This window comes from Periplaneta americana, chromosome 9 (assembly GCF_040183065.1).
Source record: "Periplaneta americana isolate PAMFEO1 chromosome 9, P.americana_PAMFEO1_priV1, whole genome shotgun sequence".
In the NCBI taxonomy this organism is placed as follows: domain Eukaryota; kingdom Metazoa; phylum Arthropoda; class Insecta; order Blattodea; family Blattidae; genus Periplaneta; species Periplaneta americana.
The window spans coordinates 43,103,145-43,391,502 of record NC_091125.1 but is presented as its reverse complement, the minus strand read 5'-3'; the positions used below and the strand labels follow the sequence as shown (position 1 = coordinate 43,391,502).

The 288,358-nt window shown below is 34.9% G+C and overlaps 4 protein-coding genes, 1 long non-coding RNA gene and 1 other non-coding gene across 13 annotated transcripts in view; 1 reads left to right on the top strand and 5 right to left on the bottom strand.

The window, feature by feature from the left end:
• LOC138705869 (solute carrier family 2, facilitated glucose transporter member 1-like) overlaps positions 1–65,266 on the bottom strand; it is a 243,569-nt gene extending 178,303 nt beyond the window's left edge. Inside the window, exons 1-2 of the mRNA XM_069834567.1 lie at positions 65,114–65,266; positions 32,606–32,808 (exon numbers count right to left, since the gene is read on the bottom strand). Coding sequence (XP_069690668.1) covers positions 32,606–32,803 — 198 coding nt within the window. The 5' untranslated portion in view covers positions 32,804–32,808; positions 65,114–65,266. The remainder of the gene's footprint in view (positions 1–32,605; positions 32,809–65,113) is intronic.
• Positions 59,559–59,631, bottom strand: TRNAN-GUU (transfer RNA asparagine (anticodon GUU)). The gene has a single exon. It is a non-coding gene; the product is annotated as a tRNA-Asn (tRNA).
• Positions 65,267–99,283: 34,017 nt separating the features above from the next.
• On the bottom strand, positions 99,284–119,039 carry LOC138705868 (uncharacterized). The gene is made up of 3 exons (XR_011333843.1): positions 106,353–119,039; positions 102,449–102,547; positions 99,284–99,595 (listed from the first exon to the last, which is right to left on the bottom strand). It is a non-coding gene; the product is annotated as an uncharacterized lncRNA (long non-coding RNA).
• Positions 119,040–119,210: 171 nt separating this feature from the next.
• On the bottom strand, positions 119,211–215,443 carry LOC138705865 (RNA-binding protein 33-like). Of its 6 annotated transcripts, none has more exons than XM_069834560.1 (16): positions 215,310–215,443; positions 214,892–214,991; positions 202,439–202,506; positions 197,219–197,436; positions 186,693–186,872; positions 184,541–184,906; positions 178,720–178,988; positions 172,129–172,494; positions 165,797–165,892; positions 149,969–150,313; positions 147,334–147,411; positions 146,850–147,021; positions 144,305–144,813; positions 131,679–131,972; positions 128,857–129,027; positions 119,211–124,751 (listed from the first exon to the last, which is right to left on the bottom strand). In XM_069834560.1, the coding sequence occupies exons 1-16, from the start codon at positions 215,321–215,323 to the stop codon at positions 124,614–124,616; spliced, it is 3,384 nt and encodes a 1,127-aa protein (XP_069690661.1). In that variant the 5' UTR covers positions 215,324–215,443; the 3' UTR covers positions 119,211–124,613. The 6 variants fall into 6 exon arrangements, with proteins under 6 accessions (XP_069690661.1, XP_069690657.1, XP_069690658.1 ...); XM_069834556.1 differs by having other exon boundaries at positions 119,212–124,751; positions 186,693–186,905; XM_069834557.1 differs by having other exon boundaries at positions 119,212–124,751; positions 146,850–147,018; positions 186,693–186,905.
• Positions 215,444–215,658: 215 nt separating this feature from the next.
• Tcs4 (Threonyl-carbamoyl synthesis 4) lies at positions 215,659–229,173 on the top strand. 2 transcript variants are annotated; one of them, XM_069834564.1, is made up of 8 exons: positions 215,659–216,222; positions 222,646–222,779; positions 223,443–223,567; positions 226,439–226,567; positions 226,840–227,047; positions 227,501–227,649; positions 228,481–228,683; positions 228,952–229,173. In XM_069834564.1, the coding sequence occupies exons 1-8, from the start codon at positions 215,987–215,989 to the stop codon at positions 229,073–229,075; spliced, it is 1,308 nt and encodes a 435-aa protein (XP_069690665.1). In that variant the 5' UTR covers positions 215,659–215,986; the 3' UTR covers positions 229,076–229,173. The 2 variants fall into 2 exon arrangements, with proteins under 2 accessions (XP_069690665.1, XP_069690667.1); XM_069834566.1 differs by lacking the exon at positions 215,659–216,222 and adding an exon at positions 219,274–219,390.
• A 5,273-nt stretch (positions 229,174–234,446) lies between these two features.
• Positions 234,447–262,268, bottom strand: LOC138705866 (GTP-binding protein 10 homolog). 2 transcript variants are annotated; one of them, XM_069834563.1, is made up of 7 exons: positions 261,782–262,268; positions 255,101–255,236; positions 254,442–254,606; positions 251,172–251,390; positions 245,306–245,544; positions 239,522–239,645; positions 234,447–234,774 (listed from the first exon to the last, which is right to left on the bottom strand). In XM_069834563.1, exons 1-7 carry the CDS (start codon positions 261,827–261,829, stop codon positions 234,548–234,550), a joined length of 1,158 nt encoding a protein of 385 aa, XP_069690664.1. In that variant the 5' UTR covers positions 261,830–262,268; the 3' UTR covers positions 234,447–234,547. The 2 variants fall into 2 exon arrangements, with proteins under 2 accessions (XP_069690664.1, XP_069690663.1); XM_069834562.1 differs by lacking the exon at positions 261,782–262,268 and adding an exon at positions 261,038–261,220.
• Between the last annotated feature and the right edge of the window lie 26,090 nt (positions 262,269–288,358).

Sequence of the window (288,358 nt, the reverse complement as noted above, 5' to 3'; positions counted from 1 at the left end):
ACTTGTCCCCGAACACGAGCTTTGCTCTTTCGGGGTACTTTCACGTAACGTTTTATATTTTATAATGTTATTATTAATAAATAAAAAAAAAACAATATTACTTACCCACTTCATGACAGCTGATGGAATGTTCTCTGCCTCCATTTAAGAATAACTGACATCTCTTCACAAAGTTCGAATTTATTATTTTTCAGTGTCGGAATTGCATTTGTGCACTTTGTTACTTGAATTTCCTCACAGTTCACTCGATGAGATATCGGGAGAGGCAATTCCAATTTCATTCACTTCTCTTCTAGTAGTTCTTGTCTAAAATGGATCCACTATCGTTATCCTATTGGAAAATAAAATTTATGGGAATTTCCAATGTACCATTCTTTTTGCTACCCTAGTAACTCCGGTTTCATAATCGTAATTCTAAAAGTTATTGCACTCTTGTGACGACCACAAACCTGATCACCAGCAGCTTTTAACTTCTTTTCTACGCCAAAATAATACAGAAAATTATACATCTAAACATGAAGTATGAGCGATTTATTAGCACGCCGACTTTCCTTACTGCTCAGGTATGTTTTTCCGACGAAGTAAGAGTCTCCACTTCTATTCGGCCTGCTTGCAGCACAGTAATAATGACAACAAAAGACGACTCCATCATATATAGTGAACGCCACAATATTTCTGAAGTTAAAATTTCTCGTTGAGACTTTATCTTTTCTCCTACGCCGCAGCAGTAGCTATATATCTCCCTCAAATTGGGCCACTAGGAAATTGTATCGCACTTGGCTTCCGCTCTCTTATAGTCCATCACATATTGATAGTAGCAAACTTGATTACATTCTGAAAACTTTCGTGTCGGAAGTAACAAGCTAGCTGTTGGGTAGGTGCTAACTTTGTATTCACATGATCTGGGTTCGAGTTTTGAACTATACTATCTTATTAAAATAAAATTGTTTTATCTCGGTCCCTCTACATAATTTCTGAGAAAAAAATTAACATTCGCAACGATTGATGCTGTTATAATTATTTTACCAATTACAGGTGACTCTCCATTATAATCTAGTGTCGGATTATTCGGATTGAGGATTAACCGTGCCTTCCTCCTCCTCTTCCTCTCTCAGTTGTTGACGTCTGTTTCAGAAACAAGTGCTGTCTTGTTTTGTCTCCAGATAATGGCTATCTTTTCGTCCTTCAAATAACTTTCTCTTCACCCCCGAGACCTAAAGCTAGCGAACTCAAATTTCTGTTAACTTGCAAAATATAGGAATAGTACATACTGTAAGTAGATATTCTTCTCTTGCTATTGTGTTCAAGATCAAGTGTAGAAACAATTAGGTATCTTTAGATTTTGGAACGTAGAAGAGTTGCTCTAACAATAGAGGATAAACAGTAAAGGAAATGAGTCACGTGCATTGACTTGAACAAATAGTACGCTTGAACTTTAAAGAAAAGAATAAAGATAAACTTATTGCAATCACGGAAACTTCGGACTCCGCAACATTATTTTGTATTATTCGTGATTTAGATTATCCCTATTTATTGTCGTTGTTATTCCGGGTAATGTAGAGTAGACATTAATAATTTTATTATTCCATCAACCAATTGACGCTGACAGTAGACTTAAATCTGAAATCGTTGTTAAATAAGTAAATAACTAAACAAATAAATAATTAACTAAATAATAACCAAATAAATAAAATAAATAAATAAATAAATAAATAAATAAATAAATAAATAAATAAATAAATAAATAAATAAATAAATAAATAAATAAATAAATAAATAAATAAATAAATAAATAAATAAATAAATACCTACATAAATACATAGACAAACAATAAATGAATAACTAATAAGTAAGTAAATAAGTATACACAATTTACATAAAATAAGTAGAGATTTTAATGCCAGTATGCGACTTTTATTTTTCGGGAAATATTTAGTTTATTATAAAAAAGTGGCTGTCAATTACACTCTGGAGCAGATTTCACGTTAACTACTAGGATGTTACCTAACATGAAGTTATGACGACATTATTAGTAACGACTTAAATAACTTTCATTCTTTGGAATGAAACAAGAGAGCACACAGCTTGGATTTTATAAAATTTCAGTGACGTCAGATACACGGGTAGGTATAAAAAGAAACACGTGCAATAATAACTGTAGAAATAACATTCCAAGAGCGTATATTAAATTGAGTAAGGAAAGAAATAGAATATTCTAAATTAATTACATAAGACATCGTTTAGTATTAAAATAGACAGGTGAGACAAGTTATATACAAAGGAAATAGGAAATAATATAGACAGTATGAAAAATGGATCACTGTCAAAAGAGGAAATAATTCGCAATGAATGGTGATGTATGTGTGTTTAGTCAGCAGTCTGAAGACTGTGACTTTTTTTTTCGAGGAATATTAATTATAAAGAAAAATGGCTGTCAATTACACTCTGAAGCGAATTTCACGTTAACTACTACGATATTACCTAACATGCAATTACAATGACAATATTAGTAACGACTTAAATAACACAGCTTGGGTTTGATAAAGTTTCAGTGACGTCAGTTACACGCGTAGATATAAAAAGAAGTGAAATTTTGCCTATGGCTGCAGCCCAAGCTTTTTATCACCACCACCACCACCACCACCACCACCACCACCATTCATTTGACGATATGCGTTAAAGAAAGTACAATAATTGTTCCATATATCTCAAACTCTAATTAGTGAACTATGTTATTATATCAGCGATGTATGCAATGGAGGGAAAGGAACTGACTACCTTCCCTCACTATCTCCTGGCTTAGTTGTCTCATGAGCGATGGTTTACTGGTGTCACTGATGAGGTTCTAACCAGTCTTCGGATTGCTGACAAATAATTCATTACGAATTATTTCCTCTTTGGCTGGTATTGAGAACTTCTTTTGACACTCAAAGGCCGAAGAATAGAAAATAGATTTTGGAATTTTGGGTGGTACTGAAAGTTTGTTCTGAAACCGGAACATATCGATTGGCCTAATTAAATCCCTGAAGTTGATATTGAAGAAGATAATGATGATGATGATGATGATGATAATAATAATAATAATAATAATAATAATAATAATAATAATAATAATAAAATAAAGAGGTCGTTCTTGAATGGTCTAATAGCTACTATGCTTGCCATTAAATCGAAAGGTCGTGAATTCAAATTAACAGAGAATATCCAATTTTAAGGACCAATACAAATTATTGGCATGGTTTAACATCAGAAGGGAAGTTAAGCTGTCGTAGATATGAGGAAAGTAAAATAGCCTTCCATGACTAAAACGAATTCAGACAAAATTATCGGTCAGCTGTAATTTGTTCCGCCAAGTTTCGATTGAGAAGGCCGGTTTATAAGAGACAATAAGTTTCCGGACTGTCCTGAATATAGGCAACACACAGGTCATAAAAAACGGAGAAGTTCTGTAGAGCCAGAGAAACGTCTGGAATCTATACTAAATGCATCACTTGAAAGGCAGAGAAGAAGACTAGCTATAAGGCGTATATGGAGAGCTTCCAGGAAAAATCACAAAAGGTTCTTGATAGTTTACACAAAATCACGTTTATAGGCTCAGTTCTTAAAGACAAACTGACGCTGTTTGATAGACTGATTCAACAGGCATGGAAGCAATGATCTTCAGTGATACGTGCATATATATTTAACGGCGCAATAAATACAAGTTCAGTTCGGAAATACATTGATTGCACCTTGTATTTGCAGGACAAAGTCTCGTGAAATTGGGGTGAGTGTTAGCTCGTGAGTCTCTACAATCCTCTCAAAGACGAAGTAGGTAACAGCACAAAATGTGATTTGGGAAAATATGTACCGATAGGAGGCTGCAGTATATCCGATGCTAAACATCAAACTTGCTTTCTCAATTAAATTATACAATAAATACAGAAATAAACAAATAAATTACCAGAATATATGAGGTCTGCTAGCAGAGCCTCCAACTATGGCAACTTAAGTGTAGGCCTATTACGTTTTATCTGGCGCTCGCATACACGACCACGAGCACGCACGCACACAAAAGAAATATGTTCTCATCACCGCTTGAAGAGGTTCGAGAGATGAATCATGAAATCTTTGTAAATAAGAATCCTCTGGGGCGTAATAGGTCTGCCACTTACACAAGACGATATTATCCAGTTTAAATAATTTTAAATTTTTCCTCGCTATCCGTAGGTTAATAATTACACATTCTTCGAAACTAATTAAACTGAAGCACCACTGTGTACCAGTGACACTGTTAATCACTCATATAATATGCCAGCGAACGGTGTGAGAGTGATGAATTGCTGGCACTAAAGATAAGCAGAGGGCGATAGTAGTGTGATTTCAAATGTTCTTTAAGTGATCGAATGAGAGCAACTTTCAGTTTATAACAAATTATATTGACAGTAATGATCAGAAAATAAAGAACACTATACAAATTTTTAATACCGGAAATGTCGTGTAATTATGTGGAAAGGATCGAATTCTCTGACGAATATTTATTTATTTGTCTAATGGCTAGTACACGATATTTACTGTCATTGACTGAGCGAAAAACAAGAAAGTGGTGAACAAAACTACGGATTAAGTAATTAATGATGAATATAGGAGATAAAATATTACATACTGAATGAAATTAGAGCTGCCAAAAATCGTTTGTAAAATACTGTACTATAACTGTTAATATTTTATCAAGCCTTCTGGATTCTAACCTTTGACAATGTAATAGGCTGCTGTACATTTTACGGGATAAACATCCCTACAACGATACTAGAAATTGGCACAAAGCCTAAAAGCAAAGTGACTATAGAATGGAAAGAAGAGTGTAAGATGGGAGAATGAGGGGAGGGTTCAGGAAGAGAGGCAGAAAGAGTAGGAAAAGGGGAGGCGGAGGAAAAACGGAGAAGATAGAGGATAAAGAGGAATATGAGAAGGAAAAATAAGAGGGAGAGGAGAAGAACGAAAATAAGTGAAGAAAAGGAAATGGAGGAAGAGCGGAAGTAAGAGAAAAATAAAGAATAATACGAAGTGAGAAGATGAAAAGGATACAGAGAAGGAAAAATAGAAAAAGAGGAGGGAGAAAGAGCGTGAGGAAGGGGAAGAACAGAGTAAGGAGGAGGAAACAGAAGAATAGGAGGATAAATATTGTTTTAAGCCAAAGAAGACAGAAAATATAAATTATATGTGTATATACAACGTGTCTGTAAATGAGTGATACACTTTCGGACATAAAATACAAAGGGAACTGCAAAGCATGCCTACAAAATAACCAGTAGCAACGGAAAAGTCGAAGTCATATTATTTAAAAATTGGCGGTAAAGCTTCTCATTGTCTGTCTTAACGCCAGGATTCGCCAATTACAGGTTGTATGCTTCTGAGACTGTTGAGAAGTAGTAATCTCGAATGCGATTTCACGATTAAGATTAGTATACATTAGAGTCCATGTATTACTCGTCTAAGGTGACCGAGGACCCGGCGGTACTGCGAACTAAACTGTTTATATACTGTGGTTGTGAGTTCATTCTCAGTTGGCCTGTACACTAGGACGTATGGAAAAAAAAAATCCCAAATTCAAAACGTAAGAGTGTACAAAAGTTGTCTTGTAGTCTCTACTATAACCAGTAAAAAAAAAAAAAAAACTAAATCTCTGATTACATTTTCCAGCGAGCTGTAGGTCTGAAGATTATCGTATAGACCTACCTAAAGTAAAATTTTTATTTATTTATTTATTTTCATACTTTTCGGTGCATGGTCAATGGGATGTAAGAGTAATGGAACGGAGAAAAATTCTCTCCGGCGCCGGGATTTGAACCCGGGTTTTCAGCTCTACGTGCTGATGCTTTATCCACTAAGCCACACCGGATATCACCCCGGTGTCGGACAGAATCGTCTCAGACTAAGCTCCAACTCTTGGGTTCCCTCTAGTGGCCGCCCTCTGCACTACGTCATAGATGTCTATGAACGTAGGACCGAAGTCCACACATGTGCTGAGGTGCACTCGTTATGAGTGACTAGTTGGCCAACTTGTGTGGACTTCGGTCCTACGTTCATAGACATCTATGACGTAGTGCAGAGGGCGGCCACTAGAGGGAACCCAAGAGTTGGAGCTTAGTCTGAGACGATTCTGTCCGACGCCGGGGTGATATCCGGTGTGGCTTAGTGGATAAAGCATCAGCACGTAGAGCTGAAAACCCGGGTTCAAATCCCGGCGCCGGAGAGAATTTTTCTCCGTTCCATTACTCTTACATCGTATGATGACGCAGAATTCTGCATGGAAATATCGTATGTACTTCGGTACATTAAAATAATATATATGGTCAATGGGGCTCAAGTCACTTCTTTTCTACAATTTTTAGTTCCTGAAAAGCTGTTGCAAAGAAAAACTTAAGCTTTCATTTGTTGTTATGGACTTGTATCTGAGTGGAATGCAAGTCATAATGCAGTAAAATGATAATTTTGTCTTAAGTCTTATTTTCTAACATTTTGTCGGTATTAACGATTTATGTCGACATATAGTATCATCGCTGTATGATGTACTGGAGAAATATTATGTTGACCAATTAAGATTTTTATGCTTCTGTACCTAAACAGCTGCCAACACTGTATTAATGAGGAAGCTTGTAAGATTTATATTTCCACTGTAGTTACATTATAGAATATGAAATAAAAGCATTAACGAGTTACTCGAAGTGTTGTTAAGATGTTCTATAGTGGAAAGAAAATGGTTATTCTTGTACAAAAGCAATAAAAGTAGGTGAATGTTTTTAATAGGAGTATTTCCTGTAAGATTTTCTATTTTTAATATAAAATAGGCAAATTGACTCGCTCTATAGATTAGAATCAAATTAAAATCATGATTTTAATGACATATTATTTACTACATAGAACTGATTCCGTAAGGGTTATTTTTTGTCTACTGAAATAAAATTTTCTTCAATTTCTCTTCGTTCTTGGATGTGACAGAAACTACTGTCCCTATATATAATATTAAACATTGTTGCAATGAAATATGTTCAAAGTGTATCCCTAATTACTGTATAATATTGATAATGATAATTATACTCTTTTTGTGTTACGAGTGTAAATGTATCGGTGGAACGTTATATAGGCCTATTGTGTTTAATGAAATATATTATTTATAACAAGTTACTAAAATTATGTGTAACTAAGAATAACACTAATAATATTAACTTTTTAAATATTATTTATTTATGTAATTATACAAGATTTTTTTCTTATGTTCAACCAAAAATGATGCCATGAAATCCAGATGCGTGGTTGCATCATATAACGTTACGTTAATATCTGGTGCTCCAGCTGCCTTTATAATCTGACTGTACCGCCTGCAGGACATCATTCGTAAATAGAACAAGTGGCGCGCTAATCTCTTAGGTCCTCACTCGCCTTGGACGGGTAATAACTTATTTTTTGGGTTTATGTGAAAGATAAAGTGTTTCTGCTACCTCTGCCACTGGATATTGATAAATGGAAGTTGAGAATTACAGTAGTTATCGAGACAATTGACAGAATGTTTTGGAAAGAGATTGAGATGAACTGGATTGTAGACTGGAAATTTGTCGAGTTAGGAAAGGAGCTCACATTGAGCATCCTTAGAGTGCGTAAAGCGTTTATGTTGTCTTTCATATGGCGCTAGTTGCAACTGTGTAACTGTAATACTTACTTTGGTATAATAAATTAACAATGTACTGTATCAATCTTATACGGACACGGTGTAGGGTAAAGGTTGATAATACTGTGATACGAGTAATATTGTGGTAGTTCTTTTTGAGCATTTATTACAATTTTACTGAGCGAGAAGAAGATTGGTTTTTTGTGCCAACGTATTAAAGACATGTTCGTGGACAAGTTGTTGCACAAAACCGGTTCTTCTCTCGCTCAGTAAAATTGTAATAAATTCTCAAAAAGAACTGTCACAATATTACTCGTATCAAAATATTACCAATCTTTACTCCATATATACTGTACACAAATCAGAAGTATATTTAGTTTGTATAAGAGTAATATTTAACTGAATTCCAAATGGAGTAGGTAATTGTATGTAGATATTTATTATAGGATTGCGAATTTCAAAATCAAACAGTAACTGCTCGAATAATTTGCTGAATTATGCACAAAATAAGTTAAGCATTATTAAATTGCCAAATATGAAGATATAACGATATTTGAAATGTCCTGGAGGTTAATGTAGTTATGACCTGTGAAGCAAGTGGGGAAGGAAAGATATCTAAGAAAATGTAGTATTGTAGTATCTCGTACAATGGAAAAAATGCATGAAAGATAAAGATAGAGACGACTACGAAACTTAGAAAAAGATAGGAGAAGCCGAGGATGAGGTCAAGGCTCACTTTGGACTGTATAGCCGAGAAAATATATAAAAAGCAAAATATATGTCTAAGTAGCGAGAGTTCATAGACTAACTGAAGTACCGAACAAGATTAAATATATATACACGAAGTACTAGTTATTCGTTTAGTCTCTGGAAGGGAAAATACGGTATTTTAAATATTCAGAAAGTGATATTATATGTGATTATGAATTTGTGATTCTGTAACCTACATGATTTAAATTATATGTACCCCAGTAATTAACGTGTAGAACATTTCGAAGGAAGTGTAAGAGAACATATGAGGATACACAGCTCAAGTTATGGAATATAAAGAAATATCTTTGTCGATCCTCTCATCTTGATTAATTTACAAAAAGTATCACTTACTATACCGTTTTATATAAAAAAGAAGTCTTCTAAAGACATAAAACATAAAGATATATCACTTCTTTCGCTACTTGCCTTAGACTGTTTCCAAAAATAAAGTTTATCTTATCATCGAAATGAAATTTCCGTTGACCGTAAAGGGTATTACAAGAGTACACGGAATATAACAATGGAATTAGAAATGAATAGCCTAGGTTTTCTATACATAAAAACAGTATATCAATAGAGATAAAAGAATGCAAGTAACAAACACAGAAGTTAGTGTTGAAGTATGAACCAACAAGCAAGACAAGAATGTCGGGAGGCCTGAACTCAAAAAAAAAAAAAGTATATACTTAAAGTTTAAAACATCCAAGTTATTTTTAGTGGAAAATGGCATAGCTATTTTACTGATGCTCTTTCGTCCACCCACCAAAGACGGGGTGTCGAAAGGATGTTAATGTTGGTTCGGCCCACGTTGAAGTTAACTGACGAAACCTCCGCCAAGAAAAGAGACGCTGAACATCATTTTCGAACTACGGTCAGTTACGATGCCGCTGTCTGTGCCAAGTTGTGAAAAATATCAAATGTCGTCTGATTTCAGTTCAAGACGCGTAACTCGATGCAAGCAGTTTATATCAACAGATAATAAAAACATAATAATTCCGTAGCAAGAAGACTTTGCGGCAGTAGAAACTAGCCCAGTGATATTAAGCAATTTTGAAACTCCCTGTATTTACCAAAAAACTAGAACATTTGTAACTGCGCAGTGAGTTTCGAGACACACCCGCGTGTTTGACCAATGGAAGAGCGAGATTCCCCACCGCTGTCCGGAGCACTGACCCTATTGTTTCAAAAAGGGCATAAGAGACATGTTAAACTCATATCCAAGAGGGTGGTCACTGCATTCTCTTAAACAGTGTATCATTTAAACTTGTTTTAAAACCGAACTATACAGAAAGTGATTTAAAAAGATTAACCAATAAATGCTAGTTCAGTTTCATATATTCCAACATACCTATTAGTATTGAAGGGATCTTTCATAATTCCATATCGTTAATTTATTGCATTTTCAGGTCATCACTAAAGCCCGGGTATATATTAGAAATCAAATAAATATGCAAGCAAATGTGCACAATAATTGACTGAAACATTCAATATAAATAGTAAATTGAAATTAATTTAATCAGAATTTAGATGTACTCTATGCCAACATATTTACCTTATTTTCTGCCATTCATGAGTGTAACGAAAGTCATTATAGGACTTCTACGTCTGTAGCTGAAGACTGTACATTTTATTTTTATATCATAAAACCGGTACCCACGCGACACAGATAGGGCCTATGGAAAAAAGTAAATATAAAAATGAATATTTAATAAGTTACCATAAAACGTTCTTTTAATGATTCGCTCCTTGTATAGGGCAAAACATGCATTTCCTTTTACACATGGGTAATATGCACTACTCGTATTTGCATTATCAAATACAGGTTAAGTACCGAGTAGAGACAAAATTCCCCAAAAATTATTATTATTATTATTATTATTATTATTATTATTATTATTATTATTATTATTATTATTATTACTACCGTGCAATAATTGAGGCGCACTTTTAATGTTGCTTGTTAGGTATGATTATGAATTCGTATCCCGCCTAGGACATTAAAATTTATCTTTGGTAGTCTACGTCTTGTGTTTACTCAGGTGAAGATCATACCGTCAAGTCACAGGATTTTGCGTTTGTTTATCAAATGTCAGTTAGAAAGGAAAATTCTGATATGGACCTAAATGCCATGTTATTAAAAAAATTAGTGATATGAAGAGAATGCATATTTTGTCAGTGTATATTATTTCAATTTCATTTCGTAGAAATTCATAGTATATTTTCCTGGATTATCATTTGAAAGGTATAAATAAAAAAACTAGCCTAATTTAGTGTATATCCAAATAAGGGGATAAATTTTCATTTTCCGCAATGCGCACAGAGGATATTTTTCACATTAGAAAAAAATATACATATCTCTGACTTCTTTAATACAGTGGTAGGCATTTTTATACATTAAACCGTTTTACAGTGATCGTAGCAAACACATTTATCTCATTCACATCGTGAGCTAGATTGTCTCAAACCCTCCTTGCTATTGCCCAGTGGCGGCTCGTATATCAAACAGTACAAACTCATTGCCATCCTTAATGAAACAAAACTAGTTCATTTACTACAAAAACTCAAATTTATGCAAACGAAAATGATTTTTTTAATAAAGAGCTCACCATAAATTTTAACTTATCATTTATCATAATAATGGTGAACTTTTCCAAAACTCATTCTAACGAGGATATACACGTTGTTGTCTATGTTGTTATTATTTAGTGAACTATCCGAAGACAAGACTGGACCTCATAAGTGACACCAATAAAGCATCACTCATGAGACAACTAAGCCAGGAGATAATGGTGTAGAGTGCCAGTTCATTCCCCTCTCTATTACATATAACATGTTGTGCTACTTTAATGAAACACTTTTTTTAAATTCTCCTTGCGTGTTTTTTGCTTTAGAAATTTTCCACGCAACTTCATAGCTCGTTTCAAGAATGTTTTTCCTCGTAAATCCCGGCTCTGTTGTTGTATTTGGTTTATTGTTGGTATTTTTTATTTATTTTTTCCATAAAACTTGCTTTTTAGTTCCACTACTTGTTTAACGCGATCAGCATACGAAGGGATAATTTTGGCCATATTTACGGACTACGCCTCTTCAATAATGCAACTTCATCTTTTGCATAAGAAATAGGCGTATCTGTGTCGGGGATACAGCCGTGAATTTTACGTGAATACGTATCGACAGATCTAGACGAGGTCTTTCGTTTGGTAGGCCCTACCTACCAAAATCAGGGCGCTAGCACATCGAAATCGCTAGATATAGGCCTACTATACGGAAATTTTCACGCACGCCCAAAATATCTGCCAGTCACCGCAGGCCCCCATCAAGTTCATGTTGGCATCGTAGTAGTATACCCGATCGAACGAGACCACATTTATTTCAATCGCGTTATTAGTCACGAAGTTATAGTGTCGAAACGGATCACCTTACAAACGTTACATCGCCGTTTCCGTTCTGGTACACAATATCTCGGTCTGATTTTAAAGAATTATTCATGTCAGAAGAGAATCAAGAAGAAAATCCTTTAATTTCATGTAAATCACCATTTATTGTTATACGATATGTTATTTATTTCTACAGCTCTTGTTTATTAATGGGTCGCCACCATCACCTTCTAATTACAATAACACACAAAAATTTTCATCGACGTGTGCAGTCATCTTATTTTACCTTTAGCCTACTACTCTTATTACTATAATACATATCCTCAATTTACTATCTAACCTTTCACCTTGAAAACTTTTCCTTCTATCTTGTGATCACCTCACTACTTTTCTTGTTTCCTTATATTGAAATACTTCCTATCTTTTAAAATTTCCTTAATTTGTATACTATCTTTTACCAACACTACTTAATCATAATCGTTCACTTTCATCTCCAATTTACAATCACTTCTACCTCTCCTTACTTCTGTCATCACTCTTATCCCCTATTTCTTCACTAGTCACAGAATCACATGTTTATTTGTTCACGTTCAACACCGATAAATTTTTCGTTAGGCACTATTTTTGTAAGTCAATGTTCAACTCAACCTTCATTTGTAAACTTACATTAAAATACTTCCTCTCTTCCTACCATTCCAATTTCCCTGATTGAATAACTAAACTTAGTAGTCACTTTTTCTCTGGACATTTTATCTACATACATTTTTACCTTCCGATTATTTTGATAGTTACGTACTGGTTGAACACTTACGGGGTTAGGTACAGCTTACAGCAGCAAAAGTTTTGGAAATATTCAACATTTTTTTCCTTCATTACTGTATCTTGTACAATAATGAAAATACGTATGTGTAAAACACTGTCTTTCTGTTATATTAAAAAATATTTTTACGATTTAAGAAAAATTATTATTATTTTTTTTTTTCAAAATTCATAATGATGGTAGTTCACTGTGCAGTGATGAAGCTTTTCCCTCATAACTCATAAACCTTTTAACTTTTTCATGTTTTTTCTCCTTTATTTTATTGCTGAAACTCATGTTTACAATATCATGCTCTTTCAACTACATTGCTTAATAAATAATATTTTTATGTTTTGTGTTAGAAGAAAATACTGATATTTGACCATTTTTTGATGGTTTTAATTTTTATCAGTCAATGAATCAAAGGTAGAGAAGTGATCTTGCATCATATTGTAGTAGATAGGCTATGACATGCATAAATATACACAAACAATTTCATCACAGAATGGCGGATAGCTTTTTAGTTATGTGGGAAACGCTTCAAAAAACTGAATTTTGAAAAAAAAATGTAAATTTTTTTTAAATCGTAAAAATATATATTTTTTTTTCATATAGCAGAAGGACAATGTTTTACACATACTAATTTTAATTATTGTACAAGATACGGTAATGGAGGAAAAAATGTTGAATATTTCCAAAATTTTACTGCTGTAAGCAGTACCTAACCCCTTAATTGTTTCTATGTCTTTTGCCACTCTTTTATCACTTCTCCCCCTTAAGCACCAACTTCGTACGCTATAGTAAAGTTTTGCGGTACTTTATTTCCTTTCTTCCCCTCACAAGTATATGGACTACCCAAAATTTATTGTTATATATTAAAATGAAGGTCGACTAATTTGCAACAAAATGCTTTTGTTTCATGTACATAATTACGAGTGAATTGATTGATTGAACAAAATACTTAAAAAAAAACAAAAGTATTCTATACAAGATACAACATAAAAACACTTCTTGATTATCGTTATCAGGGATGCTGATAAGGTATTTTTCGTGAAAATTTCAAAATATACTATTGTAGTACATAATACTTTTTCTTTACATTTCGTATAGGTCTACTGAGATAGTAAAAGTACATATTTTTACGCAAGAAGAGGCGGTACAGTTCATTTCAACTTGAAAACGAACTGTTGCGATTAATTGTTTTCATTAACATTTTCATTTGAAGTCTCTTCAGCCATAATATCACTCTGGAAATAACACCGTATCTAATTTCATTACGTGTTTTTGGCGATGCAATCAATGTTAGCTTGCACCATCGCATCAGTCTGCTCTCAAGTAGGCTTATACAGTATTTGATATTGACGTACAAGCCGGTCTCGTCGCCCGATGTCCGACGCATCCCTCTGTATACACGAGAGGGTAAAAATACCACGAGGAAGGACCTTGAACGTACTGAATTTCAGCTGAACTTTATTAGACTGACAGTCGCTAGTATACCAGGGTAGGCGGCAACGGGTAGAGCCTTCGTGTCTTTCCAAGAAATTATTTCCTCTACCATATCGTGTCGATAACGAACTTCTGCGAATACACGAGCTCCGATAATGTTTCAGGTACAGACTGGGAAATAAAATCTGACATTGGTGCAACAACATAATACATTTATTGAACTCAGTTTCCTCAAATATAAATTGAGGAAATTATTACTACGTTGAGAGACATTGAAGGAAGAATACTTTTGTGCGAGATCGTGCGTATTTGCTTGCTTTCCGCACAAAACCAATCCGCGGAAAGTCTAAAATTCCACATTCAGTATTCCCAACCTAACACACATAACAATTTCCCTCTTCTTACCGCTTAAGTGGCATATTGATTTTACTGCTTTAGGCTTTTCACATATTATTTTTAGAGACGTTCAATATAGTAATAATTATAAATTGGAAACTTACCACTGTAATTTCACCTAAATTGCACTGTTAATTATTGTTTTTAAATATTTGCAAAAATTAAATAAACTCTACAACTCCACTGAAGTTACTGCATTCGTGATGCAAGTAACATTAAGGAAGCCGTGAAAAAATCAACAAGATTCCAGACTCATCATAGACGGGGAAAAAAAAGACAGACGTATATCACGGCCTGCTGGAGTATAGTAAACACAGAAAACATCTTAAAGCAACAATGTTGAAGATAGATATTTTTGTTTTGCAAATTTGCAGTCATTGAACAGGAACCAAGATGGAGATTTCATTGCAACTAATTAGAAATTCCTCTTTCAGGTATGTAATAAACGATCTTCGCACAAAATAATGTACGATACAGCGGTATGTTTTCTTTCAATTCTCGGAAATTAAAAAAGCTCAACTACGTTTCGCTTTTTCAAACTTTTCCTCGAACATGAAAACTTCAACATACCGCTCTTGTAACGCATGTTACAATTTCAGACCTTTTAATGATAAAAATAGTATATGATTGGGGCCTATCTTATTCCTGTTTTCTGAAGTACTAGAATAATGATAAAAATAGTATATGATTGGGGCCTATCTTATTCGTGTTTTCTGAAGTACTAGAATAATAATGTGTATATTTAATAACCGCCTTGGTACATCAGTTGGTAGATCACTGGCTCACAGTGACTGCTGATCCGAGTTCGAATCCTGGCGATAGCAAAGTCATATTTGTGAACACAATCAAGGTTCCTAAATGTTTTCTCGGGGTTCTTCCGTTTACCTCCATCATTCCACCGTAGTAGTTTGACTGGTGTACGAATGGCGTCTGTGTAAAGATATATAGTACGCTTTCGGGTGCGGAAGGGCAATCTAGTGGGACTCCATCGGAACTTTATGAACGTTAAGACTGAATAGTCAGATGGCACTATACAGCTGAGTCAGGATATCTGTAAGAACACTACCCTTCAAGTTTAAAAATCATTCCCGATATAGGAGCGATATGCCAAAATAAGTTACAGGATGCAGTTCTATGCTTCTCCTTCATGCCAAAGTAGAAAATGAATTTAATAAATAGAATATCGAATTTATTATTGAATTTACAAAAATATAATTAAACACGATGATCTTAATAAAAACACACTCATTTGAAGTATAATACTACAGTCTACTCTAAATCGGCCACATTTCTCTCCTGAGCTTCGTTAATTTGAAAAAGTACTCGAAAGTAAACAACTTATACAGTATGTAAAATCTAAATATCTTTAATTTGGAGCAATATTTATTAATTCCAAATCTAAAATTTCGACAATAAAGCAATCTCAGGAAGTATTAAGACGCAATTATTGTACTCGTAAACCATAACTCACAAATTATATGAATTAGTCTATTAAAGAAATAATTCAATATTGACATTCCGAACTGCTGGTCTATGGAAATTGGGTTTTCTATCCAAACCCAGATGACAGAGATAATTCATAATAACTGTGGTTTGGTAAGATTGTTTTCTTTTAATTCGTGTTAATACTACTATGAAATGTAGCATGCATCAGTGTGTGCAACTCGTACATTACACTATTTGCTTTAAGAAATGTTTGCTAATGAATAAACCACTATATTACGACAAGTTGTTTACCGTTAAAGTAATGTGATACTAATAACATATTAATTTGTGGTAATAATGTCTGACCATACTTTGTTCGTGTTAACTTACCCTCCAAAATTATTCAATTAATATATTTGAACTTTGGCAAGTAGTAGTTCTTAATTGGGTTATTTAACGACGCTGTAACAACTACTAGGTTATTTAGCATCCATGGAGTCAGTGACAGCGAGATGGTATTTTCAGAGATGAGGCCGAGAATTCGCCTTACAGTTGGGAAGAATCTTGGAAAAACCCAACCAGGTAATGAGCCTAAACGGAAAGCGAAACCATACCAGAGCGCAAGTTCGGAACAGCAGAAAAACGGGCTGAAAATGAGTACAGTATGATTTACTCCTGGCAGTCGGCAATAATGTGCGCCTGGGTCAGGCGAGTTCATTAAGTTACGTCAAGAGATGTTCAGGTTAGTCTGTCGCCTGAAGTCAGAGCGATCGGATGTCACGCATGCGGTATAACGTGTTTCCAGTACAGTTAAGCTGTACTGCATTCCTTTACCAATCTCTCGCCCTTATCTCTACTCCGGAACTCTCCCCACTACTCCTATTACTTCCCCTCTTTCGCGTCGCTGAGATGTCAGGACTAAATAATCTGTCTGTAGTATTAGTGGTAGTGGTGGCGGTGATGGTAGTGGTAGTGGGAGTGGTGGTGATGGTGGTGGTAGTGGTAGTAATAGTGGTAGTAGTAGTAGTAGTAGTAGTAGTAGTAGTAGTATTTTACTTAACGATGATTGAACTACAGAAGTCTTTGAGCATCGAAATTCAACGTGGGCGAAAAATGGCCGACGGATTTTTCCCTGAGCTCTCTATAAGGAACACAGGTCTTCACTGGCCGTAAATCTACGACACGAAACCCACAACTTCACTTCTCTCCCGAAGATAACCATGCTAAGAATTGTTTGCTTTCAAAATCGATGACTAAGTTTGAAACCGCGAATCTTGAATCTAATGACCAGCAAGGGAACCGTTATATCACACTTGGCTGGTCATTCTATGCATATAGACTTTGCCACTTACAGTCAAACATACATTTAACTTCATTTATGACATGCCAGTAAGTAGTTACAGATGAGATGAAATGAGATGAGATGTAGCTAATGTAGCCTATATTCACTTTAAATTCTTCGTAAAGGTTTTACACATCAAGGCACTAGTTTCAAATCACGATGAACTCGATGGGGTTTATGTTGCGCAATAAAGCACTGCGGCAAACAGTCTAAAAGTACGGCGTGTTCCTCCTAGAATGGGGGGACACTCGGGTAAATAGCGCAAAAGTCAGTACCAGTACTCGCCATTAAAAAATAGTTGTCATTAAAAAAAATGTACGCTTTAAAACGAAATTTACCTGGGAGGTATGCATGGTGCACCTTTATCTGTGCAGATGAACTGCGTCATATAATTGGGATTTTTGCGGAGATTACTGCAGTAGTAGGCCTACTCTATTTTAAATACATTATACTCTTCACTTGCTCCTTGTAGGCCTACACTTTTTGTATACCGCTGGTTAATGGAGGTGATGTCATTACGAATTCTGAAGAGTTAAACCTCAGTAATGCGCAGGCGCAGAATATGTTTGTCTCTCTTTTATTTTCCAGTTCCTTCTCACACTCACTGTCTCCATCGGCAAAGTGTAACTTCAGATCTCTCTAACATAATATCGCCAATTAATTACTTTACATTTAAAATAATGGCATTAACACATCACTAGACCGAGGGTTTACGAGTATATGCATTAAATAAAAATTCCCAAAATATGAATGCAACTACGCACTATAAACCTTAGCAATATGAACTTAAATATACATTAAAATTTAAAAAATAAAATATGAAACTTTCTAGTGCACTTTTAATGAAAGATTCAGATAGTTTCCTATATGCTGTACTTCTACTTTAAGAGAATTCTGATAAATATCAAATGATTTCACTTGTGTTAATGTAACTGTTTTTTTCCGTACTTTAAATGGCAATGGAATTCTTTTCCAAGCTCTCTTGTTTCAGTTAGGCCTAATACAAGCCTGTATGCTGAAAATGAAGTTCAACATCATAGGATGTAACTGGGGCAAACTTTAAAACAGGGGTCTTTGTAAGATTCCCAGTACCTATCCCAGAGTTCATCTACCTCTTCAACACAGATGCCACTTTTTGCAAAAAAAACTTGGAACACTACTTTCCTGGCACACCATGATAAATTTTAAAGAGAATTTCTCCATATTCCTTTCAGCCTCTACTCTGAATCTTCAACTATAACCAAGGAGTGAAGGACCCCTAGTCTCCAGTTTTTTCAAATTGTCTTAGGCAGGGACGAGTAGTGTGCTACTAGGAATTTCAGCCTCTCCCGCAGATCAGGAAAACCAGAGCTCTGCTCTCTGGAACACTTAAGAACCGGTTATCTATAGTCGTCCGATTCTGAAACGTGAATAAGCTGTTTCTCTTCTTCTTCTTCTTCTTCTTCTTCTTCTTCTTCTTCTTCTTCGGTTCTGACTCAAACCAAGCACATAAGCAACCGAACATATTGGAAAGTTTGGCCATTCCAATTCCTTGAACGTGGTTGTGACAACATCCATCTCACTTCAAGGAACTGTATACATTTTCATTGTAAAAATGTATGAAAAACATAAAATAATGGCAAAATAGGCAATTATATGCAACAGTAAGTTGAAATATGATTTTTTCGCCAAAACTGTTGAAATATGCACAATATGAAAATAAAATTGGTTTAATTAGTTTCATTCGAAACGCACAGATAAACTTATACAAGTATTTCTTAAATATGACGTAGTACTATCAACAAAAACAAGCATTTTCATGCTAATCCTCAGTCTATACATCACACATCCAAAGAACTGTATTGTTATGACCAAATATTTCAAGCAGTAAGCTAGCAATTTTGAACATGAGATAAAAGGAAGGTAACAAAGAAGAAGGAAAAGGAAAGAAGAAAGAAAAAGTTAGAAATAATTTTTAATAGATCATTAACGACGCTATATGAGCTGTTATCTAACATCGAAAGAATTTGTGATAGCTACATAGTAGTTTGGCTAAATGAGCCCGGAGTTTTGCATAGGATTAACTAACATTCGTCTTACAGTTCAGGAAGACCTTGAAAAAATCTCAATAAAATAATCAGTCCAGACGGGAACCGAACCCACGCCCAAGCGCATCTTCGGAATTGCTACCTCCAAACCATATGATGGCGAAGAACAAGATGAAGAAAAAGGAAAAGAGAAAAAGAGGAGGAAGAAAGGAACGGTGAACAGGAACGAAAGGTTGATTTGAAAAATTGGTACAGTAAATACATGTTTAATGTTTTAGGGCAGATAATGCAATTTTAGTTAATCTCACAAAATTCACAATAAAATTAATTCCAGCAAGAGTGAACAAACAATAGATTGTACATTATAATTAAAAAAATATCCGCGGAAAAGAACCCTAATTCACCAAGCGGTATGCTAGGGTTTTAGTTTTTGTTATGGGTAAACTACTTATCTATACTACTTATTTTTACACAGATAATGGTGAAATATGTATCTAAAGTATTTTAGAGATGAAGTTTAGCAAGTCTATAAATTGTCTGTAGCAACAAAACAGACAGATGAACTAGTGGAGGAAATATCTTTTCAATGGAAGGAGTTTTTATATTACAGTTTACAATATTTAAAGGGTCATTTCATAATTATGACAATATAATATCGTTGCTGAAAGTCGAAAGGTCGAATAAAGCAAATTATTCGCAACATACAGTGAAACACAGCTAATTCGAAAATCGCGATACTTCGGACATCTGTTTTTTTACACGAAGCATTTAGAGGTTAATATTCCAAACAGAAAGTAGATTACGAAAAACACGGTGGTAAATTCCAATTATCCAACATAAGATTCATATACAGGTTTACATTAATTAACTTTGTGGACTGTACTCCTACTAGAAATTTTATCTTGCCTTAAAAGAAATGTATCATGATTAGACATCGGATTTTTAGATTCATTTAGCGTAGGCTCAAACACATTTTCTTCAATTCGCCTAGTTTTAAGGAATATCATCGCTCGAGAGTTTCTCGTGTTGCATACATTTAGGCATTTCTATATAAAATTTTTGCAACCTATCCCATTCGAGCCTAAAAGTCCGAGGTCTAGTCATGATATACGCCTACTTAAAGAACAGCAGAGCAAACAGACGCAGACAACACTTATCTCTTTCTTTAAATCGCAGTCTGAAAATTCCAAAGGTAGCATTTTTTATGTAGTAATTGTCTTGGACTAAAGAAATTCAAACTCGTTCCTTTTTAATTATACCATATATTTTATATTTCATAATATGTTTCTGAACTTACTGTTAGTTACAATAGTTAGGTCTACTTCCGTGAGGTAATTGACTTGGACTAAAGAACTTCAAAATCATTATTTTTCAAATTAATATTTCCTATTCTTTGGTTTGTAAAATAGAATGAATATAATTACTTTTAGTTGTTACACAAAGAATAGCTCAAAAGCTTAAATGTTTTCACTTCCCTATAATTTGTACGATTATTACATTAGTTTACATGCAAAATTGTTATATTTATAGTGACACGGAAGATCTTATCTTCTTAATTCACTTTGTCCTTTAAAAACACAGTTTTCTTTAGGGAGTTAGATGACTGAGAGTTGTGTCACTCTTTCTTACATCGAACAGGAATGGCGCGCTGCCATGTGAGGGGTGGCATGTGGCCAAAAATCGATACACTCCAACACTTACTACGTCTCATAATGGCGTGGCTCTGACGTCATCAGTCTCATCATTCTGCTGCCTTTTTCCGTAGGTATGTAAATACATGTAAATCTAAACAATTCTCGAATGGCGGGAACAAAAGAAGTTCTTACTACAAACTTTTATTGGGAATTTGGCGGCATTCTCTGTGATGGAAGCTCGATATAGCATGTGGCACTTGACCTTCAGGTTGACCTCTGGGGACAACGGCCTCTGTCAGTAGGTCAACGCATGCCACCTTCGTATGAACCCTTCATCGCTCTTCAAGAATCAATTTTGTGTTTAAGATGGAGCTGGAGAAGCAAATATTTAATTAACTGTATTGCATGTTTCATTTTGATTTGTGAATTACAGAGAATATTGTGTTGGGCTATTACAAAATCTCTGTTCAGATAGTTTGGTGAAAATAAATTTATTTTGTGCAAGATCGTGCGTATTTGCTTGGTTTCCGCACAAAACCATTCCGCGGAAAGTCTAAAATTCCACATTCAGTATTCCCAACTTAACACACATAACAATTTCTCTCTTCTTACCGCTTAAGTGACATGTTGATTTTACTGCTTTAGGCTTTTAACATATTATTTTTAGAGACGTTCAATACAGTAATAATTATAAATTGGAAACTTGCCACTGCAATTTCACCTAAATTGCACTGTTAATTATTGTTTTTAAATATTTGCAAAAATTAAGTATACTCTAAATCATTACATAACCTTACCGTTTGTTTTAAGTTCGCATTTATAGACTGGGGGAAAAAAAGACAGACGTATATCATGGCCTGCTGGAGTATAGTAAACACAGAAAACATTTTAAAGCAACAGTGTTGAAGATAGATATTTTTGTTTTGCAAATTTGCCGTCATTGAACAGAAACCAAGATGGAGATTTCATTGCAACTAATTAGAAATTCCTCTTTCAGGTATGTAATAAACGATCTTCGCACAAAATAATGTACGATACACGAGCGGTATGTTTTCTTTCAATTCTCGGAAATTAAAAAAGCTCAACTACGTTTCGCTTTTTCAAACTTTTCCTCGAACATGAAAACTTCAACATACCGCTCTTGTAACGGATATTACTATTACGGACTTGCGGCTTTCGATAGATAACTTTTTTTTTGTCAAATCGTATCACTTCTCTGCATACAGTCTTTGTAGTCTTAATCAGTGAGCGGTTATGTTATATGTAATATTATTAGTTAATATATCCAACAATAATAATTATACAACAGATAAATGAGTGGAAAAACAATCAGTATAGTAGTATTATTAGTTAATATATCCAACAATAATAATTATACAGGGACATCATTTTATTTTTACTTGCATTTTTATTGTACCTGTATTTCTGAATGTACTTCACTCCAACCCCTTCACTAATGTCCTTGCTCCCGTCAGACACACAAACTTACGACCGCTGTTGCATTCGAAGTCTTCAAGCAGTGAAGTAAACACTGCAGTGTATAGTGTGTTTCATAAATATGGTTGCGTTTTCTATAGAAGAAAGAACCTATATTAATAATATCGTACTAAAAATTATATTCAAGAAACGATAAATTCAATTTCAGAGAATACGCTTCAAAATGTTTTTAATAATATGCGTAAAGAATTGAAGCCTGCATTGTAATGAACGGCAACCATTTTCAGCAACTTGTTTAAAAATTCAGATTAGCTTATTTTGAATTGAGGTGGCTAGAAGCAAAGGAATGCTAGTGACATTTGTAATAACATGAGTTAAGTGCATCCAGTGTAAGCAAAAGTATCTAAAATTTTAGTGGCAAAGAGATATTTTAATCGCATCACACATTAAAATTTAAATAAAAATTTCACCGATTTTTCGAAAGCTTAAATTTTAAACCCCATTTTCTCAAAAGTAACTTAAGTGCACTTACATCCCTTTACTTATGACCCCCTCAATTTAAATGCACTCTCTATATTGTATGTTAACACCAATAATTAATTATGCTAAATAAAGTAGACAATACATAACGAACATATCCGCCTGAAAAGTTGAGTTTAAAAAAAAAATGCTACTACTCTACTGTATTTTGATAAATTCCGTAAAAGTGATCATCGAACTGAAAATCGTAATATCGTATTTCCCTACAACATAAATGGATACACTACTTTTCTCTCCTCCTATACCTAGTAGAATGATTTGTTTACATATTGAACTAGTAACATCAAACTCCTGTAATGGAAGGGGGCAACAGTGTTTCCGAGTATAGCCAGGTTAATGTTAAAAATGTTGGTAAAAATAAAGTGATGTCCCTGTACAACAGATAAATGAGTGGAATAACAATCAGTATATAAACTTATCTAGGGTTATTTAGTTAAATCATATAATGACTATATTGTTTCACTTATTTATCTGTTGTATAATACAGCAACTTATCGAAAACCATGTCACTTAAGTTAATACTCCTAATAATTATTAAGATGCATAATTATAGACAAAATTACGATATTCACTTGTAGTTCTTTAGAAAATAGAACAATGGTTATTTACAAAGACTCAGTCTAGCTCTAGACCAATTCAATCAATATCATTCTTGTGGACGATGTAAACATTATGTATTTTCAAGTGTCAGATGATTTTTTTAATGTATCTAGACGTGACATCATATATTTCGCATTGCTTCTCAGGTTCTTTTCTTGTCTGTCCTGCAGCATGAATGTGTGATTTAATTAAATACTTATGAAGAAGTTGTAAGTTGTTTTAAATCATTGCCGCTACCTGTTATTTTTTATTTAATATACAGTACGGAAAGACAAATGACGAACCGAAAACGATTTTTTCTATATCATGGATGTTCAAAATGTGCATATTCGTGAAAATATAAAAAAAAAATATATATTTCATCATATTATGAAAGACGGAGGTTTGTAGTTAAAATTGTGTTTCATCTTTCTTTATTTCAACATCTTCAAATAAACAGAAGTGTGCAGAACAGAAACATGTTATCTGAATCTCGCAATGCTAACATCTTTCAATTTTTGCTTCTTATGGTCAATATCAGGCCATAGTAGTGATGTTATACTTGGATTTTTTTAAATATTGCATAACAATAATAACTGTTGTATCTCTGGCTCTACTGATGTTGCAACACTCTTCTAGAAACACATCACCCCCTTCTACGAGAAAAAGGATTGAACAGGAGAACACAGTCCCTTGTTCAGAGTTCCAAATAGTCGCACTGGATTTTTTTTTCTACCTTGACATTAAGGTAGGAGGGGCACTCCCTATTCTAAAATCGACGCAGCAGACGGCGCCACTGTCTGACGTCATACAGGGAACCTGCGTCTGAGGAGGATCCGCTTTTTTCGGGTAACTATCCCGCGTGACGCCCGTGTTTTAGACGGTCAGCAATAATTCTCCTAGTCAACATGCCTCGCTGTCTGACTGTAGCACTACGAAAGTACGTATTTCAGTGAATCTACATAGGCATATGATTATGTAACAGAGAAACTGTTGCACGTCATTGAGGACATCTAGTTTTCAAGAGTGTCAGGCCTCTTCACTGATGCTATCCGATGCTAGAATTTTCTGTGTTGTTTATTCGAGAGATAGATATCTTATCTGCTTTATTATGTATCTTATTTCAAAGATTAATTGAAGAGTAATTATTAGTCCCTATAGCTGATAGTGTAACTTTTATAACAAATTAATAATGATTATGTAATTATAAATAAAATATGTTCATTGCTGTTGTAATTGTTAATGCTTACTGCATGAAATGTTGAATAGTAACAGGAACATTTTAGTATGAAAAATGATTGATAATTATCGTACAATAAACATAATGCTGCAGTTTCGGTATTGCATGTAACATATTTAATGTAAATATAACTCTGAATATTCATCATAATCGTCGTCATCGTAATCGTCATAATCATCATCATCACATCGGTGGTCATATGCCTAGAATTCATCCTGTATACATAAATGTATAAAAAACCAAGGATACTATAGAAAAGTAAGATGCTGTTTTGCTCGAAAGCCTAGCTTGACTAAGAATCCTGAATTTGATTAAATGAAAACGGTTAAAATTTATTGGCTTCAGGTAGAAGTCGATTCTCGATTTTTAAATACGGTTATTCTTCAAACGTTTTTGCGGTTTTAATACACAAGTGTTTAATAATATCTTATACTTTCTTGCTTAAATTAAACGTCGAAGACAGATATAACATGTGTGCCTTGCCTCTATCCTTTTCTTGAGAGGCTTGTCAATATGATTAGTCGTGTTTACACAAGGGAGTTCTCTTACAAAGTTCACCTCACATATAACATACGTAAAAGACTTGGCCAGCAAACAGGCCGATAATACTAGAAATTGGATATTTTTACGTTGTACAAGGACTTCATGAGAGCAAAACTATCTTGGAGCTAAACATTACGATCATGAGACAGTTGCGCTTTCATTGTACACGTTTCAATGGGAATTGATAGATAGTTGTCTAACAACAATGCAAATCTGTCCAAGAGCAATCAAAATCTCTAATAATTTCAACTATTCCTACTGACAAATTGTGAAAGTCAGCCATATTTCTGCATTAATAGTGCCATGTCATTTAGAAGAGATGTTGCGCCTTATTTCTTACTAAGTTTTTGCATAAGGTAATTCCATTTCATTATTTATCAAATGTAATATTATACAACTATCGTTACTTGGAGGCGAGGAGCTCATGAGGCAATGAAACCATTTCATTTCCTCTAAATTTAAAGAATAAGTCATTTATTTTACCTGGTTCTGCTTTTGTTACTATGTTTTCATTTAACGTGTACTTTATGTAGTTTTTCTTTTAGGATTATTCATATTGAGGTTGTATTTGAGTCGATTATAGATCATAGTACTAGATGATCAATTTGTATGTGGAACGTAAAAGCAGCGCTGTGATCTTATGTTGTTACTTTGTGCGAGAGAGAAAGACATAGTCTATGACTAGAATAGGAGAGCGATCGTATTGCAGAGGTGACGTAACAGCGGCGCGCTATGAAGTACAAGCGACTGCCGTTATACAAACAGAATGGTATGGCAATAAATTAAATGAATAGATATGTAATATTTAATATATCAGAACATTATTTAATATTTACAAGTAATACATTTTCATTGAAATTTCTGTGTCGTTCAAGTTACAGTCCTTAAAAAAAAACATTCAGAGAGTCGACTATCCAGATCGTATGCATTCAAGCGCGCATGAGAAGTAGACAAAGATCTTTGAACAGATTTTCTCGTGATATTCTGTCTTTTCCTATAACTACCAATGTATCTGCATTATTCACACTGAACTTTATTATCAGTACACAAAGAAACGGGACTCTACTAGATCTTATCATTTTCCAAATAAACCAATTCCATGAATTTCTACGACAAATATTTCACGACCAGTAACGGTAGGAATCTCTAAGCTAATACCGACTCATCATATTTAAAGATACTTAAAATACTCCCTAATCATTTGGTATACAAATTATAAATTCATAAAGCCATTTCCCAAGCAATTTCATAATAATATACTCCGTATTTCATACACAACATAAACTCCCATATTATAAACTGTTAATAACCTCAAATATCACACAACACGTTGGTCACTATTACCGATCTTTTTCTTTTAATTAACCAAATTTATACATGCTCATAGGCCTACCTTCTACACAACTGATGAATTATTTATGCTTGTAAATTCAATTTTTCTACTTAACATGAAATGTACAACTAAAATATACTTGTAAATTGAATTAATCTGTTTACTATGCAATATCTATTGTTGTATAGCTTAACTGATGAATTGTATATGCTGTAAATTGAATAATAGTCTATATAGCTCAACTGATGAATTGTTTATGCTTATAAATTGAATTAATCTACTTGATATGAATTGTATAATTTTGTATAGCTTAACGAAAGTATGCTTGTAAATTGAATTAATCTGTTTACTAGGCTATAACTTATGTAATGTATATTTTTGTATAGCTTGGCTGATGAATTGTATATGCTTTAAAATGAATAGTACTCTCTATAGCTCAACTGATGAATTGCTTATGCTTGTAATTGTAAGTAATTTGCGTGATGTGTATTATCTATTTTTATATTGATTGAATTTTTTATGCTTTTAAATTGAATTAACTTACTTGCTATGTATTATATTTTATAGCTAAACTGATGAATAATTTATTGTTTAGGTTTTGTAAATTTAATAATCTGATTGTTATGTACTGTATATTTTTTGTAGAGCCACCAATGTAGCTCAGTAAGGTCTATGGAATATAATAAATGAAATGAAAAAAAAAATAAAAATAAAAAATTTATTGATCTACAGATAAGAATAATATGTAACTTAAACATAGTTTTTCTATTGCATTCTAGTAGAATGTATCGGAATTTATTAGTATTACTGATTTTTCTCTTTCATTCTTTTCGGAATTTTTATAAATCTGTGGAGGCTTCATCTCAAGTTTATTTAGAACTTTTTCAAAGTGATGGCCATACTCAGACTCCAGCAACGTGGTATTAAGTCATATTATGTCTTCATCTATAGTCCCGTCGCTCTTATTTACGGCAGCCAATCACGTTGCAGGTCGGCTACTTTTAAACGTGTGCGTCTTGTCATTCGCTGCTGATGACGTTATGCACTTCCTAAGGCTCGATAAATACTTAATATAATCGCCCGCCATTTTTGTTCTTTCGTTTCGCAAAAAGTACACGAGGACATTATTTTCCGCTCAATTATTTGCTCAATTACAGTGAGTTTGATTTATTATCATAGGAGCTACGACATGATAATGTTTAACGGTGCGGCAAATAGATTCCTCGTCTGGTGGCTCGGCAACGAAAGAACAAAAGACTTTATAGAGCCTTCACTTCCTAAGGCTTAAGCAAAGAGGAGGAGTCACACCGGAAATAACAGCGACGCGACTATAAGTCAAATAGCGTGTTGTGATTACTCTCGTATTCGTGACCTTCATTTACAGAATGACGTCACGAGGCACTTCGTCCCTCTTTATACCCTTCTGATGTAGACACACGACTTTCAGAATTTGAACGATTAATAGGAACAATAAAAATAGCATTGTATAAAAGTAAGAAAATGAACTATATACAATTTCTACAGAGTAATGGCTGTATCATACTGATCTATGGATCAGAAATATGTACTATAATGTCAAATTAAGAAAGAGAATGGATGCCGCTGAAATAGAACTCCTAAGGTCTAAGTCTACCAGATCCCAAACGAAATTAAATATGAGAGAAGAGTTAAATATGCCTTGTCTCCTGGAATAATAAATAATAAAGACATTGTACAAAAAGATGGTACTAACAGATGTTTATCACAAATACTCTATAAATATAAACCGAAAAAAAGGCGAAGTGTTGGATGACCAAGAAGGACATGGAGTGACCAATTCTAAGCAACGAAAACCTTTCTTGATGTGGAAACTGATTTGGCCTAAGCCGTGATGTTAAAGGAGAAGCCAAATAGATGTCAAGTGTTTTCTTTACTCCAAAATATTTCGTCACACATACACAATCAGTGTACAATGGTAGTCTACTGTTATGGATGGAAAGCTTTTAGAAACAATAGTAATTTATGTAACTACAGTCTTACTAATAAACTGTGTATAGTTTTTATACGAGACTTATGCAGAGTTGAGACAAAAAACTTTACTAATAAACTATGCCTAAGCGATGGATGTATAAACAGGCTGTAACTATAAAATGGGAATTGCTTTGCAGTAGTTATATACACGAAACCCCTGCTTAAGCGTTATATATAGAGAAAAAATGGCCGCCCCTCTAACAGCTGTTCGTATTGACTGTCATTTTACGATGATGGTTGCCTTGTAACCACAGAAGAACAAACCAAAGAGCAGAAAATAATTAGAATAATATTGCTTTAGCTTGTACTCTTTGACCAAAATATAGTGTGGTAATCGATTAGAGCCAGTTGTACTATCGATACTTAACACACCACACTAGAGCGCTCTGCCGGATGCAAAAGAGAACGTCAGATATCTATTACCTTTCGTAACGAAGTAATGACGAAACTATGACGTAGCTGTGCAACAGTTATACTGTTATACACGACGTATGTAGTGATTATTAGTAAGGAATTTACACACGACGTGTAAACGAGCTACTCATTGTGTAAGTATAAGACAGTTAAACGTCTGTATATAGAGTTTTTATTAGTAAGACCGTTAGTGTACAATCTTGGTAATCTGACACGAGTGAATGTTTAGCATGCTCACGTGCTAATTTTCACGAGTGTTTATAATGAAGATTATACGCGTGTTACAACGTTTCATGATATTCTAGCATTAAAATATGTAAAAAAAAACTATTATAAATTTAAAAAATGTAATATTGTGATGTAGTAGAGACATGAGTACTGGTTGTGACGTAATATATTGTATGGATGCTAAGTAACAGTTTCTAAAACAATGTGATTTTGTTGCTGTTTTGAAGCTTTTTCTTACAAATACGTTGTATAAAATTGTGTTGCGAAGGCGGTGATGATGTCATGGAATACTAGTTCCTAGATAACCTTTTCTGGTCCAGTGCCAGAATTAGGCCAATTGTGCAGGATTTATAGCGTCTTATAAAGCGTGTTTTAATGCTAGGATTGCATAAAATACATGTTTGTAGAGAGACTTTATCATTTATTTTATTCCTAACTAAATTTACATTTCAGGTCAGGAACCGGTAATTTGATAGAAGACGGGCAAAATCCAACATGGCTGACGAAAACTACCAAAAACGTTCTGCCAACTATGAAGTCCAAATGTCACCAAACATCGCAAAATCAAAGATGAAAAATCAAATATATATTCATATTTTTAAAGAAGAACAAGCCCTCCAAAAAAAAAAAAAAAAATGAAAATATATTTAATTTTTTTCCTTTGATTCTTTTGGCGTTTCGTGGCATTCGAACTTCATAGTTGGTAGTACTTTTCTGGCAGTTTTTGTCCGCACTTTGCCCCCAAAAGTCACTAAAACACAAAACAAAACAAAATAATTTATCTCCTTATCAAATAAAATTCAATTCTCATTGACGTCTTCATCGACAACCACTTCACTTCCAGTATAAATGGCACAGGCTTTAAGGCAATCTAACCTTAAACCATGTAAGCTACAAATAACTAAACCAACACTTTGTCGTACAGTGAACTTTGCATAAATAAACCACGTGTTTACACTAAATGAAATTCTCTTCGAACATTTATTACACCTTAACATGCACAGAAAATTCAGTAAATAATTCCTTTAAACCACAGAAAAACAGTTTTCTCCTCAACATTCAACACAATCCTTATTCACCAGCGAAAGAACTAAACCAAAATCGACACAAAATTTAATAAATGATTTCAGAACACGGATTCCTTCCTTTCCCTCTTACTTCAAAATTCCAACCTTGTGCACACAAAATAAATTATTGACACTGAAAAGTGACTTTTCGTAAGCATGATGATGCGCATTCGACAAATGCGAATCTACAATGTAACATCACTCACGTCAAACAACCAAGAACTGACAACGTCATTATCCATTCAAAATTAATGAAAATTCTAGAATAAATTAATCAAATCGAAAGAAAATCACAAACATCATAAAATGACAAACTTTCAATAGCTTTAGCCATCAGACACAACATAACACCACTCACTTCAAACAACCAAGAACAACTGATAACGTCATTATCCATTCAAAATAAATGAAAATTCTAGAACAAATGAAAACTATAACCAATCAAATTAAAAGAAAATCACGGCGACACCTAGTATAAAAAACCTAGAACTAACATGTAAAAGTCACTAAAAGATCACTAACATTTAACTCTGAAATAAAAAAGTTAGTAATACTTACTATATTCAACCAAGTGCCCGTCTTCTATCAAATTACCCAGGAACCTACTAAATTACTGTAAGAACTTAAGGAAATATTTTGTCTCTTTTTTAACTTATACAGAATAGTTAGAGCTATGTGATTTCCAGGAAATTATAAGATCTATAATTTTTTTTCACGAAGGAGAATTTGTTAAAGTATACCAAATGTGGCTGAAATATTAAGTCCTGAGGAACTGCCATTCACAACATAATCACCATCACCATCACAACGAGTATCACTAACTTCAAAAGCCATTTAATTTTAATATTATTCTTATTACATTGCACAGAAGAGCAAGCTGTATTATGCGCAGTTTCGTACACATTTTCGTGTGTATATATTTATTCGATTTTGTATTTGTGTATTTATTTGTTTTATTTATGTTCATTTTTTACTCATAAGTACATTTGTTCTGTATAAAATTGTCAACTTCATTTCCACCATTTGTTCAGGAAAGAAGTTTCATAACATTGCAGTGCTGACCATGATTAATCAAAGCTCTCTCAATACACCGCCACTGTGCAGAAAAAGAAAATGGCTATAGACTCTTTCCCTCTGTCCTGTCACCCTTGTCAGTGCATGCCATTCGGGATGCTTTCTATAGCGTAATCATCGCAATAAGATTTCTGCTCATGCCTTACCAAGACAATGCGGCAACGGAAAAACAATATAATAAGACATCATTTGGCGAAATTCGAATTTACACAGAATAAAAACTGTGTCGTAATCCTGTGTAAAAGATTGCCCGAAATGTTATATGTAGTTAGGTTAATGAAGAACAATTAAAATGATATAAATAAAATTCTATTTTTATGAAAGCTGGCACTCATTACATTTTGTAAATATTTTTGTGGAGTTAAAATACTCTTTGTTACGTACAGTATTGTACATTGCTCGATTTATGTGATGGGCAAAGATGTAGACATTTCCTCCTACTCGTGCGATAACTTCTCCGACACACTCATAGAGCGTGTAGCATATGTGCAAGGCGTATGAAATTGCAAAACAGTCTAGGTAAGTGAAGTACGAACATGAGTACGTGCTTAATAAATTTCTTGTCGTTTGCGAGACAAAATCAACACTATCAGAGAAGAAATCTTCCTTCTCGAAACTAATTTTGCATACAGAAAAGTCAAACAAAAATGTATGAAGCTCATTGAAGTTGAATTGCATATTTATATTTTGTAGCAAGAGCGCGGCAAATAAGACGACTCTACAGTTGCTATAGTGGGCTGCGTACTGACACTTTATACGAATAAAACAAATATTTTCAGTTCCCGTAAACCAGATCGTTGCGACATAATTCCTGCGCTATTCGCTTGAAGATTTGATTTTGGACTTAGCATCAGTCTTGTTGACAAGTCATTAAAATGTTCTTCGCATATATCTTTTTTTTTATTGTTTAAAACGAGCTCGTTTCATGCCACTTCTTAAACAAGTCAAGGATATATTGTTTAGAGCTTAGAAGTTCAGGTAGATTCCGAAAAACGTAGCTGAAATTTTCGCAATATTTTACGCATGAATTTTTCGCTAAGAAATCACTATAATAGATTCACTGATCAGTAGTACACCTAATCATGGTTATTGCTAAGACTACTACTTCTTGTTATGAAAATAGCATTGAAACTGAACATTGTTCACTAATCTGAATTCATTTGCATCTTTCAGCAGATTGACATCACTATTGCCTCCTTGCTATCAATTCCCGGCGGTGAGTGAGCGAGTTAGCGAATACGTTAACAGGGTCAAGTCTTGTTTGCCTCGCTCTGATATTAAGCTGTACTCACGTGTTGACGAGACGACCGCACGTCCTCACGGGTGTAGATAGGCGCGTCCAAGTCCGTCACTGAGGACGAGATGGACACATTCCTGGATCTTCTATTTTTGTCAGGCACCTGCAACAGCGCCAGCGATTGCGCTGCAGCCTGAGGACGCAACGGATGGTCCTCCTCGATGTATCCCACACCGAAGTCTTCCTGGTCCATCGTCCCTGAGACAAGAATCCGTCTTTCAGACACATTTGATCACTAATTTAATGATTGTGTACAATTTGGCATTCTTTTAAAAATTACACATAATACATGCGTCATAATTTTGTAATTTTAATTTCAAGTAGCATTAAATTGTTCATTTTTACGAGTACATACCGTACTTTGTTCTCAATATGTACTTTATTTCATGTTGAATCTATATAAAAGTAGTAGTAGTAGTAGTAGTAGTAGTAGTAGTAGTAGTAGTAGTAGCAAGTGGTGGTGGTAGTGGTGGTAGCAGCAGTAGTGGTGGTGGTAGTAGTAGCAGTAGCAGCAGCAGCAGCAGTAGTAGTAGTGATAGTAGTAGTAGTAGTAGTAAGTGGTGGTAGTAGTAGCAGTAGTAGTAGTAGTAGTAGTAGTAGTAGTAGTAGTAATAGTAGTATCAGTAGTAGTAGCAGTAGCAGTAGTGAATTTTACTTGCGTATTAAATTTTGGTAGTTGTGATCAGAAACCACTTAGTTGAGGTTTGGCATTGTAAGGTGAGAAATATATATGGTAGGCAAGGTTTGTAAGATAAGGTAATACAGTGTAGGTCAAGTTTGAATAAGGTAGGATATAGATCAGAGATGCAAAACTGTGCTACAATTGTGGCACATGTCACAAGCCGGAACACGTGACTCATCCCTTCCTTTTCCCTCACACGTCATTGGACATGGTAGGGGGAGAGGAGATATGTATTCAGTATGCTTGCGGAACGTCACAGATACGCAATTCAAGGCCAGGGGAGTGTGGACTGGGAACAAACTGTTTTCCCATGCTTCCACCCCTCTCTTCTCCAGTTCTGCATCCCTGATATAGATGGTAAAGTGAAGTATGTTCCGTTTAGGTTAGGTACGGTAGGGTAAGATATGGTAATGTAAGATTAAGTTAGGTGAAGATGATAAAAGTACGGAAGAGTAGATAAGATAACACAAGGTCAAGTATTGATATATAGGGTAATATAAAGTAGTTAAGTTATTATAGTCGGTTACTTAACGACGCTATATCAACTACTAGATTACTTAGCTTCAATGGAATAGTGATAGCCAGATGATGCCGAGGATTAGCCGTGGTATTATCTGTCATTCACCTTGCAGTTGTGAAAAACCTCGGAAAAACTCAACCAAGTAATCAGTAGAAGCGAGAATTGAACTTACGCCCGATGAGATAGGTCAAGGAAAGGTAAGGTACAATATTGTACGTTATGGTAGAGCAAGGGAAGGCGATTTGAAGTGAGGCTAATGTAAAGTAATATGAGGTAAATTGAGAAGAAGTAAGGTTATGTAACGTGGGATGAGATGAGGCAAGATGATATATTGTAAGGGCAATGGAAGTTCAGATCACGTCATGTAAAACAAGGTAGGGTAGAATAGTGTAACAGTGTAGGATAGTTGTCATAAGGTAGTTAAGATAATAAAAGAAGAGAAGTGAGGTGACGTGAGATGAGGTTAGCCCAGAAATTTAAGGTATAATAGAGTGGAGTGGGATACATTAGAGCAAGGTAAGGTAAAGGAAGACTATTCCGAGACAAGGCAATGATGATATGTTAATAGAGCAATGCTGAATTGAGAATGGTACAGGAAATCGAAATGTTTGTGAAACCGCATTCCACAACTACAAATCTTACAGTATCTGCCGAAAATCGAACACTGACTCATTTCGTAAGTAGCAGTTAACTCACTGAGCTACGGCTAGATCAAAATAGATATGATGTTGAAACCAGATTTATTAGCAAACCGGTCTTCTACGACATACCAGCCACCTTCGACTTTCTGTTTTCAGGACAAGTATCCCCTTTCTTCTTCATAATCAAATGAATATAGTGCGGAATAACACTCAATGACTTCATGAAATGACTTTTAGTGAACTATTACGATCATTAAAAATATTAAAAATTTCATCCAAAACGTCGAAGGACTTTCTTTCAAATTGAAACATTTCAAAACATTTTAGAAAGACCATAACACAAGAAACTGTAGCTTACTTTAGTATCAGCAATGGTAATAAGGGTGAAGCCAAATTATGAAGAAATTATGAAATGATGCATGGTAGTGAGAAAGGTAATTCCCAAGAACTGCTTTATCTTTGAAAATTGAAAATTCACTTGGACTCGCTGGTTCCAACTCAACTTATTATAAAATGACGTGGATAATATGTAAACTTTTATTAACACAGCCTTGTATGTACAGTTCCAGAAAAAAAAATGATCCGCCTGAAATGTTTACGTTCCAGATTCAACGCATTGCACATGCTCAGTACTCCAAACCAGTGGTGCACACGAGATCGCTTTGACAATAATTATTTAAATTATTTTACGTCGATTGTTCTCGTAACCCGAAAGGCATTAGAAAAGATGCTCTTAGGCATTAATTTGATATTATTTTCATATTAACTTCGTGCTTTTTGCATTAGTTGTGAAATACCTTCCTGTAATACCATTCAAATAATACTGGGTTGAAAATCTTTGTTAAATCGTTGTGGTGTGAATCGTCCTCTGTAAAGAACTTCAAGAGTCGGGCCATTTTTGTTTCTGTTACTGTACAAATGTATTGACTCAGAATTTCTGGCTCTTACAATCTCCAGACAAATTTTTAAATACGATGAATTGTAACAATAAAATATATTTAAAGTTATATACTTATCATTTTAATGAACACACACATCAAAACGAAATATTTTTTTTATACCAACAAACTTTCCAAATATGTAAGTCATGTTTCACAGTAATATTAGTTTAAAAAATGCTTCTGGGCAAAAATTTTGTTCCGCATTGATAAATCGATATGTTATTTAATTTTCCATGGCTTCATCAGAAGCAAAACGTTACCCCATATTCTTTCTACTTTGCTGTAGTTGATGTGTTGTTAGAAAGTAGCTGTAAATCGTTGCATCGCGTAAAGTGAACAGAGGTAGTTTACCGAAGTACATATGATATTTTCATGCAGATATTCTGCGTCATCATACGATGAAAGAATAATGGAATGGAGAAAAATTCTCTCCGGCGCCGGGATTTGAACCCGGGTCTTCAGTTCTACGTGCTGATGCTTTATCCACTAAGCCACCCCGGATACCACCCCGGCGTCGGACAGAATCGTCTCAGATTAAGTTCCAACTCTTGGGTTCCCTCTAATGGTCGCCCTCTGCACTACGTCATGGATGTCTATGAACGTAGGACCGAAGTCCACACATGTGCTGAGGTGCACTCGTAATGAGTGACTAGTTGGCCGGGATCCGACGGAGATAGTTTAGACTACGCGCGGTTACTGCTTTGGCATTATGTAGTAGGTAGCATAGCTCAACACTTGTGCCGGTTTTCCTGCGTACCGGTAACGAAAATAATAAGTCTAGAGATATTTTCAACAGTAATCTCACTAGATGTTTTGATTTATCTAGAGAAAATCAAAACTCGAGTGGGATTTAATTGACTATTACACGATTAGAAGAAAGTATATAAAGATTAGAAGTAACGACGTACTCCTATACAATAAAATATTAATTGACTTACGAAAATACAACTGTCTTCAAATGTATTATTGTACCATCTCAACATTACAAATATTACGTTAGATGCATGCTAGATGGCAGTAGTGTCTTTATACAGACACTGTAATGATTACTATTCAATAAATCTTAATATTAAACAATCTCTGATACGTGACTATCCACAATATCATATAGCAGAAGCTATAACATAACCTAACTAATATACACAAGTGTTAAGAAAAGTTTTAATTAACGACGATGACATAAAAAATAAACATGAATAATTTTAAAAGGAATAATTATTGAATGTACAATTTTCAAATTTGAATGTGGTTGGTGGTTCAATTGATGTTATATTGGACGTGTGCGTAATAGAAGTGGAACTCGTTGATTTAGGCCTACATGGTGTATTCAACTTATTCCGAATTTCCGAATGAATAATTTTAAAAGGAATAATTATTGAATGTACAATTTTCAAATTTGAATGTGGTTGGTGGTTCAATTTATGTTATATTGGACGTGTGCATAATAGAAGTGGAACTCGTTGATTTAGGCCTACATGGTGTATTCAACTTATTCAGGATTTCCGAATGGTGCTCTTCATTTATTTGTAAATCGGATTTCAGAAGATGCATAGGTATGATCAGTGATTTTTATTAATTCTTGTTCTTGAATGCCAATGCGAGTCATATTTGAAACTGCTGTGCATCGACTGGAGTGATTTGTAATTTTATATATATTTTTGACGTCCAGACCAGCGCAGTTTCAAATGTTGGCAAACAAAGAAACAAATGCTAGGGACGCGATAAAATTGTGCGATAAGCAGCCATGATTGGTTGATAAGCAGTCTTTCGTACCGTTTTATTGGTCAAAAGTAGTATGACGTAGTAAGAGTGTAATAGTCTCTGTAATTTTTCTACAAGCTTATGTGTAAGATAATTTAGTAAATGAAGTCTGCTATACCATTGCAATCGGGAGATAGTTCCTTGTAAATCCGCATGGTAGCGCTAGTAATCTCATAGCTGAATGTTTCCTCATAGTCATAATGTACTGCAGTATTTCGAAATAAGCTGTCACTTATCACTAATCATTTGATTTATAGGTAAAGTTAAGAAAACTACGTAGTTGATTCAGTGTTTTTACGTAGTATGTTAAGTTTATGAAATGTAATTACCTTTGGGCAGAAGTACACAATAGTGTTATCACTTATCGAAATAATTTAAAATATCAAAATATATTAATTAAATGAAAACAATTACCTTGCAATAAACGAGTGGTAGACATGTTTTCCTCACTGTTTTAATTGCCAAAATTTTCGCAACGACACTAAGCAAAGCACATTATAATGCATAAAAAATGATTAATTTTGCCGCTAGATATTGTCCTTGCCACGCAATGAAAAATACAATTTCTTAAAGTTACTGGCTCGCTGTGAACACTACTATATTGACACGTGGTTCAACAGCGATATTCCGTACACAATGAGGTCCGACTTTCTGACTTGGTACTATTTATCAAGAAGCTAACCTTGCCTGTTACTAGACGGTAAAGCCCTACAAGTGGTGTCGAGATAAAGCAATTTTATCCCCGACAACTGCTGACATGAGTGTCTGGTTGGGATAAGCTCAATGAAATGCCCCGAAAAGGTCGCTAAAGGAAAGTGAAAGTACTAAGGAAACACACCCGACTGGAATACTGTACTAAGAAACTTTATCCAAAGCAACATACCAATAAAATCAGATTAAGTTCCTGAGTATCACAATGCCAAGTATTTTTTTCTTAGATGAAAACAATTTGTTAGCCACCGGCGTAGCTCAGTCGGCTGAGACGCTTGCCTGCTGATCTGGAGTTGCGCTCTGGTGTGGGTTCGATTCCCTCTTGGGCTGATCATCTGATTGGGTTTTTCCGAGGTTTTCACCATCCATAAGGCAAGTTTCAGGTAATCTATGGCAGTGTTTTTCAGCCGCCGGACCGCGTCCCGGTACCAGGCTCTGGCATCAATTATACCGGGCCGCGAGATATTCTACTGGAATTTGTCATTTTACTTTTCTAAGCATTTTTCGCGACTATTACACTCTTACTACGTCATACTACTTTTGACCAATAAAACGGTACGGAAGGACGTATTTCAACCAATCATGGCTGCTTATCGCACAATTTTATCGTGTCCCTAGCATTTGTTTCTTTGTTTGCCAACATTTGAAACTGCGCTGGTCTGGACGTCAAAAATATATATAAAATTACAAATCACTCCAGTCGATGCACAGCAGTTTCAAATATGACTCGCATTGGCATTCAAGAACAAGAATTAATAAAAATCACTGATCATACCTATGCATCTTCTGAAATCCGATTTACAAATAAATGAAGAGCACCATTCGGAAATCCTGAATAAGTTGAATACACCATGTAGGCCTAAATCAACGAGTTCCACTTCTATTATGCACACGTCCAATATAACATAAATTGAACCACCAACCACATTCAAATTTGAAAATTGTACATTCAATAATTATTCCTTTTAAAATTATTCATTCGGAAATTCGGAATAAGTTGAATACACCATGTAGGCCTAAATCAACGAGTTCCACTTCTATTACGCACACGTCCAATATAACATCAATTGAACCACCAACCACATTCAAATTTGAAAATTGTACATTCAATAATTATTCCTTTTAAAATTATTCATGTTTATTTTTTATGTCATCGTCGTTAATTAAAACTTTTCTAACACTTGTGTATATTAGTTAGGTTATGTTATAGCTTCTGCTATATGATATTATGGATAGTCACGTATCAGAGATTGTTTAATATTAAGATTTATTGAATAGTAATCATTACAGTGTCTGTATAAAGACACTACTGCCATCTAGCATGCATCTAGCGTAATATTTGTAATGTTGAGATGGTACAATAATACATTTGAAGACAGTTGTATTTTCGTAAATCAATTAATATTTTATTGTATTGGAGTACTTCGTTACTTCTAATCTTCATATACTTTCTTCTAATCGTGTAATAGTCAATTAAATCCCACTCGAGTTTTGATTTTTCTCTAGATAAATCAAAACGTCTAGTGAGATTACTGTTGAATAAATATTTCATAGTGGAAATATTCTCAGGAGAATAATTTGATTTTTTCAAAAAGCGCAGATCCATATCTTATCTTAACCCAAAATTCTAAATATAACTAAATAACATCTGTGTAGCAAATGTCATATTGTGATGTAACGAAGTACGTATGATATTTCCGTGCAAGAATTCTGCATTAGGCCCTACCATATGATGAAGAATGGGTGGAGCGGAGAAAAATGCTCTCCAGCACCGATAATGCGTAAATAATCACTTAGTGATTTAAGACGGCGCTCATTCCGTCGGATCCCAGCCACTTAATCACTCGTAATGAGGCACCTCTGCATATAGTATGTTGGACTTGGTGCCACTATCACACATCTGTAACACAGTGCATGAGGGTTGGCCACTAAAAGGGAAACTAAGAGGTGGAACTTAAACCGAAAGGATTCAATCCGACATCGGAATTGGAATCCGATGTCGCTTAGTGAATAAAGCGTCAGCACGTAGAGCTGAAAACCCGGGTTCGAGTCCCGGTGTCGGAGAGAATTTTTCTCCGCTCCACCTATCCTTCATTATATAGTAATGCAGAATCCCTGCACGGAAATATCATACGTACTTCGGTACATCACAATTATTAATGAAATTAAATGTGTGGCAGAGAATTAAAAAAAAAAAAACAATAGCCTACTGTATTTGCTTGGAAGCTGTAGAGTGACACTGAATATCGACGAATGGTTATGAGTAGGGCTATGATTTTGATGACCTATAAATCATGAAAAAAGTCCTAAAAACAATGCATTTATGAACTAAAAATCTTTTAAAAATGCCCTTAAAAATGCCCTAAAATTGATCTTACATAATTGGCTTAGTAGGAATATTAATATTTAGACTAGTAATTAAATTAATTTCTAGTATACTAACTTTCAAGTTTATTTAATTTTACATAATTTTTCTAAGTAGTACACTTTAATTATTTTACCTGCTGTAGCCCACCACAAGGCTACTCTTATCTGGAACTAGCAGGTATATAGGAGTCTATATTGAAGGGTAGTTGGACTGATCCATTATGTGGGGGTGTACTACGTTAAAATGACAATATTTGTGTAGAAAAACGATTAAAATAATAAAAAATAATGGGTATTAATTGAAAAAATATGTAGAGAAAATATCAAAGTAAATAAATAAATTTTTTCATTAATAATGGTGATTTATGGCCAAAACTAAATGAAAATACCCAAAAAATGACCGAATAAAACAAAAAATGCTCTTATGAGTTGTAAGAGGTAAAAATGCAAAAAAAAAAAATGCCCTAACAAATATGTTTTAAAACACTCAGTCTATCACATAACATATAAATACTAAAGCAGCAATGTTTCTGGCTTACTAGAAAAAAGATGCAATTTCATCAAAATCCTAGCCCTAATTATGAGTGTTATGACTCATGTAGCAATTTACTTTATTACGCTTTGGTATTTAAATATTTTCTTTCAAAATGTAGGTGCGACTGTTGATATTTTGTTTTACTAAGAATGAGCAAAATATTTACGGTAAAAAGAGATAGCTTTTCCCAGCATTTCATGGTCCATATTCCGCTATACGAGCAATACATTCAGTCGAAAAATTCTTCCTACATCTATGATGAACCATTAATGTCATAATACGGGTAATGGAAACTGAATTGCTTTGAGAAAATCTAATTCGCAGTCGCTTTTCACATCACAATCTGCCTGATTTCGAACTCCGGGTCGCTTTGGTAAAGACCGGCAGTTGACTGAAGTAAGCTGGCCTTGCTCCGAAGTATGCACATCTACCGATAAAATCGCAATGATTTTGTTTCTGGTTCAGAGCACGGGAGAATGTAACACTCATCACATTAATACTTACTGTGTGAAGGACGAAATATTACGGCTCCTTGGCAATACATAATAGCAACGATCCCCGCCTTCCACCTTCGTCATAGAATTTGTGAAGACGCAAGTACAGTGACGTGCTTGGACGGCTGCCCTCGGCCTACACGCGCTACGTCCTTGTGCACTATCTTCAGCCAATAAACCCTCACTAAGAACACCTGTACTAACAGAAATTACCTCTAGGCCTGCTTAAACTGCGTCTCAATACGATCGAGCGCACTTTTCTCATTATATAATACGATCTATTCGATGGTGTTCGGGTGAAGTGCGTTGTCATTTTTCTGCAAATGGAGTTCTGTTCCTCAGATGAATATATAAGTTAAATTATACAAGTGGCTGTGCAAAATGCAAAACAATACTAGCATTTGATGTGTTTTATTTGTGTAGAAAATCATTTGCAACAAGGGTCCGACGTTTAATTTTCATTTATCTCAAAACTTATTTTTATTACTTAACTCCCTTTATCCAAACACCATCGTACTCGTATTAATTTCTTCAATAGTGTAAACATTAATAATCTTACAGCACGCAACGGTAACCATTCCAGTTTTGATTCCGAGTGGAATTCAAGGTTCTGTGCTCGCTATATATGTAGGACACAGACTTTTTTCGTTGTCAATTTGATGCTACGTATTATCTTAAGCCCCGTTCAGACAGTACGGAATTATATATTATTTTATTTTAATGTACCGAAGTACATATGATATTTCCATGCAGATATTCTGCGTCGTCATACGATGAAAGAGTAATGGAACGAAGAAAAATTCTCTCATATGTACTTCGGTACATTAAAATAATATATATGATATGCGTAAATCACTTCGTGATTTAAGACGGCGCTTATTCCGTCGAATCCCGGCCAACTAGTCACTCATAACGAGTGCACCTCAGCACATGTGTGGACTTCAGTCCTACGTTCATAGACATCCATGACGTAGTGCAGAGGGCGGCCACTAGAGGGAACCCAAGAGTTGGAACTTAAACTGAGACGATTCTGTCCGGCGCCGGGGTGGGTATCCGGTGTGGCTTAGTGGATAAAGCATCAGCACGTAGAGCTGAAAACCCGGGTTCAAATCCCGGCGCCGGCGAGAATTTTTCTCCGTTCCGTTACTCTTTCATAATATGGAATTAGTCGAAACTGGCATTTACTCGAATCGAATACGTTTCTAGTTCTGTATTGGTATCACCAACCAATAGAGAACCAGAAACGTATTCACATTCATTGACAACGAAGTATTCCTTGAAATTAAACTTATGCATGGGAAAAAATCGAGTACTTATTAATTGCTTTGGCGATATCGTTCGTATCCAGTATTTCACTACTTCTTCCTGTGTGATTTGCATTCATCTATACTTTAGGCTACTCCTCATTCCCCAGAAATTAGGTTAGGTTAGGTTAAGTTATATTTGCACTTTCTCGAATTTGTTTTTTGACGTTGTATGATATGTCTCAAAAACAAAACTCTTTCTATTTACTTTCACTGACCGTTCACAACGTCTAGTACCTCGTTATTTGCGAGTATGTCGTCCACCACTTGTCCAACTACTTCCTTAAACAAGAGACAAGTATAGTATCGCTGGAGTAAATAATTACCAAAAATCGAACTATGTGTACATTGCTGTCAGCAAGAAATCGATTCGAATAAACGCCCGCTTCAAGAAATTCGCGTACCGTCTGAACGGGGCCTAGAATGTAGAGGTCGTTCGGTCAGACTTGAGCTACTGTTCTCCAACCAGGAGATCAACCGTTAAAGGAATGTGCTTACTATTGCGTCATCTATTGGAGCGAAGTAGATAGATAATATTACCGTTATAACGTCAGTTTAAAAACCATGCGCTCTCCTGCATCTGTTATTTCCTACATGGAGGGAATAAAAAGACAAAGAGATTAACAGTGATCTAATTTTGTAACTAAGGTAGTATAAATATGTGTGTAACAATGTTATTGTTTGTGCTGTGAGAGCGAGCCAATAGAGATACGAGTTCCCACGTGTGTGACCTTATGACATGAACATTCTATCACAGCATTACTCCGCTGCGTTTCATTCCGCAAAGACTTTCTCGTGGTTGGAGCACAGTATGACTTGCTCGTAGGAGGAAAGTTGGAATCAGCTGACTTGCCTCAGATAACGCTCCCCTGCAGGCGAGGAGCTGGATTATAATGCTGTACTACACGATATGAAAACATGCTACTGTATTCTAGAATTATTTTATTACATTTGTCTTTACTAGAACTCTGCTCATCCATTCTGCAATTGTGGTTATATTTGACCGATGGTTTTAAATTTCAAATATAATATGATCTTAACTGGTTCGCTACTGAGACATAACTGACAGATTTCTTCTCCCTCGTTTTGCAATGTGCTGTGTGCCTCGGCGCAACCAAAAGCCAGAGTTCAAGTCCTAGCAAAACCTATACAAAACCCCATGCAAAAAAATTATTTATCCCATATTGATTTTTTATCCCGACTCGAGCTTTACTCTTATGCACAGTGAAACAATGTTTTGGTTATATGGTAATTTCAGAGTTAAATTCTAAAACAAAACATCCGATCGTCCTCTGGTGTCTGATGGTTACAGTGCTTTATATTGGATCTGAGGTTCGTGGTTCAAATCCGACCGAGGACGATGGAATTTTAAGGACTACTTTACCCATTCATTCACCAATAGTGTGTAAGAATCCGTGATTTTCAACCAAGCAGAGCCGTGTAGAACAACGCAAAATTATCCTGCACACATTTTCGTACTTAAGGCTGGTATTCATAGTCGACACTTTCGATTAAAGTGTCCTTTGGAAGACGCAAAGTATCATTTTTCCGTTGCACAGTCGACACTTTGGTGCAAAGGAACACTTTGGATGAAAGTGTAGTTCCGACCACACTTTGAGCCGAAAGTGGCACTTTGTATAAAAATGGCGGACGTCTTGGAAGTTGTCGAATTATTAGAACGTGCGGAAGAGATGGCACAATTAGTGGACAATGTACAAATTAGAGATAGGCCTAAAATCCCGTGGAATTTTATAATGATATAGAATTAAAAAAAACGGTTCCGATTTGATAAAGAAACTTATTGAGATTGATTATATTTTCGATGACTGGTAGACAAAAACGAATAATAGACGTTTGCCAGTGCCTCCAATAATACAGTTATTGACTGCATTAAAATTCTATGCTACAGATATGTACCATACATTAATATATATAATATTATAGTTCAGATATTTCTGCAGTAACATTCGTATATTTATAACCTCAATTCTATGAAGTGATATGTAGGTAGATCTGCCTATATAACCTATTTTTTATTACTGAAACGAATTTTTTAACTTAAATAATATTAAATTAACTTCAATCTGATGTAGGCATAATTATTTTAAATTAGCATTGAGAGACCTCACGTGCCTGCCTTCTAAGCAGATTCCATAATTATATTGGGTTTAAAATGATTTTGATTTTTGTTGACTACCTGTATTTTGAGATAAGATTTATCTTGATATTGATATAATCATTACTGTTTTCATACCGGTAATAAATATTTTCACGCCGGTAAGCAATACATCTACTGTCTCTAGTTCATGTGCAGTCATAACCTCACCATGAAAAGAGATCTCATGCTATTAGGCCTATTTTGTTTTGCATTGTAGAAACATTTGGCATTCAAAATATTTCTGAAGAGCAGGCAATAATGGAAACGAGAGAGAGAAAATAGTAGTAGTAGTAGTAGTAGTAGTAGTAGTAGTAGTAGTAGTAGTAGTAGTAGTAGTAGTAGTAGTAGTAGTAGTAGTAGTAGTAGTAGTAGTAGTAGTAGTAATAATAATAATAATAATAATAATAATAATAATAATAGCAGTAGTAATGTGTTTATCTCATTCTTTTTTTACTTCTATTCACTATTCACGAAAAAGACAAAAATGAAAATAACGGAAATAACACGATATATCAATGAAGCAGATACGTATAAAACCTAACCTAACGATATAAATTTAATGATTATATAATATATACTCAAAACTTAACCTACTCAGTCCAACTTAACCTAACTATATAAACTAATAGAAGATATGTAGGCTACAAAATCTAACCGAACTGTATAAATCAGTGGAACGGATACATACAAAATCTAACTTAGCAACATAAATAAATGAAAAAGATATGTACAGAATCTAATCTAACTATATAAATTAATGGATCAGTTATGTACTGTACAAAACCTAACCTAATTTCACCAGCAGTATCACTAACTATTTAATAAAATGTTATATATCTGAACTGACTGAAATAATCTAAACTATCGGCAACAAAAACTAGAAACTGAAATAAAACAACTTTAAATATATATTTTCTTCCTCGCGCAATCAATAGGCTCCCAATTCAAATCACAAGCATTGTAATTTGTAGGTTATACGTCATTAATTTGTTATTGTTTGTTCACTTGTTTTGAAAGGCATTGTGGGACTTCTATTACCAACCAAATTGTAACTCTACACTTTGCTGGCGTAAAGTGACACTTTGTGAACTGCACTTCTTCAATCGTCTATGAATACCACTAATATGAAAGAGCCACTTTCGTCAAAAGCGTCACTTTGCAAAGTGGTGATATAAAGTGTCGACTATGAATACCAGCCTAAATCACAGTTTTTTTTAATGTGGAGTCAGTATACTCTAGTACTCTAAAATCACATTACAGACACAATATACATAAAATTGCAGTATCTTGCAAAAATAAACATGGAAGAAGAGTAAAATAATATAATTTTATTACAAGCGAAAAATTCTTGAAGTTTAAATGATTTGTTGCTTATTTATGAATGATTTTAAGTAATTTAATTCTTTATTTATGTTTAATAACTTATTTATATTAATTTCATAATTCGAACGTTTTGTTGTTACGTAGCTAATACGAAAGAAATATTGACATACATACATACATACATACATACATACATACATACATACATACATACATACATACATGCATACATACATACTTACATACATACACGCACACACAGATGTATTTATCTATGTGGGCACAGTTCTTTCAGCTATCGATTTTCATATTCCATATCCTTTGATAAATTTTGTGTTCCCAAAAATAAATGTAATAATCTTTCTATAAAATCAACGGTGCAATCAATGAAGTAACATGAACTAAATAATTTTTCATGTTCTTTGTGATTGACAAAAGTGGTGCTAGAAAATGTTTTTCGTTGATATATTTCCGTTTATATTATAATTTAATCATCGTTCAAAAGAGTTTATGCAAGCCGAAGTTCAGGGCATTGTTTAATGTTATGATTTGATAGTATAACAACTTTCGACAGTGTCTTTTGAACTCTTTGATAACGACAGAACAGAGAGGTATGTTATTAAATCTGTTTACATCTGGCAATGTACGACGTCACGGGGACACGAACAAATTCGAAAGATGTACAGTAAGTTCGGCGATGATCAAATTGCATTGAGAACTAAATGAATGTTAAGAAAGATCTGAGTTTGTTATTGTACTTAATATGTTCTCTTAAACTACTTATTTTATCATTTACTGTATATACTTAGCTTATTAATGTTAGGCCAATTACAATAGTTGGCCATTAGATAAGAGGCAAATATTTGATCAGTAATAAAAAAATTATTTTATTACAACTATCCGATTCTTCTAATTTTTTCAGAAAGTATTAAATTCATGTATCTACATAGTTTTTTTTTATCAGAAGTTCCAGAATTCGACGCAAAGAAACAACAAATTTATTAGTACAGTTTTCGCGAGAATCTAATCTTTACAACCATTCGACCTCAAATACAGTTAAATACAGAAGTATTCGACATCCCCCCAAAAAAACATTTTCCTGAAGTATTACACATTCTCTGTGATACACACTGTGTGTGTGCGTGCGTGCTTGCATATGTGTGTGTGTGTGTGTAACTTATTAACCGTCTACACCGCAACTGAGAATTTGCTTCAAATATTTGTATGAAATATGTTTTCTCTCTCTTCAAACAATAAATTAGATGACCAGTCAACATTTATTTTATGTTTCTTTCCTTTTTATTCGCGTTCCTATATTTTCTTAAATTCTTCATTTCGTTTTGCTTCTCCCTTTTCTTTCTTTTTCTAATAGGTATCTTCGGTGTCTTCTACATATCTTTATAATAGCTTCATTTTTTTTCAGTTGTTATAATATTCATGATTTTCAAAATGTATCCCATATTTTTTAGCAGTGTATATTGGTGAACAACATACACGAAGATAATTTCTATACATGTACAGCTACTTTGAAATAATATACATATTGACAACTTTTTTTTTTATTTTATTAGGTTATTTTACGACGCTGTATCAACATCTAAGGTTATTTAGCGTCTGAATGAAATGAAGGTGATAATGCCCGTGAAATGAGTCCGGGGTCCACCACCGAAAGTTACCCAGCATTTGCTCCTAGTGGGTTGAGGAAAAACCCCGGAAAAAACCTCAACCAGGTAACTTGCCCCGACCGGGATTCGAACCCGGGCCACCTGGTTTCGCGGCCAGACGTGCTGACCGTTACTCCACAGGTGTGGACCATATTGACAACATTACGAATATTAACATACATAAAATAAACAATTAAATTAACATATTTGTACAGAAAGCATTTAAATTACTTTACTAAACGTCGTTTAAATAATAATATACCAAATCGAAACGAAACAGTAACTTTTTAAAAATAACGAACTCTCTAGAAGTGTAGAGAAAGCTTATACAGAGTGTAAGGGGTATAAGTGCCGTTCTTTCCACAGTCGTCGGGGACGGTCTGCAGGATCAAAAAATGTCCATACAACATAGGGTCAAAACATCATAGTTTTCCCAGAAGAAAATATTTATTTTCTTATTTTAATTGCGTTATACTGCTTATATCGTTAGTAAAATTACGAAAACAATTACATCAGTAGATATATCTAGCAAAGAGTTAATATTAATTTAAATATATCTGTGTATTCTATTACGTTTCCGTGAAATTAAATAATAATGTATGCTCAAATGTGTTAATATTCTGGCGTGAGAGACGTGGCAACATGTTGAGCAAGCAGTACTCTGCACAGACGTACGTACATATCAGCTGAGTTCAAGCTCCCTGTCCATAGGTCTATTGCCGAGCGAATGACAGTTCAGTATAGGGTTTTAGATAAACAACTTACAAAGTCATTCACAGTTTAGGAATACCATTTATGTTATTAATTTATGGAGAAAGTCGGCGTAAATCAATTGAGGCAAGAAGGATGTACCGTCAACGTTTTCCGCAAAGAAGGTTACCTAAGCGGCGAGCTTTTATAGCAGATTCTCAACAATTATTAGAAACTAGGAGTCTTTTACCCCGTTTCGAAAATCACAGTACCAGAAATTTGTTTCAAAATGGTATTGCTTTATGGAAACGGGAGGGATTAAAAAGTTGCATTAGAAAAAAAGTTCGTGTGATTTTGTACTGTAAACCATTATTGTTTTTTAGACGCACAATAAAAAATGGAGCAATATTGTTAAATAAAATGGGAATTTACCATAATGTTCTATTAATAAGATTGAAAGTTTGCATTTGCTGCTCGTTATATGTAAACAACAGTTGTCCTGGTCCGCCCCTGCATTAGAACAGAGCATCTGTTCTGTGGCGGTATGTCTGTACCTGCTTGAGCTGTACTGTGTACTTGTAAACCCCCTCCTTCCCATCCAGCAACGTTGTCAAACGTCTGATATTGTAAGCTTTAATAATTAGTTAAATATTGCAATTATAAAAAAAATTGTGAGGACATTTTTTCTTCCTTATGACATGAATAATCATCAGTTAAAATAATGGCACTTATACCCCTTACACTCTGTATGCCTACTTGATTGAGGACGGTGTATTACGCAGCTGGCATTGAACACAATATACATATACCTTTAACTGTACAATATTATTGGACCTTATTGTTTAGAGAATTAAAATTACCACTTTTTCTTTCACAACAAAGCAGTTGCACTTTGTTTAATTGGAAGAGAATGACTGTTACAATGAAAAGCATTAGAGTCGGGATGGATAAAAACCTTAATAAGTACAGTACATACGACATCGCGTTCTTACAAGAGGTATCGAGACTAATGTATAATTTTCAGAACTATTTACCACTTTTCGAGGTTATTTTTTTTACAGATTGTTTTCCTTCAACATAAGATTATCCATAAAATTATTATTATTATTATTATTATTATTATTATTATTATTATTATTATTATTATTATTGTAACTAAGTATTAAACGATGAAAGAGTAATGGAACGGACCCTATGATGACGCAGAATATCTGCATGGAAATATCATATGAACTTCGGTACATTAAATAATAAGTATTAAACGTTATGGTTAGTTTCTTTATTACTAATTTGAAATTTCTAATGAAGTTATTGACATCTTATTTCGACGAGTAATTAGGAATTAAATAATATATGGAGAATATGTAACATAGTTCATAAATCCAACGTTAAACATTAATATGATATCCGACATATAGTGTATTAAGTTTTTCCTGAATCAGCGAGAAGAATTGAGATGTTAGTGCACCTGTAACGAGAAATTCTTTGTCTCCAATGTTAGGATAATAGGCGAGGATGATGTCTAATATGTATGGTTCGAATAAAGTAACTGTATCGGGATAGGCATCCTTGGTCCGTGCGTTTTGTTTACAAACATTAACTAATTGTTCATGTCCCCCAGTCAGTTCACTGATGTTTTAGATAGGGGTGGGAAGCGCTCTTCCCAGCAGGTAGAGTTTTAGCTAGTGGAAGGGGGTAGTGTTCTGAAGCAAGTCAATGCCCTATCCTATACGGCTATACAGCCTATCCTGAAACGCTATTTTATCCGAATCTTACTAATAAGAGTTTAATTTTGGCATGCGTGATAAATAGGCTGCAAATATTTCATAAAAATTTCTTATTCGTGAATGTTATGTTTTATTTAACGACGCTCGCAACTGCCGAGTTATATCAGCGTCGCCGGTGCGCCGGAATTTTGTCCCGCAGGAGTTCTTTTACATGCCAGTAAATCTACTGACATTAGTCTGTTATTTAAGCACACATAAATGCCATCGACCAGGCCCGGGATCGAACCCGCAACCTCGGGCATAGAAGGCCAGCGCTATACCAACTGCGCCAACCAGGCAGACTCTTATTCATAAATAGTCTTAACTGTACCATGTATCACGATACGTTCTTCTTAAAGTTACCATGTCCACTTTTACTACTCTTCTTAATGAAGACATGCTATGGATTTAAAACACACGGTAGGTCTAGTCAGAAATCCATCGCCTTCTGCTGAGTTTAATCCACTACCGTCAAATCTAGATGCAAGCCTGTTAACCAATGGATCGCCGACAATGACATTCGACATTTGAATTACTCATGTTTGTAAAGAATAGCCAATGTTAGTTTTCATTAATTTTTTTTTCAGATCGGTTAGTTATATACAAACTATACACAAATTTTATACTTTATGACTATAAAATGTATTAAAATTATTCGCAATTCATCTAAGTTCATTAATATTAACGAATAACGCTATAGGTTCCTGAACTAGGTTAGTTAAATATTACGTAAAATAAAACCAAAATCCTGAAATGTTGAAAGAAAATATCACATTCAAGAGATGATTCCAAATCGTTTCAAATTGCAACAGTACATTTTTGATTATTTCTTTTTCTTTGCTATGAATTTTATTAGCAGTAAGAGTAATTGTAGTTTATGATTATTTAAGTGCTAAAAGAGTCTTACTCAACTTTCTTATAATGAGCATATTACGAAAAAAATGTGTTTATCTTCCAAAGAAACCAAAACCCACGCATCTCTTGACAGCACCAGCCTTGTATATTGTTTGTCTGCATCAACGATTGCTAACTTAGTCTATTTATATTCTTAAAGTTCTTGAGTAACAATGTGTTTCCGGCCAACCTCTCTTTCAATTTCATACGTTTAAAAGTGTGTAAATAAATGTCTAGTCGTGTAGATATTTTTATTTTATAGATAGAGTAAATTAGTCAAGTGACAAATGCATAGCCTATGTATATGGCATCGTCATAAGTAGTAAATGTTAGCACATAATATCATGAAATCCATTAACATCATAAAGAAGGTTTAGTTAAGTTGAGAATTTAACTTTCCTTTAAATGCCAGGATAGATAAATTCTTAATACGAATACGAAAGCTATTGAATAAGTTTATAAATATATATTCAAAACTGTTCGCGAAAGAGAATATTTAAACTTATCCAGAAAATATCTGGCAATCTGATATATATATATATATATATATATATATATATATATATATATATATATATATATCAGATTGCCACTAGTAAAATGATCATGAATGTCATAAGACTTTTTAGAAGTATGAATATTTTTCAGAGAGAAAGGAACTGGCCATCCTACCCCATTATCTCATGGCTTAGTTGCCTCATGAGTGATGTCTTGTTGATGTCACTTGTGGGGTCCAGACCGTCTTCGGATAGTTGACTAAACAACAACAATATTTTTCCTGACCACATAAAAGACAAGCTATAATACAAATACAAGCCATAATACATAAATAGACGGCAAGGTAAGAATACAGGTTTTATTAAAAAGTAGTTTACAGTGCTCTCTATGGCGAACTCTACATAGAATTCTAACAGCTCTCTTCTGTAAAAAAAAACTTTTTGGGAGAAGCACGATTTCCCCATAACAGTGTTCCATACCTGTGACAATTGTGAATATAGATAATTCAGATTTAAAGTATCATCATTAAAATTGTTTTTAATAAAGGAGGAATAGTATTTATATTAAAATCACATAACCTCGTGACACCAATAAGGCATCACTCATGAAGCACCTAAGCCAGGATATAATGGGGTAGGGTGGCCAGTTCCTTTCCCTCCTTCATTGCATACATCGTTTACTACTAACATATTACACTAATCAGACTAAATATGTATGCCGGGCTTGCAGAACTGGGCGGCAATTGTGGCGTTGCGTCACTCATCGCAAACGTCATTCATCCCTTCCTTCTTCCCCCGCTTCATTGACTTGGTGGGGGAAGGATTTGTATTCAGTGTCTGTGTTATGTGATTGCGTACGGGGCACAGTGACGTCATTCAACGCCGGTGGACTGTGGACGGGGAACCAAAGCATTCCCCATGCTTTCCACCCCTCTCTCGCCAGTTCTGTATCCCTGATGTATACAAACAATAATTAATTCTTCTTCCTCTGACACATATCGTGAAGTGAGATGTACTGCCTGATAACATATGTAATTATCAGCCAGACCCTCAAACAAAGGTAACTTTACTTTATGATATGTACTAAAAATCAGTGTACAATACTCTCTGAATCTGTAGTAATCATAAATATATGGATAACTAGTGGCTTGTGCAACAAATGCTGCAAACTAAGCCTATTAGACGTTCAAGTAAAAATTTTTCAGATTTATTTTCAATGAAGAATACCAGACATTTTGAAAGCTATTTGCTTCCATAATAATAAAACATACTTCCTCTGAATGGTTTTTTTATGCCAAATACTTTTTCTTGAACCTATCCACCTTCAGGTTTTGAGTTCAACGCGAAAACGCAAGTAACAATGTCAGGACGATCAGTAGTTTTTTCATGTGGGAGTAAAGCAATAGCTAATTCAGGTCATTGTGGATTGTAGGGGAAAGTTAAAAAAATATCAGGTTTCGAACAATAGACATAGCATCTGGGTACAGCTGCTGCATGGCGAGCTTGAAATGTAGAGGGTGAAATCATTTTATCCTGCTAAGAGATCTTGCTGAAATGAACGGAAGCCTACAATATTTTCTAGGCCTCTTATTTTATCAGTAAGTAATACCTTTTGGTGTTTCCTTAGGAACTGTAATTTTTGCGCTCTCTTGAGCCATTACTGAAGAGAAAGACACATATAATTAATATCTACACCATACCGCTATTAAATATATGAAAAAGACCCAACTCCACTTGATTAATAACTATAAAAATATTTCATTTTTGATAATATTATTATCTTACGTAAGCTTTTAGTTATATATATATATATATATATATATATATATATATATATATATATATATATATATGCTACATACCCGCCTCTCAGTAAATTATAGAAATGAAGATCTAATTTCAGATATTCTCTACATCTATTTAAATAACCCCAAAACGTTTCACTTTCATATCAATATAGCATTAATATGTGAGCAATTCCATGAAGATGTCATACTGAGGTGAAGTTTTTGAAATTGATGTAGGACTATTTTTGTTGATGAAATATGTTTCTTTATACTCTAAATTGCCTTATTTCGTAAGATAATGTTTAAAAAACTCTTTCTTTTAGTCTATAACTTGCTGCAGATCTTGTCATATTCCAAACACTTAAAAAAAGACGTAAAGATACTTATATTTCGTGTCACAATTTGGACATGTAAATTTGTTTTATTTCGAGCCGTCTTTTTTGTATACTATATTTTGGTCTTTCCTTGAAGTAAATATGAAATTAGTTTAAGTATCCTAAGATCCTAAATAACTTAAAATCATTATAATTATTTGTACTGTAAGTTACGGTCAGTCCGTCACAATAAACATACAAAAACTCTTCCACACAGCACAATAATTGACAGATTAAAATTTCCTTTGGTATTCTGCGTTATTACTACATGACCAATAAAAAAGTATTAGAACATTTTCTTCTAAAGTGATTTCGTTTTCCGCAGCGGCATTGTGAGTGACTGACATGTCGCGCTCTCAGCTGTTACGCTGTTCATTGTCACAGCGTACCTAGTTGGTTGGAAGGCCTTGGTGAAGTTACACGTGAACTGGTGTTAAGTGTGCAGTAATTACACCTGAAAAGAGCAAAATGAGATTCAGGCAGCTCATTGGAGCAATAAGCAGGTCTCAATATTTACTGCTGTTGCCTGGTTTAGACAGGAAGGTGACAGGGAAGTTCAGAAGAAATCCTTTGTATTAGTGTCAGATTATGTAGCACATGACAAATATGCAGTGGATGTTTGTCTACGAAAAGTGTTTTCGGAAATTTTGGCGATTCTTCCGAACATTGAGGTGGTAAAAATATTTTCAGATGGAGCAGCGAGTCATTTTAAGCAGAAGTATGCCTATACATTGAGAAATGTGACATTACTTGCTCGCATATTTGGATTTAACATAGAACGGAACTTCTTTCAGTCATATCATGGCAAAGGGGCTGTGATGGGATTGGAAGCCAAGTAAAAAGGATGAAATGGATGGCTGCGAAATCGAGGAAGAAGATACAAAGCGCTACAGAATTTTGTAACATTGTGAGCAATAAAAACATCCAAATTATTGTTCAGGGAGTAGCACAGATTGAGATAGACGAAGGAAAGAAGTATCTCGAAAAACAATTTGAACATCTTGCACCTATTCCGGCAATTCATGGAGTTCATTACTTGAAAGTGTTAGATCCCTATGTTATAGAATATGCATAACTGTCTTGTGAACAATCAGTGCGAAAGATACATAGGTACCGTGTGTGAAAAGAAACTGAAGTTTGTTCAGATAAGTGACATATTAAGTGTTCCTGCAGTACGTACTTGTTAGACTAAATGAGTGAGTCAACGAGTGCCGTGGAGTGCTTCTATGTGTTTAATTCCAATGGTTCAAATCCAATCTAAAAGTAGAACTCAACATTCTAATCTATTATTATGAACATAACATTTAACAGCCATAGGCATGGGAAATATAAACTGTGATCTGCTTCACCTTATCGTAATCGATAAGGAGGTCAGTCCCAGACTGTTAGGAACGCGCTTGGATACCGTAACATACTGTCTTACGCTGGGGAGTTGATGCCATATAGAGTGATAAGCGCTGTCAAGGTTGCTGTGACACTCTTATAGTCCTAAAATTAAACACCAATGCGTATGGCTTGTATATACAGTATTTAATCACAGAGAAAGAACAATAGCCTATATGTTATTAAGTAGGCCTATGTAATAGTTGTATCTCCATTATTTTGTGTTATTTAAGATGCACGGTTAAGCAAACTAATTTTTGTATTCTGGAAAACGTATTATTCGCTTAAATTACTTATCAAGTTTCATATTATTTCGTACTATTTACGGTTCCGTAAGTGCAACTGTATTTTAAAATTCAGAGATGTCAGTCAGTTACAGGATGAGGTCAGTCTGTAACACATCACTTTTTCCGCCATAACTCCAGTACTAATCGTGGTTTGGAGGTCGTTTTTAACTTAAACTGAAGATTACAATTTCCTTTCCGAACTATATTTTGGAAAATTGTATCAGGAATGACATTTCAGACAAAACTGTGGAGAACCATGTTCACCCGTAGAGAGAGTTGACATTTATGTCAGTCTGTTACACACACTTTGGACGTAAATAAATAGTATAATTTTTATATTAAAGACGTTTATTTTTATATGTATCTTAAGTGTACACTTTCCTCTATAAAATCCTGCGGTGACACAGTCGAATTTCAACCCATTACACAATTTAGGCAGACATTTTGCTGTCAAAGTGTACTGTAAATGTCAGTCAGTTACATGTGGAATTGCTCATGTATAATTAATGAAAAATAGTCATATCATGGCATTAAATATAATAATATTTAATTTCTAATGGTAATAATGTCATCAAACCACCTCAAGTTTCGTATATTTTAATATCCAATACACAGCTGTAGGCCTACTCAGAAAATTACACATCGCAGAATCAGACCTGTAAATTTTATTACTTTTAGTAAGCCTTGAAGTTTTTAATACCCAATTGAATTTTAGCTCTAAATATATCAGCAATTCTGCAGATCATGGCCTTCGTGTAATAGCCTATTGTTATTGTAGTGTATGTTTTGTTTTATTATGAAATCACGGCCGACTTGATGCTCGCTTCGCTTCTCCTTTACCGGCCTTGACAATTCATTTTGATCCCTGTGTTAAATCTGTAATCGAGAAAATATGGAATTCCCGCCAGATGGCACTGACTCCCAAGGTTCACTGAGGAATGTGTGTATGGTTTCTTGTACGATTATAATTAGTAATATTGCGCTTCTTTCTACTGGTATGTGAGTTTATTTTGATATGATTCAAAATGACGTATTGTTGTGTACCATTGTGTACTTCGAATAGAAAAAAAGAGTGGAGGAGCAATATCATTCCACGAATTTCCGAGTGATAGGGAAAGATGATTATATTTCGTGACCAGAATATTGTACGAATTGGAAATATAAAAATTGGAGTTGTATCCTTCAAATATTTTATTTTATTTTAGTAGGTTATTTTACGACGCTTTATCAACATCTTAGGCAATTTAGCGTCTGAATGAGATGAAGGTGATAATGCCGGTGAAATGAGTCCAGGGTCCAGCACCGAAAGTTATCCAGCATTTGCTCATATTGGGTTGAGGGAAAACCTCGGAAAAAACCTCAACCAGATAACTTGCCCCGAACGGGAATCGAACCCGGGCCACCTGGTTTCGCTGCTAGACGCGCTAACCGTTACTCCACAGGGGTGGACAAAAATTCAAATATCTTGGAGCAACAGTAACAAATACTGTATAAATGACACTCGGGAGAAAATTAAACGCAGAATAAATATGAGAAATACCTCTTAATATTCGGTTGAGAAGCTTTCATCATCTAGTCTCCTATCAAAAAATCCTAAAGTTAGAATCTATAAAAACAGTTATATTACCGGTTGTTAAGTATGGTTGTGAAACTTGGACTCTCATTTTGAGAGAGGAACAGAGGTTAAGAGTGTTTGAGAATAAGGTTCTTAGGAAAACATTTGGGCTATGAGCGATGGAATTAGAGGAAAATGGAGGAAGTTACATAACGTAGAACTGCACGCATTGTATTCTTCACCTGACATAATTAGGAACATTAAATCCAGACGTTTGAGATGGGCAGGGCATGTAGCACGTATGGGCAAATCCAGAAATGCATATAGAGTGTTAGGTGGGAGGCCGGAAGGAAAAAGACGTAGATGGGAAGATAATATTAAAATGGATTTGAGGGAGATGGGATATGATGATAGAGACTGGATTAATCTTGCTCAGGATAGGGATCAATGGCGGGCTTATGTGAGGGCGGCAATGAACCTCCGGGTTCCTTAAAAGCCGTAAGTAAGTAAGTAAGTAAGTAAGTAAGTAAGTAAGTAAGTAAGTAAGTAAGTAAGTAAGTAAGTAAGTAAGGGAAAGATGCGAAAATGCCTTAAAGTGATTTCACCCCAAGACTTTGTTCCTAAAGCAATTCCCCATCTTCAGTCGTTTGTAGTTTACATTTCACGGAAGAAGATTATTCTAATAATGGGAAATTTAGACTATTAAAACCAAATGCTGTGCCAACAATATTCCTTCATTATCCTAGGTATAAAGTGACAGATATCAGAAGACCATGACGAACAGTTACTAAAACTGATCTCCCTCCACCTAAGAAACGCAAATCCTTTAGTAATATTGGTTTTTCACTATTTGAACAAGATGTTCCGAGTGGCTCAGCATCAGTTAATGACATTCCCTTCTTACCAGTTGAAAATGACCATAAAGCGACGCAAACAGACGTTGTCAACTTTGTGGAGCTAAAAAGAAATAATTAACAGATTGCATGTGAAAATTAAACAACTTAATCAGGTGTTAGAAGAGAAGCAAGATGAGATAACGAAAACAACCGAAAAACTACAACTAATTGAAAGAGATCCTTTACATAAAGAACTGGAAAATGTAAGGAAAAAGGCCGATGAAGGCAGTATTCATGCAAAATTGATTCTAGATCAGCTGCTTAATCATCTAATGAGAATACCAGACAAGAATATATTATAAAATTTGTGTTCAGAAATTGAGCCGTTACTGTATAGATGCCCTCTCTTGCAATGCCAATTTGTGATGAAGACGGCCAAAAACGACTTGCTAATATCATTACTGTGAAATTTGTTAGGCCACTTCTAGAGAACATTGCAGCAGCTTTAACTGAAAAGCTTGTTCCTTCGAAGAATGCGGCTTATAATCCACTGAGTCGCAAAATTTGAAACTATGATTCTTGAATCTGCAATATCAAGTGGAATGTATCAGTGCAGTGAGTGAAATTATAAAACTTAGTACAAGTTATTGTAAATAATTACCCAAGTGATTACTTTGAAACATCGCAGTTTAGCCTAGGACTGCTACTCAGTGAATGAACTACAAAATTACGCCTCTGTCATCATGTTACGTAAACTGAACAGGTTACTATGTGTTACCTTCCCCGCTTTTAAACTCTCGCGTTTACCATAATTAACAGAACTAAACAAAATAATACTTAATATTTTCTTATTTATTATTTATAATTATTATTATTCTTTAATCATTTATTTTAATTCATATTGAGTATTTCTTCTGGGGACACCACACCTTGGCAGACTGTGCCTCGTGGTGGAATTGAGAAATTATCCAATTTCAACATAAGATTACCATTGTCAAGGCCATATACAAAAAAGCGAAGGTAACATCAAGTCGGCCGTGATGAAATGCAATTAGTTCTCAAAACTGACGAAAAATGGATTTTGGAAAATAGGAAAATTATATAGGAAAACTAACGCTTCACTGAAAGTTACTATTTTTCTGAAAATCCTTGGATGCCAGGCTTCAAAATGACGGCTCATTCATTAAAATTCGTTCAGCCGTTTTCCCGTAATATATATATATATATATATATATATATATATATATATATATATATATATATATATATATAGATTTATTGTTTTAATGTGCACATTTTTTGTTATACTGTTCGAAGAGACAAAAAAAAGTTTTATAATAGAGTACTTAATTTTGAAGTGTTCATGGAATTAGAAGTCGGTATGACACCCGCCATAATCAAACGAACATAAAAAAATTTTCACCAATTGTTTTAATTAAACAAATGTGTTATTTTTAATCCTATTGTTTTAGCACATTTCGACTTAAGCAGTGTGCAAACCATATTAAATATCTATTTACTGTGATCGAATAAGAATTATTGGTCTTGTTATATTCTATTGGTAAAAAACTCTAAGTTTTTGTACTTTCTTAATTTCGTTTGCCAGAAAGATTCAATTAATTTTCCTTAAGTAATAGGTATCTATATTTTTCGAAATAAAATATAAATTCCTACGAATAAATGCCTTGTACACGTACAGACAGGTTTATTTCTGCAAATCAAGCTTTCAGGTATAACTCCCTGTAAAGTTGATTTGAATAATTTTGAGGGAAAAATTGTTCCGGGGCCGGGTATCGAACCCGGGACCTTTGGTTTAACGTACCAACGCTCTACCAACTGAGCTACCCGGGAACTCTACCAGACACCGATCCAATTTTTCCCTCTATATCCACAGACCTCAAAGTGGGCTGACAGCTGTCAAGCAACCAAAGTTGAGTGCACACTAACTCTGTGTGACTTAAATTGTGGCTTTCTGTTAACGAACAGTGACGTGTATTATTCAAATCAAGCTTTCAGGTATAACTCCCTGTAAAGTTGATTTGAATAATTTTGACTTTACAGGGAGTTATACCTGAAAGCTTGATTTGCATAATACACGTCACTGTTCGTTAACAGAAAGCCACAATTTAAGTCACACAGAGTTAGTGTGCACTCAACTTTGGTTGCTTGACAGCTGTCAGCCCACTTTGAGGTCTGTGGATATAGAGGGAAAAATTGGATCGGTATCTGGTAGAGTTCCCGGGTAGTTCAGTTGGTAGAGCGTTGGTACGTTAAACCAAAGGTCCCGGGTTCGATACCCGGCCCCGGAACAATTTTTCCCTCAAAATTATTCAGGTTTATTTCTACTACTGCGATGCTGTAAATAAATCAGATGGGACACAATTTGTTTATTTATTGAGATTCTTTAAATAATGAAGTTATTCCTGAGCCCTGTCACGTATGACCCACCGCCACAATTGTTCAATCCTTGCTCAGCACGACGCTCGCAACTGCAGAGGTTATATCAGCGTCGGCGGATGTGCCGGAATTTTGTCCCGCAGGAGTTCTTTTACATGCCAGTAAATCTACTGACATGAACCTGTCGCATTTAAGCACACTTAAGTGCCATCGACCTGGCCCGAGATCGAACCCGCAACCTTGTGCATAGAAGGCCAGCGCTATACCAACTCGCCAACCAGGTCGACCCCTCCATCGTCCTCGGTACGAAATACGTATGTAAAGTCATTGTATGTAGTGTTTCCTTGACAGACCGGGAAAAGTACTTAAATATCAGAGATATTTTCTTCATACTTTTGAACCCTATTAGATAAATTCTTTTTTCGTCAGTTAACTATGCATATTTAAGGTCCTATCTAGCTTCGGTCCAGAACAAATCTTTGCTAAAAAAAAAAAAAAAAAAAAAAAAAAAAAAACTCAACAATCAACGGAGATGAAGGCAAGGAAGTTAGCTCAAATCGTGATAGCCGAAATAAAGAACCTACAGCAACCCGGCAGTTCTACCCTTCGCAAAATAGCAGAGTAGGCCCTACATCTCGGCATTCTTCTTTGCAGTTGGGAGCACGCTGATGCGGCAGTTCGTGACAACACTGAAACGACGCGTCATGTACGGTATACTGAGGATTATGAACGGCCGCCGGTACCAGCTCCTCCAGTATCTATCCTAAGATAGATCCTCGAGGAGTTTGTACCGGCCATTCATTATCATTATCAGGTATTTAAGTACTTGTCCCGGACTGTCAAGGAAACACTACGTACAATGATTTTAAACAGTCTTGAACAGTGTGCATTCCTCAATCAACGGATGTAGGTATAAAGAATTACTAGTGGCTTGTGCAGCAAATGCTGCAAACTAAGTTCATTAAAATTTTTCAAACTTATTTCCAATGAAGAATACCAGACATTTTGGAAGTTATTTACTTCCATAATAATGAAACACACCCTTCTGAATGGTTTTCTTTATGCTAAATACTTTTTATTGAACCTATATATCTTCAGTTCTTGAGTTTCAATGCGAAAACGCAAGTAACAATGTCAGGACGATCAGTCTGTTTTTTATGTGGGCGTGAAGCAGTAGCTATTTCAGGTCATTGCGGATTGCAGGTGAGAGTTAAGAAAATATCAGATTTGCCATGCTTCCCAACAATAGACATAGCGTCTTGGTATAGCTGCTGCATGTTTCGTGAACTACCTTGAAATGTAGAGGGTAGAATCATTTTATCCTGCTAAGAGATCTTGCTAAAGTTATCGGGACACTACAACATTTTGTAGGCTTCTTATTTTATTAGTAAGTAATACCTTTTGGTCTTTCCTTAGGCATTATAATATTTGCGCTTCCTCCAGACAATATTGAAGAGAATCACACATATAAATATCTATATCACTTACTTACAAAAATGGCTTTTAAGGAACCCAAAGGTTCATTGCCGCACTCACATAAGCCTACTATCGGTCCCTATCCTGAGCAAAATTCTGTGGTGTTCGGGTAAAGGGGTACAAGTCATTTTTTTGTCCAGATGGAATTTTGTTCCCCAGATGAACACACAAGTTAAATTATACAAGTGGGTATGCAAAAATCAAAGAATACAAGCAGTTGATGTGTTTTATTTGTGTAGAAAATTATTTGAAATAAGGGTTCCAAGTTTAATTTTCATTTATCTCCGAATTCATTTTTATGACTTATCTCCCTTTACCCAAACACCACAGAATTAATCCAGTCTCTACCATCATATCCCACCTCTCTCAAATCCATTTTAATATTATCCTCCCATCTACGTCTGCCTCCCTCAAGGTCTTTTCCCTTCAGGTCTTCCAACTAACACTCTATATACATTTCTAGATTAACCCATACGTGCTACATGCGCTGCCATCTCAAACGTCTGGATTTAATGTTCCTAATTACGTTAGGTGAAGAATGCAATACGTGTAGTTCTGCGTTGTGTAACTTTCTCCATTTTCCTATAACTTCATCTCTCTTAGCCCCAAATATTTTCCTAAGCATCTTATTTTCGAACACCCTTAATCTCACTTCCTCTCTCAAAGTGAGAGTCCAAGTTTCACAACCATAAAGAACAACTGGTAGCGTAACTGTTTTATAAATTCTAACTTTCAGCTTTAAATATCTACACCACACCGCCATTAAATACATGGAAAAGACCCATAGCACTTGATTAATAACTATAAAAATATTTCGTTTTTAATATTGTTAACTTACGTAAGTTTTGTATAGACTACTATATAGTCGTCACTCAGTAAATATTATAGAAACGAAGATCTAACTTCAGATATTTTCTACGCCTGCTTATATAACCCCAAAAGGCTTCACTTTCATATCAGCATTAATCTGTATAATTAGTGAAAATATTCGCATTATGGCATTCAGTATAGTAATATTTCATTTTTAATGGTAATAATGTAATCAATCATTCTTAAGTTTTGTAGTTTTTAATATCCAATACACAGACAGTTTTACTCAGAAAATTACACACCAGAGAATATGACCTGTAAATTATTTTTAGTAAGTCTTGAAGTTTTTAATAACCAATATTACAGAAACGTTCTGACCGACATATTGGCATTACGATGTCAGATAATCTGAGCCATCTGAACTCTAAATATGTCAGCAATCCTACAGGTCGTGGCCTTCGTGTGATATTGTTTATTGTAGTGTATTTGTGTTTTGTTTTATTCTGAAATGCCATTATTTCTCAAAACTGACGACAGATGGATTTTGGAAAATAGGAAAATGATGTAGGAAAATTTACATTTCACTGAAAACAACTATTTTTCTGAAAAACTTTGGGTTCCAAGCTTCAAAATGAGGGGTAATTTATTAAAATTCGTTCAGCCGTTTTCCCGTAATTTCCATTACCAGTTGAAATTAATTAAGAGAGAGAGAGAGAGAGAGAGAGATTCATTTTTAACTTAAAAATAGTTGTGTTTTGTTTTTAAATGATCTTCAAAACCCAGTTCGATGCAAATTCATATATTCTTTATACTTATATTGCACTAAACTATCAGCCATGTTACCCTCATTACGAAATAGGTGAAAAATATTACACCTCGTGAAAGCAATATTCCACAAATCAGCAAGTCAAATGTAAGCTCACTCAGCTAATGGCTTCTTATCAAAAATATCATATTAGATTCCATAATAATCCTGTAAGATTTCGTATTAGACTAACAGTAGGCCTAACATTAACTGTGAAAACGTTTTCTTAGTTTGTTTTGGTTCAGCCGACGTTCTCATCATAATATTGATCCCCTATCATCGTCATTTTATGATATCAACTAGATACAGTATGTCTAGTTTGAAAGATTGTAAAGAGACCTTGGAATTGGAAGGCAGAAGAGGGGACAGAAGAATGTTGAATCAACGAAAGAAGAGAGTGGAGAAAGAGGAAGTGAAATAAGTGCGAGGAGTATAAGGGTAAGTATAGAGAGAGTTAATCGAAGTAGGAGTGTGAAACGAGGAGGCAGTAGGGAAGGAAAAACAGTTATTAATCCGAGGTAAGTGGAATGAAATAATAGCGGGATAAGTTACAAATGGAAAAATGGAATTGGACTAATGCACTTGTTTCAAGGTTATGTAATTGTTTTGTTTAAACAGTGGATTCTAAGACCAAGTTATACATCAAGTGAAACCAATGTTCTAGTGTACGAGCGCTGATTTGATTGCGTTGAAAGTGTTTAGACAATGAATTTAATAATAAATATGTTTTTCTTGAATTGTCAATAAGAGTTAGATCTTTCATATTAAATAAGTTTAAATGCATTTATGTTACTTACAAGAAATAATTATTTAGTTATTTAAGAGAAAGATGGAAGTGAAGTTAAATGAGAAAATTAGTATGAATAGTAAGTGTAGCTGAGAATAAGAGGAGTGAAGTAGGAAGAGTGATAAATTAGAAGGAGGGATAAGTAAAAGTGAGTGGACTTGGAAGACATGGTTAAGAACAGGTATCAAGGTCCATGATATGTCTGTGTTTTAAGATGTAAATAATGTGAGTAAACGACTGCTAGCCCTAATACAGAAATGTGTAGGGTCAGCAGGACCGAACATGTTGACAGAAATATATATATATAATCATATTATAGCTCGTAAAGTAAATTTTCTTGCGTTCATAAACTTACACAGTTATGCATACATTATTTCATTATGTCCAACCACAAGCTCAGAAAATGTACATTTGGTAGAATTCAACTCCAACATACTTTTCAGGAGAGGAGAGCTTCATAAATAATTCAAATTAAAATATTTAATTGTACTTCCACATAATCTTTATGTTGAGAAAACTAAAATAATAAACATTAAGACCATTATTTTTTATCATTATCTTTTTTTTTTTATTTCAAGAGTTGAGACGTTAGGATTCATTCCGTTTTCATCCTTGTCATGAGTTGGATATTCACACATAGTCTACGTATCATTGCAAAAAATGGCGCACAATTCCCATTTAATACAGGAAGAATACAAGATAGGGGATGTAGGCCTATATCCAGAATCTGTGAAAAACGGATAAACCTCCATTTCATTACCTAATATCTAATCCAGGTCCAATGGATTTCTAAATGAAAACTCTAATAAGGAAACCATAGAGGAGGGCATCTTTAACGATAATACGAGTAAAACAATATCAACAAAAATATATAAGACATTTGTAAGAAAATAATTATATCGAAATAGTTTAAAGAAAAAAGAAGACTTCATCGAGTACTAATCTAAGAATCTTGTATTTCATGTATTGACACAAGAAAGCTAATATAGGCCTACATTTAAATGTAATAAGGAGTGACACATGAAGCACACAATCATGTAGTGATAGTGCACACTTACAGAGCGATTCCTGAAGCCCTGTTGGCCTGAAACACTTTCACACTAGCGCACAGACAAACGTCCGGATGCGAACGCGGTCAGAGAGAGACTTGAGTTGCGAGGTCCATTCGTGGGCCGAGGGCCAAAATAAGCCCACCGATCGTCCTAACACACATGAAGGTGACACAGACTGCCCCGCAACCCAAGTTACGATGGGCGAGGCTCTGGCGATTCGGGAAAGAAGCGTATTATGAACACAGGTGAAGTGAATCAGCTTCCAGAAATATGCTGCTGAGAATGAGCAAATTATTCCAATACAAATTTGTATTAACAATTTAGGGGTTTTACACTGCGAGGACAAATTTGCTCAATAGTCTTCCTATACATATATTAATGGACTTCCGACATCTTCACTAATTCTTTTTAAGAATTTTATCTTGAACCATATCGTACAAATCTGATCGAAGTGTTTATTGACACTCTGAGAATGAGCTTACAGTTTTTCTTAACGAAACTGCACACTATCACTTGTACTGCGTATTGTTCCACTTCAGCCACATGGACTTATTATAGCATCTCATGCTGTATTTATTTCAGTGTTCTATTTTTATGGTGAGACGAGTGAACATTTGTAATGGCTGTTCGGCTCAGTCCAGCTGCTTTGTTACGTTCGATGCCGATGGTGATGACAGTGTCGTACTCATAACTATGACAATTACGTTTATGATTACAGAAGTTATGTCATAATTTAATGCAAACCCTGCCTTAGTTTTAATTATCAATTACTATAATTTGCTCTGTTTATTAAGTTGCAATATGTACATTTTGAATCCTTTTTGTAATAGTATATTACGATACCAAGTTGGGAAGTGCTTTTACAAAATCGAGGAAAAGTTTGAAAAACGACCAGAGCGAGTCTTTCAATTTCCGAGATTTTGTAGTGTACTTCACAAGCGTGTATTGTACGACATTTTTTTTTTTTGCACGATCATATTTTTAAATTGCAAATACAATAATAGATAGACAGCTAGTGATATGCATTGAAAATTTAGAGCAATATTATTCCAAAGCCTTCACAAAATTATACTGTAAAGTAACAAAAGGTACACTGTAATGGGTCTATTTCATTATAGTTTATGTTACGAAGAATGGCTTCCCTAGCAGTAAGTTTCTGTGTGGGAATTCTAAATTTCAAGGCCTAACAACAATAGCTGTAAATACAACAAAAACACGATCGTGCAAAAATAAATGTATGTGTATTATCTGAATAAACCAGAGATGCAAAACTGTGCTACAATTGAAGCACATGTCACAAGCCGGAACACGTAACTCATCCCTTCCCTTCAACCCTCGCGTCATTGTAGAGTGGGGAGGGAGAGAAAAGATAATAGCGTCTGCTAAACGTCACAGAAATGTCAAAGAAGGCTCCGGCCTTGTGGATGGGTAAACGAACTCCTTCCCCATACTTCCATCCCCTTCTTCCCCAGTTCTGCAACCCTGGAATAAATCATATCTCTAAGGTTGTCTCAATATATGTGCTGTTTTGGAAAGATCTTATAGACTTATAATAATTTGGACGTCTGTTACTTGTATTGGCAGTTCTATATACTGTTCGGCAAATGGACGAGCCATATGGAAAGCAGGTCGCTGCTCTAGGTTTGTTGTCATCAGTTTGTGGTTAAATTACAGATCTATCAACTTCCATGCATAATGCGCTAGTCATCCGCAATTAGCTCACAACTTCCGCTCTCCCGCATTGGCACGATAACCTTCGAAATTTAGAGGTGTTCGCATAATTTTCGTCTTTAATGTTATGTTTTCATCCTATTATTATTATTATTATTATTATTATTATTATTATTATTATTATTATTATTATTATTATTATCATTATTATTATTATTAAAAAGGATATGCTCTACTCATTTTCCATCTCCCGCAATTGAATCCTCTAGATTTAAAACACCCTAAAGACCATTTTGTTCATAATTGAGGTATGCCCACATATTGCTTGCTAAGAATGAATTCTAAGGATTAAAAAAGCCACTGAATTTAAAGCAAAAGGTTTGTTAAAAGTCACTGTTAGGTTAAAAATTTCCTCTATTTTCCATCAGTTACTGTCAAAATCCTTTAATTTGTGAAAGTGGATATAGGGGATGTTGAATCTATAGAATTCAATTTATCTCTCGTATGTTGGCAGTCTGATATTACATGCCCTCTGCAATTGTCACAAATGAAGTAAGACGTTTAGTTCAGTATTACGCTGATACGGCTGAACGCTTGATCTCGCTATACTTTGTCTAATTACCTATAATAAAATTAAGCTATGGGTATTTAACCGGTTCTAGATGGAGGACTACTGATTCTAAAAGTATGAAATTCAGTATGAGGAATGTCCACTCTACACACTTCATAATTCTTGTGGTTAAGCATTGTACAACAATTTACACCGCATGACGGACAGGAAAGTTTCAACTTCGCCCTTTGATCGCTTGCAAAAGTAAAAGTTGATAACTTGAATTATCCTATGGTATGATGAAACATAATTTTCTCTTACTTTTTGAGCGAACACTCAAAATTGCTGAATTCGTGGACCTGCGCCTCCAAACGAGATACATGAAGTCCTTCTGCAGAGTGAACGAGTCATTATTTGGCATGGCTTCACGAGTAGTTTCATCAGTAATCCACTTTCCTAAGGAAACATGGGAGACCAAGGACGTGTAAATAACAGACGAACGTTAGTGCTTGCTGTTAATTGTTAAGCCGTATGATTCAGCTGTACAGGAAAGCTATGCTTTGAGCATAACAGTGTTTTTAACATTCTTTAATGAAATTTGTCCTTTCATCATTTTTCTTCCTTATGCCCTCCAAAGTCACATTTTCACGATCAATAAACACACTTTGTCCCGAAAGTCATGGTGGGGTTTCAGAGGATTACATTTTTTGAATGTATTACTTACTTACTTACAAATGGCTTTTAAGGAACCCGAAGGTTCATTGCCGCCCTCACATAAGCCCGCCATCGGTCCCTATCCTGTGCAAGATTAATCCAGTCTCTATCATCATATCCCACCTCCCTCAAATCCATTTTAATATTATCCTCCCATCTACGTCTCGGCATCCCCAAAGGTCTTTTTCCCTCCGGTCTCCCAACTAACACTCTATATGAATTTCTGGATTCGAATCAGATTTTCTATCGCAATTTCGACTTCAGAAACAGTGGGTTCGAGTATAAATGGCTCAGCAGTTTGTATTTCAATTTCGTCCCGATCATTTCTATTTGGCCTATTTACATTTAGTAGTTGCCCAAAATAGTTTTTCCATCTGTTCAGGATTGAATGAAAGTCTGCAAGTAAGTCACCATTCTCATCCTTGATCACGTTTACCCTTGCCTGATATCCGTTCTTAAATTCCTTTATAGCCTACCATTATATAAATCTCGAATGTTTTTATTCTTACTATTTGTTTCTACCTCATTCAGTTTTTCCTTCAAGTAACCTCTCTTTTTATTCCTAAGTGTAGGACTTTCTTCCCGTCTTTCATTGAAATAATTATCTCTATTCTCCTCAACTGGATCCTGTAAGAATTTCAATTTTGCCTGTTTCCTTCTTTCTACTACCATGCAACAATCTTCATCAAACCACGGTTTCTTTTTCTCAGTTTCATAATAACCTATGCTCTGCTCAGCAGCAATTTTGATATTATCTCGGATATTTTCCCACACGCTATTAACATCTAACTCTTTCTCAACTTCGTCGGAACTTCCTAAAGTGGTAAACCTATTCGAAATTTCGACCTGATAATGTTGCTTAGTTTCCTCGTCCTTTAATTTCAGAATACTGAATATTATAATTATATTATTTTGGAATTATTATTGGAATTATTATTATGATTATTATTATTATTATTATTATTATTATTGTTATTATTATTATTATTATTATTATTATTATTATTATTATTATTATTATTATTATTATTTAGCCTGAAGCTACTCTGTTTCATTTTCCTGCCCTAGCACAAGAGCCATTCCACTTCAAAACTATCAAGATCTCATATTGCTTTCCCAATTTTTTCCGGACACTTTTAATTCTAAAATAAATTTGATACGTGTATATTTTTTTCTAGTAATCTAATTTTGGCAGATATTAAATTACGAAATTTTCGAAAAGCCGTTTGTACCAATTCCTCGGATCTATCTATCTCCTGTAGAATTGTGCAATGAGCGAGTGCGGGACACTGATTTAGCTCATTCTCTACTTTGGACACGAATGGATCTAATTTTTAAATGGACTGCGCTCGACCAAACAAAAAACCCAAACGCAGGTCATACAGCGCAGAGGTGTGAAGATGCACTGGATAGTTTCGAGTCCCGCTCATCCGTTCGCTCAAACAGCAAGTGAGATGTTGAGTGGCCTCTACTACATCCAGTTACTAAGTAACAGAGACCACAACACGCGGTGTTGCAATTCAGCGCATCAACTTTTGTGTAGTTTTTATGGCATTTCGTGAGATGTTATGTATGAAAGTTGTGAGAGTGTGGAAAATAAAATCAGAGAACAAATCTATTTTGAATATTATATCATTAGGTGAATACATTACTATATCTGGACTAACGTTTTCGCTTTAATTAAAGCATAATCAGATCCTAATTATTGTTATTTATAATAAACACTATGTTGATTATTTAATCTAATTATAGATTCTAACATATTGAATTAAAGGACATTACCTTATTACATTGTGCTAATCTTTGAGAACATATTGAATTAAAATTAAACAAGTGTACAATTTATAAACATCAATTTTATAATATAGTTATTTTTATTAAAATTATGGTGTACGGGACATGTGGTTTTCTATATAAAAAAACTAATTTTACCAATCTATCGATTTGACATTTCAAAAGACATAATTTTTAATGTCCCTTTATCACTCGTAATTATCAGTTAAGTTAAAAGTATTTAATTTTAACAGGACCTTTCAAAAGGAAAATCCACTCTAATAATTTATTATTAGCTTTCTTCTGCTCAGTTTCACCTTATTAAAATTTAACTATTTGGAAGCAGAATTTTAAAAACTACTCATTTTCTTCTTGTTTATAAAATTTCAGTGTAACTTGCTGTTAATTTATTATGACCACATCTGTTATTACTTACCACAAGCGATATTCTAATTTCAAATAAATTTCTTCTTCGGTTATATTTTTCCTTCACAAGGGCATATAAGTTATAAAATAAAATAATGTGGAAAGTGAATAAAAACACGTTTTCTTCCAGATAACACTGTATTTATTACTATTATGGTATGGGTATATGACGTTATTGTCTCAGATTCCTTTATTAACAAATAGATCCCTTTATTTGAGTTTTATTCAATACGGGGATTTTTTTAACAATTTATTGATCGATCAGCGCATTTAGCACTATACAGATCATTTCTAAAAAAAATATAAATACAATATATGACACTGAATTGAGGGCAGCCTAGATTGGGCTCCTCAACGAACAAAAATAATTGTTAACAAATAATTATTTGCATAGGTTGGTGTGATGATAAATTTTGATTATAATATGAGGTCCATTGGAAGTCGGCTCTTGATTCTGGTGGGAAATGTGGACTTCCTTCCGAGAGAATAATGGATGGCGCCTGGAACATTTTCTAGGTTGTTCTAGAACTTCTTAGCTTGTGAATGAATAAACTGTTGGATTGTGTCAATACCGGGTTCTCTGTGTAGTTGGCTGTTACGGACAAACCAAGGAGAATTGAGTGAAATTCGTAGGACTTTATTTTGAAATGACTGGATGTGTTTAATTTCACTTATTGCAGCTCCTCCCCATACAGGACAGGTATAAAGCAGTAGAGGTCGTAATAGAGATGTGTAAAGTAGCATGCAATTTTGTATCTTTAGAGATGATTTCTTGTTGAGGAGCGGATATAATTTAGCGAGTCTTGAGTAGGCCAATTTAAGTTTGTTGTTGATATGATATTTCCATGATAGACGGCGATCTAAGTGCACTCCAAGATATTTTACAGCTTCATCCTTTGGTTTCCACGGTATCACGTTGGTTGAAAGATTTTATACTGGGATTGAAATTGTATAAAATAATTTACTCTATTATTTTCGTATTTTATTTAATTTTTTTTATTTTTTATTTTATTGGGTTATTTTACGACGCTGTATCAACATCTAGGTTATTTAGCGTCTGAATGAAATGAAGGTATAATGCCGGTGAAATGAGTCCGGGGTCCAGCACCGACAGTTACCCAGCATTTGCTCATATTGGGTCGAGGGAAAACCCCGGAAAAAACCTTAACCAGGTAACTTGCCCCGACCGGGATTCGAACCCGGGCCACCTGGTTTCGCGGCCAGACGCGCTCACCGTTACTCCACAGGTGTGGACTTTTATTTAATTAACTTCATTATTTTTATTTTACTTAGTACATTATAAAATAGATACTTACTTACAAATGGCTTTTAAGGAACCCGCAGGTTCATTAACACCCTTACATAAGCCCGCCATCGGTCCCTATCCTGTGCAAGATTAATCCAGTCGCTATCATCATCTCCCTCAAATCCATTTTAATATTATTCACCCATCTACGTCTCGGCCTCCCCAAAGGTTTATAAAATAGATACATCAATTAATAGAAACAATGTATTGTTGAAATAAATTCATACAGGAAACCCTAATTTCTATTAAAGCTGGAGCGATGAGATATCCTTGTTTTTATTTTAAGCGATAGATTTCGCAATAGTGGCATAAGTGGGACAAAAAAGCTTACGGGTGAGCGACTTTCTAAGCCTGTTTAGCTCCCAAACAGTCCATACCGTCCACGCGTCTGGAACTCTCAATGGACTTTCCGACGGAGTTGGTTCAAATGAACTGAGACTGTCCTATTCAATACCTTACAAAAGAGCGAGCAATATAGTGTCCTTGAACAGCTCTAATCCCCGGTTCTGATCATTCATATTATTTAGTCTTGGGTTCAGATGAAAGATAAAAATCCCAATGAAATAATGGGACATTTTACATACCAGGATTTGTAGCTTGTCCACTTCTTTCACTGGACACCTCAATAAATTCAGAAGAAACCTACGTATATTTTTAGGTTATTAACATTATAAATGTCCTTTATCATCTACCCTGTTCAACATCTACTTCGAGGATTTAGTGAAGAACTGTTTTCAAGAACATGGGAGGAGTGATAGGATGAAGAAGAACAATGTATGTAAGATTTGTGATGATATGGCGTTGTTAGCAGAAGAGGAGATGATACTAAGGGATATGCTACTGGAGCTAAATGACAGTTGTGAGCAGTATGGAATGAAGATAAATGCCAAGAAGACGAAGACCATAGTCATAGGAAGAAAAGTAAAGAAGGTAAACTTGCGAATTCTAAATGAGGCTGTAGAGCAAGTGGATAGCTTCAAATACTTGGGGTGTATTATAAGCAGTAACATGAGCTGCTGTCAAGAAGTCAGAAGGAGAATAGCAATGGCAAAGGAAGCTTTTAATAGAAAAATGAGCATCTTCTGCAGATATTTGGAGGAAGAGACTAGTGAAGTGCTTTGTGTGGAGTGTAGTATTATATGAAGCAGAAACATGGACATTACGACGAAGTGAAGAGAAGTGACTAGAAGCATTTGAAATATGGATATGGAGAAGGATGGAGCGTATGAAATGAACAGACAGAAGAAACGAAGCTGTGTTGGAAAGAGTGGGTGAAGAAAGAATGATGCTGAAACTGATCAGGAAGAGGAAAAGGAATTGGTTGAGTCACTGATTGAGAAGAAACTGCCTTCTGAAGGATGCACTGGAAGATATGGTGAACGGGAGAAGGGTTCGGAGCAGAAGAAGATATCAGATGGTAGACGATATTAAGATATATGGATCATGTGCGGAGACTAGAGAAAGGCAGAAAATAGGAAAGACTGGAGAATACTGGGTTTGCAGTGAAATATCTGTCCTTGGGCAGAACACTATGAAGGTATGAAGGAAATGAACATAATGAGTATTTATTAATAATATATAATATGCTTATTTGAATACATACGTGAACATTGTGTGCATCATTAAACTATTATTGCTGACGTAATTTCTGGCACGAATACTGCATTCCTTGCCAGTAGCCAGGATGCACTAGCGAGACTAGCGTGCTCGCTGTTAAGAGACGCTACCCCGAGGATGCACTGTGTTGATGACCACTGATTTAGAAAATGCGGGGTTTGTGGTAGACTTGCAATACAAAGGAAATACAGATTCTTAATTTACTTATGAGGACAAATAAATTGAAGTATAAATTATTATTATTATTATTATTATTATTATTATTATTATTATTATTATTATTATTATTATTATTATTATTATATTGAATTTAGTGACTATCGTCGATATCTGAGATTGGTGGAGGACCAGGTTTTTTGCGAAAGTGTGTTTTTCCTTAAACTACGGCATAATAACGTCCTGGTAACCTCCTGTGTAGGTCGCCTGGCAGTAGGTGAAGTATACCCAGTTTAAAAAATAAAATGACGTAGTGTACGATAGGAAGCTGTTTGGTTTTCTGTTTACAGACAGTAAATGAAACTACGGTTTTTAGTATCCTGGACCAAGATCCTCTTCATAAAGGACATTACAAATCTGTGATCTAAAGGCAAAATATGATATGATTTGTTGCAGTTTTTCAGGAGAGAGTATTTAAAGTTTGAACGAACGTATAAATCACAGTAGGCCTAATCACATTTCGTAATAACGGGTTAGAGAGAAAAATAGAGTTATGCATGTTATCTTTTGCCACAATAAAATATACCATCAAAATGCACAACATAACACAAAATCTTATTTTCGCCAAAAATTGACGTATCATCTTTTGCTTTGAAACCACAGAATTACAGATAGGCTATATCTAATTGAGAATGGTTAATTCCAAAATAATTAATTAATAATTAATTAATTCTACGTTGTGAACTAGGTACCGCATACTGAACCTGGAAGTTTGCAGGTAATAATTACCTTGATTTTACATATCAATGTATCTTGAGCTTCTTAGACGACTTTTTTTATATAACATTTTGTATATTCAGGTGTAGTTCTTCGTTACAGAAGAAGTGTTCGATTTTATATAGAAGAAAACAAAATAATTGCATAAATTTATTTTTATTTATTTAATTTTTAACTAATTTTATTACGTTAATCCCTGACAAAATAGAAATAACGTTACCAAATTTTGCTGGTAAAGCACATGATGTTCTGTTTAATTATTTTAAACAATTATTTAAGACGCTATACCAACTGCTAGGTTATCTAAAGTCGATAAATTTGCAGTAGTGAGATGGTACTTCGATGAGATGAGATTGAGGATTCGCCAGAAATAACTTGACATTCGTTTTAGCTTAGTCGGAGAAAACCTCTAAAAATGTCCAAACAGGTAATAAGTCAAATCGAGATTCGGTTTATGAGTCTTAACTCATCCCTGCGATACGCTAGTGGCTTGAGTTCTGCTTACGATGAGAGTTAAAATTAGGGGTTACTTCGTTCAATAGAGGTTCGAAAGTTTGATTGCTACTTCATGATCCTTGTGTAAATAGTAAATTCATGTGTCGTGTATTCAAACAAAAATATAATAATAATAATAATAATAATAATAATAATAATAATAATAATAATAATAATAATAATAAACTAAGCCTTAGTTAAATTTTCATCCATCCTGCATAAACTAGCCAAACTGAATATTTTAGTTGTGATAATAAAAAATAAAAAAATCTATTGACTGCAGTGTTTTGTGATGAATCTAAAAGTGATTATGATTGATAATATAGGTCTACAATGTATAGAAAAGGCTTGGAACTTCGGACACTGGAGCTTATTGACTACTCGTCTGAGGATGGCCTGATTCTGTCGGGGCTAAGGCAGGATGGCCCACCTATCAACATCGGATTAAAGAATTCTACCCGGGTCATCTGTTGCACTGAAATAATCATCGTATATAGTGCGCACAATGAGTCAAAGCAAGCCTAAGTGTATAGATGCATTCTGGGTTCGACTCTCGAAGAGATAGCCAGTCAGCCATCTGGTAATACTTCTCTACGTCTCTGTCTCATCCTCCATAATACCCGTGGGTACAGCAGACAATGCAAATAATAAGTTTCAATGTAGCATAAGTGACCCGTACGATGATCAACTACTACAATTTTACTGTAGGCCTATGGTTTGTATAGAAGAGCGGGCAAAAGCAACACGAAGTTATTTGTTTAGGTCCTACATATGTTCTACAGTCATCGTTTTTTTTTCAGTAACTCAGGCCTTAACTGAGAGCTTAGTTTATTATAAATGGCCGACTATTACGTTTGTTTGTCTATAAGCCTTTTTGGCGAATGATAAATTAGGGTACACCATTATATACCACTAACGACTTTACCGGTATATCGCCATCACCAATTTGCAGCTAGGGCTAGGGTTCGTTATAATAGGAAACAGTGGAGGCAACATTTAAAAGACGGAAAGAGCGAATGAAAGATTCTAGTACAAAATGGAAAAGGAGTAGCCTATTGTAGCATCTGAGATAGCGATACGCCGAGGTTTGTGACAAAGTTAGAGAGAGTTTGATGAGAATTAATTCAGCGACAGATCGAGGTCTGTGACTGACAACCCGACGTCTGTGATGAAGTCAGAGCAGCTTAGGTGAGCAGATAGCTAAATAGCAGGAGACCGAGGATATTCCCGTAGTACCATATCCTCTTCGTAGGTTAGTAGCGCTGAAAACTGACGTCATAGCGCGGCGCGGAAGTCTTGTAGTAAAGACTACTAATAGTTTAAATAAATTGAATATTAATTGCTACTTTGCGCTGTATTTAATAAGTGGCGGAAAAACTGTTTAAATTATTATTTCGGGTATTTCCAAGAAGACGCTGGCCTTTTACAAGGTATGTGACAAGGTTAGTGGGTTAGTTGGGATATCTAAGTGACGTCATTTCAATGATTTATTATTGAAATCTTTTCACATTTTCCTCAGCCTCACGTCACTTAGATATCCCTTCAACCAACCCACTAATCTTGTCACATACCTTGTAAAAGGCCAGCGTCTTCTTGGAAATACCCGAAATAATAATTTAAACAGTTTTTCTGCCACTTATTAAATACAAATATACTCAATAAATAATAATAATTAATGACAAAAAATACTTTTTTTGGTATAATATATGTAGGACCATGACGAGTTAAATAATTACCCACGGAACTGTTGCAGTATATAACTTTTGCAGTAATCACATCGTGTTCCTAGAGTGGTGGGTGTGTGGCAATTTTGAGGTTATTTTCAATAATTTAAGTACGTGTGATGTGGGAGACTATCAACATTTCATTTGAAATTGCTTAAATCTTAAAGTGCCCTTTAGTGTATACCGTACTTTATAGTTGTGTTGAACTACGGATTGTGAGCTCGTGATTAAGAGAACGGCTTAAATGACTACTAGTTAGCCATCTAGTTTTAATGTCCAGATAATATCATTATAATTAGCATAATAAATAGCTTCACCTAGTATTATTCACACTGACAGATTTTCAATATACACTTTCACAGCAAGTAAAATGTTCTATCTCACCGGTAGTTCCTTTTCACTCAATTTTCAAAATTCAAAGTCCACAATATAAAATTCACATCTCCAATTTATTTAAAACTATGATGCACCATTTATATGCTTACCTTCAGGTGCGTACTAAAATCAACATTGCTATTGAACCAATGCGTACATGAAGTTTCGTATTAAATTCCCATACTATTAAATATAAGTTCTGGAGAAGCCTCATATGTTCTCAGATTTCACAATTAACCAATTTTGTTCACTATTTTCTAGTCATTTTGAAACACAAATTTTATCACTACTAAATTAGACCTACTTCACTGGATCGCTAACGGCCATTGCTGCTAACAAGAGTCAATCTACTAGGCGCGTTCGCAAACCTAATCCGATCGAGTAAAGTAACTCGAAAAAAATGAATTGATGTTTAACTTACTAAGGCGAACTTCTTGACTTAGTGGTTGGCAACGCTGGCTAGGCTACTAACTACTACTCTGGTTCGATTCCCGATTCTCACAAGGGATTTTTCCTTGATTACTAATTGTCCCTTGCTACCTATGGCCTGAGTGTTTGCTTCGTCTTCGATATAAATGTTCGGAGGAGACTGACAAATCCCACCAAAAATCCGCTGAGAATATTTCCTTAGGTATCACTAGGAATCATTCGCAACCCGATGTTAGGAGAACTTACTGAACAAATAATGTGACTTAACGAATCAATGTTTTCGATAAACCATGTTTCTTCGATTCGTAAAATTCATGATTTTAGACTTCGGATGCATTCGCAAAAAATTGACATAATATTAATTTTTTGTAGATTTAGCTTTAGAAGAAGTAAATACCTACTCTATCTGATGGTACTTAAGTCTTATTTCAGACCATAAAATTACTTCTGAAGTATTTACAGTTCATTTTAAATATGAAGAACTGAAACCTGCTGACCAACGTTCTTCACGCGAGCCAGTTTAATTGCTTATTTAGTTTCACAGAGCAAGTTTATAGACTACTAAATATTCCAGCGAGTAACTGGTAGAGAACATAGTTCTTATGGTTTGCTTCCCATAATTTTTATATTGTGTTAAACAATGTATGATTGCAGGAGATTATTGGAAAAACACATGCGCTGGTTCCTGGGTGCATGTGTTGCATCTGGAATAGACATGTTTAGAATCTCACTCACCAGTTCTTTGCAGCCGTCAAGACTGTTTTGGAAACTCCACGCAGGGGGAGAAGTTGCTGAATTGCTTAAGGAAAATTCCTATGATAACTTGCTGAGTAATATGGCTATATGTAGGAAAATACCACATCATAAATTACAATGCTATGAAACGCTTAATTGGATTTTCAATTCTAGAAAACCACTTTTAATCGAAGAAAATCTTGATGCATTTAATCAATGCGACGAGACTGAAAACTGATGCAGAAGACATTAGGTGTACATATGGATATCATCATTTCTGTATCTCCCACTGGAGCAAAGGGTCTCAACAAACTTTCGCCACCGTCTTCTATTCTGAGCGATGATACGGATATAAAAAGAGTTTATTTTAAATTATAACAGGTTGGATATTACTGTATATGGAAGGAAATAAAATGCGTTTTCTATTTAACTATAACATATTATAACTATGTATAATTGGACATAAAGTGCTTGCTTTATAAATTATAACTACTTAAAGATAATTATTTTGTAATTAAATTTCGCACTGTATTATAGGTTTTAAAAAGTAAAGCATAATTTAAAAAGAGGCATAATGTGAGTTGCTTTAATTATTATATTATAGTACAGAATTATTCACACTTTTCGTTCTGAACTGAGTTCAAGTTTCCAAAGCCCGAGTGTATAACAGTGGTATTCAATCGTTTCTGCTAGCGTACCCCTAAAATACATTTTTTTTACCTTCGCACCCCAAACTGCATCGGAATAATAACAAAAAAACTATGACTGATATTCTATGCAAAATAAATGATGATTACTATACATACAGTAGTTATTGATGCAATAATAATAGTAATAAATTATGCAGAATGTTATTGAAGCAGGAAAAAACAAGACTTGATATTGTAAAAGAAAATGTGTAAATTGCAATAATTATCAGCAAATATAATAAAATAAATGTCAGCAGTTTTGCATAGGCGTACTGTACTGTACTGAGACAACCTCGCGTACACGTACCATGGATTGAATACCACTGGTCTATAAGATAGCAGGCCAGGTACAGCGTAGAACACATTGTCCAAGGTTACATCATCTCTTGTAAACGCATTTAATACGAATGGATAAACTATTGAACCAAATTATTACATAATCATAATCATTTATTACATCCACTGATCATATACATGATATGGGACATGTCATATTTACAAACTAATAATTAATTACATAATATACATAAAAGTAATAACTATAATTAAATGAAACACAAATACAAATATAAAAAACTTGGAACTTGATTGAAGAAAACTACAGGTAGGTCGATTTCGGCTATAAGTCCCGTTTGAAGTATTTCTTTAAGTCAGTAGTCAATTTCAACCATCGCGTCTTTCATGAGAAGACATACTTCTCGAAGTCAGGATCTGGAAAAGAGGAAGTAAAGTTTTTTGAAGTAAGGCGTTCTTTTTCTATTCAGTTATGACAATTTTCAATAAATTCATTCATACTGTAAAAGCAGTTTTTGATTAAAATTTTATAAAGTGCTTTCTTAAATTTCTGATGTGCAAATATTTCTTTAAGATAATTTGGTAGGCTGTTGTACATTAGAAGACCAGCATGAATGAAACTGTTTTTATATAGAGTTGTGTTAAAACTTTCAATAATTTAGAATTTAATATATATTAAAATAGGCCTGTAATTTTTAAATGTCAATTTGAAGTAAGTATAAAAATATTATAAATTATTACGATATACCTACAGTGCATATATATTTTATGTAAATTTGTGAAACATTAATTCCATTACAATTGAGACGGTTAGAAGCAAAGGGGTATAAGTGACATTTCTAAAAAAAAAACTATTTAAGTGCATCCAGGATAAACTAAAGCATTTAACATTTCAGTGGTAAAGGTATGTATCTTTTAACCACATTACACATTGACATTTAAAATTAAAATTTTAAGGGATTTACGAAAGCTTAGTAACTTTTAATCACATTTTCTCGAAAATAACCTAAGACGCCCCTTTGCTTCTGACCGCCTCAATTGTAGAATTAAAAAATGAACTCAAATGTCTTAATGTAAGTTGTTGAGAATGTAGGCTTACATTTAAAGAAAAAACGAAAATTCATTTTCTTATTTTGATGCATTTTTAATGGTTTCGATCATGTATTTCTCTTGAATAATAGTTGAAGAGAACAAACTGAAATTAGTAGACCTACTATCATGTGCAATGCAATAAGGAAACTGAATTGTTGCGAAACAAGAAAAACATAAAAAAGCATGTGTCATCTTCGTGACACTAATTAGAGCCTATTTAAGATTGCCAGTGTTTTTTAGAGGTTTTCGGTGATAGTTGATACCATGATAAGTTTCAATTATTTAGACCCGTCTAGTTATAACGTAACTATGAATATTTCACTCTGAAATAATGCGTTTCTGAAACTTACGTGTATCCTCTGTCCACCAGCATAGAGACATTATGTTGCCTACATAGGATTTGAATCACGCTGATGGGATAGGTGAGATGTTTCTGTTAACACTTTAAATAACATTTACACTAGAAACCATCTATGTAAACCTAATATTTCGTTTAGTTTCCTAGTACAAAACGCACAAAGTTTTTTTTTTTATCAAGAATAAAATAGGCTTAATAATGGCATATGAAACTTGACAACTTATTTTTATTGACCATTCCTTAACTAAATTTCAAGACTTTTTTCTTGTCAAATAAGTCCCTGTTGTTTGAAAGTTAGTATTATATTGAAAGTATACAACTTAAGAACTTTAATATTTTGAATCAACTCATTCCTTAGAAACTATTTGTAAGATATTTTCAGATATTAAAAATGAAAAGTACAGTAAGTTTTATTGTCCATACGAAAACAGTCTCATATTGTATTGTATTTTAAGAATTACAATTATTACTATAGGCTACACTTTAATATAGATTTAATAGTAATGCTTAATCGCAATTATGAAGTTGCTACATTCTGCATACGAAATAAATAATGTATTGCAAAACAACATGTTACTGGAAATACTATTATATTCTTTGCCTTATTTACTCATTGTAAGATTGGGTGGAAGTCTTTTCCTTTGTTCTATATTGCCATATGCTGGTCACCTTACCAATAAGTCCCGCTAAGAAATTATAGTTCACAATGCTAACATGAATGAGGACGGTCTGGGTCAAAGTATTAATTCCTTGAAAAAGAGAAACATTTATTATTATTATTATTATTATTATTATTATTATTATTATTATTATTATTATTATGGTGGTGTAATGAGTTGCATGCCGACTGTGCTGCCCGGCTAAGCCCGCCATGCAATCCACCATACTACGCATTCTTCTCCTATCTTCCAGCCGTACCTCATAGATCTATATTTATAAGTCTACACGAGTCGTCATATCACCGTGAGGGGTGAGATCATATGGGGTTCTGTGCCTCCGCCACTGCCAATCTTTGGACAAACCGCGAGAAACACCTATGTATTGTGGCCAATTCGGCGTCACGTAACACAGGAGATGTCCTATTTTTCAAGACGTACAGTATATAATAAAGAAAATGAAAATTATGGAGTGTGTTAGTGGAATGACGAGAAAAAACGGGAGAATCCCGAGAAGAAACCCTCATAACTTAGCTTTGTGCACCACGAATATAATCCCTCAATCGCCGAGATTTGAACTCAGGTCAGCGGTCGTCGTAAGCCAGCGCCCTGCCAACTAAACTCTCAAGGCGGCTTATAATGATAATGATAACGATGATGATGACGCTAATGGATGACACAGCGATTAATAACAGTAAAATTTCGCTAAGAGACTTTTAAGTGTGACCAGAATGGGCTTGTTCTTATTTTCACTAAAGTACAACATATGTGTTGAATTGAATTTCTGGAGGAGGGCACTACAACCCAACACTGCGAGCTTTCAAGGCCTATTGCGCTAACCCTCAAGCTAGGCGCAATCCCAAACCCACACCGGCTGACTACACTAAGGTTCGCTGCGTACCCAGGTTTCGAGCAGGCCCAGATCACATACACAACAGATTGCTCATTCCTATGTTAAAATCGGTAGCACTTTGAAGAGAATAACCGCCAGGATCGCCACCCGTCCTCCGTAAACGAACACGAGATGGCAGTACAGTCGCTAATGCAATTCAAATGGGAATTATGACGTGACTCCTCATGTAACAACTAGATGGCAGCATAGTAAACCTAACTGTAGAGCTCTGAGTTATGCATTCACGACTGGCCTACGCCTGTGTTCATTACACAACACAGTGGGCCAGGAAAATTATAGCTCTCCTTGGCAACGGTTTGTTGTTATTGGATTTGTATCTTTCATACTAGAAATAAAACTGTTCCTGAGTTTGATTTACTTATTATATTGTACACTCACTACAATATTGGTGACCCCGACGTGATGATAAGTAAATCAAACTCAGGAACAGCTTTATTTCTAGTAAGAAAGATACAAATCCAATAACAACAAACCGTTGCCAAGGAGAGCTATAATTTTCATGGCCCACTCTGTTGTGTAATGAACACAGGCGTAGGTCAGTCGTGAATGCAGAACTCAGAGCCCTACATAACAAAAGTTGTTACTTTCAAAGCCTATAAGGCCGAGCAATCTGGGTATATATATATATATATATATATATATATATATATATATATATATATATATATATATATATATGATCTAGAGAACAGGCAGCCCCACTCATCCCTAGGCCGCCTCCTTCGTGCGTCGCCAGCTGGCTTTCCGCGAATGTTGACGGAATTATTTATGTCGATGCCTAATATGGAGAAACGGAAGAACTTTGAGAAAAATTTCAAATTCGACGTTATTCGTCACAAGCGTCACTATTCCAGGCCTAACCGAGACTCAAACCCGGTCCTCCTACGTCAGGGCTGGGCACATTACGTGATTCTGAGAAATGAGCGCTGTGTGCTTTAAAGAGCGGGTCTCGCGAGCGGTGTGACGTCATTCAGTGTCGGTGCAGTGGTGACTGTGTAGTATGACGGCGAACTTTGAAGACGGAGCTTCCGCTCATACACTAAAGCGTCCCGCTACTCCCAATGCTTGTAATGTATCATGGGAGGAGGAGTTCTTTTTCGTAGAGAGTAGTGGATTAGCAAAGTGTTTAATTTGGCATAACACACTCCAACTGATTAAGAAGTTCAATATCCAACGACATTATTCTTTACAACATGCTACTGAATATGACAAATATGTTGGTAATGAACGCCATAAATTAATAAAACTTAAAGAAAATGTTTCTCAGGTACATTATATTAGAGTATCTATTTGATAGGCTATTTACATTGCATTATAAGTTATTATACATTTAGTAATATATAATTTTAAATTATACAAGTATTATGGTATATAATATATCATAAACTGTAATATACTATACTATGATATATCATAATAATTGTATAATTTAAAATTATATATTACTAAATGTACTATAATAACTTATAATGCAATATAAATATCGAATAGATACTCTAATATAATGCACCTGAGAAACTTTTTCTTTAAGTTGTATTAATTTATGGTCATATCATATCGTATCATATATCATATCATATCATATCATATCATATCATATCATATCATATCATATCATATCATATCATATATCATATCATATATCATATCATATCATATATATCGTATCATATTATATCATATCATATATCGCATCGCATCACATTATATTATATTATATTATATTATATTATATTATATTATATTATATATTAACAGGATGACAATAATGCACTTAGTGAATCGGCTATGAGAATTAGCTACAAAATTTGCCACGAAATTGCGAAGGAATTGAAAACATTCAACGAAGGTGAATTCATCAAGCGATGTTTAATTACATTGGCAGATGAACTCTGTCCACAGCAAGTAGGGAAGTGGAAGCCATACGCCTGTCTCGTAGAACCGTGGTGAGGAGGTTGCAGTTTGTGCGTATGGGTTATGTAAATAAGCCTAATGATTTGTGTGTGTGCATAGAGCGAAGTTTGTTTCATTAAATTAATAAGAGTGTTATAAATTCTGTAATGTACAATGGATTGATGTAATATCCTTATAAACTATTATGTGCTGACAGCCTGAATGACTAGAACAACCGTGGCTCTTGTTATATTAATGCAGGGAAGGTAGCTGTAATGCGAGTCGCCACTGCGTGAGCGTTCTGCTCTGGCTTGGAATTGAAGTGCCTTTCGGAGCGAGAGCAGCTCTGGCCCATGGTGGAGGAATAGTATTCTTCCACCATGCTCCGGCCGACTAGACTGAGCCGCTCTCATGCCCGGCCCTGGCCTACGTGATAGGCTAAAGGTTTGACCACTGAGCCACTGCAGGTGACACAACAAACGCATACTGTTCTCCAACCAGGAGATCAACCGTGAAAGGAAGATGCTTACTATTGCATCATCTATTGGAGCGAAGTAGACAGATAATATTACCATTATAACGCCAGTTTAAAAACCATGCGGTCACCTGCATATGTTATCTCCTGTATGGCGAGATTAAAAGACCAGGAGTGCTATTCATAGACATTTCGCAGCACGCGCTACGAGCGTACTAAGCTAGCCCCGGCTATCCACTGGTTACTAGTACAGAATTCAAATCATATCCTATCGCTAACACTGGTTTATGAATACGAAAAACGCTGATCATCCACCGAAAGCCCGCGCTAAAAATGTCTATGAATACGGCCCCAGGAGATTAACAGTGATCTAATTTTGTAACTAGGGTAGTATCAATATTTGTCTACCAATGTTATGGTTTGTGCTGTGAGAGCTAGCCAATAGAGATACGAGTACCCACGTGTGTGACCTTATGACATCTTATGACATCAACATTCATTCACAGCATTATCCCGCTTCGTCTCACTCCCCAGAGACTTTCTCGTGGTTGGAGTACAGTACTGGTTCTGAATCTCTGAGATTTAGTTTTATTATTGAAGGTGATTGTCGCTTACGCACATGATATCCTATTAAAGAAGCCCTTGAGCAAACGCAGCAAAATGTACGCTGCTGCACGTGTCGGATTTATTATCTGTGTTCGCCATAAGCATCACATATTTCTATACCCTGTCATTGTACGAGAGTTGAGACTATACAAATTAATGCAAGTGCAGTCTCTTCTCTGTTTTTTCAAGCATTGTGCATTTGAAGCAACAGCGACAAACACCTTCCTTTATTATTATCATCATCAACAAATGAATGGGAAGCATCCTACATAACGACCTACTGTATCTCGGTGAAAGTGATCAAAGAGCTGTGAACTCGCTCTCGACCTTGTCCTGAGCACCAGCATCTGCTTATTTGCACACAACGTTTCGAGACAGATAGTGCGGCCAGATTCAATGTATATTTATAAATTCCTCAAGAGCGGGGAGGGGCGTCAACTAGCCTTGTGAGTTAGTTCACAACAACACGCTTTCATGGCACGAGTACAAGGAGCTGAATTGGACGGATAGTGCTAGTACTTGGAGTTTAATTGTCGAATTGGATATCTTCAATAAAATTTCTCGTGATTTTAAATCATCCAGAATAACACAATACAAATAATCCTACTTTCAAGTTGATCTTCTAAATCTAAGTCTCCTCTTCACCAATTCTTAGGCCTACTCTGTCGTCTTTAGTAGTTCATTGGTTACCAGTGTTTTTTTTTTATTAGATATAAGGTTCAAACTCGGCTGAGTACAATATATTCTTCATTATTCTTAAGTTATTTTTGGACTAGCATTTATCTACGGTAGGAACATGTTTTTAGTATTCTATTGTAATTATGTAAGTAAAGACAATCATTCTACCCCTTATTTTTGCTACAAAAATTGGCAGAAGTGTGTCAATGAAATTTAATTTAACCTAATCATTAACAATAAAATAATATTATTGTAATAAAAACCAAGTAATCCAGGTTGTGTGAAGTTATACAAAAAGTGCTTTACCCCAGGTTTTTGTCTTTCTGAATTACCCATTCTTATATAAAAATCAACTAATTAATATGCTGTAAAAGAGTAGATTTTTAAGAACAATAACACGCTTAACATGATCAGAAACATAGTTTTGGGCAATTCACTGTGTCCTGGAAAATAACATACCAATATCTATGAATTGTACAAATTTGTACAGCTTAATGAAAGTATGCTTGTAAATTGAATTAATCTGTTTACTTTGTATTGTATATGTTTGGCTAATGAAATGTATATACTTTAAATTGAATAGTAATCTGTATAGCTCTATTGATGAATTGTTTATGTCTGTAATTTGAAGTAATTTGCATGATATGTATTATCAATTTCTGTATATCTCATTAATTGAATTGTTTATGCCTTAAATTGAATTAACTTACTTGTTTTGTATTATATTTTATAGCTCAACTGATGAATAATCGTTTGCGTTTGTAAATTTAATAATCTGATTGGCTATGTACTGTATATTTTAGTAGATCCATTGATGTAGCTCAGTCGGCAGACTCGCGGGCCTGCTGATCCAGAGCTGCGCTTGGACTTGGGTTGGATTCCCTGTTTGGTCTCGTTGATTGGTTTCTTCCAAGTTTTCCCCAGCCGTGGGACTGAAGCCGGATGTTCTATAATATAAGTTTCAATTGGACCATCTAGGCCTATATTATTATATTATAGTTAGCTTATCGGAAAATCAAAACAAGATGAAACGGATGGTCTATGCCGAGTCCTCGGCCTCATTTCATTTCACCCCCTTTGGTCTGATTACCTGGTTGAGTTTTTCCGAGGTTTTCCCCAACCATAAGGCAAATGCCAGGTAATCTTTTGGCGAATCCTCAGACCTCACCTCATCCCACTACATCTCGCCAAAATATTGCAAAAAATTGTAGAAAAGTGTAAAAAATTGTAGAAAATTATAAAATTGTAAAACTATAAAATTTGTAAAATATTGTAAAAATTGTAATTGTAATATTGTAAAATGTTGACTCATTCCACATCTTACAGCTTCATTGCTAATGTAAGATCTATGGAATATAATAAATGAAATGAAAAAAAAAATGAAAAGAATAAAGTTACAAAAAACAAACATGTTGATTTTTAGTTGCTCTTGGATTTAAAAAGCAGCTCTTATTCTGCATATATGATAGATGACAAGATGATTTCATTAAAGAATACAGTTTCAATATATTTGGAAATAAAGCAATAAGTGTTTGAATTACGACTTTTTAACACGCGAGAATTAGAAAATCAAACTTATTCTCAGTTGTTTCGACACCTACATATTATTATCATTTCTCCCAAACAAAATCCTGATTCCTAGTAGAAATGTGTCACGTTCAGCTCAAGTTGTCTGCGGCACGATTTGGCCATTTGGTATTCGAGAAAGAATTAACAATGTATAGGCCTAAAAATTCCTTGGAAAGTCAAGGAGCTGATTTCAGGAGAACAATAATACATCACAGGTATATCTGTGATTATGACTGCAAATTAAGATAAATTTCAAGTTATGCGAGGAACAATAAGAACACTGGATTCGTGAGGTCTCGGGTCCAAATATCGGGTCCGGCCAATCTGATAACGGATTTTTGTGGTTTAATCCCAAGTGATTGTACAAGATATGTCCAGTTGCGATTCGCAGACGTGTCAACAGATGACAGCAATCCAAAGTATCAACAACAATGTCGACAGTCGCGCATTGGCCTTGCAGTTAAAGCACCATAAAAACAATTAAAAAGAACACTGATATATAAAGCAAAAGATACACATCGATTACTTTTTACAAAGTAATGGCTGTACATACATCCTATTCTTTTATGGGTATGGAAGCTGGGCCTAGAACAAAAACGGAAAATATCTAAACTACCGAGATACTACCTTACAAACTGCTGAATACACTCTTAGGAATGAGGTGAGTAGTGAAAGAATAAGAAAGTGAATGGTATGTAACTTACGAGTACAATAGCCTACATCTCTTATGAACATGGCGTGAAAAAAAGCTGTAATACTTGTAACAAGAAAAACTAAGAGATGTAGACCGCTCAGGAAAAGGTGAGATGACTTTACAAACAACTAAATAGCAGTACACGCCTAGTAGTAGCGGTAGTAGTAATAGTAGTAAGGTAAAAGGTAAAGGTGTCCCCGTAACATGCCATGAAGGCACTTGGGGGGGCATGGAGGTAGAGCCCCATGCTTTCCATGACCTCGGCACTAGAATGAGGTGGTGTGGTCGGCACCACGCTCTGACCGCCTTTTACCCCCGGGAAAGACCCAGTACTCAATTTTATAGAAGGCTGAGTGAACCTTGGGGCCGTTCTGAAAGTTTGGCAACGAGAAAAAATCCTGTTACCACCTGGGATCGAACCCCGGACCTTCCAGTCCGTAGCCAGCTGCTCTACCAACTGAGCTACCCGGCCGCCAGTAATAGTAGTAGCAGTAATAATAATAATAATAATAATAATAATAATAATAATAATAATAATAATAATAATAATAATAATAGCCATTGTGTACACAACTAACGCTTTAATTCTGATTTTAAGTCACGGCTCTGGATTCGAATCCCCCCTAGAACATGGATAATTGGTCGTTAATGTAATATCCAGCGTGCATCATGCTGATCTCGTTACAGGAGAAACCTGCTGTCTCCGTCTGTGAGCTTAAAGAAAATACAGTATATGGACTACGGGTAAAACAGGATCATGAAAACGCTCAATAATAATAATAATAATAATACTAATAATAATAATAATAATAATAATAATAATAATACCATGTTGGTAAGAATGAAAATATAAAAACGATGCAAGGCTGAAATGAAAGAACCGAAATTCTCAAATAAAATATGCCCACAAAAAGTCGATCGGTAATCAACCATGGGCGCACTCGGGAATATATGATTGTTTATTAACTTCCTTTGCTCTTAGAGTATGTACTCGTATGTGTGTATATACACAAACTAAAGTGGGCCAATTTGTACGAAAATTGTACTGAAAATTGTATTGAAACTGAAATTTCATCGGAATATTATGCAACGGTCTCTCTGACTTATACTGCGGTGCGATTACAAATATCGACAACTTGTGAACCTCAGCGCAGGGGCTTATTATTAGAAGCGCGTGCGAGCACTCACGAGTTACTGCGCACACGGTTTCATTCCTATGTAGAACTATTTTAGTTCCTCGAGCAACAGTGCACTACATGCCTTGAGACTATAATAATAATAATAATAATAATAATAATAATAATAATAATAATAATAATAATAATAATAATTCATAGATGAATATCCGGTAAATCTATATTAAGTTCCTGGCAAGAAAGTAATATATTTTCTCTAGGTAGTATGCATCCGTGGTTTGTACTGTGTTGTCTCAAGCTGTAGCTTAGTGTCATACTGAATGTAGACCTATAACTAGCGAATTCCGTTAATAAAATTGTGGATTACTAATATTTGTTTACGATTGTCATAAGAGTGGTAACGAATAGAGCCAAAGGCCCAATAATTGAAATACATGATGAAAATAATACTAATAAAGAAAAATATATCCCTTTATAGCTAACTACTGACACCAAAGAGAAATTTGAAAGTACTGCTGTATGAGACTACAGATATATAGCAAGCTTCAGCTCAACGCTTAGAATATCTGCACTGCAAGAAGAAAAAGAAGAAGATTTTTTCTTCGTATATTTGAGTTTCTAAAAAATGTTTGATATTAAAATTTATATTATGAGAAGTTAAATATTGATTTAGTTTTTTGATCTTACTAAAAAAAAAGGGCCAAGCAAACTTTCATGCAATTATCTAAAAAATAGGGGAAGACATGATTTAAGCAATTTTGAAAAATGCAGTTTTGAGACAATGCGCGATAAAATTACATGTCGATGGCTGATATTGTTTGCATAATAGGACATTTTAATGCATAACTTGGTCAATTTTAAAGATATCTTAAAATTCATTTCACGGATATAAAACTAAGAGTTCATATTAAATAAATATAAGAAAAATCAAATTTTATGACCCTCGAACGATTTAGTTGAAAAAAATATATATTTACAGAAACTCACTTTATTAATTTAGCAATCGCCAAATGGATTTGTACGGGGTGTCAAGTTTGGCATCCCCATGTTTCCGACATGCATACAATTTTAAATTTCGAAACAGTGTTCCAGTATGTTCTGACACAACTAAACCACTAGTAATCCCTTAAACTATTGTCCAAATTTTGTTTATGCTCAGTATCTATGAGTCAACTTATCTGTGAATGACGCACATGAAATATATTTCAGTAAAAAGTTAATACGCCTTTATTCTAAATCAAAAGCACAAAATTATGATCCATTTTAAGTACCAGTAACATCATACGAGTTCCTTCGTAATTTCTTTTACCACACTGACGAATTAGAGGGTCTAGTTTGTATCGACAGGAAAATGTTTTGTTAAGAACTGTATTATTATTATTGTTATTATTATTATTATATACGGAATTGTTTTTATTTTCGTTACGATTTTAGTCTTAAACTTTTACTCCCTCTGCCCAGAAGAATACACAGATAGTGAGATTCGTAAGTATTGTCGGCCACTAGTTTAAATTCCTTGCTTGTTAAATTACGATCGCTACTTGTAAGCCTTCCTTGTCACGCGTGGCTGAATTGAAAAAAAAAATGAAAAAGAAATATGTTTAGAGTCTCGTTACGAATCACTCATATATTTTAATAATACATTTGTCACTTTCAAATGCATACGGTATTTCAGTAAATATAAAAATATAAATAATTATTATACAATGTATCTATAACTTTAAACCGTACAATTTATAAATAAAAAACAGTACCTAGATTTTATAATGAATGTTCTTTGTGTGCAAACCAGAAAACGGCAGTTTATCTTCCTATTTGGGTAGGTACGTAGTACATTGTCGTTTGAATAACTGTTAAAAATAAATTTATAAACGGTAAAATCTTTCGCAACATAATAAAAGAACTGAAGTTTTGCGAATCGCGTAGAACGTATGACCAATTATTACAGTGGTATTATGTGCGCGTTAAGACTTATCATTACATCGAAGAATGCTATTACGTAGTCATTTGTCAAACTAGAAACGCTCATGGCTCGAGTAATTTCGCCGTAGTCCACTTTAGTTCCACGCTGTTGCTACGTCACCGTCACGAGGACCCGCACAAACAAATATTTATACCATTCAAATGAGCAAAGTTAAGAGCTGTGCGGTGCACCCAATGAATGAAAGGGACTAGTTCAAGAAACTGCCTCACGTCTGCGTGATCTTAGTCGTCATTTGCATTTCTTCCGATGAGGACCCAAAGATGTTGCATCAACAGAGCTACAATACAGGGTATAGTGCGAGGTAATAGTCTGTGGGTAACTGACAATGTAGTCTGGTTAATTTCACTAACCTGACAAAACAAACAATCTACTGATTCTGCTGTAACAACGTTACACTGCTGAACGTCTGAACCTCACAAGTGATACCATCAAGGCACCACTTATGAGGCAACTAAGCCAGGAGATAATGGGGTAGGGCAATCAAATGTTGTGTAACAGACCATACATCACAAATTAGCTGTTTTGAAAATGACTTATTATTACACAAAATTACTAAACTTTCCATGAGACAAGACAATTTGCAGGAAAAGAAAATTGTAATGTTTTGTATAATAATAATAATAATAATAATAATAATAATAATAATAATAATAATAATAATGAAAAGAAAAGCTGAACAGATCTAACAGACTAATGATCAAAATGTAATGTATGTGGAATACCAAAACAAGAACTATACACCAAATTCGGCCAACCTGATCAGAGTTTTTAGTGGTTTCCTCGACCACAAATAACTAGGAATGTAGTTACTTCAAAAGGAAAATGCTGAATTGGTTCCCACTTCCACTGCAACAAAAATTGATTCGCCAGACCTAGAGCCTATAGTTGCACATGATGCTAGTAACCTAACGTACTATTCCAAAAGGTGGTCGAGATATGATAGTGCATTTAAAGTGAGTATAAAAACTCCACAAGTAATTTTTCAAACTGGAATCATAGCATATCCACTCCAAAATTGATCTAAAAGATGTCTTTGGGAAATACAGCTTCATAGAACTGCAAAACCCAGTTCTCTTGGCAGCTGCATCAAAGTAAGAAAATGTCTGCTGTAAATAATTTGTATTATTTATATATGATTACAAGTAAGTTATATTTTTGTTAATAGGTACCTGAAATCAAGAAGTTTATAATCAAAATTCACAAGTGAGAGATCTCTTGCAACGTCACCGCAGTGAGATCTGTCCCTGCCAGAACCTTCAGTACTACCCGTTGTCACCATCCCGGCTGCAGCGAGACTGAAACATTTGGCCACGTACAGGGAGAGCTACTGCGTAACAACAGACACCATCTTGCCTGTACAGCAATTGCCAACCTGTTAAGAAACAGAGGATGGGAAGTACATGGGGAGATTCATTGTGTGTCTGAAGACGATTCTCATAGAAGAGTCGATATAATTGCCATCAATAGAAGAACCCAGAAAGCGATGGTCTTAGACCCTACGATTTGCTTTGAACGAGACACGAATCAAGCACTGCAGATAAATGATGACAAGCGAGCTAAATATCTACCTTGTCTTCCATACCTCAGTGAAAAATATGGCATTTTGCTTTACAACTGGGATGTTACAGGCTTACTATTTGGAGCGAGGGGTTGTTTACCAAAATTTACATGTAATATCCTTAAATCCTTTAAAATTCCCTTTTATGAGGTTCAGAAGATTGTAATGGAAATTCTGAAGGCCTCTCTTCAAATTCTACACTATCATCTATATGTTAACACGTAAATTTTTGTTTTAATGTACAAATCGAATCATTATTTTGCTCGTTTAATTTCTCTTTATCTTTTATGTTTGTTAATTCCGGATTCTAGTGGTCAACCTCACTTGAGGACGGATGATATATGTAATATTTTGCCTTCATGGAAACTCTCTTTCTTAATAATAATTATATGCTGAAAAAATGAAGTGGAGAAAATGCAAAATGCTTCATCAGAAACAACAGACCACAACATGCAGCAAAAAGATCCTACACATCAATAATGAAATATGAAATAGTATTATTCGGTTGAGAAGCTTTTGTCATCTAGTCTTCTGTCAAAAAATCTGAAAGTTAGAATTTATAAAACAGTTATATTACCAGTTGTTCTGTATGGGTGTGAAACTTGGACTCTCACTTTGAGAGAGGAACAGATATTAAGGGTGTTTGAGAATAAGGTTCTTAGGAAAATATTTGGGGCTAAGAGGGATGAAGTTACAGGAGAATGGAGAAAGTTACACAATGGAGAGCTGCACACATTGTATTCTTCACCTGACATAATTAGGAACATAAAATCCAGACGTTTGAGATGGGCAGGACATGTAGCACGTATGGGCGAATCCAGAAATGCATAGAGTGTTAGTTGGGAGGCCGGAGAGAAAAAGACCTTTGGGGAGGCCGAGACGTAGGTGGGAAGATAATATTAAAATTGATTTGAGGGAGGTGGGATATGATGGTAGAGACTGGATTAATCTTGCTCAGGATAGGGACCAATGGCGGGCTTATGTGAGGGTGGCAATGAACCTCCAAGTTCCTTAAAAGCCAGTAAGTAAGTAAGTACAGCAAAAATTCAGTAGTTCTGAAAAGGACAGATACTAGTACGATCTACGATACTGTAGCATAAAAAATTTAATTCGCAGCAAGAAAATGAAGGTCATTTGAAGAAATATAATTATATACTGTAATATTTTACTCACCAATGTGAAATATTGAAAACCCAGTGACTTTACTGAACGTAGATATACCAGGGGAGTAGACAATAAAGAAAATGCAACATGACATTCTGGCTCCCCCTTCACTTGCTTGTAGATTTCACAGACAGAGCAAGCTTACTATCAGTGATATGCTGTGCAGTATCAGTAATTCGACGCAACACAAACTATTAATATAAAATATTATATAAGCTGTTCGAATATAATTTACTCACTCAAGTTAAGAAAGATGCTGAAACTTGCCTTCTTGTTCCAAACTTGTTGCACATGTTTAAGAAGTGACGCATCATCACTTACTGCAGTTCCTCTTGAGAACTGCAGATGTTCTCACAGATGATATTATTCAATTCTTTCAAGGTATACCGGATGTTCACTTGCTCATAGGCGGTGCTCAATGTGATGTCCATTCATGGCAATGCATTCCTATGCCCTTCGGCATAAGGAATCACGCACTCTTTAAATTTGTTTTAATACGTGAATAAGAAAGTCCTGATAACGATCCCCAGTTAATCTCTGTTGCAGCAAGTATGGCCCTATTAATCTATCACCAAAAATGCCTGCCCATAAGTTGATTGAGAATCAGTGCTGATGCCTTGTTTCTTCAATTGCATGGGGATTTTCATCAGCCTACACATGTTGATTACGAAAATTAACAACACCATCTCTGCTGAACCCTGCTCATATCCGGAGCCAAACTTTTCTTTTCAGTATTCCTTGCAACGTATCAGTATTCCATGCCAGGGGTGTCAACTATGGTATGATTATCTAGTAGTCTGCTGTATTGTAGGGCAGAAAAATGCATTGCCATTAATGGACGTCACATTGTGCACCTCCTATGAACAAATGTTCAGATGTCAGAAAGTATGTGTCGTAGAACCCATGTTTATTAGATATTATTTTCTTGTTTTGATTCATACTATCACCTCCTAAAATATTGGATACTTTTTTTTAACACCCTGTATGTATTATTTTTGTACACTTTCACTTTTAGATAAAAAGGTAGTTCAGGAGATCGTCCAAAAACAGTATGAAATTAGCATCAATTTCACTGTCATGCACTCCATTTAAAATATACGCACAAAATTACAGGGTCACTAGACTGTAGTTCTTGCACTAGTGTAAATTTTTAAAGTTTTAACTTCAATAGCTTTCTAGTAATTCGCGCAGTATTGTAAGATATAGGCCTATCCATTTCCCGCAAATAATGAGTAAACAATTTTTTAGGGAAAATTTTCAAGCAATGTCCAATGTCACCAATACAATACGTCATCTTCGTTTTTTATCTATAATAATTTCTGTCTCGTAAAGTTTATTCACAAAGCCATGGATCACTTTATGACCAAGGCCCGGACCTTGGAGACTTGTGTTGCTGCACGTATGCAAGTAACCGACTTCAATGTCAACATAAACTCATTCCAACCCCGCTTCCGTAAAGGAGGTACTGTCAGGTCCGCTTGAAAAGTGACTTCAGTCTAGAACAACATATATTTTATTAAAAACCTTGGGAAATACATTGAATTTAATGGTGTGCTCTGTACATTTTATTACAGTGTATGACTATGTACATTCGAAGGTTTTCGAATTGAAAACTTTTTCGATTGTCAGTTAGAACCGATTTTAAGCGCGAGAAACTTCTTTCCACATCACAAGACGTGACGGGTGCAAACTTAAAATACTGAATGTATTCACTGTCACTGTTATGTGTTTGATTTTCAGTACTTGCTAGCAGATCACGTATTTGGCAAAGATCAGAATATCCAACATTATTGTCAATAATTGTTTTCAGTTTTTGTGTCACTGCTTGGGCAGGCCCCTCTCTGACTTGATCTAGGGCTGTGGACAAGTCTTGTACTACTTTAAGAGACCTAGATATTTCCATGGCACTTGTTTCCAACAGCTTAATATATTTTGACAAATCCTTGAACTTCTGTTCAATATACATAATGTGGTCTCTTAGCTGTTCCGACACTAACTCTTTAGCTATGGCAACTGAAGAACAATCCTCACTATTGAGCACTGCTAACACGTCTACTATTTTTTCGTAGTATTTTGCATAGTAGCTTGCAGCATCCAGCCAAGTACCCCAACGTGTTATGATTGGCTTTGGAGGTAAGGGAATTTCTGGCACTATATTTTTAAATACTTGTAACCTAGTAGGTGCCTTTAAAAATATTTTTTTCATATTTGATATGAACCGGTCCACATCTGGATAGGAACTCCTCACAGTCTCGGCTACTCTGTGAAGACAATGAGCAAGACAAGTCATATGACAGATGTTAGGGTAGCTTAATTTTATTTGTCTGTCTGCTTTCATCATGTAAGTAGCGCCATCGGTGACTAGCAGGAGGATATTTTCATGTTTAACTCCGTCTGGCCATAAAAGAGTCATTGAGTTTTCAAATAGTGTTACAATGGATGCATGATTCACTTTATCAAGTACCTCTGCGGTTAACAAAAACTTTTCACCAGGTCCATCAGGACTCAATGTTCCCAAAACGACATGTGCTACAAATCGCCCTGTTTCATCAGTCGTTTCGTCCACAGAAACCCAAATCTTATTATTTCCTACTGCTTTCCTTATTTGATTTAAAACATCTGCATAACAATCTGGCAGATAGTTTTTGCGAAGAGTTGATTCGGAAGGAAGTTGTTTTTCTGTATATTTTTCTATGAAGTTCTTAAAAAAAACATTCTCTACTTTATGGAATGGAATGTTGGCCTCCACCATCATCTTACAGACGTCCCGGAAAAATGTAGACTTCCGACTTGAGAGAGAAGTAGATGGAACTTTGTTTACTTCCTGCTCCAATAAAGCTACACTTGCCTTATGTTTTTTGTACTGCAATGTCTTTCAATGAATGCTCGTTTCCAGCCTCTAGTTTGTGTGCAGCACAATCTACAAATTATAAATTCTCCATTCGAAGGAAATATTTCACCTCCTCCAAATTCCTCCACGAAACAATTCACTTACAATTCAAAGTAGTATTGTTAAACTTTTATAACACCACTTCTAATAACACGTATGTTGTGAGTTCTCAAAACGTCTGCTTACCTGCACTTCTTGAATATAATTGGCTTCGCCATGACTCAGTTACCTCGTCCGTATGCTGTACTTGTATGTGCCCGCTTTGTTATTAGTTATGACTGTCACTGTGCACTTGCAACGCAAACTACCAGCACAAACCCCCCGTCCTATCTGAAGCCGTAGTCAAGCGGAGAACACAGACGTACCGAACATCCGTGGCCTGCTTATGACTTTGGAATCTTACCTGAAATTGTCAAATACATAAATACATGATCCATACATGTTAACACACAACTGTACAACTGTATCAAATTACATTCACGAAAGACTCAATAGGACTCTCATCAGCTCCAGGAGCCAGTGTTGCATCATTAATGACAGCAAGTAAAATCTATGAGTGAGTTGAGGGAGAGCCAGAATGCCATGTTGCGGTTTCTGTACTATCTACTCACCCAGGTAGTAGTTCTGCTTCTCATCCAAGACTCTCATGCGTTTTGGAAGATACATTGTGATAACTAATAGCTCTCCACTTCTGCTGAATATCCAAATTTGTCATGTAATAATAACTGGAGCTATCATGGAAAATGTAAACATCACTCTGCAGTGTGATACCATGTGGCTTGTATTTTCCAGTGCAGTCCTGCAAGAAACTGCAGTAATACTGTGCATGACAGTTGTACCAACAGGCACTCCATGACACAAACATTATTGTACCTGATCATCACTTGCTTGTAAACTTCCCACGAAAATTTTCCGAGCCTTGGAATGTCACAGTATCTGATTGTCTAATACTTTCATAAATACACTAACTTCTCTGTGATGTAAACATATGTAACAAGAAACAAAAGATTACTACACATTTCAATTAACAGCTATAACATGTGAAAGACTCGTGATCATTATAACATACTGTACATATGAAGGTGATATCGTAAGCATTTCTTTTGAAATTATTTTTACACATACACATAAAACAAATTCCATCAGAAACTAGGTACAGTACTTACCATCACTGCTGGATGCTCACAGCTTCAAGATAAGACTAATTCCTTCTTGGTCTACCGAAGTTTCTTCTTCCAGGAGTTCAGTATTTTGATACTACTTGTGGTGCAGTCTGTGTCCATTGTCTACATGATCCTTCTATTGTTGCCTGAATCATACTATTACACCCAGATTTTCAAAGCTACAATTTTTATATATGCAGAGTTTTCTTACATTCAGGTTCCTTTTAAAAGTGTTAATTTCTTTCACTGAAGATATTTCAGTTCGTGAGAAAAAACAGAACATCTTTAATAATAATAATAATAATAATAATAATAATAATAATAATAATAATGTTTAGTTTTATGCTTAGTGGCCTGTTGCTAATTTAAATAAGGTCATGAAGACCCACAGAATGGCAAGAGATTAAGGCTCCCACTTGTACACACACTCGGTACTAGATGGCAGTAGGGATGTCAGTCCATGTGCCCACCACCTTTATCTCCAAGGAAATCATCCCTGGTGCTCGTTTCTGTTAGAGGCTGAGTAAACCAGATCAATGGAGAAAATCCATGACCCCACAGGGAATCGAATCCATGGCCTTCTAGCTTGCAGCATTATTCCTTAACTGTGCGCCCCTTTATTAATTTAAATATCAGATGTAAATCAGGTCCCATTTATAATTGAGGACCGTTTTTGCAAAACTTGCTAACTGAAAAAACTAAATTTTACAGGAGAGACAAAACACTACAGTAAGCAAGTTTTGCTGTAACTCTCACTTATAGCAGGAAGCAAGTTTTGAAAAAACGATCACACTTTGATACTCTACAATGAAGAGAAATAACCCAATTTCACTAAGATGCCTTGAACATCATGTAGAGGCTTGCCTTATGTTAAACGATCCATCAAAATCTCAATTTTGCAAATTTTGCAGTTAGCAAGTTTTGCAAAAACGGTCCTCAATTATTCCACTAACTATCATATTAATTTAGGGACAGAATTATTGAGGAAAACTACAAGTTCAAGATGCAATAGGAAGAGTGAATAGCTTTTTTCTTTGCTTTAAGAATAACGGTCTGCTCACATTTATGCATCATGCTGTGGCATATTAATGTATTTAAGTGAAATGAGAGGCTGTGGAGAAATGTGCTGCTGCACAGTGTGGTGTGGTGTGGTGCGATTGGGGAGAATAATTTTCGATGGAGCATCAGAATCGAAAATCGTTGGGTAGACACGCGGATTTTTCTGTTTGGAGCTGAACTGTTGAAATAACAACAATCAGCTGTCTTTTTATACAGCCTATCTGTGAATCAACTTCTTTATAAGTTAATAATTAAAATGGATTATGAAAAAACTAATTTGGTGGAGAAATGTCGATTTCTTTATGAAAGAAGTCACAGATACTATTGCAATAACAGCCTATGTTGATAATGCATGGAGGGAAGTAACACACCAGGGAACACTACAGCTGAGAAAATAGTTTTAATCCATTTTATTTAACCACGTCATGCTGTGCTGCACAGAATCACTTTAATGAGAACAGACTAGAGAAAATATTGGCACAACGCAACATGTAGGTATGAGTGGGCCATAAGCTTTGACTATTGGTGATTTAAGGTAATCAAGATAAACAATAGAATATAGGAAAATAAATATATTTATTTTTAAATATAGGTATAAGATTTATAATATCACAGTCTTTTCATTTTAAAGCTTTTTTAGTTGTCACAAAAATATCACATTAACATCACAGCCAAAATTTTTCCAAAATTATACATTGCAACTCGAAATATATAATATAAAACAAACATAATGATAATCTGTTGAAATTACGGCATTTCAGTCTTTAGGATCCAAACAATCACTCACAGAAGATCTTATGAAATCACCATCAAATGTTCCATATGACCGACAAGCAGCCTGTGTTCGTCTTATTTCTTCATTGTTCAGTCTGCAAGTGATATACACAAATCACATTAAGACATGTCGAAGAAGAATATACTGTATGGATACTGATATCACTATAATAAACATACAGCTTCCATCTGATGAACCAAAGCCATTAGTATTTAGTAGAAGATTATAAATAAAATGAAAAATTGCATGTTAAGACGACGTGCTATTATTCCATTCTCATTTCTTGGCAAAAGATGTTACCGTAACTATAATTTTTTAAGGCATCATTTAGAAAAATAACATATAAATTCAAAATGGTTATCACAACTAAACTGAGGCCAATCCAGAGGAGCCAATGATTAAATTATCAAGTTTATAGATATTATGGTTGCGATAAGCCACATAATAAACTTTATGTAAATAATATTTCCGTCTGTGACTTATCTACTTCAGAATATTTAAGTTACCCAATTTAGGAACCTCCTATACAAGCTACACAGGAAATAATCCTTAACATAACATATACATTCGCGGAGGGTGTGCTTGACTTTGTAACATAAATCCGTGACCACAGACATCTTGATACATCTAACTTCAAAACAACAAAGAGACATCTCATCTTCGCAAGTATAAAAACTTTTTGATCTTTAAAATATTTTATCACAAATCATTTTTCCAGCATTTTTTTTCACTTCTTATCAAGTTATTTAATTTGTATTACAGAATGACACCAATTATCAAGAAATATTTTCAAGTCAGAATACTCGACACAACTGTGACAACTGTCTCTCATGTCAAATTGTACGTGTTCAACATTATTCACAATAATCAGTGGCAGTTCCTCAGGGTCGGGAAGGGAGGAACGTCCTCCTCACATTTTTCTTCTTTTGAAATTAAATACCAAATAAGATATGTGCCTTGAAATTCGAGAAAGATTCGATCATTTTTAAGTTCACAGCTATCAGAAAACCTCCGTTGATCGAGTTTTAAACGACGCGCCTCATGTGCTGCGCAAAAACTGTGAGAAGGATGCGAGATTGTTTGTGAGGAGGAAAGTCAATCCTTCAGGATTCAGCGCATGGGCAGGAAATAGTGTAGCAGACAGAAACCGACTCGTCGTGCAGCAAGTTCGCTACTACTGCCATCTAGCGATGTTGCATTCAACCAGACTCTAACACATAGGATGCATAATAAAGACAGTTTTTAACGCAGAGCTATGAAAGACACCATATAAACATTTTTAAAATTCTGCAGTGCTTGAGAAAAGTGACATGTCAGTTTCCACAAACCTTTTTTGATAATTTATTGACAACTTACACTCACTGGTTTATGTCGATCTGGTTTTTTTCTGTATGAATTACTGTAATGGAAGAAATACTTATGTATTTTTTTCCAAGCGAGCAGATGTTCCGTAAGTTGTCAATAAATTATCAAAAAAGGCTTGTGGAAACTGACTTCTGTCACTTTTCCCAAGCACTGCAGAATTATAAATCAAATATTATTCATTGCACTTTGTATAGGCTACTATTCATGGTTTGAAACTTTCGAGGATATTTGAAAGTTAAAGTCGAGTTTATATAAAACAAAGAGAAAGTAGTTCTACATTAGTATCGCAGATCTTTTGGCCCCTGAAATTCATTCCATTCATTGTCTACGACAGCCAAGTTGTCAGTTTCGTACAAATATATTTGAAATTGAAAGTACTCCAAACTACATTATTTTTAACATTAAGAAAAATTAATCGGCCACTGGCAGGTCACTTGAACCTTAAATGTTCAAACTATATTTTAACAATAATGGTAGTATGACTTCACAAGAAGTGTCATTCTTCAAAATCATGTTATACTGAACTTGTAAAATGTACATGTGACAACACAGACCATGTGGGTGGGTGCAGTGTTCTCACTTTCCTAACAGATTATTTCCCATTCCCACTCCGTAAAATGGTTCCAGTTACGTGTCAGTAGCTGGTCTCTTCCAACACGTGTCATGCTGTAGTGTGCGTGAAAAATGCTGCAAGGTTGTAAATTTCCTTGTAATTGTTAATTTGTGCTGGTCTACACTACACTCACAGTGTGATGTGAGATGATGGAAATTTGTTGGGATGTCAAAGGGAACTGGATCTCCTAGAGAAAACCCCTGTGTTACCTGAACCACAGTTATAAATTTGGGGTACACTGGGAATCGAACCCAGATCCACAGGATTATGAGTCCCATGCTCTAGCCACTGGACGAGAAATTAGCTTAAAATTGAGAAATTAACTTATTCATTAATTCTGTTAGTGTGCTTATTAACTTCATTACTACCATATTATGAGTATAATGTAAAGATGCAAAGGAATATAATGTGTGAGAAAGTGTAAAAATACGATCTGCCTTGATGCTGTGTTGTCACTTACCAGAAAGGTTTTCGAAAATATGTTAAAGTGCTAAAAATGAACCAATCAGTTCAATTATTGTTTTCTACATCTTACCACGCCATTTCCTTATGAGAGACGTCATGTACATTATCATTCAGGAAAAATGTACGCCTAGTGTAGATTTTATCTCTTACTGCTGAAATAATTATGCAAAAACTCATTTTTCGAAGGTCAGATCCACATTTGACTTCAGATGAACACAAGAGTAGCCTATTCAGTGGAGTTGTTCCAAATGGCTAAATCCATGTGACTGATCTGACCATTTTTATTCTTTTGTTTACCTGATAATGAAGGTAAATCCAATTTTCAAAACATTGTGAGCTTTTGATACTCCTTCAGCAATGCAAATAGTCTAAGCAATACTTTGCTGCCACGCATGATCTTATTGTGCACAAAGTATTCTTCTACAAAACTCTATTAGTAATAACTGTGCAGTTCCTTAAATCTTTTGATAATTAAATTAACCTTTAAATGAATATGAGACATACCTTTCACTACCATATACTTTGTGGCAATCATAACTCGCTTCTTTATCTCTGAACCCAGCAGTACATCACATTGGCACCAGCAGTCCTCCAGCATCCATACTACAAACAAAAAATATATTCAAGCCATCACGCTTTCATGTCAAATATTTTCCCTTCCAATATAATTTCCTTTCCCTCTTTCTCAATCACAGCAGAGTTCTATAAATTATACACATTACAACAAAACAAACAGCAATGGCCACAACAACATTACTACAATTCAAACAATCTCTTAAAGTCAACAGTGTTATTCAAAAAAGAAAACAAAGATGATGATATGATCTATTTTATATATAAGGTAAGTCAGTACTGGTAAGTATCCGCACTCTCTTTTTATAATTTATTACAATAGAAAACTTACAATTACCTCATTTTTTGAACATAGTCCCCTTGCTTCTCAATGCACTTGGTCCATCGTTGCACAAGATCCTTCATGCCCTCAGAGCAGCAAGCCACATATGCACCGCTTCCTTCACTCCTTGGTCTGTGGTTAATTGACAGCTCCTTAAGGCATCTTTAAGTGGACCAAAAAGATGAAAATCTGAAGGGGAGAGATCGAGACTGTATGCAGGATGCTCCAACACTCGAAATCCAGTTTCTCAATGGTTTGAACAGTGTAGACAGTAATTTGTGGGCATGCATTATGCAACAAAAGAACGCCTTCCGACAACAGGCCTTGGCAATTGGTTTGAATTGCAGGCTTCAGCTCATTGCTCAGCATCTCACTGTAACGTGCACTCTTGATTGTTAAGTCCTTTTCCAAGTAATGTTGTAGTATTGGCCCTTGTGAATCCCAGAAAAGTGTGAACATCACTTTTCCTGTGGAGGGTTGACTCCTAAATTTCTTTTTGACAGGAGATTCGGGGTCTTACCATTCCATGCTCTGGCATTGCTTTCACGTTCAAAGTGATGGCTCCACGTTTCACCTCCAGTGACTATTTGTTTAAAAAAAGCTTCACCTTCGTTAGTAAATGTTAGCAGATGTGCACATGATTGTGCTTGTGCTCTTCAGTGAGCTGTTTTGAGACCCACCTTGCACAGACTTTATAAAAGCAAAGCTGGTTATGAATAATGTCATGACCAATTTACACATGGCTTGCCACTTCATCAATAGTCACTCTTTGGTTCATCCGAATCATGACACGGACTTGCTCAATGTTGTCGTCATTAGTGAATGTGGAAGGGCATTATGTTCTTTCTTCATCCTTCACGCTTGTCTGATCATTTCTGAACTTTTAAATTCCATCATACACACTTAAAACATTGTCCCCATATTGTGCAGAAAGTCTTCGATGGATTTCGACTCCTGATATATCTTCACACAATAAAAATTGGATCACTACATCCTGTTCTTCTTTGATGCAAATAGAGGTGTAGCCATATTAACTGTAGTGATAATGGTCAAACATTCCACAAGCGGAAACAAAGGCACCACCTGTCCACGTGCATGTGTAAGAAGTGGTACAGTCAACCTACATAAGATTAAAACAAAAGTGCAGATACTTCTTGACTTAATATTGTATGTACATAAAATACTTCAATAGGTGATTTTTGGCTTATATTTACTTCCTTTACAAATAATAAAGTGACTTACGAGTGTTGTTTGAAAAGCTCATAGCCTGACATAGAAATTAAACTAGGATTACACTGAAATAATCTTTATTTCTCAACATAATCCCCCCTGAGATTCACACACTTGATCACTGCTGCTGCAATGCTGCTAGATCCTACTTGTTCAGACTCAGAAACAAAATTTGGGCCACTTGAATTTTTCAAGTTCCAGTTATAACATAACATATTGCACATGCTCAGTAAGAATTGAGCACAGACAGTATGGAACTTGGAAAATTCAGGTGGCTCAAATTTTGTTTCAGTACCTGTACAAAGATTCCTTTAGGTCTGCAAAAAAGTTCTTCTGCTGCTGCGATAACCTCTTCATTTGACGAAAATTTCTTCCCAGCCAAGTGAGTTTAAGGTTTGGGAAAAGAAAGAAGTCTGAAGGTGTGGGATCTGTTGAGTAGGAAAGGGGGGGGGGATTGCGGCAACAATTCGAATTGTAAATCGTGTAGTTTAGCAACTGTGACTGCAGACATGTGAGCAGGTTCATTTTCTTGGCCATACCCAGCCTCTTCTCGTGGAATTTTTCTTTCAGTTGCTGCGGGAGATTTGAATAATATTCTCTGGTTATTGTTCTTTCCTTTTGCTAGATAGTCAATCATTAATATCTTCTTAGGACCCCAGAACACGGACGTCATGACGTTCCTAGCCGATTGAACAACTTTTGCTTTCTTCAGGGACAGAGAATCACTGTGCTTTCATTGTTTTGACTGCTCTTTTGTCTCCAACATGTAGTGGTGGATCCAGGTTCAATTAGCGGTCACAAACTGCCTAAAAAATCGGGCATATTTTTCTCGAATCGAGCCAGGCAATCCCTCGAAATTTGACATCGAACATGCTTTGTTTTGATGTTAACAAACGTGAATGCACCTTGTGGAGATCTTGGACATGCCCAAGACATTGACTAAGATGTGACGCATCCATTCGAGATATGCATAATCTCATTAATTTCCCGGACTTTCAGTTGATGATCATTCAACACTATATCGCGAATTTTTTCTACGATTTCTTCACTTGTTACTGTTACTGGATGTTCACTGCGGGGGCCATGTTCCACACATTCTCCACCATGTTTAAATAGTGCTGCCCATTTTTCACAGTCGAAAATGCTGTAGTGGATTCTCTTAATGTAGCATCCATGTCTGTTTTAATTTCTGTTGGACTCATTCCCTTTTTTTACGAAATATTTAATGACAGCACGAAGCTCGATATTTTCCATTTTTGCCACTTTGTTCGGCGCACTAACTTCATAATTAAACTACACAAAATGTAGTCAACAGAAAATTATGATTTTTTATGCTTGAACAATGCCATTCACCTATGTGTCAGGCCACGAACTTTTCAAATGAATCTTGTAAATGGAAAGAATATATTGACCAAATGGAGGAAGGTAATTGCCTAAAGAAATACTCTTATATAAACCAAGAGGGAGAAGGAATATCGGAAGACCTGTTAGAAGATAAACTGATGCTGAAAAACGCCATTAAGCTTATTCTTGAGATGATGATGACAAATAATAAAGTTTCATCCTAAAATATGTACAAAAGCAAAAAGCATTACAGTAGAACTCCATTTACTTGGTCCTCATTAATCTGGACTTCCAATTTACCCAGAATGACAATACAGTTAAATTTTATTTTGCTGTTAAAAAAAATACACAACTGTCACAAAAGAAACTTGCTCATTATTGTGGTGTTCAAATGTCTGAAGAGTTTTTATAATTTGTTGCTCTATATACAGTATACAATTTGTATTACAATGTATTCTATTTATACCCTTAATTTCTATGTTTTTTTTTTTATCCTGATGACCTCAAATCCCATTTAGTCTGGATAAACGAGGGTCTACTGTATTAGAAAGTATTTACATAATAATTTCATGGCCAATAAATAAAAAGTGACGCTTATTAAATAGGAGTTATAATTTTAAAGTAAAGTCCAGAAATTTTTTAGGAACTGTAGTGAATTTTACTAATTACCACAAATACACTGGTGAACAAAAAGTAGACATCATTGTGATAAGTTGGAGAACAGAAAATAAATAAGGATCACAGTCATTGGTTATTCTGTGTTTGAATGCATTATTAACTATATCCTGCATGTTCTCAATATAATTTCATTACACTTCTTGCCAAATCTAACAGGAAATCCAAGAAATGTCTCAAATTAAAGTCTATGATGTATCTTGCAGGGAAACACAAGAAAAGGTAATTATAACATTGTTTTAATATAAAAATGATGATTCTCACCTGTGTGTACGTTAAATATCTCTCTTCAGCTTCCTCACTCCAAACCCAGTTGCAAAGGCATGTAAACACAACAACAAATACAATACTAGTATTATATTTCTCAATATCAATCAGTCAAAACCTAATATTATAATAACATGAGGCACATCTGGAAATTAATGCCAGTTAGAAATTAAAACATAATAATTATGAGTGACTGTTACAGGTTAAAAATATGTAGCAACATGCATATTTTTCTTTTTCACATAGTTGCCAAAGATTTTCACACATATGTATCACAATATCACGCCAAAAAGTCCGTTGTCAATGAACAGAGCCACTTAGACACATCTGTCATCAGTTTCTTAGCATTCTCTCTTCTTTAGATATATTGTCATCAGTTTCTTAGCTTTCTCTCTTCTTTACATATATCTGTCACCAGTTTATTAGCATTACCTCTTCTTTAGATATACACTATTATCAGTTTCTTAGTATTCCCTCTTCTTTAGATTCATGTCACCAATTTCTTAGCATTAACTCTTCTTTAGATACATTGTCATCAGTTTCTTAGCATTCTCTCCTCTTTAGATACACTGTCATCAGTTTCTTAGCATTCTCTCCTCTTTAGATATACTGTCATCAGTTTCTTAGCATTCTCTCTTCTTTAGATACATTGTCATCAGTTTCTTAGCATTCTCTCTTCTTTAGATACATTGTCATCAGTTTCTTAGCATTCTCTCTTCTTTACAGTTTCTTAGCATTCTCTCTTCTTTAGATACCGGAACAAGTTGTAGTTGAGTAGCACAAGATCAGGGCTATAAGATGGATGGTCGAAAACTACGAAGCTAAATCTCTGAAACAGTTGAATAGTTCGAGCTATGTTATCAGGTCGCATATCAGAGAAGACAGCATTCCATGTCTTTTGTTATAAATAACATGTCTCAAGGCTTTCCAGACATTAGGTCTACGAATAGTAGGTCTAACTGTTAATAAGACTACCAAGAAATAAGTCTACTTGAAAAGAGGTCTATAAAAAAGAAATGGCTACAGGAAATAAATCTTACATATGAAAGGTCTAATTTATAATAAGGTCTACAGTGAAAATTTAAAGACAAAATGTCTACTATATAATAACGTCTACTACACAATAATGTAAATTATGTATACTAGGTAATGTAATTAAGGGAACCAAATGGAAATTTAGAAATTCACAATGAATACTTACTCTATAGATTCGGCAAAAGGAAAGAAAATTCTGGTGCACAACAATTTTGACTACCATTTGAGGCGTGTAAATCAGGATGGCAACAAGATGTACTGGAGGTGTGTTCTCCATGATACCTGCAATGTTACTTGTGTTATGAGTAATAACTTGAATGATATACATACGAGGGCTATTCAGAAATCAACTTCCGATGGACTTAAAAAAAAAAAAAACAATGTTACAAACTATTTATTGCCTGGAAAACGTTCCTGGATAGTGACACTATTTTTCAATCATAGTTGCCATATAAATTCAAGCACTTGTCATAGCATGGGTCTAGCTTGTGTATTTCTTCTTCATAAAAGGACGCTGCCTGTGTACTCAGCCAGGTTTTCATTCCGTCCATGAGCTCCTCGTTGTCATTGAAGCACTGAGTGGCTAACCAGTTCTTCATCTTGGGAAAGAGATGGTAGTCGCTCAGTGCCAAGTCTGGCTTGTAGGGAGAATGTTCGAAAGTTTCCCATGTGTACTTGTCCAATAAAGCCTTTGTGCGAGCGGCAGTATGGGGCCTCGCATTGTCATGGATTGCTCTCCGAAGCTTCTTTACATTTCACAATAAACATCTGCTGTTCTTGTGGTCCCAGGCACCATAAACTCTGTCAACAATACTCCTTTTTGATCCCAAAAACTGTAGCCATCATCTTTCGGTTCGAGAATGTTTGTTTGAATTTTTTTTGCTTGTTCAGGGATTGGATGTGCATCCACTGCTTTGACTATTCTTTGGTCTCAGCATTCACGAATTGTACCCATGTCTCATCTCCTGTCACGAATCTGTCCAGAAATTGATTACCATCATTCTGGTAATGCTGAAGCAACATTAAAGCCGAGGTCATTCTCTGAGCTTTACGCTGGTCAGTGAGATTTTTCGGCACCCATCGTGCACAAAATTTATGGAAATCTAACCTTGTCGTAACAATTTCATAGAAACTTGTCCTTGAAATTTGTGGGAAATTTTCAGAGAGTTCAGAAATTGTGAAACGACGTCTTTCACGCACAGTTTGTTCAATTTGTTGAACGAGTTCATCAGTCACAACTGACCTACCTCATTGTGCACATCTTCATGCCCACTGTTAAATTTTCTGCACCAGTCCTGTACAGCACTATCACTCATAATGTTGCCATAAATACGGACACAATCGACAGTGGATCTCAGCAGCGTTAACTCCTTCTGTGTGAAAAAATCAAATAATCGAACGGACCTCACAACTCGCAGGATGAGTAATAATTGCGTCCATTATCAACAGCTGATTCTCACAGACTACTGAAAGGATATGAGGGTGCGATGCATGGGAGCATTATTACATCTTTACTCGTAGCTACTGCGCAAGTGCCATCTTTCTGCAACGATCTAGCAGTCCACAATCAACAATAATTATTGGAAGTTGATTTCTGAATAGCCCTTGTACTTACATCTTCATATTGTAAGTGCTGAAGTTGAACCAATAGCCAGTTACTACATTGAAAAAAGTCTATGTTAGAGGGACACCAAGGAGAGGAAGATACCGAGAGGTACCATCACACTATCTACCAAATGTGTGGAATGTACATCATTTAGTGCAAGATAGATCACAACGCACAATAAACAGTGTCAAGGGATGGCACTGTAAATTTCAGAAAATGTTCGTGACGCGTCATGCATCAATTTGGAAGTTCCTTGATCACATCAGGAAAGATCAAACAAACAATGAAATTCTTATCACTCAAATTTTGGCTGGCCATGGAAATGTAAAATACCCAATAAAGAAGTCAACCAAATAAATCAACAGTTAGTGGAAAGGATGGTAGACAATTATCAAGCATATAAAGATTGGGGTGAAATCGAAGTTTATCTGAGAAGTCTAAGCTACAGGTTGAAATTACAAAGTCAACCTATACATGGAAATGAAGATGAGATGTAATTATAAAATTCTATTATTTCTTCTTAATAAAGTGCTATAAATTTGTTCCTTAAAGCTTCAGTAATGTAATTAAATAAGTGTTTTTATAACAGTTATTTCATTTAGACTTTTTCTAGTAGGCATTTTCATTTGTAGACATTTTGTCAGTTAGACTAAAAGACAGAGTAGACCTACTTTATGTAGACATGTTGCCATAGACCTACTGTCATTAGACGTAAAAAGTAGACATAATGTCATTAGACATATTTCCTGTAGATCTTCTGTTCGTGCATCAAGTTCCTCAGAGTTTGACAATACGCAACAACATTAATTACTGTGGTTCCAAAATCAATACGTAAGTAAATCTATTTTGTCCCAATTTTTTTTATTTTGTTTTCCCAGAAGATGCTTGCTTAAACTTCTTTGCTTTCAGGACACTGAATAGTGCTGGTGCTTGTTATCTCATTTCATTTCAGCAAGCTGCAAAAAAATTTGAGTTGTTTGTTTGCATCAGTCCATCCTCACTGACAGTTTTCTAAGATGTAGATTTTTTGTCATACTTTCATGAATAACTGTGTATGAAATTTTCAGGAAATTAAACAGAAAGTTCGGATATTATGAAATGAAGATTCTTTCTTAGGAGCTTTTGTGTTCACTTTTTCAATCAAATCGTCTCTCACAACACTTGGTCAGTCACTGCAATCTTCAACATGGAACTGGGTTGCCCTTGTTTAAACAAATGTCATCACTAACTCACCTTATAACATTAAACCCAGAAACCTCGTGAAGTTATCTGTGAATTTCTGCAGCACTAATGTTTTTCACTAATAAAACTTTTGTAGAGCATAAACCTCACAAATGTTGCACTAATTACAAATCATTTAGATAAAAATGGAGAAGAGTTGGCTAATGAATCACTCGCTGTAACCTACTGCACATGCATGGCCTTGCTTCCATTTCTTTATCAGCTGTAATTTATTACAAACTGGACATTAATTTCCGACATGTCTTCTAAAAATTAATTAAAAATGTAAAATGTTTTCTGTATAATGTCTGTGTCTATGTAAATAAGTTACAAAAATATACATATAAATAATATAAAGTCACTTTACATACCACATTCACAGAAGATTTCAGTCTTTTTCAATTCGGCTTTCTGCTCCTATATCACATTTGTTAAGGGAAGTAATATAAATTATTAATATATATATTTGAGACAGTAGCAACAACCAATGAATTTATCTATAAAACTTCACATAAAAACTGTGTAGTGACTTGAGGAATCAACACAGTTATTTCGTCATATTTAAATACATTAGACTAATTAAGTACAAACCTATACAAAGAACATTAGCCAGTTCCTATAGAAAGGAGTTAAATACGAACCTTCCTCTTTGGTCCATGTATCCTGAGAAATGACTTACAATTTTTAATTTTTATTCTGGAGCGTCTTTCAAAGTGTAAAGTCAAATATTTTTACTTTCCAAACACTATATTTCACAAAACGAGGAAGTAAAACTGAAATAATGTTATTTCGGAATTCAATTTGTTTCCTAAGTCGGAATTGGTTATAATATTAAAATATAAACAAGCTACATAAAAAAGAAATGCCATTAAATACTGTAAGATGTTCATGTTAATTGATGCAACTGTCTTGTATTCATATATCACAATCTTATATGTTTTGTTGCAATCTCTTGTCTACAGTTTCTTACATTATAATATATATGCCATACGTACTTTGCTTACAAATATAGAATCTTAAAAATGTGCCCTAATCAAACGTATGTCAAGGGCACATATTTAAAAGATCCTACTTGTTTTGTTCCTGTTTACATTAGCTGTACTGAATAGATCTATATGCCACTCGTCTTATGAAATAGTGAGTCAATTTTAGTGTTACATAGAGCTTCCATACAAATGAATCCTGTTGGTTATTTTTAACAACATAATTCTTCACTCATCTTCCTTCAAACAACTGCATCTCTTGTTCTTCTAGAGCTTGAGTTTTCCTCTTCAAATGATGGTAGGTTCTTGCCTCCAATAGCAGTAAAAAAATTTGATCATTGTGTAAGTACTATATATATTAAACACCTCCACTGATAATAAGTACAATTTTTACCTCCTTTCACACAATCTTATACGTTCAAGGTCCTGTGATTGATATTACTTTATGGATGAAACAAATATTAAATATATAAATACATTCCTCTGTACCCAAAGCAGGTTTCTTATTCAATTTTCACAAAGTGTTGACTTGACTTTCGAGATATTAGTCTCAAAGGTTAGTGTGCAATTGAAGATTACTTCAAATAATAGTATATTAATGTATAGTTCATAAACATTAAAGACCACGATCGGGATATGATGTCACTATCTTAGCATCAGGCAAAATTGTCAAAATTGAGTCTGTTAACTACATTATAGAAAAGTTAGATGGGCATTCTCATTTTGAACAATAAAAATAATCTACCTGTAAATACTATTGCACTTAAATATTAGGATATTGCTGAACTTACAGAAAAAAGAATGACCGTGTAAGTATACTTTGGCAAAGAATATAAATACGAATGAGTAACATAATTCAAAATAAGGGGAAGGAATGAAATTATGCTTTTTACAAAGAAGTATAGCGAGGAAAGGAAGAGGAGGAGGAGAACGAGAAGGTAAGCAGGAAGAAGAAGACAAGATAAGGAGAAAAATGAAGATTAAGAGGAGGAACACGAAAATGAAAGGTGAATAAAGAAATAATGATTAAGAAAAAGTACTGGTAATGATACTAAATTATTTCTATGAATATGACTGTTGAACCCATTATGGATTTTGAGAAACAGTGAGTAAGATCTTGAATAATTTCAAGGGAAAAATTGTTTCAGGATCGATACCTGGCCCCGGAACAATTTTTCCCTTGAAATTATTCAAGTCTGCTTCACTTTTACCTGAAAGCTAGATTTGCAAAATATCATCTTGATTTATACACAAATATAATGTAAACCGCAGTCTTGTTAAGTTTTAAAAATGAAAGAAAGAGAAGCCAAAGAATTTTTCTGCAGTGGAATTGGAATTAGCCACTGACATTAAAACTGGAGTATATGGTGAGAAGTTTTTATCTAATTTTTCACCAACAGAATAAGGAATGTCAGGTCACAAATAAACCTTCAACAACAAAGATAATAATTTTATAATAAAGAAACTTATTAAAGAGCATTTGTCAAGTTACTGTGACCTGCAAGAATTAAAAAAAGTCAATAACAGTCTCAACTACGAAACATGTAAGATTGTGTAAAAGGAGAGCGCTTAATGATCAATGACAAACACATATGAGTTCATATCGAATATTAGTAAAATAATATTGTTGTACGTAGAGTTTACATATCAATAAACAGTTGAACATGTAGATACTACACTGAATGTCTTTGATATGCCTATGACTTATGAAAACTCTCATTTCTTCATACCATTCATGACTGAACATATGCTGTTCAAAATGAACTTTATAGGGGGAAAAAAAATATACCGGTACATGTATAAATTCATAATTAAATGTCATAGAATCGGTACAATAGTATCATGCTAAAAATAATAACACAAAAACATAATACTAAGTTTATAACTTGCTGTCTCTAAGGTGAAAGAAGGATGACAAAAACATCAGCAGCATCAACGAAATTGGGACACAAGATTGTTTATGAAAACCAAGAACACAACATGATGTGAAATACATCTTGTTCATGAAAGAAACTTCTCACATCCTACTTATATCTGAAACATGTGGCTTGTGAATCAACAACAGGAAATTAAATAGCTAATAACGTTATTACATGTGGACTATCTGCATTTAGATTGGCAACAGGCCATGATTGTTTGGCCAAACACCTGCATAGAATTGGAATATATCAGTCCCCTAACTGCCCATTGTGCAACTCAAACCAAGAAATGGATTCGGAACACCTCAAAATCTGTGCTTCAGTGGCTGGTCATGATAATATCTTTGAAAAATATTGGAGTGCAAGAGGTCAAATGACTTTATTGTCAAACGCCTGGCATTAGAAAACAACAACAACATGTGGACTATTGAGAAAGTTGCTATGCTATTGTTCTGCAATTTTTTGTGCAATGACACGGCTTTTAAATTACCATTATTGTTCTGTAAATTGTATAGTACATTTCTTGTGAAAGTATCAGAATTTAATGAAGAAAATGCTAGGAAATCCTGTTTTAAAGTATCCCATGAAGGGTACTGGTATTAAGAAATGTAACAGTAGATGTGAAAAGAAAAGCGAAAGATCATCTCAATATCCACAAATAAGAGAAGGTTAATGACTGTGGTTCTATGTATCAGTGTCAGCAGACATCACATCCCTCCTATGGTCATATTCTCATGACTGAATGGAAGCAACTGTCCAATGGAAGGTTTGTCAACAGTTGCAGTGGAGTTGAGTATCCTTCAAAATGAATAGAAAACTTTGGCCTTTACTCAATCGTTGAGAAAATCAAACTATCACAGTAGTTTCAGTTATGCTGATAACTATACTATAGACATTTACAGTATAATAACATGGTTAATCACTTCACTCATTATTCCAAAATCATTGCAAGCATTTATGTAGTTCAGATAACATAACTACTTTTATCAAACAATATCCACTTTGGATAAATATGCAAATCAAACTCCAAATGATAAACATTTTAGACCTATATCTAATATAATAAAATATACAAACATTGGAAATGTAATGGACTGTAGATCCTCTTCTAATATCATTTCTCATATTCGTTTTATAAAATTTATATACAGCTAGTAGATTTTAAACTTAGTCTCAGCCTAAGATCATGTATAGTACAGTAGAATAATAAATAAATAAATAAATAAATTTAGGAAAATATTTTTAATTGATGAACTAGTGGACTTACTTGTGTTAAATATGAAATATCAGTCCGGCTTACAGCTGTTTCAGTGCTTCACGCACCATCATCAGAGCCTACTAGATAGCGGCGTCATCTCGAACTTCTCTGCCTGTTAGGAGGGTGTGTTTTGTTGTTGGAAGGTGTTGAATTGTGGAGTCGAATAGTGTGTGTGTACTGAAATTGATCTGTGTGTTGAGGATTTGATCAGGGTGTGTTTTAGTGTGTTTGTATATTTCATATTGTTCCAGTGTGTTGAGTTTTTGGTTCTTGGGTTGTGTGTGTAGGATTTCCATGTCCGTATTTATGTTATTGTATGTATGGTTAGTATTGGTTATGTGATCGGCGTATGTAGATGTATTGTGTCCTCTGGTTATAGCTTTAATGTGTTCTTTGTAGCGTGTTTGGAATGATCTGCCTGTCTGTCCTATGTAGAACTTGTCGCAACTATTACATTTAAGTTTGTATAAACCTGTCTGGTCGTATTTATTTGTTTGTGTTTTTTGTGTGTTGAGATGTCTTTGTAGTGTGTTTTCTGTTCTGTATGTTATGTTGTATTTCTGTTTCCTGAATGAAGATGCGATCTTATGTGTATTTTTACTATTTTACTTAAAACTGTGTACTTTTTATGTGACAGTATCATGAAAATATCCTAGTATACTGCAATTGTACATTTCAATAAAAATACAAGTACCTAATACAGGTATGCCTACAATTATATGTAACTGTTCTTCAAGAAAATAGATAATTTTCTATTGTTAATAGTTAATTTAGAAAAAGTCCACTCCTCTCTATCCCAAATAGTTAATTTATAACTATTGTTTCAAATTTAGCAACAATGATGAATAGAAAGTGGTTGAGTCATGATGGTATGTATGTTCGTAACATTATAATACATATAAGCAACAGTGAAGATAAATGAAATAAATACCATTCTTATAAAACTCTTGTATAGTACGAGGGAAGGGGGGAAATCGATATATATATCACGTATATATTTGTTATTCCTAGTAAAGTTCAAGATGTCTAAATTGATTCTGTACTTTATATTCAAGAACAATTTTGAGGAAAAGTTATGTGCATGTTTACATAAAGGGGAATATAATAAAATAAATTGGTTGGTACTGTAAAGAAATACACCACAGATCGATCTTCATTGTACATAATATATGATGCCATTAACATCACACGCACGTTATTATTTTCTGCAAAAATAAAAAGATAACTTATTTACTCCTCACTTTCGTGTTCCAAGCACCGTGCACTTAAAATAATGAACAACTAATGTAAAACAGGAACTTGGCCTCAAACAGTGCATTCTGCTCTAGCTTTGTTCACAAAATGTTTTTAATCCTTCATATTTGAAGAAAAAAAATTATGAAAATTCCATAACTGCATGAAAGTTCTCAAGAATCTTTTATAAAATGTTTTACTTCTATTTATAATAAAATTTGTATATGTTTTTACTACTTTCATTTTACCAAGTTCTCAAGGCTTGAAAACTTTGCTCCATGGTTAATACACACAAATGAATATCAAAGACAGTTTTCTTATAACACCTTCAATATTACAATGATTTCATAAAAAAATATTATCCAGACTGACATATAATAGTCCTTCAGTTTGGAGTAACAGCATGTCTGACTGTGAAAAGAGCGAGCCTGGGTTAAAATTCTGGTTGGAACAAGTAACCTGGTTGAGATTTTTTCCAGGGTTTTCCTCAACAAATGCTGGGTAACTTTCGGCACTGAACCTTGTACTCATTTTGCCTTCAGTTCACTCAGATGCTAGATAACCACTGCAGTTGATAAAGTGTTGCAAAATTAACCAATAAAGAAAGGAAGACATATTAATGTATTAAAGGGACCAAAGAATACTACTTTTGAGTTCATTTTCTAGGTACAGATGATACTGACAAGTAATCTATTTATGTCAGCTTCTTCTCTGTGGTAGTACATAAATTGATTTAAAATAATGAAGCAGGTTGCCGAACTTCTTACTGCAATTAATTGTATATGGTGATTTTGTGTGAAAACTATGGTTTTGAATCTTTGCTTGCAGGTTTATCAATCTCCTCTGAAATGTAATAATAGTACATTATGCAACGAGCCTATAATGGTAGTAATTAAGACGCAAGTATGTTTGTTTATGAAACGAGCGCAAGCAAGTTTCATAATTTTCATACGAGCGTCTTAATTACCATTATAGGCAAGTTTCATACGACTTTTTATGCTCGACCATATTTCTAACTTGAAAGTATTGAAAATTAGGTCTTTTTATGGTTATGTGCGAACTGACCTGAATTGTGAGATGTGCGCAGACGCGAAAGTATTGCTTTTTTCCGAGGCCGAATGTCACTGACCTTGTCATTGACAGAATAAGAATGAACATTACTCTGATATAACCTGGAAATTGATTTAGAATTGAAAAACGAGATGACAAATTGAATTTATTTGAATATTATTTACAATTAACGCTACTTATTATAGTAACAGAACATAACCTTCTGCGACACTATTGGACTTCCAGCCTCCGTGACTTTTCACTAATTGTCTGTCGATTGCATATCCGAGAATAATCGATATAACGGTACAAAGCTGACTTGTCATTGGCTGAAGACCTGTACTTTAATGAGTAGGTGTACTTTAATGACATGCATTAAAGGACTGCTACCAGGTGTATAATTACTACATTTCGGCATGGTCGAGCATAACATATATTTTATTACAATGAGCATAATTATTCACAATAATTTTCATATAATAAAAAAAAGTCTTACAGCAGAGAAAACAGACCCAAGGTTTTTATTTTGTTTCGTTTTATTTTATTTTAAGATGTAAACGTAACAGGCCAACCAATTCAAATTGATTTTACGACGCTTTATCAACTGTGATGATTATCTAGCGTCTTATTAGTAAAATGAAAGTGATAATGCAACAAAATGAGTCCAAGATCCAGTCCTAAAAGATACTCAGCATTTGGCAAGGCATAACTTTGTGGTTAACCCTATTGCAATAGCTCTTTTTTTTAAAAAAAGAGAGAAAGAGATATTATAACTAATTTTGCTCAACTTAGCTGGCAATTCTCCCAAATATTATTTACTTATTCTATGTATCTTTATTAATGAATAAAGAAGGTTGAAAAGCTAGAAAGAAACAATATTTCTGATAACTCTGTTATGCCTATATCTTGAACTTCATTTGATTGATACTAAAATCCTTAAGTTCATTTCATCTCAAATTAAATGATTTCACAAACAAAAATTATTTATTAATTTTTAGGAAAATTTCTGTCATATACACAGCTTCCCTCAACAAAAAATTCTGCCGTGAACAAAAGTATACTATATGCTATATTTCATTCGAATAACAATCTAATTTTCATACTTATATATCCCTTCTGAGACCAGATCTATAAAAAACGGCCTAAATAAATTCCTTATTACATATTTTTACAAGTGTTCTGCTTAATAGATGAGTACCTCTCTCTTGAATTTTGTTTTAAGTATCCCGAAAGTTTCAAGTTGGACATTTCATAATGCCACAACATAAAAAAATTATCAACACAACACACTCATACATTTCACCGTATCTGGAGGCATCCTGCTCAAAAGCACACTACTGAATTAACTGCTCACTGAACCTATATACTGAGGTATAGGGATCATATTTCTCTTTCTCTCTCTCTCTTCTTTATCAAAAACAAGTATAAAATACAAATATGAAACTTATTCGTGTAGTATTTTATGATACACCGATATTTTATTGTAATTAAACATGCATAATTGGTTTGAAATGTGTCCAATTTTCTGTAAATAGAACTATACCTATCATGTAAGTAATGTCACAGCTCCACAATAACAATCTCTCTCACACATTACACAACAAATATTAGTACCAGTGAACAAACAATGCTTGGGTACAAGTAATTCCATTATTAATGCTTCTGATTCATTTGTGTGACTGAGCAATAAACTTCAACTATGATAACCAAGCTAGAGGAGATGCACTGCTAATAATAAAATACACTGCAGAAAATCACAACAATCGATCAGAAATCACTGTTAGCAATAACGAAATTTCAAAGGCTTCTGTTTGCTCATACCTTGCAAAGCTAATTGTGATACAGTTGTATGGAGATGAATACTACAAACTCAGAATGCAATAACGTTCTAAAGCACTGAACATTCATATATTATAAAAAATAAATCATATGTCAAGTAGTCAGACTTTGAAGGGAAGGGAGGTAACTAACTTCTTGGCATCAATTACTGTCTCCAGACTTCATACTTAGCGAATTTAACATTCATACTGCAAAGCACTGTCGTTACTAATAAAAGATAAAGCCAGAAAGTATTTCTAAGCATTTGAAATTAAGATCACTGTTATTAACATCTTGAAACTCTGATTCTAAACGCACAGATAAACTGTAATAAAGAATTTAATTTGTAAACCTAAATGTAAATATCCTACATTGAAAAGTGAATTTGAATACACTGTACACAGTAGGCAGGTCTTGATGCTAGGAAAAGAATGTGCACGCAATCATTACCAATTCATGAAATTATTTACCTTTTCGAATTGAAATATTTTCCCTTTAAGGAGTTAGGTATAGCTTACAGCAGTAAAATTTTTGGAAATATTCAACACTTTTTCCCTCCATTTCTGTATCTTGTACAATAAGGAAAATTGGTATGTGTAAAACACTATCCTTCTGCTATATGAAAAAAATATTTTTACGATTTACAAAAAAATTATATATATGTATGTATGTATGTATGTATATATATGTATATATATATGTGTGTGTGTGTGTGTGTATATATATATATATATATTCAAAATTCCAAATGGTGGCAGTTTACTGTGCAGTGATGAAGCGTTTCCCTCATAACTCATAAACTTGTTAACTTTTTCATGTTGTCTCTCTTTTATTTTATTGCTGAAACTCATGTTCACAATATCATGCTCTTTCAACTACATTCCTCAATAAATAATATTTTTTTTTATTATGCATTAGAAGAAAGTACTGATATCTGACCATTTTTTAAATGAATTTATTTTTTATCAGACAATATATCAAAGGTAGAGAAGTGATCTTACATCATATTGTAGATATGACATGCATAAATACACACTAAATATTTCATCACAGAATGTTAGATTGTTTTTGAGTTATGTGGGAAACGCTTCATCACTGCACAGTGAACTGAATTTTGAAAACAAAAATGTAAATATTTTTTTTTAAATCATAAAAATATTTTTTTCATATAGCAGAAGAACAGTGTTTTACACATACTAATTTTCATTATTGTACAAGATACAGTAATGGAAGAAAAAAATGTTGAATATTTCCAAAATTTTACTGCTCTAAGCTGTACCTAACCCCTTAATTTGTTCTGCTAAGAATTCCTACATACATACACAGACCACCAAACCACGGTTTTTATAAGACGGCACACAAAATGTGAAGGAAAGTAATACTTTGTGAAGTTTTTTCAATTTATGCATCATTTTATCACATTACAATGACAACATGTATCTTTCAACTTGAAAAAAAGTAACAGGGGATTCATAAAATTCCTTGGATTGTGCAAAATGTTTTTATTCTTGGCACGATATGAAATTTTTAGGTTAGATAAGAATGGATTTAATAATTAAATACTCCCCCAGCCAGGATGAATACACTTTATCCAATAATTAGGTGATGGAGCAAGACAGACTGTATGTACTAATGACGCAATGAAAAAAGGGGAACAGAAAGAGAAATAATTAAAAGGTATGCAGTTGCACATCCTTGCAAAAGAGTTTGGAGCTGTGAGGAACAATCTATGTGAGTTCCAAACCTGTTGGCCATTTGTTTTACTCTGGTTTTTACCATTCTGTTGAAGGAACTTAACTGTGAGGCACGAAGTTCATCTTACACTTCTGTTTCCATTGTATCACGAGTGATGTGAGAGTAAACCTTTCATGTCAAAATGTTACAATTTTTTTCTCCTTGTAGATCGAATATAAACGTTTCACGTAAAAAAATTATAAATTGTATATAATTTTGATGTAAGCATCAGAAAAATTTTCCAAAATGATCTAAATTTCTATCATAATCAGAGCAAACACAAGCTTGTCACTTACACAATGGTAAAATGAGTACCAGACAAAGAGATTGTAACAACAATATATTGAAACAATAATTCACTTTCATCAGTCTTAAAATGTTACCAAAATCTGACATTCGACAACAGCATTGTACTGTATATCAGGTTCTTCATGCCAATTTAAATGGAAAGAAGAATGTCTGCACTGCAATTGGAATATATTATTGTTAATACAATAACTCATAGTCTTTCGACAAGGTAAAGCATTTCTGTAATAAGGGTAAGTAAGAATGAACACAAAGAAGAATGTCTCATTGTACAAGAGCATATGAGGTAGGTAAAACAGCACTGATAAGCAGAAAAGATGTTTTGTATTTGACATTCCTCTCCGCATTCAAAATTTTTCAGTTTTTAAGGCAATTATACCTTTCATTATGCAAGTCCTAGAGGGATTGAGTTTAGAATTGTATGCAAATGAAATTAATGTTAATCATGTGGAAACAAGATATTTCTACACCACAAATGAGTAATTGATATGTATATGGACAGTACTTAAGTACTGCGCACATTACAGTATTTTAGTAATAATCCGAACAAAACAAATCACTTAACAATGCAAGAAGCAGAGAATTGCAGAGTATCAACACAATTTCCTAATATGAAACGTAATATTGCCACAGTGCAGATGGATATTATGCAATCATACTGACAAAAGGAGAAAATCAAGGTTCAGACTACATGATAAGAAGAAAAGAAAAATAAGAAGTACATTCATCCTTCCCAAGCAAACAATAAATAGTCTTAAGTTGCTGTTGTCATAATAATATCAAATATATAAAACTCACAATTAAAAATAACAGCTACTGAATAGTGAATATATATTTTTTTTTAGATTGTAATATGCTAAATATTACCAATATGCGTATTCATCTACCAACATGAGATACTATCTTTGTATATTTGTACTTTGGTAAACATTTTATGCTGTACTAACAACATTCCAAAGAAAGTTCACTCCCACAAACAAATCTTCTCAGGATAAACTGAAGACAAAAGTAAATATAGACTGACGCCTTGATTTTTAAAACAGTTTTTAAAGAAACTTTTCTAATTTGTGCAGTAGTAAGCAACATGCAATAATGTCAGTTTTGGTAACTTGGTATCTCAGATTTGTATATAACTGAAAGTAATACTAGACATTTATTTCTATCACTACAAAAAAGTGACGTGAGGGATACATTTCCCTTTCAGGTACAACATATTGACTGTCAAACACAGAAGATCACTATAAGGATCATTCAATTTGACGACAGAATGCAGGTACTATCTCACGCTCTACAGACACTCATGTATAAAATTATAATACGTAGAATCAAGAATTCCCTCCCAAAATAGAAGTAAACGGAACGAAAGTTTTAAAGATTAAAACATGACAGTCAAAATGTTACTAATAAGTCACCATCATCATTATCACACAATGATAGGACTAAAGAAGAAATTAAAAATATACCATCAATCAAGCATTTCTACAATAATTATATGGAAATGTATTTTGAAACTAGCCATACCATTGCTTCTTATATTGATGCATACTGAATAATGGCACACATCTGTAAATGATAAAATTACACAACTCAGAGTGTTGTAATATTATGTCTTCAGACACTTATTTGGATTAGTAATTACAAAACAACTACAGATCAACACACTCTTAAGCTAAAAGCAAAGAGTAATATATTACTGTTTTTAAAAATTACTTCTTAAAATAGATTCTGTTAAATAGGACTATTAAAATACCTACTGAAGCTTATGTAACTTCGTGACACTTTAGGCCATGCCAGATAGTAAGTGCATTAATGCTCATGCTTCAAGCAAAAATACATGATCATGGAGAAAGAATAAATGTTACCTTTTAGCTTTCTAGAACTGAAAATTTACATGATATTTCACGAAAAAAGAGAAATGATCATGTTTCATATGTTTAATTCTTAGTAACAATTAATATTTCATGAGTAAAAATAATCAGACATTGAAATTTATGATATAACGTCCATATTCAACCTTCTATTACATTATGTTTAATAAAAACCACTACAGAGTTGAGCCAGAATAAAATAGAGCATAAAATAATATATTAGTAAGAAAACTGACTTCTGCATGTTTGGCCCAATATGTAGGTGAGTGCAAGAGTTAAAATTTGGCATGTCTGTCAATAAATTTTATTAAGCTCTCGTTAGAGTGGGTTATGTAAAATTAAAAAAAAAAAAAAAAAAGGTTGTACATTACACAAATTTCTGTTTATATTATAGTGTAATGACAATGCTTAACTAAATTATATACAAAACCAGTTTTAGATTTCATTCAATATGCCATCTGACAAGCATGGTATGGCAGATATTGTGCTAACAAAGGATCATAATGGATACTGGCAAGCAGTACTTAAATTAATTAAGAAATAAAATATTATCCTGTTATTGTGCATAATTACTCCCGATTGGAAACAATAAGGAAATATGCAAGCTGGGAGTAACAAAAGATTAAAATTACAAAATCAAACTAAAAAAAATTAGAAAAGAATTTACTTCTTCCTTAAGTTTAAAATATGACTAGCAATAGGTGACAATATACGAAATATCATGCATTTTTATGGAAATCTGCAGGTCCAGATTTCTTGCACATACTATGGTACTTAATTTGTTAAAAGTGTAATATAGGTAAACTTTTAATATTTATAGATTGAGCCACTGAACTTTTTCTAAAGAAACCCACATTAAAAAAAGAGTTGATTCCTAAAACCAATGTTCATGCAAGCAATAAATAGGAACTTAAGTTTTAATGGTTATTGCTGATGACCCATTTGCTGGGTTTTAATGAAAACCAATTTAAAGCCTAATATCATTTTTAATACATTGTCTGTATATAACTACATTCGTGATGAAATCCAAATTCTTTTTTTTTATACATGTGATACAAACGTTAGGCTGTTTTTTCTTTAAAACATAAACTGTTATTAAACATGAACCAGCATTGAAGGTTGATACTTATCAATGTACAATTAAAATTACTCTCAAATTATATTATATTTCAACGAATTCATAAATCCATTACTGCATAAGTCCTCAGTGGGGACAACAAAGGAATATGGTTTAAAGTTCTACGAAACTGAAGTATTCTTATACAGTATAATGATTAATAGTGTATATTTTCAAAACATTGGGTAGCAATCTTAGTCCGTACAGATGATCATGACAAATAAAAATACAGTAACAGAGTGGGCTGGATTTCATATTTCATGTGCTAAACACAATTAGCACGACTTCAATAACAGCACAGAGGACATGCAGATCAACAAGATTCTATTAAAAATCTTCCTTTTTTGTACATGTTATATAATGTTGTTGAACAACAGAGTTTGCAACATTCTTTAACATAAAATAAAAACCTACTGCAAAATGTTTTCGAACTCAAGTAATGTCACACACTAGCTTGTCTCTATCATAAATAGACAACACCACCACTTGGAAGTACAGATGAGAACTCGGATATAACCTCTCGGTCTTCAAAGCTAAATTCAGGTGGTCTGTAGAATTCACTGCTCGGTAACTAATATCCCGATAACAGCGAATAGTGGCAGAAGGATCTATACCCTGGAGCTAACAGCGTGGGTATGGTCAAAATCGCAATTGGTGATTTAGACCACAGATTATTATGATGACACCAACTTGCAGGCAATTTATTAAAATTGTGAAAATTATTTTTCATTATATACATATGATGACATCTTCTAATGAATATATACAAATAAATGCAGTCTGACGACTTCTTGCTACAACTATTAAATCATAAGACACAAAAAATCTGACGACAACAATCACCTGCATAGGTGAAGATCTGACTGGTAAAACAGACATACTATTACATTTAATTCTTCGAGAGAATTTCTTCACAGCAAGAACAGCAGCTTCACAAAATTCGCTTTCGTACCTGATGCGAATGTTATCGAGAATCTGCACAAAATATGTTCTTCAGAAGATAATTCCTTTCTTCAAAAGATGATAATATAAAATATAAGAAAACGATAGTGGAGAGGTTACAGAATACGTCACTGGGAAATCAGATTTAGATAACAGTGCTATTTGTTATTACTGTGATATAAGGGACACACTTATCAATGAGAGGTCAATGATTTTACGCTGATAACGTTTGTAGAATGTCGCAGCTGAAGTTGGATTTGCAAACCTAAGAATGGCTCGTCGTTGCTTTGGCAGCATCTGAATATTCTGTAAGAAAGAATAATGAAAAACATTACAAAAATTACCGAAGAACTTTAGACTATATTAATAAAGTAAAACTTAAGCTGAAAATTTTCAGGTATCTTAAAACAAACAGGTTAGCATTGAATACTTGAACAATGATTTTGCTTTCTCTGTCTCTCTGTCATTTTTTTTCTGTAGGGTAATTTTGGTTGAACATGTCCATCAGTTTATATACATTAACAATAGTATATTAATTATATTTACCAGCAAACAAAAGTAAATGCCAATAAAATGAGGGAATGAAAGTTTGTGTGTATCTAATGCCTACCCACTTCACTTGCGTGATTCGGGTTCTGCATATTGCAGATAGATGCCAGAACTGTGACCCATTTTCAAATTGCATATCACTTTGGCAGGCCATGCTATGCATGATGTGTATCTGTGGAGAGTTCTGTCGTGTACTACAGTGAGTGTATATGTATGTGTAGTGTAAGGAATGAGTGAGGATAATGAAGGGAGATGAGTAATAAATAGGGAAAGGATTTTAATGCACAATAAAATACAGGAAAATGCATTATGAACAATGCAATAATGCACTAAAAAAATGCAATATGATATTTAGAAAATTCACATTTACAGATAAATACCAGATGTTCATTTTTTTAGCCCTGCATTGCAATACACAACAAACAACTGATGTAGACTGTCAAAGGAGAAAGATTGTCTATTGTCTCTTAACAATGACTTGTACATTGAGAAACTCCTTTGCACTTCTACCGATACTAAAGATGAATATTTAAAATAAATTATGTCACTGGCTTCTAAGTCCCCTGGCAGTTCTACAGAAAAATTTTCCCCTGACAGAACATCAACAATTGAAGACAGCACATCAAATACTTTATTTTTACTCAAAACCAGCATCACTTTCTTCAATACAGTCTTTCCCATTTTCCCCATTCACTTTCTCTAGGTCACTTACTACAGTTTTCACTACACTCCTTTGCTCCACTAACCGAACTTCTGATTTCTCTAAACGAGTTATATTGCAGAATTCCAAAATTCGATTTTATAAACAAAAGTTGACCTGCCAATTCCTTGTTAGAGAGAAGTTCCTGTGCAAATTTGATCGATGCTGCATCACTGCTATCAAATGTGTCGATAATGTTTTTCAAACTTATGTGCTTGCTGTAGTAGTTACATGCTTCTAGCCAAGTCCCCCACCTTGTTAAAGCTGGAGAAGGTGGCAAAGGAACTTCAGGAGCTGCAGACTTGAAATGTGCCACTTGAGAAAGTGCCTTCAAGATCTTCACACATCCTATAAGCTGGGAACTGATTCCGAACTTCCTTTGCCACTCTATGTAAAGCGTGTGCTAGACACATTACATGCACCATTTTTGAGTAAATAGCTCGCAGAAAAGAAGCAGCTTTTACCATGTATGGTGCAGCGTCGGTCAGGAACAGTAGTACATTGTCATGTTGAATTCCACTGGGGTATAATAAACTCAAAGATATATCAAACAGTTTACGAATTGTTGAAAAATGAACTTTTTCTAGTTGTTCACAATTTATTAAGAAAATTTCATCTGAAACATTTTCTTCCATTGTGCCTACCACAATGTTAGCCACATAGCATCCTTGTGAATCTGTAGTTTCGTCCATACATACCCAAATTTTTTTCCCATTCAGTTTTGTCTTAATCTCCTGTATTGTTTTTTCGTAGCATTTCTCTACATAATTTTTTCTTAGTGTTGAGCAGTCGAATATACGTTCTTCCAGTATGTTTTTTTAGGAACTCACGAAACTTCAGATTATTCACTTTCGACAATGGAATATCAGCAGAAATCAAAGCTTCACAGAGTTATGAAAAAAAAAGAAAAAAGAAGAAGAACCCGAAGGATGTGCTTGACCAAGTAGCATTTGTTGAACCACTTTCTTTTCGTCTTGAATTCGTTGTAGACCTCTTTTGTGCTTCTCTCTATTCACGTGTTGATCCACAGAAAACTTTATTTCAGCTTCAACTCTGACATCACATATTTTGCAATACAATATTTCACCATCCGTGCTGAACACTTTTTCCCCATACTATGAAACATAATGTTTTAATTTAAATGCATCTTACTATTTTTTGCTTTTGGCATGGCTTAACTATACAACACCTGCTACACTAAAGAAAGAAACAAATACAATTAGGTGATAACAGCTAGCACGTAGGTATGGAGACTTCGCAACTGTGTAGAGTTGCCATGGTTACCAAGGACACCAATCCCTAATCCCTTGTAACAATCCCTAATTCATTGCCGTGACTGATTTGTAATGGAAGAAAGAGGCAGTAAAACTTACAACACATCTTTCTCTCTTGCTGTGGAATGCCACTGGACTGATTTGGGTACATGCATTCTCCTATGCAACCTTTTATTTGTTTCATAAAATAGAGCCACAAGTCAATTTTCGTACTGGTAAAAACAAGGAAAGTAAATTGTCATTCAAAAATGCACATTTTCTCGCCAAAACACATAAAAATGCCAAATAGTATTAATAATGGTTGAAATAAGCACTAATATGCTATAAAATCCACAAAATATGCAATATCCCGCAAAATCGACAAAAATGCAAATAAATGCAACATAAAAGTTGCATAGATATGATCCTTTTCTGCTAAAACGCATTTATAACTAAATGAACAATGTATAGCCCTCATCAAAAAAGATGCAAATGCATCAAAATCCTTGCCCTAGTAATAAAGGGAAGATATGAAGGAAAGGAGTGAAAAGAAAAGTAATTATATAAAGAAAGAAAGAAAGAAGAAAAAGGGAAAGAAAATAAAAACGATAAAAAACAAGAGGAAATAATAGAAAATGAAAGAAAGTAAGAGAGAGGGGGATAAAATTATGTAAAATATATGATAACTAGAGTCTTGCATTTGATTACCTGGAGTCACCAAGCACGTCTCAATAGTATAGTTGCGTAAGGAGTATAGATCAGTGGCATTGGAATAAGCGTTTGCACGCACACACGCACGCACACACACAAACACACATACACAAAAAAAACCCGCATGCACGCAAACAGTTAAGGTCTGCCTTCAGTGAGTAAGGCAGTCAACATGTCGAAAGAAAAGAAGATGCAAGTAGTTAGTGTAAATAATTTTGTTTTTACTGTGACTTATTGTATTATTGTAATTTCCACCATTTATTTCTTTATTTACTCATTCACTCGTTCGTTCATTCATTCATTCATTCATTTACTTACTTATTTACTTATTTGTTTATTTCTTTATTTACTTATTTATCTATTTCATAGGTGTGTACATACATAGACTGCGTCCAGTTACAATGTTCACGTGTAAAACAAGTATTCATAATAATTAATTTCTACAATCTGTCATTAGAGACTGTAACACATGGAGACAAAAAGGGAACCTTACAAATATTTCCAAATGAAAGAAAGTTAAAATATCAGGGCCGAAATATATTTTATACATTTCAAAATGAAGTAATTTTCAATTGTGAATACTCTAATTTCAATCCTTTCAATAACTTGTCATATTATTTACTTCTAAATGCATCTTCACTTTGATAGAATATATATGTTTCTTTTAAAAAGTGTAATTAAAGTATTCAAATCTTTGTAAATAGGAGAAAAACAATGAGCATTGGTTTTTACTGTTTGGTTGAAAAACATATTATTAAACAAAGTATCTAGAATCTAGATGAGTTTTACTTATTGTTGGAATAATCTTCTGTTGTTCATAAAGCGGCTTTAAATAAATATTTAGTTTGTTGTTAAATCCACGTGAAAATATATTTTGTACATGAGTACTATTCTTACAGACACATGAATAAGCAGATTTGAACATACAAGCGTGGGACACAGTCTCACAGAGTGAAGCTAGTATATTCCGTGTGCATCTAACTTGTACTCAAAGTAACCAAATGCAGGACTCTAGTGATAACTAAATAAATTTGAACTCTCTAACTTGACTTCATACAATGAAGTATGATGATTGGAAAAAGAACTCGAAGAGGAAACAAAAGAGAAAGGCGAAATTATTCTTAACTTATAAGTTACAATGTTCTATTTAATGCATGTAGGAGAAACATGTTTAAGATTAAATTTAAATACATCTTACTTCTACAACTCCAATCCCTTGGCACATTGACTTCAATTGGTGCTCTGTTGTACTGGCTGCCAAGTTGTCAATGGATACAGTTTTTGTTCTAGGCAGAGCCGGTTGTTGTGCAACTACTACCTCTTGTTGAGGAGTAATCACTTTAGTGCTCACAACAGATCGACCACCAGTCTGCAAGACATACCACACAATCAGGGGAGGGCACAGTGGTCCAAAATACAAATCTAGCGGGACAAAATTAATAAATTCTCTCCTGTCTAACAGATTTTTATGAAAACTATTTACAGAAGTTACTAGTAGCATATATTTTTCGTGTACAAACTCTTCATTAAGTTTGTATAAGAAGAACTAGCCTGCCTAATCACGGTTGAACGTCATTTGAAGACTCTGTACTTTCTTCAAGAACCCTGACTATATCATGCAAGAGTTACAACTAGCACATATTTTTTTATCAATGTCAACTTTCTTACGAAACACAATAATTATTCTTCTTTCGAAGTTTCACTGACACAACAGGCACTTAGTTTTGCCAACACCTTCATGAAAATATTTACGCGTTCTTTCTTCTATTGAAGACTACGCAATAGGTTCAGTGGCATAAAGTGGTTTGGATAACTTTGTGATACTTGTAAGTAATTGTAGTTCACAATTTAACCAAACCTGGTTTTCAATAAAAATGTACAGCTAGTTCCTGCTCAACTGTTTGCAGGACTTCAGAAAATCAGATTTAAAATAGTTAACTGTTTTTTTTTTTTTTTCATAATTTAAAAGTGGCAACACTGTAGTCGTATAATCTAAATTTTTTCTGTACATAATCACAAGTTTATTTAAAGTCGCTTTTTTTTTTTTTCGCGCAGCACTTCAAATAGTTCCATGCGAGTTATAATAGATAAATCTCCTATTCCTCTGCTTGACATAATCTCTTCTGAAGAAATTAATTGTCGACATTATATTAATTATATGCAAGAATAATTAAATAATGAGAACGAACATGAAACATCTATTGATCTATCGAATTTTGTGTAAATATTATTATAATAGCATAGTAACTTCAATCATATCTCACTCGCAAAGCCTTCAACCGTTGACAAGCTTACAAAGAATGGCATGTATCTTACAAACCCGCACTTAATACCTTAAATGTTTTGAAGTTCATGGGTTTCGTTCGTTGATCCGTTTTGATCTATTATTTTTAAAAGTATATGTAAATATTCATAATAAACACAAAATTATTACTTTTCCTTCAATGGGTGTCAGTCATCAGCATGCACACAAGAATTTCTGTATTCCGTACAATATTATGTTAAAACATGCAACATAACAAACTAAAACTTGCAATAGAAATTTAACATTTGGTTCTTCACATTGTCGAACACATCCCCTTCTTTCTTTCACACTGAATAACTATTTCGCACTACATGTAAGGTCAGCTGCCTGCAGATTCAACTTCACAACAACATTGTACCGATATACAGCTGTTTATTGTAGTTTAGATTATGGATTATGAAGGTTCAGTATGTTTACAATACTACCTCATAAATAAAATGTACTTGTCCACACTTGTGGAGTAACAGTTAGTGCATCTGGCCACGAAACCAGGTGGCCCGGGTTCGAATCCCGGTCGGGAGAAGTTACCTGGTTGAGGTTTTGTCCAGGGTTTTCCCTCAACCCAATTTGAGCAAATGCTGGTTAACTTTCGGTGCTGGACCCCGGACTCATTTCACCGGAATTATCACCTTCATCTCATTCAGACGCTAAATAACTTAAGATGTTGTTAGAGTGTCGTAAAATAACCTACTTTACAAAATGCACTTTCACAAGGGTGACCAAATTTAATTTTGTCCTGCTAGATTCGAGTTTCGATACATTGTGGAGGGGAAAGAGAAAATAATGAACATGCTACTTTATCCAAAAATATATATTTTAAAATAATATAAAATGACGCAGAATTCACAGGTAGTTAAGATCTTGTCTATATAAATAACACTACTGAGAATCTCATCCATGAAAACAGCTCTTCCTTTCGAAGTTTCTTCGACTAATTCTGTAAAAAAATGAGTGTCATTCTGTGAAACAACAGATCCAGAACACACTGAATACAAAATAAAACATTCTGCTAGCTAGCTGTTGACTTCAAAGTAGTACAATAAAGGTGCATGGGTTTAATCTTATCTGAAGGCAATGGATTTTTTATTTTGCAGATTCTATGTTGTGGATTTACAGCAAGTACAACATTTGACAAGGAAATTGGCAACTGTTCAAAGACAAAGTCCCACTTCAGAACAGCTCAGGAATCATGTATGCTGTGTTCACACGCATGAATTTTTTAAATTTCAATGTCATTTTACTCTCAATAGAGCAGACGTAAAACGTGTATTTCATTCAAGGACAATACTCCATAACTTTATTATGTAAGAGAGGTTAAAATGCATGGCTTATAATCATAATTTGTGAGTTCGAATCCACTCGTACTTATCTCTTAAATGCTTATTATTGATTTTAATGAATTATGATTTAACTGGGAAATTATGGTAGGTAAACTGGATAATTTGACACCAAGAACTCTAGTTACAGAATTGAAACTTCAATCTCCTAAAAAAGAAAGAAAAAGAAAAGAAAAAAATTTGCATCATCAAAAAATAAGTCTAGATAAAAATAAACATTTCATATGAAATGAAGAGCCTTTTTCCCAAAAAATTAATCAAATATTAATATTCATTCAAACACGGTAGGCAATAGATTTATTGTGTATGAATGGTAAAATGCATGATTTGCACAGTGGCTTGTGGAGAAAAGTTGAGAGAGAATCTGTTTATACTCACTGCTTGTCGAGGAGCAGCTCCTTGTGAAGGGACTGCCTTAGAAGCCACAACAATCCTCTGAGCTCCAATTGCTTGCTGATTAGGTGTCTGTGGCACTGGTTTGGTTCCACTGTTTGCACCACGGAGAACCACAGTACGACCCTTTGGAACTTGCTGAATTACTTGGCGGGCTACTGGGGTCACCTGACCACTTCCTTGACTAAGCACCAACCGTCGTGGTGTTGCAGTGGAGGATTGATTTGCCACACTGCCTGGTTGAGGGGCACGGACAATTCTTTGTCCTGGTGCAGGGACCTGTATGACAATGCAGAAAAGGAAAAAGCAAATGGTATGGAATTCAGATCGAGTGTAAACAGAAATTTGAACAGTAATTTTGTTTTGATTGTATAATTTAAATACAAATGCATGTTGCCAATACAATATACAGAGTGTTTTATAATTCCTATTACACACTTCTAAGTAGATAAAGTTTTGTTCTGGAACCCATGTCCAGAAACACACCATTTCAGTGCTGCAATGATGAGAAGATCGAATCAATTTCAAGACTCCCGCTTCACCTAGATCAATGAGCTCTTTCCTGCATACACTACAAGAGCTACTCGACGTAGTGAGCATGATATTCGTTGCACACACTGTATCTGCGAAGAATATTCCCATGCACACATTCAAGAATACCTGGTGTGTACTGAATGTTGTCTGAAGCAGCCACAAGTCGTGCATGCAGATCTTCCTCCTTCTATACAGGGGTTTCGCAAACAAGACTCAGGTGGTCCCAGAAGAAAAGAAAAGAGTTAAATCCGGCGATTGGTGGCCAAGCAATTGGTTCACTTCGACCTATTCACCTTTCCCCGAATATTTGGTCGAGATGTTGTCAGACTGCAAGTGAAAAGTGTGCTATTGCTCACGAATGTTAAGTGGCACATCTTCCAACAACCCCACCAGTACATGCTGCGAGAAACTCAAGTACCTGGGATCTATTAGGCAGTACGGAAGAATGTACTGTGTAATCCCCACCACCATCAATGATATCTTCCCAGACACTGATGCCGAACCATTATTGAAATCCCTGGAAATGTATGACACGAGAGTTTTTTTCATCCCAAATGTGGTTGTTTCAACTGTTGAAAACAGCTTTCCTGGTGAAATGTATTTCAATGGTGAAAATAATGTGCTGTGGAAACTCGGGTACGTTCACAAAATTATGTAGGAACCACATACAGAAGTTTACTTGTGGACATAATCAGCCAGAACCATTGCATGTACCCTTTGGAGATGGTAAAGGTATAGTTGCTATTCATGCAGAAAATGCCAGATACTGCTGTAACTTACATTCATGGCATGTGCAATGGCTTGAGTACATGTCGACAGGTTCTCTTCAATTCGATAAAGTACCTCCCCTTTGAAGTCGGGAGTGCAGCACTAATGTGGAGCACCACAGTTGGCCCTGTTGACTGTGAAAGTATGTTTCCTGTAGACATTGTTCTAATCTGGTAGAAATGGTAGGATTGAATCACTCAATGCGGAAAACACTCCTGATACAGTTGTTGAGCAACTCTACCATTATGTTGAACTTTGCCATAAATTAACAATGTCAGTATCTTCAGTAAACGTCTATGCAGCCATACTGTACTGTACCGTACTCATCAACAACTGAATGGCAAGTGAAATGACGTTTGAAGCAGTACATCACATAGTAAACAGAAGACACGTAACATCAGATAAATTCAGATTTCATTCTTTGTGAATTTGAGTTGCCTAATATGAAACGGGAGATTTGAAATCTTGATTCTTGTCATCCTTGTAGCACCAAAATGGTACATTTCTGGAAATGGATTTCGCATCAAAACTTTATGTAATAAGTCCCCTCTACTACTCATAGAAGTGTGTAATAGGAATTATGAAACATCCTGTATAAACATCTCCTCCACAAGGTGCACAGCTTAGGTAATTTTTCAGAGTTACAGAAAAAATAACCATTCTTTCTTTTACAAAGCATTCGTTTTGGGTCTGGTCTGAGACAGCAGGCCAAATTGCAGTTGGAAGATGTCATGCCACCTCAAGGCCACATAATGTGCATGTATGTTGTGCAGCTTAGTTCTGTAGTTGCCTTCATCATGCTGTGTGCAGTGTAATATGTCTCTTAAAGATCAAAACGTCTCATCACTTTTAATATTAGATTTTTTAAATGCAATTTCAGTGTGTGTGCATTAAATTAGATTGTTAGATCTCTGAAATGTCAGCTGAAAAGTTCACGCCAGAACAAAGAATTTTTATGTATGACATATGTGGAAACTTGCTTATGTCAAGACGTGTAAAGGCAATTTAGAGACAGGTTTCTTGGCATTCCAGTTCCAAATAGAGAAACAGATAACTTTTTCTTAGATTAAGAGAAACAGGATGACTAAATGCTAGAATTCCTAACCCAAAACAAAGAGTTCTAACAGAACAAAAACTCGATAAAATTGGTAAATCATTGGAATGTTCTCCAAAAAAATCTGTATGTCGTGTTTCAGAGGAAATAGGCATTTCAAAAACCTCAGCCCATATGGCTACTAAACTTTTATGGCTGAAACCTTACAAAATGACTATACTTAAAAAATGACTGCATGGTAATGTAAGTCGAGTGAATTTCTATAATTAGGTTTTACAGAAAATTGTTGACGGTATTATTGATGCACATCTAATAATTTTCTCTGATGAGGCATAGTTTCATTTACATAGTTATGTTGCTTTACAGAACAACAGATAATGAAGCACAGACAATCCTTGAATAATACACGACTTCCTGTTGCATAATAATATAGTTGGTATTTGGTCTACTATAACTGCAATTGGGCCCATATTTTTTAAAGATAAAGTAAATTCAGAGAGAAACTGCACAGAAATACGTGCGCTGTTTTTCAAATGTTGTTAGATAATGAAAGCCAAAATGCATATTTACAAGAAGACACAGTCCATACTTCCAATTAATAATAATAATAATAATAATAATAATAATAATAATAATAATAATAATAATAATAATAATAATAATAGGTATTAGAAGAGACTCCTATTCTCCTGTTCTGATTTCAACTTGCCATCACTTTTGTGGTTGGCTAACATCTCTTTTACCTCGAGGCTTATATTTATAATTCAAAGGCTTCTAAAGAGTGGAATTAAACAACCAGACTAACAAGGGTGAAATCTCTACAGGCCATAGATAGATGGAAGGAGCACCCCTGTCATTGCTCAAACCCACGAGGTGTTGATAACTCTCCTGGGATCACTTATTATTCGAATATTTCAGCAAACTAAATCAATGAATCTTTGGAATTAATAAAGGAGATGTTTCATGACAAAATCATTTTTAGAGGGTTTACAGTCTGCACTTTTCCCAGATCTGACGAACTTAATTTTTTTTTAACTAATGGCAAGTACTTGACTTTTCGTCATTTAACCATATAAAGCCAGTTTTATATAGACCAATTTACTGACAGAGTCGTTGCTCAGGAAGCACCATAGCAGGCTGATCTGTGTTACACCTGAGATGAGATGATGATGACGATGATGAAGATGATGACGATGGAGATTGTTGGGATGCTACAGGGAAACTGGAGCTCCTGGAGAAAATCCATGTTACCTGGACCATGGGCTTGCCCAATGCAAGTTATAAATCGGTGATGATGGAGATTGTTGGGATGCTACAGGGAAACTGGAGCTCCTGGAGAAAATCCATGTTACCTGGACCATGGGCTTGCCCAATGCAAGTTATAAATCGGTGATGATGGAGATTGTTGGGATGCTACAGGGAAACTGGAGCTTCTGGAGAAAATCCATGTTACCTGGACCATGGGCTTGCCCAATGCAAGTTATAAATCGGTGATGATGGAGATTGTTGGGATGCTACAGGGAAACTGGAGCTCCTGGAGAAAATCCATGTTACCTGGACCATGGGCTTGCCCAATGCAAGTTATAAATCGGTGATGATGGAGATTGTTGGGATGCTACAGGGAAACTGGAGCTCCTGGAGAAAATCCATGTTACCTGGACCATGGGCTTGCCCAATGCAAGTTATAAATCGGTGATGATGTAGATTGTTGAGATGCTACACAGGGAAACTGGAGCTTCTGGAGAAAATCCATGTTACCTGGACCATGGGCTTGCCCAATGCAAGCTATAAATCGGGTGATGATGGAGATTGTTGGGATGCTACAGGGAAACTGGAGCTCCTGGAGAAAATCCATGTTACCTGGACCATGGGCTTGCCCAATGCAAGTTATAAATCGGTGATGATGGAGATTGTTGGGATGCTACAGGGAAACTGGAGCTCCTGGAGAAAATCCATGTTACCTGGACCATGGGCTTGCCCAATGCAAGTTATAAATCAGTGATGATGGAGATTGTTGAGATGCTACACAGGGAAACTGGAGCTTCTGGAGAAAATCCATGTTACCTGGACCATGGGCTTGCCCAATGCAAGTTATAAATTGGGTGATGATGGAGATTGTTGGGATGCTACAGGGAAACTGGAGCTCCTGGAGAAAATCCATGTTACCTGGACCATGGGCTTGCCCAATGCAAGTTATAAATCGGTGATGATGGAGATTGTTGGGATGCTACAGGGAAACTGGAGCTCCTGGAGAAAATCCAAGTTACCTGACCATGGGCTTGCCCAATGCAAGTTATAAATCGGGGGTACACCGGGAATCGAATCCAGGTCCACAGGATTATAAGCCCAGTGCTCTAGCCACTAGACCACTGTGGCTGCCTTAAAGACAACATAAGAACAGAAATTAGAAGAATTAGGAGAAGGAGACTTTTTGCAAGTCAAGTCTAGTTCCATTAAAAGATGTCAGAAAAGTATAAATGTAGACAGACACCATTTTGAACAACTTCTGTAACACAGACCAGTACTCTACAATGTGTGCCACTTGCCAGCATTCATACACTTTATTGGCCCAGACCTCAGCTGAATGCTCTGTGCTTTGACGCCAGAATAAGATGTTCTAAATTCAATTCAATGTTGCAGTATGTTTTTAATATTATCATTTTATTAAATATACTTCTTTTAAATAAACAATTACCTATTGTACGTACTGAGAATAAACATATCGATCGTCTGGTTCAAAAGTGCGACAACTCAAAAAAACAAGTTTTGAGATATCTTCAGTTGAAAGTTTCAAATAAATCACCTAGAAAGGAACACAGTTCTGGTTCATAACCACGACAATTAGAAATGAGTCAGTATTCAGGACGAGTTTATCACAATCTTCCAGTTCATTATTAATACATTTCGAAATGTAGTAATAATGAATTAATAAAGTCCATAGTTATAATTATTTCTAAAGCAGTTTCGTTTTTTTTTTCTTTTTGGTTGTAAAGATGACTTATCTCAATATTGAATCGGAAAGAGCTCCGAAAGGGGCTTTCAGTAGTATAAATAACTAAAATATGGCAAATTTTTTAGTTGTCGCACTTTTGAACTGGACAATCGATATGCTGCAAGTCACGTGTAACAATATATATCTAAACATACGTACTTCATATTAAAATGTTTGCAATTTTATTGTAGTCTCATTACCTAATGGAAACCTGAAATATCTCAGTGTTTTTAACTGAGTAATCTATAACATTAGCCAAATTTATCACACAAGACATTACAATTCAAGAATTAGCAAGGCCCACAGAACTTCATCTACAGAAATATATGTTTTATGATCACTCTATCATCCCCAAAGAACTCCATAAAGCAGCAGTGGCAACATTCAGATTCCTTACATGAGTGCCTTGCCAAACATTCAAACAAACTGTGTTTAATGGAATGGGAATCATCTAGTGATGAACCTCTTCCTAGCAGCATTAATACAGATTGTTGTAAAATGATGTACAAGAATTAGAAGATCTGAGAGAGGATATGGTACTGATTAAATTCAAAAGAGGAAATTACATCCTCCAAACAATAACTGAGGAGATAGTGAGAGGAATATCAGACTGTCAAATGGGGTAACAGAGGAAAGATGATAAGTCTGTATGAAAAGTTTATTAATAATGTACTGTACGTACAAACAAGCAGAGAGATGTTTGAAATGGCCACTTTCCATCTCAATGCATGCCTGTACCCATTGACGAACTTCTGTACCAGGCACAGATTACCATCAGTAATTGTTGCCAGTCTGGCTATAGTTTGCTCAACGTGTTTGTGGGTTCTTGGTAGACAGTTTCCTTTAAAAATCCCGAAGGGATTCAGGTTCAGAGATGTCAGTGGGCATGATAAATTTGCTCCTTTAACAATCCACCTACTACACTGAGATGAGAGGTGCCCCATCATGTTGATATCACATTTTCCCTCGAATTGTCAAGGGAATATCTTCTAGCATCAATGGAAGGAAAGTTATGTACATTGGTCCAGTGAGGTTTCCTCGAAACAAATAAGGTCCCACCAACCTAGAACCCACAATGCCGACCCACACATTATATCTCCATTACACATGATGCCTTCTCTCATGTATTATATGGAGACTGTGGTAGCACAGGCGATAATTATGGGAATTGAAAACTTTATTTTTAGAAAACGGTGTCTTGTCTGTCTGCAGTGTGTGCCATACTAACTTTGGATCCTGTTGCAGTGCAGTTATTAACCACTCACAATAGTCCATGCATCGATGGCAATCTCCTGGCAATAAACCCTGAACACTAGTGTATCAATATGGATACAAGTCATCATTGTGCAGGACTTTGTTCAATCATGGCAGATTCTTACAATGTAGGCAATTGTATGCATAATGAGACCACCATTTGTAAAATCCTTTTTTTTTTTATCTCAGGTGTGCATTAAAATGGCGATCTAACACAATTGACAGAAGATGTCGAAAGGATGTTGCCCATTGTTCTTCTATGGTGGCCCAACCTGCAGAAAAAATTGGCAGCAGGATGGTGTCAGCCAGGATATTTCTCTGTGTAATTCTAGCAGTGACATCCGAATTACTAGAAACGATCTCCAGGATGAGATTACATATCGTAGTATTCCTCCCTAGTGTACTTCATGATGTTGCACACATTGTAACTTTTCAATAAGTGACTTGCAAGTACTCTGGGACATCATCTTTAACAATCCTCTCCCCATTGTAATGGGGATGTGTACATTGCTTTCCTTCCCCTTGTTGTTGTGGACAACACATGCTGCACGGATAGAGGAAGGAGTCTTATGTCTGCACTAACTGCGTAATAATTTTATTTATAAATGAAAGAGAATTGGAGTGTTCTACTTTAGATACAGCTGTGTTTCACGCCCTAAACTCAATTGTCCCATTCTACTTTTTAAAAAATTTAATAATAAAGAGGGCAGGTTACTATCCCAATTGTGCTTGTTTCAACTTGTACTTTCATGTTCTAGAGAGCTTGTACACCATTTTACAATCATCTCGTATAATTCAATGCCACTGAGTTAGAGGACAAAAATGCTTCAAAGTCAAATGGCTAAGTATTAGAAAGAAATCAATAATACAACATGATTATCATAAAAGAAAAAGTTGTCAGTTCAGAAAATATTAATGAGCCAAAAAGCACATAGTCTTAACATAGGATACGAAGTCAACACATACTTTGGTATTGCATGCATGAGGATTAAGAATTTATACGTTAAATCTACTGCCAAAATCTTAAAGTACAATCATTGTTCTCTGTCTGACAATTCAACCCAAAGTGTTTATGGTAACCAAGGTATGACGCTCAATCAACAATTTTGAATTACAGTATTCACTTATTTCATTCAAAAATTTGATTCTACAATACTAAAAAAAAAATAGACTAAAGAATTATTGTACTAATAGAGACAGTGTTTTCTCTTAGCATATAAATGTTCAGATTACAATCTCTTGAATGACTAGCTGTATAATTTTTTTCTTCATATTTTTGTAATTATTACAGTATACATTTTTTTCCTACTCCAGCATTATAAACAGTCTATTGTTAGTAAAATCGTGCATAATATGCCACATTATTGTTTCAGTACTGGAAAATACATATTACCATGACATCTTGTATTAAGGTGGCATAACTTGTGCCATTATCCTCTCATTGAGGTGCTGGTTGATAAGTACATCTATTTATCAGCCAATACATCTCACTTGACGATATGTGTCAGAGGAAGAACAATTTTATTGTCTGTATGCATCAAAAGTCTGACTACTGTAATATATAGCTAGTCGGCGATGAATGTAATGGAAGGAAAAAGAAACTAGCACCCTACCCCATTATCTCCTGGCCTGTTGCCTCATAAGTGGTGCCTTCTCAGTATCATTTGCGAGGTTCAGACCTGTCTTTGGACAATTGACTAAACAACAACTTGTGCCATCAGATTAATACTATTATGAAATGATTTGCCATGCAATAATATTTAATACATCATTGTTGTCATAGCAACTCCTTTCTTCATAGACCATGATATAAAACTACCCATAATTAGAAACTTGATGTTATTTCTTTATTATAATATATTTATAATGCTGAAGTACAAAAAAAATAACATGTGAAACACATTTATGATGTTATATAGTCATTGCACTACTCAAAATTAAAACATTGACTTGTACAATAAAGTATAACATTATAAACTTGTTTCATACTACACTATTATGTTAATACGGACTATTCCAATTTTTTTTTTGTTGAAATTAACAACTAAAGTGAACATATTTTGTTTTTACACATCTTTGTACAATAATTGCAAGGAAAAATTGTTATCGTCACAACTTATCCCTGAATTTCCATGTGATATAACATATGACACACATACCATTAAAAACAGCTTTAATCCTATTGCTCATACGTTTCTATGTAGAGCTATGTTATCAAAGCAGGCACTGAAATTTTTTAATGTATCATAATACATTACATCATAGTAAGAAAAAAAACTACTTACTACGGGTAGTTTAAATGTCATGTCCAAAGTAATTAAATTTACTATCACATACTCACAAAAAATATAAATACAGTAAAACCTCAATGTAATGCTTTGGAAGGGCTGAATGAAAAATGCATTATAAGCAGACAATTTTATAAGCTGGAAATGCTTTCCAAATGTAACACATAATGTAGTTTATCAATGAGAGTAAACGTAGCTAATTTTATACAGAAACAATTACTGAACACTACTAAAGTGTCCGTCACATTTCATTTGTCCTCGTATGCATAATGTCATTCCCAATGTGATAAGAGATTACGAAATAACTCCTGACACATCACTCAAGAAGTCAGATATGCTCTGACAGTGGACAACGCAGCTAACTTTGACAGTGACAGAGGTGACATGTAGTCACTGTGTTGCTCTTGTAATGTGATCATCATTAATAGCATGAAAGTCAACACCAACACATAATTATATAGTCAGTCGCTCTTTAATTAGCTTCCCACCATGGCATTTCTAAGTCTTGTGGAAGAGCAATTTGTCAGGCATAAACCAAAGAAGAGACTGACCGCATCAGTATTATAAATCTCGTCAGTTTATATCCCTCTGTTAGTCCTCTGACAATTTATGAAGATATCCAGGTGTTAATGACATCTTTGTTAACAGACTCTGTTTCTCCACTGATTTGCTGATATAGTCAGAAATGATCAAGCCAGCCTATAAATATATTCTACTCCATAAAGGCAAGTTCTTTAAGGCAATAGGAAGAGGCGAGTTTTGGTAGTAAAGAGTGTTATATTATGTGATTATGTTAGCCCAGGACTAACACCAATGGGCATTATATGGGGGAAAGCATTGAAAACAGAAGTATAAAAATAGCAGCATATTTTATCACTATCCCTTATGGCAGCAGATCAAGAAATCAGGAAAAATGAACATTAAAGGCATGAAATCATTATAAGTGGGAGCATTATATATCAAGGATTTACTGTAATTCAAATGTGAACAAATTAGCAAACTAGCATACATTGTATCTGCACATATGTAAGTTTAAGTTGGAGAGAAGAGGCAACTCAAACTTATAACATCGCTTCTCAGCAATTTACTACATTAGACATATGCAGAGTGATTTGGATCTTGGTGCACAATGTACGAAGTTATGCAATATCTTATAGTAAAATGGAGTTTAAAGAACTGGTAGGCCTACATAAGAACTTGCCACTACTGTAGAATAAGAACTTCACAATACATACATATAGATGCAATGATTAACAATCCCCTTGTCTAAAGCTGTAGCATGATGCAGTTAAATGTGATCTTTATTGTTTTCTTCTAATTTTAATGAACTTGAACAGTATGCACTCATGAAAATTGAGTATTTCTTCTTTCATCTTTGCCAATTATTATTAATATCAACAAATTACAGAAAGTTAACAGAGAGATCCACAAAGACGTGAATTTACTTAGGGTAACTAGCCTATAATACTGAGTTGTAACTTCAGAAATTTTCACACTGTTCTTAATGTTTTATGTTAGTAGATTATTTAATGGTGCTGTATCAACTACTAAGCTACTTAGTGTCAATGGAATTGGTGAAATGGTATTTGACAGAATGAGGCCGAGAATTCATCATATGATTATCTCACATATGTCTTACAGTTGGAGAAAACCACGAAAGAGAACCCAACCAGGTAATCAGACATTGTTCTTACTTATTAAATTCCAGAAGGTACCATCAAGAGTTAACCAGAAATAGAAATTGTTGTTAGATGATAAATGGTTGTTTATTTTGAGAATTTTGCTTATGATATGAATAATCGAATGTTGTAAATTTGTATGTATGGCAAAGGATCCCAGTTTTTCATCTCTAGAGCAGTGATTCCCAAACTGGGGGAGGGGGAGTCGCGAGATAACAAAAAAACACCTTATTAACAACACTTACTGTATGTTTAGAAACATAAACAACATTTAACATAATAAAATGAAAGTTTCAGTAGTTATACACTAAAATAATAAAAAAAGAAATATTAATGTGACAAATGTGTTTTTCAGAAAGTACAATAGCTCTCAAATCTGGACTCTGTGCTTTTTACATATATAGTGATACCACTTTCAAGTTCTGTGTTTTGATAGCAGTCTTAGAATGAGAAGCTTATTTTGCATAAATATGAGGTTTAAAATGCTATAAAAAAACTTCAGAGCTTCCTTTGCAATGTCGAGGTATTCATGCATTCTTTTGATCTACAACTGGTCTACACTCTGCGAAAAGGCCTACTTTCAAAGTTCCATCAGTAGATATGTACATATTCAAAATAATTTTTTTTTTTATTTCAGGCAATTGAACGCAACTGTCAAAAAATGTATTTAATATCCATTTGTGACTGTCATATTATTTTGAGTGTCTCCTGGAAAATACTCAAAAAGTTTGTTTAGACTTGTGCGAACGTGACTGCAAGTTTCCTATAACATACGTAGCTAAATTTTCCATAATGTATCAGATTCCTTTTTTTCAAGTGATGTAAAGCAGAATTCAAGTTTCTTTATAAATCCTTTAATTTTATTCGTGGCTGTTATTATGTTAACATCTTGGTCTTGCAAACTCGTACTATTTAAAGTGTTTTAAGCATTAAAAAATATCGGCAAAGCAGGCTACTACGAGGTTCATATAATATTTCGTGTCATTGTTGCACTATATTTTTCTATTTTGATCATGCTTTGGGTGGTTTTCACTAATTTTGAGTAACATTATCGTTGTTTTAGATTTTACAGGGATTTGTATTTTTTGAACGGAGTTAAGTACCCTACCAGTTCGGTGGTGGGGATTGCATACAGAAGTCTTGCCCAAAAGTGGGTCGTGCCTTCAACAAGTTTGGGAACCATTGCTCTAGAGGAAAGCTGTACTTTGGATTTTTTCGTCCAACAAATTCGTTGTTCTCAAGTAGGTTTGGATCACCAGTACTTAGGTTTAGAGGTAAACAATATAACAACCAGACTGTCATACTAATAATACATAAAAAATTATCTTTTAGCAAAATGAAGTTTAGAAGAACTGAAGGTAGAAGTGTTAAAGCAATACCGTGTTTTTAATTCCTATAGATTCATATATAATTACTACTACTATTTGAATAGACATTTGTGTTGATAATCACAAGAATAATACTGTATGAGTACAGAGAAGCTAATACACCATCAAGATAAAAGTGCATCTAGTGAGGAACTAATTGACAATGATAGTGATTGAAGAGTGTTTGGCCATGTTAACAGGGAACAATATTGGATAAATAAATAAATAAATAAATATACATATATATATATATATATATAAATCAAATAAATAAAGTATTAAATAAATATTCGGAACAGTAAAAAAATATATTACCAAATAAGACCAAATTGAACAGAATTGAAACAACAACAGTTACAGAATTTTCACAACTCACTATTCATTTCCTGAATGAATCTATGTCCAATTATTGGACCTTTAATATTATTCCTCTGTTAATCAAAAAAGGTTTTGCAGTAGAATTAAATCTAACTTCAGTTTTACATATATCTAAGCATATAATTATGTTACTTTTAATAATGAAATAATAGATTCATATCAATGAAAAGATAAATGTAGTGCATATTCTAAGAAAGAATGAAGTAAATGTACACTAACTGACCATTTAAACTCCATAACTAAACTACAACATTCGCCTCTACAATTCAATGTTTGTTGTTTCATACTGCACACTACCTTCATTTTGGGGACCAACTTCACTTCCGGCTGTGCTAAGGGTAGTTGTGTCACTTGCTGCACCGGCTGCTGCTGTTGTTGTGGTGGTCTGGTCACAAAACCTGGCTGTCCTCTGCCAGCACCACGGCCTCTCCCCACGCCTCTTCCCCTCCCTCCCCTAACCTGTCTAATTACATTGCTGGGGATGGGCATAGGTGCTGCTTGTGGCAGACGTACGTCCTGGTGGAATTGTTGCTGCAATGGCTGTGGCAGCTGAACATTAACACGGTTCTTAACATTGTGCACTTGAACATTTTGAGGAATGTGCTGCTGAATCTTTTGTAGTGGCTGCTGCTGATGTATCTGTTGTTGCTGGTGCTGGTGCTGCTGATGCTGCTGCTTTTGCTGCTGTGCAACATGGCGGACTACTGGATGATGTATAATAGGTTGTGGTTCTATAGTGTTACGGTTCACAATTGTTGCAATTGCATTGCCTTGTGGAGGATCCATTTGTACCTGGGATGCATCACCTATAACAAATTAACAATTTCAGGTTGATGTTGTTCTCTTTATGTGAAAACTGCGTTGATATTACATTACTGAAAGATTTTGTTGCGGAAAAAATAAAGTAAATAAATTAAGTATATGTCAAATGTGAGTTGTCTGCTATATTTCTTTGCAAATCGAGAGAAATTTCAATCCTGAAGGAACAATAATAGAGTCTAAATATTATATTCCAATTGTCCAGTAATTCTTCTCTGTACAACATTACATTGCTTATTAGACAGCGTATTCCGAATCTCACTGGACCGGTGGACAACAATGACATCACGCTGCAGCGAAATAGGAACAAAACTGCTGAAGGATCGATGGCTGTCATGGCGACTGTATAAGTTGTTGTCTGTGCTACGCTAGCAAAATTTTGCGAAATTTCCGTACTGTCATCTCGTTCAAAGAAAAGAGAGCATAAACAATTTATTTCTTGAACCAGTAGTAATAACTGGTCCGTTGACATGTTCGCTCATAAGCCATTAACATATTGTTTTTACGTTGTGCTCATACAAACAATACAGCAGAACACACCGCCATGACACAACAATGCACGATGTCATTTGTCTGGTAATTCCCGCCCTATACAAAAACCAATCAGATTCACTGATGGCGGCTGATGGAGACTGCCACCACCTCTGCAAGCTGATGGCACTGGTGCTACACCAGTGGAGCACCAGTCACGCCATCGGTGAAATTCGGAACACCATGATGCCATCAGATTGCTCAGCGCTGAGATTCGGAATACGCTCAGAGCAAATTTTATGTAAAATGCTAAAAGAAAAAAAATCTTTGTAAACTGATATATTATGATTTAAGGTTGACATAATTTACATATTTGATATTAATTATTTATTTCCTTGTCTTCTACTTCAAGTACATAGCCTATATTGGTTTTGTGACTTATTTATTTCTAGTAACATAATACGCTGCAGTTCGCTTTGTAACAACTAATGCTTAAACAAATAAAGATTCTAGCTTAACAGGCCAATAATTGCAAGTATTGACAAACACATAGTTGAAAAGTAATCTATCTTGTTTAAGTTTTTTTTTTTTTATAATTATGAAGATATTTCTCTTTGATATAATTTTTATTATGATACACAATACAGCTATGGCTAAATTACAGGAATTTCTATAACTGAAGTAGGCCTACCTGAATATATTTTATTAAAGTTCTAGGAGTGTAAGAGGAAAATTGTCCATATGTGACTAAACAAATGTGAAATGTGAAGTACTGTAAATAAAACATATTTTGTATTTGCAGTGGAAAGCATTGGGGAGGGGCGAGCTACTTTGCTTAAACAACTTTCATGCTGCTGGGATAAAAATGATTGCAATCGAGTACAAGCAAAAATCACTGCAGTAGTTTAGGAGGAAAAACTGTATATAGATTAAGAAATAGAGTTAAAAAATTAATTCATCAATACAGGGATGCTGAAGAAGTTTATTTTTATAAAAATTCTCGAAATAAATATTTTATAGCATCACATTATTTTGTCTATAACTCACAAAATGAACAAAGTATAAGAAAAATATATTCATTACATATAATGAGAATGCAGTAACAAAGAGCTATTAAATAAAGAATATCAATCCACAGAGAAACATGCTAGAGATATGGAATGTTTATAATGAAAAACAGACGGCGTATCTTTCAGATTAAAGATGCCATGACAGCCTGGATTAACACTACTAAAAGATAGAAAGTGTTACAAGAAATGGATGTACTTTGGATAGTAAGGATATTTCATCACCCAAAGAACATTTACTTTATATTGCAGATGCTTTGACCTGAACGAGGTTCTCTAACCAGATTATTCTGTAAACCATGACACCTAAGACGTAATATAAGTTCCAGCCATTTGTCAACAACATCCCTCTTCCCACTGTCCGAGATCGAATTCAAAACACAAGCTCATAGACAACACAGTGATGAGTAAAGATTAAGAAAAAGTGTAAGAAAGGATAAGAAAATGGATAGATTTCGAATAAGAGAGAAGTGAGTTAATCTTACCTCCTGCCTGAATGTCTATATCCTTTCTCTGCAATTCTCGCTGTTTCTCAAGAGCAGCTAACTTGCGTCTCTCCTCCTTTCTCTGAAGAAACTTTTCACGTTCTCGTTTCTGCTGCTCAATTTTTTTCCTATATTCACGTGTTTCTTCATCTTCCTCTTCCTCAGGCTGCTGCTGAGAGCAATAAACAAATCACTCCACATTTCAACACTTCAAGGAAGCAATATGTAACTACTTCAAAGTTGTGTTCATTAGTCTGCAAAGAGGTTTGGCATGACAACATGTATGTGTTCATGGGGTGTTGTAGGCAGAATCTGGTGGAGAGGGATTTCTATGTTACTATTTAAAAGTTGTCGTGTTTGAGTATTACCTGTATATTGATCTTGGAAGACCACAAGAAGGGACTACAATTTTAAGTTTCTGGTTGAAAAATTCTTTGCTATCCATACCACCATGAAAGTCTTAATGACTTGTTAGATTACATACCTGTAGCTGGGCACAGACATCAGTAGGCAACATGTCAACAGTCTGCACTTCATGAAGATTGCTCATATCTGGCATTCTCTGTCACAGAATAAAGATATCGATTAGATATTATATACTTACATGTATGATACTCACTACAGGAGATTTTAAAGTTGTATTTATATTTATAATGTATGGTTGTGAAGTGAGGTCGAAAATATCCATAAAAGAGTTTACATTTACAATTTTTTACTCATCTTTATAATCCTAGTTTTCATAATAATGACTATCAGTAATATGAAAAGCCACTGTACACTCCCTGATTAGTCCCATTGTGATTTAGTAAGAAAAGACTTCGTATGTATGAGAAATTTAATTTCACTAACTTAAGTTGGATGATTTCATAGTTTTCAAGTAAAACCCAACACAATGAATTCTGAGCCCCTGCAATCCTATTACAGTCTAAACAAAACTAGAAAGTGACAGTTCAGCAGCTTCAAGCTCTCAGCATAGTAACCATTCAAACCAGCCAATCAGAGTCCAAGGTGACAGGTGGGCATTGCTGAATGTTTCGAAATGAACACATTAGGAAGTATTCAATCTTCGTTACTGTGTTACAGTGAGTATTGCTTTCGTAGTTTTTTTGTTACTGATGGAGGTAGAATTATTATGAGGTTACTTTTAAATTAAATGTAGTTGTGAGTGTATTTGTAATGTGACATAGTGTTCATGTGTTTCATTTATATAGTGTAGCAAGACAGTACCCCTGCAGTTAGCAGTACAGAATGAGCCACAGGCTGAAAGAGAAAGGAGTACTATAAGAAGGGACAGCAAGATGTCTAGATCTAGAAGTAGTGGAAAAGGTGTTTCTGTTACAAGTCAGGTGAGAAAAAGGTTTGAAACATGCAGGATTATTATTATTATTATTATTATTATTATTATTATTATTTTTTCCCCACACTAGTAATGTAATATGCAATGAGGTGGGCGAGACCTCATTCATATTCGATACATATATGCAGGATTATTTTGAGAAAGAAAGAGATAACAGAGGATTTCTTATTCCCATCATCAAATACTCATACTACAGACTCGAGAGTGACTTTAATACTGTGAATTTTTCCATGAAATAAGCTAATAGCGATGTTTCAGATACATCAGTATTCTTGGTTTGACACCAACTCTTAAAATGATCTGTATGTATTTCCATAATTTTTTTTTACTTCTCGGGTAGTAGGTATACACAGGCAATACTTGCTGCTTCCTTTATTTTAGAGACACTCATTTTTAATAAGTAATATATAAGTAGAGCTGACCAATCTCAGACTCCATTGCCAGCCCTTGCTATTGCTTGGGTGCAAAATCATCCTTGCCTGGTAATTACTGTTTACATCCGTATTATATAAATAACTATACAATTAGTCCAATCGTATTTTACAATTTCGGAATTCTATTCAACATGTCCCTTCCAGTTGTCCCTATATAACTTTATTTTGTCTGTTAATTTAAAAATGTCTATCACCAAGGCATGGTGCATCCTCAGGTTGCGGATAGAGGAGATGGCCTCCAGATATGAAGGGTAGCTGCAAATATATTGGATAAGCAGTCGCGGACAGCCAATGAGGGGTGGTCCTCCAGCTTGGGAGTTAGGCGAAGGGCTACAATCTATCACTGTAAAAAAACAGCTTATTATGAAACCCTAAAATAAGCCTCAGAATGAGACTGATTCTCTAGCACGACCACAACAAAGGAATAAGGTTATGAGATTTGATACTTGATTTACAAGTTACAAGATTTATAAAACAGTTAGATTACCAGTTCTTCTGTATGGTTGTGAAACTTGGACTCTCACTTTGAGAGAGGAACAGAGGTTATGGGTGTTTGAAAATAAGGTGCTTAGGAAAATATTTGGGGCTAAGAGGAATGAAATTACATGAGAATGAAGAAAGTTACACAACACAGAACTGCACGAATTGTATTCTTCATATAGCATGTATGGGCGAATCCAAAAATGCATATAGTGTGTTAGTTGGGAGGCCAGAGGGGAAAAAGACCTTTCGGGAGGCCGAGACGTAGATGGGAGGATAATATTAAAATGGTTTTGAAGGAGGTGGAATATGATAGGGACCGATGGCGAGCATATGTGAGGGCAACAATGATCCTCCGGGATCCTTAAAAGCTCCAAGGAAATAAGTAAGTAATTTAAAATGTTTAATTCATTCCTAAAATCTTCATTTCGTTTTTTGTCCAAAAGGCTGTACTATAAATTTCAATTAACGAAATTTGAACTAATATTAGTGTATTTTCATTTCTGTAAATCCAGGTCCACATTACTCAAGCTTGCGTGAATTGCTAGTTTTAGGAAACTCATTCAAACTTCGGGTTGAGCTTGTCTGGGCTACATCCATACTGATTTCATTTGCTCATGGGACTTTGGCTCAAAAGGAACCAACAATAAATCATGACGAAGTTATAGCAGCAAGTGCAATTATATTGTCATTATGTTGGCAGATGAGAAATCACGCAGAAAATTCCACAAAATGTAAATGGTGGTTATTCCAAGTTCTTCGCGCGCGCGCGCGCACGCACGCACACACACACACACACACACACACACACACACAAAATGTATAAATTAAAAGAATTCATGATGTACCTTTTTTCTTTTTGTTCCTGCTTCAAAACGGGCTTGTTTGAACTGGACATTGGCACCAATATTAGCTTCAAAGGAGGTGCGTTTCTTTGGTGACCGATTCTGTTGTTGCTGTGATGTTTGCTGCTGCTGTGCATGAGCTGGGCCACCAGCTGGGCGTCTGTTGCGCATTATTTGCTGCTGCGAATTCATCTGTATCCCAGCAGGAAATCGTGCTCCTCCTCGTGGAAGTCTGCCACCCTGGTTCACAAAGCCAGCTCCTGGCTGGTGATGAAATGGACTTGGGCTAGGCTGACGGTACTTCATTCCACTATGCATGCCTGCTGATGTTTGCAGTCGATATATTCCCTAAGCATTGTGAATGTATTATTAGGAACAAAATTTTTCTTTATATCTGGCAAACTATTTTTCAAATATAGTTACCCACTTTTTTTATGGTACCTATATAATATTACTACAAATATGAATTTTTATGATGCATTTTTAAATGTAACATACCGACAAATATTGTCAATTATAATTAGGAATTTTTCTGAAATTATAATAATCAAAATGATATTGTGTAATATAGAACACGAGGAAATTACTAGTTCTTAGTATATCAAGTCTAGTAACATATCAAGTCTAAAATGAAAGGGGAGGATGAGGAGAAGAAAGAAGAAAAAGGAGAAGCAGCAAAGTGTCATTACGTGATACATACTTTCTTGTTACATATTTCACAAAGTAATTAAAATAAACAACAGGTTTGTCACATTTTACTTTCACTAAGTTCCAAATATCCACTGACAGAATTTAGCAGTGTTTACCGTTCGATATTACTAGTTACAACTTACTGAATACCGACGTTTATCTTTATATTTTTATATTCTGGTCTCATACTATTTGCGATGAGTGGAATGTGAATTAACAACTTAGTTCAGCACAAATCTGTTCAGACAAAGATGATGAAGACTGGTACACTGAAAAGGTACACTATTGCGCGTCCTTATAAGGGGATTTGAGACTATAGTGGAGAAACTGAGAGCTCCAAGCTGGTAGGCCACTTGTCTCAATCCATGGATTATCGTTCCACTGAAAAAAAAAAAAAAAAGGCGCACGCATACACACAGACACAGATATTATGTATGTATGGTATGTGCATACATACAGTGGATCACACTGAAAATGATACCAGTCTTGTAGTTGCGATTTTTAAGTTCTGGTGCTGGATTCACACAATAAAAACTATCAATTTTAAATCCATACTCCACAACAGTACTGTACCGAATGTAGCAAAGAGCTCTTCCATGTGATCCATAGCTGAGTTGGTTTAGGATTGAACTCCAGTTCTGTGGATCCGAGTTCGATTCTTAGGTTCTACTTTTCAATTTTTTTTTATCTTAATGAATGTTTCTTTTTTATGTGGTGGTTGTCATATTCAGGTTATTTATTTATACATACTGTGATGCATTTATGCAAGCTTATACACTTTACCACTTTTTCTTTAATGATTCTCATTTCACATCCAGTATGTGCATAAACTTACATGTATGGATTTGTACTTTATACTTTTCATTTCATTCCAGTTACTTAGGCTACTGGTATATAATCAGAAACACATGCCTCAAAATTTTTTGAAGAATACTGCTTGTTGATTAAATAAATTCTGCTGAATAAATGCATTGAACTATAAAACAGAAGACTATAATCATGAAAATAAATAATATTTATCTACTTTAAATAATTTCAGCTACTGGTACATTACAATATTAATTAACATAGTCACACTGACTCTTGCATCGAATTTGTTCTATATGTACAACATAAACTTATAAAATATATGAACAGACTGATGCATCATTTGTACTGAAATGACTGTATTTGTTTATTAGTTCACTCACATACGCCTATCCATAAACATATCCATATACTGTTTCACTCGTATTAATTATAATTAATTTTTAAAACTGGTAATTTAAATTTAAAAAAATCAACATGCAGTCCATGAATTATCTGAATTAGAAATAAATTACAGGAAACTTAACAACGAACTAAGAAGAGAAACTGATAAGGCGAAAGAAGACTGGATGAAAGAGAAATGTAAAGAAATAGAGGATCTAGAGAGAAAAGGAAGATATGATGTAATGTACCGCAAAGTAAAATGTTTGGATTTCACAAATAAGAAAAGCAAATCCATGTGGTTGATAGAGGATGAAATCGGAAATTAAATAACAGACAGACCACGAATACTGAACAGATGGACGAAATATGTAGAAGAGTTGAATGAGATAGGGGATCGTTTATTATTTATTTAGTAGGTTATTTTACGATGCTTTATCAACATCTCAGGTTATTTAGCATCTGAATGAGATGAAGGTGATAATGCTGGTGAAATGAGTCCGGAGTCCAGCACCGAAAGTTACCCAGCATTTGCTCATATTGGGTTGAGGGAAAACCCCGGAAAAAACCTCAACCAGGTAAGTTGCCCCGACCGGGAATCGAACCCAGGTCATCTGGTTTCGTGGCCAGAGGTGCTAACCATTACTCTACAGGTGTGGACCAGGGGATTGTCCAGATGATTTGGCTATAGAAGATGAAGCAGCCATATCAGAAGACGAAAAAGGATTTCCTATTTTAAGAGAAGTTAAACTAGCGCTAATCAATCAATCAATCAATCAATCAATCAATCAATCAATCAATCAATCAATCAATCAATCAATCAATCAATCAATCAATCAATCAATCAATCAATCAATCAATCAATCAATCAATCAATCAATCAATCTTCTTAATGTATCCAGCTGTTTGCTGACAACATAAAGTCCATTATAGTCCAATGTATCTATTCAGTTGTTGTTTTTCACGAGAAATGAGGGGTATTTTGATCAGCATTCATTATAGATGCCTGTTGCTAGTAGCCAGAGTTGGGGGTATAGTCAATATATATTGCAAGGGCTAGGTCTTCTACAACTGGTACTGATGATTTTAATTTACTTCTTTTGTGGTTTATGGATGGACAGAATAGAAGAATGTGTTCCAGATCTTCATCATGATTATTACACCACAGACAAGTAGGAGTATCAGAAAGGTGAAATCGGTGTAGGTACAATTGTGTGACAATGTGACCTGTTCTGAGTCTTATTAAAAATGTTTGAACATGTCTGGGCAAGTTTTTGTACATTTCCAGGTCATTTGGTTTCTTTTGTACAGACTGTAAAATTTTTCCTTTGTCAGAAAAGAGCCAATTGTTGATCCATAGGTTTATAAAATGAGACTTTACTGAAGCAAAAGCACTGGATACAGATATCACTTGAAAAGGTCTTGATTGCAAATATGTTGTCTGTTTTGCAATATTATCGACTTTCTCATTTCCAGGTATACCACAATGACTAGCAGCATCAATGCGCTAAGGGAAATGAAGAATGAGAAAGCAACAGGAGATGATAGAATCCCCACTGAACTAGTGAAGACAGGAAGGAAATTCTATCATTATGCAACGAAATATATGAGAAAGGCGAATGGCCTGAAGATTTTATGGAGACAGTTTTGTTTTCAATACCGAAGAAAAATAATACCAAGAAATGTAACGAGTTCAGAACTATCAGCCTGATATCACACTCGGCAAAAATTCTTCTGTAAATACAGAATCGACGTTTATATTCTAAGATGGAAGAACAGTTGGAAGAAGAGCAATTTGGCTTCAGAAAGGGAAAAAGTACGAGAGATGCAATTGGATTGCTACAGAAAATCGGCGAAAGATACCTAGAAAAGAATAAAGTGCATATAGTATTTGTGAACCTAAGAAAGGTGTTTGACAGAGTGGATTGGAATAAACTGACGGGGATCATAAAGAAAACTGGCATGGATTGGAAAGAGAGGAGGCTGTTCAGTAACCTTTATATGAAACCAGTCAAAGTCAGGATAGGAGAAGGTATGTCTGAAGGAAGTGAAATTGGGAGAGGAGTATGACAAGGATGTCCTTTATCACCTACTGTGTTCAACATCTATTTGGGGGATTTAGTGAAGGACTGTTTTCAGAACATTGGAGGAGTGATAGTAGGAGGAAGAAGAATAAAGTGTATAAGATTTGCTGATGATATGGCATTGTTAGCAGAAGAAGAGATAATACTAAGGGATATGCTACTGGAGTTAAATGACAGCTGTGAGCAATATGGAATGAAGATAAATGCAAACAAGACGAAGACCATGGTCATAGGAAGAAAAGTAAAGAAGGTAAACTTGCGAATTCTAAATTAGGCAGTAGAGCAAGTGGACAGCTTCAAATACTTGGGAGTGTACTATAAGCAGTAACATGAGCTGCTACCAAGAAGTGAAAAGAAGGATAGCAATGACAAAGACAGCTTTTAATAGAAAATGAGCATCTTCTGCGGACCTCTGGAAAAAAGAACTAAGGAAGAGACTAGTAAAGTGCTTTGTGTGGAGTGTTGCATTGTATGAGGCAGAAACATGGACATTACGACGAAGTGAAGAGAAGCGACTAGAAACATTTGAAATGTGTACATGGAGAAGGATGGAGTGTGTGAAATGAACAGAGAGAATAAGAAGTGAAGCTGTGTTGGGAATGAAGAATGATGCTGAAACTGATCAGAAAGAGGAGAAGAAATTGGCTGGGTCGCTGGTTGAGAAGAAACTGCCTTCTGAAGGACGTCCTGGAACGAATGGTGAACGGGAGAAGAGTTTGGGACAGAAGAAGATATCAGATGATAGACTACATTAAGATACATGGGTCATATGAAGAGACAAAGAGGTAGGCTGAAAATAGAAAAGACTGGCGAATGCTGGGTTTGCAGTGAAAGACCTGCCCTTGGGAGGAATACTATGAATGAATGAATGAATGTATAGCTATCCTTTTATTTTATTTTTTTCTCCTCACATTTGTTTTTTCAATGGAGATGTAAGTTTTGTAGTAATGCAGCAATGCAAGTAATCGAGGTCAGTTCAGTTTAGCCTGGGCAGGAGAGTTTGCTTGTGTAATTATTTTTACATACTTATGTCTCTAAAGAAGCTAATTTCATTTAGCCATTTTGTGTTTTAAGAAATTTCGTAAAATACAGCACAATAAATAATGGAGAAAAAGTAGTATATTCAAAAATTTATGAACATGATAAATTTATAACAGTATAATTAATGGATTCGAACACAGTATATTCACTGCAATTCCTAGATTAATCACAACGCATCTTTGCAATGAGCAAAGAGTTCACTCACTGTCTTTGCTTCTTTGTACTGCTCATATAATGCATCATGTAAAATACATTTGCCTTCAAAATCCTCTTATTTGTGTGTATAAAGCTTTGTTAAGCACAACGTGGGAATGATACTTTAACCTTTTAGGAGCTCCACTTTCAGTGTGAAGCACTGTAGCAGCCACTGTCGTAGCTCAGTCGGCTAAGGCACATGTCTGCCGATCCGGAGCTGCGCTCGGGCGCAGATTCGATTCCTGCTTGGGCTGATTACCTGGTTGGTTTTTTCAGAGGTTTTCCTAAACTGTAAGGCAAATGTCGGGTAATCTATGGCAAATCCTCGGTCTCATTTCGCCAAATAACATCTTGCTATCACGAATCGCAATAACGCTAAATAACTTCGTAGTTGATACAGCGTCGTTAAATAACCAAGTAAAAAAAGAGCAGTGTAGCACTATACAGGGTTTTTCATAAGTAAGGAATAATGCAAATAAAACTAGAATTAACTCAGTGAAAAATTAATAAATTGAAAGAAATCAAAGTTTTCAAACAAATAATTTAGTCATAGAATATAAAAAAAACAAGTTCAGATTTCAAAAAAAGAAAGAGAGAAGATGTTTTATGTCGAAAATTTATCTCTATAAATATTACTGATTAAGAAATGGGATCAATTTTTAATAATGGAGGCAATACGAGTCTTAAAAAGAAGCCAGACAGAAAAAGGGAGAATGTGTAACATTAATTTACACCAATAACTTCATTTTCAATACCTGTAATAATAATTATAATTAGACTTTTCGGAATAAGCAGCTAAGTATAAAATAGTGGAGAAAAAAAAAAAAAAAAAAGAAATGTAACAAGGAATTGCTGATTGGCTTTCACCCTTCGTGGGTTGCTGCACCACAAGTTACATTATGAGTACATAATATCCACTTGGCTTGCCCCCACATATATCCCTCCCCCACGCCTCCCCCTCTCTCCTCACTCAATCACTCACTCTCTTGCTCACATGCATAAATACACATACACATGTATTAACAAAGACAGTATTGATGAAAAGTTATGCATAAATAGACAGCATGCAGAATGACGAAAGAGTGGGTAGGAAGAAAGTGATATATTACTATGTTATAAATAAATAAAAGTTTATTCCTTTGTACAGGACTTTAAAGTTACTAAATTATACTTTAAAAATTTACAGTACAAATTCTGTCACTGAAAAATTGTTAAAAGGAGCTACGCTAAATTAGTAACATTGACTTCAAGCATGGGAAAGTCTGAATATTTCTTGATGGTCGCTTGGCTGATCACGAGTCATGCCTCATAGTGTCATGGAGTGGGGGGGGGGGGGGGAATTTGCTAGAAATTCCCTCTGCCATCAAAGAACCTCGTGCTATTTTCCTTTCTCCCAGTCACCCCTGTAAAGTCACAACTGCTGAAGGGGCAAGGAAACAGTTGCCTCAACTGCAGATCCTCCGTCATCTGTCTGAGCACATCTATTGTTGACATGTGCCACCATCTAGCAGTCGCTGAGTGAAGAACACAATACAAACAGCTAATTTTCTCAAACACAACAATTACGGCAGGAAAATTTATTGCAGTATTATTTCTAATTTTTAATTGTGAGAATTTGTTTGGGTAAGTATTGCCTCAATTACCTCCAAGTAGCTTCGTCACTGCATGCAAAACCTAATGTTCGAGTACTTAAAGAAGATATTAAATAGTGGGATTTTTTCGGTATTTCAGAATTTTGTCATACTATAATACATAATATCTAATAAAATGCAAAGAAACAGCATGCATTAATAAATTACATCAAATGTATGTTAAGTAACGAATTCAGAACAAAATTACACTTTTACATGTTACAGCTGTTAAATAAATAATTTGTACTGTAACAATGGAAAAGATGGAACAATTATGAAAAACACTTGTACAAAGGAGAGAACGAAATTATGCCAAATACATAAGATAATAATCAATAGGCCTATAGTTTAGAGTTGCACAGTAACTATGGTAAGAACAATAGTTTCATTGTCTAGAAGGCTCCATAGAATAGAATAAATCTCCATTAAAAAAAAAAAAAAAAAAAAAAAAGCACCAAGATCAAACCTTGCTTTAAACAGGTAATGGACTGAAGCAGTATAGTTCCTATGTTACTTCTTATCTCCTGTTTTTCAGTACATTGTTCATTTTGTTAGGTTGACGTCGATAGTAATAAAAGAAGAAAATGCACGTGCTATCCATATGTTGTTTCTACATTTTCAACATTTAAACATTTCATTTCTACATAAAAAGTTATTAGGTAACACAATGACTGTCTTTGGTCCGTGTGAGATTTATAAAGCATGCAAATGAAAGGACCTGTTATGTAAGAATTAATACAAGTAATAATAAAGACTGAAAGTTAAATGCTAGGCTAGTAAAAGAGCAACACTGACATAATATAAGAAAATTACTATCCATTTTGAACCAATTTTATTCTCTCTGACTAGAATGCAAATTCAATTTCTTAATTTTACTGATGGATATTAAGACTGTTTAACTAAAAAATTATAACATTTTAACACTGCAATTAGATTACTGATGACGTCCTTTGTGGATGAGCAGATCCTATGATTGCATTTCTTCTCTACATTAGGCCCGTAATTTCTCTAAACGCACCGCAGCCTTAGGCTTATTGTGTTACCAATGTTAATTTTGAATACTGATTCATAAGCCCTGTTTCATTAAGTAAGGTGTACAGTCCAGATATATTTTGGGTCTAGAGATTCTTTTCCAAAGATCAAGTATCTTCTGCAAGCCAAAGTGTCACAGGAGCAAATGTGCTGGGTTGTTTCAGTCTTCTTCCCGCAGAATCTACAGTCTAGATTACCTTCAAGCAAACCCATCATATTAAGATTCTTTTTCGTAGGAGCATGACCTGTGAGAAAAGCTGTAATTGCTCTCAGTTGAAATCTATTACAATGAAGAAATATTTCACTTCTTTTGTTGCATGGTCTAATATTAAATTGTTTCCCATGATTGATACTGGTGTCTTGATCCAGGTTTTGTAGTGTTGAGCCTTGGATCACTTTTTAATTGCCTCTCTGACAGAGCATCTAGGTATTCTGAGAGCCGGTTCTGGTCCAATATATTTTGTAAACACCCCTTGTCTGGCAAGTTCATTAGCTTTTTCGTTCCTCTCAATGTCACAATGCCCTGGTACCCAGATGAGTTTAACCTCATTCTGTTTTGCGAGTCAAGAGTATACTGAGGCAGTTAAGAACCAGTCTCCTGAAGTAACAGTATGGGTATTTAAAGCCATAAGGGCAGTCTGGCTATCCGAGAATATAAGGATCTGGTTCCCAGTGTAAGCGCTTCTTATATTTTCATGAATGCATTGAATAATCGTGTATATCTCTGTTTGAAAAATAGTGGCATGTTTACCCAAGGAAAACTTAAGCTGATCCTTGGTCTGATGCCATATGATTGCCATTTGCTTCGAAATTCAAATCCACCATGAGCTATAGATACCAGTAATTGACAAAAAAAAGTCTTACCATGGCTTTATTAGAAGGTACATAAAATCAATTCCCAAAACAGTATATCAATACTTTTTCCTCCGACACCATTCAGAAGAATTCCAACTACAACTCAACAATGAATATATTACTAAAAAGTAACAGTACAAAATACCTTGGAATAACACTGAATAACAAGTTAAGATGGAATGATCAAATTCAGAGAACATTTAAGAAAGTAGAGAAAAGTGTTCTAATATTAAAGAGATTAGCGGGCAAGAAGTGGAGTAGCACTACTGGAACACTGAATAACACATACCAGACCTATGTAAAACCAATACTACAGTGAGGTCACAAAGTGGGCGTAACCTCCATGTATTATTTCACTTACTTTGTGAATGTTGTAACTTCATGTTTACGTTGGTACCAGGGTAACCATGCAGTTATAAACAAACATGCTGACCAGAGTCCATTTACTATCGACCTTTCCAAACAGGTGGATTGGAAGAGGATTTGCAGATGATCAAGCTCCTTTTGCTTGGTCTCCATGAAGTTCCGACCTCACAACACCTGTGATAATGCTCTTTGGGGGTTAATCCAGGACAAAGTGCGAAATCACTGCTATAACACAATGGCACAATTACGAGCAGCTGTAGAAGATGGCTTCAACGAAGTGACCCTTGATTATCTCTGCAAAACATCTGCCAGAACATGGTGCAGAATTCAGGTTTCATACCAATGTCTTGGATCGTTAAATTACCAGGTACATGTCTATATCAATCAATCAACCATACCCATCGTAGTGTCGTAATACATGGGGGGGGGGAGGGGTATGTCCACTTTGTAACCTCACTGTACAATATAGTGCAGAAGTAATCGCCACAGCCTCAGATAGCGACATAAAAAAATTACAGGTTGCACAAAATAGAACTCTTAGAATAATATTTGGAGCAATAAGAACAACACTCATAGAAACCATGCAATTATACAAGAAAAATAAACCAATCAAACTTGACTGCCAAAAAGCAGCTGCAGTACTCAGATGTAAAATCACAGGAAACATAAAAGATATAACAGATAACCCCCTCAACATTAAAAAAAAAAAAATCCTTTCAACGAGTAACAAACAAAACAACAACTTTAGTAATGGAGTTCTTCTCATTACCTGACTAGTGGAATCCAGAAAGGTTTTAGTAGAACATATCTCAAGTTATTGGCAACAAATCAATCAACCAGTATCTTACTGGTATGTTCTATATGTAACACATCAACATATGCAACTTCATGTTACAAAACAATTACAATATCTACAGTATTAATACTACCATAGTAACTGCACTTATTATGCAACGATAGAGAGTTTTCGCACCCTCGTCACCAGCTATATGGCTAACGCTATCTCGACATCAGTAGTGAAACTTTGGAGAGAATCATAAGGGATCAGTGAACTATTCCTTTAACATCAGGCTCTATTATACAATATTTCTCGCTCCATTAAAGATTTATCATGTCATAGCTGCTATGATAATCAATCAATTAATTAATTAATTGCGTTGTAATTTTTTTAATTGATAGCTCATCTCCAAGAAAAGCATAGAAAAAATTCGAAATGAAAATCTTTTTTGAAAAGTGAGAAAAAATACTAACTTCGATGTGATCTGTTCAGAACAGACATTTACACCTTCCAAAATTGGTAAGTGGAAAACTTTTTCATTTTTCAGGTTAGATGGGGAGTCAAAGCAAGAGAAATGTTGAGAAAGATTGGAAATAACTTTTAAAAGTGGTCACTGTTCAAAATCTTTACAGGTTTCCAATTTACGGCGAGTTAAACAAAGGAGTGTTTTCACTTGGCGGAGTACTCACGACTCAACCTTTTGTTTGTTGAAATCTCAACAAAAAATTCTTTCCTGAGCCTTCTTGAACTTCGGCCTTTATAATATATCCATCTTGAGCTGTTCTAAGTAGATTAATATCATCCACAGTGGTGAATCTCAAACAAGATGTCATATTTTAACACCGAATTAGGCCTACGGTAAACTCCATTCACTTTCATATTATCCGTCTAGAAATAGTGGGTTTGCTATTGAAATAACGTCAGGGGAATGGCTCTAATTGACTCTTTCATCAATGACGTCAACATAGCGTTAACCATTTAGTAGACCAGGAGGGTGCGAAAACTTTCTAATTTCTTTTAAATTTGAAAGTCATGTTGAAGTTAAAGTTCAGATAGTTGAATAATATATGATAAGGAAAATTATATTACAATTTCAGTCAACAACTTATCAGATTGGTACAAAAACAAGTTTTTTTACAATAATCACATTATAATTCTAATTTCTTCTGCAAAAATAAATTGATCTGTAAAACTGTGAAGACATTTTCCCATAATAAGAACAGTAAATCTGACCTAGTCAAGTACACAAGATTCTTATCACATTTGAAGGGAATCATTTATATAGACTGCTTCCCTTACTATAGGCTCCAAACTTTTCGTAATGAAGTCATTATATACTTTTAGTTTAGAACGAAAATTTATATATAGCCTATGTGTCTTGAACTTGTATAATGGGATATCTCTCACTATCACTGAAAACAATCCTCACATCCAAACATTCTGCTACTTGGCATTCCAAATTTCCGAATACTTTACAGGTATATGAAATACCCTCACCAATGGCTTTAACCTCTTTGAGGACTGCAACTGTGCGAAGCTTCTTTCTGTATACCTTTCTCTTGAGCAGGCTCATACAAAAATCTTGAGATCTTGGAGGCCAAAAAAATTGTTGAATTATTTGGTTTCCAAAGAAAGCTTGAAATTCCATTTTTGCTTTCATTTGAGATGTGACATGCTGCATATTCTAATTGGAAATAATCGTTAGTTCATCACCTGTTAATTGATTTATGAAGTTACAAGATTTCAAGGTAAGTTCGTTAACAAAAATTCGACTGATAGCTAGTCTATAAGATAAAGCACACCACTCACAAATTTTCCTTCCAAATACAAAAAGGTTCTATTGAACTATGCAAAAGTTTGTAGCGTTTTTTCACTGTGACAAAAGTTTTTGAGATGAACAGAAGACAGAAATTAATCACTAATACATTCTCCTACATTACCTATGACTCTGCCAACAATGGGATAGTTTTTCAATTCTGTGTCTGAAGAAATCTGCTAGTTTGGAGTTAAAGAAGTCGTTAAACCAAGTTCGTAAAGCATCTTCGTTATCAAAAGAGTTCTCTTCAACGTTGCTGGATAGAGAATTCAAAAGGCGAAAATCTACGGTTGCAAGATCGGAAGAATATGGAGACATGGAATCACCTCCCAACCAAACTCCTGGATAGCTGTTTTTTTCATATTAGCGGAGTGTAGGCGTGCATTATCATGTTGCAGCAGCATTTGATGCAGTCTTCCCAGTCGTTTTTCTTCAATTGCGGCTGTAAGTCATATGAGCTGTTGGCAATAAATGTGAGCAATTATAGTTGCATTCCTGGGAAGCAACTCGTAGTACACGATGCCTTTTTTATCCAACCAGGTGTGTAACATCATCTTATGTGGATGGACATTAATTTTTGTATGGAGTGTTCTTTTTTATTAGGGCTCAGCCATTCTCTTATTATTATTATTATTATTATTATTATTATTACTTATGCATTTAGATCTGGTTGGGTAGAAGAGAAGGCCTCAAGACCTTAACTCTGCCAAATAATATACAATATTATTATTATTATTATTATTATTATTATTATTATTATTATTATTATTATTATTATTATTATTATTATTATATGTTGGCAAAGGAACCATTTTTCGTCAACAGTAGCAATCTTGGTTAGGAATAGTCGATATTGTTCACGAGCTAACCAATGATGAGCACAAATGGCCACCTGCTGATTTCTGCTGCTTTTATTTAAAGTATCCGGTACCCATACACCTAATTTTTGCCCAAGGAATGTAAATGTCGCACGATGGTTGACTGGTCACAGTTTATCACTTCTGCCAATTCTCAGGTTGACTGACGTGGATCATCATGGATTAAAGCATTCAGAAGGTCTTCATCAAAGGCCGATGGTCTTCCTGAACATGGTGAATCACTCACATCAAAGTATCCCTCTTTGAAACAACAGAACCACTTGCTTGCAGTGCTTTCTCCTATGGCATTCCCCCCTTACATAGCACAAATGTTTCGAGCTACCTCCATTGCCTTTGCTCCTCTATTAAACTCAAAGAGAAGAATATGGCAGAAGTGTTCGTTTTTCTTTTTCCACTTGACACTCCAGTTTCTTTAGCCCACAACAGCACAAACTTTCTTTAAATCTGCAAAATCCAAGGTGTATTTACAAGCACAACACACTAAATAACAATGACAAACACTAAATAACAAATGACAAACGAAAAACAATATTCTAACAACACAGTGTTGTGATGACTAACAAAAATGCTATGAACTTATGCATCGACCTCATACATGCACGTGTGTGTTTTGAGAGTTCAGGTAGCCACTAACATGAGCCATATTTCATCCATAAACCAAGATATGTCCAAACTTGCAGAGTTTTCTGCATGGAACTCTTTGTTACAGAAAGAGACAAAATCAGTGGGGGCGAGACATATGTACAGTAGGCTATATACATTTTCATTTTGAAGTAAAAATTTATATTGCGAAAAGTTTGAGGTCTCCATCGAACAAATCACTCTGTACTATGCTCAGGCAATGATGCAGATTGCAGAATAGAGAAACACTTATTAAACACTTGCCAAAGCTTATGACAATCCTACCATGCCATATCAAACATTCTGGAGATAGTTTCATGAAGGACAGAGTCCTTTAAAAACACGAAGGATCCAAAGTTCTGCTTCTCCTATTATTGGAACAACAATTGAAACTGTGATTGCTATTGTGTATGACGACTGGCACATTACCTCAGAGATATAACTCAAAGTACAGGTATTTCAAAATATCAAACACAAGTTGTGTTTGTGCAAGGTGGATGCCTCAGTAACTCACATCAGACCAGAAACAAGTGCACAATGAGGTGTGTGAAGACCTGAAAGTTTGGGCTCTTGAAACTCATAAATACCTGCAATTTATTACACTCAATTATGAAATATGACAATACTATGAACATGAAGACAAACAACAGAGTTCTCTATGGAAAAGCTAACCATGACCAACACCGAAGCAAGACAAAGCTAGTGAGGTTGGCTAGGAAGATCACTGTGATCTCATTCTTTCATCATCTGCATACAGCATTATAGTTACAGAACATGTTATGATTATAGGAAGCTATGTGTGTATACTGAAGAAAGTGGGAGAGCATAACCATATATAATGTCCCTATCTCTACAATTTGAAGTGCAGTGACAGCACACCTAATACAGCATAACGAAAAGTGAAGCCAACCCTCAGTCATCATACTGCCAAGATCTGTGCGACTTCTTTCAACTTTCCAACATGAACAGCAGCTTTGAAATGAATGTTCTGAATCAACCAATGTTCAAAGATGGCTTTACATAAGTATTTCCAGTAACTCTGGAGGAAAGTAAAACCACAATGAAATAATTTTTGCTTTATATATACTGTGAACAAAGAACTTAATACAGCTGAAGAGCCCCTAGATTTTCTTTTAGTTCTTTGAACATGATAGATTAGATTTATATGCATAACATTTGAAACAATCTCATAATAAAGAAGATAATGGATTTAGCTCAAGTGAACATGAGCCTTTGCTGGTAAGTCTGTAGTCAAAAACCTCTCTCAATTAACTTCCCCCCCATAAACTCGATGTTTCACTATATGTTGTTTATTCCTTCCATTCCAAAAAAATATGGTATAGACACAAGTGCATCACATTGGATTATCACGCATGTGTGAATAATAAGTGTTGCAATTTGGTAATATGCACTGTGCAGATGTGACTGTTATCAGTGTCAAACCACAATATTTACGAAGCCCATTAAAGATGGGAATCAAACAGTCACCAGCAGTAGTATTCCATTAGAAACTCAGGAACCATCAATCCAGTCCAATAGGAGTAGAAAATCGAAGAAGCAACAGTTGACAGCTGAGTGCTGTAATACCATTCTGCAATTATTCCTGCTCCAGTGCAAGAAAGGTGATAACTTGCAGAAGGGTGTCATTAAGAATGTTGCAGTCAAATTTAAGGCAACATCTTTAATTATTTTGCGAATTTGGCATCATGCTAACATGCTGTATGATCGATGTTGTGTGCTGATGTCATTTACAGGAAGGAAGTAAAGTATGGCCATAAGCAAAAAAAAAGATGGATAGAATATTGTCTTCAAATGACAGACATACAACAACCCTTGCTTTAATGTTATGGATGTTGGGTTTTTCAATGCTAACCAGTCCTGACAGAACTAGAACAGTCCACAAACAACTCAGGAACAGACCAACTGTGATATCTTGCCATCAATGAATTCAGCTGAGAATTTCTGGAAAATCTCTTTCTCACCTTGCAGTAGTGCATGGAAAACTGTATGATGTGACAAAGGAGCAATGCATACAAAATACCTCATATGGAAAAAGACAAGTTATAACATTAATCTCTCAATGCAAACCAGAGGTTATAAAAGCAGCACAACTAGGACTAGCCTAGTGAGGACTTCACACTCACATAATGTAGCATATGAGCATATCTATACCACCATATTTTGGAGCATAATAAATGGCAGACTCACGCCTCTCAAACTTGTTAGTTAAACAATAAAGAGTTTCTTTGGTTAATATACTGACAAAATGGCAGGAATTTAGGGCTCAATGCTTGTTTTTACGTATTTAAAGAAAATGCTTTTACATACATTTTAAATAAATATATTTATATCATATGAAGACATCAAAATGACGAGTAACATTTATATAGGTATCTAACAATTATTAATAACGCTGATATGAACACTTCAAAGAACATTCAGGAGATTAAGAGAAAACTAATGCCTATGAAATGGTACAAGCATGCTAATTATTATCAAGCAAGAAAACTCAAATTGAACACAGTCTGCATCTGTCACAGGTTTAAGCAAAAAGAGTCTCTGTATAATACTACACTGATTTGTAAAATAACACTAAGCACTCAGGAGAGGAACCTTCACTAACTGGGGTAAGAGGCAGAGTTGTAAGTACAATTACCTGACTGTGATACTGCGTGGGAGCAGGCTGAGTGGCCACGACATGTTGCAGGCCATCATCAGTGCTGCCATCCACAGCACAATGCCACATATTCGCCTCCATCAATAGCAGAAAAGAATCACACAAATCCATCATAAAGTACCGATAACTGTTTCATTTTAAACTAACTTCTAGCCTGAACGCTAGCTAACAGCTTCATGAATCATTCCTAAACTGAATTATTTAAGTCGTCATAGGCAGGTTTTCTTCTTGGCACAAAATAAAGAAATAAGTTACCTAAGTTTCAAAACACAACAGAGCATAATGTAGTAGAACTTCAATCAGCGTCATTCATTTCTTCTCAGAAACTATGATGATTATCAAATCAACAACAATAATAGAATTTCTAATCTTATAGCAACAATTTATTCGTAAGTTCAACTCCTTTATATGCCTAAATCTATTTAAGTATGGATTACGATTTTGAATAAATTGACATAATACAAAAAATTCCATTTTTTATTACGATTACACTGGTTAAATTGATGATGTTATTAATTATTTCATCCAACATAATTCTCTTTTATAGGCCTAGTTATTATTTATTAATAATGGAGAAAAATTCGCTCTGGCACTGGGGACCCTCAGTAATACGCACTGAGTGCTCTACCACTGAGCTATGCCAGGGTTCCATCCACAGCACTGGATCGAACTTCTCTCCTTTGATCTTTCCAAGTCACTCATATGAATGCACTCCTATATAATGATATTATATAATGTTGAAACACGGAGTAGGCCAAAAAAGAAAAAATCAAAGGAGAGAGTTCGATCCAGTGCTGTGAATGAATCCCTGGTGAAGCTCAGTGGTAGAGCACTCAGTGTGTAGAATTGAGGGTCCTGGGTTCGATCCCCAGTGCCGGAACAAGTTTTTCTCCATTATTAATGAATAATAACCATAACAGAGAATTCTGTAGGATCAAATAATTAATAATATTATCATATAGATCTAATTAACTAACAGTACATAACTGTTGGTTTCTGGCTGGTCAAGTCACTCATATGAGTGTGCTCCTATATGATGACATCTATATATTTAATTTGATCTGTGGTGAAAAATTTTATAAAAATTATACATCCTTTGAGGTTGATGTCGCAATCAAAAGCTAATAATATTAATATTGCGGGAAAATCTAAATGTTTGTAGTGAAATTCATAAAAAGCTTTTAATTTAAAAAATTTAACAAATATGTGCATCTGTCACAGCAAAGCGTATACTGTAGGATATCTTGCAGTTCATTTCATAGTGTTGTGAGAGGGCCGTGGTTCATGTACTGGCTTTAAATGACTTTATCTTCATTTGAGTTATTAATACAGCCAGTGTTGCCAATTCAGCAGTTTTCCCGCTAAATCTAGCTTTTTTGGATAACCATCTCGTGGGTAAAATTATATTATTCTGCTTAGCGGGAATACTAGTGGATTTTAATCTTTAAAATTTCTTAAATGAAATTTATATTAGCATTATTACTGATGGCTTTCAAAATTACTTTTAATTCATTGTGTGTTTTTTGTGAAATAATGGATGTGTTAATGTAGTGATAATTCCATAGGCCTATTTTATGTTACCGTTAAAACCCGAAATCCGTCAAAACCAGTTTCAACTAGTAAAAACTAATTTAAGCAAATATAGATAGATAGGTTTTTGTTTGCTAAAAGCCTAAAAAAAACCTAAACAAACCAAACCTAACCTGTTATTGAATCTAGATCTTATAAAATTCGCTTTCTATTTATCTGCATTATCAAAACTAGTTTTTACTAGTTGAAACTGGTTTTGTCAGATTTTGGGTTTAACAATAACATAGGCTATAATGCAATAAGAATAATTGAACTTTGTTTTGGCTGGATAAAAGAGTTCAAAATTGCTTTATAGCGCCACATTGGAAATGATAAAAGTGTGCAATATTCGTTACATTGGCAGGCAGATGTTGTTACATTGGCGGATAGATGCTCTATAATCCTATATTGACCATTCATTATTATTATTATTATTATTATTATTATTATTATTGAATAATAATAATAATAAGTACACATTAAAATCTAGAGATATTTGTGAGAAAATCGCGGGTTTTAGAAAGTCATCTAGCGGGATTACATGAACAACTGTTAACAACAATGAATACAGCTGTGTTAGGCTTTTTGAAGATTATGAATGGTGTCAGTAATGTCGGGCTTTGTGTATGGAAAAGGCTAAGGTTCAAATAATGAAATTTCAAATAATAAAACATCGAGTTTACTTAAAACAATCTGAAATGTACTTATTGAAGCTTTTCGTACATGCCAGATGTTGACGTCACAATATCATGCTTTTCAAAACCTCGATAATAATGGTTTGTTCACCTTTCAACTGTCACATATTTTTTCTTGTGTTTAAATATATTATGTGTGTTTTTTATCTGGTGTTGTAAAAAGTAATAGTATTGTTACATTGTGAATTGAGCACTTCGTTGCCTGTCCCAAGTAATCCTATGATCAGCTCTATTCAAGACTTTCAAGAACAGACGAGTCAGATGTATACAATATTAAACTTCGAACAAAAAAATATAGTTAATGAAATACTAAGTGCAATTTCTGGGTCGCACAGCAATAATATTTATTTCTTAAAATCCCAAGAGGATGCGGCTTTGTATATTCATATATACTGTATCTGATATGAAGTAGAGGAGAAGTGGCTTTAGCTGCTGCATGGACTGGCATCGCAGCATTGTTATTACCTGATGGTAAAATCGTTCACAAAACTTCTGGATTACCTGTTCCCTTAACAGAAATATCAGTGTCCTCTATAAAAGTTAACAGTTCCGACGCTGATATTTTCCGTAAAGTTACTGTTATTATTATAGATGAAGCATATAATATGATTCCTGCTCTTGCTGTCGATTGCTAGACCACTTATTGAGAGACCTCATGATGTGTGACAAGGAATTGAGAGGAAAAGTAGTCATATTTGGAGGTGTCTCCAGACAAGTTTTACCTGTAGTACTAAGATCTAAGATCTAGAATAATTGAGTCTTCAATACTATCATCTAGGATTTGGCTAAAAACAAATATAATACATTTAACTACTAACATGCAAACAGAACCAACAGAGAATGAATTTGCATCATGGATCTTGAAGGTAGGTAATAATGAAATTTCAAGCGAATTAGGAAATGACTTGATAAGAATTCCTGACAATTTTATAAGCAATGATTCTCTTATATAAGATGTTTTGGTACTTCGTAGAAAACTGCAATTCCTCTCACTATGACAAAGCAATTGTATGTCCTTTGAATGATGATTGTATACAAATTAACGAAGAAGTTCTGCAGCTAATAAATGGGGAGTCCAAAAATTCCTATAGCATTGATATTTTACAAATTGACGACAATACTTCAATGAACAATATGATAATAGAGTATTTAAATTTTATTACACCGGCTGGTATGTCTCTTCATATACTGCACTTAAAAAATGGTGCAACTGTCATGCTTATCCAAAATATGAATATGGGTTTTGGACTGGTTAATAATATTAGAATGATTGTAGGAGGAATGGTTGACAATCTGTTGAAACTAGAAATACTAACAGGGACAGCTAGAGGTCAAAGAATTGATTTACTAACAACTGACACTAACCTTCCCTTCTCATTTAAACAAAAACAATTTCCTGTACGGGTTGCTTTTGCAATGACTATAAATAAAGCACAAGGGCGCAAACATTTGAATAGCCGCATAGAACAAGGTTGTAACCAGCAAATACGAAATTCTTAAAAAAAAATGGGGAAAAACACATTGTACTGACATATACTTTTAATTTTTTAGAGCAAGATTGACATTCAGACATGTGTGCTGATTTTAATACGAGTACAAGCATTTTATATATAGCACATCATTAACAACCATTATTCACGTAAAAGTCAACTTATGAGAAATGAGGGTTACAACCGTGTTCTGGGCGGCTATTCATTGAATAAATTAGGAATTTATTTATCTAGATGCATCTTCAGTCATGGACAGTTATATGTTGCCTTCAGCAGAGGGAAAGCAGCAAAAGATGTGAAATTAAAAATGGTTACAACATCACAACAGGGACAGTTTGCCGGACATTATGCTATTATACCAAAAATATGGTTTATTCTGAAGTATTAAGACTCTACCATTAGCATCAGTAGCAGTTTTTCTACAATAACATCCTATCTGCATCCTAAGAATAACTCGGAGAAGCTAGAGACTATTTTAACTTTGTATTCAAACATCTATTATTATTATTATTATTATTATTATTATTATTATTATTATTATTTATTACCATTATTATGATAATAATCATCATCATCTTCATCATAAGTAGCAGCATTTTATTGTGGTTTTCAATCTCTATCAAGCAGCACTTACTGCTATAAGCCACTAGTAACAGTATAATGTCGAAACATGGAGTAGTCCAAAAAAGGGAAAAATCAAAGGAGGGAAGTTCGATCCAGTGCTGCGGATGGTGCCCAGGCATAGCTCAGTGGTAGAATGCTCAGTGCATAGAATTGAGGGTCCTGGTTTTGATCCCCAATGCCGGAGCGAATTTTTATCAATTATTAATAAAAGATAATAAATTGAATTGAATTTACCAGAAAATAACATTTTTTGAGCCCATTAGCATTTTCATATTTGTAATGTTTTCCTTCAGTCATTTTCTCTAAAATAAAATTACACTGCTGCCTGCATAAGGATTTTATTGATAACTATGCCTCAACGTGATTTCATGCAGTCTATCATATGATTAATAACATTCAAAATTACTCAACAGAGATGTTTAGTATCAGCAAATTTTAGACATCCTGCCTGAATGTTAACAAAGGAAGATGATTAAGAAATAACGACAGCCAGAAATTACATAATCAAAATTCTATTATGTATGACATCAGTTGAGATACATATTGCAACTTTTTTTTTTAAGGAATGATGATAATCTTCTAAAATACTTGTTTATTAAGTACAAAGGAAGTACTCTGAGATCCCTTTAAAAAAATTAATTCTCCTAAGACATTCGGTATGTGAAAAATATTTTTATAACTGTACCATGAAAACTTAAGAAAACTATTTCCTCTAATATTTTTAGAGAGAACATGCAAGATTATAATGAGGACTGTTTGTAACTTCCGATTTCACTGGAATTACAATATTAAAGACAAAAACAAGTAGTCAGGAAAATGTATACAGACAGTACTGTCAGGTTTTGTATTGGTATTGAGAAAATTTGATATCAACCAGTGGCGGCTCGTGAGATTTGATGTTGGGGGTTCACATAATGAATACTCAATAGTCTCAAAATTATTTTTTATTTGGGAACATGTTCATGTTCACGAAAAAGTAATGCTGTTACATTACGAGGGTGGACCCAAAAGTAACCGAAACCGAACTGCTGTGCACGCATGCTTTGTAGTTACGAGTTGTGCTGTTAGGTGGTGTTAGTTTGGGATCTCCCATGACCGTTAGTGAGCTGGCATCAGTCTGAGTTAAGTGGTTTGTTTGTGGTGCTGTGTTGTTTGTGTTCCTGTTTCAACCGTGGCGATTAGTGAGATGGCCGACCTCAAGGAACAAAGAGTGTGTGTGAAATTTTGTTTTCTGTTAGGGAAAACTGCAGCTGAGACCATTGGGACGCTTCAGCAAGACTTTAATGATGATGCTTTTTTATCACCACGTCATTATGCCTTTCAGTATTCCTCCTGAACAGTGTCGAGTTCTTCCCTGATATCTTTTTTTCAAGCATTGATAGATCCAGAGTTGAATTCTTTGAACCATAGATTCTTCGTGTTTTTTCAATTATTGTTTGTGTTAGATTATTTAAATCACACACCCTTGTTTTCAACCAAATGGCATCACTCTCTTAGCAGAGAGTAAATACGGAAAACATAACAATTTGCTTGTGACTTTACATCCAATGATCCAGTTATTTCTTTCATAAATTTGAGGTTCGAACACTCTACAAAGCGATTTAGTCTTACATAATTGGTCCCAAACATTTTAAAAGTGGAAAAGGACCCCCAAGAACTTTTATTTAAAGTTTTTTTTCTAATGTAAGAGTTGAAAAGGTAGTTTTCTGGAGTACAACAACACCATTTTCCGCCACTGTAATTTCTTCATTCATAGTTTTCTTCCCAAAGGCAGATCTTTCATTGCAAACATATCATTCTTCAACATTTCCTATTTTTTTCCTTCCTCTTAGTGTCCGCACCGTTTTCTTACTGTTACAAGCTAGAGGTGGGACGGATCCTAAATTTTGTCGAATTCAAATAAATAAATAAATAATGATCTAAAATAACTTACCATCATAGGTGGTGGAAGACGATGACTACTTGGAGACAATGGTGGAGGCTGTGGTGGCTGAAAGTGTGGATGTGTTGGCAAAGATGAAGGGGGATAGCTTCCCTCATCATGAAATATGGTCTGTTGCTGTGGCACTGATTCATACTGCACCATTCCACCTCCATACATTCCTGAAGGTTGTCCATGATTCATTCCAGGATCTCCCATAGCATGATTGGGGTGATGGAACATGGCTTCATGGTGTGCCACAGGAAGATTGTTTCCTTCCATGCCCATGGGAATGGTGCTAGGTTGAGTGTACATCTCATTGCCTACTTGCTGTGGAGGCTCACAGTTTTCTTGCCAGTGGGGGACATTATGCTGCTCCTGAAACGTTCAACAATACAAAAATTACTTTACTTTTCTATTTTCACGTTCTCATTACCTCCCTGCAAAGTGTATAATACCTTAACAAAAATTTATTTTTTGGTATAAAGTACGCAAAACAAATTGGCAACCTTTCCTAAAATTCTAAAAAATTTCAGTCATTAAAATTATGAAAGTAACGCAAAAATATTTAACCAAGTTTCTTTTAATTCTCATGGAACATACATTTCTCATTTATTACAATTTCTAGTGGAATGCTTTCCGCTCAGACTAACATTGAAATGAATCTACAGTATATCAAACTGAAGAAAAAGAAGAAGAAGAAGAAATCAAACAAAACTACTGCTTATCATCAGAACCTTCCTTCAATTTCTTTATTGTTGCTTCAGTCTTATCCTAAACGGTAAACACAATTTAAAAAAAAGCTAAAAATATTGGATAGGTATGTAAGACTTGAAATCAAGAAAAGTCCCTCAGGCGAACTCATTCCCATTAAACACTTTTGTCTCAAAAGTTCGAGATAAAAAGTATTTCAGCATAACAGAAATCAGAGAATGTAATGAAGTTAAGCTCAGCTAAAAATACCGTTTGAAAACACCTTGGTTCCAGGGACTCGAATACGCAGACCACATGTTGTAAACTGCTGCTATAGTATGTTATGCATATTCAATGCTACAGAAGAATTTGCTTATCATATTTATTACAAGTATGGCAAGTGACAAGGATAGTACTAGCTCATTGCTACACTTCCCAACAAGCGCAAAATCTGCCAATAAGACTGATATTAAAGAAAGTGTCCGGTATTTTCAAGGTAAGAAGATGATAAGCTTACTGCTTTTATGTCTTAAAATTATTGGCATAATTAAAAAAATATTTCGTTTCATAATATAAAAAATTTTACTGCTAGAAAAATATATATGTGTGTCATAATGCATGTAGTCAAAAATATTATAGATATACAGTACCGTATCCATGTATTGTGGGTCCCTATCACCACGGCATGGCGCGTCCTCAGGTTGCGGATAGAGGAGACGGCTTCCAGATATGGAGGGTAGCTGCGAATATATTGAATAAGCAGTCGTGGACAGCCGATAAGGGGTGGTCCTCCAGCTTGGGGGTTGGGCGAAGGGCTAACAACCCATCACCGTAAAAAACAGCTTGTTACGTATCCCTATAATAAGCCTCGGAATAGGACTGATTCTCTGGCACGACCACAGCAAAGGAATAAGGATTTGAGATTTGGCACTTGGAACGTAACTAGTCTTTATAGAACAGGAGGGGTAACATTAGTAGCAAAAGAACTAGCTAGATATAGAATAGACTTCGTAGGAGTACAAGAGGTTAGGTTAGATGGGAATGGCATATCACAAATAGGAGATTACTTGTTGTATTATGGGGAAGGAAACAATAATCACCAATTAGGAACAGGATTCTTTGTTCATAAAAGAATAAAATCAGCAGTAAAAAAGGTCGAATTTATCAGTGACAGGTTATCATATTTAGTACTTAAGGGTAGATGGTGCGACATCATAGTTATAAATGCTCACGCCCCTACAGAAGAGAAAGACGACCATATAAAGAATAGCTTCTATGAGGAATTGGAACATACTTTTGATCAGTTCCCTAGATATCACATGAAAATTTTATTGGGGGATTTCAATGCTAAAGTAGGACGGGAGGATATTTTTAGACCAACTATTGGAAAAGAGAGCCTACACGCAATTAGTAGTGACAATGGAGTTAGATTAGTCAACTTTGCCACATCGAAAAATTTAATTGTCAAAAGTACAACATTCCCCCATAAGGATATACATAAATATACTTGGACTTCTCCAGATGGATTGACACACAACCAAATAGATCACATCTTGATAGATAAACGGAGACATACTAGTATAGTAGATATTCGAACTTTCAGGGGTGCAGACTGTAATTCTGACCATTATTTGGTGATTGGAGAATTAAGAGAAAGATTATCAGTAGCCAAGCGAGTAGAGCAACAAGTTAATATTACTAAATTCAATATTTTGAAATTAAAGGACGAGGAAGCTAAGCAAAATTATCAGGTCGAAATTTCGAATAGGTTTGCCACTTTAGAAAGTTCCGACGAAGTTGAGAAAGAATTAGATGTTAATAGCGTGTGGGAAAATATCAGAGATAGTATCAAAATTGCAGCTGAGCAGAGCATAGGTTATTATGAAACTAAGAAAAAGAAACCGTGGTTTGATGAAGATTGTTGCATGGTAGTAGAAAGAAGGAAACAGGCAAAATTGAAATTCTTACAGGATCCAGTTGAGGAGAAGAGAGATAATTATTTCAATGAAAGACGGGAAGCAAGTCGTACACTTAGGAATAAAAAGAGAGGTTACTTGAAGGAAAAACTGAATGAGGTAGAAACAAATAGTAAGAATAAAAACATTCGAGATTTATATAAGGGTATAAAGGAATTTAAGAACGGATATCAGCCAAGGGTAAACGTTATCAAGGATGAGAATGGTGACTTGCTTGCAGACTCTCCATCAATCCTAAACAGATGGAAAAACTATTTTGCGCAACTACTAAATGTACATAGGCCAAATAGAAATGATCGGGACGAAATTGAAATACAAACTGCTGAGCCATTTATACCCGAACCCACGCTTACAGAAGTCGAAATTGCGATAGAAAATCTGAAAAAGTACAAGTCTCCAGGTATCGATCAAATTCCAGCAGAATTAATACAAGAGGGTGGGAGTGCATTATATAGCGAAATTTATAAACTTGTACTTGCTATTTGGGAAAAGGAAATTGTACCAAAACAATGGAAGGAGTCCATAATTGTACCTATTTTTAAAAAGGGGGACAAAACCAACTGTGGTAACTTTCGAGGAATATCACTTTTGTTGACGTCGTACAAAATTTTGTCCAATATTCTTTTGAGAAGATTAACTCCGTACGTAGATGAAATTATTGGGGATCATCAGTGCGGTTTTCGGCGTAATAGATCGACTATTGATCAGATTTTTTGTATTCGACAGATAATGGAGAAAAAATGGGAGTATAAGGGTACAGTACATCAGTTATTCATAGATTTCAAAAAGGCTTATGACTCGGTTAAGAGGGAAGTATTATATGATATTCTTATTGAATTTGGTATTCCCAAGAAACTAGTTCGATTAATTAAAATGTGTCTCAGTGAAACGTACAGCAGAGTCCGTATAGGTCAGTTTCTATCTGATGCTTTTCCAATTCACTGCGGGCTAAAGCAAGGAGATGCACTATCACCTTTACTTTTTAACTTCGCTCTAGAATATGCCATTAGGAAAGTTCAGGATAACAGGCAGGGTTTGGAATTGAACGGGTTACATCAGCTTCTTGTCTATGCGGATGACGTGAATATGTTAGGAGAAAATACACAAACGATTAGGGAAAACACGGAAATTTTACTTGAAGCAAGTAGAGCGATCGGTTTGGAAGTAAATCCCGAAAAGACAAAGTATATGATTATGTCTCGTGACCAGAATATTGTACGAAATGGAAATATAAAAATTGGAGATTTATCCTTCGAAGAGGTGGAAAAATTCAAACATCTTGGAGCAACAGTAACAAATATAAATGACACTCGGGAGGAAATTAAACGCAGAATAAATATGGGAAATGCGTGTTATTATTCGGTTGAGAAGCTCTTATCATCCAGTCTGCTGTCGAAAAATCTGAAAGTTAGAATTTATAAAACAGTTATATTACCGGTTCTTCTGTATGGTTGTGAAACTTGGACTCTCACTCTGAGAGAGGAACATAGGTTCAGGGTGTTTGAGAATAAGGTGCTAAGGAAAATATTTGGGGCTAAGCGGGATGAAGTTACAGGAGAATGGAGAAAGTTACACAACACAGAACTGCACGCATTGTATTCTTCACCTGACATAATTAGGAACATTAAATCCAGACGTTTGAGATGGGCAGGGCATGTAGCACGTATGGGCGAATCCAGAAATGCATATAGAGTGTTAGTTGGGAGACCGGAGGGAAAAAGACCTTTAGGGAGGCCGAGACGTAGATGGGAGGATAATATTAAAATGGATCTGAGGGAGGTGGGGTATGATGATAGAGACTGGATTGATCTTGCACAGGATAGGGACCGCTGGCGGGCTTATGTGAGGGCGGCAATGAACCTTCGGGTTCCTTAAAAGCCATTTGTAAGTAAGTAAGTAAGTAAATACAGTACCGTATAAAAAATTTTATTTCTTTTAATTACATTAGTCAACAAATTTGGACTTCTTTTTTCCCCCATAACACAAATAAAATAGGCTGATTTTAACTAATTTGTACGTGCTGAACACGAAAACGACAGTGAAATGTTCGTAATACATCACGTTTTTTGTTATACATATTTACTCGATAGTTTGAAAAATCGGGATTTCTGATGTGTTAAAAATAACTTTGGTCTCAATTCATGTATGAAAATTTCCAACAAAAGTTTAGCTATAAAATTTGAGTTATTTTCTAATTTATAGTATAGAGACCACCATCATGACAAGTTCATGTATGATGATAAACCAAGTCATCAGCAAATGCCCATAATGTAAGTTTTCATAATTCAGTAATGACTTGGAAGCCAAATGCTTCAGTAATCTATTTTCTATCAGTTTCTTAGGAATAAAATCAATGGAAAGATTGAACAGAATTTGAGAAGCAGTGATTCTTGAAAAATTACTTGAGTTCTATACAATTAGATTTCATCCTGGATGAGTTAATTTTTGTAGTATATTACCTTTTGAACGGGTTACATCAGCTTCTTGTTTATGCGGATGACGTGAATATGTTAGGAGAAAATTCACAAACGATTAGGGGAAACGCGGAAATTCTAGTTGAAGCAAGTAAATCCCGAAAAGACTAAGTATATGATTATGTCTCGTGACCAGAATATAGTACGAAATGGAACTATAAAAATTAGAGATTTATCCTTTGAAGAGGTGGAAAAATTCAAATATCTTGGAGCAACAGTAACAAATATAAATGACACTCGGGAGGAAATTAAACACAGAATAAATATGGGAAATGCGTGTTATTATTCGGTTGAGAAGGTTTTGTCATCTAGTCTTCTGTCAAAAAATCTGAAAGTTAGAATTTATAAAACAGTTATATTACTGGTTGTTCTGTATGATTGTGAAACTTGGACTCTCACTTTGAGAGAGGAACAGAGATTAAGGGTGTTTGAGAATAAGGTTCTTAGGAAAATATTTGGGGCTAAGAGGGATGAAGTTACAGGAGAATGGAGAAAGTTACACAACACAGAGCTGCACGCATTGTATACTTCACCTGACATAATTAGAAAAATAAAATCCAGACGTTTGAGATGGGCAGGACATGTAGCACATATGGGCGAATACCAGAAATGCATATAGAGTGTTAGTTGGGAGGCCGGACGGCAAAAGACCTTTGGGGAGGCCGAGACGAAGATGGGAAGATGATATTAAAATGGATTTGAGGGAGGTAGGATATGATGGAAGAGACTGGATTAATCTTGCTCAGGATAGGGACCAATGGCGGGCTTATGTGAGGGCAGCAATGAACCTCTGGGTTCCTTAAAAGCCAGTAAGTAAGTAAGTATATTACCTTTAGTTTACCACTGATTGAGGTTCTGGCTGATACATCTATTATCAGGTAATATATCTCACATAACGGTATGTGTCAGAGGAAGAACAAATGTTGCATACATCTTCAGTCTTATTAGTGAAATATGTTACTACTAGTCAGCACTGTAAGCAATGGAGGGAGAAAGGAACTGGCCACCCCACCCCATTATCTCCTGGCTAAGTTGCCGCATAAGTGATGTCTTTTTGGTGTCACTTAAGAGGATCCAACCAATTGATTAAACATACATACCTTTATATTATTTTAATGTACTGAAGTACATATGATATTTCCATGCAGATATTCTGTGTCATCATACTATGAAAGAATAATGGAACAGAGAAAAATTCTCTCCGGCACCGGGATTTGAACCAGGGTTTTCAGCTCTACGTGCATCAGCATGTAGAGCTGAAAACCTGCGTTCAAATCCCGGTGCCGGAGAGAATTTTTCTCCGTTCTATTACTCTTTCATCACACATACCTTTATTTAAATTCTTAATCATGTTGCGAAGATAAGTTGGTAATGGTTCACTATCAAGAAGAAAAGCACCAAAAATGTTCGATTACAGAGTAAAACATACTCAGAATTTGTGTTTTAATTACTGAACTTACGGTGGGATATGACTGCTCTTGAGGATAGTAGCCTCCCTGCTGTGAGGGTGAGTCATAGCGAGGTGGTGGAGCCACAGAATGAGGCTCATGTTGTGGTGGAGGCTGGAACTGCTGAACTGGATATCCTCCACCCTGAGGTGTGGAATGGTAAGGAGGATCCAAAGTCTGTATATTTGATGGAAACGGCAGTAAACCATCTCCTTGTGGTGTATGAGGGGGTGGTAGAGGTGTCTGGTTCCCTGGAACCTCTGTGTCCCAGATCAGTCTTGCTGCACATTAAATTACAAAATACATCTTTTGATATTCATGACACCATCATCAATATTTTATTATCCTATTTCAAGTGTAAACTACATAACAAAAATACTCTGTACTTGCAGCTATAGCAGTACCTGGTAATTCTTTTAAATTATCACGCAACATTATGCAATTACTTTCCAGTTACTTTAGTCTTGATCTAAGGAAATGATGGAAACTTTGTGGCTGTGACGAATCACATATTAATGATATATACAAATAGTTCCATTTGCTGTTTGATGATGACCCTGTCTACTCCTATCTCCAAATAAAGGACTCTCTTCCCCCTTTCCTCAAGTAGCCAGTTAGCTAACTGTGTTATTATATGGTTAGGATTAGAGTTTGATATCCAGCAAAAAAAAAAAAAAAAACAGAGCAAAGGAAATTTTCTCAAAGTATTTTGGTTTTGTATATCAATCTCATCTAACCCCTGCTCCATTATCGTCATACTTAAAATGAATATCTAACCAATAATAAGGAGCCACTGCAGTTTGCAGTATTTCATTGAAAGTTTTTTTTTTTTTTTTACTTTCAGTAAAGAATTATCATAATGCTTTAATGACCTTGCAACATTCAGAGATTAGCTAGCAAAGGTGAAATTATGACAAAACAGTAAAATGTGAAATCACTTGTAAACTAAAGCCGATAGTAAAAAAAAGTTCATTTTTTTTCTCTTAAATCTTACATTCGCAGAATTACTCAAAATGTTCATTTTCCTGCAATGATAGCTTTTACAGTAGGCTACACAAATGCTAGCACATGTATTAAAACTGGTTGACAATTGATGTACATATGGCTAAAACAACAAAGTATTATTAAATTCCCATCTCTGGAAGGTAAGAAGCTAATTTTTATATATTAACACTTATTTATGGAGATGCAACAGTGGAAATGGCACTGTCTGACATTGTTGAAGATGCTGTTACGAAACTAAAAGGACAAATTGTACTGACATACAATGGTCTGCAATAATTATGCAGAACACCTGCACAATTTGTGACAATCCGACATATGCTCCATACTCTCAACAGGAAAAGACACTATGAGGGCCATTATATACCACAGTTTTTGATCTAATGCACCATTACGAGATGGACAAGAAGCAGTTCTTTTTAAAAAATGTGACCGGCAATGAGACACAGTTTCATTACTTGGAGTTTATATAAGTCTAAGCAACAATCACTAAGATGATATCATATAATCACTACATAGTGTTCCATCAATTGGCAAAATCATGGTCAAGTTTTTCGAAATTGGAGGACATGATTTTTATGGGTATTTTGGAGCAGGATTTCACAATACATTCTGATGGGTGTGTTAGAACACTGGAGGATTTCGAGATGGTTTTCAGTGAGTTTGTTCATTAGAATCACACACAAATATTTTACATGATAATGTAAACAGCTGTGTTCCACTGAACAAAATTTAGATAGACTCTTGCAACATTGCAACATCCGACATCCAGCAAGAGGGTTCACTGAAAGAAGAAACTGCATTGCAAGCTGCTATAATACGAACTTCTGATGCGTCATTTTGAACATTTGTAAGTCTGTCGCATTTTCTAGATTTATGCTAACAGGTTAAGTTTAATTCATTCACAGTTTTTGCCCAAAGACAGATCCTTTACTGCAAACCCAGCATTCTCCAATCTTTCATATTTTCTGTCTTCCTCTTGGTCTCCACATATCATGTATCTTAATGTTCTATATCACCTAATATCTTCTTCTGTCCCAGACTTTCCTCCTGTTCTCCATGTCTTCCAGTGCATCTTTCAGTAAGTAGTTTCTTCTTAGTCAGTGATCCAGCAAATTTCTTTTTCTCTTCCTGTTCACCCACTCTTTCTAGCACAGCATCTTTTCTTATTTCGTCTGTCCATTTCACACACTCCATTCTCCTCCATATTCACATTTCAAATAATTTCAGTTGTTTCTCTTAACTTCGTCGTAATGTCCATGTTTATGACCAATATAATGCTACACTCCACATAAAGCACTTCACTGGTATCTTCCTATGTTCTTTTTCCAAGGGTGTGCAGAAAACGCTTCTTTTTCTATTAAGAGCTTCCTTTACCATTACTGTCTTTCTTTTGATTTCCTAGCAGCGGCTCCAGTTATTTGAAGCCATCCACCTGTTCTACTATCTCATTTTGAATATGCACGTTTATCTCCTTATTTTTCTTCTGATAACCATGGTCTCCGTTTTGTTTGCATTTACCTTCATCCCACACTGCTCATATTGTCACTTAGCTCCAGCATCATATCCCTTATCATCGTCTCCTCTTCTGCTAACAAGCTACATCATCAGCATATCTTCCGCACTTTATTTTTGTTCTTTCTATTATCATCCAGTCGTATTTCTCCTATGGATCAGCTGCTTATATTATGATTCTATGCAACTGATATTTTCTGTATTTTAAGAGGGAACACTAGAGTATCTCTTTTTCTATGTCACTGGCTGAACGAAGAGAGGTTATAGATGGATCTTAGGATAATGCACAGTTCCCTGGTATAAATGGGGTCCTGGATCAAATACACATTCGTGCTAGTCTTCTTCATCCTTTTCCTTTATGGAATATTCCATCTTTTTCATATTGTGACAGCTGAGAGTCGATCGCATCCCACAGAGGGTGGGGCGCACGAGAAAGTGAGCGACACAGCAAAGAGGGCCGCAGCCGCTCGGGTCTGGAGGGGACAGACGTAAGGGGAACGATGGCACGCTGTGTGGTGCGAGGAAAAGGGGGGAAGCTGGAAGCCAGGCGAACTGATTGTTGTAACGAGAATGATCCCGAAATCGTAGTTTCTGGAAAGTATGGCTTAACTTATAAAAAGCGAGCAGCCTTCGAAGAGAGTAGTGACAGTTGTTGCTAGTTTTTGGACAGCAAGCCAGGCAGTCTTGTGTAGCAGTGAAGCCAGCTTCGAGACCGGAGTTCGACTTGAGTGTGTCCACAGCTGTGTGAGCGTCCAGTGGACTGTCCTGAGTTCGAGTGCAGTGGACCGCAGTTGGGGGACCTGAGTTCGAAGTTCAGTGGACTGTCTCTGAAGGTCTTGGGTTCGAGATACTGTGGACTTGAGTGACTGAGCTAGAAGAACTAGCCAAGGCAAACGAACTGTGAACTGAGAACTGACAGTTTTGTGTTGTAAATAGTGCTTTGTGAACATTAGTTAAGATTAGGAGTACATTGTTGTTCGCAATAATCCAAGTCAATTGCCATTGTCGTTTGTGGAGTGCAATAACGAATACTGTGTTGCTGTGTGGAGTGGAAATCCCATTGTTGACGGGAGTGGTTAATTTAAATTGTAGAAAGTGATTATTGTTGTGAGAATAAAATTACATTATTGTTTTGAATAAAAAGTTACAATATATAATATATTTAAATATCATAATTAAGTCTATCAATACTTCAAGCTCACATTGGGATATAATCATTTTTGTATTTAATTTTCCATTTTGTACGATTTTAACCTAACAGCACTGCAAAACAATGTAACTTGCAAACATAACAGTGCCCAAAGGCAAACAAATGCAACGCGAAAATATAGGACATATTCGTTTCAATGTAGAACAGAGTAAGTGCAGTCGTTTTTAGATGTTAACTATTATCGTTGCAGAGGAATAGATGCTTTCCTTTAGTCATTTTGTAGAAACCATCATAGACTTTATTCTGGTTGAGGTGTCAGTTTTATGAATGGTGCACAGAAATTACATTTTAACCATGGTTACTGTTTAATCGTCGTTTTGTAACCTATGATTATTGCGTTTTTAACAGAGGTTGATGCACTTCGCCATAAGTGTGATGCCAGGCTGACAGTCCTAAACTCATTACATTTCTTGCCATTATTTTTCTTCACTATTGGCAGCAACCCTGTCTCATGAATGAAATCCTCAAGCCATTCGCCTTTCCCATATATTTTTTTGCATAATGATAAAATTTCCTTCTTGTCTTGATCAAAACATTGCAGTAATTCAACGGGGATTTCATCAACTCCTGTTACTTTCAACCAGGCCTAAGTTTCAAATAGTCCCACACCATGGTGTCATGGTCTAAGGGATCCTGCCTGGGACTCACGTTACAGAATGCACGCTGACTCAAGACCTGATGGGTAAGGAAATGTTCTCATGAAATTTTGCCAGTGTATGGTGCTACCCAGTATTGTGATGTGCTTGGGGAATTATGATAGGTAACAAAATCAGATTATGAAAATCAGCCATAACGACTGGGGGGGGGGGGGGGGATCACTGTGCTAATCACACAATACCTCTATTCTGGTTGGATGATTATCCACCTCTGCTTTGGCATGTGGACATGAGGTCAGAAGCCAGTTGATCGATCTGAGCACTTAAAGGGCTGTAGTGCCAAGGATTATCATCATTATTAAATTTCAAATAACCAATCACAGCAAAAAATACAATTTGTAATTCCGTCCATGCAAAATGCAGTAGAAAGAATAAATTTTAGGTTTAACTGTTCAAAATACATTCTTTACAGTTACAATAAGCACGTCAAATCATAAAAGATGAAGTTCAAAATTTGTACTACTTTTTCATTGTTATTATTTACAGTATTACTAGCTACAATTAAATTTATCATTTTTTTTACACTGATGGTTTCACTAAAGGTCACTTTACTAAATATGTCAGCTGTTAAAAATTGCATTTAAATAAGTAAATTAAACAAATATATACAACAATCGTCAAGATAATTTTATAAAAAAAAATGCTAAAACCTCTTTTGTAAGAAATTCGTAGTACCTGCCAAAGGAACTAAACATAAAGATCTTTCTGCACTGGCAACATGCTACAGGGAAAGATAGAATGAAGCACACATCTATATTTTGGTAATAGCATTGCCAACTTTCCATTACTTAAACTGATTTATTAATAATTAAAATATTAAAATAACAGTACTCTTAAACTATAAAAGTAGCAGAAACACTACGCAAATTATTTGTTGGAACTAAGAACTGAAGACGTTTATAAAATATGTATTTTTATGTACCTTTGGAAAATAATGGGATCAAAACATCATGAAAAATAATTATTTCTCGGAAATCTATGTGCAAAGGAATAAAACAGTAGAAAACTTATCCATTCATATTATGCTATGGATTCGTCCCTTAAAAGGGCTGTCAATGAACACCTCCCATCCTGTATATTAATTTCCGAAAGAAGTGCTCTAATTATTATTTTTTTGGTGGTAAATTTATTTACCCATCACTAAAATACTACTATTCACATCACAGTATAATGCCAAAAAGAGGCAGAACTCGCACGCTTCTGAACTTTGGCACTAGAAAATGATGTGCTCAGGTCCACATTCTAACTGCGTTTTACTCCCAGGATATATCTGGCACTCAATGTTGTATGAAAATGAGTAAATACTGGAGCTGTTCTTAATGTTATGAGATCTAGGCTGGAACACGAACTCCTCGTTTGTAATGTCTCTTTACTGACAGAGTTAATTCGACTCTACAGTAACTTTACATAAAATTATCAAAGAAAATAATTATTAATTAGTTACACCTACCTTCAGGATGTGGTTGCACTGCCCCTCGAAAATGTGGGTTGATGAGAATTTTGTGTGGGGACTGCTGTTGATTCATGGGTGGTCGATTATACATCCCTCCTCTAGCATTACCACGACCAGGAGGGCGTACAAAGCCTGCTGGTCCAAACCGAGGTCCTGCAAATCCCTGCTGCTGCGGTTGCTGCTGCTGGGGTTGTGGGTGGGGATGAATGTTGAAATTCGCATTGTTATTGAAAGCATTTCCTGGTAAAAACTGTGGGCGTGGTCCATTACGTCCAACAGCACCAAAACCTCTGCCCCTGCGTCCTCCTCTCCAGGCACCATCTCTTCTACCCATTTGTTTAGCATCTTCTACACAAACATTATCTGAAAAGTCAAATTAATAAATGACAGCAGTCTCGTCCACTAAGTACATAAACAAAAGGAAATTCAAAGAGCACGATTTCAAATGGTCTCTTGTAAACCTGGGACATAAAAAGTAATTATGTTTGTGTATGTGTGTGTGTGTGTATTTGTTAAGGAATGTCATTAAATTATAATGTCCTCAATGGACTAGTGGTTACTATGCTTTCAATTGAACCAAAATATTGTGGGTTCAAATCTCGCTGATTGTAGGCAGAAAATATGCTGAATTGAGCTTCCATCACATGTGTAAGTAAATTTACTGGCCCCCACGGATTTTCTGCATACAAAAGATTCCTTTTTATGAATAAAGAAGAATAAATGTAAATGTCAATACCTGGCAGAAAAAGAACTGGAATATTGCAATTCAAAATCTCACAGTTCCACAGACTTCTACGTGTAACAGTACTTGCTGTATTGCTGTACTTATGTGCACCTCTTTTTTTCAACAATTTAACGACATTATATAAACTGTGAAGTTATTCAGTACCAGTGGACTTGGTGAAGATATGAGTCCGAGAATTCTCCATGGAATTATCTGACATTCGCTTTACGGTTGAAGAAAATGTTGGCAAAACCCCAACTATGCAGCCCAAGTGAGATATGAACCCATGGACAAGCACAACCTTGGAGCATGAGTCATATATAGACACACTCAAATTTCGCGACTTGTGAAAATTTAAAAACATTGCAAAATGACGGGAAACGTGTTTTTATGTAGTTTTAACATATTTACATGTATTTCGACACTCAAGTACCCGTGAATTTTTTAAAACTTACCTCTATAAGCGAATTTCTACTTTTACTCGAGAAATTTAATAGCATCTCGCAAAAAATCGTAAATTAAAGCCATTATTCCCCCCGTGCTTCCCCCGCACCCTTTCCACAAATATGTTCGTGCTATAAACAAAGTATCACGCCATTATGGATAAAATGCTATGCTAACCCAAGCAAATTAGTGCTGACCGTTCCTTTGGTGGTGAACCGACAATATCTGTGTGACAATATCCGCATTTTAATTGACCGGAGAACAAATCTTAGCATGACAAACTTGGAATTCTTGTCATCTTATAACTATGAAAGTAAACAGTTTGTTAATATAGGCTTATAATTTTTGTTTATAATAATTAGTGAGTAGGTTAAACATATATTTGGTTTTTGACCGTTATTCTATACTTGAATTAAAATTAAATAGAGTTTGTCATTCTAGTCATGAGAAGATACTATTTCTTTTTACCCTCGCATACTAATAAAACTGTAAACAGTACCTGTTGCCATATTGAGCCTTGTTAATTCAGATATAGATGATCACAGAACCCAAGAATTTTCCTTTTTTATCCAAGAATTTTTACTTTTGTCACTCAAGAAATTTAGGTGATTTTATTCAAGAAATTTGAGGGTTCCAAGTCGTATAATAACAGTCTCACCATTGTTTCATTCCAATTATTAATAAGAACTTACCTTGTATGCATGTTCATAAAACGAGAGATCATTCATTCCAGTTTTAACAGCATTTATTCACAACTTTGTCACTGCAGTATTCATGCAATTCTTTTACTGAATGACAACTTTATATTTCAAACTATTCCGCCTAACACACTGTACCTTGATACACTTAATGACTATTTTAAATTCTATTTAACTAGTGATGCTATACCAACAACAGCAATTAAGGAGAAAATGGGAAGGAGAATTACAACAATTAGCTGGTAGATTATGGAAGGCAGAGATTGAAACCTATATTGCATACCAAGTGAATCTGGAATGTTTCCATAAGATTTGTTGGAGCCTTTGAGGGATACTATTGTCGTTCTTTCTGTCTTGAAACGATCTCCTCTCGACTCCTCAGCATCATCTTCTTCTTCCTCTGATTCGACCCCAGCTACAACTTGATTGGCTGCAGGATCTTCTCCCTCCACATAGCTTGTTTCTTGAGAGATATGAGATGTGTCTGTTACATCTGCTGCAAGTTCAATCTTTTAAGCTTTAATACAACATGGTACATTACATCAGAATAAAGTGGATCTCAGTACTAATATAGTGAACCAAAACACTTCGAGAACCATAAGTCAGACTTGAACCTTTGAAAAAATTTTCAGAAAATCTTTAAAATCTCAACTTTCACTTTTTTTTTTTTTTTTTTTTATATTTTGGAATTTTCATATTAACAATTTACACATGTCAGACATATTTAAACCCTTGCAATGAAAAGCACACTTATACCAATATTCTCAGTACAAATATAACAAGTATGTATGAAACAAAATTTTATTTTTATCAAATTTAATTTTCTATAAAATGAATCGATATTAATTCAAAATTATTCATTTTTACAATGTCATTATTATTATTATTATATTAATTTAGTATATAAATGTGGAACAGAGCATGTGGAGAAATTGAGCATACTATAGGATATGCAAAGTCAGCAAGCATGGAAAACGACTAAAAGTATATGCAACACGAATACAGTAAAATGTCTTAATCTGATACAATCACAACTTTATGAGGACTATTTTAAATCACTTTTAACAGAAAACGGGAAAGAATTTTTAGATTCCATCTCAATGAACAATGGGAAGGACAACTTTAAGGAACCTATAAGCGAAGATGAGGTATGGAACATTTTGAAGACAGTTAAAAATAGAAAAGCTGCTGGTCCAGGAGGGATAACAATGGAATTAATTAAATATGGAGATCCAAATATTATAAGAATTTTAACTAGACTTTTTAATCAGGTAATTGAGGGAGATCCAATCCCGACAGACTGGAAAATGTCATACATTAGTGCAATATATAAAAATAAAGGGAATAAAGAAGATCCAGCAAATTATAGAGGCATTAGTGTCATGGCAACAATTAGTAGGATTTTAAGTCCATTATTAAAATCAGATTGGAGGAAATAATATGACATAAAATATCAGAACATCAAGCAAGCTTTACAACTGGTAAATCATGCTTAGACAACATATTTGCGATCAGACAAATTATTGAAAAAATGGTGGCCAAAGGGAAGGAAGTACACATGGTATTTATCGATCTTGAAAAGGCCTTTGATTCTATACCTATCAACAGACTTTGGGTGTCAATAGAGCAATTTGGAATCCCTAAAGCTCTCATTACTTTTATAAAAAGGATGTATGAATGTAAGGCCTGTGTTAAAGTCGGAAATCGATTATCACCAGAATTCATTACAACAAAAGGATTAAGACAGGGATGCAGGATGTCACCACCTCTGTTTAAGATATTTCTAGAAGATATACTGATAAAGTGGAATAAGTCATGCAGAGGAATGGGAGTGAATATCAATGGTCAGTTAATGCACAATTTACTATATGCAGATGACCAGGTTATAATAGGACAGGACAAAGAAGACCGTAAATTAATGGATGCATTTGAAGCAGGTGGATTGAAAATAAATATTGCCAAAACAGAATACATTATAACTGGAGGAATTTCAGAAGATCTACAGATAAATGATGTCACAATTAAATGTGTTGAGGAATTCAAATACCTGGGATCCATTATTGATAAATCTGTTATGTGTGAAAAAGATATTATTAATAGAGTAAATTGTGCTAGGAAAGCGATTAGATCCCTGAATTGTGTTTTGTGGAGCAGGAACATGAGTAGAAATACAAAATAGTATATTTTAAAAACAATAATCGAAAGCATACTTACATATGTTTCAGAAAGTTGGACAATAAGTGAAAAAATGCAGAAAAGGGTGTTGGCGACAGAAATGGATGGATTGTGAAGAAGTATGAGGACATCCAGACTACAACATGTAAGAAACACATATATTAGGAAAGAAATGGATGCAGATAAAACTGTTATGGACAGAATAGAAAATAGGTCTTTACAGTGGTATGGACATGTACAATGGATGGCGGAGGAACGGTGGCCTAAATGTATCCTCAACTGGACCATGCCAGGAAGAAAAAAGCGTGGAAGAGCTAGAAAGACATGGTATGAAGGAATGCACACATATATAGTGAAGAGGGGCATGGAGAGGGACAATGGGAGAATAGAAAGCTCTGGAAAGCAGGATTCAAAAGCGAACTGCTATAAAGTGGAAAGCCAGTAAAACTAAGTAATTTATTATAAAATATACTGTCTCACATTTATTAAATATAGTTTCTCACGCAACTTTGACATCTCCATTGTAATAAATATTAATCTAATCCGAGAATATAAATTAAAGCTATGCATGAACTGTAACAGTAAGTATAACCCGTAGTACAAAGAAATTTCTAATTATGATTTCAATCATTTTAAAGTACATCACTTTCCAAAATAACGAGAATGAAGAGCAAATATAAACTATGCATTGTGAAACAATAGGTCAAATGCTTGAACAGACATAAACAGGCATAAATCTCCTTTACTTTCTTCGTAAAAAACACAATTTTTTGATAGTTTCTCAGTATAAAAAATGAATCTTGACTTTTTCGAACCAAATAGATGCAGCTTCGGATGCGTAACATAAAAATATGAATTTTATATTTTGTGAAAAAAGTGAATTCGTGTTTTTTCATAACAAGTGATTCAGATAGTTATTTGGACAAAATAATTTGTCTAACCCTAGACTTTTAAGACAAATTGTTATTCAAGAAAGGAGATACAGCATACAAATGAATAAAATGTATTGCAAGAAAATGCAAGAGCTTATGTTGCAGGTTGGGTGTATAGCAGGGTAAAATCACGAAACTTGTCGAAATCTTTCTTCAGATAGTTCAAACGATGGCGTAACACACATCACAAAAAAAAAAGTTGTAAAGATTACACAATGGTTTTCCCTAAGAACCTAAGAATATTTATCTCCTAAGCCAAAATTATGTTCTGACGTTTTTAAAAACATGATAATGTTCTTTGTAAAACTAGAATTGTTGTAAAAAAAGCTAATTAAAATGGTATGCCCTCTGTTAACATTTTCGTTAGCAGTGATTGTGCCAGTATCTTTATTGATAAATATTCCAATGTGTTAATAAATGTTACATCAAAAATAAAATGAATAACCACGTAGCTAGAAAATGAAATAAGCGATGTATGAAAGCATTAAAATCATGCACAACTAAATCATAATTACATTTAAAAATACGAGAATTGTGTCATTTCATTTGTATTCCAATAACTTTGTAACTTCTTATTCATTAAAAATATTGTGAACAAGGTGACTTCAAATTATAATATTGTTTTGCATTTTATTATTAACATCAAATGCACACCTCTTTGCTTTCCCTTATGTAACCCAGCACACCGCAAGGAGTCTATCAACATTTCAAGCCTATAGATAGCAGCACAGTCATTTCTTGCTGCCACTTGCGAGCTTTTAGTATTACTGTTCGAGAGTATTTGTCATAATTCTAAGGAAATTCGGCATATTGTTAAGTCATGTGCCCCTCAAGTTCAGATGAAAAATATTTTGTGTGGAAAACAAGCTGTTTTATAAGATCATAAGGGAGTATGATCAGAGGCAGACATTCCTTAGGGGCTACAGGGAACATGTCCCACCCATATTTCGTTAAATTTAAAAATGTATACATTATGTTTAAGAGTACACTGAATACATATATTTGAGTTAATTCAGGCATATAAAGCAACATCTGTCGATAAATCTTCAAAGGGCATACAGATTATAGAGAAATGGACAAATATAAAGGTCTAAAAAAACGTTTCAAAATTCTAATGGCATTTCTATTTATCAGAGAAACTGCAATATCATATAAACACTAGTGAGGTGCTCTCGGCCTTTCTTTTTATCTAATCGTCTAATCTTGCTGGTTGGAATGCAAGACAATTAAATAATAAACTAACCCTGCCATGAATCGTTATGATCAGGATGGTAATCTACGTGTCGAGGTAGTCAAGTGACAACACACTCACTATGTTAAACACAACTATTAATTTGAATAAGCAAAATAAATTCGTAGCACAGAAAATATCTTCTTAACAGTGTAACGTAGACCAAATCCAGCTAATTACCTTACATAGGTAGGTACTTCCCCACGCTGGCATCCATCTTGTCATACAACCTTGACATAACCATCAGCACACATAGCCGTTACATACACATTGGCCACCCCTCAAACGTCACACAACAATGGGTGCCTTCATTGTGAATTCCATACTCTTTAAATTCGTTCTACTGCAATAACTAAATAAAACATAAGCCAAAACCAACTCACTGAACTGATTGTATATTGAGGTAGGCTTTTAGTTATATCACAGCTAGAAAAACGATCCACAGAAATAAAAATACCGACCAGAATTTGACCAGAGTTGACTGAACACAAGTCAGTCAGGAAAATGAAAGCAGCTCAAGCTAACAAGTACATCCCAAAACTCGCCGCTAAATTCCGCACAAATATCTTCTGCAACACACTCGCAGGTTCCTGCAACACCGTGGACTATACAGCTTCTGGTAGACTTATCGAACCCGGTTCGATCCCCAGCCTACGTAGGAGCTCGTACCCTATCACACACACATTCTCAACTGCCGGCACACATCTGACCTGAATGAGTCCATCAACCAGACTGACGCTACTGCTGCGAACAACTCACATCACAGTACAAATATAAACTCACGCCACCGTCTTAACCAATCAGCAAGCGCTATAATAAAATAATAACTGCTCCCTCAATAAAATAATAACTGCTCCCCCGGTCTCAACTCATCACAGGTTATAGGAACAGAACCAGAGCATACGAAAAAAAAATAGAAAGCTGAGAGGAAAGAAGCCATCTACGAGAAGTAAGAAGAACTAGATCAGAAAGGAAAAAACTACAAGCCATTTATGAAGAGTTAGAATAATTAAAACAAACAGAGAAAAGTATAAAAATAGAAAAATGTAAAAGAAATAGAAAGGAAAAGAAAGATGTGCCGAAATATAAACGGCACATTAGTCATACAAGAAACAGAGGTGACAACAAAATCTAATTATGGGTACCAAACACAGGACTTTATTCGTCATACTCGAACCAATAACATTCCTAATTGAAATAGTAATTCTATGTTGACGAAACGGCTGATCCAGATAGTCCTGACGACATGCAGGAACAGTAAGGGTAGGAGGAGGAAGAAGATGTAATAAAGAATATGCAACATGTTGCAGCTTCTTCAAGAAAAGATGCATTTCTGGTATAATCAGTGTTACACACTGCAATCAATGCGATACTGATGAAAATGTTATTAATGTTTTCAATACAATTCAACATTTTATTTTAAAACATTGCAGCAATGAAATAAAAGAAAAATGGATTGGTTTTTATTTTCAAAGGCAGCTGAAAGATCATCTCTTAAGTTACTTTCTTTTTTTTCTCTTAAAATTTAATTACCACATAATATCAACAAATTAAAACAAACGCGGCATCATTAATGTAATATGACAGTTTCATGTGATCAATTTATATTATTTGGTAACTGTGAAATTTTTCGAACGTCTTCCTCAATGTCTTTTTATAAATTCTTTTAATTTCAAATCATGTAGTTCGAAGTCCAGCTAATTCGAAATATAAAATTAAATTGTACTGTTCTGATATTATCTAAGTCTGCAAGTCCTTTGCTGAGTTGTGTGCAGTTTCAGCTGTTAAGAGAACTTCATGTCAACGTCAGAAGGGAAAGATAACAGCCTGATACTTTAAAAGTAAAATAATTTTACCACCTAACATGAGTTGCAGTGATTGGGAAACTTCAGAACTAAAGGCACACTTGCACCATGCTGTTGCAGTAATATGCTCAGTTACTGTTACAGTGAGCCACTTCCCAACTGAGTCACTTGAATTTCTCATTTCTCTTGCACTAGAAAAAAATCATATCTACAGGGTGTAGCTAAAATGTATATCAAAACTTTAGTAGCATATTCCTATCATATAGAATGATCATTCATCCAGAAAACCTTTATTTCCTTGTTACAGCCTTTTTCTACAACTCTGCTTACATTGTATGATACAGTGCATTATGACATAAAAATAGCATACCACATGGAAATCTGTCTTACAGGAAGTGCTCAAAAAGGCTCCTATTAGCACAGATACATGCATCAATCTGCAGTCGCATTGAATCCCGGACGTGCTAATGTATCCTTGGAGAAGTTGTATTGTCTCGTCTTGCAAAATACGGGCTCGAAGACTCTCTTCATCTTACACCGGGTTCCATACATAAGCTCTTTTAAATGGTCCCATGAATACAAGTCTAGTGGGTTAGGTCCGGAGAGCGCAGAGGCCAAGGAATTGGTCCATCTCTATCTATCCATCTGTCATGGAACCTTTGATTTAGAAATCAACAAACATTGACACTGAAATAAGCAGAAGCTCCATTGTGCATGAAGTACATGTTTCGTCGTATTGCTAACGACACATGGTGTAACAGAACAAGCAAGGTGTACTGTAAGAACACTTTGTTGAGCCTGGATGGAAGAACATGAGGTCCCACCAAAACATCACCAACAATGCTCAGCTCAAACATTGACATTTACATGTATGCTTCCCCCCCCCCCCCCCATAATGTACCACATCTGTAAGCAGAATTGTAGAAAAATGGCTTTAGAAAGGAGATAAAGCATTTCCGGATCAATGTTCATATAACATTTTTTCATCCTCTATATGAGAGGAATAAGTTCCTAAAATTTTGGCATACATTTTAGTTACAGCCTGTATAATGATTTACCACATGAATACGAAATTATCACAAACTTAACAAAAGCTGCATTAATGTGCAAAATAAAAATTACGATATGTTCAAGAGCAGGGAGAGATATTAAGCATTCTTTTAGCAAACGAACTTCCTAGAAATTTCTGATTACCTTATGTGAAGCCAGATATCTCTAGTGTACAACACTGTTATTTACATGTAATATAACCAGGATGACCAGAAACCTATCACGTGACATGCAAACTGATTTTTCATAATTAGTTATTGCAATGGAATCTGTTCACCAATAGCTCTGCAAATACTGTTTTTCCACAACACATATGTTAAAAATTAATGCTAAGAATAGCGACATCTTTCATTATGCAAAGACATCTTCTCGCTTCCTTATTAATTTAAGACATAAGTTACAGTGTTATGCTCCATTTTCGGAATATGCAGAGTTTGTATACCGATATGTTCTCTGTGTCTGACAAAAAAATAAATATTTAGAAATAAAAATCAACAAGGCCTCTAAATAACACAGAGAAGGATACAGACAATATCAATATAATTAAACATGAAGAATGGTAAGCATTCTATAAGGATATATATTATTTAATGTACCGAAGTACATATGATGTTTCCATGCAGATATTCTGCGTCATCATACAATGAAAGAGTAATGGAATGGAGAAAAATTCTCTCCGGCGCCGGGATTTGAACCCGGGTTTTCAGCTCTATGTGCTGATGCTGAGACGATTCTGTCTGACGCCGGGGTGGTATCCGGTGTGGCTTAGTGGATAAAGCATCAGCACGTAGAGTTGAAAACCCGGGTTCAAATCCTGGCACCGGAGAGAATTTTTCTCCGTTCCATTACTCTTTCATCGCATTCTATAAGGAGTTGTGGACTCAATCATTAAATGAAAAACAACTAGATAATGAAAAAGTAGGCCTAATGAGTAATACAGACCGCATACCTTACAAAATCTGAAGAACTAGATTCGGCCTAAAGAGGAACAAAAATAGGAAAGCAGTAGGAAGCGACAGTATCAACAGAGAATTAATAACATATGCATCAAACAATTATAAACTAGGTTCTCAGATCTCCTAAAATGTGTAAGACAAATAAAAATATTCTTGAAGAATGGAGAATTTCAGCAGTAAAGCTAATATTTAAAAAAGGAGATCACTCAAAATGTGAGAACTACTGAGGCATATGTAATACCGTAATGTGTGTAAAGTGTATTCCAAAATATTACCAGAAAAGTTAAAACCAATAATAGAAGTGATATTACTGAAAGAGCAGGTGGATTTTACAACAGGGAGAGCTTTTACTGATAACTCCTTAATATTATAACAAATCATCGAAAAACAGAGAATTCAATAGAGAAACACATATTCTGTTAATAGATTACATCAAAATATTTGACAAAGTTAACAGATTCTTGCTATGGGGCATTATGGCAAAACAAGGTATACCTCTACATTTAATTGAAGTCATTAAAAACATTTACAAAAACTTCAAAATAAACGTACAATGGACAAATTCAGATAAAATAGAAAAAAATTAACTCACAAGTTCAACAAGATTGCAGTACATCGCCGCTTTTTATTTAATGTATACAGCAAACTTTCGATTATCCTTGTGAGGATCCAGTTTGCGGGTCACCCATACACTATGAAGTTTATTTCATTTTATTTTTGTCATGAAATTTTGAATACATGTGAAGCAAGCTTGGAATTTGAATGCGCAAAGCTCAAGTAATCTTGGTACAGAAATAGTTTGTTTGTAACAAACCATCTCTTTTCGGTTTCTTTCCTGATGCAAATCTAATTGTAATATGTTTATAAGCAGAGACCGGAAATTTGGCAGAATGCCTTTTTAAATGTATTAAATCTATCTTCATTCTGAAAGTAAATCTGTACTTTGTGATGGAAACGTCACAGTTTTATGTTGTCCTTTTCTGCTTTTTTTTTTTAATATCAATGCCTAATTTACAAAATAAATGCTTTTTTTTTTTGCCTTTATTTGATTATTTATCTATTATTTATTAATTTATTATTAAAAATTGCCTACAGGTATATTTTAATTTATTTCTGTAATGACAATGAAAGTGACTTCACCGAATGTATATCATTGTATTTCAGTCAGTTACATATTCTCTTTGCAACAATGAGTGCTGCCGTGTAAAAATGTATAACAGTAAGCATTTTAATTATTGCTTGTGTTTATTAGACAAGGCAACAATGAGTGCGGGTATAACGTTATTTTTAACTGTTATTTTTCTTTCAGTTTTCATTGCGACGTTGTTGTAGCTAGCTAAATATTTCATATCGCAACATATCAGTACACAAAAATGCACTTTCCAAGGCTACTCGGAAAAAGATTTCTTTGCTTCCAACAGTAATTGCAACATCGAGTCGAAAATCTCAATTTGCATTTGACTTATGTAAAGCTTTTCTTGCTGCCGAAACCCCTTTGTGGAAAGTGCAAGGTTGTGGGTGTAGTGCAAGGTTTTTGTAATTGCCTTTTATTGCGTATTTTAGCTATTTATAATGCCTTTTTTGCCTGCCTATTTTAGCTATTTATGATGCCTTTTTGCCTGCCTATTTTAATGATTCATAATGCCTAAACTTCCGGTCTCTGTATATAAGGCTTACAAAAGCATATTTCTCAACTGAAAAACAAACACAAAAGAGGAAACGATTATTATTGGTTGAACACTTGTTATAATTGGTCACAACAATCTAGTTATTCTTGTCATTCTGTCTGGTGTAATGAGTAAGGTTGACATAATGAAAAGTGACATTTCTTGACCTGTCTACTCATCCAGAGTGAAGGTGTAAGAAAAAAGTGCAACGTGTTACAACTCCTTAAAGAAAACTGAGTTTTCAGCATTTTTATACAATGCTGATGAAAAATAATGTGAAAGATTTTGATATAATCCAGTAATTTATTTTAAAAAATTATAGAAACGAATTTAAACAACAAATGACTGCCTCTTATTTCCGTGACAATAATGTATGAAGTTAGTTATAAAATATCAGCAAGTCAACAATAAACATTAAATTATTATTATTGTTATTATTATTATTATTATTATTATTATTATTAATGCAATTTTGTGTGGCAAATTCTTATTGTTCAGTAAGTTCAGACTTTTAAATCTTCTTATTTGATGTTTTTTATCAGTTCTTTAATTTGGAATCTAATCACATAATTCGAAATCAGAACTTTTGCTCCCAGCCACTTAAAACAGAGTTTATACTATGCACAAGAACTCTGTTACTGAAGCAATAGTTACCATGTATTTTTAAATTTTAGTATTCCATTTCCCAACATAACTCAACTCTCCTAATTACTTTCCTTCCACTGAGCTTTGCTGCAAAACTTACATTTTCTTTATTCTGTATATACTTCTGCTCTGTCCTCACTCAGTTGAAATTTATGCTTATACAAATTTTGGTCTAAATATATTTATGGTTTAATCCCTGATTTCCAAGCACAATTTCTCTCTTCAGGACTGCACTTTGGTAAGATAAAGAGCTATCTAATTTCAATGTAGGATGTAAGATTTCTTGAACTCACACTGTATTAATTATTAGGTAATGCTCTACATAAAGTTTAAAATACAGCCAATTACCTTGTTGCTGGTGCTCTGCAATCTGGTGAACACTGTTATCAAGATGTCCTGACTCATGATGCATGATATTTGGGTCATGATGTTCTTGAACATGCATCATGCTCTCTGTACCAACAGTTTCCTGAGATTCCTGTAGCTCTGAGTCCAAATCATCCAATGCATCTCCTTCCGTAACACCCAAATCCAAAACATCATCAAATGGTTCTTCTGGTTCTCTGCTGTAGAATGAAAAAATGACACACTGCAATATGTTATTAGTTAATTAAAATACTAAATATAAAAGTGTGCATGTATATCTAATGCTCAGGATTTAACAAAAAAAAGTTATCTTCCTTCTTGAATTATTTCAAGAAAAAAATTGTTCTGGGGCCGGATATCGAACCCTGGACCTTTTGCTGAGTGTGCCAATGTTCTACCGACTGGGAACTCAATAAGTGAGCCTGAGTCTGGTAGAGTTCCTGGTAACTCAGTGGGTAGTGTTGGTGTGCTCAGCCAAAGGTCCTGGGTTTCATACCCGGCCCCAGAACACTTTTTTTTTTTAAATTATTCAAGTCAGCTTCCCAGGAAGCTATACCTGAAAGCCAGATTTGTATCTTCCTTATTGCTTCCCAATATTTGGGTTGCACATAAGATACACAAATATCTCAAGAGATTCGCAATTTGCGAGATTTTCCATGTCTCCGTATCCTCTTCCTTTATACATAACAAGCATTTGGTAGAAGTCAATAAAACAAATCGATGGAAATGTTTACTGTGGCAATCGTGATCAGTAACCAATCTGAACATGGCCATAGCAGATTTTCAAGATAGATCAGGAATTAATTTTACATCTTTCAATTAATTTTTTCATCTTAAATTTTGGCGTTCCACTACTGAATTATTGTGATGGTTGAAGTTAACTCTCCTTTTTATAAACTCTTTAATAGATTCATATGAAAATTTGTAATTTGTTTTTATGTTGATTTTAGTTCCTGTCTTGGCTAATGTCAACTTTCTCATTACTATTCAGCCCACAGTGGTCGGGGATCCATTGAAAAACTATATTCTTATTTAAATTTTAAATTTGTTTTACCATGCAATGGATTTCTTTAATTTTTCCTATTTTATGGGATGTAGTTGAGCTGAAAGCCTAGATTGCAGCTTTAGAATCAGATAGGAAAACTATATTTTGCATTTGTGTACCAAACAATATATTTCGGAGTGATGTGTAAATGGCTTCAACTTCGCCATCAAAATTTGTTGTATATCTGTCACCATTTTTATAGAAGGAAAAGTACAGGCAAATAGCTCCTGCTCAAGCTCTATGTTGAGCCATGAGAGAGCCATCTGTGTAAATGTACAGTTAGTATTTTTTTGGATGTCTTCTGTTAAGTGTTATAAATATAAATGTATGTAATAATTTTATAATGAGTTATCCTTCAACAGATTTTCTATAGCTGCTTTGCAGTAGAAGAGATCTCTCAACTTCAATTTCTTTCTTGCAGATGTTGAAGTGTCCTACTCATTGTAAGTATTCGAAATTATGGTTTACTTAGCTTTACTCTAATGTCATGGCACAGGGTTTACTGGCAGCCTGAAGCTCTACACTGACTATGAGACAGATCAAACTTCTTATTGGGAAACCAATACCTGACTTAATTAGAAGAGTCTTAGCTCTAGAAAGAAGAAACTTATGATAAACAACAGGGGTTCTCACCAGACATTGCCCATCTGAATAAACACCTACATGTACTAGGCTTCACAGAGGACCGAACCTGAAGGAAATGTGGGATGAATCAATTGAGTTACCATCTCACATTCTGCTGGATTGTCCAGGTTTAAGCCATATAATGCAATGATACCTTGGGAAACACATGTTGTTTCCTGAGGAGATTCAGGAAACCAAACCCAGCAGCATTGTGAAGCTGGTAACCCCTGCAGTCTCCTGGGATGAATTCTAATTTATGGGATGTACGATGGGCCATTTGTACCCAAGTGATTCTGTAGTTGCCTATGCCCTCAGTTAGGAAGAAGACGATCATGGCACATAAATACTTTTTATTCTAGTTCTTCCAGCATATTCAGCTTCAATAACAGAAAGGAAAATAATACAGGGTGTTAAAGAAAAGGGTCTAATATTTTAAGAGGTGGTAGAACTCATAAAAACAAGTAAAACGTGTCTTGAAATTAATATCTTCCGAAATATTAGAATTTAACTTGTTCACAGCAGATGCTCGATGTGACTTTCATTCATCATAACACATCCTTCTGCTTGATATCTTAGGCAACCTTTCAAACACCCCTGATTGATCTCTGATGTACTGACAAGCGTTGAAAATACTCTCCTGTAGAGTTTGAACATCTTCAATGGGTGTTGCATACACTAAGGTCTTTAAGTACCTCCATAACCAAAAGTCCAACAGATTAAGAGCTGGGAAAGGAGCATCCATGGTACAGGACCTCCCAGCCAATCTGTCTAAGATTAAATACCGTCTGACTATGTTGTGAAAATGTATAAACCTCATTTATTTTGTAGCCTTTAATGGTATGGCATTTCCTCCAGCAAGATGGGCAATTGGTTTGCTAAGAGGTGCCGATACTGAGAACCAGTTAATCCACAGGGTAGAATGTGTGGTCCTATTAACCTGAAGGCAATACACGAATTTTAAAGTAGGCTTAAATTTTCGTAAAAACTATTAATTATAGGACTCATGTTTATTGGACTTTTTTTTGTTATTGTGATGCGTAATACCACTCCCCAGAATATTAGATCTTTTTTTTTTTTTTTTAACATGCTGTATATCACGCGCACATACATCTCTTCAAATTGCATATTCACAGCAAATAAAATTATATATAACAACTTCCCTGCATTTGCAACATAACAATTTTACGAATGAAAATAATTAACTTCCATTTCAGAGGAACAATAAAATAAGCTGAATCAGCAGTCAATACAAATAAAATTTGTTAAGATTATAATGTGAAGTAAAACAAACACACTGTTTATCGACCATCTACATAAACAGAGATTATTACCTAAATAACTGTATATGGCTTATCATCATCAAAGTAATGAAATTTTGTTATTATAACATAATACTGAATAAGAAGTTGCAAGAGAACCTGTTAAACCTTTATTTCAATGAATTGCTTGCTTATTTCTCCTTTACATTCTATGTTTGAAAGTTGAGAGTAATAAAAGACAAGAAAATATGTTGTTAAAATATTTCATATGTAAGCATACAACATAGCCAATAATTCTTTTAAGGAAAGATGACAAAGTTTACCTGTTACAAATAAACAAAAACTAGATATAAAACTTATGCATACTTATAAGACATACTTGGTGCCACACGAAAAAGTAGCCCGTTTCCTGTTTGAAAGTGCAATTGTGATATTTTGATCACTTGAAATGTCATTCGACTGTAGGCAACAATGATGCTACTAATGTATTAAGTGAATGAACTGTCTTCTATGAGGATGTTTCCACATCAGTCAAGTCAAATGTTTCTGTTCACATTGTGCAAGATGACATACTCCATAGAGGAAAAGCTACCAGCATAACTCAGGTGGTAGTGCATTTTCCTGTTGATCCGGAGTTCCTGTCAGGCATGGGTTGGATTCTTGCTTGGGCTGATCACTTGTTTTGTTTTTTCCGAGATTTCCTCCAATTGTAAGGCAAATGTCAAGTAGTCTACAGTGAATTCTCGGCCTCATCTTGACAAATATCATTTTGCTATCACCAATTCCATCGATGCTAAATAACCCAGTAGTTGGTAAAGAGTCATTAAGAAGTGGCGTGCTACAGCATCTATGCATGATGCCCCAAAACAAAGAGCCCTAAGTTTAGTTCACACGTCAGACATTACTGAGGCATTTCCCAAAGGATTATGCAAAGTCCAAGGAGTCAACACGTAAATTGGTGCAGCAAGCACAAGCAAGCAGGAGGATATGCCAACTTGAGTTAAGCCATATCATGTGACGTTGTACATCATTACAGGAGCCCAACAATCTCAAATGTGTACATTAATGCAAACGTGACTTCTGAATAGCATTAGTGTAGGTCTGTTATCCTTTCCAATACATAATGAGTGATGAGGCGTCATTTCAGCTCTCCATAAATTCGCAGAATATATAGTAATGGATGGCAGCTAACCCTTACTTGGTGCAGAAGCAGTCACTTCATGACCCAAAACTCGGTGTTTGGTGTGCCATGTGAGGCATATACATCATTGAATGATAATTTTGACAGTACCATCAACCCGGAAGTCTACATGAACATTCTTTATTAATTCTATACTCAATTGACTCAAAGAGGAAAGCCAGAGCTGCTTCTTCCAGCAGGACAGGGTCACATGCCACACTTCTCAGGTATCCCTGCAGCAATTTCATGATGTCTTCTCTGAAGAAAAAAATGGTTAACAAAAATTTGTAGTCACCATGTCCTCCAAATTCAAACTTATGTGATTATTTGTGGGTACACCTGATGAAAACAATGTATGAAAAAAAGAATCCACACACTATACAGGAACTGAAGGACAATATCAGCCATGCAGTTGTTGCCACAAATATCAATGATTTAATACCTATAGCTATATGATTAGATATGCATGGCTGTGTACTGATGTTTCAGGGACCCACTTTCAACATCATCTATGACAGTGAGTCACTCTAGCCCTTTGTTTAGTTTCTTTATTTCTGCTTATTATTCTGCATTTGCCCATATATAGGCTCAGGCTACTTTTCTGTGCACCACCCAGCATTATACTGTTTCTACAAATTTTCTTAAATTGAAATGTTAAAGGTGTTAAACAACTACATTATTACAAAAACAACCCTTGTCAAAATTGCTATTCTTCAGGAGAACAATAAAAATAAATATAACAACACATGTCAGCTGTTTCCGTACAACTTATGTTTATCCTTGTGGCTATTGCAACTGACATGAGTCGTTTTTGGAGTCTGTGAACATTTGAAATAGCAGCAAATGTGTCCTTTACTCAATTTCATTAAAAATGACTAGGGCTGTTTTTGTAATAGTGTCTTCAATTTTAAAAAAAAGGTAATATACCTTAATGACAACACCAATGTGGTGTCATCATCAGTATTCTTCGAACTAGTTTTATAGTTTGAATATAAGTGTTAAAGTGAACAAAAAACAATGATATAATTACTGATACCTTCTTCGAAATTTGTATAAAATTCACCTGCTTATGAAGTTAAAAAATTAGTACTCACTGATATCCATCTTGGCTCTCCAATACCTCCTGTTGTTGTTCTAAATAAACAGTTCGGTGACTTGAACCCTGTAATAAAAAATGCTGATATTGTATCTCGGCTGGATATTATATTACTAAATAATAACAATGTCAAAAAATGAAAACAAACAGTGTATCAAGGAGCTTGTAGTTACATTTATTAGCCTACTAAATACATGATCTTCAAATGATTTGGTTAAAATATTTAAGAAAAACAAACGCCATACAAAGCAGTATACAACCTCCATGAAATTAATAAATTATACACATCATATGGAAATGTTCACAAACAAAAATAATGGCATTCCATAGAGTACTTCAAGAAATAACAAATTCCGAACAACAAACTAAAAGACCAATTATCACATTGTCGAATGTTCAGAATGTAATGTAATTTAAAATACAGGGACACTAATTTTCTTGGAACTTTTTTGAAGACAACCATTGTAAAATATCTGATGGGAATATGAAATAAAATAACATTTATAACAATGAAGATATAAATAATATGATCAAAAAATTTCATTATAATATAATAACGAACTTCAAGTGGTAGCCTGAAGTCGTTATTTAATAAAATTTCGTTAAACTGTTGCTAAGGTTGAAAAACACTACAATTACAATCAATATATCAAATTACAAGAACAAAAAGATTTCAACAAGAATTTAAGGAAGCACAATTTCATTCACTCTTAACAGACATGTCCGATTCAAAAGCACCTATTTATTTTATTAATTGTGAAGAAAGCTGACAATGAGAGATGTGCAAAAAAAGAAAAAAAAACCGCACTTTGCTACGATGTCTGGAACACTGTTGATTTTCCGTTGTAATATGGCATGTTATAGGTAATGACAACGAAGTAACAGCACCCGAACTGATGCTGATGCATGTAAAAGACACTTAAGCAGTAGAGGCTTTTAGATGAGGTAAGTAATCAGTGTTTTATATGGCGGTATCTCCAGTTTGTCTGTAACAGTATCCTTCTGCAACACAACAAAATCCAGGAATGTGTTGGCACTAATCTAACAAAGGGGCCAAAAAAAGTTGGGCGACCAGGGAAGATATGCAGAGCAGAAGAGGGGGGAAAAACAATAGTTACTTTACAACAATAACAACAACAACGTTTTATCTTTACAATAAGTTCAAAACTGTCATTGGTTAAGTTTTATTACTCTACTGCCACTTCCAACGGACTCCTAACGAATATTCACACATTTATCACTGGGATTGTGGCGCTGGAAATCGATTCAGAACACTTTTATCTCAGCCACAACACATTTCAATTTTTATTGTACAATATAAATGCAATTATCACTACAATGACACAATAATTCTTGCAGATAACACAGAAACAACTTCGGAAACGTAATTAACAGAGTCGCAGTTTCACTTCACTTCCACTAGATGACTCTTGAGTTCCAGGCTATAGGCATAGCAGGAATGCGAATATCGGCAAACGAAATGAAACTGTGAGGAATGTTACAACAGGTGTGCTAAATGTTAGGAATGTTACAATAGGTGTGTAGCATGTTAGGTTAGGTTAGGTTAGGTTAGGTGTGTAAGCTAATATGAATGGTTACCACAGTTGGCGACACTGCAATCATTCTCCCACTCCACCACAAATAACGTCACAATGACGCCTTCTTCCTTCAAGTACGACGATTTTCCTATATAAGTAAGGAACCTATTTAGGGCAGGTTGGTGGGACCACAGCTCTCCCAGTGATCACATCGAATTTCTACTACTCCACACTACAAAATTAAGATATTTTCAGTGTTTGTTTTTAATTTCCTATGCTGGCAGTACATTAATAAAACTTTACCCTGTCATTTCATTCGCCAATGGGTTCAGCTCAGCTGAGAGAGACACTTGAATGTCAGTATTCATTCATTCACGGTGTTCTGCCCAAGGGCAGGTCTTTCACTGCAAACCCAGCATTCTCCCGCCTTTCTCTTTGTCTCCTCATATGATCCATATATCTTAATGTCGTCTATCATCTGATATCCTCTTCTGCCCTGAACTCTTTTCCCATTTACCATTCTTTCCAGTGCATTCTTCAATAGGCAGCTTCTTCTCAACCAGTGACCTAGCCAATTCCTTTAAGACGATAATTTCTCAACTAGAATAGCACAAACAGCACGAAGTCCCATTCTTTCAAAGTTCTGTCAATAATTTTAATAATCATTGCACTGGACAAATAGAAGGCTGTAAACAAGCTCATTTCACAAGTGGCAAAGTCATTAATTACACTAAAGCCTCTTTCAGCTTCTGAGCCACTAATGGTATTAGAATTCGCTCTGATTGTAGTTAATGGCAAAGGGGCACTGTTCTTTTCTATTGAGTTATCTCAAATCATAAATACAGTCTCCAACAACAAGCAGTGCAAAAGCCCTTGCAAGTCCTCTCCAGCATATCCCTGACAAAATATAAAATGTTGTCCTACATTATATCCACAGCTGTATATGTTACGTATTTCCCACTAAGACTAGGGTTGTCACATAAAAACCCATATCATTTACACATACGTAGCTAACCTCTAATCTCACGCACACTGAAGAAAGTCTACTCAAGTTTCCTGTGAACACCACAACACAGTTCTGTGCACTCATGTTCAACATTTAAACATGGTCCCCTGCTAGAAGGTTTCATAGTCATAACCAGTTTACCACATTTCATACAAAAAACAAAAGGGATATGAAACATTAAGGGCCGGTTTGTCCAAGTATTGTTAGAACACTTAACGACTGTTAAACCTTCAACAGTTTGTTAAATACAGTTTTTCCATTTGTTCAACACCAGTTTGGCTTAACAGCTTCTTAACTGTTTGTTAATTTTAAATGTAGGATTTCAGGCCGTTAACTCATTTAACAAACAGTTAAACATGGCAGATAACACCACAGCTGTTCAGACAAAAGTTGTGAAAATAACATGTTATGTTTCTCTTTGAGGAATGTTTAGAGTAAGGGCCGGTTTCACCAAGCTTCAGTAAATCAGTCCAAATGAAACATTAACTAGTACTGAACATTAAAATATTTACATGAGTACATTTATATGTGCGGTGTCTCCGTAGACTTCAAGCTGAGCTCCTATATGTGCCTCGTCGCGCTGGTTACGTCACGACTCTCTGATGGCGCAGTCAGTAGCGAGTTGGCTTGGCATCCCAGGGACCCGTGTTCGAATCTCGGTGGTAACCTTTTTTTTTTTATCAACGTAACTAATTTTTATGCCTGTTACCTTCCATTTTTTTTTAATTTTGCGTAGTGGAACGAATTATTTCGCAACTCTGGCTCCACTAGGAGAATTTAAAAAACTCTTGGGAGATCAATTTTCTTCCCGAAATAAAACAAAGATAAACAAACAAATTAAAGAAAAATAAAAGAAATACACATGTGGATCTAATACATTGTCCACATGCCACCGGCGTCTATCACTGCCTGGCATTTTCGGGGCATTGAGTCCACCAGATCGCGGAAATAGTTCTGGTCCTTAGCGAAATCTTCCCAGGTAGCCAGAACTTGATCCCAGAACTGATCAGGATTTTGAGGTGGGATGTCTCGATATTTGTCAATCCTCCTCTTTTTCATGCTTTTCCGTGAACCGTCTTTGAACGTATATGGCGGAGTGATGCGGGGTGATTATCCTGCTGGAAAATTAAATTTCCATCGGAAAGAAAACGATTATAAATTCCAAGAATCCAGCTCTTTCGCTTCTGTTTTAAAGCCAGTGTAAACATATCTTATCGCTAGCTATAATATAATTGTAATAAATGAAAGTTAATATACCAATTAAGTTTTGTTATGTTTGAATGCACATTATGTATTAATTTACTAATATTTCTTAGGTATACCGGTATGTAGTTATAATAATCACTTTCATGTCTTGAAATAAAACTCAGTTGTATGTTACCTAGTTGACTAGTTTCAGCTTTGTCTCAGCCGTTTTTATGATATTCTAACCTACAATCAGTTTCTTCTAAAATTTTGAGTACCGGTACCACGATCTTCGTGACGCGGTATCTTTTGTGAATTTTTATGTCATTCAAATTTTCAAAATGATCGGTTTTTAAATGGTTAACATTATCTCCATTTGACTCTTAATTTTCGAGCAGTTCCAGATATAACAATTCTGCATCGAAACGTTCCGCCATTTTATATTGCAACTAATGAATAATTAAAAATTTAAAGACGGAAATTTCTATCACTAAATTTAATGATAGTTTTACTGGTTTGTTAGGCTAAAGATGCTTGGTGAGATATAAAAATGATTTAATGAACCAGTAAATACATTAATGAATCATTAAAACCTTAATGAAGCTTTGTGAAACCGGCCATAAGACTGGTAATATATAATTTCAAAAATATTTTGGAATATTAATACAGGGAAGATAATCTTTATAAGTCAACTGATTATCATACTGACACTTATTTCGATGCTGAGCTATTATCCATTTAATATTGAGGAAATGTGCGATCTCAACGTGGCAAGAAATTGAAGTCAGATTTGAATATCCTATAAACAGAAATAGGCCACTTGTTCCAATTCACCAGCTACTATTAACTCTAGATTCTATGTTACTGGCTCTTCAACTATAGCCGATGTCAATAGTGCTTCAAAATACGCAGTGAGTAAATAATAAAATGTTTCAGCAGCAATTGCTTCTTTAGGACTAAATTACATATAATTTATATATGGACCTGAATTAGAAAATTTTATATGATACGGAATTCTCCTCGGGGTTTTGTGTACAGTTGACTACACACACATTAGTGTAATTATTGTCACCTGGTGGTAATAATGCTGAGTTTTTCTTAACAGAAATTAATATTTAGCATTATAAAATATAACCATACTTATAATAATTATTATTATTCAATAGTAGTCAATGCAACTTTCATTTATCAACTCTCTGTACTGTATGAATCATGGCTACTGTAACAGGTTACGATTTTACACATGTTTCACGACATACTCTACAGTACAGAATTTAAATAATAATAATAATAATAATAATAATAATAATAATAATAATAATAATAATAATAATAATAATAATAATAATAATATCAGCCAATAAGAAGTTGTCTTATATATATGCAAAATCATTACCAACTGCTGTTGAGTAGTTAGAATAATATTAACGACAGTTAAAGTTAAGTGTTGGTTATTTTAAACAAAATTATGTTGGAAAAATGAAAAAAATCTTAACAAAACGTTAAAAATAAACTAGCTGTTAATTTAACATTTGTTAAGCCAAATTAAACATTACTTGGACAAACCGGCCATAAGGGTATTTTATTTTTCACTTCTTCACTTCGGCAAATACATCACTTAGAATGTAGGCTTTCATGACCAGCACCAATAGATAAAGGATTCTTTGGGCTGAGAGGTCGTGGTGTACTGGTAGTGTTGCATCCAGACATTTCATTTACACTGTCTACAGCTATGGTAGACACCTTCAGTGGCGAGGCACATGTGGGCAAAATGATCTCCTAGGTGTACCAGGGAGACAACTGATATTGCGAATAGTCATGTGTCAGAATTTATAGGAGCAGGGCGTGGTTTACTATTGTCTATATGGTCCGCATCCAGGGGTCCAATGTTCTCATTTGGTGGGCTGTGGTGGGTGAATAAGTTTCGTGTGTGAACGTCTTAGAGCTGAGTACCAAGTTTTACTGAGTTTCAGGCCGTCTTCTTTGTGGTTAAAGTTGTTCTGATGTTTGCAGATTTCAATGGCTTCACGATATGGACAGGAGTAGAAGTGTGTAGTATGGCTCAGGATGTCCGTGTCCTTGAAACGGATGTCATGTTTAGCTTCTTGGAACACATATTCTGCTACTGCAGATTTATCTGTGTGTTCCAATCTACAGTTTCTCCTATGTTCTGTGAGCAGAATCTTGATGCTCTGTTGTGTATTCCCAAAGTATACACTGTCGCATGAGCATGGAATCCTATATACTCCAATAGATAACAATCGATCTCGTGTGTCCTTGGCCAACCGTAACAGACTGTGAATCTGTTTAGTTGGCATGAATATAATCTCCACATTATGCCACTTCAGGATGTTACTAATACGGTCCATCACATTTCTATAGTATGGTAGAATGGCTGTGCCTTTTTTGGTTGTATGTCCTTGAATCAGGCTGGATGGTGTTTTTCTTCTGGAGTGTAGGGCTCTCTTGATCTCAAGTGGTGATTAGCTGTTAGCCCTCAGTGTAGAAGGGAAGTGGCCAATTTCCTGTTTGAGGTGATGCGGTTCTGAGATCTATTTAGCCTGATTGAATAGGGTCTTCATCATTTCCATTTCTGGCTGGGATAATGTTTCGAATTTCTATGCATGTGGATGAGCTTCTGGAAGACTCTATGATCTAGAGTGCTATCCTTTTTTTCTGCATACCAGTACATCTAGAAAGGGTAGTTGACCTCCTTTTCTATCTCTATTGTAAACTGAATCTGTTGATGAAAGTTGTTTAGATGGTTGAGGAAATCTTTCAATGCTTGTTCTTCATGGTTCCAGATTACGAACATGCCATTTACATAATTACCTGAACAAGCAGGACGAACTCAATGCAGTGGACTTAAAAATTGCATCTTCAACAAACTCCATGTACAGTAGAACTTCGATTTTCCGTCACCCTATTAACCAATTGGTGGATTATCCAACTGTCTTTCTCTCTCAATTTTTTTTTTCTTTTTGAAATAGAAAAATATGAAGTATATTAGTACGAATTTTTTCTACAGTATTTTCTTTACAAACCTTTACCCTTTTACAGTATGGTCTACTCTTCAAGGAGCCATACTGTCTAACCTCTATGCAAAATGTCTTCTACAAGTGTCAAAAAAAAAAAAAAAAAAAAAAAAAAAACGTGTTGTGCTATGAAAAAAAAGTGCAAGTAATTGAGTGGTTTGGGAAAAGAGAAACTGTGGTTCATCTCGTATCAGAATACGAAATAGGAATTACAACTGTGCACGATTTAATGAAAAACAAATATAAAGTGTATAAAGTAGCCTATGTAAATCTACAATATGACACCTATACTATTCCTATCTTTTCACAGGCAGCCATCATAAGCAGTTTTGTCGTTGAAAATCAGACTTAAATTAGTGAACTTCTGATCTATTATCTAGCATGTTAAAACAGAAGACCACAGAGGAAATTACGAAACTATATTGTACAGTTAATTTATGAAAACCTTATGTGGTTCGGACTATCCGATTTTTTCGATTAACCATTAACTCCATCCACTTCATTATCACGGATAATAGAGATTCTAGTTGTGATCACTAGGCTGAGGAGGCTCCCCATGGCTCTCCGTCTGTTTGTTCAAAGATCTCTTGGTTCCACTGGAAATATGTAGTGGTTAGCATGTGGAGGTACAGAGCTACAATGTCCTCTGGAAAGATGTTATTTAGTGTACTTGTACAAGAGCGCAATAATAAGCCTCAGGTTGCAGTGTAAGCCTTTGGGTCTCTCCTCCATAAAAAGAACTGTAGAGAACATTCTTATTTGATTGAATCTCTTTAATGTTTATAGGTTTTGTTTTTTATTTTTTTAGTTATTTTATATAGTGATGATTATATGTATGGGAATATGAATATTAATCGATTTATTTTGAATAATTTCAAGGGAAAATTGTTCTGGGGCCAGGTATCGAACCCGGGACCTTTGGTTAAACGTACCAATGCTCTACCAACTGAGCTACCCAGAAACTCTACAAGACACAGATCCAATTTTTCCCTCTATATTCACAGACCTCAAAGTGGGCTGACAACTGTCAAGCAACCGACACTGAGTGCACACTTACTCTGTGTGACTTAAATTGTGGTTTTCTGTTAACGAACAGTGACGTGTATTATACAAATCAAGCTTTCAGGTGTAACTCCCTGTAAAGTTGATTTGAATAATTTCGAGAGAAAAATTGTTCTGGGGCCGGTATCAATTTATTTTGTATTTCTAATCAGTGAAAAGAGACACAACATCGAAACTGAGCCATAAGTAAAACAGCCATAATCCAACCTTTATCAAATAAGAACATTTATGTACTGTACGGTCTGCAACCCAGCAAACTCCTGACAAAAGGTGTAAAATATTTAAAGGTTTTTCACAACGACTTCTTAAATCTCGTATATGTGCCTCCCAGATTAATTTATAGCCTAATCAAAGATAAGATCGAAAAATCTCGCAGTGTCTGTATATTGCAACTCCACTCATTAAGAAGCAACTCAGGATGTGGATGGATTCTATGATGGTTGTAGAAACAGACACACTGAATCTTCAGAGTAGAGTATTTGAAATCATTGTGAAGGGTCCATTTAAATAATACATTGATGACCAATTGCCACTGTAGACTGATAGATGGAATATATCAGGAACTGCAGTATAAACTGAAATCATCAATATATAAAAGAGAGGAAATTCGTCCACCTATACAGTCAACCCTATTACATTGATCACAATGCAGAAGAGGTCCAGGGGCTGAGATAGGGTGCACGTTCAAAGCAGTTGCATCACTCTGTCCTACAATGTATTGAGGTAAGTAGGTCAATGTAGTCTACATACCATAATTCGTGGTTGCTTATGTAGGACATAGTAGGTGATAAATATATAGAATTACAGTAATATCTACAATTCTACCATTCCCTATTACCTCCAAAAGTATCGGCTAAAAAAGCTTGAAATAATCAGACTTCTGGTTGAAGCAAGAGGTACCGCTACTCTCTTCATACAACTATTATTCCGATTGTAACCTTAGCTGCATTGAAAGGATCAATTGCTCTCCTGAAGCATCACCTATATTCGAAATGAAACTAAGTTCATTAGCATTCTTTACTTTTTTGTAACACTTACCTCTCTCTCTAAAACTAGGAATATTTCCACTAATCTAAAAATGTATTTTCAGCTCTGTACTTGTAGGAGTTCCATTATCAAAACAAAGTCAATGGTTCAATGAACTTGTAAACATTTATATGGTTAAGTAGGCCTTCTCTTTGTCCCTTGTGGCAGCTCACGAATGGTGAGATGATTTCTAAATTATGAAGGTTAGATTAGTTTTAATGTTTTTTTTTTATGGCAATGGTGTCCTAAGCATTTATTTGTGAAATTGTGCTTTTTGAGACCAGCAATATATATGTAAAAGCACCGAGAATTGTGTTGTGAGACCATATAAAACAAAATGGAAGCGCATGAGGCTATCCTACACTGAGCCATGGTACAGAGCCTTCAAATAGATGTTCATCGGTGAATGAGTGTGTGGTTGCGCATGATGGCTGGAAGCATGCTGTTTGCTGGTAGACTCAGATATTCATAGCCTCTCAAGTCAAGTGCATAGATTGCTCATGCAAATTACAATAACTACCTACATTTGTTACAGAAGATGTTGGAAATAATGTCCTTGTGCCACCACATATCTCTCACACCTTTTAAGAAAATTTGCATGCATTAGGTTTTCTTCTGAAATTGCTGCAATTTCCCTCCTTATATTGTCTTTCATTTCTTTCAACATATGCGGGTTATTCCGATACAGCTCATTTTATTATTTTTAAGTTTCTTCATAAATAGAAATCGCATACAGCATTGCAAGAATATCCACTGTAAGACCTTGAAATTAACATGTCTAATAAAAATAGCCATGTATCCCTTTATTTGTTCAGGAATTGCAGCCACGTGATAATGTAAGTAGAGCAAATTTCTGCAATTGGGTGTTGAATAATGTTAATGATGGCTCTATTGATTCACATTTAATTTTTTTCACAGATGAAACATGATTTTATTTACATGATTATGTAACCATACTAAACAACTGACAATGGAGTGCAGAAAAACCCGATCTTGTATACGAAATTGATGCACAGTGAATGCTTACAGAATTACAAGGCCTATATTTTTTTCAAAATATCGTGAATGTGCAGAGATACAGAGATAACATAATCACATCATTCCTAGAAGAATTACAGTGAAATCTTGGTAAGACACTCTTCTAAGAACCGCATAAAAATTGCGTATTAAATGGGACCACATATTAGCTAGAGTGAGTCATTTTTAGATTTTTTAAATTTTAACACAAAGGAATAATCAGCATAAACATTTGTTGAAGAAATTTAATAATTTTTCACTGTTGTTCTAAGTGTTGAAGAAGGGATTCCTAATGATTCCGCCAACTGTTTCTGATTCATAATGCCATTTTCATCATGTTTACGGAGAATTTGTAATTTCTCCGATATCAATAAAGCTTTCCGTTTCATACCTTTATTCATGTTGGCACTAATGAGTCACTTCACACTTGTACAAGATGCACCGGTCAAGTCTTCACTGACAATGCAATTTAAAACTGCCAGCAAGAAGGACAGGCTCTGAATACAGTAGTCTTGCAGGTACTCAAAGATCGCAGTCCATTCCATTATATTCACCAAAGACTCCTATAAATCCTTGAATATGTGGACCCAAGTGGTAAATGTAGGAGTCCAGGTAAATATTTTCAGTATCCTTTAAAGTACGATATTTTAGAATTTTCAACTGATGAAAGAGTGTATTAAACAGGATGATGAGTGTATTAAGCAGTGGATTTTACATAGTTTTATATAGAGATGTCAAGGGACTGGACGAAAAGAGCGTATAATGCGGGATAGCGTTACAAACAGGTATGTATTATCAGGGTTTCACTGTATCTGACATTTATTGTACACAGGCATATTTTCAACAATACTCTGCTATAGCACATACATCTGATTCCTTGTTAGCAATAATTCCAGAAATTTTTAAAGATAGGGTCTTCAGTAAGGAAATATAGCCAGTGCAAACCCAAAATCTTACCACATATAATTTCTATTTATGGGGAAATTAAAAATTAAAGTGTATCAGAATAACCCACATACATGGGAAGACCTGAGACAATATAAGAAGGGAAATTGCAGCAATTTCAGAAGAACTAATGCGTGTTAATGCAATTTTTTTAAAAGGAGTGAGAGATGTGTGGCAGCACAAGGACATCATTTCCACTGAGATTCTTACTTTTGATTGAGGTTCTGGCTCATATGTACTCTATTATCAGGCAACTATATCTCACTTGACGATGTATGTCAGAGGAAAAACAATTGTTTGTATATATCTGAAGTCTGATTAATGTAATATGTAGTTAGTTTGCGATGTATTCAATGGAGGGGGAAAGAAACTGGCCACCCTACCCCATTATCTCCTAGCCTAGTTGTCCCATAAGTAGTGCCTTGTGGATATCACTTTTGAGGTTCAGACCTGTCTTCGGACAGTTGACTAAACAACTATGACAAAGATATGTGGTTATTGTAATTTGTATGAGCAATTCTATGCATTTGACTAAAGGGGCTAAGAATATCCAACTCTGCTGGCAAACAGCATGCTTCCAGCTACCACATGCAGCCACACACTCACTGATGATCATTTGAAGGCTCTGTAATTCTATAAATCAGCGAATAAAAGACCAGTGTAATGGACAAGGTTAGAGTGGATTTAGATGAGGGGATGGCTGAGTGACAGAAGACCGAGGACAGTAACAAAGTTGTTCACAAATGTCGCTGTCTTTCCACATAGGCATGGCCACAATTAGCAGCTAATGTAAATAAATAATGCCACGTTCATTACTGTGGCATTCTGCAGCTGTTTCAAATGTTCTTAAATTTTATAACAGGCCTATATTTTTCACCGTGATGATCTGAAGGCTAACAGGAAATTGTAGGGTAGGCCTAATTCGGTAGAAAATGTTGGTCAATATGACTGACATCAATGACACCATCAAGGATCAGTGACAGATTAGGTTTGGTTTGTTTAGATTTTTGGTATTTCTTGCACATTTCTTTTGTTGGTAGGCATACCAAAAACAAACCAAACCTAATGTATCATTGATCCTCGATGTGTCCGTAATATCGACCAATGTTTTCTACCGAATTACCAATTGTAGATCTAGAGGGTAACGCCCTACTACTAAAACTAGCCCTGATTTCGGAAGTGAAACTCGTTGACTACTTTGGCCAATCTTCGATATCTCCCCACACCACACGTAGGACTGACGTCTGATTTGCGTTTTGTTATGGGTTACATGAGGGAATAACTAAATTATATGAAGCCGAGGTATGTGACAAGGATAGTGGGTTAGATGAGAGGATTATTAAGTTACGTGAGACCGAGGAATTGAAAATGTTTCCATATTTAAGTAGGTACTGTAGGTGTAGTGTGGGAATATATAGAAGTTTCACAGGGATTTTTTTTTTTTGCGGAGATGCAATTTATCGTATATGCAAGGGATAATAAAAGCCTAAACTAACCAAACACTAACCTGTCACAGATTCGTATAGGCCTACAGTATGCAAGGTGTATAAGCGGAGTAAGAAGGGAACTACCTCAGCGTTAGTTTAATCCTTTAATTATCTATTTAACCATCACTGGCTCTAAGCTTTAATACTCACCTGTATATCATAATCGTCAGCTAGTAGTGCATCTTCATCTTCGTTTCCCAAGTCATAATCAATATCATCTCCCAAATCACCTTCCAGTAGGGTGTCATCACTGTAAACAAGTTCAAGTCTTAATCAACACTGTAGGCCTATCCTAAATCACCTGCTAGTATTATATCATTTCTACACCCAACCATTGCATATTATAGCCTACTGTATTATGTAGCTAATTAACAAAATATTTTGCAAGACGTTTGAGAATAACATGTTGAAGTATAATATCCTAACCAAAACATAAAGTTTCGTTGCCTTTTTTCCAAATAAATAATATGACTGGTTATATTCTAAATGTTAATAAACTCAACATTTTAATAATATTTTCTCTTCAAGGATGACTGGAAAAATATTACATTGAATCTCAAATCCTTACTTGTTATCAGACATGTTCGCTGGGCATCACTAAGCGAATCTCCCGAATGAACGATTATGCTCAGAAACATATTTTCCTATAACTTCAGAAGGGAGTTTTAACACAGTCTAGTATATACAGTCACGAAGCTTAAGTTGTGAGGGTGCTAGGAACGATAGACTGTGCCAGTACTATTTCGCATTGTCTGTAATGAGGCGACATTAGCGATCCTAGTGGTTAGAAACTATCTGCGGATGCATATTTACTACGTATAGAGCTTCGTGACTGTATGCACTAGACTGTGGTTATAATTAATGCAATCGTGCGTATAGTTCACTTTATTTGAGATAATCTGGATTTCCAAGTATTCTGTGTTGAAAATTATTTTACGAAGAATAAGTTGCTCTTTTTTAATAGTAGCTACATTCACAGTATTATCTTTTATCTTTCATGAAGACGGCCACATGAAATATAAAATGTTCTCTAAGTCATAGGGAATTTATACTTATCAAGTTTAGCAACTCTGCGATAAAAGTAAATAAATAAATTAACGTGAACGCGAATGGTACAAAGATGTACGTGAATGATATAGGTTAGGGACATAAATAAGTATATTATATTAACATTTAAATGTGATGTTACTTAATTATATACAACAATATTCACATTGAGAACTAGCAAGTGGAACGTAAAACGCCATGTTAAAAATAATTTATTCTTGTTCATGCGAATTCCCTCATGCCATACAGTACAGGTTTCGATCTATTTTAAAACTCCGCACCAATGTAATTTGTAATAGAAATTATGCCAAGGGAAATAAGAGTACGGTTCTAGGAATTGAAACAAGTTGTGATGACACTGGATGTGCAATAGTCGATAGTGACGGCTGCATTTTAGGAGAAGCTTTGCAATCTCAACAACATATTCATCTTAGGTAAGCTAAGATTTGAGGGTAATTTGTATTAAAGTAAACACAGTTGAAGTTATGGAATAATCCCACTTTTTGTTGGGGAATATCTATTGACTTCACATGAGAAAGATTCTCCACTATTAATAGTACGCCTACTCTATACTACCTCCTAATGTCACGTAGCAGTGTTAGCCTATCTGAGAAATGCATTAAAAATTAAAGAACCATGAACGAACCTACACAACTCCACCGATATCTGGAGGTTTCGCGCTAAAATATTATTTGAAGATTCAACACAAAGGAACGTCCACAACCTCTCTCTCTCTCTCTCTCTCTCTCTCTCTCTCTCTCCCGACGTTCACAGCTTAAAGAGTTTGGTACACTGTTGCCTTTGTTATTCCTCCTCCTCCTCAGTAGCTACAACACAGAAAGACGCATACATGGTGCTAAGAAATACAAAATAGATATGAAATATTTGGGGAAAAGCATTCTTCAAATATCCGAAACTTAACTAGCAGTCAAGACGCCTATGATGTTATGGATACTTACCAGTGAAAACGACATAGACTACCAGTCCATCTCCTGAAAGAAGGTAGAAAAAACTGTAAACAAAATTAAATACAACAAAGTAGCAGCCCTGGATAACATACAAAGAACGAATAAAACAGCTTATAAATACCTAGACCTTCTTTTCAGCAAACGCATAAAAACTGTAAACATTCTGAAAAATTGAAGGGCATTATTATAGAAACTATAGTTGGCCTGGGTAGCGTAGTCGTTATAGCGCTGGCCTTCTGTGCTCGAGGTTGCTGGTTCAATCCCAGTCGAGGTCGATGGGATTTAAGTGTGCTTAAATGCAACAGGCTCATGTCAGTAGATTTGCTGGCATGTAAAAGAACTCCTGGGGGACAAAATTCCAGCACACCGGCGACGCTGATATAACCTCGGCAGTTGCTAGCGTCGTTAAATAAACCATAATTTAATTTTTAGAAACTATATTCAAAGGCAAAGGCAATACTGAAGATCTCAGTTCCTGAAAAACAGACATTCAAAGTATTGACAAATGTAATAACTTACACAGAAAATAGAACACCTGAGTCCCAAGGAGCAGTTTGGATTCAAAAAGGGGTGGGAATAAAATCCAAGCAATAAGTAGGGGCCTAATCTAATTGGAAATATAGATGTCTCAGGAAATCCAAAAAGGAAAAATCTATTGCATCTTTGTGGATTTCACCAAAGTTTTTGACACCCTCAACCGAAAGTAGCTGATGACGCAATTTGATAGCATCATAGAATGCATTCACTGACCAGAATAACATGTAGCATATTAGTATACAGGTGCAAGTAATGGACTCCATAACAAATCCAATTAGTCCAGTGCTATTCAATGTTGCAACCATGAACATAGTAGGGTTAATCAAAGAAGCCTCAGGAAGAACAGTTATTTGCATGTATGTAGACAACATGGTGCTAACAGCAAACAGAAAGGATGTACATAATGCCCTCCACACACTGGCAGAATGGACAGATGATAATGAATTCGTCATCAGTGGGAACAAGACATACAGATGACTTCAGAAGAGAGGGAGAGGAACAGCAAAGGACGTCATCCAATAAAGAACCAGCTACTAGAGGCAGTCACTACTTTGAGATAGGGTACCTAAACATCACTGTAGACAATTTCGTCATTCAAATTCACCTTTATTGCAACAAAAGCTATTTACGACATTAAACACACAAACTGTCACTTGAAACAATAATAATAATAATAATAATGTTTTATTTTCGCTGGCAGAGTTAAGGCCTTAATCAATACAATACATATTTAAATTACAAATATTTACACTATACTTAAAAGGTTCTCCAGCAATATTCTTCAATTTTAACGACTAGTAGAATACATATTTATTTAAATTTAGATAAACCTATAAGGTAAAGTAGTAACTTAATTTATGAGCTAATTTAATTCAATCAATTATAATTAATTTAATATTTGAGATAGCTAGTAAAATGATGAAAATTAATTTAATATAAGCTTACTAGAACTATGTTACAGGGAGAAAAAAATATAAATATATATAAATCTAAAATATATTTTTATAATGAGAATATTAATGTAATTGCCATTAGAGGTTTTGTAAATCTATTTGGAGAAATTAATGATAATAATAAGAATGGACAGATGTTAGTTTCATTATAAGTAACAATTATTAATCAGCAATTAATCTGTTAAGTAAGAATTTATGTAATTTTGACCTAAATGAAGTTATTGTCCAACAACCCCTTACATCACTCGGAAGCGAGTTCCAATTTCTAGCAACTGAAACTGTATAAGATGAAGAATATAAAGATGTCTTGTGGTAGGGTATAATGAGTAAATTGTTATGATGAGATCTTGTACTTAGCTGATGATATGCGGACAATGTACCTGTTGAGTGCAAAGATTTTGTCTATTCTGACTTAAGAAATATAAATTACCTGACCTACATTGCCACTAAGTTAAATGACTTGAATACAGTAAGTAAACGCCCACTTTTTACAGGACACCCTTGGACTGTCTAAGTTCACTCTATCCAGATTAGTGTATGAACTAGCACATGAAACCTTCGTCATAGAAGACATCAGACTGATTCCAGCTAACATATACTGGAAGTTCAACAAATTTGCTAGAGGATAGGATGCAGGAAAGAGAAGAGATATGGAATAAATTCTACACTACGAACATCATGACATTATATATATATATATATATATATATATATATATATATATATATATATACATATACATATAAATAAAGATAAGCTGTTTAACAAATACTACCACTAGCCAGAAACAAGATGTATTTGTGAATTGTGTATACTAATATGTTACATGTGATCAATACCATGATATGTTTTGTATATCCTATATAAAAAAAAAGCTCTGACAAAATTTTCTGTTTTTTTTTTTTTTTTTTACAATAATTTTTGTGCGCATTTCTTCTCTATTATTGTAACCAAGTTACCTTAAACTGCAAACATGACACCTCCACTGTTACATTTCCTTCTTTGGATGATTCTGAACAGCGTCTGTGAAGAACTGCTTTACCTGAACACATTCGCTAGTACTGGACAAGGGTCTGACAACACAGTAATCAGCCAATATACTAATGTGAAGCACTGTTTTTGAGCACAGACACCTGAAAATGAGGTAATGTCGCTTCTAACTTTATCTGATATGCAAGTTAAATATTTTTCTGCTTTATGAACTCTGCAAATGATGGATATATAAAATTGTTCCATGTAAACAACTAAGCCCAGTAGTATGTGTCTATATAGGCCAGCCGTCGGCAAATTTGTACTCACTATGACATCACTGGATGCAAGCCGCAATATATAAAATATAATATCACTCGAGAAGTACAGAGCACTCTGTTTGGATCCCAGTAGCATACTCTCAACCCAATCATCTGATGTAGACTACACAATATTGATTCATAGATGAACAGATTATATTTTATTTCACCTTTATTTTTACTGTGTTACAACAATCTAGAAAAATACGTCACATTTGCCACTCTTAATACAACCCGTAAATTTTCATCTGCCAGTCACGATCTTTGTTTAGATATTATTAGTTTTTGTTGAGAAAACAAGTTAGTGTTCTGAAATATATTTAATATAGAGCCAGACATAGCAACTATGTAGGGTAGCAGCAGGCAACCTATGATAGGACTATACATGTTATTTTTTCTATGGAGAACATTTTAAATGAATCTAAGCCAGCCTAGTGTGTTATACAATAGCAACATTTTATCTCCTCACTTATTTCCAGCTGTCTTAATAACATGTTAGTTCATCTAGTAGACTTTTTTAAAGTCTTATTTCGAGCCCTGTATGTTACTACAGATATAAGTTGCTTTATGTTCAGATTCATTTCTTCTATATACTTTCTTCATGCTTGAAAAACTCCTCTCCTGTTGTATTTTCTTTAAGTGCAATGACATCGAGCAAATATTCTTATACAGAGAGAGATCCTTCATAACTCCGTGGGTGAACATTACCATTATTCTACTCTATCAATATCTGTGTTTCCACCTAAAGCAAGAGATTAGACCACTGTTTATGCATCTTTGATTTTATTTCTAGTTCAGCTAGTGTTTCAATATCCCTCATCCTCCTTTGTATTATCCATGTGGATAATTTCATACTGTTGAAAACATCAGATTATTCGGGACAAATAATGTTAGGAACTTTATTCAGGCATGTTTTAATGAACTGTCCTTCATTACAGGACTTCGATGATTTTGCGATTTCCAAAGCAATAACATAACTTGCATAACTTGACTCATAGCTTATTCCATCATATATTAGTACCAGAGCTAGCCTATTATTTAAATTTAGTTTTTTTTTTTATGTTTTAATAGCTTCTCCCCATCCAGCTCTACGAAAAGAAAATTATGTTTATACTCATTTTCTACTGTATACATTTCCGTGAAGGGTTCAGAGCCATAATGGGCCCAGTACCATTTATTAAAAATGGAGAAAACAAGAGTTAAAATTAAGTGATTACCATAATTTAACGAAACATATAGCAAGTAAGATAAAGTATGCACATTAAAATTAAATGATATGTCAATCTTAACCCTTGCTTTCTCCATTTTTAATAAATGGCACTTGGCCCGCTATGGGTCTGAACCCTTCAATTATATTAGATATGTTCATGCTTACCTATGATTTCGTAATAATCTTATGACGTGTTGTAATGTCACTAGATATTCGATTTATAAGTGCCTATTAGAATAGAGCACAAGAGGTGTCTACATTGTCACCAATGCACAAGAAATACTATTCCTCCCATTCTTTGTTAAACATACTGTACGTTTCCGAACAAACATAGGTTTTGAGGAAGAAGCAATCTAAATCTAATCAGATAACCCGCCACTGATAGATGCCTGTGGACTGGAGTTGCAGGGGAGTTGGAAGGAAGGAAGGGGGTGAAGCAAAGACAGTTTACAGCGCTGCCCTTGCGACATCACTATTGCTAGTGATCACGATGACAATTATGCCAATCCCTGATATAGTTATATAAGCCTATACTATAAAATGGGGTGAAATATGTTTTTATACTCTTATTATTACAATATTTATTCTTTGACACAAAGACATAGAAAAAAAATTGTAAAAATTCGTTTCTATTAACCCCATATAGTGAGATCATTTTCTTGGTGCCCTTCTGCCAACAGCTCCCTTGCTACCACAGGAGAATGGCTGCATAGGCTCTATAAATAGAACAAACATACGATTCAACATTGATACTTACCTGTGGATATTGCTGGAAATATTGCTCATTTGCTTGTATAAATCCTTTTTTTTTTCTTAACTAATGGTAGGTACTTAACTGTTTGTCAATTCATTTGTATAAAGCCAGTTGTGTAGACCAATTTACTGACAGTTAATACCCAGGGTGTGCCATAGGAGGCTGGTCTATGCTACACCCGTGATGATGATGATGATGATGATGATGATGATGATGATGATGATGATGATGATTTGTTGTAATGCCGTAGGGAAACTGGAGCTTTCAGAGAAAACCCCTGTTACCTAAACCATGGACTTGCTCAACAAAAGTTGTAAATTGGGAGTACACAGGGGATCGAATCCGAGTCCACAACATTATAAATCTAGCACTTTAGCCATGGGATCACCATGGCAGCTTAACACACTCGTAAAATTGCTCACATACTGGTAGCGAATTTGTTTGAAATTGATGCTCTCCCCCTTCTGAATATTGTCATTTAATTTCTCTCAAGATGTGGAGAATACTTTCGTAAAACTTGTCTTCTAGGTTTCCTCTCAAATTAAAAAAAAATCTTTTGTAAACTTTATTTTTCGGTTTCCTCACAAATAACTGCAGGGTGCAGTGGTCATAATTCATCACTAATAATACTATCTTCAAACACATTATTTAATTTACTGAAGCTGCAACAGAATCAGTCAAGTGTTTGAAAATTAGATTCAGTATATGTTGTCTATCTCTTTCTTAGTTGTTTCATTAAATGAACCCTACACTGTTAAGTACTTAGAACAGACCACAGACGAAAATCTTAAAAACTATTCTTACTTCTACAGGCCACTCTAGTTTCACATATTCGTCATATATAAATACCAGTCCTTTGTACTATAGTTCACCATTATTACGGTACGTAAGTAAATGCTTAACAAGACACAATACTACGTACCAGTGTAGTGATCCCTGAATATATTATAAACAAAACAAAACCCACGCTTGAACGAGAGTGCAGTTTAATGACCTACCAGGATGGGTTACAATGAATAAATACTGCTTAATAGCCAGCCACACTTGCGTGGGCAATGCCTACCTACTGCATGGGATCTGTTGGACTCATTGTGCTTTGTCACTATATTATTTTGTGCATGTTTAATATTACACTCTTTTTTTCAGCCATGGGGGCATAATTCCACCAATTGCTCGTGATCTACACCAACAGAATATTGAATCTGTAGTTAACAATGCTCTTCAGGCAGCAAATCTTCAACTTTTAGATGTTGATGCCATAGCAACAACAGTAAAACCAGGTATTATTTTTATAGTTGCACACAGTCAAAGTATAAAGTTGTAAAAAATAAAATTATATTTCGAAATATCTATAATGATCTTGATTGCACAGTAAATATTTTATTATCCATAGAAAATATCGAACATATCAGACGAATGTCGAAAGTGTCCAAGTTGTAATGTAAATTAACAGTCCTGTTTTGTAATTGTATTATACAATAGATTTCATTACAATACTAACTGTGATAATAAACTGTATTATAAAATTCATGTTGAATAATTACTGCTTCTCTTCAGTATTTTCCCTCTAATTGCAAAGTTGATTATTTCAAATTTGTGTTCTTCTACAAAGGTGGAAGTTAGGTTTAAATTAACATATTCTATAATATTCATATTTCCTTTGTGTACAATTTACCTAGTAGGTCCTTTAAATGAGGGGGGGGGGGACTTGCTTTGAGGTAGTCATTTGACAAATTTAATAATTCTTCTTTTTATTGAAGGTTAAATCAAATACATTATCTTGAAATTTTGAGATAGATTTTTACGAAGTTGTGACACTATTGAACACTGGCAGGCCATTATTCAGCTAGTAGGAATTTAGTTTGGGTCATTGTGCTTAATAACGTGGTAGTAATTATTTTTCTTTAAGGTATATTGTATTAATGTACGATATTACATTTCAGGTCTACCACTTTCCCTTCTTGTTGGAACGAATTATGGGAAACATCTATCACGAATTTCTGGCAAACCTTTCATCCCTATACACCACATGGAAGCACATGCACTCACAGTGCGCATGGTACAGAAGGTGAATGATAATAATTCAACAGTCATCAGTTTGCCAGCAAAATAACTAGCTCTGACAGCAGGCCCTGTAATATCTATTTTTGAACTCCCATCCACTCCCTGGATCCGTCAGCCATTGGGAACTGGATTAATATTATGTATCACATATGGAATACATTATTTGATCCACAAAGTAATTGTTCACCTGATGACAGTAAGATATACTGTAGTGTATCATATTTGACACCATATAGGAAGTGAAGCTGGCCTTGTCACCACCTACCAGTAGTCTGTCCTGCCACTAGTTCGAGGAGAAGGGGAATGCTGCTAGTTGCAATGTTGCACTCTGGCCTTGTACCTTTCATGTGCTTTAGAGATGTCAGAAGTTCATTTTTTTTTCTCACAATCACTATAGTCATTGTGGTCATATTAATATATACACATTATTGAATTCATACTATATTGTTATATTGTATGTTGTAAGTCCTAGATTTTAACATTCTGGGTTGTCATGTCATGTATAAAAAATGTGGCTATGGAAAGTAGTCACACTATTTGTCACATATTTGGTATAATATATAAAAGCTTTAAAAACAAACTCAGAAAAGAATAAGTTCTCCGTTTATATTCTTATGGTAGTGAGACCAGGATTCCAAGTAACAAAATACGATTTTCATATACCTGAGATGAAATTTTTGTAGAAGCTTCAACCTAACGACAAAAAATGAATGATAATATTACTTAAGAAGTTCAAATTTGATCTGGACTTCATTTGTTTTTATAAATATTATATACTTATTTACAAATGGCTTTTAAGGAACCGGAGTTTCATTGCTGCCTTCACAAAAGCCTGTTATCAGTCCCTATCCTGAGCAAGATTAATTCAGTCCCTAGCATTATATCCCACCTCTCTCAAATCCGTTTTTATATTTATCCTCCCATCTACGTTTCAGTCTCCTCAAAGGTCTTTTTCCCTTAGATCTTCCAACTAACACTCTATATATAAATATTACCCAACACAAAAAATTCAAACCTTGATTATATTTTGAAATGGTTTCACAGTTTATCGATACAATGTGTTAGCACTTTCCAGCAAAGTTCAGTAAGGGTACCTTGTGTGATGATTGTGCAGTGAGACAGGCGTCACCATGTAGAATAATGATGCCTGTAGACAGTTTTACACATCTTGTGAACCCTAGGACTTCTTTCAATTTGCTTCTCAAAAGACTACTATAGGATGCTGCATTCATTGTTTACTGATCTAATAGAAGATCGATTAATATCAGTTTTTTCATGTACGTAAAAAACTGTAGCCACTACTTTTTTTCCTCAGCTTTCAGTTCAGCCTTTTGATAATGGTGAATCTGAATGTTTTCATTATTATTGCTGCAATCTTGCTTTCACGAGTACATTGGAATAACTTACCCACGTTTTTTTTCGGTTATCAAAATTCTACCCAGGAAGTCGTGACACTCTTGGTTTTTCTGAATAAGTTCAACAATTGAATCTTGTTTGTGACAGGACGTGCTGCTTTTGACATGTTAGAAACTACAGTGCACCCACTATCACTTGCACAATCTACCAAATTAGAAAGTTTTTCTAAAGCTGTGCTAGAAGTCTTCTATAAACTTCAGCATCATTGGTTGCTTCTGCATTAAGTATTTTCCATGTTTGTTTTGTCCTGATAATCGTTGACAGAAACAAAAGACGAATAATGGAGAAATAAAAAGCCATTCAATATTATTATGAGTAAATAATTGTGTGGAGAAAGGTTGAATGTAATTTGTTGCCCAAGTGTTACATCCAACTTTATTCCACGGAGATACTCAATTATTTTAATCTAAGGAAAAAATGAAATCCAGATCAAATTTGAACCATCCACGTAAAATTTGTAAGGGTGAAGTGTTCTGGGTACATAAAAGAACTGGTAACATTATATTGTTTATATTAATGGGATGGAGGATAGAAGAATAGCTGAGGTAGCTTATAAATAGTCTATTAGACGAAAGAAACTTTGTAAAAAAAAAAAAGATGAAATGGAGATAATACATTGTAGAGTGTGTAGATCGTAATATCGTTAATAATTATGTATTACATAATTCTTATTTTCTTAATTTGTTTTTGTCAGATATTACAACTATCAAAATTAAAGAAATTGAACTACAGTAAAAAGGATTAAGAAGATGAAAATCATTAAGAAAGACCATAAAGATCTAAGGGGAACAGGAATGTAACTTTTTGTTTTTAAATGTAAGACTACCAGTAATGGTCAGATCACGATCTGGCCTATTTTACCCTTGGAAAGAACAATGGTAACCATTTGATATGACTGAGTCCCCAGAGTCATTTCGGAAATTATAACCAGAAGAAAATCTTTTGTTTTTGTTACGAATTGAACCTACTTTCAGTTATTGGCCTGTTGCTCTACCAACTAAGTCACTTGAATCTTTTCGTACAAAGAGTAAGATCTAAACAGTTTTTGTAAGAAAGTAAAGGAGAGAGAAAAAAGAACCCAGACGTGAGTATTCTGAAATTAAAACAATATATAAAAAATTGTAAAGGTTGCCCCTTTACATGCCATGAAGGCACTTGGGGAACATGGAGACGGAGTGTCATGCTTTCTTGACCTCGGCACTAGAATGAGGTGGTGTGGTAGGCACCAGATTCTGACCGCCTTTTTACCCTGGCAGGACCCAGTACTCAATTTGATAGGAGGCTGAGTGAACCTTGGGGCAGTTCTGAAAGTCTGGCAACGAGAAAATCCCTCTAGAACCCGGAATCGAACCCTGAACCTTCCAGTTCGTAACAGTTGCTCTACGAACTGAGTTACTCGGCTAAAAGAATATAGATTATAAAATTTCTAATATACCTTCTGTGTTACTTATTTCTTCAGGTGAACTTCCCATTTCTGGTTCTGCTTATTTCTGGAGGACACTGCTTATTAGCTGTTGTCAAAAATGTAGATAAGTTCTTGTTGTTGGGCCAGAGCATAGATGACGCACCTGGAGAAGCTTTCGATAAGGTAAAAGAACATTGATATTTATTTCTAACCCCATGTTTGTAGTTGATATTTGTAAATGTAAAATATTTTCAACCCATACAACCTTTACACACAACCTTCGAGTTACATAAAGAAAGACGGCTTTAAAGTTTTATATTTAAAAAACAGCCTTTCTACTCTAGTTACGAAAACTACTTTGTTCTTTTCTCCCATTTCTCTTCCTCTCATTGTACGTAAACGATTAGCAGAATTTGGCAGTTTCATTCATTGTTAACTCTATTTTACTCTGCCAGGCAGCTCGGCGACTGAAACTGAGAAACCTGCCAGAGTTTCGCACACTGTCTGGTGGACGAGCTATCGAGTTTGCAGCCAGCAAGAGTGTTAATCCGAGGGCATTTGAGTTCCCAACCATCTTAGCACATTACAGAGATTGCAATTTCAGTGTCGCTGGTCTGAAAAATACACTTCGGAAACACATTTTGAAACAGGAGAAACTGCATGGTATGGGAAATGGTTCTTTTTTTTTTTGTGTGTGAGAAAAATGACAACTTTTTAGCGTGCAATGCAACACATGCAGATTTTTTTGTATTGATAATATACTGGTATATGAAAGGTATACAACTTTGCAAGCATTTGATAACTTAAGCTAAGATCATAATAAACAGTATACCACAGAGGTTTGTTCAAATTTTATGAGTGGAAATTAATCCACTCTTATTAAGCGCATTTATATTGTTAATGCAAAATAACAGTATGGACGCCTGTGGAAATTTTGAGAAGGCGACGTCATAGTCTCTACTATACGATATATAATTGATAAGAATTGTTAGTCACTTTTGATGCTGAAAATAGAAGTTTCTTGAATATGTACTTATTTCACTTTCAATTACTTAAGGAAAAAATGTAATGTTGCTTAGGTAATTGAATTTAAAAATAGGATTCTTGTTGTTCTAGACGTGGAGGCAGATGAGTTGATTCCCAGTGTATTTGATTTATGTGCAAGCTTCCAGTTTGCAATCACACGCCACCTGTGCCAACGTCTGCAAAGAGGAATGGAATTTGTGACTTTACGAAATCTATTACCTCATGATAAGAAAACACTGGTTTGTAGATTATCAGAATATATTATGTATTATTTAAATATAATTCAGTTCTTTGAATCTAAGACAGAGGATGTATGTACATTAGAACGTCTATTATCCATGGTAATGAATAGGGTGGAGTGAACGGTTAATAAAAAAAATCGCATAATCAGTACCATAAAAATATTTCATAAATTTAAGTAATGTTTTAACATGCTAAGTTCACTAATTTAATTAAATCTAGTTTTCAACAACAAGTTTTTAATGGCCAAAGGAACTCCTTATGACTGCTATCTGTGGAAAGATAGGAATATTAGAGGGATCATGTTATAGATTTACATACTTAATACACTTTATACTTGGTTTTTTATTGAATCGCGCACAGTTGTAATTCCAATCTCGTGTATTCTAATATCTCAGATATACCACAGTTTCTCTTTTCCCAAACCACTCAATTACTTGCACTTTTTTCTGTAACACACGTTTCCTTTTGACGCCTGTAGAAGGCATTTTGCATAGAAGTTAGACAGTACGGCCACTCAAAGAATAGACCATACTCTGTAAGGGTAAAAGTTTGTAAAAAAAAAAAAAAACTATAAAAAATTCGTACTAATATAATGTACAGTACTTCAAATTTTTTCTGCAGCAAAAAAAAAAAAGTCGGATAATCCACCAGTTGGTTAATAGGAAGACGGATAATCGGGGTTCTACTGTACTAGCATTTGCACTACCCTACTCACCACGTCCAATTAATCTGATAATGCTATATGTTTGAGACTGAAGTGACAGACAGAATTATCTTAAATTAACATGCTGCTGCCATAATGCTGGGACAATATGCGTGTTTGTCAGGTGGTGTCTGGAGGTGTAGCATGTAATAAATTCATCAAAGGTGCTGTGGGGAAAGTCTGCCAAGAGATGGGTTACTCTCTCGCTGTACCCCCTCCTCATCTCTGCACTGATAATGGAGTCATGATTGCATGGAATGGCATCGAAAGATGGCAAACAAATGCAGGTGTCACTTACGACTTGGATTCTGTTGATATTGAATCAAAGTGAGTTCACATCGCATGAAAAATTTTATGTAATTCCTAGTGCTAAAATGAACCCAAGTTTCTGCCAGCTAACTGAAAAGAAGTCGAGGTCTGTAAATTGGTGAATACTATGTCATCACTAACTAGCTGGCTTGTCAGAGAATATAATTTGTAGTATCACTAAATTCTGTATGTTTCTGGCAAATTTTGTGTGTATATCGTCAGATTGATATGTTAAGATAATATAAATTTAATCAATTTATTAAGCTTCCTGTATTTATTTTTGCAGATGTCCATTGGGGGAAGACTGGAGAGAAGAAGTTACAAAAGCCAATATCAAATGTAAATGGATAAAACTTGCATCATTATTTGAATCCGGTGCTAAGGAAGAAGTGATTGCAATGAACACCTAGCCACATGTACAGAAGTGATTTTTTAATTTATTACTGTTTTGAGCATTGTTAATTATGTATTGTCACGGAATGATGTAATAAAATTGTTTAAATACTCATACATATAAATCTAATAACTTTTAAAAATAATTGTTTATTATAAGAGGTTTAATTTCAAATTTTTCTGTTAAGTTCATAACCAGAGAATAGGCTTTAGTCAGTCAGTTTAAAAAGTTACATAGATACAAGGTGAGGTATAAAGGGATGTAGTAAATCGAGTAGGAATGGACTTCGAAAATTTAATGCTTAAATGTTAAAAGATTTTTGTAGAACTGACATAATAGCCTACAAAAGCACGAGTTATGGAGTATTAAATATTGAATTTGAGAATTCCCGTAGATTAATATTGAATTTTTATTACTGCGCACAAATTTCAGATCCTATAGTACAGTTTAAGAATTCCATATTTTACAGCCCATATATTATAACTTATAACTGTTCAAGAATTTAGTTATTAACATAATGTTTATTTTTGATGAATACATTTTTCAATGCTCAGCTAGTTGGCAATGAAGCTATTTGCCTTACAGTATTCTATATATCAAATGTCAAGAACAAAAAGAAAGCATATTTCTATTGCATAATAAAATAATATTTTGGAAAAAGTAGGTACACAGAGTTTTAAGAAATGCCATGCGCAAAATGTTGAATAATATTGAGTTCAGTTATTAATTTTAATTTTAAAATATTTTGCTTAAATAAATAAACTAAAATAATTGGAAGGTTTGAAGGTGTCATACGAATTTTCATCAGTGTGTGTTGAATTACAGTCGCGCTCAAACCTCCTGATGTTTCGCGAAAGCCAGTAACATGCGAGAGCGATGTTGTCACAACTACTCTCTTCGTCTCTGTCACTCAGCAGCAGTACTTTTAAAACTGTGGAGCGCGACCCTTTACCTGAGGTTGGTTTGATAAAAAGATGCAGAAAACTTAATAATAATAAATAATAATAATATTTATTATTATTGTCTTCAAATTGCATCGAATGAAATTAAAAGTCACAAAATATAGAAAAATTAGTTGAGTCAGATGTAACTCGCTGAATTTATATCAGTTTTGTAAGTTTTACTTTTATTAGGGTTAATAAAGTTGTCGAATAACACAAAGGCGCAGTTTGATCAAATAAATTGAATGATAGGATAAATTTGAAATAGTAATTTCTGTACAAATGAATTGATTGAATTGACATGGCCCTAAATAGCATTATGTCCATGGTATCAGAGCATATTCTTACAAAAATAGCAGTTATTATATGCCTGTGTTCCATTTAAGGAAAATGATGAATTAATAAAACGTACCTTTTGTGTTGCAAATTTCTACTCCAGTGGCAGAGCGAATGGTGAGCCAACATCGTCGTCGTCAGCCCCCTCACCATCAGTTTCACTGTTATCTGTGTCACTGTCTTCTTGTAAATTAATGACCACTGTTTCTAAAATGTTTTCCCGGCCAAACTCTTTAGCGAAATCTTCCTCTTGTAATTTCACCACGTGTTTCACGCATTTTACCCAGTCCTCAGTTGTCACATTATCAAGTTCCTTATTTACAAGTCCTTCCACATCCCACATTTTCAAAGTTTTGTTGTTTCTAGCGACCTCCCTTTTCACCTGGGCCCAAATTAGTTTTATTGCATTATACTGGCAATTATAAGGTGGGAGTCTTATCATTTCATGCCCCATTTCATTGGCCAGCTGATAAAGTTCATACATTTTTCACTGCTTTAAAGGCAACACTTTTTTCAAAAGTTCTGACTTGATTTCTGAGGGAGAAAAACTAATACCTTTTACTTTTCACCCATTCACTGATTTCATCTTTTTTAGAGGAGGTATTTGGTGTTCTATTAATGCTAATGGAATGGTATGGAGCATTGTCCATTATAATTATATTCCCTTCCTCTCAGTGGCGATTTCTCTTAAGGAGCACAGGAGCAGTGCACCACCTCTTCAAATAACACATTTTTAAAAATTTATATCAATAAGCTACAGTAGACTATGTGAGCGACATAATTCTTTATTATAATACGGAACTATGTAAAAATAACGCTGCACGTGTACTGTTCTTGTTGACGCCTGGGACTTAGGTTTACCACTCGACACTTGCGGCACACTGTTCCATTCGAGCATGCGCAGTAGTAGAGTTTCACTGGCAGGCTTTGGAGCATGGTAGGGAGCCAGTACAGTGTGCGTATGAGGGGTTAGGAGCACTTTGAGATGTGTTCTGCAGTAGCTGTTGGCCCGTTCTATCATAAATATTGCAATGAATAGTGTGCAAAACCTTTTAAATATGTAATTTTCTGTAAGAACTTTACACGAAAAGATAAAAATAAAGAAGATGGGTAGACGTACACAGAAATTAAAATTATAAGTGACGAAGAACAGTAATAGAGAAGTGACAAGAAAATTCAACATTCGGACTTACAAAAAATACAATATGTGGCTGCAATATAAAAGACGCTGTATTTTGTTTTCCTTTCCTATTGTTCGGCGGCGAACATTCATTGACAAAAACAAGTAGGCTACGTGTTATGAATTGTATTTATTTTTCTGTTTGAATTTAGGACTGTGCGTAGTAACTAAATAATTTTTATTATCGTTCTGTAGGTATGATTGATTTGAAGCACATGAATGAAAGAAATAAAAACACGATTCTTCAGCTGCACACTCAACAATAATGTTAAATTAGCAGCGTTGGGTCAAACAAACATACAGACACAATTGGATTGTTGCACTTCACAATGATAAAGTTACCAAGAACAGATATGTGCGTGCGGTTTTGTTGCCTTTAAGAGGTCACGATGGCGGAAACTCATCTTTAAACGCTAGTATTTTTCTGGCCTCATCAATTTTAGTTCTGAATTAGACGCACTCTTAAGGAACATTTGGAAAGAGGTACAGTGTTTAAGAGCACATCAAACACTATACAGAACGAAGTCCTTCAAGCCATTTTGATGTATGCCATGATGAGATTTCAAAGAAATAAAGAAAGCTGCTGACTTTTAGCAGTTAAGGCTGAGGAGACGACACACGTATTGAATGCTTGTGAACGTGTGAACTGTTTATAAAACGCAATATAGCGAAAACAATATTATTAACGTGTACTGCAATAGAAATTGAACACTTTACTTTGCTATTACTGGACCACATAGGAAACTGACTAACTGCAATTTCTTGACTAACAAAATTATGTAAATCTATATCTATATAACATATATTAGTAGTTATGTTGTGGTTAGTACCTATATTAATAATAATAATAATAATAATAATAATAATACGATAATCATAATCATAATAAATATTTGTGCACCACCAGGATTATTTATCACCACACGCCACTGCTTCCTCTAGATGATTTAGAAATCTGTTTAAGAACCAACCGTGAAATGATTGTGCCGTCATTTCTTCGTGATAATCACTGGTTTTCTTTAATCTGAATACCCATTTACTACCTGGAACGAAACCTGTTTCAGCTGATCCTACATGGCAAACAATAAGTCTACCTCCCTTTCCTAAAGGCACTTTAAGACCTCCATTTCTATTTGTGTCTTGCCAAACATATTTCAGATAATTATTTTTGTTGACTCACGTTTCATCAAGGTAAAATGTGGGTTAAGTGTCACCTGATGATCTGATCATGTGCATTTTGCGCAGAAACTTCAGTCTTGCGGCAACAATATCATTCCGTTCCATTAGATATTTTCGCCTATCATTGGTTTTCCTGTAGCGGAATCCCAACCGATTCAATAATCTTTTAGTGGAAGAAACTGAACCTGAGTATTTTTTTTTTCTTAGCAGTACGGTTAGTTTGTCAGCTGTCGGAAATTTTCCGTTATCGTAAAAGTAAAAAATTGTACGTCGTACGTCTTTTTGGAAGTCGTCTAGATTTGTAACTCTTTTAGGAACATTTATATGCTTTCTAGGAGAATGGAACAATTTATCAGCATCCTGTGTTTGCACTCTTTTAACTTCTATGCATACACGGGACACTGTAGAGACACTTAAAGAACAAGCCTCGGCAGTCAGTGTTTGACATTTTGAAAAATTAAGATTTTTACGCATTTCTTCAGAAGAGTATTTCCTAAAGAAATTATAAACACTAAACACCATTTTCCGAATTTTACTGCCACATTCACTCGATCCACCATTCCCACTTGTACTGGGCTCACTAAGAGACATATTAATTGTTTTGAGAATGCCAAACTGCCAACATACGAAAAAGATATTACATTACACTTTCATATACTGTACGTTAAACAGAGCCAACTGCACACATCATCATCAGAAATCGAATTAACATTTCAATTTAGTAGTCTCTTCTATCCTCTCACAAACAGATAACTCTGTTTATATTCTGAAGGGACCCTTTGTTTGAAGCTGTAAGTTTATGGTTCTCAAAATTCTTACATATGATAAACATTCCTTATCGCATCGCAGCTGTATAAACATCTTCCACTACTTCATTGCTTGAAGTCAGCACAAAAGGAATGAGACAGAGGCTACTGTGACGGAAAAATTGGAAATCTTACGAAATTACGACCAAAACAGTAGCCCTACTCTTAATCAGAAACAACTCTGATTCATTAGAATCCCATCATCCACATTAAGGACAATAATAAAAAATCGCGACTTAATCTTTGCAGCTGCGACGTCGGAAGGACGTAAGCGCAGGGAAGTGAAGTGTGATAAACATGAGGACTTGGAAATACGCACACGGCAATTAACTATAAATTACTTTTTTCGAAAGAATTGAGTACAGTACATATCGTAAATGTCTTTGACGTACAGTACAGTAATTACATAATGGAGTAATACTGTATTACCTTTCATGAATAATGTATTTCAATAAAGAAAAATGCTAATAGATACTGTATATAAGTCAAAATTAGTATATGCGGTCCCGATTAATACGAGATTTACACGCGGTCCCTTGAACAGCGTCTTATCGGGGTTTTACCGTATTAACCCATAAAATTGCCTGACGAGCCCTTTCTAAACCCTACTACTACTACTACTACCCATAAAATTGGAACCACTAGGGGTAGAAATGTGATTTTTGTTCAGAAAACATTAAACATTCATCATATATACATGCAGGGTCCCAACAACATAACAATTTTCCCAGCACACTTGATTTTGATTTTGAGATTTCTAAGCAGCAACTATGCGGCGGGTCTGCGTAGCCCGTATGTTGCAACACAGCACTGCTGCTATTGGGTATCGCCGATAAGCAGACACACCTGCAAACGTCATGAGGTTTGAGCGCGACTGTAAATTACAATCTCATTTACTTCGTGAAAAAGGGTTGCAAACAAGGTATCAAAAATTATGCTGTGAAGTACTCTCCAATGCTATTTGTAATAAGGTGATGTCAAAGACTCACTTCTATTCCTGGTAAGGAAAACAGGTTCACAAAATCAGTTATGAGACATGAGAATAGTTATAACATCTGTGGTCCTTTAGGAGACATTTGAGCACGAAGTTCTGCTATCACATCAGTCTCTTTATCCTCCTTTTGTAACATAGCATGAAAGTCCAGTATTTCACGTATTCTGTTTTTCACTCTCTCGACGCTCTTCAGGTCGCCGTTGGCTGAGATGGTGATGATGTCGGTGAAATCCAGAGTTCGCTCTGGTCTCATTTCTTCTGGGAAATCGCCAATCACATCTAGAAGTTTGAAATAATATTAAAACAAAACATTCCTGAACAGAACGCGGACAGGAGATTGAATAAGCAACAAAATATTTGAGGTATAGATCATGTCGACTTACAAATTACTCACAGATTCTAGCAATGAAGAATTCATTATCTATTAATTTATCTATATTATTATGTAAGTAAGCAGAAAATTCAGCAATGATAAAATGTTTTCCCTTTTTACTTGATTTGGGCAAGACTGTGGTCCATGCAACATGGGGGTTTTCTCCAGGTAGTCTGGACCTCTGTGACATCCCAACAATTCTCCATCATCATCATTCGAGATAATGTTGGTTTAAATGTTTTATGTTTTTGGTTTACAAATGAAAGGGGTCTATGCTCAGTAATGTCCATTTTGAACTTAGAAATTACAATAACTAAAGAAAAGTAGGGATCAAGGAAGTTTAACTGCAGAACTCATAAAAACATTCAGAACTGGAAGAAAAAATCAGCAATGTTATGGAAAAACATCATTGAAGAGAAAAAATCCTGGAAAGAATTTGTAAAAAGCTATAAAAATGAATGACGAAATCGTGTATTTTTCGCGTATTTTTCTTTGCATTCAGAACAGCAGCAGTAGTTCACCATCACTATGGCTATAATCAGTACATAGTAAGTTATTATCTTACTTTGAATACATTTCATTAATGAATCACAAGCAAGAACGTGTGTATAAAAACACTATAGAATCGTCTACAGTATACCAAAGTCACGTAACTTACATAGAAGCACTCTATATACATACTCTATGGGTCTATGTCTCTCAACACTAGTGACATCTATGAGCCCGCTCATAAAGTTAGAGTGAAAAAGTTAAAAGCTCTGTCACTGGATACTTTTCACAGATGTTACTAGCTAATTCAGAATTAAATCTTCAGTACTCAGTACATAATTCAAATATGATTACTAAAAATTATCTTTAAAAATAAGTACAGAAAAATCGAAACTGCATTTCAAAGTTCGATATCCAGGAGCAAAACTCGTATTAATAGTAGGCATATAGGCACTAAAAATAGTAAAAGTAGGCAGTGAAATAGGCATTTATTATTCATGGAGACAGACAAAAAATAGACAATACTTAATAAACTATCCCATACGGTACTCACTTTCCTTGGTTACATGTCACAACAGGATGCTTTTTTTTTTTTTTAAGTTGTCAACTGTCATAGTGAGAATGTTTTCCATGGTAGAAAAAGATCTTTCTTCTTCTACTGAAGTGATTGAAGCAAACTTGAACAACTTATTTCAGAAAGACTGTCTCTATCTTCTTTCAGAGATTAGGAAAAACCGACTGTGTATTGTCTCAAAAAGAGGGGTGTGAGAAGGAATTAGAGACTTCAAAGTACGCGTGACTTGTGCATGCAAGCGACAACAGTAATGGGCCTGGAGACTTGCTTTTAATACTTCCCGCATCCCCTTTCTTTCTCTGGTAAACCCCAAAGTGACCTGAGTACTGAGGGTTATACTGTTCAAACATAGTGACATAAAGATGGAATCGGTAGGGAAGAAAAGTTTACGACTTCTTGGAAACATATGTATTGCTGGAGAGTAAGATTCTCAGCAAGTATCTGTGTGAGGTGAATATATATTTTTAATTTGTACAACCGTTCTTTTTTGTTTTTTTATATAATTTATGTGCGGTTTATTTTAAATGCATTAAAAATACAGAAAATGTACAATAACGATGTCAAAAGGCTTAAAAAGGCATTTAACCTTAAAATAGGCAATGGGAGCTAAAATAGGCAAAAAAGGCAAAGTAAAAATTGGGCCTATCATCCCCACATGTATGGAAACGTGTTTATCTCCAATAGGTCTTTCATACATACACTCAGTTTAAAAAAGGCATTTTGCCTAACATCCGGGCTCTAATTATAACAATTTACAGATCCAGTCTTATTTATGGTAACATTGACTATGTAGATCGTAATACCAAAACTGGTAAGTGATAAAATGTGATTCAATAGAAGCACTTTAGACTGTACCTACTTCATAAAGAAAATAAGTAATAAAGTACATATACAATGAAAATAACATTTAAAACACCTCCAAACACCACTTTCATAGCTAAATTAATTTTGTAGTACCAGCCAGAAGAAAGAAGAAGATAAAAAGATGGATTCTGTACTGTAATATCTGTAACAGACCTCTATAGAGCTATTACTGATAGGAAAAACATTATATATAGAAAGAAGATACACTGAAGAGGCCAACAGTGAGCCAGAACTGTATTCTTTAATTGAAGACCTAATGTTCTAATGTGCTAGCTAAGTGCCAATTTTTTAAATTTCATTTTATTCAATCTAAGAGAGGAACTCCATATGAGAATATCAAAATAAACTGTCTTTGTCATAGCTCAACTGTGACTCATTTGTGCACCAAAAGATGGTGTTGTAGGTATCTCAAAATGCATTTCACTGTGTGTTTTTCATCAATATCTCAGAAGGTTGTTTTTGGCACTTAGCACATTTAGAATGTTAGATTCTCAATTGGTCAATCTAAACAGAGAAGGCTAGAGAGCAGTGAGAAATAATAATAATAATAATAATAATAATAATAATAATAATAATAATAATAATAATAATGGTGATGACTAATAAAGTACATATTTAATAATGTATCATAAGTCACTTTAACAATCGTATTTACTCGCATAACAATTAAGACGCCACTGAATAATAGGCACACTCCAGTTTTTCCCTGTAAAATTTAGGGGGAAAATCTTCCCGCATAAGGGATGCATTTAAGTGTTAACAATATCTTAATTTCAAATCGTAACCATGTTTGACTTCCAGTTTTTAAACATGTGAAAACTGATCATTATCATTTTTAAATGCATAAAATAGACTCAACAATTAATGTCACAGGTTCACAGTATAGTCATACACTATATTATTTATTAGGAGTGTTGTAGTACTCAGTTGTGTGTTAACTACTCGTGTTTCCACAATGAATAAATATTCAAATTATGCAGCGAGTTTTAAGGTAAACGTGATTAAATTCGCTGAAGAACATGGAAACAGAACTGCTGGTCGATAGTTTATGGAGTCGGAGTGCAATGTGAGCAAGTGGTGAAAATAACAAGCAAATCCTTTTGGAAACTCCAAGCTAAAATTTTTCCTTCGCATAAAAGACGCAATCTCAATTTGGAAAAAGTACGTCTATTATATGCGTAAATCTGGTATGCCTCATTACAACTTCAATAATACAAGTGAAATATGTCAGAAGACGTTCAGTAAACGTATGGTACAATCCTGGTCCCATATGAATTAAGAGGGTGAGAAGAAGAAATATAAAAATGGCAAATCGGTATTATTTATTAATGCACGAAAGTATACTACAGACATTTACAGAATGCATGGCCAATGATGATGTCTAAATTTTCAGTTTCATGATTTTTGGTTGAAGCAGTATTTGATGCAATACAGTTCAACTTCAGCATAACAATAGAGGCTTAATACTGGTGCTCCAAAAATCTCGACATTTTGGTGAAAGGCTGGCTATTCATGTGAGAGACTTGAATTGTGTTGACTGGCTGGCTTTTTGAGGGTCGACTGTGAGATGCATCCAAGTACTTAGATCCACTGTGCACTCTATCTGAGATTATTATCCCATTCTGCCAGGTGGCCCAGGTGACAATCGTAAATCAGATGCTGACAGGCGTGTCATCTTGTCTCAGCCCACCTAGAGCTACATCCCATTCCCAGACACATGATAAAACTCCAGGCTTCTGAGCCCCATGTTCTTAAGTCTTATACCAGTATGGAAACCCATACTACACTCAAGATTTCATCCCAGTCTATTAACTATTATAGATGTTAGATGAAATGAAAAAGAAATGGAGTGTGTTAGTGGAAGGAGTTAAACGAAGTACTCCGAGGAAAAAAAATCCTCTAAAATGTCTGCTTTGTTTACTACAAATTCCATCATCTTGTCAGTGATTGAACCAGTGCATACTAGTGCTGAGCTACAGATGGGGATTGAATTTTGTTAATTGTGTGTATAATGTAAACGAAATTTTATCATTCGTGTATTAATTATGATAAAAGTTGATTTCATATTGTATATGGATCTGTCTGGCTGTAATACAGGTATAATGGTAAGTCACTGACTCGTATGTATTTATGTAGTTTATATTCTGGACGTTATCAGTTCAGAAGCTGGCAAACAGGAGTGTGGTTTCAAGTACGTCTGTAGTGAGTAACGGGTAATGTATTCTTTAGAGGCCCGGTGAGGTGAGTTCCATATAATACCATATATACGCGAATATTCTGTGCCATCGAATAATCTGCACACCCTAATTTTAGGAGAGAAAATTAAAAAAGTGTTTAAGGCGAAGTGGTACCAACCTTATTTCAAATAATGCGCGCACCTCAGTTTTTATTCACTAAATTCCGGAAAAAATATGTGCGGAGTATTCGCGTATATACAGTAAATCCTTTTGTCAGTATGGCTCAGCATGTATTTTCGTAAGTAGCTATTTGCTGTATTCTGTATTTTTAAGTTACACAGACAGAGAGAGAGGGGAGGAAAAAGAAAAAGAGTGAATATTCTTAAGTATAAATTATAAGGAATATAACTAAGACATGTGAATTAATAGCATTGCAACAATTAACCACTATATTGGGTACTGCAAATAATAGAAAATACGTACATACATGCGCTCTTATCATAAATGCACAGATTATTTGTGCATAGGAATAATGATGGACTACAATACCTGCGAGATTCCTCAATTTATCTTTGATTTCTTCGTATTTATCGCATGCACCATCCAAATCCATTTTGTTGATTACAAGCATTGCTGGCTTGTCTAACAGATCATCACGATAAAGTTCCAATTCCTGAAAATGGAGTATAGAGTAATACTTTTCATCTATTCGTATTGGTACATAAAAACACATTTGCTTCAGCATATAAAGCTGGCGACTGACTTGAACCAAACACTGTAATGTAACACGAGCATTCACTAGTGAATGTAGGAAAACAAGTGCTAAGCTGAGCTGCTCAATGTGAGCATGAGTGCTCCACTCGGTTGTCGGTTTTTTCGTGAATCCCTTTGAGTGTTACATTATAAGTCAGTATAGGTCAGCGAGCCACACAAGTGAGCATAGTTGCATCATACAGCCACACAAGGGTTAGAACACAAATCTTGCTGGACAAAATTAATATGTATTAAACTTTGTACAAGAGTTACTTACTTACTTACTGGCTTTTAAGGAACCCGGAGGTTCATTGCCGCCCTCACATAAGCCCGCCATTGGTCCCTATCCTGAGCAAAATTAATCCATTCTCTATCATCATATCCCACCTCCCTCAAATCCATTTTAATATTATCTTCCCATCTACGTCTCGGCCTCCCTAAAGGTCTTTTTCCCTCCGGCCTCCCAACTAATACTCTATATGCATTTCTGGATTCGCCCATACGAGCTACATGCCCTGCCCATCTCAAACGTCTGAATTTAATGTTCCTAATTATGTCAGGTGAAGAATATAATGCGTGCAGTTCTGTGTTGTGTAACTTTCTCCATTCTCCTGTAACTTCATCCCTCTTAGCCCCAAATATTTTCCTAAGCACCTTATTCTCAAACACCCTTAATCTCTGTTCCTCTCTCAAAGTGAGAGTCCAAGTTTCACAACCATACAGAAGAACCGGTAATATAACTGTTTTATAAATTCTAACTTTCAGATTTTTCGACAGCAGACTGGATGATAAAAGTTTCTCAACCGAATAATAACACGCATTTCCCATATTTATTCTGTGTTTAATTTCCTCCCGAGTATCATTTATATTTGTTACTGTTGCTCCCAGATACTTGAACTTCTCCACCTCTTCAAAAGATAAATTTCCAATTTTTATATTTCCATTTCGTACAATATTCTGGTCACGAGACATAATCATATACTTTGTCTTTTCGGGATTTACTTCCAAACCTATCTCTTTACTTGCTTCCAGTAAAATTCCCCTTTGTACAAGACTTACAGGTACAAACTCTGATTTAGTTTCTATGAGACAAATTACCCCTTTGCAGGGGTGCATTTAGACAAAATTAACAACTCTCCTATGTAACAGATTTGTATTAATCTCTACACAGGGGTTACAGGTAGCATATATTTTTTTGTGTACGAACTCTGATCACGTTTCTATAAGAGAAGCTACCCCTTTACAGGAGTGTATTTAGATAAAATTAACAACTTCTCTCCTATGTAAAAGATTTGTAGTAAACTCTATACAGGAGTTACAGGTAGCATATATTTTTTGTGTACAAACTCTGATTATGTTTCTATAAGAGAAGCTACCTCTTTATAGGGCTGCATTTAGACAAAATGAATAAGTTCTCTACTATCCAATGGATTTTTATAAAACTTTCTACAGGAATTACAGCTAGAATCTATTTTTCTGTGCAAACTCTCATTACGTTTATGCAAGAGAAACTACCCTTTTATATTCTGTTTTCGTTCTTTAGCGTTATAAATAATATTCAAATTATTTATATTCTGTTATTATTCTTTCGTGATATAAATAATCTGTATTTTATGTAATTAATTATTATAATACAAATAACAATTTTTCCTTGTAAAATAGGTTATTTTATTTAAATAATTAAATATATATTATATAATATCTTATATTAATTAAACAAACCGATATTTATCATTTATATTCTGTTATCGTTCTTTAGTGATACCTACTTATTTATTCAGTCATTTCTTGTCGTTGTTGTAAGACTCCCTTCGACTTAAACATATGTATATTATTTATACTTCCAACTGCCTATTGCACAATATGCTCTGTCTTTGTGGCAGCCTGTTAATACAGGGAGCTGTTATCGTTTAGATAAATAAATAATATTCAAGTTATTTATATTGTTATTGTTCTTTAACGACATAAATAATATTCAAGTTATAGTTTATATTCAGTTACCATTCTTTAGCGATATAAATAACATAAATTTATTATTAGGTGTGGAACAATACAGTTGCATAATACTGGTGTTAGTTTTCCTTTTTATATTATTACTTTATACTATCATGAACCACAATAAAATGAAAAGGAGTGACGAGAAATTGAACCTGAGACGTTGACATCTAAATTCCGACGTTCTTCCGCTGAGCTACGAGGGCATAAGCGTGGAAACATTTGCGGAAAAATTGGCCCAATCCCTCTCCAAGATTTTCTGATGATTTGTAGAAGCTAGTTCAGGATGCAGGAGGCAAAGGCTAATTGGGATTTCCCGGTCTCTGATCAGGTCAAACATCCTGATAGAACTAATATTTAACCCTTGTGGTGAATTTCGGTGAAGTCCAGAGGGCCCATTTAGTCAAATCCACTCTCCTCAACTGCACGGTGAGACAGTGGTGTGCGGAACGCAACGAGAAGTTATTGCATTTATCCTTCCCCAGAAAAACTGCAAACATGAGTAAAGGAAGCTTTAATAGAAAAAGGAGCATCTTCTGCAGACCTCTGGGAAAAGAACTAATGAAGAGCCTAGTGAAGTGCTTTATGTGGAGTGTGGCATTGTATGAGGAAGGAACATGGACATTATGATGAAATGAAGAGAAACAAATAGAAGCATTTGAAATGTGGATGTGGAGAAGAACGGAGCATGTGAAGTGGACAGACAGAATAAGAAATGAAGTTGTGTTGGAAAAAGTGGGTGAAGAAAGAATGATGCTCAAACTGATTAGAAAGAGAAAAAGGAATTGGTTCGGTCTCTGGTTGAGAAAAATAATAGACGACATTAGGATATGTGGATCATATGTGGAGACTAATAGGAAGGCAGAAAATAGGAAAGATTGGAGAATGCTGGGTTTGCAATGAAAGACCTGCCCAAGGGCATAACACTTATGTATATATGTCCAGAATGCCTGGAATGTCGTGTCTAGGAACAGTCACTATTTGCAAAGACTAGTCGATTCCATGCCCACTCGACTGCAAAATGTGATCGAGATAAGGGGAAGATAGACTAAATAATGAATCGTGGCCTTTTGTTTTGTTTTTGAACGCTTAATTGTTTGAATGTTCTAAGGTAGACGCCAGTAAGTTTGTTTTGTTTATGCCACGAACGAAATTTTGTTGAGAGTAAAATATTTTTTCTTTCCATTTGCAGCCACAATGTCATAATGATAAAGTCATGGCATAATACATTAATGAACCTGATGTTAATTACTAAAATAATCGTAAAAGAGAAAGGAACAATTATGTATATTTTGTCGCTCTCTCTCTCTCTTAAAAACAAAACAAACAATAACATAAAAAGCATGAGGTTGTATTAGAACACAGGACCTCACGAATAAGAGGCCAGAACGCTACCGTTGCGCTATCAAGTAACACACAGGTTACTTTAATTATAACTGTAGATATCAGGCAACGTGGTCCAACAACATGTAACATCGCCTGTCTCCGAATTGTAGTGAAGATACCCAAAGGGAACTTTGCTTCAAGAGAGCGGCCATTTTTTCTTTTGACAACTGTACACAGTTAAATGTTTAGAGCAGCCAATGTAATTCCATACATAGCTATATACAGCTATATTCATGACGTATCGGATTTCAGAGCTTACCTCTGAGGTCATTCCAAGTAAAATGTTCATCTGAACATAGCATAGTTACGCGATTATTCTCCATTTTGAGAAGTATATCTTTGAACCAAGACTTTGTAGTTCGTCTGCATCCATGCAGCATTATGAAATGCAGCTTAGCCGACATGGGTAATGCACTGTATTCACGTCAGCTGACGATCTAGATGTAATGTTAATGTTATTTTTTATTTAACGGCACTCGCAACTGCTGAGGTTATATCAGCGTCGCTGGTGTGCCATAATTTTGTCCTGCAGTTCTTTTACATGCCAGTAAATTTACCGACATGAGCCTGTTGCATTTAAGCACACTTAAATGCCATCGACCTGGCCTGGGATCGAACCCGCAACCTCGGGCATAGAAGGCCAGTGCTATACCAACTGCGCCAACCAGGCCACCTCTAGATGTATCTTTGAAGATGATTTAAACATACGTATGATTCACCTGAATGCAGCAAGATCTATTCGTGAAGTGAGTATTTTAAAAATCTGCTGTAAATACCATTTTTCATAGGGAAAACACCAGACACCATTCATAAAGCAACAATTACTCTAATGCTCCTTGAAATGAAAGGACAGTAATTTTTTTTCAGACTAGGATATGAAAATAAAGATCTGTAACTTCAAGAAAATGCCTCTAGTATAAGCTAGTACTTCGCAAGCATTAATTTATTATCTTGCTTTGATAGGTAACACTATTTATTTCAGCAATATCCAAACCGTTATAGACATAATTATTAAGAATCAGATCCATCTTCATGTGAATTTTTTTCGTTCAAAATGACACTTTGACTGAACTCCATTACGTACTGGTTTGAGAGTTGATGAGTATGGATAGTCGCTTATCTTTATAACATCTCTGATACTGACTCCAGAAGTATATATATGATCATTTGATCTAACTCATTACTAGTAACACTTCCAGCATTTAAGTTTACCCATTAACTCTACTTGATATTCTATGAATAAAATAAAATAAGTATCACTTTGCATTCACTAACAAATTTCCTCTACAGTAAATCAAAACTGCTGAAACAATCTTTACATTAACTTCACTTCTACTTTCATGAATATATTTTTGTTTGAATTCTTAAATTTTAGTTTTATAAGCACCTATAAAAATTTTTCCAATATAAATGTCTAAAACTGAATTTAAATAATGTTTTTACTGTTTCTGCAATTAGCTGGTTACTTTTCTTAAAATACTGCATTCCACAGAAAAAGATATTTCAATGAAGACATTGTGAGTAGAAACTGCAAAGAGAAATGAGTAAATTTTACAAAGACAAACATAATTTTTTTGAGTATTTTATTATTCTTATTAGGATTACTTTTGAGAAAACAATACAAGTATTTAAATTTCTAGACAGACTAGTATATATGCTCAGAATTCCTGCTGGATTGTTTTTTAACACTTAAAAAATCATATGTCCGAAAAAAAATGATGACATAGGGGAACTCTTCTTCTGGAGGACTGCCACATATTGCACAATGGAATATTCACGTGAATATAAGGAAAGTTTTGTTCTACATCTGTTATCTTTAATTATGTTACTAATATTTTAACTGCAAAAGATACCATGTCTTTCCCTCCCTCTCATCTGCTGTTGCTAGCTCTGTATACAGTGCAATGTTTTAGGCATATTGTGCTTCCTCTTGCATTATTCAGTTAAGCCACCATCTGAGCAAACTCAGTCTGATTGTACTCGTATATATCAATGTGGCTTTATCTAATAGTTATTCGCCAATTTCTTTTTTTGTGTATAAAGATACATTTTGTTTATTTTTATCTTTGTGCAAGATATTTACAGAAATGTTATTATTTAATATTCCTTTCCATTTAGTATCTGCTTAAACTACTTCACATGACACTGACTTAAATACAAAACAACTAAAAATACAACATGACAAAACTGTTTTCCTACCTTATTGAGAAGTACGACAGTCTCCAAACAAGATCTGTAAGGATACTCAGGCCCAAGTTTAAAGCCCTCAATGTCGGCTACCAACAACAGCAGTTTTGTCCTCTCTACGTGTTTCAGAAACTTGTGCCCCATTCCAATATTGATGTGTGCTCCTTCTATAAGACCTGGTAAGTCTGCCATTGTGATCTGCCGCAGATCTGGGTATTCCAGCACACCAATATTGGGTCTGATCGTTGTAACTGTGGGTTTTAGAGAGCAAAAACACACATTTATTTCAATTTCACAAGTACAAAAAAACATGCTCGCGCGTGCAAGCACACGCACACACGCACACGCGCGCGCGCACACACACACACACACACACACACACACACACGCATATATATATATAAAACATTTTCACTAGTTTAATATATTAGTGCTGCACACAGATGCTTTTAATTGTAGCATTTATTCAGTAACAGTGTAAAAACAGGAAGAAGAAGAACATGATAATGATAAAGGAGGAGGTGATGACGGAGGACAGGGAGGAGAAAAGGAAGATGAAGAAAGATGAAGACAAAGTTAATGATGAGAAGATTATGTTAATGAGAAAAACAAGAAAAATGTGAAGAAAAGATAAGGAAAATATAAGAGTTAAAGTAAGGGGAGAAGAAGAATAATGTGAAGAAATAATAGTGAGAAAATAAGAATAAGAAGAGAGAAAAGAGTTGGGTGGTGGTACTGCTGCAGTATTTTAATATATATCATGAGTATTGTATTCAAAATTAATTTAATTTGCCAAATAATAAACATTACTGAAAAAAAATATTCCATCACAACATGCCATCACCCTCCAATCTATTGTATTTGTTGTTCAGTCAACTGTCCGAAGTAGGGTTGCCAACTCTCCCGTATTTCCTGGGATCTCCCATATTTGCCCCTAATTTTTAACAGTCTACCAGCTCCCATATTACTCTTCTCTTTGAACATTTTTCTCCCTTATTTTTGCATAATGTAAAAATTGTTATTCTAAACATTTGATTTTGCCGTGAATGATGATGATTTATATGATGAATTTTGTTGTTCAAGAGATGCATTAAAATGTGCAGTGTTTGTAGAAAGTAATGCTTGCCAGAAATAAATTTCAGTGCTAACCCGTTTAAAATAAAACAATGTTAATATTATAAATTTGGAAAAACTGACTAATTTTGTTCTATGCACACCAAATAGTAATGCTCATACAAAGAGAGTGTTTCATCTCATGAACAATAATTGGACAGATGTTCGAAAACATGATTACGACACGTTTAACCAATCAGAGCTGAAAACTGCAGTAGACTTCAACTATGGTATTACGCAAGACAAAGTCTGTCTCAAAATACTCTTAATTTAAACCTAGTTGCCGAAGTGTAGAATAAAGTTGTTTTTTTAGTAACTGAACTGAATATTTCTCTATTTTTTGCTATGTGAAATTTTGTCGATTCCTTAGTCTCCCATATTTTCTTAAAAAAAGTTGGCAATCCTAGTCCGAAGACAGGTCACCAGCCAGAACCTTAATCTATCTTATCAATGCTAAATTCAATCTGCAATTCGAAGTGTAATTAAATGAAACATTGCATAAAAATAATTTTACTTGCTTAACTAATAAATTCTATGAACTGTCATTAGTTTGACCAATGACTTGTTTTTCAGATTCATATACTGTGACTTTTCATTAAAAATCGACAAAACCTTTATCATATGTATCAAGACAACTACCCTAACAGATCACTAAAAAATTACAGACAGGCAAAGAACATGGTTTTGATCTCAAGAATAAGAAGTATACAGGGTGTTAGTGGTATGAGTGCACAAATTTTTAGCAGAAGATTCTTTGTATGAAATAAGAGCCAGTAATTCTAATGAAATATTTTTCTACAATGCATACTTCAACCAAAAAAAATTAATTGTGTGGAAAGTTTCGTTGCCAATGTTTTCATCTCTCTTTAAAATTTTAAAGTTGACTATGAATGTCGTGATAGATATTAAAAAGATGAACAATTTAGATCTTTGTCTTTTTTTGCATAAAGTGAACTGTTTATTCACAAATTAAAGCTCAAATTTTATTATCTGTATGTTTCATGTAACTAAACCATTAGTATTGTACATGGCAACGTTGCATTCCCCTCTACCATCCTCTCCTCCCTGAATCAGTTTAACCAACAACCTATGTACACTGAATTAGTTTAACTCTAGCAGTAACGAGAGCAACATGAACAATAGTAGTGCAAGTATGAGATGGTAATAATTATTACAACAAATTATATAATCAGTAGTTCAGATTATGGCTTTTTCACATCAAGAGTATTTCAATGTTATTTTGTTATGGGAAAGCTGATTGCATTTCATGATAAGCACAACATCTGTATAGGACTAAATTTCCTAACAGACTTGTTCCAAACCCGAGATTTTTTACCACGGTGGCTCAGAGGGTACAAGATACAGGAAGTGTAGTTCCATGGCTAGAAAACCAGGGACTACAGCGATCAAATGAAGTTTTGGAGACAGAAGAAGCTATTTTGCGAATAATGGATGGAATCCAAGTGCAAGCACATGAGATATTGCACGTGATGTTGGAGTGTTAAATTGAACAGTTCATAGGACCTTGCAGGAGCAGTTACTTCGTCCATACCATTGCCAACGTCCAGTACCTTGGCTTAAATGATTATCAACCAAGAGTTGCGTTTTGTCAGTGGTTATTGCAACAGTGCGAACTTAATCCTCAATTGACGTCACAAGATTAGTTACTGATGAGTCATTTTTCACACGTGAAGGCATTGTTAACTTCCATAACAATCATACTTAGGTTGTTGAAAATCCGCATACTGTGAACAGCTCCACTTTCAACATAAATTCTCGCTTAATGTCTGGGCTGGAATTATAGGAAACAAATTAATAGGGACATTCATATTACCTCCACAATTGACGGGAACCCAGTATAGGAGTTTTTTGCGAAATTTCTTGCCTGATCTTTTGGATGACGTGCCTCTTCAAGAAAGACATGACATGTGGTTCTTACACAATGGGGCACCTCCTCACATAAGTGTGCAAGTTTGTATGCATTTGAACCATACAGTTCGTCACCGGTGAGTAGGTCGATTTGGATCAATAAATTGGCCGGGAAGGAGAGGGAGTGATCAGTGAAACAGGTAGAGATTAGTGCTGATAACGACCTGTTTTACTAAGGAAAAAAAAATACTAGTGGATATTATTTTTAGAGTAATGAGTGACCAATATTAGTGAACTAGGAAAGATCAAGAAATGAGTAGCAGGAACTGTCTAGTGGTACTGAATTAGATTAATATCAAGGCATCAGAGTATCGAAGGTGTAAACTGTAGGAATTATTGATGGTACACATAAGTTGCTACAGTAATAGCGAACTGAATAATGAATTGGCTATAGAAGTGAACTGGTATATATGAACTAGTAAATAAATAATGAATAACAAAAGAAAGATAGGATAAGTATTAAACAGACGTTAGACTAAGCAGTAAGAGAGGGATAGCTAGTGGGAACAGGATAGTTTTAATAAAGTGTAGGCCTACTGCAAAGAAATGTTATTTGTAATGATCGTTAATGGTCGCACCTTATACATAAAAATGTGAGATATTGTCGAATAACTTCTATCTCTGCTATCACAGACATTAGTATCTGATGACATTTATCATTTATTAACAAACTAGCCGTACCCGTGTGCTCTGCTGTACCCGTTAGAAATAAATATAAAGTAATTACATAATTAAAATAGGACATTTGATCCAGGGAACATTCGTGTTTGATAGAAGGATAAATCGTTTATTATGTTACTTAATTTAAATTGTATTAAAAAAATTAAAATGCGATCATTTTGATCCAGAGACCACTCATTTGGTCATAAAAATTATTTTAGGAAATACAGGAAATGAATGTACAGAATAGCCTATCAAGATTTCTGTGCATAAGAATCTATTTTAATCTTACCTGTCCTCGATTCACTCAGAAGTTACTGTAATAACATTATAGCATTATGTCCATCTAGAGAAACTACACTTTCCAATGGTGAATTAATAATTAATTATACAAATCGGTTAATTTAGCTTCTGATATTACTTCATACAAACACAGAAACATTCTCTGTAGGCTATGTTTCATAGCTTTCGATTGTTATTGTCCAAGGCCCCTTATAGACGAAGTCATTTGTTTTTTATTTCATTACACCGCATTAGATGGCATTGTTATTGTAATTTTGAAACTCATGTATCTCATTAAATATCAGTCCTATCAAAATTTTGCATAGAATAAAACTTATCGGAAATCATTTTTAAAGAAACTTTTGTTATGTAATATTTTTCATGAAAATTAATAATAAGGGAGAGATTTCGATTTATTTAATTCAAACCCCCTTATAACCCCCCCTTTTAAATAAAATATTTTGAATGCCATATAGCCTAAATTCTAAGTTACAACGAACTTAATTTATATTTCAATTTTCATATAAATCTGTTCAGCCATTATCGCGTGAAAAGGTAACAAACATCCAGACAGACAGACAGACATACAAACAAAAATTTCAAAAAAGCGATTTTCAGTTTCAGGGCGGTTAATTATATATGTTAGGACCAATTATTTTTGGAAAATAAAAAATTACCAGAAAAATTTCGGCTACAGATTTATTATTAGTATAGATATTTAATAATGTCTAAGAATGTCAAATGGAAGTGCCTTTTCGTACCTGTAATTACTTTTAAGGAGATCTAGTATTGTTGGAAACATCACAAAGTATTAATCTAAACTATTATACCTGAACAAAATTTACAATTTTATTCTCTGAGAAACATGAAATTCATATAAAAATTCAAATCCCTCATAAGCTATTAGATGAGACAGATCATGTAAAAAGATAACTGGCCTCATGTATCACGAACTGCATATACATTTGATATATTAGGGCTCACTTGGTTCCATGAAGTACTTCCAGAAAATATGTAGGCTATTCTTTGCTGCACTGAAGTTTCGCATTTACGTAATAATGTATAAGAGTTTCCTCTGTTTTGAGCATCTGAAATAAGAGCTATTAATTTCTCTCACCAATTTTAAATACCCTATAACCTTGAATACCATCAACCCCCCAAATAAAGCTCACATTCTAAATTTCTGACGACAAAATTCGGGAAAAAGTATGTATGTGAAAGGCTTAAATAAGTCCTGCACCCGATTTTCAGAAGCAATATGTGCGAGCGGTATTCAGGATTCTACAGTAGATGACTTCTTACCTACAGTGTTCATTTTGCAGACCAACAACTTATTTGTGCGGGCCTTTTTTAATTCATTTTTTGAAGTTTGACCAGTCTACAGATATGGTATGCTCTTGTTTACTTTTTTTAACTTAGAAATTTTATGTACCTGCAGTCTTCAATAGTTTTCCAGTACTCTGTGTGTTATTAATTTCCAGTCCCTAACACCCTACATGTCACTTCTTTAAGATAAACAAAACAGCGGCTCAGGTCTTGTGCATAATTATTCTTACCCCTCATTAGACATTTCATTGCTCTGAATCCTTTCATGTCGTGGTATCCACATCAGTTTGACTAAATTGTGTCCTGCCATTATCATGAGTGAATCTAAGCATTCTTTGACCAATTTAGGTTATACTATAAGAAATTTAAGAACTTTTAAAATTGTTTAACATTCAGATGTTATTAAAATTATCTTTATAGCCTATCGTAATAGTTCTCGTATATACTGGCAAAAATATAATAGGCTACTTTTATTACTTATAATTTAAATTTACTTCTTTCTTTCTCCATTTTGTAAAAATGTAGATATTGAATATGAGTAGTTACCTCATAATGATTTATAACATACATGGATATGATGCCACTCTGGGTTTCGCTCTTGAAATGGCTCTAAGAAATGTGGACTTCCCGGCATTGGGAAAACCAACTAGTCCCACATCAGCAATGAGTTTCAAATCTAGGTTCACTGACAGAGGTTGTGCTTTCCGTCCACTGAACTGTGTTGCAGGAGACCCCCCAGCTTCACCCTGTGCCAAAAGAACTGTGCTGCCTTCTGTGTTGAGTTCTCCTGAAAACGAACATTTAAAAAAATTGAACATATGTTGTATACACATCAGTTCTCAATTTATCCTAATACAATGAGACATACCACAATAAAAGTATATACGTACACTATCACTGTCGTCAATAACAACAACTAGAGTTATACCAAATAATATCTGCTCCAGTCATCAAGAGATTAAGTGTTTTTAATGCCTCATTCCATTTCTCCTTTGAATCTATTACTTCCCTCCTTTTTATAGGCATGTAAGTGAACAATATATGTGGTAATATCTTTGGAAATGAATCCATCCTTAAAATACGTTCTTTTAAGTTTATTCTATATTGCTCAGTAATGAAATTATAATTATGTAGATGCAAGCCATGTAGGATAACTTGATTACCTGTATATTTTCTAATCTTCCTCAACTTAGTAAGGTTGCCAAAGATAAAGAATTTTTATTTTATTGGGTTATTTTACAACGCTGTATTTAGCGTCTAAATGAAATGAAGGTGATAATGCCGGTGAAATGAGTCCAGGGTCCACCATCGAAAGTTACCCAGCATTTGCTCATATTGGGTTGAGGGAAAACCCCGGAAAAAACCTCAACCAGGTAACTTGCCCCGACCGGGATTCGAACCTGGGCCACCTGGTTTTACGGCCAGACATGCTGAATGTTACTCCACAGGTGTGGACCAAGATAAAGATTGTTAAACAGTAACATTTAAGGTGTGACATTAAAAATGTCTTACAAAAAGTTTGTTTACAATAAACTGAAATTTACAGAGTATAATGTTTTACAATAATGAAATTTTGCAGAAAAATAAATAACAGATAAAAAATAAAATAGAATGAGAAAATTCAACTGTAATTTGAATTCAAGTATAAGTGTCGCTGTAAAATCTGCAGAGAACCCTTCAAAGCTATAATAGAAATTGTTGTTGTTGAGACTCCAAATTTATGACAGAATGAGATGAATTGTTTTGTTATGGTCCCTCTAGCATCCACCATTAATCTGATGGCTTATAAATCCCTGAGTTTATATGATGTTTTGTAATAAGGGATAGTTGGTTCATAAATTGCCCTTTTCTCTAGATTAACCTCCTCGGGTTGATTCTGGTGCGTCTCGAATCTGATGGTTGGATCCAGAATATAACCTTTCATCTCTCCAGGTTTAAATGTTATAATATCAATACACTGAAGACTTCCGGTATCTGCTATTCCATGGACTTATTCTGTGAATAAGCAGTAATTCGTCTTAACCATATCTGTACCATGATTTGTTTTAAGTCTTCATAGTTATTGTCATCATAGCACATGTCTGACTTACATGTCAGAAAGAGAATTTCCATGACGTTAGAGAACTTGATGATATTTAACCTAGTTTTCCTATTCAAGAACATCTTTACTGAACCAAATGAAAGGTACAGAGAAAGAACATGCTTTGTTCACTTTAAAAAAAAAAATGAGTTATGCATGTCGTGTGGAGTAAGATTCCATGCTATGAATGAAACACTGTGATAATGTGAACAATCTAAGTGCTATGATACATTTTAGATTTGGCATACAAGGAAAAAATATGCTAAAGACACACTTTAAATTCCTCTCCTGAACAATTTGCTAAAGTGGACAAAACTCATTCTTTCCCTGTACCCTTCAAATATTCATAGGAACTTTATAAATTTATTCTCATATAGTCATCAGATCATTAATATGATGGCCGCTTAAACAGTAAAAATTATACAATCATTCTAAATTATTTCGTCATCATCGTAATATGCAAGCGTTCAACATTAAAATTGATTAACTTAGTTTTATATATATTTTGTAAACTATATGGCTACAAAGTTAGCATTCGCAAATGCATACACTTACCCTTCCCTCAGGCGTACATATAATATTGTGCATATATGTGAACACATCCTGATAAAGATGGAAAGAGGAAGGGAGACAGAGAAAGGGAACACTACCTACGACAACGTTATGAAAGTAATTAAAATCATCAATAATATTGCTTCTATAACTACTCATATCACTTCATATACGAGGGGGATCCAGGAAATAACGACCATTTTGTTGTAATAATTAAAAAATATATATTTATTTGAAAAAACAAAGTCTGTTACATAACTGAAGCTTCCTTTACTTCTCTACATAATCACCACCTACATTTAAACATTTGTCGTATCTGTTCACTAACTTTAGAATTCCCGTGTTATACTCCTCTGCCGCCAGTTCATTAAGCCAGGTGTTCACTGTCTTCAACTCTTCATCACTTCCAAAACGCGTACCATCCAGAAAGTCTTTCAGCTTAGTGAAAAGGTGAAAATCGCTAGGAGCAAGGTCTGGACTATAGGGCGGATGATCAAAGATTTCCCAACCGAATTGATCCAGCAATTCTCGAGTTGAAGCAGCAGTGTGCGGGCGGGCACAGATTTTGTGGTAGCCAAGATGTTGCGACACAATTTCACCACGCAAAGAACGAGAAATGTCAGGAAAGGCAATATGCAATTCGTCGAGTGATGTGCGCCTGTCTTGCAAGATTCTGTCGTTCACTTTAGTCTTCAGGTCTTCTGTGATGAGTGATGGGCGTCCGGGTCGAGTTTCATCATGGACATTTTTTCGCCCATTGTTGAACATTTCGCACCATTTTCTCACATTTCTTTCATTCATTACAGTATCACCATACACTTCTTTCAATTGCCGGTAAATTTCTGCAGGTTTCAAATGTCGGGCATTCAAAAATCGAATCACACTCCTCACCTCACAGTTGGCGGGATTATCAATCACGTCGTTCATTTTGAAGTAACACAAAATGCACAATGGCGATTTGTTGTAACCAGTACTCACAACATTATGAGAACACATGTTAAGGAAGCCAGTTGACCTTCAAACAAGGAAGGGGAGTCAGCTGCGCGGCAGGTATGCACGAACGGTCGTTATTTCCTGGATCCCCCTCGTATTTATCACAAGGGTGTCTAATTGTGAGAGTAGGCCTAACTTAGGAAGACACTTCTTAGCTTACCAGTTTTGACTCTTAAAACAAAGTACAACAGAACCATTTTTGTACATTCTTACCAAGAACTCGACCATAATCATCCACAATTGTAATACCAACAGGAACTGTTATAATTTTATTTGCTCCTTGTTCTCCTAGTATTCTATTTTTACTACTATTGCCACCATTTCCAGCAACAAATCTCTTTGTGGGATTTTCATTAAGGAGTGATTTCAGTGTTGTCCCTATATGACAAAGGAAATAATACTTACAGGTTAATAACATACAAAAAGTACAAATTTCACATACATGTACATGCAAACACATACACATGCAGGCACGTATTGCAACACAGAGGCAGCTCTTCTGAAGCTATCCCCTCCTGACAAGGAAACAGTTATCAACCCATGTCGAAATCTCTATCTGATGTGGAGATTTAACAATTTGTGCAGTTTGAGGCAAGGTTTCGGCATGAGCTCATTAACAGTTCCTTTGGGAGTAAACAACTCATTACTACAATGTGAAGATGACTTCTTTCAAAATTAAGCATAATTTACCGTCTCCACAATTTTACCTCTGTGAGTATTAGTATTTTTCAGTTGAGATTATATACTAACATTAAGAATTCACAACGTGCAGGCAGTAGATACATGTGAGTATCCACTGAAGTGTTTTAAAAGTAGCTAGAATAAATAAGAATGAAATGATGAAACACAGGCATTGTTTCCAATAAACGTACCTTCCTTGGCAACTACAATAACATCTCCTCCTTTACCGCCAATTCCACCATACTTAGGAAAACCCATACCACCAGCACCTCCTCTCACATAAATGCGTAATGAATCAATGAATTTGCCATAAAGACTCTTTCGAATCTGGAAGAAGAAACATAGAATGGAGTCAGTTGTGTTTTAAATATGCAAATTAGGGAAAACACAGTCGTTTGTAATGTAATCATAATACCAAAATAAAATCTTAAGGTTCCGTTAAGTTTACTTCACACTGAAATCTGTCAAGGTAAGTAATATTTAATTAACTAAGCCTATTGATTCCAGTACACCGAATATCATAAATGATAGCAGAGGAGGTAGGCTCTACGACAAAATGTTCATAACAACGTCAACAAAGGTTTCTTTTCCTAAAAAAGTGTGAATGAAGAACGAGTAGAGTTGCCAATTAACCAGTATTTCACTGGCTCGTCCAAATATTTTGGCAGGTTTCAACATAAAGCCTGGCCCTATTTGTGGCTGGTAGATATAATTTTACAGAATGAGTTTTAGGACTTGTGATAAGAGCTTTTATCAAATCAGCTAAATGGGATTTTTCTCTATTTCATGAGAAATTTTAACTTTTAACTCAGAGTAGCTAAAGATAAGATATGGACTTTTCCAGTATTTTTCAGCCTAATTTTTTAAATTTATTTATTGGTCGATCAGCAAACTGCTATACGGACCAATGTTCAACAATACCATATGTAGGCCTAATAGCGTGATGAGAATGGTTGATTAGGCTCCTCTAATTAATTTATTTTTAAATTACCGGTAATTAATAACTAATTGCTGTGAAATCTGAGAAATAGACAAAAGATCAAAATGTAATGCTGAAGTTTCTATGTTGTTATATGATTAAAATTTATAAAGAATTATCTATGTTGCTGAGAAAGATGTCCTGACGTAGTTTTCTTTTAAGTCTAGATGGCTGACAAGATTTTGCTCCAATGTTATATGTCACAGCTCCAGGAATGCCAGGAATTTTGCTGAAAAAAGATTTTCACATCGAATGGATGTACTGTTGTAGTGGAATAATTCCCATTTCCTGATGCATCTCCTGATTTCTCACAAACCATGGAGCATTTTTTGCTGTCCCCCACACTGGTGCTGCAAAAGTTAAAAGAGGACGTATAAGCAAAGTGTAGAGTATTAATGAACAATTTAATCCCATTTGTGAACGTCTAATAACCAAAGGATTAATTTTCGGATTCTAGAAGAAGCGAGTTATTATGGGCATTTCAGGTAAGTTTCGTATCTAATAATAAGCCAAAATATTTTACAGCTTCTTGAGTAGAGACCATGTGTCTTGTTCATTCAGAAGAACCAAAGAATGCAGATTATGAATAGGTTTTAAGGAGAAAATTTTAGCTTCTGTCTTGGTAATGTTGACTAGTAATCAAAGAACCAGCTAGATAGTTCATGTAGGGATGTTTGAAGAGTACTAATTGTAATATTTAGATTACAGTAATATATGAGAACTGTATTATCAGTGTACATAGCTATGTATGATGGTTGTAAATATGGAATGTCATAAGTGAAGAGATTGAAGAGCAGTAGTGACAGTATAGATCTTTATGGTACTGCAGTTAAAATTGAACGAAGCATTGATTTAATGCCATCTTTACATATCAAGAACAGATGCTCAAACTTTTCACTGTGCGTGTGAGGTAGTCAGAAAAACCAATTTTAATAATTTTTATATTAAACCATCATGCCAAACAATATCAAATGCTTGATCAATATCCTGAAAAACAGTAGCAGTATACTATTTTCTTTTATGATGCACTCAGTGATTCTTTGCAATTGATGTATGGTAGAATGTTTCGGCTGAAAGCTAAACTGAAAATCTGGTATAATCTTGTTTCGGAATGTAATTTGCAAATGCAATAATGAATAATTTTCTCAAACAATTTCGATCGCATAGGTAGTGAGCTAAATGCGTCCATAACTAGTTGGCAAGTGCTTAGATTTGTTATTTTTCAGCCTTAAAGCTCTATGTTTCTGCACCAAAAGTGGAAGAAATATTAAGTACTGAACAAAAACTACAGTTTCAAGTAGATGAAGATATACTCTATGATGAACTGTGCTTATTAAATGAAGTGACTTTTTCCTTTGTGAAAGATGAACATTTGGCAAGTATTGGAAAATGGTGCAAATATTTTCAGAATAAGAATGTCTTAAAGAAATCTTCACACATAAGAATGGTAGTTCAACACGTGTTTGCTATTCTGCAAGCAATGTTTTTGTGAAGCATATACTTAGTATTCATGTCATACATGGAAGGCAAGGGAAGCATTGCTTTGCTTCCCCTGTTCATAAAGCGAAAAAGAAGACATTATTGCATAAATTATACTTTAATCGTAAGAAGTATGAATTCTCCTCCTCCTCCTCATCATCATCATCATCATCATCATCATCATCATCATCATCATCATCATCCTGGATTAGATCATTACTGATCTGTTCCGGCTCCAAAGTATAGTTGATCACTCCATCTTTTGGTTGGTTGTCCTCGACTTCTGTGACCTTGAGGCTTATTATTTAGGATCATACGGGGCAGCCTTTCTTCATTCATTCTGCTGACGTGTTCAAACCATTTATTTCTATATTCTTCTATTTTTGTTACTATGCTGACTATTTGTAGTTCTTTGCGGATATCTTCATTCCTTTTCTTGTCTAAAAGAGTATATCCTGCTACATATCGAAGAATGAATATGAATTCTCTAATCTTAAAATATAAAAATTCTTTTTCTGAGTGCCTGTCCTAGTCGAGGCAGATTCATTACTCATATTCTTAGCTTGAGGCGCGTATACTGGCCAATACGGATTCGTTTATTTCCGTTCGATGATTCTGCTGCTAAAGAGAGGATAATTGCTTTGGTCTTCAAATATATTTAGGTGCGGTGGCTGCTCTCAGTTTTGTACTATACCATACATATAAAAATTTGTATTACTGCTTCCCTCAAATAAAATTGCATCATGAATAACTTAAGGAATGATGAGAGGAATCGTTTAAGTGTGAAAATAGTAAAATCTGAACTCTGCATCAGGGAAAACCTTGAATTTAGTTGTACAGAATTTTATTGCTTTAGTATAGTAAACGAAAAAGTTCTTAAAACTGTAGCATCAAGCTTCAATTACAAATTTAAAAAATGAATTTGGAATACTGAAGCAAGATTGCTGTATATCAAACTTTTTTATTGCTCATACCAGACATAATCAATATGTGGGCCTAAACTAGTACAGTTCAATAGAGAGAAACACCTGTTTCCTTAGCAAATTCTATATTTAGTATATTATATATTTCATCCAAACTTGTATGCGTAAAATGACAGATAATATTATTTACCAGAATTGGCAATCCTAATAATGAACCTGACATTCATTTGTGATGTTCTTATATACTGTGAATAATTTGTATTTCTGCACCCTTCTCCTCTTCACCCTCACTAATAAGTAAACGATATTTAATACAAGTTAGGAGGATGAGAAGGCATTTCTTTCCCCTTCTACTTGCCCTGAGTCAGTCAGCAACAGAGATGGTAGCTGTTACCTCTTATACCTGCATCCCCCAAGCCATACACACGAGAAAATAAAGTATTAAATAAAGTACATTAGTAAATATAAAATACAGCCATCCAGATGTTTGACAATTACATTTTGAGTATATTTTAGTGCCGTCCTTATAATATTTTCAACTAATAATAATTAATTAAATTAAGAAATGTTAGTTTGTATTATGAAGTCAGGGGGAAGCGATACAGTGCAGACTGTCCTATTCTGTATGCCGCAGAGTAGCAACTAGCAGTGAAGAAAACGTTATCTTCTGCTATCAGTAGCTTTTTAATGTGCCAGTTGATTTGAACAGCAATAAAAATAAAATACAAATGCTTAGTGTAGACTTCCGAAATATAGATTACTGGTACGAATTTTAAATAATGAAATTTGTTAGTGTGTTGAAAGTCAATTAGTTGAACGTTTGTGAGATGGACAGTAGTATCTTCTCCTTCACTGATGGTAGAGAGTGTGAGTAGAGGGGAAAGGTCTATCCACCAAACTGACATGGGGATTAGTTCCAATGCCAGTGAAGCCTGGGTCACACTAGGCTGGTTTACCAGGTGCTGCTAATACCTGGCTGGTAGTAGCAACAGCAAGCAGCAGTTTCTACCAGTTCACACTACTATCTCTACTCAATGCTGGAAGCAGCAGCCTTGTTGAGTCTAAATGATTTTTCCTGTGGCATCAGCAGGTTTTGCCGCATAAATTACATGTAATTTTCGTCGCATATAAAAACTAATATTTTACACAATTTTCTATGTAATAAAATATTTTCACGGAAGTAAATTAATAAGTTATAGATGATACTAAGGGATATGCTTCTGAAGCTAAATGACAGCTGTGAGCAGTATGGAATGAAGATAAATGTCAACAAGACGAAGACCATGGTCATACGAAGAAAAGTAAAGAAGACAAACTTGCGAATTTTAAATGAGGCAGTAGCACAAGTGGACAGCTGCAAATACTTCGGGTGTACTATAAGCAGTAACATGAGCTGCTGCAAAGAAGTCAAAAGGAAAATAGCAATGGCAAAGGAAGCTTTTAATAGCAAAAGGTGCATCTTCTGCGAACCTCTGGAGAAAGAACTAAGGAAGAGACTAGTAAAGTGCTTTGTGTGGAGTGTAGCATTGTATGGGGCAGAAACATGGATATTATGACGAAGTGAAGAGAAGCGACTAGAAGCATTTGAAATGTGGATATGAAGAAGGATGGAGTTTGTGAAGTGGACAGACAGAGTAAGAAACGAAGCTGTGTTGGAAAGACTGGATGAAGAAAGAATGATGCTGAAACTGATCTGAAAAAGGAAAAGGAATTGGCTGGGTCACAGTTGAGAAGAAACTGCCTTCTGAAGAATGCACTGGAAGGAATGGTAAACGGGAGAAGAGTTCAGGGAGAAGAAGATATCAGATAACAGATGACATTAAGATAAATGGATCATATGAGGAGACAAAGAGGAAGGCAGAAAAGAGGAAAGACTGGAGAATGGTGTGTTTACAGTGAAAGACCTGCCCTTGAGCAGAACACTAATGAATGAATAAAATGATACTCTACTATGTGCTTTAAACGTTGTGTAGCTGTAAATTATCGAGCTGCAAAATGTACATTTTGCGCAATTTTTGTTTTTCAAGTTTTGCAGAAATAAAACGAAGTTCGTCATATTTGCTGTTTATTTTTATTACAGGATCTTACTAACTTCAAAATCACTGGTTATAAACTCTCACTGAACACTTTGCGACTATCCTATGAACCGAGGTTGATTGTCATTCCATCCTTTAAAATTTTTAGACTGTCAGATTACAATATGGACATGAACAATTTAGAAGAGTGTAGTAAAGTCAAACGTGCCACCTCCGGGAAAGTGTTGACAGAGAGCTCTCAAAAGGATAAAAAATTTTGTGAGTATATGTGATTTATTGAAGATGAAATACAAGAAGAAATGGAATAGGTCTCCTTCAGACTCATAAGAGAGCTTGAGGATGAGGACCTAACTCATACAAGAGCATTTTCAGAATGTATAATTTGAAGCTTGAGGAGCTAATGAAACTGGTTTCACCATTCATTAGGACTTTATATTCAGATACACCATGCCTTTAACGATGACATGCAAACCCGCAGCATCCAACACTTTTATTCTGTTTCTGAAGGCTGCGTTCTTCAAGACGTTCCAAAAGGCATTCAGTGAATTGAATTGTATTTAGGGAGGGGGGGGGGGAACTACTACTACTGCTGCTGCTGCTGCTGCTGCTCCTGCTACTACACTGCGACTTTCAAGTTACATTGCACTAACCCTCAAGTTAGGTGCATTCCCAACTCTACACCAGCTGACTATACTAAGGTTTTCTGCGTACCCAGGTTTTGAGCATACAACTCCACTCATCTGTAGACCAGACCCCTCCTTGCATCATGTCGCCAGCTGGGATTCGAGGAATGCTATGAAATGAAGACGGAATGATGCAGATGCCTAATATGTGGAAATGGAGAACTCCAAGAAAAACCTCAACTGTGTCCTTGTCCATCACAGTTCGTGGACTTATCAATGAAAAATTCCAGGCGTGACTGGCATTCGAACTCAGACCACCTGCGTGACAGGCTGATGGGGTCCACAGATACATATTAAAAAATTGGACGATCTGATTCGCATTCCTCTTGAGTTCTGACATCGTAAATCACAGTACATGTGCAGCACAACAGAAATACAGAAAAATAACAGGATGTAAATAATCAGATTGGACTTGAACAAGAATCACGTGTAGTTACAACCAGCCACTGTCTTCAAAAGACTTCACATTAGGCTGGTGGGACACTGTTAGCAGTGAGAGGCGAGTCGTGTGACGAGTATTTTAATATCTAACGGTCATGTGATCCAGGGAGCATTTCAACAATTAAAATATCACCTGTCTGTAGAAGAATACGCTGTGAAGGCGATGCGATCCAGTAGGCAGGGTCTCATAAGTAGAAATGAAATACATGGTACGAACAAGGGACCAGAACTCTTCGCCATTGCCGTTTGTTTACCTTCTAATAATACAGCGATTATTACAGTCATAGCCTATATTGAATGAGTTTAGAAAATTGTATTTTTTATATATTACCTTTCTCTTCCCTTTTGCAACGTACAGCATTCGTGATAGAAAAACCATTTTGTACTACGCTTAAATGCCCTTTCTGTATCGTGCGACAAGAATACAAGATCACAACATAACCTCACAAAAATATTTACACATTAAATGCACAATATATATTGAAACAAATTATATGACTCTTCAAATTTCACAAATATATGTTACTGGCAACATGACAACGTCTTAGGAAAGCTGTTACTTGTCATTCTTGAATATTAATCTATAAAATTACATGTAGTCCTAAAAACTTGCACTGCATGTAACAGTATAGATCGAGTTGCTGTATCTATTTTGGCAGCATTGGTGTAATTTCGAGAACATTTCTATTACAATAAACTGTTGCATCTTATCCGTTTAAACATCATAGTAATGCTAACTATTATTTTGTAATGACAAAGTTACTTTAAACTAATTACTTATATAAACCGAACAAAATAAGCACAGTTCGTAAGGAACATACGGCTCAACTGGTTTTTCCGCTAGATCTAGCGTTTTTCAGTGTTAGTTTAGCGGGTAAAATTTATGAAATTTGTATTGCTCATAAAGGGATTTAACGTTTTTTTAACACGTACAGCGCTAAAATAATCTTATTTTTACCCTAGATCTAGGTTTTTACATTGACAGTATAGCAATTTAGAGGTTTCTGTACTAAATCTTAGCGGGTTTTTAAGACGAGTTGGCGACACTGCTACGAATATACATTTTGTATATTGGCACTCTGGTCATACAATCGATTGTTTCATATCGATGCTGCCATCTTTGAACATTGTACTATTTTTTCACTTCTTAGTTTGTAGATGGCAATAGTATAAAATTAGTGACAATGAACACATAGAAGTTATTAGATACTATTTTGTCTATGATAGATACCGGCACTAATTAGGTCTATTTTTTAGTAGGTTATTTTACGACGCAATCTACAGCATAGGTTATTTAGAGTCTTAATGAGATGGTGATAATGCCGGTGAAATGAGCACGGGGTCCAGCACCGAAAGTTACCCAGCATTTGCTCATATTGGGTTGAGGGAAAACTCCGGAAAAAACCTCAACCAGGTAACTTGCCCCGACCGGGAATCGAACCCGGGCCACCTGGTTTCGCGGCCAGACGTGCTAATCGTTACTCCAAAGGTGTGGATAATTAGGTCTATTTTCATAATAGGCTACTTTAACGGCACCATGAATTTACCGTATTTGGTACATATTAATGGTAGCGTCCAGGGGCATAGCGTGCATGGATGCGGGTGATGTGTCGCATCTCCTGATTTTTTTACAGTAACAAAATGTATATTTATCGTTATTTACCGGTACTTTATTTTGTGTATATCGTGTTATACCCGTTACACATAATTATTATTTCAAGCTTACATTCAAATTTTAAATGTCGTTGCTATAACAATGGAAATATATTACACAAAGTGACAAAGCCGCGCGTTCGAGCCAATTTATAAAGGGCGAGTTCGTACTTCCAAGAAATGTGACTGTGTTTGTCGCATCGGTAGAGCTATGTGAGAGCGAGGCAACGTTCAACTGCTGAGTAGAAGAACGTCACTTATACCAATGTGCAGAGGATGCGATTTTGATTACGCATAACCCACGTGCTGCGCCTGCGTGGCAAAATGTGATGGTATACCTCGCATCAGTTGAGCTATATGAAAACAGGCCACTGCCGAGTGGAAGAACGTCACAAGTACCAGTGTGCGAGGGATGTGATTTAGGTTCCGTATTTGACGACGCGCGTGTACTTACATTCAGTTTTTCTATGTGTTTTATAACTCCGCTGCATGACAAGAGAGAATAAGAAAACTGTATATAGGCAATTATTCAATGGAATCCTGCACGAGAATTAACATTAATCAAAAGTTTGCTGAAAATTCCAAATTGAAACTTTTGAGTCTGCTTGATCATACGCAATTTACCACTTTTGGAAATTCGCTCCATGAAGAAATATTGTTAAATCCACCAGGAAATTATGAAGCTTATTTTGATTTACTGTATTATCAACAGTATAGTCGGTCTCGCTCTATGCACTTTCGTCTTTCATGTTTTATGTAAACACGACCAGGCTTCGGCCAGGTAAATATCCTTATAACTTCTGCTACAAGAAAATTATAAAGAAAAGTTGAAAATTCAACTCAAACATTCATGAATAAGCGGCTATTTCCAGGAACGCAACTCCCGCATAGGTATAAGCCTAACGAAAGCAGGCTACTCTATTTTAACCATTTAAAAAAATCTCATCCTTATGTCAAAATGTCACACGACGCCACTGGTAGCTCCTGTTCGTGGGGACCGTGTTGCATTGTGTTTTACTCTCCGCCGGCGTGTATTTCCGTAAATATTGCGAATTGAAGGTTAGGTTGGGTGAGGTTAGCTAAGTGATATTGAAGTTGCGAAATGTGATAAGGTTAGAGTGGGTTAGATGAGACAAGTAAGTGCCATGAGGTTGAGGAATGTGACAAGGTTAGAATGAGTTACATGAGGATAGATTACAATAATAACTTAACTTTTCACTTGCTAAGCACAAGAGCAACTTATAAAGTGTGAATTTTTGTTAATGAATAGCAGGTCTATTGCTATAGCGTCATATAATGTAAGCATTCATATCAGTAGCGTACTTCCCCCGCCGTTTCATCTCGCGCCCTTCAACTGCTGAGTAACAAGCAATATTTCATGGAAAGTATATCTTCACATCTCCAGACTCCTAAAATGTTACTTATTTTTTCGTCCACTATTTATGTTTGAAACACATATCAACACAACTTTAATAAACAGAAGAACTTAACACCTGTCTACATAGGTCAGTCTTGAAAAGTTGTATAGTTTTTATAAGAAGTTTTCAACTTCAGAAAAATAAGAAATCTTAATGTTTTCAAGAGAGCAAATAGGCATACCTAGATGCATGTGACAGGCTCTTCTGTAATGTGTGGTTTCGAAAAGACCAAGTAAACTTTCCACATCATTTGTGAAACAGAATAGGCCTAATATTAGGTACTTGGTTCAGAATAGACTCTATAACAAGTTCTGCGTTAGAATCTTCTTCGTGTTAAAATGCAATATCCAAATTATATTTTGCTGCATTTAGCAACATTGATTTATTCATAATAAAGAGGTCTAGCACGAACTTAAAAGATGGTCCAAAGAGGGCTGTTTTGCCACCGATGATGATGATGATGATGATATTGGAGATGATAATGATGATTTATAAATATAACGTTTCATATTTGCCATAAATTATAACTTTTATTTCGACTTGTTTTGATTACCTACATTTTGTTTTTAAGCTCTTGACGTCCATGTAGCTCTCTATTATGTTAATTAAAATTTGCATACATACATCCACTGATTAGTGTAATATGTAGCTAATCAGCAATGTATGCAATGGAGGGGGAAAGGAACTGGTCACCCAACTTCATTGTCTCCTGGCCTACTTGCCTCATAAGTGGTGCCTTCTTGGTATCACTTGAGAGGTTCAGACCTGTCTTCGGACAGTTGACTATACATACATACATACATACATACATACATACATACACAAATACATGCAGTCCAACCTCTGGAGTAACTGTTAGCACGTCTGGCCGTAAAACCAGGTTCAATTCCCGGTCGGGGCAAGTTACCTGGTTGAGGTTTTTTCCGGGGTTTTCCCTCAACCAATATGAGGAAATACTGGGTAACTTTCGGTGCTGGACCCCGGACTTATTTCACCGGCATTATAACCTTCATCTCATTCAGACGCTAAATAACCTAAGATGTTGATAAAGCGTTGTAAAATAACCTAATACATACATACATACACAGTGCATCCCTTTATTTCCTTACCGCTATGCGGCACTACTTCCGCAGCTTTCGTATGGGTTTCCTTTACGAAATTCTCACGGTTTGTAAGCTGATTGACACATTAAGATAACACAAGGCAAACACAAGATTCTTCCCTGCGGTGTCTGTGGTCTAGAAATTCAACCTGTCACGCAGGCGGTCCGAGTTCAGGCCTGAGATTTTTCTTAAAAATAAACATAGTGGCTCTTCTAGCAGACAGGGTTACAGTTGGAGTTTTTATCGGTGTTCTCCCATTTATCGTGCTAGGAATCAGTATCATTCCGTCCTATCTCCATTCCATTAACATTCCAAAGCGCAATCCTCGATCGTCGACTGGCGACGCACGGAGATGGCTATTCTAAGGAAGAGTGGGGTTGCCTACTCGATACTTGGATATTCAACGAACCTTAGTGTAGTCATCTGATATGGGTTGAGAAGGCGCTTAGTTGGGGGAGATCAGCGTAAAATTTCTCTCAAATGTATGTAGCCTTATGGCTCGCCTCCCTCCCCCTTCAGGATAACTCAACTAGAGTCCTGCCTTTGGTTACCTAAAGCCTCCAAGCGGCCCCCAGCAGTGTAGGTATGTAAGGAGTATAGATTGACGGGATCCGACCCTACTACGCAATTCAGGTCTGCTGTTCAGTGAACGTGAGAAAAGAAAACAAAGCTAGGCACTTGGAAATTAGTGCTCTGATAGAAGAATTTGGAAGTCAGTCCTTCATTAGGAAATATGAACATGTATTTTATCAGAAAGGAGGAGATAATTTTCATTTGGAACACTTGGCGTAAACATATTGAAACTAAACGTAAAGAATTACATTTTAAAACATCAAAAAATCTATTGGTTATTGGCACCTAAATCAAAAAATTGTAGCAACAGTAAGAGAAAGAGGCCAGAGTTATCCTTTTTCCGATTTCCGAAAGATTCTGAAAGGTTCCTGGGTTTCCACAAGAATGCTGTACAGAAACAAAACTGTTAATTTGAAGTTCTTTGTGACTGTTAGAATACATTATATCCTTAAATTTCACAATGAAATGTTTCAGTCTAACCGAAAGGACATTAGATACCGGTTAAAGTTCTGTCACTTAGGCTGCTAAATTTCCAGAGAAATAAAGGTTAGGTCTACTTTTTTTTCAGAGGATACATTTTTAATTGTAGCTATTAATTTTGTTATTATTTTTATGTGTTACTTTACTAAAGACGTAGAAAAATTAAGTTTGTTTTAATGAAATTTATTGATCACGTTTTATATTCAATTCTGGTGGGATTATTATTGCTTAGGCCTACTTTTTTCTTCAAATGATATGTTTTTAATTATAGTTGTTAATTTTGTTGTTATTTTTATTTGTTGCTTTACTAGAGACGTAGAAAAAGTCTGTTACAAATAAAATTTATTGATCACGTTTTATTTCCAATTCTGGTGTGATTATTATTGCTTAACCTCATCCCACTTTGTTAACTACGTAAGCCTATACTACAAGTACCGGTACACGTAAGTTACTCTATTAATTCATATTTCCATTATTATTGTTGTAAAGAGAAATGCAAATTAATATTTATTGGTTTCATAGTTAATTATCGCTATAATCTTGAATGAGTGAAGCTATTATAGTAAATTTCAGTTCGTTTTGCACAAACAAAAATTATATTAACTTATTTCTTGCAGGTATCTTCGAGTTTATGGTGGAATTTAATATACTTCATTAAAATAATAAATTAACTTTATGCATTTAATGTTTCAATAATGGAAGGAAGGTGTTAATTTTTCCAAAAGAACACGACAACGAAAGTGTAACATATTTTGTCGGCTGCTGGGAGAGAGATCTGCGATGATGAAGCGATAGTAGCGATCCTAGTGGTGGGCAACTACCCATGTTTGCATTTTTACTACATATTGAGCTTCGCGACTGTATATAGTAGACTGTGGTCATATGCTGAAGAAAATGTAGCGACTCTGTACATACTGTATTTAGAGTTTTCAACATATAGCTGGGAAGATTTATCTAGGCCAAATTCGCACAGAGGGGAAGACAGTTCCTCCCTTTCGCCGACCGCTACAGAGCAGATGTTTTATATCATGGTCTACTGCGCATATCAATCTTTGGCTCAGGTCGTATCTTCCCAGCTGTGAGTACATACTTGCTATGGTTTTCATTTCAGTACTAATTTAAAGACTGAGATAATTGATGGTGACGACGACGATGATGATGATGAACAGAAGAAAAATAACTGAGGTATGAGGAATATTATTAGTTCCCCCTTGTTCGACATGGTCAGTCTTCGTTAACAGATTTTCAGTTACTCATGATCAGGGAACGGATTTATATGGACTAAAAATATATGAAATATGTAAATATATATGTAGTTATTTTTACCAAAATATGGAATTAAATATGGATTTTTACCAAAATATGGAATTAAATATGGACTTAAAATTATAAAAAAATGACTATGTACGTTAAATATTGGTACATTTTAATCAAACTAAACAAAAAATATAATGGACGTACCTTATCTTCCAATGTAGTTTCAACAAAACACAATTTTTATTGTCTGTTACCATAACAATAGGTTACAAACATTTCTTTCAAGTGCTGAAAAGTGAATCTTCTTCTATTGTCTCTGAGGATAGATTTATACTGACTAAAAGAGCGTTCGACGTCACAAGAAGTAACTGGTACATAATTCAATTTCACAATGTCTGCTGGGGATGTCCAAGTTAATCTTCACTGTTGATTCACCACTCATCACAGCAACAACCTTTTGTAGTTCTTCATATCCAGGGTTTTTTGAAAGTACAGTGTCCACCTTAGCTCTTACTGCATCTGCAACTTTACCTCTACCACGATTCAGTTGTTCCACAGTACTATTTATAATTTCAAAACTTTCAGATAGTGAAAGGTGCCTATTTTGGAGACTTTTGAGCGTTTTTATGATGCATGAAAATGTATGCTGAATGTGAGCTAAGTCATTCTTCACACTTATGTCACAGGTAACTGTTTTCGCAGTATCAATTGAGACTGCATCTTCAGAGTCCAATGCAAGGAGAACATTGTTAATAGAGTCTATATGTTCGGCATAATATTCAACTGCTTCTAGCCATGTACCCCATCTAGTTAAAATTGGCTTTGGTGGCAATGGAATTTCAGGGTACATTTCTTTCAACACGTTAACTCTACTGGGAGCTTTGAGAAATACTTTTTTCACTGATGAAATCAACAAATCTACTTTAGGGAAATTGTCTCTGACCACTTCTGCCACACGATGAAATGCATGCGCCACACAAGTAAAATGAGTCAATTTAGGATATACAACAGATAATGCTTGTCCAGCTTTGACCATATAAGGGGCAGCATCGCTAATAAAGAATAACACATTATCGTACATAATACCCTTTGGCCACAGGATACCCATAGCTTCGTTGAACAGTTTAACTATAGTTTTGTTATTGCACTTTTCTAGAACATCACAATGTAAAAGAATTCGTTCAGAATATTGTTCACTTAACAAACCGATAACTACATTACCAACAAGTCTACCTTCTTTGTCGGGAGTCTCATCAATGGAAACCCAAATTGAACTATCTTTAATTTCATCTCTTATCTTCTGTATTGTCTCATCGTAGATGGATGGAGCATACGTCTTCCTAAGTGTTGACTCATCCGGGATTGTATGTTGAGTATATTTTTCAAGGAATTCCCTGAAGACCTTATTCTTTAGTTTGTAGAGAGGAATATCAGCAGAGATGAGAGAACGGCACAGGTCGATGTTAAACTCAGATCTTACATTCGATGTTGTTGGTTGTGTTAAAAACAATTGTCTCTGCTTGGAATTTAGTTGTTTGTTGGCCTGATGTTTACTAGTTGTAATGTGTTGTTGCACCAGGAACTTTTGTGTAGATGATACTGCACACTGACACAAATTACAAAATAATATTTTATTGTCAGTTGATAAACCATCTTCTTTAAATTCTGAAATGTAACTTGTTAGTTTTGATTTTAAATTGACTGAATGACGTACTTTTGGCATATTTACCGTCTTTATAGTATGATTTACAAAACTGAACCTATGTGTACTCTGACTGGCATTTAACTGTTGAGCTGCACAACTGAAGTCTGTTAAAAATTTTAAATTAAATTAATACAGTTTTGTAACTTACTTTCCCATTGTTGATAGGACTGCTAATTTTCAAATAACTCTGATGTTAAAGGGATTACTGAACATGTGTTTAAATCTCTATTGTTGAAATGTATTTTTAAAAGTTAATGGAATTTTGTTTTGTTTTATTGTTAAACCTAATATAATATGGACTGTTTTATATGAAATATGGAAAATATATGGAAATTAACGAAAATATGTACTAAACTCTAAAATATGGAAAAATATGGAAAATAAAAGTAGGATTTTTCAACCCTACACATTGTGAAACATAAAGATAATGCAAAATATAAATTATATTAGCTTTATAAGTAAATATGTATTTACATATAAATCCTTTCCCTGCTCATGATGATAAAATTCTTAAGGTTATAATATTATTATTTATCACGAACTATGAATCTTTGTAAAGAAATGGATTTATGGCTCAATATATTATGCAGAATTTTACTATTATGCTAGGCCTATTGCTTGTTTTCGAAAATGTCCGATTATCGTTACTCTGCAGGCACAAACAAATCAGAACATTTTAATGAGTATACAGTATATTTTTCTACTACTGTGTCCTTTTATCTGATGGAACTAAATGTGTGGTTCAAATTTGATCCGTAATTTGTTTTTCCTTAGATTAAAATAATATTTGCTCATAACTCCAATTGGATTTAATCTATTACACAATCATACAAGCTTTTATTTTTCTATTATATATTTTTTGTTTCTGTCAACAATTAGCAGGAAAAAACACGGAAGATAATATGTATCGCGAATGCTATTTCAACTAATAAAGATATCAAGTTTCTTAGTGCGGAAGGAACCGATGGTGTTGAAAATTATAAAAGAATTCTGGCACAATTACAGGTTTTTCAGTACGAAAAGAACCGGTGATGTTGAAAATAATTACAGAAGAACTCTAGCAAAGTTGTAGGAGAACGGTTTGTCTCTTCCGGTACCTAGTCTTCGAGTGGTGCAAATCATTTTAAGATGGACGCATTGTAGTTTCACATAACGTATTTCACGAGGCTTTTGTCAACGGAGAAAATATCCTTAACGTGTTTAAGAACTTATTCGGGAAATCCGACGAGTAAGTGTCTTTGAACTGGTCATGAAAACAAATATCAGGTTAGTAGCACAGAACAAATTATTCAACAATACCGAGGTATTTGAAGTTTGTGCAAGATAAGTGTCCAGAAGACTCACTGAAGAAAATAAACCAACATGAGTTGAACTTCGTTTTGAGCATCTCCAGCATTATAATCAAGAGGATATGCCAATAACTTTCTGTCAACAGAACAGCTAACAAGGAACGGAAACGATCAGATTCGCGGAAACAAAAAGTTGAAGTAAAAAGTCTGAGAAAAGGGTGGCCTAATGATTATGATCTTTTGGAACGTTTAATTGCTGATGTTAATATATTTGTTCTTAGAACAACAATGGATGCAGTAGATTATAGTAATCATTTGAAAGGCGAATCTATTGAAACCATAAGCCAAGGTTTAGAAGACGGGGAAACTTGTCTAAATGCATCGTTCTCCCTCATAATAACGCCCGTACTCATTGCGCAAATATTACACAAGATAACCTTACTGAACTTCGCTGGGAAGTATTGTTACATCCTCCATACAATCCGGATTTATCCCAGTGTAACTATTATCTCTGGACCACTGAAGAAAAACTCAGACGGCAAAACGTTTGCAACGAATGACTTGGTACTGAAAGAGGTATATAAATAACTATAAAACTACTGACCGAATATATTCTTTCAAGGAAAGATACCTAGTCGTTGACAGAACTGTTTAAAAATGATCAGTTTTGTTTTGTTTTGTTTTTTTTTTTTTTTAATTTTGATCATGTTCACAAATAAAGAATGTACTCGTATTCAAGTTGAACCCTCTACGTACAAATACTACTTGGGCTATCATCAGTGAATCACGGACGATAGTATGAAAATCACTAGCTCGATAATATATTATTATTTTATTCATGCATTTTAAGCGGTCTAAATGAATTGAAGGGCACATGAAAAGAACCAGCTTTGTCCACTTTAGCAAATTGTTCAGGAGAACAATTTAATGTAGCCTATGTATTGACCATATTCTCTCTTTGTATATCAAATTTGAAATCTGTTATAGCACTTGGACTGTTCACAGTGTCAAAGTGTTTCTTTCATAGGATTAAACTACATGGAATCCTGCTCTGTATAACATGCGTAACTCTTTTTTTTTAAGTGGACAAATCTCGTTCTTTCCCTGTATCCTTCAATTGTCTTAGTTTAACGTTTTTATTTATTTTGTACAGGTATGGGAAAAAATTTTAGTACAATATTCAAGTTGATGATAAAGCAGACATAATAAATCTGCCCTCAAACCTTCATTGTCAAAGACAATTGAATGTCGTTGTAATAATGAGATTTTTTTTTAGTTAAATAAAGTTGCGATTCCGGCGTTTGCAGACTGTTTCACCGAGTTGAATAATGTACAATCCGAGTGTTGCTGACAACACTCTCCCTTCCACATCAACTACCAAAGTTCGCTCTGCGTTTTCAATAGGAGATAGAATCGAAAAGTTTGAATATTCATGCTCCGCACACATTGTAATAATTCTAATTATCACAGTTGGTAACGCATCCGTTAATTGGAAGCGCGCGACTGTGGCGGTGCGGTGCGGTGAAAACACGAGACTCCAGGCGCCGCTCGATGACGTAATAATTAGAGTGATGCGGCGCCTTCCATCGGCTAATTGGACGCTCCAATTATGGGTTCCGATTCCTTCGACGTTACGAATTAACGAAACTTTTTGAACCTCGGCTCTGGCGAAATTGATAATGTCAATCAGGGGCGGATACATCATACAGTTCTACACAACTGATGTAACTTAAGCTTATTCTTCACACGTCCTTCTTATCGTCTTACTCCTACTTCAAGTATTACGCATGTTGTCTTTTGATAATAAATTAAAGAAGTTTTCTTGCCACTTCCTGGAACTTCCCTGGTCGTTTTTCACTCTTACAGTATTTAAACTCAAAGATTAACGTGTTCCTAATTTCAAGTCTTCTTACTTTTCGTTTTTCATTTCAAACGAATGTATTGGTTTAAGACAGCCGTGGCGAAAATGTGACTCGCGAGCACATTGTGGCTCGCAATGATAGCTATGCATTTCTCTTGCTTCCTACCTCCTTCAACCCACACCCTCTCACTCACTGGAGTCAAACTCCGTTCCATTTGTATTTGTCTCTGACCTGCGAGTGGCGTGTCATCGCGATGTCTCTCTTGAAACCATGTACCTCTACAGAAACGAAATTTTGAAGTAGGATGGTAGGATGCATTTTTTTTTTTTGCTGCCAATGTGTTGAGAATATTAAATGTATGATTTGTTCGCAAGTATTACGTGGAAAATGGTTCTATAACATAAAACGGCAATATACATGTCACTCATAAAACATTAAAAGGTCAAGTGTTATTATTATTATTATTATTATTATTATTATTATTATTATTATTATTATTATTATTATTATTATTATTATCTCTTTACGTCGATCATTTTTCAGCAGATGTACGAATAATGTGGTTAGATTTTCAATTTAAACTCACAGATTTACAATGTGATGTTAAATGAAACAGATGTAAGGACTTACCAATTGTTGAACTTTTCAAATCTCTGCCAAAAAATAAATATCCGAAGCTTAGTTCTTCCGCTTGCTCTGTTGAAGCCATGTTCGCTACAACTTACGCTTGTGAAAAATTATTTTCAACAATGAACAAAGTAAAAACCAAATTTGGATCACGACTGACAGACAAATACCTTCGTGATCAACTACGACTGGCAGTAAGTGACATAATTCCTGATTTTGAAACTCTGCCGCAGAGACATTCTGAAGACAGTTAATTTCAGGTTGTGATAATGTGTCCTAAGTTTTCTTATTCATTTCTTTCTTCGTTACACGTACTGAACTTTAGTTTGTAACCTTAAAGTATATAAAATTATATTTAAGTGCTCGATGTAAGGAAAATTAAAATCCGTTAATAAGTCAGACAGTTGCTTCACTTACCCTTCGGGTGTCCGCCTCCCTCCACAGGTACTATGCACGTTGCAGGTTACAAAGTGGCTCGGCGCACGATCACATTTTCGCCACGGCTGATTTTAGATATCTGTTATAACTGAAAGTAAAAGAAGTTTCAAAATTCTTTGAATTTATTTGGATTGATTTTGAGTTTATTTTACATGGAGTCATTTATGTGTTCTCACTCATTATTGATGATCTTGTAGATCTAAAAAATACTTAACTCAGACTTAAGTATGAGATCTTCACTAAATATATTCATTCAAGTATTCTTTCTTATTTATGAATTTTTCTGCTAGACGGGTTGGCTTTTCGAGGAACAGGGCGGATCCTTTCCCTTAGGTACACTTGGCTCATTGTGCATTCTGTATATGTGCTGTGATGATTGTCCAAGTCCGATAGGTGACCGGGATGGCATTCGTGAATCCAATGTTGACAAGTGAGCAATCCTACCTCAACCCTGACAGAGTTTGGTCCCATCCTTAAAATAGTGCCCTTCCTATATCAATATTGTAATTTCGTACTATCCCTAACACTTTTACCTCAACCTGTTATTAAATATTGCTGCTGATAGACGAAATAAGGAGAGTGATAGTTGGAAACTGGAGTACCCTGAGAAAAGTCCTCTGCAAAGAGAAAAGAAAAAAAAAAAGAAACGTTGTTAAAAATAAAACACAAAGTTATAAAACTTCAACGAAGATGACATTAACAACATTTCAGAATCACGTAATAAATATTACCAAATTTTAAATTTTATTACACAATGGCTGATCAACATATAACAACTAACTCTAAAACATTATATTTCCCCTTTTCATTAAACAACTACCTTGAATATAGGCCTATAGTTACACATTACTATAGCATAAAACTCCTGCACGAAAAAAATTCCGCATATCAGGTGGTACCAGGATGCGAATTAAGATTTCTGATAGGGGGGATAGAATCCTAGATAAAGAATACCATAAAATTCGATACAGTTCAACGCTTGGTCCTACTGAGTTGCTTGTCTTGCATCTTGATCATAATAATAATTATATCCATGAGCAGTCCTAAGAGATAAGATGTGTAATTCCTAAGTTCTTGATTGTTGTCAGCTTAACGGTGATGATAATACATCAATATTATTTTCTTTGCTTACTTTATACTTTATAAGGTATATTCGTATTAAAACAATAAAATTATGTTTTGTGAGCGTGGATAGAATTTATCCCTGGCAGAGATATTAATATGAATTTAAGAGACGGGGATAACTTTCCAACGGGGGATATCCCCCTATTCCCCCTCCCGTTAATTCGCACCCTGGGTGGTACTTAAAAGCACTTGAGCTTCACGTACAGTAGCTTCAAGCGTACACTTAAACAGCATGTATGGTACACGAAGCCTGGGCTTCAGTTACTTTAAATTGAATCCATTTTCTGTGAAAAGATAGTAATTCAATCGGATATAAAATTATGAAGCCTGAAGATTGTCGTAGTGTTGTCAGAGTACAGCTTTCAGAGAGAAAAAATGATTAAAGGCTTTTTACTTGGAAGATTGTTCTTAGAATTATTAACATTACTGTAAATGTTGCCTCTGATTGAGGTACTGGCTGATTGAGGTACAGGCAGTACATCTCACTTGACGATATGTGTCAGAGAAAGAACAATTGTTTGTATGCATCTGAAGTCTGATTAGTGGAATATGTAGCTAATTGGCGAAGTAGGTATGCATTGGAGGGGGAAAGGAACTGGCCACCCTACCCTATTTTCTCCTGGCCTAGTTGCCTCATGAGTGATACCTTATTGGTGTTACTTTTGTGGTTCAAACCTGTCTTCGGACAGTTGACTAAACAATAACTGTAAAAGTGTATAAAATCACAATTTTTTTTAAGTTATTTGAACTTTGTATTAGTGTATTGTATTGTATTTGTATGTCAGGTATATTTACAGGAAAGATAAGTAGACTATAATAATCAGACTACAATATTTTTCAAATAGTTACATAGAAATTTGATGTTAAGTGCCATTTCATACATTGCATCAACCGTGAAGTAACAGTGACAGTAGGATAATGAAAGATGCACTGCGCGAGACACTCTGTCTGTTTCACCATTACCCGTCTAATTAGACAAAAATGTAATTAATTAATAATTTTCTGTCCAAGGAGAGGTCTTCCACTGCAAACCCAGCATTATCCAATCTTTCCTCTTTTCCGCAATCCTATTAGAAAATTTAATTAATAACTAATCACTTTCTAACATAGATCTATGTTTCAATACATGTATGGAGATGGTTATCGTGTGAAACATGGTACATCCGTGAGCACTAAAGCCCAAGTAGGTTTCCTGTGTACTCGTATTGGAACGAGTTGCCTCCACCTTCAACCACACAGCGCATTCTTAGTCAGCCACCAAATTCATGACCCATTCCTACCTCTTGTGATGGTTTTCCGTACTTCACAGAGATACGTAAGTCGTCATATCTGTCAGGCAAGGAAGAACATGAGAGCTCTAGTGCCTCTTGTGGAAATTTAAGTCGTATAGAATCCGCCACCACTGCCATGTACCAATATTTGGAAAACCGCGAAGAATATTCACCACAACGGGTGATCGATTCGGCGTTATGCGATGTCCTATTTTTCGAGAGAGATATGATAATGAAAGAGGAATAATTGTGGCGAGTGTTAGTGGAACGACGAGGAAAACGAATAACCCAGAGATAAGTGACCTGATCCGCTACAAATCAACACACAACACAACAATGTGAAAATATCATGAGTAGGGGAGACTGTTGTACCTTTAAACACTTTTCACATTTTATTTTTTTTTTTAATTTTGGGAAACGACATTTTTTTAATGAAAAAAAAAATGCTTTAAATAATTATTGAAGATTGCTTTACAACTTCCTGTATGTATTTTCCCGTTTTACAGATCTATTAAGGATGGGAAAAATAAAATTAAGGGATATGTAATGTGTTCAAAGGTACAACAAATTCGTGTATCTTGCAACATACCCTCTTGTAAGTTGGAACGCATGGAATATAAGTGGGAATATAGCTGTAAGAACTGACAATCGTATTTAAAATGTATCTGTAATCATAAACCAGAACAGGCTTCTCTGATTTAGATTTTATTTCCTGCAGGAGCAATAACTGCTTCAACAGCTTTCTTCAAGACATCCGAATCAATTGGGAACCTCTTAACTTCAGACTTACTTCGTGACATGATCTTAAAATAAAAGAAAAACAAAACCGATAGTACCGTGTACCTTGGAACATGTTTCATGGTACAAGATGTTTTGTGTTCAAAGGTACGAGAGGGTGCACGTTTAAACAAATACGGCTCCCAAAACTAGAGATTCGAATAAATCATGGGAATTAAAATACGTTATTACTCACCAGATGATAGGGAACACACTGTACTTGATAGATAGTAACAAATACAATCTGGTTCTGTGTTAGAAAACATATATCAATGAACGAAATGTTTACGTTTGGTACTAGAAAAATTCTTTTGTCCATAGAACTCACACTTTGCATTAAATCAAACTGAAACTACGACCAGAGCTACTTAGTGGGTTTCTCTACAATCTACTTCAGTTTGAGTCCTCTAAGTAGCAGCAAAATTGAGAAACAAAAAACGTCCAAAGGTACACTATGCTAAAGGTACAACAGTCTACCCTACGTCCTACCAACGCAACGGACGTGAAGCAACGGTCGTGTACTCTGTTCCATATGAAAATGGAAATGCTACGACGTACGTTACAACCGCACAACGGACGTTGTAGCGTGACCACGCAAGTCAAAATTACGATGGACGTTGCAATGCACGTTAAATTCGACGGACGTTAGCCGTGTGTCCCGTTTCATGTAGTGTCTAGTTAAGCTACAACGCACGTTTCGACGTACGTTATGAAGTCCGTAAAATCAACGCTCGTGTTTCCACGCCTTAATCGAAAAACTCTAGGTGTAAAAACAGCCTGAGAATATTACAAAACAAAACATAATAACTTCAAACCCGTCGAAAGACAAAATGTAATTATTGGAAAGTACAGTCACATAGATATAAGTGACATTGAAAGAAGTAATGTCAGCAATGGATTGGAAATGAAGCTGTTGTGTCATAGCATAACATAGAGGATCAACTGTTTTAGCTGTAATAGGTTAGGATTGAATGGGACCGTCAGTGCATTGACGGTCCCATTCAATCCTAACCTATTATACTTTGCTTATCGGTCAAAAACCTCAACAAAATGAAATGTTTTAGCTGTAGTTTTTCTTCAATTTGAAGCACAACAATTGTTCTCAATACTTTTTGATACACAATATTGTGATTGTAAATATAACATTATCTAGAAGGGTATTTTGTTCGCTTAGGATACTCAAATTCCCAATAATTAATAACATTTCTTAGTAAAAAAATAATTAACCTGAGCATGAAAATTTTGTCACATTTTACTACAGTCTCTACTAAATTCGCATAGCGAGGTTAGTATAATGCTTTTTCGTTTCTTATAGTCTTTCTACCTGAGAAGAAGAATGACGACGACTTCTACTTAATTTAAATGATAAATTACGCAATGTTTGGGCATTGATTTGACAATAATTCAATCAGTCCGAAATCAAATTTTCTAACATCACAGTATTGACGTATTTTAGAGGTTATGAATACAGATGACAATAAGATCTTTGATGATAATCATTAAACACTGTTCAGATTACTGTTGGTAAAAACGACCGAGTGAAATGTAAGGAGCTAATGTCAGCTTGCCGAACTGAAGAGAAACACCAATCTGCGAGTTAGGATTACTGGCCACAAAGACTGGATCCCAGACTTATAAAATACGAGTCCGAATTTCATGAAAATCTACTGAGTTGTGAGCGAGCTAGCGAGGGCGGCAGGGGGAAGGGAGGCCAGGCCGCCTCGTTACGGGTCTCTAATTACGCAGCCCTCATGGAAAGTCAATCGATTCCTAATACGCACAAGCCTGCTATTAGCCTGATTTATAGCGCTACTTAAGGCTAGCAGAGTATTTCATACTGGGTTATGTCCGACCTCCCCCGGGCGTGTTGGTGCACATTACGCTTTCTTGAGGCAGGTGACTGCATGTACTTTTTGCCGTTCTAAAGTCCAGGGGTGTAGAATCAGGAATTTAGTTGTCTTTTCTTTCCTTCTCACTTACTTTTTCTGAATATGAATATTTACTGATATTTTAATTAATGCTGTTATTTTTTTTATTTAATTTCCTCCCCAGTGTCATTTATATTTCTTATTGTTGCTCTAAGACATTTGCATTTTTCCACCTCTTCAAAGGATAAATTTCAGATTTTTATATTTCCATTTCGTACAATGTTCTGGTCACGAGACATAATAATATAATTTGTCTTTTCGGGGTTTGCTTCCAAATCTCTCTCTTTACTTGCTTCAAGTAAAATTCCCGTGTTTTCTTCAATAGTCTATGGATTTTCTCCTAACATATTCATGTCATCCGCATAGACAAACAACTGATGTAACCCATTCAATTCCAAATCCTCACTGTTATCCTAGACATAAATAATGGGTATTCTAGAGCAAAGTTAAAAAGTAAAGGTAATAGTGCATCTCCTTGCTTTAGCCCGCAGTGCATTGGAAAAACATCCGACAGAAACTGGCCTATATGGGAAATAAATACCTTTTATTATTCGGTTGAGAAGCTCTTGTCATCCAGTCTGCTCTCAATGTTACCAGTTGTTCTACATGGTTGTGAAACTTGAACTCTCACTTTGAGAGAGAAACAGGTTAAGGGTGTTTGAGAATAAGATGCTTAGGAAAATATTTGGGGCTAAGGGGATGAAGTTACAGGAGAATGGAGAAAGATGCACAGCGCAGAACTGCACGCATTGTATTCTTCACCTGACATAATTAGGAACATTAAATCCAGACGTTTGAGATGGGCAGGGCATATAGCTCAAATGGGTGAATCCAGAAATGCATATAGAGTGTTAGTTGGGAGGTCGGAGGAAAAAAGACCTTTGGGGAGGCCGAGAGATAGATGGGAGGATAATATTGAAATAGATTTTAGGGAGGAGGGATATGAGGCTAGGGACTGGATTAATCTTCCCCAGGATAAGAATCTATGACGGGCATTGGACAAAATTTTGTACGATGTCAATAAAAGGAATATTCGTCGAAAGTTACTAAGTTAGTCTTTTCCCCCTTTTTAAAGATAAGTACATTTAAGGACTCGTTTAATTGTTCTGGTATAATTTACTTTTCCCAAATAGCAAGCACAAGCTTATAAATTCCATCAGATAATGCGTTTCCACCCTCTTGTGTTAATTTTGCCGGAATTTGATCGATACCTGGATGCTTGTATTTTTTAAGCTTTTCTATCGTAATTTCGACTTCAGAAAGTGTGGGTTGGTTTATAAATGGCTCAGCAGAATATTAATATTAACTACCAATAAATATTTGTAAATCAGTGTAGAAACGTTTCATTCGAATATTTATTATTAATAAAGTGTTAGCTATACAAAAATATTTTTGTGTAGGCTACATGCTTGTGTAGGAAGAGTATGGAAAGTGAGTGCGAGAAAATAATATTTTCCAAATTCAATGTAGAAAAGCTCACTTTCAATGCCAGTTTTCTCGTCGGAAATGCTTCCTTTCAACACTTTCGTTGAAGAACTTCTTTGAAATTTCTACAACTCACAAGTCACAACCACTTTGATTTCTGAATAAAGTTATATCGATTATTTTCAACTTCATTAGTTGGCAGCAGTACGTTTCAACAAAAATTTATTGTCGGAGTTGTTGTGTTTATTGAACAGATGTTATTGTTTTTTCCGGAGAAGAATATGTTTTCCTTATCGAATATGTATATAGGGAAAGCGATAGCTATATGAAATTAATGAAGCAAAAATTTCTGACAAATTTCCTTAAACATCAGCTTCAGATCTTAATGTAGTTCTTGAACTTATCGACAAATTCCGTGAAACAGGCTCAGTGGAGGACGCAGAACGGAGTGGGAGACCACCTAAACTGACCGAAGACTGGCTAATGTGTATTCCTGACTCTATGATGCAGAGCCCTTCAAAACCATTACTGGTGCGTAAGTTAGCGAACAGACGGGTATGGCTCTTACAACTGCGCATAAAGCCATTCGAAATTAATTAAAGCTCTTCCCATATAAACTAATTGCAGTACTAGAACTGAAAGCGGCTGACCACGAAAGGCGATTAAGCTACTGCGAATGTTTCAAAATTTCATTCAACAAAGCGAAGTGTTAACGTGCTTGATGTTGCTTTTTATAAGAAAGATGCCTGGCTTCACCTTTCCGGCTCCATCAATTCAGAGAACACACGATTAAGGACAACGGATAATTCTCACTCTTTATTTTCTACACCACTCACTACAAGAATGGCAGATACTTGATTGTTCATCATTCGCTCATACGAAGTCACTAGCCAGTTGTGTAGACCAATTTACCGACAGAAGCTTTGCCACAATGCACCATAGGAGGCTGGTCTACGCTACACCCGCGATGAGATGAGATGAAATGATGGAGATTTTTTGGGATGCCACAGGGGAACCGCAGCTCCAGGGGAAAACTCCTGTGTTACCTGGACCACGGGGTTACTCAACACAGGTTATAAATCGGGGGTAAGCCGGGGATCGAACCCAGGTCCACAGGATTATAGATCCAGCGCTCTAGCCACTAGACATCGTGGTGCAACTACATGATCATAAACTTGGAAGTCGTATTGTTGGTCCTATTTTCTTTATTGAAACAATCAATAGTGAACGTCAGTGCCCTGACATTCTATATAATGTCATTTGGCCAATTTGAAGAAGTTGAAATTAAGTAGGCTATGTACGGTTCCTACAAGGCAGCACCACTGCACTCACAGCTGACAGATCTTTATAACGTTTGACTGAGATTGTTGCAGAAAGCATAGTCTCTAAAATCTATGGCCATCGCGCTCCCCAAACCTGACACCACCAGACCTTTATCTATGGGGAACAGCAAAATATCCTGTCTATCGAGATCGCTTAAGCACATTCGATAAATTTCAAGCTGCAAAAACCGCATTTCACGACAAGAACTTGTGAAAGTGTCTGAAAATGAAATGAATTCAGGTCTGTATTGATGGTCGTGAATATCACTTTCAAGATTCGTAATTAGTTCACAATCAAAGTTAGTTAGTTAGCAATAGATTTATTTCTACTGGCAGAGTTAAGGCCATAAAGCCTTCTCTTCCACTTTCCGAATACGCTGTAGTTTAACTTCAGATAGGAACGATCGCACTCGACAAGTTTTTATCTTTCTAGTGTCCACCTCTGTTTGGGTTAGACGGAATATTTCAGATGCAGTAAAGTATGTGGAACTTTTTTTTTTCCACTATAATGATCTAATATGAAAAAACAATGTTTTATGACTTAATACAATATGATTTTAAATAAATGTTTTGAAGTTCTAGTTTCTATCTTGTTATCATATCAATAGCACTTATCGAAGTAACAGCATATTTATACAGTAAGTAGGCTATGTAAAATGTTTGGATGTCTTGTACTTGAAGTTTGCAACGCATATTATATATTCCGATGTTTTAGACAAATACATTTTCATTTTTATTAATATTTTGGTAGAAATTCTTGACATCACTTTATAAACTGTCTCGCAAATAGTCAATAGATCCATTAGGATTTTCATGGATTCATGTTGTTCTACTATCTAGCATGCCAGTCAAAAGCGTAAATAATCCTTAGAGCTCTATTTTGTGAGATTTATGCCAATTGCTATTACTATATCCCCTAGGTTTGTGTGTGTGAGAGAGAGACGACTTTCTTTCAATGTATCAGCAACGATACTGTTTTTTATTTCAAGTAGATCATAAGAAGAATGTTGACAAATTGTTTTTCAAGTAGGCTAATTCTGTACCGGTATTATCCCTGTTGATGAAATTATGGAAACACCTTTCTAAATGCTTGGCACTGCTTTGTGTTTGTAGTGTAAGAAGCAATATATTTTTAATGTAACATATATTATTCTTGGATTTATCCACTCTGATAATTTTATTATGTCAATAGACAGAAATGGGATTTACGAATATATTCAAATTCTCATACAATTAACCAGATAAGAATATAATGAAAAATATACGAGATCTTAGGCGGCTTAAAATTTAACATATCATTGAGAACTTTTCACATAAGGATAAATAATCAGTGTTTCTAGTGCTACTTCAAAGTACTTTCATCTTGCATTTCTGAAGGATATAGCCTATTTAAAATCTATATGCGCTAATTTTATTGTACATATATTAAAGTATTATGTTCGATCTTTTTCCTAGATTTCATTCTGTGTTTGCTTCAAGAGATTTTCTTTCTTACAAAATCAATATACTTGAACTGCAATTAGAACTACACAAACTTAGTTAAATGTCTCAGATATTTTATGCGCCCATTAATCTTCCAACTACTATATTTGTTAGGAAAGAAATTGGAGACGCTACGAAAGACGTGTCCTAGCCGTGCTTCTCAAGAACACACTCCTTCTATGCCGCATTGCAACGAAATTCGTGTGCTATCGGTAGAGGTTTAAGTATGTCTGTAAAAACCCTTAATTTGCTGCCTTGAAAACTTTTCCAAACTTTATACATTTCTGAAATGAAATGTTTAATTTTTCTTTTGGTAATCTATTCTTTAATAGACTAACATAAGATGTATTCTTCAACATGTTGTCTTCTGTAGTCCAATGGCTACCATTTTTCAATAAGTTGTCCTCAATGATCCAATAGTTTTCACACTTCAATAAGTTGTCCACAATAGTCCAATAGTTACCATATTTCAATAAGTTGTCCTCTGTGGCCATGATTATCATACATCAATAAGTTGTCCTCGGTGATTGAATGGTTACCATACTTCCTCCGTGGTTCAGTCTTACCACATTTCAATATGCTCCAATAACTAGCCAACTCATACTTCAATAAGTTGTCCTTGCTGATCCAATGGTTACCATACTTCAATTAACTTTTACTCTTGGTACAATTATTACTCTATTCTTCCACAAGTTTTTCTCGGTTGTCAAAATTTGATGTTCATCGTATTTCAATAAGATATCCTCTGCACGATCCAATGGTTACCATACTTGAATAAGTTGTCTTCGGTGGACCAATATTTACCATACTTCCTGTGTGATCCAATTCTTACTATATTTCAATAAGTTGTCCTTTATGGTCCAATAACTAACCATCGGTACTTCAATAAGTCGTTCTCGCTGCCCAATGTTTACCGTACTTAAATAAGTCCTCGGTTATCTAATGATTTCTTACGCAATTTTTCCTCGATAGTCAAATGGTTAGGTTAGCGCTCCTACATATTGACATACTACATGGAGTAGACCGAAAAGGGAAAAACCAAGGAGAGTAGTTCCATCTGGTACTGTGGATGTAGCTCCGACGTAGCTCAGTGATAGAGCACTCAGTACGTGGAATTGAAGGTCTTGAGTTCGATCCCGCGTGAAAGCGAATTTTTCTCCGTTAATAATTAATGAAATGAAGCCAATTAAAAATAAAATGTCAACTACAAGTAATGTCACTTTCATACTCGTATAAATTCAGTTCGGTTCAATAAAACATTCGTCTGCAGCAAGCTAATCTTCGGCAAATTCGAATCGGACTTAATTTCTGACAGCCGTTCTTTCTTTTCTTGGGTAACTGTGCATATATATCTAAAACGTAAGTGACGTATCGCCAGCTAGTTCAGTCATTTCGACAGTGAATTTTTCCTTACTGCAATGCTTGAGTCGGTACATTAAGAACATAGCTGTACTTAAGTGTATTTATGCTCGAGTATCAAATGATTAAACTGTTACGAAAATTCCAACATTTCTGTTATCAGTTGATTAGCAATGGCAATAAGTCAGTCACACTATTCTGACATCACTTTCATGGCAACGGATCATTCAGATGAACTATAGTAATTCCATTGTAACTTAATTTTTCATGTAGGCCTAATTCCGACTTTAGATATCGTCATGTTGTTCTGATCATATTGCTACGAAAATTGTCCATATTTTTTATCTTTAATTTTTTGCTCATATTCAACATTATAGTGATGGTGGTGGTGGTGGTGGTGGTGGTGATGATGATGATGTTAATAATAATAATAATAATAATAATAATAATAATAATAATAATAATAGACATAAAATGCACGGTTTAGGCCTCCTGATCTGTTCCATCTCCACAAAGTTCAAATGTATTCTAACCTGTACTATCAGCTCTCCGCCGTCGTCCTAATGGCATATAAAATAGTTATAGAGTTTTTTAAGTTTATTTATACACGCTTTAACATCTGTGGTCATATCGCATATTTAGAATCTATGGGTACACCAGTAGGCCGATCTTACTATTTTTGAGTTCCTGTTTCTATTGTGTGTTGTAGATGGCTTGTTTTCATGTAACTGATTTTAGATTTTGATTAATGTTTATGATATTGGTGGCTGAGGCGATGATGAATCATAGTATATAAATTTCCAATCCTTTGTGCCTTTGTGACTGAGTAAAACCATGAAAAACCCCAGTCAGATTGATCGGACACGGGATTTGAACCCGGGACTTCCCGAATGCGAGTTCCCAAACTCTACAGTCTCAACTAACTCTCTCGGTTCTTTGTAGAGTTGAAGTGAAATTCGCGGATATATCAATTTTCTTAATGACCCACCAGGTTATAACCAATCAAAGATCCTAGTGACTTCATCTCTGCAGTTGTGGTGGTGTTTTTTTATTTTAGTAGGTTATTTTACGACGTTTTATCAACATCTTAGGTTATTTAGCGCCTGAATGAGATGAAGGTGAAAATGCCGGTGAAATGAGTCCAACACCGAAAGTTACCCAGCATTTACTCATATTGGGTTGAGGGAAAACCCCGGAAAAAAAACCTAAATCAGGAACTTGCCCCGACCGGGAATCGAACCCGGGCCACCTGGTGTCGCAGCTAGACGTGCTAACCGTTACTCCACAGGTGTGGACTTGTGGTGTTGTATCTATTTATTAGTGGATGTCAAAATTTCTGAACCACTGATTAGCTCTTAGAAAATGTCACTTTAACAAATGATAATATTTTATATCTGTGTACTTTTAAACTAATTTTCTTTAAATTCCAACTGTCAGTTGTTAAAATTTATTAAAATTGATGACGTAGCCTTAGCTGAAAGTGGAATAAACGACACCAGACATTGGGGCTCATTGTGCTACCTACAGATTGACGTGGACAAGAAAATGCTTGCATCTCTCTTATTTACGGTTAGAATAGTCTTACGTGTCACAAATTTACAACAGATCTTCCAGTTTTATTCCAAAGAAAACCACGTTAAATTTTATTATATTACCTTAAAAATCGATCGCTTTAACCAACCAGATTTTAATCCGGGAACTACGAATATAGTGGCAAGCGTGTTAATACTGCTCATCTTCTTTATTGATAGTCGACCACCACTGTTATTAATCTAAATAATAATCGTAATGGTCATCGTTAACTCCATACGTAGATGAAATTATTGGGGATCATCAGTGTGGTTTTAATCGTAATAGATCAACTATTGGTAAGATATTTTGTATTCGACAGATAATGGAGAAAATATGGGAGTATAAGGTACAGTGCATCAGTTATTCATAGATTTCAAAAAGGCATATGACTCGGTTAAGAGAGAAGTTTTATATGATAGTCTTATTGAATTTGGTATTCCCAAGAAACTAGTCCGATTAATTAAAATGTGTCTCAGTGAAACGTACAGCAGAGTCCGTATAGGCCAGTTTCTGTCAGATGCGTTTCCAATTCACTGTGGGCTAAAGCAAGGAGGTGCACTATCACCTTTACTTTTTAACTTTGCTCTAGAGCAGCGATGTCAGACAGGGACTAAACGGAGCGGAGCGCTCCACTGGACTGGTTGCGTGCTCCGGTGTTTCCACAGACATAAGCAAGTTCAAGCTCCGATCTAGCTCCACAACCGGTATTGGAGCTTACAACTCTGACACTACTGCTCTAGAGTATGCCATTAGGAAAGTTCAGGATAACAGAGATGGTTTGGAATTGAATGGGTTACATCAGCTGCTTGTCTATGCGGATGACATGAATATGTTAGGAGAAAATCCGCAAATTATTAGGGAAAATACAGGAATTTTACTTGAAGCAAGTAAAGAGATAGGTTTGGAAGTAAATTCCAAAAAGACAAAGTATATGATTATGTCTCGTGACGAGAATATTGTACGAAATGGAAATATAAAAATTGTAAATTTATCCTTTGAAGAGGTGGAAAAATTCAAATACCTGGAAGCAACAGTAACAAATATAAATGATACTCGGGAGGAAATTAAACACAGAATAAATATGGGAAATGCCTTTTATTATTCGGTTGAGAAGCTTTTATCATCCAGTCTGCTGTCAAAAAATCTGAAAGTTAGAATTTATAAAACAATTATATTACCGGTTGTTCTTTATGGTTGTGAAACTTGGACTCTCACTTAGAGAGGAATATAGGTTAAGGTTGTTTGAGAATAAGGTGCTTAGGAAAATATTTGGGGCTAAGAGAGATGAAATTACAGGAGAATGGAGAAAGTTACACAACACAGAACTGCACGCATTGTATTCTTCACCTGACATAATTAGGAACATTAAATCCAGACGTTTGAGATGGGCAGGGCATGTAGCACGTATGGGCGAATCCAGAAATACATATAGAGTGTTAGTTGGGAGGCCAGAGAAAAAGACCTTTGGAAAGGCCGAGACGTAGATGGGAAGATAATATTAAAACGAATTTGAGGGAGGTGGGATATGATGGTAGAGACTGGATTAATCTTGCTCAGGATAGGGCTTATGTGAGTTCGGCAATGAACCTCCGAGTTCCTTAAAAGCAAGTACGTAAGTAATTGTCATCGTCGTCGTCATAATAATAATAATAATAATAATAATAATAATAATAATAATAATAATAATAATAATAATAATAATAACATGAATGACAACAATAATAAAGTGTAATGATTATAAAACCAGTAAATAATTTCGAGCTGATGCAACTTTAGATTGTACAAATTCTAAAATAACAAAATTCAAGATAGACTACTGGTACAGCCCAACGATAGCTGGCTCAGCATTTTCACAGTGCTGGTATAGTAGCATTGTTTAACTTTTCTCTAACAAGAAGAATGCCATAGGAATTATTTTAGCACTGCGGCCATAACCGACGCATCATTTACATAACCCGGAGGTGTCCGGGTGTTGTTGATGTACTCTTGTTTGTGAATTAAATTTATGGCTTCATTATTATGTTGGGCTGTTTTAACAATGAGATATCCTTCTTTTACAAGTCCAATTCCGACGTCTTCCCTAAATCGGTAAGCCCGATGTGCATCTGTTTTGTGGGCGAGATGTCTAGCCAAACAGGCAAGTCCAGCAGCACTACATCACTGTAATATGCAAATTGTTAAAACTTGCTTGGTTTCAACTACGAACGAACGAATAACGAACTGCAACCTTTTCACTCTGTTA

Coding starts and splice junctions, on each gene's coding strand:
- LOC138705865 (XM_069834556.1), bottom strand. Junction 147,022..147,333: donor ATGTCTGTGCCCAGCTACAG/GTATGTAATCTA, acceptor TATTGCTCTCAG/CAGCAGCCTGAGGAAGAGGA. Junction 131,973..144,304: donor AGTTGGTCCCCAAAATGAAG/GTAGTGTGCAGT, acceptor ATTGTCATACAG/GTCCCTGCACCAGGACAAAG.
- Tcs4 (XM_069834564.1), top strand. CDS start 215,987: ATGTTAAAAATAATTTATTCTTGTTCATGCGAATTCCCTCATGCCATA. Junction 223,568..226,438: donor CAGTGCGCATGGTACAGAAG/GTGAATGATAAT, acceptor TTATTTCTTCAG/GTGAACTTCCCATTTCTGGT. Junction 226,568..226,839: donor CTGGAGAAGCTTTCGATAAG/GTAAAAGAACAT, acceptor TTACTCTGCCAG/GCAGCTCGGCGACTGAAACT.
- LOC138705866 (XM_069834562.1), bottom strand. CDS start 261,205: ATGGACAAGGACACAGTTGAGGTTTTTCTTGGAGTTCTCCATTTCCAC. Junction 255,237..261,037: donor GTTGTATGCTCAAAACCTGG/GTACGCAGAAAA, acceptor TTCTTCTTCCAG/ATTCGAAAGAGTCTTTATGG. Junction 251,391..254,441: donor TGATTATGGTCGAGTTCTTG/GTAAGAATGTAC, acceptor GTTCGTTTTCAG/GAGAACTCAACACAGAAGGC.